At 44.3% G+C, this 252,259-nt stretch overlaps 1 protein-coding gene, 1 long non-coding RNA gene and 2 pseudogenes across 3 annotated transcripts; 3 read left to right on the top strand and 1 right to left on the bottom strand.

The window, feature by feature from the left end:
• Positions 1-36,745: 36,745 nt before the first annotated feature.
• On the bottom strand, positions 36,746-186,577 carry LOC148220310 (Golgi phosphoprotein 3-like). Of its 2 annotated transcripts, none has more exons than XM_088155668.1 (4): positions 186,163-186,519; positions 156,239-156,370; positions 103,417-103,531; positions 36,746-38,726 (listed from the first exon to the last, which is right to left on the bottom strand). In XM_088155668.1, the coding sequence occupies exons 1-4, from the start codon at positions 186,367-186,369 to the stop codon at positions 38,302-38,304; spliced, it is 879 nt and encodes a 292-aa protein (XP_088011794.1). In that variant the 5' UTR covers positions 186,370-186,519; the 3' UTR covers positions 36,746-38,301. The 2 variants fall into 2 exon arrangements, with proteins under 2 accessions (XP_088011794.1, XP_088011795.1); XM_088155669.1 differs by lacking the exon at positions 36,746-38,726 and adding an exon at positions 96,273-97,837 and having other exon boundaries at positions 186,163-186,577.
• LOC148220311 (uncharacterized) lies at positions 53,910-55,490 on the top strand (annotated as a pseudogene).
• Positions 186,578-186,637: 60 nt separating the features above from the next.
• LOC148220309 (uncharacterized) lies at positions 186,638-190,067 on the top strand. Its single transcript, XR_015799100.1, has 3 exons — positions 186,638-186,769; positions 188,197-188,351; positions 188,655-190,067. It is a non-coding gene; the product is annotated as an uncharacterized LOC148220309 (long non-coding RNA).
• Positions 190,068-209,982: 19,915 nt separating this feature from the next.
• On the top strand, positions 209,983-211,015 carry LOC148220308 (uncharacterized; annotated as a pseudogene).
• Positions 211,016-252,259: the final 41,244 nt, after the last annotated feature.

The following is a 252,259-nucleotide window of genomic DNA, read 5'->3' as shown; positions in this document are numbered from 1 at the left end:
AAAATCCATTCAAGGATCAACAAGGGGTCTGTGAGTTGAGGGTCCCATTGAAAAATCAGTCCATAGAAGCGAGGGGCCTTTCCTAAAATGACAAACTGGAAAGGCAGATTTGGCTCAAATCTCTGTGCTTGACGTGAAGACAGGGCTTCCTGAACTTTGATGATGGATTGTCGGGCTTCTGGGGTGAGTGTGTGTGGGGAGTCCAGGTCCTCATTGCCACGGAGGAGGTTGAACAGAGGGGTGAGGTCTTCTGTTGTGAGCCCCAGTAGGGGGCGGATCCAGTTGATGGATCCACACAGGCTGTGTAGGTCTCTTAAGGTCTTTGGGTCATCTCGAATGGAGAGCTGCTGGGGTACAATGGGCCTCGTTCAGATTAAAAGTCCTAGGTATTTCCAGGGGCTGGTGTACTGTACTTTGTCTTCACGGATTTCAAATCTTGCTTTTTCTATGGTTTGAATGGTTGTTTTGACAGCTTTTTCTAAGTAGGTCTTTTCTGATGCACAAATTAGGATGTCGTCCATGTAGTGATGAGTGATTGCTTCTGGGAATTGTTCTCGAACAGGAGAAAGGATGTGTGCCACGTGCCATTGGCATATCGTTGGAGAGTTTTTGAGTCCTTGGGGAAGGAAGAGCCAGTGGTATCTTTTGAGAGGAGCTTCTCTGTTGAAAGAGGGGATGGAGAAGGCGAACCATGGTGTGTCTTGGGGATGCAATGGGATGCTGAAAAAACCAACTTTGATGTCAATGACCACAAGTGTCCAGTCTCGAGGCAGTATCGATGGGGAGGGCAGTCCAGGCTGGAGAGGGCCCATGTCTGCAATGATGTCACTGATTTTGCGAATATCGTGGGGAAGTCTCCACCTGTTTGTTCCAGGCTTTTTCAGGAGGAAAACTGGGGAATTCCATGGACTGTTGGACTCAACAATGTGGCCTTTTGCCAGCTGTTCTTCAACGAGGGCTTGCAATGCACGCAGTTTGAAATTTGAAAGGGGCCACTGTGCCTTCCATTGGGGTTCATCACTCTTCCAGGTGAGACAAGGAGTCAGCGAGACAGTGCGCACTTCAATGGCCCCCATCAAAAATCCCAACTTTGAACTCGGAGAGAAGCCCCCCATTGGGTTAGGGCATCTCTGCCCCATAGGGTGATTGGGGCTCTTACCATGAATGGTCGGATGGTTGCCAGTTTACCTTCAGGCCCTTTGATGACGATGTTGCGTCTGCTTCTCATGGAAACGGCAACTCCCCCAATTCCAGACAGCATGCCTGCTACAGGTTGCCAATGTGGTGGCCATTCCGAGCGGGCAATGATGGTGATGTCAGCGTCAGTGTGTATCATTCCTGGTTTCTGAATTTTTTTTTTCAGAAAAGGCTGCACTCGAGGATGGGTTTGTTTGGCCCCATAATTTGTGTCCACATTATTGTAGGGTTGAGAGGGATCCGTTCCATGTGATTTTTTGAAAGCAGGAAGGCTTGTGCAATAGGTGTTTTCTGTGGAAGAAAAAAGGGAATGTCTGTGCATCACAACTGGACAAAGATTTCTTTTCCAGGTGCTACAGTTTGTATTTCAGGTAAAACAGAAATTTGTGGTGGACCATGGAAACTGTCACCGAGGATTAAAATGTCCCAAGGACCATCTTGTAGTCCATACTTTCCTGTAGGGATACAATAAAATTTTTCATCTGTAATATTTAAAGACAAGTCACCAGTTGGCAGCGGGTTCCCATCAAAATCTCACCAAATATTGGGTCTGCCTGATGTAGTCTGGAATTTTCGCGGATGATGGGGTTTGATGTTCCTGGCTTGTCATCACTGGGGCTGGGTGGAAGGCAGCTTTTGGTTTGTTGTCTGCGCCCGGAGCTGAGACTGGGGTGTGTTGGAAGTTTTTTTGCTGCTGTTGTTGTTTTTGCTGCCTTTGGGGTTTGTGGTAGCTGTTGTGGGGGTTTTGGGTGGGTGGTTTGTTAGGGCAGTCTCTGATAAAATGTCCAAGTTCCCCACAGTAGAAACGAGCATTGTCCTTGGAGACCATCACTGCAAAGGCTCCAGAGACTCCATCAGCAATGCCCTTGGCAACTGCTTTGGCCACTGTGTTTTCAGTGGACATGTGGCATGTGCAGCTTTCCACCATCTGCTCGATGGTGGGATCGGTGTCTATAAGTAAAGCTCTTAAAATAGTTTTGCATTGTTCATTTGCATTGCTTAAAGCAAGTTTTCTTAAAATTTCCTTGTGCTCTTCCGTGCTCTCAATTCGTTTTTCAAGAGCATCCTTGAGCCTGTCTACAAATTTTATAAAAGTCTCGTCTATTCCCTGCTTGAGATTTGAAAAATGCAAGCTAGGAATAGAGTTGTCAGGGGTAAGAAGGAATTAAGTTTTTGCTGCATTAGCAACGTCCTGCAGTGTTTCTTCAGGGATAGAGTTTGCTTGTTCTGAGGGTTTAGAAAATTGGTTTTCACCAGCAAGTTGTTCAACAGTAAAATTCTGTTGATTGGGGTCTTTTGAATACTTATCAGATATTATTTTAATTGTTTTTTCCAAAGCCTTTCCCATTACATAAATTCGGCCAGCAACAGAAGGCAAGTAGCTAAATTTTTGAGATCATGGGGAACCATCACAAAAGCAGCAAAAAAAGCCTCTAAAAATTTCTAAAAATGTGTGCTGATCTGCCGTGTTCTTTTGCAGTTTTTGCCAATTCTGTCACTTGTTTCGTGTCAATTGATTGCCATTCTGATCTGTTTGAGGATCCTCCTCTGCGGCCTCATTTATAAATCACAGGAAAGGCAGAGATTCTTTGGGCTAATTGCCAATTACCATCTTGGGTTGCTTGAAACTTTGCAGTGGCCCATATAGCTGGTTCTTTTGAATCAGAGGCAGTGGAATCACTGCCGCTGTATTCAGAGGAAGGGTGGCATCTTCTTCGGGCACGACGCTTTTTAGAACGGGGGGGGAAGGTTGGAGGAGGGGGGCTTTGGGAGGGAAGGGGTCTGAACGTGTAGAAGGATGTGTGTGGGTGCATTGCATGATTTGGCCACAAGGTGGCGCTGGCGCAGCAGTGATTGCAGTTGTGCAAGCCGCGCATCTTTGCTGCGCTAAGGATGCTGCACAGGCGGTGCAGGATGGGTGGGTGTAGGGCTGCTACGCAGGGGGAGTCGTTAGGAAGGCACAGGATGGGCTTCGGGGGATGGACGTGCAGTGGGACGGCGCTATCGGGGGGAAGAGGGGTTTTGGGGAGAGCGGGGATGTTTGTCGGGTGCACGACTCGATTAGTGGACGGAACTGGGACAGGAGAAGGAGCAGAGGTACCAGCGGGTACCGAGGAAGCATGAAGGGAAGGCGGTAAAACATTTCCGGGGACAGGAACGGGGACTGGAGAGACCTCACTTTCATTCATTCATTCATTCATTCATTCATTCATTCACACTCACTTTTATTTCTTCAATATGTCTTTCTCACTCTTCCCCCCCATTCACAACCAGACGACACAAAAATAAGGTACCTTTTCTATACTTGTTCTCAAATTTTGTTGGATAACCCTGGATGCTCTTGGGCTTTTTATCCCTCAATCCGGCAATGTTGTCCAATCCTGGATGCTCTTGGGTGTTGTATCCCTAAATCCCACAAGTTTGTTCTCTTCCCTGGTGGATTGTTCTAGGAAACCCTTTTTGCTCCCCTTTTTCCAAGGGGTCCAACCCCTCCCCTGGGACCCCGTTCCAGTTACCCCGGGGGGGCTGTCTCACTCCTTTTATCTCGCTTCATCTCCTTGATGGCCATTTTTCTTGCAGAAGAGTGAAAATGCAGCACTTAGAGACTCAGAGACTCACAATTGCTTCGAAGATCTGGGATAACCAGTCCGCGTCTCATTCACCCCCCCGTAATCGCCCCCCCCGCCCCCCGAGGATACTTACAATCCCTTTTTCTGCTCCGAGTTTTCGTGCACAAGAATTGTAGAGCTAAGTTCCACGGTTTAGGGAGCCTTTTCCCTTTCCTTTGCTTTATTTATCTCTTTTTTGTCCATGGGGTATTTACCTGCAAACCACTGACTCACACCTGGAGAAATGGAGCGGGACCCACCGAACTTGGCAGGGGTGCGCCTGTCCCTAAAACAATAACTGTGGTATATGCTAGATCGGATGCCTTCATAGAATAAACTATGGATTTGTGCCTTTCTGCATATCCTGGTCTCTTCACCCCGCTGGTCTGAGAGCTCACCTCGAGCCAAAATTCTATCTGGGCAAGGCTCGGGAACTTGCTCCGTCGCTGAGGGCTGCAGAAGCAGTCTCAGGGATCCCAAAGGGCCCCCAAAACCCCGCCAGCGACAAGTGGCGCCCAGACGGAGGTGGACTCTGCCCGCACTCTACGAATGGCATCAAAAATTGATTGTATCTGTCTTCGAGTGTCACAAATAATTCTGCAATTAAGTCTTTGTTCTAAAAGACTTAACTCCACCGAATTGACTTCAACAAGCCTGAGACCCCTCCCTGCTCAGGACTGAAGTTGCCCAGCACCTGACGAGCAGCCTTAACGACCCGTCAAAGATAAGCTTTGTGAGTATAATCAGCTTTCCTTCCCCTAGGGTCTTGTTTTGAGCTTATTTTTTTTCTTTTGTTTTCTTTTTTCTGCTCGTTTGGCACGGGGTCGCTATGGGAAATATTTTTCTAAAATTATTCTTTCCCATAGCTAAAGAGATCTTTATAATATAATAAAACAAACTTTATCCGCTGACAATTTCTCTTTTTCAAAACGCTCTTGTTCTAAAACTGTCCTGAAAAGACTTATAAAATGGATTTCTACTCACTTTTCCAACTTGAATAACCAAACTATCCTTTTGGATTCGTTCTGGGACACTGTTGGCACAAAAATCTATCAATGCCAAGCAAATGCTGATTTTTCTGTGACCTCTTTTATTCCTCTTGAGAGGAATGTTGAATTTGTCTTTACAAATGAGCTGTGGATCTGCCTGTAGATAAGGCTAGCACTGAGAGATAAAAGAAACAATGGGATGGATTCCACTGATTGATGAATGGAAAGAGATATTTGCCTTTACAAACAAACTGTAGGGTTGCTGATAAATGAAATTGGAGATCGAAAGATGAAAGAAGCAACGGGGGGAAAACTATGAATTCTGTAAGAATTAAAAATTAAAAGGGAGGGTTATACATTAGAGGGGAATTTCAGGTATCAGGCGTTCCGGGAAGTCTGTGCCTCTCAAGTACCAAAGCCAATGGGGAAAGAGAGAGGGAAATGCGGCCGGGAAAATAGGATAAAAAGGAGGCTGCGTCCTCCAAAAATTTGAGAGATCCCAGGGGAATGTCCCATGGCCTCTCCCTTTATTCGAATAAAGCAAAAAGGACTCCTCTGTCTCCTTTTTGGACATAAACCTCTGGTGTTTGTGGATTAATTTTCCTGACAAAAGTATATGTGATATAGATTGTTAATTTTAAAGTTTAGCTTTATTTTCTGGAAGGAAGTGGATTGTACTGTATTGTTGGAAAGGAAGGGTTTTCTGTGCTGTGGGGGGCTAAGTGATGTTCGAGTTACTGGAAGAATTACTTAGAGAGGAGAGGCAGAGGCCAGGGATGAGTGGGAGGAGTCCTGGAAAAGTGGTACGAGGAACCGGTAAAATAGGTTCGAAGAAAGAAGGGGGAGGAGGGATGCTGATGAATATGTCCCTAGTGGCTTGGATTTCCCAGCCCTTGAATGTATTTGAGGAGTCAAAAAACCGAGTGATCCGGAGAATGGGAAGTATGCCACGTGTTGGGCAGGAGACACAGAACCCCTGGGGGTAAAAGGTTTTAAAATATCATAAACCCCAGTGACAGAAAAAGAAAATAAAAAGAAAGAAAAGAGCTAGAACCCTCTGGAAATATTGCCTGCCCCGTTGGCTTAGGTTTCCCCCCCCAGCCCCGGTGCTTCCCCCAGTCCCAGCCCTGGCACCCGAGACTTTTCCCCCGGGGAATCCTCAAGCCCCGATCCCAGCTGCCTCAGCTTTTTCGCCAGTTACTCCAGCCGTGACCCCAGCCTCCCTCGCCCATGCTAGCACAACCCACGCCGGTTCCTCTGCCCAGTCCCCCGTTTCTACCAGGCGTCGCAATCCTGGGCGCCATGAGTCATGTGTGCACGGTCCGTGTACTGATCTGGTTTACACATTCGCGTTTTAGAGATGGGGAGAAGGAAAAGGGTGGAGCCCTGGCACGGTCAAGATACCGAGACCAAGCTGGGAATGCCTGTTTCTGCTGTGAGGAAAAGATACACTGTGAGGGAAGGTGCTCTCACCTGGGAAGGGATCTGAGAGTAGTCTGGGAGATACACCTAGGAGAAGAACGGGGGGATCGTGGGCTCTGTCATCTAAAGCCTTTAGTAACTCTGAAAACAGGACCACAAGAGAAAATATTAGAATTTCTAGTGGATACTGGGGCAGAAAAAACTTGTGTGGTAAATATTCCAGAGGGATGTGAGGTGTGTAGTGACACTGTAAGAATGGCAGGGGCAAGGAGTTTGAAGTTCCTGTCGTTAAAGGTCTAATAGTTAAGAGTGAGACCAGGGTATGAAGGGGAGATATCTTACTAGTTCCTGGAATAGGTAATAACATATTGGAGAAGGATTTTCAGATACCATTAAGAATAGAGGTTATACCAAAAGAAGGGAAAATCTAACAGAACAAACCCTCCTAGAAGGAAAAAATATATGTTGATGGTTCATCCAAATGTTTACAAGGAAAAAGCATACCAGAATATGCCTTAATTGATGGGGAAAATATGCAGACTATCAAAAAAAAAGGAAAAATACTCTCAAATTAATTGGTTCAAGTTTATTAATTATATGCTCTAAAAGAAGCATTTGAATATGTAGCACACAAAAAAAGAAATATATACTAATTCAAAGTGTGCCTTTAGGGTAGTACACACTTTTAGAAAATATAGGAAGAAAAGGGATTACTTAATTCAAAAGGGATTGATACATGAGAGGTTCATTTTAGAAGTTTTAAAGGCCTTAAAATTGCCTGAAGAAATAACTGTAGTACATGTTAAAAGACACCAAAGGGAAAAACCTTAAAAATAAGGAGGAATAATTTAGCAGATCAAAAAGCTAAAAATGCAGAAGAAAATGGGTTTAAAAAGAAGGTTATGTTAATTGTTAACCCCAGACAAGGAGGAATTGCAAATTCCAAAGTTTAGTGAAACAGAAGGAAAAAAAATTGCAATCTAGGAAATGGAAATTTCCTGTTAGGAGGCAGTGGCTTAATAAGCCACTTACTAGAAAATATTAGAAGATATGCATCAAAAACTTATTGAGAGTCTCAAGTTTTGTGTGATCATTTTTAAAGAATTACAGGTGCATTATAATGTTTGGATTGGCAAAACAAATAACTAAGAAATGTATAATTTTCCAAAAGGTAAAGGTGATTTTTATTGGTGGTAATAGAACATTTAACTCATTGGGTAAGAGCTGTTCCCACTGTCAGAGCCACAGCTAACGTGGTATGTAAAACCTTTTTGGAACAAATTATTCCCAGATATGGAATGGTTAATACAGCAAGTAGCTCAAGCCTTGGAAATAAAATAGGAATTACACACCCCATGACATAAAAAAACAAAAAAAAATGTTGGGGCCAAGTAAAGAGAATAAACCAGACTTTAAAAAGAACTCTAACAAAATTAATAATAATAATAATTGAAACCCAGACTTCATGAGTAAAATGTTTATCTTTGGCTCTGTTGAAGGTCCAAACACAACCCAGGTTAAACCTGAGAGTGTCATCCTATAAAATAATGTTTGAATTACTCTTTTTGAACCACCCAAAATAAAAAAGCTACTTATGAAGCAGGGGAAATAAGTGTTAAAAAATATGTCACCATGTCTTGGTTTGAAAGACAGGTATGGTCTAAGGAAAGGCAAGAGCCCCCTTCCTGAGATGCGGAATGCAACCCCCTCCCTTTTAATTATTTTAGGTCCAAATCAGAAGCCTTCAGGCAGGAGATGTGGGGATAAGGGTAACAGTTCTTTACTGATATCTAACAAGGCAGAAAAAACAACAACAGATATAAAAAATTGGCAACAGAACAGAACAGTATAGCTCCGCTCCAGTCCCTTCTGGCCGCAGGCCGTCTCCCTGCGCTCAGGTACCGGTGCTGTGGGGGCAGGGCAGGTCCCGCGCAGTTGAAGAGGGATGGGTGATGGCGGCGGCGGCCCAGGGGTGAGAGGGGATGGGAAAGTGACTCCCCCTCACGGTGTCGGTCGTGGTGCTCGGCAGGGTGTCTGGAGATAGTAGGGTGAGATGGGAGAGCAGCAGAGCGATGTCCAACGGCAGGGAGTGTGGATCTCAGTGCTGGGATGGCAGGGGAAGATGCCAGACCGGAGCCCCGGGCTGTCCTCCCACTCCACGAGCCAAGCGAGAGAGAGTCCCCCACTCCAGACCCCTCATCCCACCTTTCCTTTTCCGGTTCCCCCTCCCCCTCCACCCACCCCCCAGGAGAGAACATTATCTGTCGTTTTAAGGTGTAGCCACAATTACTTAGCATAACAATGGGAGAAATTCCACAGAAAGAAAAGGGAAGCATTCAACCCCCAACACACAAAATTGCAAAAACACTTGAAAATTTGCAGTTGAAAGAGACAATCCCTCAAACCACACCTTTAAAAGTTAAAATCCATAGTATCCATTCGGGGGAATGGGTATTAGTAAAAACATGGAAAAGATAATTTTTAACTCCACAATAGATAAGGTCCTTTTCAGGTACTACTGACAACTAAGGCAGTGATCCAGACCAGAGAACGAAGGTGGATCCATGCCAGTAGAATCAAAAGACCTGTCTGTAAAAGAACCTAAGGAGTGGACTATAATATCTGAATCAGGTGATACCAAATTGAATAATAAGTAAAGAGCTTAGCATAACCAATTATTGGGTCGGTGGAGGGGCTTTGATGTCAGAAGAATGGCCATAGAAAGGCAGTAGTTTAGGCCTGGTTGAACTCCTTAAGTGGAACCAGACAAATACAAGGGGGAAAAACCAACCAGAAGGGTGGATTTTAAGTTCAACAGTGATAAAGGAAGAATGTCTCTGGCGCACTGGGAGAAATTTTCTTAACGATGTAAAAAATACTCCCCGTAAAAAATATAAAGTAAGTAATGAAACTTTTACATAGTACATCCCAGAAGAACCAACTTATTATTGAACTCAAGGAAAAACAAAATAAGGAAATTGTAAATATAATAAAGAAATTGGGCATTTTCAATGTAATAATACAGGCAAAAATCCTTACTATGGGATCCCAGAAATATACAAATTTTGGTAAAATATAAATTAACAGAAAAAGGATTATTGGAAAGCACCATGTGGCTTATTTTGGATATGTAAAAAAAGAGCATAGCCTGAACTCCCCTCCCAGTGGAAAGGGAGTTGTACTCTGAGAATTATACAGCCAAGATTTTTCCTTTTACCAGGACCAAATAGAGATCAATTGAGAATACCAGTTTATGAGGATCTAAGAAGAAATGAAAGGGATTTGATTGGAGGATTTCAAAAATAAAGAGAGGACGAATCTTGTCAGGAAAATTAATCCACAAACACCAGAGGTTTATGTCCAAAAAGGAGACAGAGGAGTCCTTTTTGCTTTATTCGAATAAAGGGAGAGGCCATGGGACATTCCCCTGGGATCTCTCAAATTTTCGGAGGACGCAGCCTCCTTTTTATCCTATTTTCCCGGCCGCATTTCCCTCTCTCTTTCCCCATTGGCTTAGGTACTTGAGAGGCACAGACTTCCCGGAACGCCTGATACCTGAAATTCCCCTCTAATGTATAACCCTCCCTTTTAATTTTTAATTCTTATAGAATTCATAGTTTTCCCCCCGTTGCTTCTTTCATCTTTCGATATCCAATTTCATTTATCAGCAGCCCTACAGTTTGTTTGTAAAGGCAAATATCTCTTTCCATTCATCAATCAGTGGAATCCATCCCATTGTTTCTTTTATCTCTCAGTGCTAGCCTTATCTATAGGCTGATCCACAACTCATTTGTAAAGACAAATTTAACATTCCTCTCAATCCCTCCTCTTTTATTTGTTTAATAATTGTCTTTACAAACTTTAGCTATCATTGACTTAATTTCTTGTTCCTGAGTTCTTTTTGGTTTTGTAATTATTTGGAGTGACATCAATTTCTGTCCTTTTGTAACCATCTCTGGATCAGTAGGCGTGGCTATTACCTGCATCCCTTTGATCACATGTTGAATAAGTTGTACTAAGCAAGGGATCATGCATGGTAAAAATATTAGAGTTGCTACAGCACATAAGAGGAAAAAAAGTAGTTGTTTAACCCATAGTCCACCAGGTAGCCAAGAAAACATGTCCCATTCCCATCCTTTCCATGTTTGGACTGGCACATGAGCTAATTTTCTTATTTCTTTTGCTATTTGCTTCACCACCTTTCCATTGTCATCTATTTGCAAACAGCAGTTTGAGTCGTTAAATTTGCCACACACTCCCCCTTCTTCTGCTAATAAATAGTCTAATACCATCCGGTGTTGAAATATTGCAGTTCTCATCTGAGTAGCCTGGTCAGCAAGAAGGTCAAGAGCTGTAGCTGTCTGGTTACTTACTATTTCAAAGACAGCTTGTAACCTAATTATCCGGTTTAGATTATAAATGGGTTCTCTGGCACCTGATATTAATTCATTAGGATTCCAAGTGGCTGGTCCGTAGTGTTGTATGATTCGTTCAGGTGGCCATTCATCATCACCCCATCTTTGGGTGCTCCCTCCAGCCAGGGATACATCAATTGACCGCTTTTCTCTAATTAGATCATCATATACCTTGATTCCTAAGTGATTTCCCTGAACCTGTGGTAGCAGAAAGAACAGTGGTCTGATATACCCCACATAACATATTCCTGACCAGTTTGGGGGTAACCTGCGATATGCATGTTGGCCACAAATCCAGTAATGCCCCTTTAAAGCCCAGGTCCCATTGGCAAAGGGACCGTCCCAATTTTCATGGTCAATTGGAGAGTCAAAATACAGCTTACTCCCTGGGCCCAGTGGTCCCCCAACAATGGTCGCCCCACCATAAGAATCACAGTAGTTGCATTTCCAAGCTCCCACATGAGGTTTCCACCTGCAGTTACATCCCAGATCTGTTTTGTTAGATTTGGACCAGAACCTATTAAAAAGGGTTCGAGTTCCATTTCGATGTTGCCATTTCCACTGGTAGTCACGGATAACATGTGTGCTACTTGTGGAATTATCTCGGGGACAGCTTAAAAATAAGGGGTCAAAAAACTTATCCTTCCCCACTGCTTTACAGCCTTTTAAATCTTTCTGGTAATTATGATAGGAACACTTTACCCAGCTACCATTTGTGAGCTTAACATGCGTTTGATTCCATCTGCCTTGATATCTGGAACAATCATAAGGAAGGCAGTTGGGTGTCCAACAATCTAAACCTAAAGATAAAGTCCAGTCACAAACGCTTTTTCCCATGTTTATGCTTCCTGTCCTATTTAGACAGTAAGTGCCTCTTTCAGAAGAATGAAGCCGCCATGGACTTCCTTCTTCCTCCCAAAATCCTGTTCCATTACGGACCTCACTCAGGGTGCTAATCCACCATTTAGGTTCAACTGGGCTGGCCACCCATGGCCAGTTTTCAGATCCCCCTGGCCCTCCACAGACCCAACAATTGCTAAGGTTAAAGGTTTTTGCTACTTCTTCTCCTAAGGTCAAAAAATTATTTTCCCATTCTTGGCCCCAACCTAACTGATAATATAAAGGTAACATTATTAAGAGAAACATTCTGATTGTGTAATCTAATTTCCTAACTTAATTTTTACTTTCACTTTGTCTTTCACACCACCTGTGGCGAGCGAAGGCACAGAAACGGCTTAACATAAAGAAAACAATGACAGCAAGGGTTGGCCCCCAGTGACTGGAGATCTGAGAGGAGGGATGCCCACACAGACTATTTTAGCAGGCACTCTGTGGGTGGGCACACGAGGCTTCCCCCGATGTCGACGCACTGGCTACTGCTCCAGTCCACTCCTGCGGAGTGTCAGTCGCGGCTTCCCGTCCTTCTCCTCCAGCTGAGATGTCCAAATCTCTGGGGCTGCAGAGACCTTGACCCGAGTGTGATGGGTCCACCCGTGTTCAGCTGTCTTGACGGCTGTTTCTGTGGTCAGCAACACCTGGAAAGGTCCACGCCACTTCGCCACCAGTGGTGCTTCTTTCCACTCCTTAACTAGGACCCAGTCTCCCGGTTGGATGTTGTGAACAGCAAAGTCCAAAGGCAGGGTCTGTGCCAGCTGAGCTTCCTGTCGAAGAGATTTCACAAGAGACAGTATCCGAGCCACATATTGTTTTAAATACACATCACTTATCTCTATCCCCCCACTAGGCTGAGAATTACAAGGGTAAGGAATTCCAAACATCAATTCAAAGGGAGATAACTGAATATCTCCCCTGGGTCTGGCTCTTATCCTTGCTAAAGCCAGGGGCAGGAGCCGTACCCATGGCATTTTAGTTTCTGTCACCAGCTTTAGGAGATGTTTCTTTATTTCTCCATTCATTCTCTCAACCTGGCCTGAACTTTGTGGATGCCAGGGGGTATGGAGGTTCCACTGTATCCCTAAAGCAGTCATAACTCCTTGAAGAATTTTTCCTGTAAAATGAGTTCCCCTATCTGAATCTATTGCTTCCACCATCCCATATCTTGGAATTATTTGTTCCAAAAATATTTTAACAACTGATCCTGTAGTTGCTGACACAGTTGGAAATGCTTCTGGCCACCCGGTTAATTGACATACTATTACCAGAAGATATTTAAATCTTGCCACTCGAGGCATTTCAGTAAAATCCACCTGGCATCTCTGGAAGGGACGTACTGCCCAACGCCTCCCTCCCCTGGCCAGTTTCTTTGTAACTTTGTTGTTGGTTTTAGCACAAGTCAAACAGCCTTCAGTGGCTCGCTTTGCCAGGCTAAAGAGACCAACAGCAGCGTACATTTTGAGGAAGGCTTCTGCCAGTCCTCGGGAGCCCCAATGACTCCCTTCATGAAGCTGTTTTAACAATTGTAAGGCTAGAGCTTTTGGTATCCACTGCTTACCATCCTTTGTAAACCAATTATTTTCTCTTTTCTCTGCCCCACTCTTTTTAATTATCTCAAGTTCCTCTGGTGGAAAAGAGAGTTTCTCTGGCAGCGGTGCAGTTACTGGGAGCATAGGCAGGATCTTAGAGACTTCTGGCAACAATGCAGCTTTGCGAGCTTCTTCATCAGCCAGTCGGTTTCCTATTGCCTCCTCCGACCATCCTGCCTGATGCCCCTTAATGTGGATTATCGCCACCTTTTTTGGTAAATTCACTGCCTCCAATAGGCGAGAGATTAAGTTCTCGTGAGCTAATGTCTTTCCTCTGCAGCTTAATAAACCTCTTTCTTCCCATAGTTTTCCAAATGCATGTATTACCCCATATGCATATTTAGAATCAGTAAATATATTTACTGTCTTGTCCTGGTATAATTCACAGGCTCTCACAAGCGCGTACAGCTCTGCTGTCTGAGCTGACCAAGTGGCTGGTAACCTCCCCCCTTCCCTTAATTGCTTCCCATTCACGATAGAGTATCCTGTAAATCGTTTCCCTTCTACCACTTTGGAGGACCCATCAATGAACACATTCTCTCCCTCAGGCCAGGGAATATCCCGTAGATCTTCCCTAGCCCGTGTCTGGAGGTCTATAACCTGGATACAATCATGGATTTCTTCCTGGCCCCCCTTTTCTCCAGGGCCATTTAAATAAGAGGCTGGATTAAAAATTTCCCCACCTTTAAATTCTAAATCCTCCTGTTCCATTAAACAAGATTCATACTGTAATAATCGAGCACTCGTCATCCACTTAGAGGCTCTCTCAGTTAACAAAGCTTTAATCTGATGTGGGACTTTAACAATGAGATACCCTCCCCTTGTCAGCTTTCGGGCCTCAGCCACCATCAGAGCTGTGGCTGCACAGTTCTGCAGACAATGGGGCCAGCCTCTGGCCACCGGGTCTAACAACTTAGAAAAATAGGCAACAGGCCTTCGTGTTCCCCCATGCTCTTGTACCAAAATTCCTTTAGCATGACCCTGTTTGACATCCACATATAGTTGAAATTCTTTTTCTGCGTCTGGAAGAGCCAAGACTGGGGCCTTAACCAATTTGTCTTTTAATTTCTTAAAGCTTTTCTCTCCTTCTGGTGTCCATACCACAACATTAGGACTGTTTTGAGTTAAAAAGTTATATAAAGGTCTGGCCACCACAGAAAAATCCTCGATCCATGCTCTACAGTACCCCACCAACCCTAAAAACTGCCGTAACTCCTTTTTAGTCTGGGGTAATGGTACCTGTAAAATCCCTTGTATCCTTTCTGGATCAATACACCGTAACCCTTCGGACAGAATGTGTCCCAAATATTTGACCTTCTTTTCTACTAACTGTGCTTTCTTTTTGGATACTCTAAGTCCCTTTTTTGCAAGAAAATTAAGCAGCTTTACAGTAGCCTCTTCAACCACCTTTTCCTGTTCCCCTGATAAGAGCAAATCATCTACATACTGCAACAACTTGACTCCTAAGGGTGGAGTAAACTCTCTTAATATTTTCTGCAAAGCTTGCCCAAACAGAACTGGTGACTCTGTATATCCTTGAGGGAGTACTGTCCATGTCAATTGTTGTTTTATCATTTTCCCTCCTTCCTCCTGTTCCCACTCAAAAGCAAAATACTGTTTACTATCTTCTGTGATTGGACACCCCCAGAAAGCATCCTTCAAATCCAGTACAGAATAATACTGATGTGAAGAAGGGATTTGATTTAGGATTGTGTATGGATCTGGAACTGTGGGATGCCTTGGTTTGACAATCTCATTTATTATTCTTAAATCCTGCACCATTCTGTAGGTTCCATCTGGTTTCTTAACCGGCAGGATAGGAGTGTTATAGGGAGACATACACGGCTCTAAAAGACCTGCTTTTAGCAGGGACTCAATAACAGGCTGTAACCCCTTCTTTCCCTCCCTTGAAAGAGGGTATTGCTTTTTAGACACCACTTGTCCTGGTTGCTTCAAAGTAATTTGGAGAGGCTCTATGTCCAGTTTCCCATATTTCCCTGGAGCTGCCCATACTTCCGGATTTATTTTAGCATAAGCCTTTTCAGACATTTTACACAAAGATATCACAGTTTCGGACTCCGTGTCACTTCTTACAATGCTAATTTGCATTCCCATTCTAGCCATCAAATCTCTTCCCAGTAAATTACAATCACAATTAGGAACAAACAAGAATTCATGCAGTTCAAATCTGTCCCCCACATCTATTAACAACGGTTGAATAAAATGCACTCGCTCATCCTTCCCGCTTACTCCTTGAATAACCAAGGATCTTTTTGACAATTTCCCCCCCTTAGGTATAAAATTTAAGGTGGACCGAGAGGCCCCCGTGTCTACCAAAAAACACACCTCCTCTCGATCCGGACCCACCTTAAAAGTTATCAAGGGCTCCTGAGTGGTGGGTCCTTGGTATAATAGGAGCCCCTGACAACCCTAACAATCCATTTCCATTATCCTCTGGACTTCCTCCTCCTGAGGGTCCAGCTGTTTTTGCGGACACTCGTTTTTCCAATGCCCTTCTGCCCTGCAGATAGCACACTGGTTCTTCCCCAGCCGCTGTTTGGGTCGGCTGTCCCCTGCCGAGGAGGGAATCCCTCTGCCCCTTCCTTGTGGCCGACCCCGTCCCCTCTGTCCCTGGGGACCCCTTGGACCCTGCGGTTTACTCCTCTGGGGCTGCAAAAACTCTGCCATCATCTTTGCTTTAGCTTTTGCCTTTTCCTCATCCCTTCTTACATATATCTGCTGTGTTTTTCTAACCAATTCCTCTAGAGGCTTATTCTGCCACTCCTCATCTTTCTGTACTCCTTTCCGTATATCAGGCCAGGCTTTAGTAACAAATTGTACTTTAAGCAATGTGTTAAAGGCTGGCCCTTCAGGATCCATCCCCCCGTGCTTCCTCAAGGCATCCCTAATCCTCTCCAACCAATGAGAGGGGCTTTCCTGTTTCTCCTGCTCTAACGACATAGCCTTAGCTATGTTGTTAGTTCTGGGAGCCGCTGACTTGATTGCCCTGATCAAATAAGCACGGTAATCGCGAAGGCGAGCCAGACTGGCCTGGTTATTTGGGTCCCACTGGGGGTCTGCCTGGGGGATGGCATCATCCACCGTAGGTGCATTGGGTCCAGCCCCCCCTGCTGCTTGTGGGTGTTCATCCTCCCACAGCTGCCGAGCTTTCTGCAAAATCATTCGTTTCTCTGATGACCCAAACAAAATTCCCAAAAGAAAATCCCAATCCTTCCATGTATAATCCGCATTTCCCAAATATTCCTCTATCTTTTCCCCCACCCCTATGGGATCATCCAAATATGGGGGTAATTCTTTTTTCAACCCTCTTATATCCTGGGTAGTGAGTGGTACAATTACAAACCCAAATCCTCCCCCTTGACCCCCCAAAGGAACTTGACGGAGTGGCATCTGGTGTACCCCTGTCTCTTGGGGGGCTTCTGATGCCCTAAACTGAGTTCCTCTTCTAGTTCTGGGGGGTGATACAACATGCTGCTCCCCTCCCCCTACACCATTATCCTTTTCAGGTGGGGCTGTAGGAATAACATTTTCCTGATCCCCTTGCTCTGAAAGTTGAGGATACAGACGACCTGCAGCTGGCAACACTGGAGGACAAGACGGGGGAAGGTGCTGAAAAACATCCCAATCCTCACCACTTTCCTCTTCCTCCTCTTTTTCCTCTTCTCCTTTTTTTCTTAACACATAAATTACTCTTGTTTCTTGTCTGACCCATATTAATCCACATTCCCTTTCAATCCATCCTTTCCAATTCTCCTCTAGATACCTCCACAAAATTCTACACAAATGAATTTTATCTGTTCCATAAGGTGGCCATATAAGTCCCCTTGCCAGCTTATACTCTGGCCACACAAAATAACAATATTTTACCATAATTTCCATAGTTACTTCTGGGTGAATATACAATCTGTCCCAAGACCTCAGCATTCTCCCCAAGGGACTCTCCGGGGGTATTATGGGATCGTCATCCCATTTGCCGGGGCCCCTTCGCGGCTTTACCTTTCCAACCCTCTCTGGGTGCCCCGTTTTACCTGTGCTACCCTCCATGGGTGCCCTCCCAGGTTTACCTGTGCTACCCTCCATGGGTGCCCTCCCAGGTTTGCTCCCCGAAGATCCCATTTTACTCACCGGTGAGATTTTCAGTAGTCCTTCCCTGCGGACTCTTCACGGACCCCCCTGGTCCGCCACTCGTCTGTCTCCTGGACAGTCTCGGGAACCCAATCAATCGCCCGGTGCCGGCCGGCACCAAGGGGAGCTGATCACCGAAACTGGGTGAGGCGTGCCTTCAGCTCCGCTCGCCGCCCGCCGCCCCGGATGGTGGAAAGATCCCGGACGAGCCCCCAAATTGTCAGGAAAATTAATCCACAAACACCAGAGGTTTATGTCCAAAAAGGAGACAGAGGAGTCCTTTTTGCTTTATTCGAATAAAGGGAGAGGCCATGGGACATTCCCCTGGGATCTCTCAAATTTTCGGAGGACGCAGCCTCCTTTTTATCCTATTTTCCCGGCCGCATTTCCCTCTCTCTTTCCCCATTGGCTTAGGTACTTGAGAGGCACAGACTTCCCGGAACGCCTGATACCTGAAATTCCCCTCTAATGTATAACCCTCCCTTTTAATTTTTAATTCTTACAGAATTCATAGTTTCCCCCCCGTTGCTTCTTTCATCTTTCGATATCCAATTTCATTTATCAGCAGCCCTACAGTTTGTTTGTAAAGGCAAATATCTCTTTCCATTCATCAATCAGTGGAATCCATCCCATTGTTTCTTTTATCTCTCAGTGCTAGCCTTATCTATAGGCTGATCCACAACTCATTTGTAAAGACAAATTTAACATTCCTCTCAATCTGAACATATATTAGAAACATATGGGCCAGCCACCTGGGCACAAGATGGGAGTTGGGGATATCGAACCCCAATTTCAATGCTAAATCTCATTATAAAACTCCAAGCAGTTGTAAAGATAACAAACAAAACTAATCAAGCAATGGAATTAATAGCAAAACATCACCACCGAACAAGAGCTGCAGTATATCAGAATAGGTTGACTTTAAACTATTTATTAGCTGAAGAAGGAGGTGTTTGTGGAATATTTAATACATAAGATTGTTGTTTAAAAATAGATGACAATAGGAATGCCATCCTAGATATAGTCAATTATATCAGAAAAATAGCTCATTTACTGGTACAAAAATGGGAATCAATGCTAAAAACTAGCTGGTGAGATAACGTATTGGGAATAGAATTGTGATAGGCTTCTTCCTTTTATGTGCTTGTCCTGGGGTACAATGCAAAAATCTGTATTCTATCACCATCTGTTAAAATGTGGGAGGGGTGGTGATCCTTATCTCTGTGGGAGATATCCTCTGCTGATGTGCCATCTGATAAGATCTGGGGATGATCATCGTTATCTTTTCACAACCCATCCTTCCTCCAGAAGATATATTCTGTTAATGGGCCATTAAGTCCTATTGTGTGACTGATAAGATTACATCATCCCATTGGGAGATGCCCCAACCAGGGGCAGGAGCCAAGCCTTTCCTACCTAGATAAATATCTGAGGTTTGGAACACCAAGACAGCCTCTTTCCACTGGATCCCAGAGGGAAGTCGGACCTTTTCCACATCATTGCTGGACCTTCGGAGGAAAACTGCACCTTCTACAGGAGCACTGCTTCAACTGAATCATATCTGTCATCCAGGAGGACTGCAGCCACCATTTAATCGGACTGCTACCAACACCCTGACTGACAGGGTGTCAGGTTGTATTCTGACTCTGTCAGTGGTTTTCTTTTGTATTATTGCATGTATTTTATTTTTTTTCTCTTTTTCCTATTAAATTGTATTACTGACTTGGAGTCTCTCACTGGTTTTGCTTTCAAATCACTATAGTGCTACAGCTAGATTAATATTTCTTCCTTGTCTGATCCCCTGTTTTATTTGGCTGATCACCAGCATAGTACAAGGCATACAAATGGTAACAATAAATCCAAAATTGACTACATCTGGAATTGCGCAAAAGATCATAATGTTAAGAAAGCAAAATGATATAGAAGACCCCTTGAAAGAAGCAAAAATGATTTATTAAAAAATCAGCTAATAATGGAGGCTAGAAAAGGAATATTGCTCAAGCCAAATGATTGTTAAAAATAAAGAGAGAAGATATTGTTATAAGTGCATATTATATATTAATTGGCTTTTTGCAAATATTAAAATGAATGCTGTGAGGTTTTGTGGACCTCTGGATGCCTCTTGGGCACCCTCACTGTCGGGTTATGTTCTTCATTAAAAAGTGAAGCAGCTAATAGTTGCTATAAAGTTATTTATTGTAGAAGCACATCAGTCTCAAAGGCAAAACCAAAGCAAAGCAATGGCATAAGCACATGGCATAAAAGCAAGTGGCAAAAGCAATGGCAAAATGCAGGTGGCAAAATGCACATGACATAAAGCCATGGCATAGAGCACCAGCTCTCCCTGATGCATGTTCTTTTATAGAAACTTTCCAACTAGCTAAGACGCAAACTCGGACCACTACTTCTTAACCTATTAGAATTCTGGTTTCTTATGTCAGGAAAATTAATCCACAAACACCAGAGGTTTATGTCCAAAAAGGAGACAGAGGAGTCCTTTTTGCTTTATTCGAATAAAGGGAGAGGCCATGGGACATTCCCCTGGGATCTCTCAAATTTTTGGAGGACGCAGCCTCCTTTTTATCCTATTTTCCCGGCCGCATTTCCCTCTCTCTTTCCCCATTGGCTTTGGTACTTGAGAGGCACAGACTTCCCGGAACGCCTGATACCTGAAATTCCCCTCTAATGTATAACCCTCCCTTTTAATTTTTAATTCTTACAGAATTCATAGTTTCCCCCCCGTTGCTTCTTTCATCTTTCGATATCCAATTTCATTTATCAGCAGCCCTACAGTTTGTTTGTAAAGGCAAATATCTCTTTCCATTCATCAATCAGTGGAATCCATCCCATTGTTTCTTTTATCTCTCAGTGCTAGCCTTATCTATAGGCTGATCCACAGCTCATTTGTAAAGACAAATTCAACATTCCTCTCACTTAGCACGCCAGGCTAGGTATAGACTATGTACATGGCCTATCTTGTTCTAACTGAAAAATGTAAGCAATATTCTTAACTCTAACTCTATTATGTCTGAAGCTGGGTTCTTGGAGCCTTGAAGGAAACACTCGTATGTTTTTCAACCTTCACTAGAACATGTACTACTTCTCAGGCTTGTAAGACCTTTTACTCACTAAAAGCACTTAAAACTTATTCCATTTACTTACTTACTTGCTCCATCTTCTCACTTACTCATTCCATCTAAAGGCTTTAATTCAATCCCTGCTCTCTGATCTCTCTCTGAAGGACTCAAAGAGACCCCTGGCTTATTTACTCCAACATGTATAATATTAGAAAACGTTGCTATATGAATATAGTTTCTTTTAGTTCTGTATCTGGGCACCAGAGCGGTGGCGCGGCACGGGCGGGAAAGTGCTCGTGGGCGCGGGCGTGTGCGGGTGCCACGACCTTCCAGAGAAGCGTCTTTGGAAAGACGTCCTGGTGGTAACAGGCACGTTCCCGCTCTGGGGAGGAGAGTGATTTCAGCTCTTTTATGAGAGCCCTGCTTCGGCCGACGGTGGAGGGAGGGACGGGAGCCACGTGTGGTGATCCAAGGCGAAGTTTATTCCTTCTCAAAGGGTCCAGGGACGAAATGGCTCCAACAGGCAGAGGGAGCAGGGTTGATAGAGGAGAGCCAGAGATCAGGGTAGAACAATTAACTAATCATCTGAGGGCGCAGGGGCAGTACAAAGGGGGAAGGACCAACAGGTTACAAACATTTTGCATGAAATAGGGAAGCATGCCAGGGGAAACCTTATAATAACCATTATGAGGAGGGAGTGCATAAGGGCATTCCCTTCATGGGACAGAGGCAGGCTCTTTCTCTGCGGGGCTTTCAGCCTCCACAACTGCTATTAACAAAACTTAGATATCGCAGTGTGATAAATATATATTTTTCTTGGACTATAACATGGTGATGTAAAAAGCTTTTGTTCATGTGATAATTGATAAAAGATTCGTGTTAATCACAAAAGCATTGGAGTTTTTATAAACCAGAATACTAAGCTCTGAAGTGAAGCATGGACACTAGGTAAAGGAAATTATATTATAAAATCATTCTGTTTAAAATCACCTTGTTATGTTATATTATCTTATATTATATTATGTTTTCCAAATAAGTTGCATCTACTACCAGCTTGCAAAATCAGACTTCTCGATAGCCCTTCCTGCCTTTGTCTGATCAATGCTGCCTATCTCAAGGACCAGACTTCCAGAACTCCGTAAGTGGTTATTTGCAAAGACCAGATTGTTATCTGTGAAACTGACTATCTCCGGAGATGTTGTGAATTGGGATAAGGATGTTTATTCAACCACCACTGCTTACCTGGCAAAATTTGGACAGCTAAAAAACCAAAAATTATTGATTACAACGAGAAACCATAGTATAAGAAGAGGCTGCAAACCAAGGTTCGATGGAGCGTAGAGTGGGCGGTGACCCCTCACGTTCCCCAGCGCACTGCTTGCTCTGTCTATATCAAATAAAGCAATCTAAATTTTGCTGAATACCGAGACTTTTGTCTCTCATTTATAACATTCGTGTAACTAACTGAGAGAATGGTAAAAAGATAATCAGGAAATTCTTCACATTCTTGGATTATCCTATCTGGATGAAGACAGGGATGATGAATACCAGAACTCCAAGGAAGCAATTTATTGATCTCTCTTATCAGGGAGTGCACCACAAGAAGGAGCCACAAGGAGAAAAATAAAAAAATGCTAATTTACAGGGTGTGTGTGGGGGGGTGATTTTGAATAATGCATAAAGTCTATGAATATGCAACAGGTTGAAGCATTTAGCGAAGTGTTTTCTTAGTTAGTGTGTGCTCTTGATTAAATGTCAAGCACCTGGCCGTTATAACCTTTTGCTTTATTGTTTGTCTCTTATTGTCTTTTATTCAACCTTTTAAAATTTACCAAGAATGTGAACATCGTTTTTCACAAAATTACTCGGTACTTAATACGTGCAGAGGAAAACTTAGCTTGGAACCTGCAAGTTATTTGGGTGCACGTTGGATGTTAGGATTTTTCCTTTTTTTTCTTTTCTTTCTTTCTCTCAGGGAATTTTGTCCCATTTGTTGCTAAGAGACAAAAATGACCAGTACTTAAGAGAGACAAGCAATGTAGCTAAGGGGGAGGACTGCAGCTGGAGACACTCTTATCTGGGGGGCTTTCTCTAGGGAAGGGTAGAGATACCGTGAGATTTTGGCTGGAGGGTGAGGGGCTGGGCTCGACTTCTCCGTTTTTCTATGGCTCTCTCTTGCTCTCGGGATCGAAGGGGACACAGGCTGCTGTTGCTGTGGGAAGAATTCGCCACCACTGCGGAGTCCCATCTCCTGCTGTCTTCTCCTACTGTGAGTGAGGCTCTGCTCATAAGAGCGGCCATTACACTGGGACCTTATTAACACCCTACCTCACTGGAAAGGACCCTCAACATCTACTTGGGCGCCTCAAGGAAAAACCCGAGACCACTCTCCCCTCCAAGGGAGCCTCTCCTGGCAGCCTTCAGGAGCCCGGCTGCCACTGCCCAACGCCACTGTTGTTTTTTCCTGCCACTGCTCTGGGTTTTTCACTACACTGTAACCCAGCAGCCTCTGCCTGCTGGGACACCTTGTGGCTCCTGCTATAGCTGCAGAGTTTCTGCTACATGATGTTTGCTACTCTGGGTTGTTATTGATAGGTAATGCGACGGAATGCGATGGATTTGCTCTCGCAATTAAGGGATGAATACTGTGTATATGTTAAGAGAAGTTTTATTGATGTATAGTTATGTTATTGTGATTTGTTGTTTAGACATCATCTGTTCTCCCCATAGTCCCCTCCCCCCCCCCCCCCCCCCCCGATATTGTTGCCACCAGACAGCCTTGGTTGTGAAAGACTTGTGGAGGGAAGGAGTGTACATGTGCCCCTCGCGTGGGATGGGAAAAGCTTCTTGCTAGGGGGGCACGGCCTGACAACACCTGACTTCCAATCAAGTTGCAAGAAAGTAGTCTCCAACAATGGACAGCGAAGAAGATTTGACGTACAGACTTTGGGAGGGACCAGGGTTGCCTGATGCAATCCCGGGGTATAAAAGGCAGAGCAGCCATTTTGTAGATCAGCGTGTGGCAGACAGTCATATGCTCCTGGCACCGTGTCTTTCCTTATTCAGTCCTTTGTTGTATTTGTTAAGGTTTAATAAAACTTTGAAATTTTAAAAGTGAGGGGTCGTTTCTCACAGGGTGTGTCTGCCTCTGCCATTCCAGCCCCTGCTCTGAGGTTCATGCTACAGCCCATTTCGCCATCTGGAACTCGTGCTACAGTGCCCCCTGCAGCCATGGGGGAATCATCACACCAGCCCTACCTGGCAGGTAGCAATCAGCGCCCCTGCTGGCTGTGATTGTAACTACACTAAAGGGGAAGGTGCTTTACAGCCAAGAAAAGGCTGTTACTGGGTGTCTTGGTGTGAAAGACAGGTGTCTGCTAAGGAAGATGAGAACCTTCCTTGGAATGGAGAATATGGCCCCCTTTCCTCCGAATTATTATAACGTTGAAATTAGGGGCTTTCAGGCAAAGATTTGGGAAAAGAAATAACAGTTCTTTACTGGTATGCCGTGGTGTGTGCTGACAGGCAGGGAGTGTGGGGTTATGGTGTAGCAAAAAACCCAGAGCTGTGGCAAAGAAGCAGCAGGGCTGAGCAAGGGCAGCTCAGCTCCTGAACCGGGAGACGCCCCCTCAGAGGGAGAGTGCTTGAGGCCCCGGGCTTTCCCCTGAGGCTCCCGAGTAGATGGTGAGAGTCCTTTCCAGTGAGGTAGGGTGTTAATGCAACATGAACTTAGCAGGAACATGACAGAATGAAGATGAGAGGACAGAAAAGGGACTATGAAAGATACTTTTAGTCTGAATAATGTTTCAAGTATCTTAGATTTTCAAAGCCATTTTAAAAGTTTTGTGCACTCAACTTACTCCCAAATACACTATTGTTTGTCTGATTTTTCTGCCTAATAAATTTTCTCTCCCCTTAAACAGCAACAGAAAATGAGAAAACAGATCACCGGAGAGAGACAATGAAAGCAAAGAGTTAACATATACTATCAAGTACAGAAAGAATTCTGTAAGTTCAAATATAAAAGGAACACAGCAACTTGCATTTTTCCTCCACTTAAAGCAATCACATTTTGAAAATGTTTAAAAGAAAATGTCCAAAGTTCATGCTAAGCTCCTCAAAGTTTTAAACATAGCATCTTACAGCTTGGAGAACACTGATTATCTTTTTATTTGTAAACCAAAGTATGAAATACACTATACTTTAATTTTTATAAAGAAACAATTCAAAAATTGAAAGAAAAATGTGCCACTAAATGTTAAGGACTATATTTTTTAAATCTTTATTTTTAAAAAGGTTCTATAGGTATGATGAATATAAGTTGTATGTTCAAGTCGACTACTTTAGCATTTAAATTATTTAAAATTAAGTGCAAAATTGGAAGTCCAGTCACAGATGGATGCCTTGGGTTTTAGCTTTAGACACTATAGAGTTCTGCTCAAGATAGAAGAGGCCTACCTATGGCAGACACAACTGAACACTCACAAGTTAACTCAGTCTGACCCAGCCATGAATCCTGTAGATCTGACTGACACTGCTGATTAGGTCCGTTTGATCTACTTAATATAATCTCTCACTTTCTAAGAAGAATATTAACTAAAGCTTTCAGTTTAGCAATAAAACCTAATGTCCTAGGGTGACGTTATGGTGCTTGTATCCCCAATCGTGTCTTCTGTTTATGCTTGGTATTATGTTCTGTGCTTTCAGGACTGACTCTGAAAGTGAAGGTTTGTTTTGTCTAGTTATCAGCCGGCTCACCTCCCCCATGGTCTGTGTTTAGGAGAGTGTCTCGGTTTGAAAGACAGGTATGGTCTAAGGAAAGGCAGGAGCCCCTTTTCTGCGATGCAGAGTGCAATCCCCCTCCCTTTTAATTATTTTAGGTCCAATTCAGACACCTTCAGGCAGGAGATATGGGGATGAGAATAACAGTTCTTTACTGGTATTTAACAAAAGCAGAAAAAAACAACAACAGCTATAAAAATTGGCAACAGAAACAGTCTAGCTCCACTCCAGTCCCTTCTGGCCGCAGGCCGTCTCCCTGTGCTGTTACCGGTGCTGTGGGGGCAGGGCAGGTCCCGCGCAGTTGAAGAGGGCTGGGTGATGGCGGCCGCGGCCCAGGGGAGAGAGAGGATGGGGAAAGTTACTCCCCCCTCACGGTGTCGGTCGTGGTGCTCAGCAGAGTGTCCGGAGGTAGTAGGGTGAGCTGGGAGAGCCGCGGAGCGATGTCCAAAGGCAGGGAGCGTGGATCTCAGCGCTGGGATGACAGGGGAAGATGCCAGAGCAGAGCCCAGGTTCTCTTCCCACTTCACGAGCCAAGCGAGAGCCAGTCCCCCCGCTCCAGACCCCCCTATCCCACCTTTCCTTTTCCGGTTCCCCCCCCCCCTCCCCCTCCAGCCACCCCCCTACGAGAGAACATTATCTGTCGTTTTAAGGTGTAGCCACAATTACTTAGCATAACAATGGGAGAAATTCCACAGAAAGAAAAGCGAAGCATTCAACCCCCAACAGAGAGGCTAGGCTTGCTTGCTTGCTTGGTTGCTTGCTTGCTTGCTTTCGCTCCTACTTTTTGCTTTTGCCCTTGCTTTTGCTTATTAGTTAGTTTAGCTAGGCAGTCCAAATTTTTCCCTGGACTGTTTTTTTTTTTCTTTCCCTTTCCTGAATACCATCTGAACCTGTTCTGGATGGGGACCCGGGAAACACCAAGAAACACCGTGAGTCTGCATTTCGTGATCTGCAGCAGTCATCCCCAGTGCCGGAGACCGATAACTGGGTGACCACTCGCAGGAGTGACTTTCTGAGTTTGACATCCTTTCAGAGCGGTGAAAGAGTTTTTGTCATCTGGTGTTGTTCATTTTTCTTTTGTGCTGGGGAGTGTTTTGCTTGTTAAATAGACAGATTTTTTTCCACTTCTCTCTGAGGAAATTCTTCCCGAAGCCGGTGGTGGGGAGGAGGAGTCGTGGGGGTTTGCTTTCTGGGGGCTCTTTTGGAGGTTTTCCCCCAAATTTTCCCTAAACCAGGACAGATATTTTGGCCCCCAACTCGTGGCTCAAAAAGTGGAAAAAACCCTGTTCCAATAATATTTTGTTTCAAATTACTTTGTGTTGGTATAGAGCAGTTACCGGCTATGTTGTCTGAATTCATAATGTCTCTTGGGGTGGAGGCCTGCATGTGTTTCTGGTCCCTAGGTTTTTTTGAGGTCTTAATACCTCTATGGTCCCTAGGTTTATTGTCTTATCCAGAAACAGCTCCGGTACTGTCCCTAATATGTAGTTTCTGCAGTAGAGGGGCACTGACCAGAATATCCATTGGACTGGGCTTGGTTGTAATAGCTTGCAGGAGGTTTATAAAGGTGCTGGAGTCCGTTCCAGGAATGTATGGTTCATGGTTATGGTTGTGCACCCAGTTGGTTAGAGGAGAAGCAGGGGATGAGGCTTTTCAGCCTTTGTTTTCCTTCTTCTCCTCTGAATTTGTTACATCCCTATTAGAGAATGTTCAGTTTCCCCTGAATGTTAAAGAGACCATCTTTCTGGTGTTTAATCTGGTAAGTTTTCTCTATACAGTCTGCAGTTTCTCTAGAATGAGAGCTGAGATTTCTAGAGGGGCTGATGAGACCCCTGACCCAGGAGTAGAGCCAGGCATGAGAAATCCTGAGTGGTGTGGGAAATGGGAGGATATGGGCCAAATCTTAAAGGAATTTTCTCACCCTATAGCCTGAGACTTTCCATGTGAACAAATTCAGAACCCAGCTGAGCTTGTAAAGTACCTTAAAGAGAAGTGCCATGACAACTCCAAGGAGGAAAAGATCATTGCAGTGAGCTGGGCCCTGGCATATGTTTATCGCACCCTTCTAGATACTGTAGGGCAGCAGACAGAGGAAGGGGGACAGGGACATAAATCAGCCACTATCCCAGTCACTCAGGCTGCAGCCAACACCCCAGGCTCGAGGCCAGCAGCTAAACCAGTTAGTAAGCCTCAACCAATAGCTGTTGCTACTAGCACGAGAAGTGGAAAGTGCACAGACAAGACCGATCGACCAGTGGATGATGATGATGATGATGATACAGGAGAAGGACCCTCAACGCCTCCTGACATAAAACCAGGAGTCAAAGCAACTGGTACAAGATCAGAGGCCAATAATGAGTCCTTTTCCCTAAAGGACCTCCGTGGCCTAAGAAAGGATTACACCCGACAACCTGATGAGTCTATAATTAGTTGGTTGGTCCGTCTCTGGGATGCTGCAGGTGAGGCTACAATTCTGGACGGCACTGAAACCAGGCATTTGGGATCCCTGTCACATGATCCTGTCATCGACCAAGGAATGATGAGGGGGCCTAACACTCACAGCCTCTGGGCACGGGTCCTGGACAGTGTAGCACAAAGATACCTGTGTGCAGACGATCTTTATATGCAGCAGACCCAGTGGAAGACTATAGAACAAGGGATCCAATGCCTGAGAGAAATGGCAGTGGCAGAGATTATCTTCTCAGATGGCATAACAACTAGGAATCCGGAGTCGGTACTGTGTACATCTGTGATGTGGCAAAAACTTGTACGGCTTGGGCCCCATGAATACGCTTCTGCTTTAGCAATAATGAAGGGGGGATGAGAGGGATGAGACCGTGCTCGATATGGTGAAGAAGCTCCGAGCATATGCAGATGCTGTACATGGCCCAACACATGTCAGGATAGCAGCAGTGGAAACACATCTGCAGAAATCAGAAGACAAGATAGAGGAGAATCATAAGAGACTCAGGGAGGAGATTAAAGAGGACCTTCTCCAAATCTCAGCAGTACAAATTAGAGGCCCTGGTATCCAACACAGACGTTCCCCCGATGGGGAGAGAAGGTACACCCCACGAGCTGAGCTGTGGTTCTTCCTGCGTGATTGCGGAGAAAACATGAGGCGATGGGATGGAAAATCTACTGCTGCTCTGGCACAATGGGTGCATGAATTGAAGGAAGGCAAGACTCAAAGAGGAAGTTCCACCAAAAGGAGAGCAGCTCCAGTTGCCCGTAGCCAAACTGCCAAGTATGATGATGATGATGATGCTATGTCTAATCCCCTTGAAGGAACCTCTAAGACATATGCCCAAGGAAAGAAGGACAACCAGGCTTAGAGAGGCCCTGCCTCTAGCCAGGGAGAGGCGAGGGAAAATCGTGTTTTCTGGACTGTGTGGATTTGTTGGCCTGGTACATCGGAACCACAAAAGTATAAAGCTTTGGTTGATACTGGTGCACAATGCACATTAGTCCCATCAAGATATGTGGGGGCAGAATCTGTGTGACAGGTGGATCACAGGACTTTACCTTGGTGGAAGCTGATGTGAGCCTGACTTGAAATGAATGGGAAAAACAGCGTATTGTGACTGTCTTTCATGATCTGCTATTAATATAGAGCTGGGGTCGTGATAGTTCATTTTATCTCAGAGGTACAAACAGGCAAAATGCAGGGGACAAAATCAGTTTATTCAAGAACACCAATTCATTTTTATTAAATGCCAACAACTCAGTTGCGATAGAGGGGAGAGATATAGGAAACAAAGTATAGAGAGAAAAAGAAGGGGATGGGAATATAGCTACCAATGAGATGAGACGGACGTCCTCGTGGTGCAGCCAATAGATGAGTCTTCATCCGTGGGGAGTACTCAAAGGGTCTTCTCCAGTTGGTTGCTCTTTTATAGTCTTTTTCCAAAGCAAGTGGCTTCTGGCCAAAAAGTGGGAAGATTTATGGACCATTTTTTGGTGCTGCGGGAGACAGGTGCGATTAGGCAGTACATGCAGTCTCCAGTTGTTACAACACAATCTCCAGTTGATGCCACGACAGCACAGTCCAGTGAACACAATACACCAGCACACAGTTACTCGGCAATCGGAAAAGGAAAGGTGGGACGGGGGTCTGGAGCGGGCTGGGACTCTCTCGCTTGGCTCGTGGAGTGAGAGGACACCCCGTCTCTGAGCTAGCAACTCCACTGCCATCCCAGTGCTGAGATCCACACTCTCTGTCGTTGGACATCGCTCTGCTGCTCTCCCACCTCATCCTACTGCCTCCGGACACTCTGCCGAGCACCACGACCGACACTGTGAGGGGGGAGTCACTCCCCCATCCCTCTCACCCCTGGGCTGCTGCCACCATCACTCCAGCCCTCTTCGACTGCGCGGGACCTGCCCTGCCCACACCACCGGTAACTGAGCGCAGGGAGAGAGAGCCTGTGGAGAAAAAAGCGACTGGAACTGAGCTATACTGTTCTGTTTTGTTGTCAATTTTTATAGCTGTTGTTATTTCTGCCTTGTTAGATATCAGTAAAGAACTGTTATTCCTATCCCCATATCTCCTGCCTGAAGGCATCTGATTTGAAACTAAAGTAATTAGAAGGGAGGGGGTTGCACTCTGCATCTCAGGAATGGGGTTCTCGCCTTTCCTTAGCAAAATACCTGTCTTTCAAACCGAGACAGATTTTGGCGCCCGGAACCTGGGGCATTGCCTGAGGGCATTGAGAGAGGGATAGAAAAGGGAATAACAGTTCTTGAATTACCAAAGCTTGTGGTAGGTGACACCATGCTGTCCAGCTTGCCCTGGATTGGCCTCCATGTGGTCACTGCTATATCTCTCCCATTTGCAAGCCCTTTTTTCAACATGAGTCTCATAACCAAGGTTACTGTGGCTATTATCCAGTTCATTTTGTGGGTTGATCAGTTGAGGAATTCATGGATTTTTAATTTTCTCTGGAAGATGGCCACATATATTCAGAGCTATCGCACTCTAACTGTGTGTTTCTGGGGCTACTTCAATAATGGTACATACTGTGAGGAAGTGACAGCAGGTGAAATTTTCTCCCAACCCATGACATGGTTTTTGAAGTTCACCCCACCAGTCTTCAAGGGGTTCAAATCCGCTCTAAATGCTAATGACATTATACTGTGGCTAGTGTTGCTGATATCCCTGTTAAACCTGTTCTATCTAACATTCAGAGATAAGGGAAGATTGACTTGGATAACAACGCTGATACCTACCCCAGAGATTAGTGATGTTACCCCAGAGCCTGATCCTGTCCCAGAGACTAGGAATGTTATCCCAGAGCCTGACCCTGTTCCAGAGACTAGGGATATTACCCCAGAGTTTGACCCTGCCCCACAGCTCACCTCGGAAAGGAACCACCCAGAATGGGTGGGGGTGCTAGCGAAGGAGATATGTGAGATGCTGAAGGAGTACCTTTCCCCAGCTGGTGAGAAACCCTCCCCCTGCCTTAAAGAGGGACACTCTGATGGTGCAGCAGTGGGACCCACAGATGTTACACCTGTCCAGGTTCCGGCTGAACTGCAAGGGCACTCAGCAGCAGCAGTTGCCCCTGTAGAAACTAGAAAGTCTAAGATGAAAACAAGGCCCCTAGATAATAAGGGTCAGGAAGGGGGCCCCTCACAACCAGCAGGGGACCCAGAAGTTGAGATCATCACCGAGTCCCTGTCATACGACAGTCTCCGTAACCTGCGAAAAGACATTGTACGACGGGGCCGTGAGCCTTTTACAACCTGGTTACTGCGGGTCTGGGACCTTATGGGTACAGGTGTGCAACTGGATGGTACTGAGGCAAGGAATTTGGGAGCCTTGACCCAGGACTCAGGTGTGGACCAGGTATTTGTAAGGGAGACAGGTCTCCTTTCCCTCTGGGAGCGACTTTTAATGAGTGTGAGAGAGAGATTTGTCCACAGGGAGAGAATGCAGGAGTACCACCAGAGAATGCGTTGGAATACCCTTGAGGAAGGGATCCAAAAGCTGAGAGAAGTGGCAGTACTGGAGGTGCTCTTTGGGAGGGATGGACAGCATGACAATGACCCTGACAAGGTCAGATGCACAGGACAGATGCTGTGGAATCTGGCAAGCCTGGGCCCATCTCAGTATACCACCTTTATTGCAATGATTAATGCTGATACCAACCAATTGACAGTGGGTTCTGTTGCCAACAGGCTCAGGAATTTTGAGAGTATGATGGCTGGCCCAGTGCAGGCTCATGTCTCTTCTGTGGTTAAGGACCTCAGAGAGGAGTTTAAGTAGGACATGAAGGAGATAAGGGAAGAGGTGAGGAAGATCAGTGCAGCACCAGTGCGAGTCATGGACCCCAAAAGTAGAGCCCAACGCCCCCCAGCTAGGGAGACAGGGTACACCCCACGTGCTGACCTGTGGTTTTTTCTACGTGACCACGGGGAAGACATGAGAAGGTGGGATGGGAAACCCACTTCTGTCCTGGCAGCACAGGTGCGCCAACTCAGGGAGGGGAACACCAACAGAGGGAACTCCACTCAAGTGAAGGTAGCCTCAGCCTCCCATGACCAAGGTGCAGGGTATTACAGAAGCGAAGATGATCTGTCAGATCCCCTTGAAGGAACCTCCAGTATGTATGCCCAGGAGAGAAATAATAACCAGGGCTAGAGGGGCCCTGCCTCTAGCCTGGTAGAGGCATGGGAAAATGGGATCTTTTGGACCGTGTGGATCCGATGGCCTGGCACATCAGAGCCACAGGAACATAGAGCATTGGTTGATACTGGTTCACAGTGTACATTAATACCATTGGGACATGTTGGGGAGGAACCTGTTTCAATTGCTGGGGTTATGGGGGGATCTCTGGAATTGACTTTGCTGGAGGCTGAGGTGAGCCTGACTGGGAAAAAGTGGCAGAAACATCCAATTGTGACTGGCCCAGAGGCACCATGTATCCTAGGCATAGACTTCCTCAGGAACGGCTATTACAAAGACCCAAAGGGACTCAGGTGGGCTTTTGGAATAGCTGCTGTGGTGGCAGAGGGCATTAAGCAGTTGAACACCCTGCCTGGGCTATCAGAAAACCCATCTGCAGTGGGACTCCTCAGGGTGAAAGAGCAACAGGTGCCAATTGCTACCTCCACAGTGCACCGCCTGCAGTACCAGACGAATCGAGATGCCGTGATCCCCCTCCACAAGATGATCCGTGAGCTTGAGAGCGAAGGGGTGGTCAGCAAAACCCACTCGCCCTTCAACAGCCCCATCTGGCCTGTGCGTAAATCTGAAGGAGAATGGAGATTGACTGTGGACTATCGTGCATTGAATGAGGTGACTCCACCGCTGAGCGCTGCTGTGCCGGACATGCTGGAACTGCAGTACGAGCTGGAGTCCAAGGCAGCAAAGTGGTACGCCACCATTGACATTGCCAATGCATTTTTCTCCATTCCTCTGGCAGTAGAGTGCAGGCCTCAGTTCGCTTTCACCTGGAGGGGTGTGCAATACACGTGGAACCGACTGCCTCAGGGGTGGAAACACAGCCCCACCATCTGTCATGGATTGATCCAGGCTACACTGGAGAAGGGTGGAGCTCCAGAACATCTGCAGTACATTGATGACATCATTGTGTGGGGGGACATTGAAATGGAGGTATTTCAGAAAGGAGAAAAGATCATTCAGATTCTGCTGGGAGCTGGCTTCGCCATTAACAAGGGCAAAGTCAAAGGGCCTGCCCAAGAGATCCAGATCCTGGGAGTCAAGTGGCAAGATGGACGGAGCCAGATTCCCAGTGAGGTCATCAGTAAGATCACTGCAATGTCTCCACCAACCAGCAAGAAGGAAACACAAGCTTTCCTAGGTGCCATAGGCTTTTGGAGAATGCACATTCCTGAGTACAGCCAGATTGTGAGCCCTCTTTACCTGGTCACCCCCAAGAAGAACGATTTCCACTGGGGCCCTGAGTAGCAGCAAGCCTTTGCCCAGATCAAGCAAGAGATTGCTCATGCAGTAGCCCTTGGCCCAGTCAGGACGGGACCAGATGTGAAGAACGTGCTCTACTCTGCAGCCGGGAACCATGGTCTGTCCTGGAGCCTGTGGCAGAAGGTGCCTGGTGAGACGCGAGGCCAACCACTGGGATTCTGGAGTCGAAGCTACAGAGGGTCCGAGGCCAACTATACTCCAACGGAGAGGGAGATCTTGGCCGCCTATGAAGGTGTTCAAGCTGCCTCAGAGGTGGTTGGCACGGAAACACAACTCCTCCTGGCACCCCGACTGCCAGTGCTGGGGTGGATGTTTAAAGGAAAGGTTCCCTCAACCCACCATGCCACTGATGCCACATGGAGGAAATGGATTGCCCTCATCACACAGTGTGCCCGTATTGGAAACCCGAATCGCCCTGGGATTTTGGAGATAATTACCAACTGGCTGGAAGGGGAAGACTTTGGTCTTGCTGACAAAGAGGAACAGGAACAAGTGACCTGGGCCGAAGAAGCCCCACCATATAACCAACTGCCAGCAGATGAAACATGCTATGCTCTTTTCACTGATGGTTCCTGCCGCATCGTGGGGATGAACCGGAAGTGGAAAGCAGCCGTATGGAGCCCCACACGACAGTTTGCACAAGCTACCAAAGGAGAAGGTGGATCGAGTCAACTTGCTGAACTCAAAGCTGTTCAGCTGGCCCTGGACATTGCTGAAAGAGAGAAGTGGCCAAAGCTCTACCTTTACACTGATTCATGGATGGTAGCCAATGCTCTGTGGGGTTGGCTGGAAAGGTGGAAAAAGGCTAACTGGCAACGTAGGGGAAAACCAATCTGGGCTGTGAGGTTTCGTGGAACCTCCGGGTGCCTCTTGTGCACCCACACTGTCGGGCTACTTTTTCTTTTATGTAAAAAGCGAAGCGGCTAATAGTTGCTGTGAAGTTATTTATTGCAGAAGCACATCAGTCTCAAATGCAGAGTCAAAGCTAACAAAGTCCATGCTAGGTTCTAGCTCAAAGTCCCAAACCGAAGCAGAAGCTCCCCGTGGTCCCAGCAGGGCTGGAGGAGCCTGGCAGCTCCTATCTTCTTCTCGGGTGTTGGTTTCAGCGGTGAAAGCAAAAGCAGAGCAAAAGCTGTGGCATAAAAGCAATGGCTAAAAGCAATGGCAAAGCTGCAGTGGCAAAATGCAATGGCAAAATGCACATGGCATAAAGCCATGGCATAGAGCACCAGCTCTCCCTGATGCATGTTCTTTTATAGAAACTTTCCAACTAGCTAAGACACAAACTCGGACCACTACTTCTTAACCTATTAGAATTCTAGTTTCTTAGCACGCCAGGCTAGGTATAGACTATGTACATGGCCTATCTTGTTCTAACTGAAAAATGTAAGCAATATTCTTAACTCTAACTCTATTATGTCTGAAGCTAGGTTCTTGGAGCCTCTAAGAAAACACTAGCATGTTTTTTAACCTTCACTAGAACATGTACTACTTCTCAGGCATCTAAGACCTTTTGCTTACTAAAAACACTTAAAACTTATTCCATTTACTTACTTATTATCTCTCTCTTAAGTTACAACCTAAATCTTTACCTCTGCCTTATAAGTGAGAGGCCTAATATACTTCAATCCATCTAAAGGTTTCAATTCAATCCCTGCATTCTTATCTCTCTCTGAAGGATTCAGAGAGACTCCTGACTTACTGACTCCAACACTGGGCTGCCAATGAATGGAAAGACATTGCCACCTGGGTAGAGAAGCTGCCTGTGAAAGTCCGTCACGTAGATGCCCATGTCCCCAAGAGTCGGGCTAATGAGGAACACCGACACAATGAGCAGGTAGATCAGGCGGCACAGATAGAGGTGTCGAAGATAGATTTAGACTGGCAGCACAAGGGAGAGTTGTTCTTGGCTCCATGGGCCCATGATGCCTCAGGTCATCAGGGCAGAGACGCCACCTATAAGTGGGCACGAGACCGAGGGGTGGATCTAACCATGGACAGTATTTCTCAGGTTATCCATGACTGTGAGACGTGCGCTGCCATCAAGCAAGCCAAGCGGGTGAAGCCCCTCTGGTATGGGGGGCGATGGTCCAAATATAAGTATGGAGAGGCCTGGCAGATTGATTACATCACACTGCCTCAAACCCGCCAGGGCAAGCGCTATGTACTGACCATGGTGGAAGCCACCACTGGATGGTTGGAGACCTACCCTGTGCCTCACGCCACTGCTCGGAACACCATTTTGGGCCTGGAAAAACAAGTTCTTTGGAGGCATGGTACCCCTGAGAGCATTGAGTCAGACAATGGGACTCATTTTAAGAACAGCCTTATAAACACCTGGGCTAGAGAAGACGGCATTGAGTGGCTGTACCATATCCCCTACCATGCACGAACTGCAGGGAAAGTTGAACAGTGCAATGGCCTGCTTAAAACCACCTTGAAGGCACTGGGTGGGGGAACTTTCAAGAACTGGGAGATTAATCTACCAAAGGCCACATGGTTAGTGAACACCCGAGGTTCCACTAACCGAGCAGGCCCTGCCCAATCTGAGTCCCTGAATACAGTAGATGGAGATAAAGTCCCAGTGGCACATGTCAGAGGTTTGTTAGGGAAGACAGTGTGGATCAATTCTGCCTCGAGTAGAGACAAAACCTTTTGTGGGAGTGTCTTTGCTCAAGGACCAGGTTATACATGGTGGATAATGCAGAGAGATGGAAAAACATGATGTGTACCTCAGGGAGATCTGATTGTGGGGTGAGACTCATGCAAATATTGTTTGCTGGATGTTACTACCGTTGTCTATACATTAGATCACACAGACATGAGACAGAAGGAAATGTGTAAGTGTCGAAGGTTTGAGCAAGTGAGATGGAAGGAAATGTGTTTGAGTAAGTGAAAGATGGAAGTTTTTACTTGATGAAGTTTTTCCATGGTGTTTAATAGTATGTTCACGATTTGGAGATATGGGGTGGAATGTCCTAGGGTGGCGTTATGGTGCTTGTATCCCCAATCGTGTCTTCTGTTTATACTTGGTATTATGTTCTGTGCTTTCAGGACTGACTCTGATAGTGAAGGTTTATTTTGTCTTGTTATCAGCAGGCTCACCTCCCCCATGGTCTGTGTTTAGGAGAGGCTAGGCTTGCTTGGTTGCTTGCTTGCTTGCTTTCGCTCCTACTTTTTGCATTTGCCCTTGCTTTTGCTTATTAGTTAGTTTAGCTAGGCAGTCAAATTTTTTCCCTGGACTGTTTTTTTTCCCTTTCCCTTTCCTGAATACCATCTGAACCTGTTCCAGACGGGGACCTGGGAAACACCAAGAAACACTGTGAGTCTGCCTTTTGTGACCTGCAGCAGTCATTCCCCAGCGCCGCAGACCGATAACTGGGCGACCACTCACTGGAGAGACTTTCTGAGTTTGACATCCTTTCAGAGCGGTGAAAGAGTTTTTGTCATCTGGTGTTGTTCATTTCTTTTGTGCTGGTGAGTGTTTTGCTTGTTAAATAAACAGGTTTTTTTCCAGTTCTCTCTGAGGAAATTCTTCCCGAAGCCGGTGGTGGGGGGAGGAGTCATGGGGGTTTGCTTTCTGGGGCCTCCTTCCGGCGGTTTTCCCCCAAATTTGCCCTAAACCAGGACACCTTTTTAATTAGCAAGGACAACAACAAAATTACATGCTTGCTCTGTTTCAGGCACTTTTAAGATCATAGTTTATTTACTGTAGGTAAAAAGCTAGTATACAGACTAAGGAATCTCTTAAATTTAAACTCTAAAGTTTTATACCATCTCGTATTCTTACTCTGAATATGAACCAAAAAGAGTTTCTAGACAGCTGTAAGCCCCACCATAAATCTTCATCGTTATGAGGAAAAAAAATACATAGATTGATTCTTAATTTGTTCAATGCATATTTGCCCTGTGAAACAAATGGGAGATAACAAGCAGTGGCAGAAAAGGAATACATTTTTTAAAAGACAAAGCCTTATATCTATATTTTTTACAATACTGTGCTAATCAGCATAATTTTATATAAAAAAGTAAAATATAGCACAGCATCCCATTACCTAACTTTTAATAATGTGAACTACAGTCATTACTTGCTAACCATTTAAATGCAATACCTACTAGAAGTGATTTTTTGTTTTGAAAGTGTGAAATAGATTGAGAGGTTTGAGACAAATATTAATTTGTGTACAAACAAACATAAAAACTGCAGTCAAGAACTGTACTAGTCACAAGCCTCTTTCATACAGGAGGGGAAAAGAAGAGGAAAAAAAAGTACAAATGACGATAGATATGATGATAGAAAATGGTCTCTTTCTATACACTAATTCTCAAAAACAATGCATAGACTCAGAATATCTGGATGGCAAACTCTGTACACCCTGGAAACAAACAGCTTTCACATAGAGGCTCTTTATAGGATGCCATTTTTTTCATCAAATAACTTATGGCAAATTAGGGGCAATAGGTGTAAAACTTGCAAAATACTAAGATGGGGCAGTTATTAATTTACAATTTGAACTATATATGCAATATAATGGAATGCATCCCATCCCAAAATGGGTGGATGAAAAAACTGGACCTTTCAACTCTAGCCTTATGACTCAGATATCATTTTAATGTAAACATAAGTATGCAAGAGACTTTCATTAAAAGTAAAATTTATGGGGCATTTTACAGGAACTATTGGAAAAGCTGCTTAATGGCATTTTTGCTGTTAAAGTAATTTTGTTAGATATAATTGAAACAACATCTGTATATACAATGTCCTGACAGATACTTCAACATGAAGCTTTGGTGATTTTAAAAGGCCCTTCTTCAATCTATTATGAGTTCTATAGCAGAAGCATTGATGCATGCTCACATCTGTGTCAGCTGAGACTAGTGATCCAACTGCATGCACATTTCCTTCTTGAGGTATTTTCCATGTTAAACCACTTCAATAACAGTAAGGTGAAAAATAGACTAAACAAAGTATTTCAGATAACTCAAAACTGAATAGGAATTAGAATGTCAATATGGCAGTAAAAACTTTTTCTGTTGTTTTTAAATGGGAAGGTCTCTTGTGCAAGCAGAATCCTGTATACAGACAGAGGAGGGAATTCACCACATAATTTCTATTAAACAAGACTTGATTCATCATGTCAGAAGGTACAAATTACAGAAAACACGAATAGTCAATAAAAGAGAAACAACTGGTTTACATGAAAAAAGAGAGAACACTTCTGTCTGAATGCAGTTATTTTATGAAAGCTGCTACAACAGCCCATAGAACCTCATTCATGTTGGTTTTCATACATTCAACCTCAGGGTCTAAATCCAGAAGCTGCCGCACTCTCTTTGTGGCTAAATCATACTGCTCATCCAGAAGGGGGGCAAAAGCGTTTTCCAGAACATCTGAGGCATGGGCTAAATAAACAAGTGCCAGCAAGCGCTTCTCCATGCGGTGAGGGTTGTTCACCCATTTGTCAAGAACTGCTTCTTGAACCTTCTTAATGAGGCGCTGTTTGATGTTGTTGTTGGTGAGAGGGTGTGTAGTCATGTCAAAAAGAAGGAAGTTTTGTTTTTCTGTGGTCAGTACACCTTTTTCTACTAGATTTTTCGCTAACCGTTCACGGACATTTCGCAATTGGTAATGCAACTTCAATGGGTTCCATGTTTCACCTAAAAAAAAAAAAAAAAAAAAAGCCGAGTCAGGCAAAGTTTAAGCTGTATTGTTACAGTGATTCTCTCCCCCACCCGCTGCAGAATGAGCTGTCAAATTAATATAGCTGACTTTTACACTAAGATATTGTGCTCGTGTCAGTATTTAAAGTTTGGACTAAATGCTACTAAGCCATGTCTTGATTAGGGATATGACAAAAAACCACTCTTGTATTGAAGGGAGAGAAAAAAACCCCAAAACCCCCAAGACAAACCACCAAACAAAACACCACACACAGCTATGAAGAAAGAGTTGCAAACGAAAAATAAGCATCTCCTCCAATCTTTTCCATTTGTCTACTTCCAGGCTTTTATCAATTCAGAAGCTGGAAGAAGTGTCATTGCCATTCTTTCTGCCACAGAGATAAGCAACACACTATATGTCCTACTCACTTCTCTATTTCTTCACGTTTACATTCTTTTCTCCCTTCCTGCCCTCACCAGATGAAACAGTAACATGCACTGAGTGTAGGTGTGTGCATTACACACAGGCACATTGGGCACAGGCTTTGATGTTTCAATAAAAATTTCTCTAATTTTTTCTTTGTAAAGGTAAGAGAAATGGGCACTTCAATGTATGCTTAGAGGAGGGAATTTTAAAAGCACAAAATCAGCATCAACAACTACTGAGAAAGCTAAGGTTGCCAGATGAAAAATTGTACCCGGTGGGTTAATACAATGCTTATTCTTCAAAACCCACTGGCCTATGGAGCTGCCCAATGTTTATTCTGTAGGAAGAAAAACTGGAAAGCAATCAGCCCAGTTGTGCCAACTTTTACCAGTTCACCATGTGGTCAGGTATGATTTTGGGGTCACCGACCACCAGGGAACACTAAAGAGACCCCCAGGACAGAAGAATGCATGCATAAAGAAGAGGGAACATATGTTAATGATTTTAGGGAAATGGTTATCATATCTGTGTTTATTCCCGGAAAAACAATTAATATATATGTAAAATATAGTATATAAGCAGGAACATTTCTGTACTCAGCATGCACAATTTTCAGAGGAGATATGCCCTTGTGCATCCAGCCGAATAAAGAATGCCTGCTTCTAAATGCTACATTGGTGTTAAGGAGGGGGTTTTTTTACTGATTTTTGGCAACAGTTTTAGCAACCCCAGATAGGACCTACTCCTGAATTTCAACTGATCCAAGGGATCGCAGGACCTCCAGCTGGCACTGAGGGATTCTTGGGGAGAACATGCAATCCCTGGACCAAAAGAAATCAGAGCAAGACCCCTGGTAAGATAAAGGCATTCTTTACTTTAAAGGTGTTAATCTGCCCATAAGGTGCAGCAAAAGCTTCACAGGGTTAAGTTTAAAGGTACCTAAGGTGGGAACACGAAAGGTCCCTTCTAGGAGCTGCTAAATAGTAATTGGTTTGGAATACCACACGGTTTAAATGGGGAATGGATCATCTAGTGAAGAGGGGGAATTCTGGAAAAATCCCCCCTGGGATGCATATTAAAACATTGGATGAAAATTGTGGGATGACCTGTCTTGGTTTAAAAGACAGGTGTCTGCCAAGGAAAGCAGGAGCCTCCCTTCGAATGGAAAATATGAACCCCTTCACTCCAAATTATTATAACTTTGAAATGAAGGGGCTTTCAGGCAAAGATATGAGAAAAGAAATAACAGTTCTTTACTAGTATGTATAAGAAGGCAAACAACAACAAAGGCAGCAACAACAAACAGAAACAGAAACCCATTAGCAGCCTTCTCTTGGCTGCCAAGCACCTTCCCCTCTGGTGTAGTTCTGGTCACAGCCAGCAGGGGCGCTGGTGGCAAAAAAACCCGGAGCAGTGGCAGAGAAACTGCAGGGGCTGGGCAGTGGCAGCCTGGCTCCCGAATACGGCAGGGAAAGGCTCCCCGGGATTTCTCAGTGGCACTGGCTGGTCCCTGGGTCCTGGCTATGCGGAGAGGGGCAGCACCCAGCAGGTGTTCCTGGGTGCTGCCGCGGCATGCACTGTCTCTGGGCTTCCCAACAGCAGAGCAGCAGAGAAGTAAGTCAGCAAGCCCAGTCACAGTACCGAAACAAAAGAAACAAAAAGAAATAGGCAAAACCCACAGAAGCAGCAGTATCCCATGTCAGATACCAGCCACGTGGCCAGTCGAACAGCCTGCCCAGAAGAAAGGGTCTGCCCCTCGCCCCGCCCCCATCTCTCTCCCGAAACCCAGCCTGGCTCACAACTCATCGGGATACTCCCAGAACCAGGGAGGATGGGCGGGGGGGGAGATGTTGCGGTTAGTGTTTGTGTTATCCAAGCTTTCAGTTTCGTAATCCCAGTTCTCTGATAATGGTTGCTTCAAAAGCCCTCCCTATGTTGTTCCAAGTTGGTTTTTCCCTAAGTTGTATCCACCCCTGATATAAACCACTCCCCTTTCTCCTCCCCTTCGCTCTCATTGGAACTGGCTCTGTAAACCACTCCCCTTACTCCTCCCCTAAGGTTATCCCATTGACTGGCTGTTTGTACCTGCCCACCGGTTTTGGCCTGTATATAAACCACTGCAGAGCTGCTCTCTTTCGCTTCTGAATCTCTGGATTAAAAGACCTTCTGGAATACCAGGCGGAGAGAATCTATCGACTCTTTTACTTTTCTCCCTGACGCTGGTAAAGCTAATCCCACTGTAGAGCCACAGCTCTGAAGTTCAGCTCCTGGTGAATTTATCCTGGAGTTATTCCACACACCTTGGCATGGCTGCTGGTGTTCTAAAAGAGCTAGCTAAAAACTCCAGTGGTCGCGTCAGGAGAGGGGGCAGTAGCCACCCCAGAAACAAGACAAAACAGAACAAAACCCCCCAAAATTATATGGGATAATAAACCATACGCAAGACAGGACCCCTCACTCAGAAATAATTTGTTGAGTATTGTAATAGTTGGTAGCTGAAGTATACTTTGACATTTTGTATTGTAATAATTGGTGGCTGAAGTACACTTTGGCAATTTGTAAAGAAGGGGGACATTGGAAAAGGTATGGGGAAATCAGACAGGAAACCAAAACCTGGGTCTTCAAACCATCAAGCTCATGACCTTAAAGCAAATATGAAGAATTTCCCTGAAGGGAATTGAGGGAATCATCCTCAGCTGAGCCTCTAGTTACATTATTGCTCGGGAATGAAAATGTAAATTTTTTAATTGATACAGGAACAGTTTATTCAGTACTGAATATGTGCAGAGGAAAATTTAGCTTGGAACCAGTAAGTGGTGTGGGTGTGACACAGAGGAAGGAGAAGAGGCCTTTTATACAACCATTGCTATTTAAATTAAGAAAACGGTGGGGGGACACACCAATTCTTGTATAAGTCTGAATGTTCAATCCCCTCTTTAGGGAGAGGTTTATTGGGAAAATTGCATGCTCAAATAACTTTCCAGGATGAGGAAATACAAATTCAAATAGCCAAATCAAAAGCTGTTGAGGCAAAGATTTTTATGTTATAGAAATTAAATGAGGTGGAAGAAATTCCAGAGGAGGTAGAGAATGCTGTAACCCCACTGGCATGGGCAATTGAAATGCCTGGATGAGCAAATGTGGCCTAACCGGTGAGGATTACTCTCAAACCTGAAGCCAGACCAGTAACGCAAAAACAATATCCTATTAAATGAGAGGCAAGGAAAAACTTGGAGAAGCTTATAGAAAAATTTTTAGAATATGGGTTATGGGAAGAGTGTGAATCAGAATATAATACATCAATATTACAAGTTAGAAAGCAAAAAAGCAAAATGGGGAATATTGATTTGGTACAAAATTTAAGTGCCATTAATAAAATAGTACCTGACATTCATCCAGTAGCAACTAATCTGTACACACTCTTGACAGCACTGAAAGGGAAATACCAATAGTTCACAGTGCCCAATTTTAAGGATGGCTTTTTCTACAACAGCTCTTGACCCAGATAGTTAGAAGTTGTTTGTTTTTGAGTGGGAGAATCCAAACACTGGATAGAAGATGCAACTAACATGGGCTGTGCTACTCCAGGGCTTCAAAAGAGCCCCACTATATTTGGCAATCAGATGGCAAAAGAAATTGGAAAGCTCGAAAATCTAGACAGAACTTTACTACAACGTGTAGATGATATTCTGCTGGCAACCAAAACTGAAAGGAAGCACCTCAATGCTACTGTAAGCCTGTTAAAATTCTTGGGATAATCTGGATACAGGGTATCAAAGCAAATAGCAAAAATAGGCAAAGAAGCAGTAATATATCTTGGTGTTGAGATCTTGAAGGGAAAAAGAAGCTTGGGAAGCAGATGAAAAGAAGCCATTTGCCACACTCCAGAGCAAAAGACTATAAGAGATCTATGAGCCTTCTTAGGTATGGCCAGATGGTGTCAGTTATGGATTGCCAATTATGGAGTACTGGCAAAATCCTTGTATCATCCTCCACCAAAAAATACTTGGTATGGACTCCTGATAGTCAGAGGGCCTTTAAAGCCCTAAAAAAAGCCTTAATGGCAACCCCTGCACTGGCACTCCCAGACTGAACCAAACCATTTGAGTTATTTGTGCATGAAAGGATGCACGTGGCACTAGGGGTACTGGGACAGCATTTGAGGTCATGGAAGCAGCCTGTGAGGTACTTTTTCCAGCAACTGGAAAATGCGAGTAAAGGATGTCCCAGATACTTGAGAGAGGTGGGTAGCTGCAGAGCTTTGAATCCAGGAAGCACAAAAGCTGAAATGAGCCCCACATGGTAATACCTGGTTTGGAAAAAGGAAGACATTGGATATCACCAGCAGGATGCTGAAACACCAAGTTGCCCTATTGGAGCAATACAGTGTTGAACTTAAGGCAACCACTACTTTGAACTCAGCCATGTTTCTTCAGGTTTCAGAAGAAGCCCAGAGACTTTTGTGCCATGACTGCCTGGTAACCATTGAACAAGTGTGTTCTGGCAGACCATATCTCAAGAGTGATCCCATCCATGACCTGGTACTGGGCCTTTACACTGGTGGGAGCAGCATGGTACAAAATGGAAGATGGGCTGCTGGATATGCAGTGGGAATCTCGGCCCAGGTAATAGAATCCCAGGCTTTACCTTTGTTTTTGTTTAGTTTGATTTTTTGGCTAATGTATTAATAAATGTTATAGTTTAGGTTTGTTAATTTTAATATGCAATTTTTTTGTTGTGAGATAGAATTAGGAGTAAAAGCAAGGCAGATTTAAAACTTCAAAGAGTATGAAAGAAAAAAATTTATTAACAACACAAAGAAATTGTCTCGGTTTAATTTAATTTCCCCCAGAAAGGTTTTGGTTTAATTTGAATTTCCCAGGTGGCACACCAAATAATATCATAGTTTTGATTTGCCAATTTAAATATACTCATTTTCTGTTGTGAGACAGAATCAGGAGCAGAAGCAAGGCAGGCCTAAAACTTAAAAGGGTATAAAAAGAAATTTATTAACTACACAAAGAAGGAAAAACAACCAAATTCAGAATAAGATTTTCAGACCACCCCTTCCTTCCCTCTCCCAACCTTCCTAAAAAGAAAATAAACATACAAAAAACTACTTCAGTCAGTTCCCAACTTAAATAGTCCTTTTTTTCTGTTCACTTCGGAGAGAGAAGTTTCCTCTTGTTAGGCTATAGGGATTTCTCCACAAGGAGGAAGAAAACAGTCCTCTCATGGTTTCATTTTCACGATTTGCATCCGCCTGGAAAAACCTTGCAAAGTCATGAAGCTCCTCCCATCTTCACAGCTTTCCCAAAGCTGTGTCTATTGGCCATGTTAAACTCACGAGGTATTACTTTTAATAATGAATTGTTCCAAAGCAAAAGTTATCTTCATCTCTTTTCTCTCTGTTCATGTTTCATCCTCAGTGTGACAATTGATAAAAGATTCGTGTTAATCACAAAAGCATTAGGGTTTGTATAAAACAGAATACTAAGCTCTAAAGTGAAGCATGGACACTAGATAAAGGAAATTATATTATTAAATAATTATGTTTAAAATCACCTTGTTATGTTATATTATGTTGTATTATGTTACATTATATTATGTTATGTTTTTCAAATAAGTTGTATCGGCTACCAGCTTGCAAAATTGGACTTCCCAAAAAGCCCTTCCTGCCTTTGTCTGATCAATACTGCCTATCCCAAAAACCAGACTCCCAGAACTTCTCTGGTGGTTATCTACAAGGACCGGATGGCTATCTGTGACTAATTATCACCCAAAGGCTTTGTGAATTTGTGAACAACAAGAAACCACAGTATAAGAAGAGGCTGCAAACCGAGGTTCGGTGGAGCGTGGAGTGGGCAGTGACCCCTCGCGTTCCCCAGCGTGCTGCTTGTTCTTTCTATATCAAATAAAGCAATCTAAATTTTGCTGAATATCGAGACTTTTGTCTCTCATTTATAACACTCAGAAAACTGAGATCCCCTTCTTTCCTCGGGGCAAAGATTCTTAACACAGGTGCTTTTAGTCACATGATCTATCAAATGGAACACTCCAACCCCCCGTCTTTTTTTCTCCATGGTTTATAGGAATATTCAATGTAACATCAGTTCATCCCTACAACGTACAAAAGGATTTTTTCAGCCATCTTCACAGCATCTCCTCATTCTCCTTCTATCTAAAATAACTTAGCTCTTGCTTCACTGACTTCGGAGTATCTCCCTTTTCCCCTTCTCACTCTGTGAAGGATTGAATAGTCTGGAAGTCTCATCTGAGCACTGAAAGAGTTAAGATCTCACACAGGGAAAAGGAAAAAAAAGTAAGGCTACAATGCTGGAGATGTGCCAAAATCTCAAAAGCCCAGCCGTGCTGGAAAAGGAGAAAGGGGAGGGGGGGGGCGGGGGCGGGAAGTGGCTGGGATCTTATATTAGCCTGAGTCTCCCTGGCCACTGTGGATGGCCACCCGTCCTCTCTGCCGGGCCATGCCAGCTTCCTAGACGGGGGGGGCCGGCCCTGCCCCCCTGCCAGGCCTGCAGTGGAGCCAGGCCGGGGCCTGTTACCTGCACTGCTGCAGGAAAAGAAAGAGAGCCCACTTCCGGCTTACATCCTTCAAGATGTGTGTTCACAGAGCGAACTAACTTTCTCCAATTGGTTGTTGAGGCTGTCAATAACCAAACCAGCCTTCAATTGGTCACTCTCAACTCCCAGAGGGAGTTCTCACAGAGAGAACTTCTCTCTGAGTTTCTCCTCTCTAGGTGAAACCAGCACATTAAGAAAAAAACAAATTCAGAATAAGATCTTCAGACCACTTTTTTCTTCTTTCTCTTAACCTTCTTAACAACAAAACAAACATACAAAACAAATTACTTCAGTTAGTTTTTAACTTAAATAGTTTTATTTAGTTTACTTCCGAGAGACGTTTTTTCTTGTCAGGCTATAGGGACTTTTTCACGAGGAGGGAAAAAACTAGGTTTTTTGTGGATTTACTTTCACGATTCGCATTTGCCTGGGAAAACTGGTAAATAGTGAAACTTTTTATTTTCACTGCTTTCTTAAAGCTGTGATTATGGGCTATGTTAAACTTATGGGGTATTTACTTTTAAGAATGAACTGTTTTAAAACAAAAATTATTTTCTTTCTCTTTGTTCATGCTTCATTTTCAGAAACAGATCCTCCTTTTTCTTTGGGGTGAGGGATTTTTAACATAGGTGCTTTTGGTTAATAATTTATTAAATGGAACACTTCAACTTCTCCAGTTTTTTATGGTTTATAGGAATTTTTAGTGCAATACAGATCATTCTTACAGCTTGCAAAAGGATTTTCTGCTAACTTTTATCACTTTGTTTTTATTTATTCAATTAAATTTAGTTTTGGCTTTACTGATTTTTGTGTTTTTTTTTTTTCTTCTCACTCAGGGGAAGATTGAAGGTCTGCAAGTTTTATCTGAGCATTAATAGAGTTAAAATCTCACACAGGATAATGCAAAGACTGTGGTCAGGCCATGTTGGAGCTGTGCCAGGATTTCAGAACATTCTGGCCACACTGGAAAGGGCTGGCCTAAGCTAGAAATGGCAGCGGCCACGCTGGAAAGGGGGAGGAGGGGGAACGGCTGGGACTTTAATCAGTTTCCCTGGGTCTTAGCTACAGCACTCATTGTTGATGGCCACCCCTCCTCCCTGCCGGGCCATGCCAGCTCCCCGGACAGGGGGGCCCGGCCCTGCCCCCCACCAGGCCCGCAGGCCTGCAGTAGGCCAGGCCCCGGCCCTGTTACCTGCACTGCTGCCAGAAGAGAAGAGACATTTTTCTGGGTTACCTCCTTCAAAATGTGTTTTCACTGAGCCAACTAACTTTCTCCAATTGATTTCTCAGGCTGTCAATAACTCAACCACCCTCCAATTGGTCCCATTAACTCACAGTGGAAGTTCTCATAGAGAAATACCTCTGTGAGTCTGCCCTCCCCCAGGTATAACCAACACAACTTTTTAACATATCCACACAAAAAGCAGAATTAATTACTTTACACTGAGTGCTAGAAATCACAATAGGAAAAATGGTAAACATATGTTTTTGGAATAATATATGCACATGGAGCCATATGGAAGGAAAGGGGATTGTTATCAGCACAGAAGTCTCCTAATGAGTACAAAGAAGAAATTAGTCAACTACTACAGGATGTGTAAAAGCCAAAAAGAAGTGGCCCTGATGCACTTGTAAAGCACATCAGTTTGGAGACTTCCCATTTAATACAGGGAATTGATTAACTAACAAAACAGCTAAAGAGGTTACTGAACAAGGTATCTGTGCACTAATACCTAGCAAAAAGTTGAATGTCCTGGAAGAAAAACCAAATTATAGTACTCAGGACTGGCAGTTAGCCCCATCCTTAGAAGCTACAGAAAATCCCAGCAGATGATTGGTAACCTTATGTGGGCAGGTAATTGTACCTCCACAATTAATGTATAACAGAACTGAAACATCAGGAAACACATTAGGAAATAAAGAATATGCTAACAAGTTTACCAAGGAATATAGTAAGCACAAAAATGACAGAAATGAATAGATCCATTATTGAAAAATATAGGATTTGTTTGCAAAATAATCCCAAGAAAGGAAGAAGGCTACCTCCAGGGCTAGTAAAACAGAGGAATTCACCAGCCAATTATTGGCAAATTGATTTTGCAGAATTGCCTAGGCAGAATGGGGACTGGTACATTTTGGTATTGGTAGATACTTTTTCTGGATGGCCAGAAGCTTTCCTACGTTGCACCAACAAGACAAGGGAAGTCTCAAAAGTTTTGCTGAAATTAATATTTAACACCACTGAGACTAACTCTTTTAAGTCTTACAAGCCACATTGTTATCAACAGATCATTGGGACTAGACTTGCATGTACATCCTTTCCAAACAGGAGATATGGTGTGCGTCAGAACCTGGAATTTTTGACCAATCCAGGAGAAGTGGAAGGGACCATATCAAGTCCTCTTGGTAACCTACTGTGGGTGGTGCATTTTCCCCCTGCCTCCTCCTTTCCAGGCTGCAGTGTGATCTGAGAAGTGCTTGTTAGGCTTTGGCCTTGAAAACAGCACCTGGGCTCAGCTCTTTCTGAGTTTATCAGAAATACTGTCTGCTCCCAGGAATTGCTAACAAGCTCCTGTTTTCCTTATGACCAGCCTTGGAAAATATTCCTCTTGCCTGAATGGCATAACATTCTGTCTTGGGGTGGTTTTCTATTCCCTGACCATCTGCTTTATTCCTCAAAATGATTGCTGTAGCTTTAAGGTGGGTCCAGGGGAGGGGGGAGCCTTGGGGCTCTTAGGCTCTGATGCCACTGAAGCCACATGGAGTAAATGGATTGCCCTCATCACACAGTGTGCCCATATTGGAAACCTGAACTGCCCTGGGATTTTAGAAATTATTAGAAATGGGCCTGAAGGTGAAAATTTTGGTCTGACTGGCAAAGCAGAGCAGGAACAGGTGACCCGTGCTGAGGAAGCACCACCGTACAACCAACTGCCACAAGAAGAAACGCTACACTCTTTTCACTGATGGTTCCTATCTCATCGTAGGGATGAACCAAAAGTGGAAAGCAGCTGTATGGAGCCCCACACGACAGGTTGCAGAAACTACTGAAGGAGAAGGTGGATCGAGTCAATTTGCTGAACTCAAAGCTGTTCAGCTGGCCCTGGACATTGCTGAAAGAGAGAAGTGGCCAAAGCTCTACCTTTACACTGATTCATGGATGGTAGCCAATGCTCTGTGGGGGTGGCTGGAAAGGTGGAAAAAGGCCAATTGGCAGTGTAGGGGAAAACCAATCTGGGCTGCTGAAGAGTGGAAAGACATCACTGCCTAGGTAGATAAGCTACCTGTAAAAGTCCGTCATGTGGATGCCCATGTGCCCATGAGCAGGCCCTGCCCAGTCTAAACCTCTGCATACAGCAGATGGAGACAAGGTTCTGGTGGCACATGTCAGAGGTTTGTTAGGGAAGAATGTTTGAATTAATTCTACCTTGAGTAAAGAAAAACCCATCTGTGGGGTTTTCTTTTCTCAGCAACCTGGTTGAACTTGGTGGGTAATGCAGAGGGACAGGGAAACACGTCATGTACCTCAGGGGCCTTTGATTTTGGGTGAGAACAGCTTGTAATGTTGGAATGCCTATGTGCCACTGCTTGCTGAATGTCACTGCCACTATTTGTATATAGTTATATGGATATATGTATAGATGTGTGTGTTTAGAGTTGAAGTGTTTTAATTTGGACATTAAGCAGATGATATGGAATAAGGGGTGGAATGTCTTGGGGAGTTCTGCTCTATGCCCAGAAATGGTTGCTATAGCTTTAAGGTGGGTCCAAGGGAGGGGGAAGCCTTGGGGCTCTTAGGTAGCCTTTTTTCCAAGCCTCACTCTCAGGCGTCCCTGGTGCCATGTGGACTCCTTCCTCCTTTTTTTTTTTTTTTTTTTGCTTAGTTAGCTTGGGTTTTTTTAGCTTAGGCAAGAAGGTTTTTTCCCTTTCCCTGGAGACTGTGATAGCAATCCTTCATTTTTTTTTTTCTTGAACTGTTCAGTTTGGTTTTGATCCGCGATCAGAGAGAACAATCAACAGGAGATGAATCAGCCAGGGACTGGTGGGACAGCGAGAGGCCTCTCCTGCAAGGCCCGAGACCATGGAACAGCAGAACCAACAAGAGAAAGGACACTAAATCCACCAGCTTCATCTGCTATGAAGAGGGCACCCACAACAGAGATTCACCAGGTTCTCCTCTGTTTTGCCCGAGCTGCTGTGTGAACCCTTTGGGTTTTTTTCCTTCCCTGAGACTGGAGCTGGCCCTATTTTGTTTCTCCCCACCATGTGGCCAGCCATTGTGAGTTTTTTTCTTTACTTGGCATTTTGGGTTTTTTTGTTCTGATGTATGTGTGTGTGTGGGGTAAGTTCTAACAATTCAATATCTAGAATTTATCAATCTTTCTTTCCCGTGCCGTGTGGGCACTCTGTCAATAAACAGTTGTTTTTTTCACTTTCACTGACTAATTTTTTTTTTTTTTCATTGGTGGAAAGGGAATGGTGGAACCCTTTTCTTTAGAGGAAACACTCATTTCCAGAGTGTTTTTCTCCTAAATTTGTCTTTAAACTGAGACACATTCCTGTTCTCACACTTCCAAAGAAAGTGCTGACTCAAACTATGGCCAGAATAAAACATTGTTATGACTAAAGCCCACTCTCTTGCTGTGTTGGTTTGAAAGTAAAACCAGTGCGAGACTCCAAGTCAGTAATACAATTTAATAGGAGAAAAGAGAAAAAAAAATAAAATACATGCAATAATATAAAAGAAAAACCACCGACACAGTCAGAAATACAACCTGACACCCTGTCAGTTAGGGTGTTGGTAGCAGTCTGTATAAATGGTGGCTGCAGTCCTCCTGGATGACAGCTATGATTTAGTTGGAGCAGTGCTCCTGTAAAAGGTGCAGTTTTCCTCCGAAGAGCCAGCGATGATGTGAAAAAAGGTCCAACTTTCCTCTAGGATCCAGTGGAAAGGTCTGCCTTCGCGTCCCAAACCACAGTTTTTTATCTAGGTAGGAAAGGCTTGGCTCATGCCCCTGGCTGGAGCATCTCCCAATGGAATGATGTAATCTTATCAGTCACACAATAGGACTTAATGGCCCATTAACGGAATATATCTTCTGGAGGAAGGATGGGTTGTGAAAAGATAACGATGATTATCCCCCTGATCTTATCAGATGGCACATCAGCAGAGGATATCTCCCACAGAGATAAGGATCACCACCCCTCCCACATTTTAACAGATGGTGATAGAATACACATTTTTGCATTGTACCCCAGGACATAATCCACCCCTTATTCTATTACCATCTACATCATACCCAAACCAATACCCTCTTACAGATATATAATACAAAATGAAACCTTACATACAGTTCTCACTAAAAATTAGGTCTCCTTGCGGTACACAACGGGTTTCCCCATCTTTCTGCATTACCCACCAAGTGCAACCAGGTCCTTGAGCAAAAATAATCCCACGGATTGGTTTGCCTTTGCCTGTGGTGGGATTAATCCAAACAGACTTTCCTAAAATACCTTTCATGTGTACCACTGGGACCTTGTCCCCATCCACTGTGTGCAGGGGTTCAGAGTGGGCAGGACCAGCTCGATTGATGGACCCTCGGGTGTTAACCATCCAGGTGGCTTTGGCCAAGTTCATTTCCCAATTTCTGAAGGTTCTACCACCTAGTGCTTTCAAAGTAGTCTTAAGGAGTCCATTACACCGTTCAACTTTCCCGGCAGCTGGCGCATGGTAAGGAATATGATATATCCATTCAATACCACATTCTTTGGCCCAGGTGTTGATAAGTCTGTTCTTGAAATGGGTTCCGTTGTCTGATTCAATTCTCTCAGGGGTACCATGCCTCCAAAGGACGTGTTTTTCTAGGCCCAAGATGGTGTTCCGGGCAGTGGCATGAGGCACAGGATAGGTCTCTAACCATCCTGTAGTTGCTTCCACCATGGTCAGTACGTAGCGCTTGCCCTGGTGGGTTTGGGGAAGGGTGATGTAGTCAATTTGCCAGGCTTCCCCATACCTGTACTTCGACCATCGTCCACCGTACCACAGAGGCTTCACCCACTTGGCCTGTTTGATTGCGGCACAGGTCTCGCAGTCGTGGATGACCTGTGAGATGCTGTCCATGGTAAGGTCCACCCCTCGGTCAGGGGCCCATCGGTACGTTGCATCTCTCCCCTGATGACCTGAGGCATCATGGGCCCAACGAGCTAGGAATGATTCTCCCTTGTGCTGCCAGTCTAGATCCACCTGTGATACTTTCACTTTGGCAGCTCGATCCACCTGCTCGTTGTTGTGATGTTCTTCATTAGCCCGGCTTTTGGGTACATGTGCATCCACGTGTTGAACCTTTATGGTCAATTTCTCTACTCAGGCAGCAATGTCCTGCCAAATCTCAGCTGCCCAGATGGGTTTCCCTCTGCGCTGCCAGTTGGCCTTTTTCCAGCGATCCAGCCATCCCCACAGAGCATTAGCTACCATCCATGAGTCGGTGTAGAGATAGAGCCTTGGCCACTTCTCTCGTTCAGCAATATCCAAAGCCAACTGGATGGCTTTTAGCTTTACGACCTGACTCGATCCACCTTGTCCCTCGGTAGCTTGTGCAACTTGTCGTGTGGGGCTCCATACTGCAGCTTTCCATTTCCGGTTAGTGCCTAGAATTTGGCAGGAACCATCAGTGAAGAGGGCATATAATCTTTCAGTCTCCGGTAGCTCATTATATGGTGGGGCTTCCTCAGCACGTGCCACTTGCTCCTTCTTCAGAAGACAATCCAAAAGTCTCACCTTCAGGCCAGTTTGTAATTATTTCCAGAATCCCAGGGCGATTTGGATTCCCAATACGGGCGCACTGAGTGATGAGGGCAATCCACTTGCTCCATGTGGTGTCAGTGGCATGATGTGTGGAAGGCACCTTTCCCTTGAACATCCAGCCCAGCACTTGTAGTCGGGGTGCCAGGAGGAGTTGTGTTTCTGTGCCAATCACCTCTGAGGCAGCTTGATCTCCTTCATAGGCAGCTGTAAGGGCAGTCCGAAGTTCCCCTCGATTTTGCCTCCCGACCGTCGGAAGGAGACCTCGAGGACCCCCACCCAGGCTGACTCCGAACAATGGTTTACTGGCCGGGCCAGGTGGATGGTCGTGACTGTGTGCTGGTGTATTGTGTTCACTGGACTGTACTGTCATGGCACCAACCAGAGGTTGTGTTGTACCAGCTGAGGACTGCTTGACCGTACCTGTCTCCTGCAGCACCTCACAATGGTCCATAAATCTTCCCACCTCTTGGCCAGAGGCCACTCGCTTTAGGGAAGGACTATAAAAGAGCGACCCTCTGGAAAAGACCTTTTGAGATCTCTCCACTGATGAAGACCCGTCTACCCCCTGGAGAAGACCCCTGAGATCTCCCCATGGACGAAGACTCGTCTATCGGATGACCCGTGAGGACACCCATCTCATCTGTTGGTAGCTATTTTCCCATCCCTTTCTTTCCTTCCCCTTTCCCTATACTTTGTTTCCTATACCTCTCCCCTTTACCGTACCTGAATTGTTGGCATTTGATGAAATGCATTGCTGTTGTTGAATAAACTGATTTTCTGCTGTTGAATAAACTGATTTTGTCCCCTGCATTTTGCCTGTTTGCACCTTTAAGATCAAAAGAATCATCACGACCCCCGCTCTGCATTAATAGCGGATCGTGACATTAAATTGGCGTCACGGACAGGATTTTCTGGCAGACAGAAGGGATGCAAGGTTGTCTGTAGTCTGTATCAGGGGAAGGAAGTCTTACTCCAGCCGCACCTAGCTGGCCACCTTGAATGGGTGAGCCTGTCTAGAAAGCAAGGGGGGTTTTTCTGATTTCCTGCAGACTGCAGACACCTTGGTGTGGAGCATCCCCAGACTCGCTTGAGGGCTCTGTCGTCAGAATTTCACAAAAGATCTACTGGTGCAAATGGCGGGACACTGTTGTTGTTGTTGTTATTGTTGTTTTTTATGATGTTTGACTACTTGGTGTAGCGAAGAGACAACCTGGTGTTTTGTAACTAAGGAGTGCCTCCCAAGTAGTTTGGTCTCTTCACCCACACAGGGAAGCAAAGGGGGGCACACAGCGGAAGCTGTTTCGTTGTGTGTGGTAACTTAAGCAATAGACCTCCCTGTTGTGGTTTTTACTTATCCCTTCACAAAATGACTGAGAATTCCACTGTAACAGATAAAGTTGCATTTTATGCTCTATTAGCTAAGTATAGCGCCAGACCGTCCCAAGGTGGGGAGGAATGGGCGAACAATAATTGGTTTAATCTGGAGAATGCGATTGATAGAATATGTTCTTTGCAACATGAGTCGAAGTTTAAACTGGGCAAAAATAAAACCATACTCTGCTCAGTTTTGGGAGCTTGTCTTACGGCAGCCATAGAAACTCGCTCTAAGCGAGTGAGTGAAGAAAGCACAATTATAGACTCTTTACAAAATCTTGTTCAAATTCTGCAAAAACAATTAGATAAAGAAAGAAATGAGAACCATTTGTTGCAAGATGAAAATCATTTGCTACAGGCTGCCCTAAGAGAAGAACGTACCAAAAAATTAAAGCAGAATGAAACACACACAGAAACAGAGGAGAAGGAGATTATTCACATTAATCAAATTTATCCCCAAAAGGAGTTAACTATAATGAAAAATCTTGGGGAACACTGCTGCCCGAAATTGAGACCTATGGTTAAAACACAATATACTTATCTTGGTCCTGATGATTTTGAACCAAACATATCTACAAAAGAAATCCCATATTCTGCCACTGAATTAGCAAAATTGAAAAAAGAATATGGGCGACTCCCTCATGAAACGGAGACTGAATATGTATTTCGAGTGTCTCTTACTGGGGGAGATCAGATTAAATTATCAGAAAGTGAAGCTAGTGGGTATTGGGGACATGGGGTTTCTTAACAACCAGAGATAAGAGCTACCCATGGTCCTTGACCCAACGTGCAGCTTTTTGGGCCGGGGGGCTTAACCCCCTGGAAAGGGGAGGCCCTATAGCTTTAGTTGGTACTCCCTACTGACTTTTGGAAAACATTCACAAAGCTGCTTGCTTGCAAATGATACATGAGAGAAAACTGACCACCACCTATGAATCACCTATGCAATTGCCTGTAATGCCTGAAATCATGACCCCTTTAATTCGTGGTCTCCCAGAAACACTCAAATCTACTGCAATTCTTCTGCAAAAAACTATCGCATCCATGACACCTGTAGAAAGATTAGATAGATTTCTTGGAAACTCACATGAGCGATCTGGTTCTGTGGACTCTTTCCCTCTCTATGAATCCCCCTCTAGACGGACTCCAGAGTCTCCTGACAATAGCCGTAAAATTTGGACCTGGAGCGAAGTTGCGGAGGAGTTGCTGAATTACAGCAGGAAATATGGACCTGTAAAAGTCCTAGAGGATAAAGTGGAGAAAACCAAAGGTGTTAGACACATTGTTTCTCCTAGTGATAAGCCAGAAAAGGGGAAATTGAATACTTCTCGTCAGTACTGGTGGTCGTTGGGGTTAAAGAAACAAATTCCTAAAGATGTCATGGATGGCTTACCACTTGACAAGTTGATAAAAATTGTTGTGAATTGGCATTGCCCTAAGAGCCTTACATCAAACTCTCCTACTGTCCAGCCTAGTGCACCTCCTCCTCCACCAGTTGTGGTCAGTGAGTCAAACTTAACTCCTCCACAGATTCTGGGCAGTGAGCCAAATCAATCTCCTTCACAGGTTCTGAGGGCCGAATCAGAGTTTCCTCCTTCTCAGTTTTTGGGAATGGAACTGAAACGGCTTCAGAAGCAGGGAAACTAGAAACCCTGTCTCTCATGGGTGGGCAGAGGGATGGGGGGGGGAAACTGGTTATTCATTAGAACGCTCACCAGAAATCCTAATACTGGGGACCTCCTGATAACAGCAATAGTTGGTCCTAGAAGGTCACCTGTCACCTTTGTGGTCGACACTGGAGCCCAAATTTCTGCACTAACAAGGAAAGCTGCACAGAAATGTGGAGTTGTTCCAACAAGGAGACAATGCTTTGTCCTTAATGCCTTGGGGACCACAGAAGCTATGGATATAGCTCTTATAAAAATCTTACTACCTGGAGAGGAGAATTTGTTACTTATTAAAATTGTAATTGGAGATATTCCAAATTATTTATTAGGAATGGATGTCCTTGCTGGGAGACAGTGGGAAGACGAGGAGGGTTGTCTCTGGTCTTTTGGCACACCACGTTTTAATATTAGTCTGCTCCAAACCGCACCCTCCTTACCTTTCAGTAAAATTACAAATGTGAAACAATACCCACTTCCCACTGGCGCCAAAGAAGGAATCAAGCCAGTTATTCAGGACTTGAGAAATCAGGGAGTGATAATTGACACTCATTCTCCCTTTAACTCTCCAGTGTGGCCAGTCCGTAAACCTAACGGAAAATGGAGGCTGACAGTAGATTTTCGCAGACTAAATGCAAACACAGATCCTCTCACAGCAGCTGTCCCAAATTTAGCTGAACTTATAACTTCAATTCAGGAGAAGGTTCATACAATCATGGCAACTATCGATGTCAAAGACATGTTCTTTATGATACCTATACAGTCAGAGGACATGGACCATTTTGCCTTCACCTGGGAAGGACAGCAATACACCTTCACTAGGCTTCCTCAAGGATATAAACACTCCCCTACTCTGGCCCACCATGCTTTAGCACAGGAATTAGAAAAGATACCCAAACCTGACAATGTAGCTGTCTATCAATACATTGATGATATTCTGGTGGGGGGGGGGGGGAGTAAATAGAAGTAGTGGGGGATACCCAACAGAAAATAATCTCTCATCTGGAAAGCCTTGACTTACAAATTCCCCCAGAAAAAATTCAGAAACCTTCACAGGAGGTGAAGTTTTTAGGGATTTGGTGGAAAGGAGGTATGACATGTATTCCACCAGATACCCTAACTTCCCTGGATCAAATTAAAATGCCTGGATCCAGGAAAGAGCTTCAGCAAGCTCTGGGATTATTAGTGTTTTGGAGAAAACACATCCCTGATTTTATAATTATCGCCAGACCTCTTTATGACTTGCTGAAGAAAAGGGTTGTGTTGGTTTGAAAGTAAAACCAGTGCGAGACTCCAAGTCAGTAATACAATTTAATAGGAGAAAAGAGAAAAAAAAATAAAATACATGCAATAATATAAAAGAAAAACCACCGACACAGTCAGAAATACAACCTGACACCCTGTCAGTCAGGGTGTTGGCAGGAGTCCGTATAAATGGTGGCTGCAGTCCTCCTGGATGACAGATGTGATTCAGTTGAAGCAGTGCTCCTGTAGAAGGTGCAGTTTTCATCCGAAGAGCCAGCGATGATGTAGAAAAAGGTCCAACTTTCCTCTAGGATCCAGTGGAAAGGTCTGCCTTCGCGTCCCAAACCACAGTTTTTTTATCTAGGTAGGAAAGGCGTGTCTCCTTCCCCTGGCTGGAGCATCTCCCAATGGAATGATGTAATCTTATCAGTCACACAATAGGACTTAATGGCCCATTAACGGAATATATCTTCTGGAGGAAGGATGGGTTGTGAAAAGATAATGATGATCATCCCCCTGATCTTATCAGATGGCACATCAGCAGAGGATATCTCCCACAGAGATAAGGATCACCACCCCTCCCACATTTTAACAGATGGTGATAGAATACACATTTTTGCATTGTACCCCAGGACACTTGCAACCTTAGAAACAGCAGTCCAAAAGGAGACCCTTTGAGCTCTCCTGGAACACAGCAGGCTCTGACCAGCAACCTCACTCTGAGTGGGACATCTCTCATAGCCAGTAAACCCTCAGGTTTGCTATACTTGGAGGATCACCAAAACACGATGTATACTGGGCCAATATCCTCACTTTTCGAGGCCAGATCCTTCACCCATTGGGACATGCAAAAGGATCTGAAGTGAGTATTTCACTGACCTCTGAGGGGAATTTTTCACAGGTACCTTCCTTGTGCTGTTTCTGCCTGGGTGCATGCCCCTCTGCATATGCTATAGCAAATCTGAGAAATACTGCTTTATTAGATGTTTAAGTACCTCAGATATCCAAGTAAGTTAGGCCTGTCAGTAAGGTTAAGTGATAAACTTACTTAAATATTGCTAAGTGTTGTTCTGCTGAGTTGCTAAGTACAACATCAAAGTTATAAGTTAGGTTAACTGCTGTTAAGCATTATTCCTCTGTTAGATTGTTATGGTTAAGCTATAAATTAAGTTATAAGTTAAGTTAGGTATAAGTTAAGTGTTTTTCCTATGTTAAATTGTTAGGGTTAAGGTATAAGTTAAGTTAAAGTACTGCTAAGTTTGAGTGTTGTTAAGCTTTTAGGCCATGTTCCTTCTTATCCTTGCCCACACTGTCTTTTGACACACACACAGCCCCCCACACCCACACATCTGCACACAGCCCCCTAGGTAGTTCTCAGTTAATTTCTGGTTTGATTGCCTGGATTTTGTTTGGTTTGCTGTTGCTTGTTTTTCCTTGTTGTGCCTTAGCTGTCCTGTAAGTAATAGAGTGAATCTTGCCAATGAACTTGTCATGTTTTGTTGCTTACTATTAAATCTGACTTTTGGTCATACCCTTGCCAGCGATTTTTTAAGCGATTACAAACTGTCATCCATAACATCTACACTGCACTCAAGGTAGAAGGAATCAAGCACTGGGTTCATCACATATCAGTAAAACGATCACATCATTGTGAATTGGTGGATAATCCTTTATGCATGAAAATATGAAGGAAACAAGATTAACTAACACTGAGAAGTTTTCTATTTTATTTCTCATGGGGGGAATTTGTTTTACTTGTTTTTTGCTTAGAGTTTTGTAACAGCTTGATTACCAATACCAACCTCTACAGAAAATCCAGTTCCATGGAATGTCTTAGTCAGCAATCTGACAAAAATATGGGAACACATGTGGGAAGGAAATAGTACTCATGCCAATTGGACAGGGATAGAAGGAGAATATTCCTTAAAACGGATACATAAGAACGATACTCTTGAGAATTGTAATATCTCAAATCTGGATCTGAAAATAATTTCAGGAACTATTTATCAGCTGAAAGATTGCACTAATACACCTTGGGGATGTTCAATACCAGAAGTATGGAATATACCTCAAACAGGACAATAGGAATATATCTGGCCAGTTCAGTGGTATCTAGAATGGGAAGGGAGTCCAGGCCTCCTAGAGGACCCCTTACAGGTAGGTATAAAATATCCTGATGTAATAAGATCAAGACAAAAGGATCCAAGGACAAAGGAAAAGTGCAATTGCACTCAAATTTACACTTGTACTAGTATGAATCCTAAGGTACAGCAGCTCACGACTGTGGCTCAGACTCAAAGGTTGGGATGTGTTTGTAGAAATTATTCTACCTTTCTTGATGACACCTGGTCTCACCTAACAAATGAGACTTGGAGAGATATAGACTGTCAGCAGGACACGGTAAAATCATTAGGACCCACAGTATGGGTAGGAAGTAATGGAATTTGGACCACACATTTGCCCTTGGGAGAATCAAGAGTGCAATGGACACTGGGAGCATTAACATTATGTCCCTTGTGGAAGGAATCACCCTTGGGAACCCGACTATGGAGGAAAGTTAAACATGATGAACCTTGGAAACATCTCAGCATGGGAACTATAGTGGGATGGATTTTAGAATCCATTTTTACTCCTCAAATATCTACCTGTAGTAACAGATTAACCATACAAATTTTGGCTCTACAAATGGAAACTTTAGTGAATGAAACTCAATTGAGGTTGTAGCAGGATGTTCCCCTACCACAGGAGGGCTTATCTTTTCTGCATATCAGCTGGTGGAATAGCTCAGGGCATCTTCCTCCTCACATAAATTTGCTAATTTGTGAGATAACGCAAGACGGACACCTGTCTGCTAGTGAGTTATTTCTGGTGCCATGGAGGTGGCATTCCCAGTTGACAATAAACATCTTGCCTTGAGAGTGAGATTGAAGGAAGATAAGCTTGAATTTCTGACTGACAGACACTTCACTTAACAAACTATAAAAGGTACATAAAACTTTCACAAAGCAGACATCTTCTGCACATTCCCTGGAAAAGTGTGAGGCTTTTCCCTGAAGTTGAGACATCTATGTCGTGGTTACTTTTCCAGATATTGAGTGAAAGGACTCTATATATACCCCACAATCAATTGATGGTAAGTTACGTTGACTCCTAAGTTACGTTGACTCCTAATCTTTACTGTTTCTTTGCTAGCTGTAATATAGGTACCCTTATGTTGTGCACTGTTTTATGTAATCTACTAGTAGTTCTTTGTTTTTAACCTGTGTAGTAAGTAACTCTGTTTAAGGCCTTTTGTCTGTTAATCTTGTGCCTATTCAATAAATAACTAATTTTTAAATACACCTGATCAGCCATTCTTGAGAACTTGTAAGCCAGAGTGATTTAGGTGCAGGTCACCTGATTAAAGTTGCTGCCAAAAATCTGAACCAAAGGCAGGCCTGGTCCAAAGGCTCTCACTTGATCTATAACAGGGGTTTACTGAAATAAAGGAACAATTGCAAGATTGGCTTTAGACCTATTGCTGTTACATGAACATGGAATATGTGGTTATGTGAATTTAAACAATACTTCCGGTGTGTACATTTTAAATGCGAATGCTAAATTGGATGATCAGATAGAGAGGATAAAATTGGTTGCTGCATCTTGCAGAGAATGAAGGGCAGGATTAGAAAGTAAATGGTTGAATAAAATATTTAAAGACTTGGATTTTCTCTGACTGGTTGGTTGACCTCATTCTTGCAAAGTATAATTGTGATCACAGTAATAATTGTGATTAGGATACCTGCTTTAAGCTGTATAAAAACCATGATTGCTAATGCAACATGAGGAACTTATATGATGTTAGTAAAAAACCAAAGTGAGGCTTATGAAGGCTTGAAGGGAAGATTAGCTTCACAAGCCTCAAAGGGAGGGAATGTTGCCAGATGAAAAATCATTTGCACCTGGTGGGCTAATACCATGCTTATTCTTCAAAACCCACTGGCCTATTGTGACAGGACCTTTCACCTCTGATACAGCAAAAGCTTATCTGTTTAACCCCATGGCTCAGTCAAGCCAGAATAGCTTGCCTTGTGGTGAATTATCTCAGCTGAAAAACATTTTTAGGCATCAATAAACATCCTGCCCTGAATGCAGGGGAAAGGATATGAAAAGATTAGTGACTGACAGACACAGCTCTTTTACAAACTGTAAAAGACTGTTGGATCTCAGAAATATGGAGTTTTTGAGTTTTCTGTGCTTCTTGGCACAGGCACCCTAGAAAACACTGCACTGGACTTGAAACCTTAGAGAAGATTTGTAAATATAAAAAATGAGTTAGAGATCACAAATGTGTAGTAAGTTAGATGTGTGTATTTTCACTGGGTGATGGATTTTAAATTTGAGGGTTTTTATGTATAGTGGTAGTTAGGGGACAAGATGGAGAATTCCAGGTGGTGTCTTTCTTCTTGTTCATCTTCTCTTCCTGCTTCTTCATGGAAATTAGGTAGTTACCTTTAGATTGGTCAGTTGAAAGTCACTCTAAGGGTCATGGGAATCCATTATTGGGTTAAAAGTATAAATAATATAAGTGTTAAACTTTTATTGGTCTGTTTAGCTTTAAAAGGCCTTGAAAGAGGCTCAGCTTGGAGCCATTTTTCCTACTTCTAGCAGGGAGCTAGAAGTGCTGTTATGCTTTCTATAAATTTTGATAAGATATAATAAACCTTGAAGTCCGAACACAAGAATCCGGCTCGACTGCCTTTCTAATAATCCTGCATCCGAACAGAAACACATGAGACTGAGACAAACCACTAACATAGTGGTGCAGAAAAGCCCAGAAAAGCCTTGAACACTATAATTTTCATAAAATCAGAAATCTCTTACTCTCTGAGTGTGTGGGGAGTTCTCCTCAAAGTTGAGATGTCAGCCTCGAGTTACTCTTCTGGAAGTTGAGTGAAAGGAGACTTCTGTACACCACTATCATATGTTGGTAAGTTACATTGACTCCTAATCTATACTATTTTTTCGCTAGCTGTAATATAGGTACCTTTATTATTGTGCACTGTCTTATGAACCTACTAGTAGTGTTTATTTTGTTTTATCCTGTGTAGTAAGTAGACTGGTTCAAGTCTTATGTTTGTTAATCTTGTGTCTATTCAATAAATAATCCATTTTGTAATGGACCCAATCGGCCATTATTAAGAACTTGCAAATGAGAGACATTTGGGGTGCAGGCCGCCTCAAAAAGAGCTACTGCCAGAAATCTGAGTCAAAGGCAGGACTTGTCTAAGCTCTCCCATCTCCATTCATAACACCTATGGAATACCACAGTGCTTATTCTGTAAGAAGAAGAACTGGAAAGGAACTGATGACTAAAGATTTTTAGTTTTTTTACATTTTTTCATATATTTTTTGCTTTGTAGACTGCTAATACATGATTGTAGCTTCTAGCATTTTTCCTACCCTTTTCCCCTACATTTTAGAACAATAAGCTAACCTTCTAACACAGTCCTGAAATACTGTTTAGTCTTATTTTCAAGAAGAGAACCTACAAGGACATTTTGTTTTCCAACCAAAATCGGAGAAGACACAACAAGAAATGGGGCAAAGAAGCCCCTGGACCAATTCCAATGAGGTGGTACCCAGGGGAAAATTAACCAAATGCTGTTCTACTTGGACAATATGTGATAGGTATACTTATCAACTAACCTTATAAAAATTGTAGAAATAATGTATCACACTTGCATATTGCTATAGTGTGCACCTTGAAGGCTTTCAATTAAAGATTTGCTTTTATATTATAATTTTAACACTATTTGGAAAAGATCTGTGTTTTATTCCAGGCAACAGTTTTGTCACCACCAGACAAGACCTCTGGGACCCTATGGAACATCTCTGAATCAAGTTGCATTCTGCTGGAAGCTCTTCTGCCGGCACCATCTAGGAGGTTCCCACAGCAATCTGAGAGGCTCTGTGAGTCCCAAGATCTCACACAGAAGCAGAAGGTAATATAAAAGAAATTCTTTTTTTTGTAATTGTGCTAGCAATTTTGTTTTTTTCAGAAATAGACAGGTTTTGCGGACTGGAATATGACCTTTTTGTGGGATCTTTTTGTTTGTGGTCTTAGGAGGTCATTTGTTTGTTCAGTCTTTGAAGATTTCTCCCAGCATGGGGGGGGGGGGGGGGCAAGGGGTCCCACATGTCCCACTTGAGGCTCCTAGAGGCTTTTTTCCCCTTTGTGTTTTTGCCCAGGAAACCGCAGGTTAACCCCAGCTTGGCTCAGCTTGTGGAAAAGGAGAGAGGGAGTTGGGGCACTGAACCATGCTTGGTTCTGAGACAAGGGTTTTATAGTGCAGCAAGAAATACCCAGCTCTAGTGGTGGCACCCAGCACTACCAGCATTGCAACCTCGGGTATGCTGGTTCTACTCCTGACTCAGTGAAGCAGGATTTTTTCCCTCTCTTTTTTTCCCTTCGCCCTCTCTATGTTGGATCCCAGAAACAAGGGGTTTTCAAGCTTTCTGTATTTTCTGGCACTGACCCCCTGGAGAACACTGCTTTTGACCTGAGGCCCTGGAGAAGGCTTCTACATTTGAGTGATGAACTTAGAATCACGGATATGTAGTTAAATAAAAGTGTGTGCTTTCACATGGTAAAGAGTTTTAAATTTGAGGTTTTTATAGTATAGTAATAGGTATGGGACAAGATGGAAGATTTTGGGTGGTGTCTCTTTTGGTGTTCATCTTCCTTCTTCTGCCTTCTTCTTCATGGGTTTCAGGTAGTAGTTTATGGTTGGTCAGTCAGTGTCACACTGAGGGTCACGGGAAGTTAGTTATTGGGTTAAAAGGATAAATAATATAGGTGTTAATTCTCTATTGGACTGTTTAGCTTTAAGAGACCTTGTAGCAGTTGAATCTTCCTCAATTTTCCTCGCTTCTGGCAGGTAGCTAGAAGTGCTGCTGAACGCTCTGTACTTTTTGATAAGATTTAATAAACAACCAAGCCCAAACACAAGAAAATCCATTTCCTTCATGTATTTTTTAATCCTGGCTCTGAGTGAAGGCAGAAGAGACTGAAAAAACCCACTAATTAAGTGGTGCAAACTCCCACCACTGGAGTGGGAGTCAGAGTTTAACCCGGTTTGGCTCAGTTTTTCATAATCCGCGTGGCACAGTTTTGGTCTCCTTGTTGTGTGTAGGCAGACATTCCTCCCCTCAGTGGTTCAGCTGAACCACAGTGAGCCACATAGCAGCCGCCATCTTGGTTTTGTGAAAAGAGGTGGGGGGAAGAGGGCACTCCAATCCAGTGCTTCCTAGACTTCAGTAGCCTGCTCATGCTGATCTAAGCAAATGTAGCAATGTATTTGAACAGCCTAGGCCACAATGCATACCAGGTGCACCAGTCAAGCCATTTTTAGTTATTCTTATCAAACACTCTGGAATTCGTCAAGGCTACTGAGACATAAATCATGCTGAATTGGGAAAGAAGAGGCTGAAAAACAGAATACCAAGATTGCAAGAACTATGATAAAGAAGGGCAGTGAAGCACTGGACTGTAACCAATCATATCTCCTGAAAGGTGTGTGCAGAACTCGTGGACAAGATGGAGGCACTAATCAAGTAATGCGTGATCACGTGTACAGTAAGTTTTAGAATGTATAAGTAGAGCATAATGTAAATAATAAAGTGGCTTCTGCTTAATCACATTGGTTAGTTGTCCAGAAGTCCTGAGCTTCTGCAAGTGAATGGTGCATGGAGTTAGGAATTTGACTTGACACCTCAAGGCAGTGGGTTTGACACATGCTCTTGGAAGTGTTATTTTTCCTTTCCTTCCCCTGCCTAAAATAGAATATGAGGTGTCAGCTTTCAAAAGATGAAGAAATTCTTGATAATTCTGCCTTAGATTTGGCATTACAACATTGGGGGGCATTGACTGGCTCTAAGACATCTCTTGAAAGCCAAGAATTAATTAGGTTGTCTAGGCAGCTTTGGCCTTTTCATAACTTGGAGGGAGGAAAGGCTTGGCCATGATATGGAACCCTGGAAAACATTATGGTATCTCAGCTTCTGTCTATTCTCCGCCATGAAAAAAGATAGCAGGAAGTTTTGTATGCAGAATTATTTTTACTCCTTATAAACCACCCAGACTTGCAAAAAGGTTATGAATCAAATGAAACTGGTGGAGCAGCAGCCTGTTATGGTTTTGAAAGGAAAGAAAGAGAAAGAGAAACAGTGTAAAGAGCCCCCAGAGAGCAAAATCTGTCTCAGAGACCCAGATATATTAGACTTAGGTTTATTGATAGTTGAGTTTGAGGGGACTGGGGAATCAGGGACCCCCGAGAGTGGCTCCTGGTATGCCACCACTGCTATTGAAGCTGCAACCCATTCCTTTGCAGCCACTGCCACCACTCCCGCAACCTGCTCCTTTGCAGTTGCCGCCGGTTCTTTTGCAGCCTTTGCCAGGTGGAGCTGCCCAGCTGTGCAAACACCGTCATGGCCCAACCCACCTCCTGCCCCTGGGACCCCTCTATGATGCCCACATAGGAGTTGGAAATGTGAGTCCCGCGAGTGCTACCGGGGTGGCCGCCATTGTGAATGGAGGTGAGGTTTGGGATGGAGTCCTGCACCGCCCCTGCTGATAGGGGTGACTCCGGCCCCAGCTCCCCTACCTTTGTTGCAATCCTGGCCACCACCGCCGTTGGTGGTGACCTCCCCAGCCCTACCTGTGCTGCCCAAGGTGGCCCCACTGACTTTGCTACTGCTGCAGAGAGGGGTTGGGGGCAGGGATCGGCCCTCAGGGGTGATAGGAATGTTGAATTTGTCTTTACAAATGAGTTGTGGATCAGCCTGTAGATAAGACTAGCAGTGAGAGATAAAAGAAACAATGGGATGGATTCCACCGATTGATGAATGGAAAAAGATATGTGCCTTTACAAACAAACTGTAGGGCTGCTGATAAATGAAATTGGAGATCGAAAGATGAAAGAAGCAACGGGGGGAAAACTATGAATTCTGTAAGAAGTAAAAATTAAAAGGGAGGGTTATACATTAGAGGGGAATTTCAGGTATCAGGCGTTCCGGGAAGTCTGTGCCTCTCAAGTACCTCAGCCAATGGGGAAAGAGAGAGGGAAATGCGGCCGGGAAAATAGGATAAAAAGGAGGCTGCGTCCTCCAAAAATTTGAGAGATCCCAGGGGAATGTCCCATGGCCTCTCCCTTTATTCGAATAAAGCAAAAAGGACTCCTCTGTCTCCTTTTTGGACATAAACCTCTGGTGTTTGTGGATTAATTTTCCTGACAATTTTGGGGGCTCGTCCGGGATCTTTCCACCGTCCGGGGCGGCGGGCAGCGAGTGGAGCTGAAGGCGCCTCACCCAGTTTGGGTGATCAGCTCCCCTTGGTGCTGGCCGGTACCGGGCGATTGACTGGGTTCCCGAGACTGTCCAGGAGACAGACGAGTGGCGGACCAGGGGGGTCCGTGAAGAGTCCGCAGGGAAGAACCACTGAAAATCTCACCAGTGAGTAAAATGGGATCTTCGGGGAGCAAACCTGGGAGGGGACCCATGGTGGGTAGCACAGGTAAAACGGGGCACCCAGAGAGGGTTGGAAAGGTGAAGCCCCGAAGGGACCCCGGCAAAAGGGATGACGATCCCATAATACCCCTGGAGAGTCCCTTGGGGAGAATGCTGAGGTCTTGGGACAGATTGTATATTCACCCAGAAGTAACTATGGAAATGATGGTAAAATATTATTTTGTGTGGCCAGAGTATAAGCTGACAAGGGGACTTATATGGCCACCTTATGGAACAGATAAAATTCATTTGTGTCGAATTTTGTGGAGGTATTTAGAGGAGAATTGGAAAGGATGGATTGAAAGGGAATGTGGATTAATATGGGTCAGACAAGAAACAAGAGAAATGTATGTGTTAAGAAAAAAAGGAGAAGAGGAAAAAGAGGAGGAAGAGGAAAGTGGTGAGGATTGGGATGTTTTTCAGCACCTTCCCCTGTCTTGTCCTCCAGTGTTGCCAGCTGCAGGTCGTCTGTATCCTCAACTTTCAGAGCAAGGGGATCAGGAGAATGTTATTCCTACAGCCCCACCTGAGAAGGATAATGGTGTAGGGGGAGGGGAGCAGCATGTTGTATCACCCTCTAGAACTAGAAGAGGAACTCAGTTTAGGGCATCAGAAGCCCCCCAAGAGACAGGGGTACACCAGATGCCACTCTGTCAAGTTCCTTTGGGGAGTCAAGGGGGAGGATTTGGATTTGTAATTGTACCACTTACTACCCAGGATATAAGAGGGTTATAAAAAGAATTACCCCCATATTTGGATGATCCCATAGGGGTGGAGGAAAAGATAGAGGAATATTTGAGAAATACGGATTATACATGGAAGGATTGGGATTTTCTTTTGGGAATTTTGTTTGGGTCATCAGAGAAACGAATGATTTTGCAGAAAGCTCGGCAGCTGTGGGAGGATGAACATCCACAAGCAGCGGGGGGGGGGGGGAGGGGCTGGACCCAATGCACCTACGGTGGATGATGCCATCCCCCAGGCAGACCCCCAGTGGGACCCAAATAACCAGGCCAGTCTGGCTCACCGTGATTACCGTGCTTATTTGATCAGGGCAATCAAGTCAGCAGTTCCCAGAACTAACAACATAGCTAAGGCTATGTCATTAAAACAGGAGAAACAGGAAAGCCCTCATTGGTTGGAGAGGATTAGGGATGCCTTGAGGAAGGACGGGGGGATGGATCCTGAAGGGCCAGCCTTCAACACATTGCTTAAAGTACAATTTGTTACTAAAGCCTGGCCTGATATACGGAAAGGAGTACAGAAAGATGAAGAGTGGCAGAATAAGCCTCTAGAGGAATTGGTTAGAAAAACACAGCAGATATATGTAAGAAGGGGTGAGGAAAAGGCAAAAGCTAAAGCAAGGATGATGGCAGAGTTTTTGCAGCCCCGGAGGAATAAACCGCAGGATCCAAGGGGTCCCCAGGGACAGAAGGGATGGGGTCGGTCACAAGGAAGTGGCAGAGGGATTCCCTCCTCGGCAGGGGACAGCCGACCCAAACAGCGGCTGGGGAAGAGCCAGTGTGCTATCTGCAGGTCAGAAGGGCATTGGAAAAACGAGTGTCCGCAGAAACAACTGGACCCACAGGAGAAGGAAGTCCAGAGGATAATGGGAATGGATTGTTAGGGGTGTCAGGGGCTCCTATTATACCAAGGACCCACCACTCAGGAGCCCTTGATAACTTTTAAGGTGGGTCCGGATCGAGAGGAGGTGTGTTTTCTGGTAGACAAGGGGGAGGCCTCTCGGTCCACCTTAAATTTTATACCTAAGGGGGGGAAATTGTCAAAAAGATCCTTGGTTATTCAAGGAGTAAGCGGGAAGGATGAGCGAGTGCATTTTATTCAACCGCTGTTAATAGATGTAGGGGACAGATTTGAACTGCATGAATTCTTGTTTGTTTCTAATTGTGATTGTAATTTACTGGGAAGAGATTTGATGGCTAGAATGGGAATGCAAATTAGCATTGTAAAAAGTGACACGCAGTCCGAAACGGTGATATCTTTGTGTAAAATGTCTGAAAAGGCTTATGCTGAAATAAATCCGGAAGTATGGGCAGCTCCAGGGAAATATGGGAAACTGGACATAGAGCCTCTCCAAATTACTTTGAAGCAACCAGGACAAGTGGTGTCTAAAAAGCAATACCCTCTTTCAAGGGAGAGAAAGAACGGGTTACAGCCTGTTATTGAGTCCCTGCTAAAAGCAGGTCTTTTAGAGCCGTGTATGTCTCCCTATAACACTCCTATCCTGCCGGTTAAGAAACCAGATGGAACCTACAGAATGGTGCAGGATTTAAGAATAATAAATGAGATTGTCAAACCAAGGCATCCCACAGTTCCAGATCCACACACAATCCTGAATCAAATCCCTTCTTCGCATCAGTATTATTCTGTACTGGATTTGAAGGATGCTTTCTGGGGGTGTCCAATCACAGAAGATAGTAAACAGTATTTTGCTTTTGAGTGGGAACAGGAGGAAGGAGGGAAAATGATAAAACAACAATTGACACGGACAGTACTCCCTCAAGGATATACAGAGTCACCAGTTCTGTTTGGGCAAGCTTTGCAGAAAATATTAAGAGAGTTTACTCCACCCTCAGGAGTCAAGTTGTTGCAGTATGTAAATGATTTGCTCTTTTCAGGGGAACAGGAAAAGGTGGTTGAAGAGGCTACTGTAAAGCTGCTTAATTTTCTTGCAAAAAAGGGACTTAGACTATCCAAAAAGAAAGCGCAGTTAGTAGAAAAGAAGGTCAAATATTTGGGACACATTCTGTCTGAAGGGTTACGGTGTATTCATCCAGAAAGGATACAAGGGATTTTACAGGTACCATTACCCCAGACTAAAAAGGAGTTACAGCAGTTTTTAGGGTTGGTGGGGTACTGCAGAGCATGGATCGAGGATTTTTCTGTGGTGGCCAGACCTTTATATAACTTTTTGACCCAAAACAGTCCTAATGTCGTGGTATGGACACCAAAAGGAGAGAAAAGCTTTAAGAAATTAAAAGACAAATTGGTTAAGGCCCCAGTCTTAGCTCTTCCAGATGCAGAAAAAGAATTTCAACTATATGTGAATGTCAAACAGGGTCATGCTAAAGGAATTTTGGTGCAAGAGCATGGGGGAACACGGAGGCCTGTTGCCTGTTTTTCTAAGTTGTTAGACCCGGTGGCCAGAGGCTGGCCCCATTGTCTGCAGAACTGTGCAGCCACAGCTCTGATGGTGGCTGAGGCCCGAAAGCTGACAAGGGGAGGGTATCTCATTGTTAAAGTCCCACATCAGATTAAAGCTTGGTTAACTGAGAGAGCCTCTAAGTGGATGACGAGTGCTCGATTATTACAGTATGAATCTTGTTTAATGGAACAGGAGGATTTAGAATTTAAAGGTGGGGAAATTTTTAATCCAGCCTCTTATTTAAATGGCCCTGGAGAAAAGGGGGGCCAGGAAGAAATCCATGATTGTATCCAGGTTATAGACCTCCAGACACGGGCTAGGGAAGATCTACGAGATATTCCCTGGCCTGAGGGAGAGAATGTGTTCTTTGATGGGTCCTCCAAGGTGGTAGAAGGGAAACGATTTACAGGATACTCTATCGTGAATGGAAAGCAATTAAAGGAAGGGGGGAGGTTATCAGCCACCTGGTCAGCTCAGATAACAGAGCTGTATGTGCTTGTGAGAGCCTGTGAATTATACCAGGACAAGACAGTAAATATCTTTACTGATTCTAAATATGCATATGGGGTGATACATGCATTTGGAAAACTATGGGAAGAAAGAGGTTTATTAAGCTGCAGAGGAAAGACGTTAGTTCAAGAGAACTTAATCTCTCGCCTATTGGAGGCAGTGAATTTACCAAAAAAAAAGGGTGGCAATAATCCACATTAAGGGGCATCAGGCAGGATGGTCGGAGGAGGCAATAGGAAACCGACTGGCTGATGAAGAAGCTCGAAAAGCTGCATTGTTGCCAGAAATCTCTAAGATCCTGCCTTTGCTCCCAGTAACTGCACCGTTGCCAGAGAAACTCTCTTTTCCACCAGAGAAACTTGAGATAATTAAAAAGAGTGGGACAGAGGAAAGAAGAAAATAATTGGTTTACAAGGGATGGTAAGCAGTGGATACCAAAAGCTCTAGCCTTACAATTGTTAAAACAACTTCATGAAGGGAGTCATTGGGGCTCCCGAGGACTGGCAGAAGCCTTCCTCAAAATGAACACTGCTGTTAGTCTCTTTAGCCTGGCAAAGCGAGCTATTGAAGGTTGTTTGACTTGTGCTAAAACCAACAACAAAGTTACAAAGAAACTGGCCAGGGGAGGGAGGCGTTGGGCAGTACGTCCCTTCCAGAGATGCCAGGTGGATTTTACTGAAATGCCTCGAGTGGTAAGATTTAAATATCTTCTGGTAATAGTATGTCAATTAACCAGGTGGCCAGAAGCATTTCCAACTGTTTCAGCAACTACAGGATCAGTTGTTAAAATATTTTTGGAACAAATAATTCCAAGATATGGGATGGTGGAAGCAATAGATTCAGATAGGGGAACTCATTTTACAGGAAAAATTCTTCAAGGAGTTATGACTGCTTTAGGGATACAGTGGAACCTCCATACCCCCTGGCATCCACAGAGTTCGGGCCAGGTTGAGAGGATGAATGGAGAAATAAAGAAACATCTCCTGAAGCTGGTGATAGAAACTAAGATGCCGTGGGTACGGCTCCTGCCCCTGGCTTTAGCAAGGATAAGAGTCAGACCCAGGGGAGATATTAAATTATCTCCCTTTGAATTGATGTTTGGAATTCCTTACCCTTGTAATTCTCAGCCTAGTGGGGGGATAGAGATAAGTGATGTGTACTTGAAACAATATGTGGCTCGGATACTGTCTCTTGTGAAATCTCTTTGACAGGAAGCTCAGCTGGCACAGACCCTGCCTTTGGACTTTACTGTTCACAACATCCAACCGGGACACTGGGTCCTGGTTAAGGAGTGGAAAGAAGCATCACTGGTGGCGAAGTGGCGTGGACCTTTCCAGGTGTTGCTGACCACAGAAACAGCCATCAAGACAGCTGAACACGGGTGGACCCATCACACTCGTGTCAAGGTCTCTGCAGTCCCGGAGGTTTGGACATCTCAGCTGGAGGAGAAGGACGGGAAGCAGCGACTGACACTCGGCAGGAGTGGACTGGAGCAACAGCCGGTGCGTCGACATCGGGGGAAGCCTCGTGTGCCTACCCACAGACTGCCTGCTGAAATAGTTTGTGTGGGCATCCCTCCTCTCAGATCTCCAGTCACTGGGGGCCAACCCTTGCTGTCATTGTTTATGTTAAGCTGTTTCTGTGCCTTCACTCGCCACAGGTGGTATGGAAGACAACGTGAAAGTAAAAATTAAGTTAGGAAATTAGATTACACAATCAGAATGTTTCTCTTAATAATGTTCCCTTTATATTATCAGTTAGGTTAGGGCCAAGAATGGGAAAATAATTTTTTGACCTTAGGAGAAGAAGTAGCAAAAACCTTTAACCTTAGCAACTGTTGGGTCTGTGGAGGGCCAGGGGGATCTGAAAACTGGCCATGGGTGGCCAGCCCAGTTGAACCTAAGTGGTGGTTTAGCACCCTGAGTGAGGCCCATAATGGAACAGGATTTTGGGATGAAGAAGGAAGTCCATGGCAGCTTCATTCTTCTGAAAGAGGCACTTATTGTCTAAATAGGACAGGAAGCATATACATGGGGAAAAAGCGTTTGTGACTGGACTTTATCTTTGGGTTTAGATTGTTCGACCCCCAACTGCCTTCCTTATGTTTGTTCCAGATATCAAGGCAGATGGAATCAAACACATGTTAAGCTCACAAATGGTAGCTGGGTAAAGTGCTCCTACCATAATTACCAGAAAGATTTAGAAGGCTGTAAAGCAGTGGGGAAGGATAAGTTTTTTGACCCCTTATTTTTAAGCTGCCCCCGAGATAATTCCACAAGTAGGACACACGTTATCCATGACTACCAGTGGAAATGGCAACATCGAAATGGAACTCGAACCCTTTTTAATAGGTTCTGGTCCAAATCTAACAAAACAGATCTGGGATGTAACTGCAGGTGGAAACCTCATGTGGGAGCTTGGAAATGCAACTACTGTGATTCTTATGGTGGGGCAACCATTGTTGGAGGACCACTAGGCCCAAGGAGTAAGCTGTATTTTGACTCTCCAATTGACCATGAAAATTGGGAAGGTCCCTTTGCCAACAGGACCTGGGCTTTAAAGGGGCATTACTGGATTTGTGGCCAACATGCATATCGCAGGTTACCCCCAAACTGGTCAGGAATATGTTATGTGGGGTATATCAGACCATTGTTCTTTCTGCTACCACAGGTTCAGGGAAATCACTTAGGAATCAAGGTATATGATGATCTAATTAGAGAAAAGCGGTCAATTGATGTATCCCTGGCTGGAGGGAGCACCCAAAGATGGGGTGAAGATGAATGGCCACCTGACCGAATCATACAACACTACAGACCAGCCACTTGGAATCCTAATGAATTAATATCAGGTGCCAGAGAACTCATTTATAATTTAAACCAGATAATTAGGTTACAAGCTGTCTTTGACATAGTAAGTAACCAGACAGCTACAGCTCTTGACCTTCTTGCTGACCAGTCTACTCAGATGAGAACTGCAATATTTCAACACCGGATGGTATTAGACTATTTATTAGCAGAAGAAGGGGGAGTGTGTGGCAAATTTAATGACTCAAACTGCTGTTTGCAAATAGATGACAATGGAAAGGTGGTGAAACAAATAGCAAAAGAAATAAGAAAATTAGCTCATGTGCCAGTCCAAACATGGAAAGGATGGGAATGGGACATGTTTTCTTGGCTACCTGGTGGACTATGGGTTAAACGACTACTTTTTTTCCTCTTATGTGCTGTAGCAACTCTAATCTTTTTACCATGCATGATCCCTTGCTTAGTACAACTTATTCAACATGTAATCAAAGGGATGCAGGTAATAGGCACGCCTACTGATCCAGAGATGGTTACAAAAGGACAGAAATTGATGTCACTCCAAATAATTACAAAACCAAAAAAGACTCAGGAACAAAAAATTAAGTCAATGATAGCTAAAGTTTGTAAAGACAATTATTAAAAAATAAAAGAGGAGGGATTGAGAGGAATGTTGAATTTGTCTTTACAAATGAGCTGTGGATCTGCTTGTAGATAACACTAGCACTGAGAGATAAAAGAAACAATGGGATGGATTCCACTGATTGATGAATGGAAAGAGATATTTGCCTTTACAAACAAACTGTAGGGCTGCTGATAAATGAAATTGGAGATCGAAAGATGAAAGAAGCAACGGGGGGGGAAACTATGAATTCTGTAAGAATTAAAAATTAAAAGGGAGGGTTATACATTAGAGGGGAATTTCAGGTATCAGGCGTTCCGGGAAGTCTGTGCCTCTCAAGTACCTAAGCCAATGGGGAAAGAGAGAGGGAAATGCGGCCGGGAAAACAGGATAAAAAGGAGGCTGCGTCCTCCAAAAATTTGAGAGATCCCAGGGGAATGTCCCATGGCCTCTCCCTTTATTCGAATAAAGCAAAAAGGACTCCTCTGTCTCCTTTTTGGACATAAACCTCTGGTGTTTGTGGATTAATTTTCCTGACAGGGATGACGTACCTTTTGTGGGTGGTGCGGCTGTGGCTGTCATGGTAGGCAGTGTGGACTGTAGCCCTTGCCAGTAAGGGTGGGGGTGGGGTCCCTGCTCTGCCCACGGTGCAGGGTAGGGGTGGCAGGAGCCTGGCTACTGCAATGGGACTGGTCATCCCAGCTGCTTCTCTCTTCCCTTACCATCTATGCTGCTGAGGTTGAGGGCGCTACTCTGTGCCACAGCAAAGGGAAAATGAGGTGGTGGGCAGGAGCCTGGCTTTCCCATCTGCCTCTCACCTCTCCCCCACCTATGCAGCCCAGGGTGGGGGAATGGGACCCACTTTTGGTCCAACGGTTTGGCCTGCGACCTATGCATACCCCAGTGCTTCTGGGGGGGCACCGGGTGGAAACCTGGCACCTACCTCGTGGGAGGTAGCTCCGATTCTGCAGGTGGGGAAATGTGATAAACATATATTATAGTTTTGTCTTTTGCAAATATTAAAGTGGATGCTATGTGCTGTGCATTATAATATGTTAACTTTTGCAGAAGTAGCTGTAGTTGTGAAATAATAACTAATGCTTTTATTTTTGTAACTAACTGGCAATAATTAAAATAACTCAAACATATTTGCGAAGTAGCTGATGTTGATTTAGAGTACTTGTGGTTAACTTACAATAAGTGAAATAGCTAAACCATCTGTGTGGTCAGATAACATTCGAGGAATGGGTGTGATGAGGACCCCTGCTACTGTCACTTCAACTATCCACAAATGTCACCTGCTGAAACCAGGGAACAGGAGGGCATTATGAGGATGTGACCCACAACCCTCAAAACCACATCCAAGATTACTGCGCATGCTCTAAAAAGGTGGATCAGAGGAGGGACCATGCTAAAAAGTTCCTGGAACATGTAAGCAAGTTCAAATAAATGCTTGAATATGTATAATCTTTATGAATATGTATTTGACCAATGCAATATAAAGGGTATATAAGAAGAGTTGCTATGGTGAGCCAGTGTGCCACTGGCTATGGCTATGTACCCAGCGCTGTTACTTTTGCTTTATTGATTTTGTCCTCTATTGTCCTTTATTAATTTTTTTTAAAATCCAACTGAAGAGTGGGCTCCATTTCTCAAAGGAGATAATATGGGCACCCAAGAAAAAAGAAAGGCAGGCTCACCCTCCCTACTCTCCTCCTCCCTTGAGAAGGGAAACTGCAGAACCAAAACCTATTAAAAGCAAACCTGCCAGCATACACTCCAACACCTACTCTGAAGGGGAGGAAACTGAGGAATAAACATCTGTTGCAGCTGGGAAGAGAAAGGGAAAAAAGGAAAAAGGGCACAAGAGGCTATAGCAGCCTCTAGCCCTGTGGCTGGGTGCACCAGATCTAAAAAGAATGAAGTTGTTATACAAGATCCCTTGAGACAAGCTATGGACAGCCAGGGTCCTGTCTTAATAAGGGTTCCCTTTTCTCTTGTTGAGCTGCAGCAGTGGAAGCCCTCAGTCAAGCAGTATAGACACAATCCCAGAAAAGTAGGTAATTTTGTAGAAAGAGCCAATTAATCACCGAATTCAGATTGGAACGATTTCGAAGCCATAATGGAAACTTTGATAGAACAAAGAAAGAGATGATAATGAGGGCAGTTCAGTCTGCAATAGAGGCACAGATAGCGGCTGGTACTCTTCAAGGGTCAGTTAATGATTTTTTCCCTTCAGAGGATTCAAAGTGGGACTCCAATGTAAGACAGCAAATGGAATGGTTGAAACGATATCAGAATTGGGTGGTCTATGTGATGAGAAATGCAATTCCTAAAACAATAAATTGGTCGAGATTATACAAGATAAAGCAAAATGAAAATGAATCACCCACAGACTTTTTGAAAATGCTAAAAGAGGCTGCACGAAAGTACACAACTCTGGACCTCAAATCAGCTGAAGGGACAGCAAACTTGGTCTATCTGTTTATAGGTCAGTATATAGACAATATAAGAATAAAACTGCAAAACGTACAGCAGAAGGAAGATCTAAGTAAGTTGTTGGATATTGCTTGGAAGGTATATTGAAATAGGGGTTCAAAAATTGGAGATTCAAAGGATGGGGAAAATTGCCACAAGTGCAATAGATGCAAAGGCCAGCAGTGTAAGGGGATCGATCAGGAAAAGACATCTAAGGAAACTAGAAAGGGAACTCCTCTGGATAGGACCCAATGTGCTTTTTGCAAGAAGAAAGGACACTGGAAAAAGGAGTGTCCAGTGTTGGCGAAGAAGAAATTTTCAGACCCAGCTCCCGAACTAGCTGTGAATGGGGAATGAGGGGCACCAAAGGTCTCTTCCCCAGCAGAGCCTTTGGTTATAGCTAAGCTGGGGAAAGATGAAATGGATGTTTTGGTGGATACAAGGGCAACATATTCTGTGTTAAATGCCTGTGCTACTTTTGCACATATGACATTCAGTGAGGAAGGAAGAAGACACCCAAGGAAATAATTTTTTTTTTTTTAAAGAAGCCACTGAGAGCTTCCTCTATGTCTGTCAAAACCCAGCGATTGATTTTTAGAACTGACAACCTGTTAAACCACTGAGAAAGTTGAACACGCCTCTGTGAACATAATTTTTAAATTGAACAATCCCCGGGAACTCCTTTCTTCCGCTTGAATACTATCCTAGGGAGACATTATGGTGCTTGTATCCCTGAAGGTGAAAGTTTTGGTGTCACAGATGAGGAACAAGAAGCAGTGACACGGGCTGAAGAAGCTCCGCCATACAACCAACTGCCAGTAGAGGAAACACGTTACGCTTTATTCACCGACGGTTCCTGTCGCATCATAGGGATGAATTGGAGGTGGAAAGCACCTGTATGGAGCCCCACACGACGGGTCGCAGAGGCCACTGAAGGAGAGGGTGGATCAAGTCAACTTGCGGAACTCAAAGTGGTTCTACTGGCCCTAGATATTGTAGAAAGAGAAGTGGCCAAAGCTTTCTCTATACAGTCTGCAGTTTCTCTAGAATGACAGCTGAGATTTCTAGAGGGGCTGATGATACCCCTGACCCAGGAGTAGAGCCAGGCATGAGAAATCCTGAGTGGTGTGGGAAATGGGAGGATATGGGCCAAATCTTAAAGGAATTTTCTCACCCTATAGCCTGGGACTTTCCATGTGAACAAATTCAGAACCCAGCTGAGGTGGTAAAGTACCTGAAAGAGAAGTGCCATGATAACTCCAAGGAGGAAAAGATCATTGCAGTGAGCTGGGCCCTGGCATATGCTTATCGCACCCTTCTAGATACTGTAGGGCAGCAGACAGAGGAAGGGGGACAGGGAGATAAATCAGCCACTGTTCCAGTCACTCAGGCTGCAGCTAACACCCCAGGCTCGAGGCCAGCAGCTAAACCAGACAGTGAGCCTAAGCCAGCAGCTAAACCAGTCAGTAAGCCTCAATCAATAGCTGTTGCTACTAGCACGAGAAGTGGAAAGTGCACAGACAAGACCGATCGACCAGCGGATGATGATGATAATACAGGAGAAGGACCCTCAACAACTCCTGATGTAAAACCAGGAGTCAAAGCAACTGGTACAAGATCAGAGGCCAATAATGAGTCCTTTTCCCTAAAGGACCTCCGTGGCCTAAGAAAGGATTACACCCGCCAACCTGATGAGTCTATAATTAGTTGGTTGGTCCGTCTTTGGGATGCTGCAGGCGAGGCTACAATTCTGGACGGCACTGAAGCCAGGCATTTGGGATCCCTGTCACATGATCCTGTCATCGACCAAGGAATGATGAGGGGGCCTAACACTCACAGCCTCTGGGCACGGGTCCTGGACAGTGTAGCACAAAGATACCTGTGTGCAGACGATCTTTATATGCAGCAGACCCAGTGGAAGACTATAGAACAAGGGATCCAATGCCTGAGAGAAATGGCAGTGGCAGAGATTATCTACTCAGATGGCATAACAACTAGGAATCCGGACTTGGTACCATGTACATCTGTGATGTGGCAAAAACTTGTATGGCTTGCGCCACATGAATACGCTTCTGATTTAGCAATAATGAAGCAGGATGAGAGGGATGAGACCGTGCTCAATATGGAGAAGAAGCTCTGAGCATATGCAGATGCTGTACATGGCCCGGCACAAGCCAGAATCGCAGCAGTGGAAACACATCTGCAGAAATTAGAAGACAAGATAGAGGAGAATCATAAGAGACTCAGGGAGGAGATTAAAGAGGACCTTCTCCAAATCTCAGCAGTACAAATTAGAGGCCCTGGTATCCAACACAGACGTTCCCCCGATGGGGAGAGAAGGTACACCCCACGAGCTGAGCTGTGGTTCTTCCTGCGTGATTGCGGAGAAGACATGAGGCGATGGGATGGAAAATCTACTGCTGCTCTGGCACAATGGGTGCGTGAATTGAAGGAAGGCAAGACTCAAAGAGGAAGTTCAACCAAAAGGAGAGCAGCTCCAGTTGCCCGTAGCCAAACTGCCAAGTATGATGATGATGATGATGATGATGATATGTCTAATCCCATTGAAGGAACCTCTAAGATATATGCCCAAGGAAAGAAGGACAACCAGGCTTAGAGGGGGCCTGCCTCTAGCCAGGGAGAGGCGAGGGAAAATCGTGTTTTCTGGACTGTGTGGATTTGTTGGCCTGGCACATCAGAACCACAAAAGTATAAAGCTTTGGTTGGTACTGGTGCCCAATGCACATTAGTCCCATCAAGATATGTGGGGGCAGAATCTGTCTCTATTGCTGGCATGACAGGTGGATCACAGGACTTTACCTTGGTGGAAGCTGATGTGAGCCTGACTTGAAATTAATGAAAAAAACAATTGCCACTTCAACAGTGCATCACCGACAATACAGAACAACTCGAGATGCTGGGGTTCCCATCCATAAGATGATTCGAGAGCTGGAGAGCCAAGGGGTGGTCAGCAAAACCCACTCACCCTTCAACAACCCCATTTGGCCTGTGCATAAATCTGAAGGAGAATGGAGATTGACAGTGGACTATCGTGCATTGAATGAAGTGACTCCACCACTGAGTGCTGCTTTGCCGGACATGCTGGAACTACAGTATGAGTTGGAGTGCAAGGCAGCCAAGTGGTATGCCACTATCCATATTGCCAATGCATTTTTCTCCATTCCTCTGGCAGCAGAATGCAGGCCTCAGTTTGCCTTTACATGGAGGGGAGTGCAGTATACCTGGAACCGGCTGCCCCAGGGGTGGAAGCACAGTCCTACCATTGGCAATGGACTTATCCAGACAACACTAGAAAAGGGTGAGGCTCCAGAACATTTACAATATATTGATGATATCATTGTGTGGGGGAAAACAGCAGCAGAAATATTTGAGAAAGGAGAGAAAATCATCTGAATCCTCCTGGAAGCTGGCTTTGCCATCAAGATGAGTAAAGTTAAGGGACCTGCTCGAGACATACAGTTCCTGGGAGTGAAGTGGCAAGATGGACGGTGTCAGATTCCTACTGATGTCATCAACAAAATCACAGCTATGTCCCCACCAACCAACAAGAAGGAGACACAAGCTTTCTTAGGTGCCATAGGTTTTTGGAGAATGTACATTCCTGAGTACAGTCAGATCGTGAGCCCTCTTTACCTGGTTACCCCCAAGAAGAACGATTTCCATTGGGGCCCTGAGCAGTAACAAGCTTTTGCCCAGATAAAGCAGGAAATTGCTCATGCAGTAGCCCTTAGCCCAGTCAGGACGGGACCAGATTTGAAGAACATGCTCTACTCTGCAGCTGGGAGCCATGGTTTGTCCTGGAGCCTTTGGCAGAAGGTGCCTGATGAGACTCGAGGCCGACCATTAGGGTTTTGGAGTCGGAGCTACAGAGGGTCTGAAGCTAACTACACCCCAACAGAGAATAAAATCTTTGTCACCTATGCAGGAGTCCAAGCTGCCTCAGAGGTGACTGGTACAGAAGCACAACATCTCCTGGCACCCTGACTACCGGTGCTGAGGTGGATGTTCAGAGGAAAGGTTCCCTCTACCCACCATGCCACCAGCGCTACATGGAGCAAGTGGATTGCCCTCATCACATAGCATGCCCGGATTGGAAAACTGAATTGCCCTGGGATTTTGCAAGTAATTACAAATTGGCCCAAAGGTCTGAGCAAGTGAGATAGAAGGAAATGTGTAAGTGTCAAAGGTTTGAGCCAGTGAGATGGAAGGAAAAGTGTCTGAGTAAGTGAAAGATTGAAGTTTTTACTTGATGAAGTTTTTACATGCTTTTTAATAGTATGTTCACTGTTGCATTTCTTAGATGCATTGTAAATGGTACATTCCGTGACCCCTGCTATGCCCTGTAGCTTGGTCCCTCTCCCCTCCTGACCATACAGGGCTGGCTGGGATCCAATTTCTCCCCGCCCCCCTTTCCAGACCCTAGAAAAGATCTGTGCCCCCTGACCTCTGTCTCTATTTCTCTTTTTCTCTCCCTCCCTCTTTTCCTCTCTACCCAAGAGAAATAAACCCTGTAACTTCATCAGGGAAAAGAGTCTCTTTTGTTATCTTATTTACGTCCATGAGGCAAGGGCCCCGGGAGCTATCACCCTAACAGCTGAGCTAGACTGGAGGAAGGGTGAAGAACCCCATTTTAGGGCTGAGAAAAAGCCTCAGTTGGTGCCCCAACGTGAATGGTCGCTACACAGCACCCCACGTTTGGCTGTGACTCCAAGTTTCGGGATTCAGGGAACCTTGGAGCTGATCAACTAGCTTAAATTTCTTTAAGCTGCATTTTGTGCAGTTCAAAGACTTTTAAGCACGAACCGGGAGCCTGTCAGAAGCCCAGGCAGGTCGGTTCTGGACGTAGACGCACTACAGTTACAAAGACGCCTCTGCCTGCAAGAAAAAAAGGTGAGTGAAAGCCTCCTTTCGCGGTGGGTGGTTTCCCGTAGCTCTGCGGGGGGGTCACACCGGTGGCATTTTGGCGGCACAGCGCTGCTCTCGGGGAGAGCAGCGGCACGGGTGTGTGCGCAGTGTGCGCTGCTCGGTGTGCCCGCGGCCAAGTGGTGCAGAGCGTGGAGGGGGGGGCTGGATGCGGCCACCCCAGGCGCAGAAAACAGCAGGCAGGCAGCTTTGATCGGTTTCAAAGCGGTGGCACTGAGGTTTTTTTTGCGTGTTTTTGCGGGTTTTTGCAGCGGGGTCGGTCCCTACAGCGGCGCGGGTGCCATGTAGGTTTTACCGACAGAAACGGCGAAATTAACATTGGCTCCGCATCCAGTAAAGCCTGAAAACCGTGATGTACCTGGCATGTCTTAACACCTAACTCCTTTCCTGTGTTTTTAACTGTAGTGGGGTGGATATAGTGGCAAATTGCTAAACATCATGGGCTTACAGCAATCTGCCTTATAAAAGAGTATAAGAAACCAACTCAGGGAAATATTAAGTTCAGGAAATGTTTTAATATCTAAGAAAAAATTAGCCCATTTTGCCAGCTGGCTGTCTGTTGAAAAATCTGACCTTGAATTCCAAAATTCAATAAATTCATAAATTCAATTTCATTTTGGGATGAAATAGGGGATATATTAACTTTAAAAGTGGAAAATAGAGATAAAACAGCCTCTGCATTCCTCCCGATATTCTTACAAATTCGGAAACTTTTAATTCAGACAGAACACAACAGACAGCAGCAGCAAAACGGTTCAGACTCACCTTCCCTTTCCCCAAAACCCTATAACGCGGACCTGGAGGGGACCCACAGGTCTCCCTGGGGGGTGCAGGGTGCCCAGCACAGCTGTGACTGCTCTGAGTCCCTGGGTCCTCCCCAGTATCCCGGTTCTGATAATTTTTCGAAAATTGTCAGCATTCCTTCCTTGTTCCCTTCCCCCCTGGGCCACGGCCACGTGGCTACGCCTGAAGGAGTCGGGGTTGGGGTCCCAGATAGCTCTGGCCATGCGGTAGACAGCGTGGTGGGGGGTCCCATATGGTGGCAGCCACGTGTTTTCTCCTTCATCCCGCAACCCCCTTCACCCTCCCGTCCCTGCCCCTAAGCCTGTCCCCTCCCATAACCCATCCCTGCCCTCGGCTCCACTGCCCCCTCCCCCCTCCAAGACCCGGCCCTGCACAGCACCCGGCGACCCCGCCCACAGGTGTTGCAACCCTGAATCCAACCACCCCTCTCCCACTCCGGTTTCACATGCCTGGTCTCCAAGCTGCTGCGGGGTGGGGGAGGGCAGTGGAGCCCATGATGGGTTCAGTGCCTATGGGGGTGGGGTTGGGGAAGGATCAGCTCACAGCCCCTACGGGACGGATGGTGCCCCCGTGGTGGGGGGGGGTGGGCAGCCTCTGGGGCCGGGTGGGGGGGGGATGCCCAGTCCTGAAAGTCAACACCAGGGAAAAGAGTATATACCATCAGTTGCTCCTGTAGTTTATCTTGGTAAGAGGAATGGTAGAAAAAGTTATCAACCTTTGTCCTATCAAGATAAAAAGGAAATTTGTAAAGTACAGAGAAAATTTGGTAGAAATAGTGAAATCTTTAAAGGCATGATGAGATCCACCTTTAACTCAAACGAACTGATTCCATATGATATCAAAGAGCTTTTCCGATGTCTGTTAACTTCTTCAGAATATGATCTATGGGAAAGCCTGTGGAAAAGATCTTTAAAAGTGCTTTTACTATGTTGGAGGTTGAATTATGCCCTTTTCTTTCAGTGGAATTTTCTCCCATTGTTATGCTAAGTAATTGTGGCTACACCTTAAAACGACAGATAATGTTCTCTCGTAGGGGGGTGGCTGGAGGGGGGGGGGGGGGGGCACCGGAAAAGGAAAGGTGGGATGGGGGGTCTGGAGCGGGGCTCTCTCTCTCTCGCTTGGCTCGTGGAGTGGGAAGACAACCTGGGCTCCGCTCTGGCATCTTCCCCTGCCATCCCAGCACTGAGATCCACACTCCCTGCCTTTGGACATCGCTCTGCTGCTCTCCCAGCTCACCCTACTATCTCCGGACACTCTGCTGAGCACCACGACCGACACCCTGAGGGGCGAGTAACTTTCCCCATCCCCTCTCTCCCCTGGGCCCGGCCGTCATCACTCCAGCCCTCTTCAACTGCGCGGGACCTGCCCTGCCCCCACAGCACCGGTAACAGCACAGGGAGACGGCCTGCGGCCAGAAGGGACTGGAGCGGAGCTAGACTGTTCTGTTCTGTTGCCAATTTTTATACCTGTTGTTGTTTTTCTGCCTTGTTAGATACCAGTAAAGAACTGTTATTCTTATCCCCATATCTCCTGCCTGAAGGCATCTGAATTGGACCTAAAATAATTAAAAGGGAGGGGGGTTGCACTCTGCATCGCAGAAAAAGGGCTCCTGCCTTTCCTTAGACCATACCTGTCTTTCAAACCAAGACATACTAGAGCTTTTAAAAAGCTCAGATGATGCAAAAGATACTGATAATAATGACATAACATATGAACACCTATGTGGGGAAAAGGATTGGCATTGCCCCGAAAGCCAAACCAGAGTACTATCCAAGTCTGTCCTGGATAAAATATGCAATGTTGCAGAAAAGGCTTTTAATCAATTACCAACAGTAGATACTAAAGGCAGTTATGTTAACATTAAACAGTTTGCTTCTGAGAATTTCTTACAGTTTGTAGATCGCCTTCGTGCGCAAGTGGAAAGACAGGTGTCTGACCCAGTGGTACAAGCTGAACTAATTAAAGAGATGGCTCAGAGGAATGCTAATGAAACCTGCCGTAGGGTTATCCTTGGCCTTCCCCTAGAGCCAGCACCTAGCTTAGCACAGATGACAGAAGCCTGCGCCAGGAAAGCAGAACTGCTCAGTGGACACGAAAGAAATCCAGGACTGGCACACCCAAAGACCATGGCAGCTGTAACACCAGAAGCCAAGAAGCAACCAATGTCACCAGAGCAGCTGAAGCACATTATCTGCTTCCAGTGCAAGCAGCCGGGACACTTCACCAGATACTGTCCACACAACCAGAAACAGAAGAAGACTAACAAACAAAAAAACTAGATTTACAGCGCATACCCGCCATTAACACAATAGCGCGCTCTGCTATAAATACAGCGGGCTCCACACTCGCAAAAAACTCTCTCTTAATAAACAAAAAGGGGGAGGATGGGATAGAGGGTGTGGGGCTGCATGGCAATCAAAATATTAAATGTTCAATTAACAAGGTTTGGAAGCCACTAGGCCCTCTTAGGCTTGTGACTACCAAAGGTTTTCATTTCAGGTCACCTGATTGGACAGTCATTACAGTGGACCTACCTAACAGTACACAGGATGTGACGTTAAACCACATGAAACTGGACAGTGAGTACTTTGTTGTCGGGGACACAGCACACACACCCCTAGAGATCGAGGTAGCTCCCATGACCATCAAGGGTAGCATAACTGGCCTCATTCTCCTGGCACGATGTCCTCTACCACCATATTACCTGGTTGAGGGACAAATCCTTGCCCAGGCCATTCCCATTCCAGCGGATGTCCCAGTAGATGGAAAATCACCTGAAGTCTACTGGGCAGAAGTGGTGGGTGAGGACAAACCTTCTCTGGCATGCAACCTAACCCGTGGATCAGATCACCTCCATGTGGAGGGGGTACTGGACACAGGTGCTGATGTGAAGGGATGTGGCTGTCACATTGGGAACTTCAGCCTGTGGCAGGCAGAATCCAGGGTGTAGGAGGAGTCAAATTGGCAAAAATATCAAAAAGCATCGTGCAAATTGAGGGCCGGATGGAAAATTGGCTAGCATCCGTCCATTTCTTACAGACTATAAATGCCCTCTATGGGGGAGAGACACCATGTCCCAGTGGGGGGTGAAATTGATTATTCATAAAACTCCTCGGGATTTTTAGAGGCGGCCACTGTAGAGCGCCCTACCCAAAAGCTGAAATGGCTAGATGATAACCCAAAGTGGGTAGCACAGTGGCCGATGAGTAAGGAGAAGCTCAAGGCGCTTGAGGAGCTTGTGGAGGAGCAATTGGCTAAAGGCCACATAGAGGAGACCACAAGTGTGTGGAATTTCCTGGTTTTTGTGATAAAGAAACCAGGGAAGGACAAGTGGAGGCTGCTCCACGACCTCCGGGGAATAAACAAAGTAATTGAGGACATGGGGTCTCTCCAACCTGGAATGCCTTCTCCAACAGTGCTTCCCAGAGATTGGCAATTAGCTGTTCTAGACATCAAGGACTGTTTCTTCCACATTCCCCTACACCCAGAGGATGCCCCACGGTTCGCCTTCTCGGTGCCTACCATTGATCGAGAAGCCCCAATGAAGCGCTACCACTGGAAAGTTTTGCCCCAGGGATTAAAATGTAGTCCCTCCATTTGCCAGTGGCATGTGGCCTCATTGCTGTCCCAGGTGCGTGCCCAGAGAAAGGAGGCCATCATCCTTCATTACATGGATGATGTGCTAGTGTGTGCCCCCAATAACTCTCTACTCCAAGACACACTTGACCTAGTGGTTAAAGTTTTAACCTCTGCTGGATTTCAATTGCAGGAGGACAAAGTCCAAAAGATGCCACCTTGGAAGTACCTGGGCCTGGAAATTACTGCACAGACCATTGTTCCGCCGAAATTGGAAATTAATTGTAATCCAAAAACCTTAGCAGATCTCCATTCCCTGTGTGGGTCATTGAACTGGGTTAGGCCCTGGCTAGGCCTCACTAATGAGGACCTAGAACCTCTCTTCAATTTATTGAAGCGGGAGAGAGAGCTGCTTTCTCCCAGGGAACTGACCCCAGAGGCAAAGACTGCAATATAAAAGGTACAAAAGACTTTAGGAGAGAGGCAAGCTCACCGTTACCAGCCCGAGCTGCCCTTCAAATTCATTGTCCTAGGAAAACTGCCACACTTACACGGGTTATTATTCCAATGGATCAAGGAGCAGAGAGAGTCACTCTTAATCATAGAGTGGGTCTTCCTCTCCCACCAAAGACCAAAACTATCACTAAGCTACAAGAGTTAATAGCTCAGCTGATTCGGAAAGCAAGGATGAGACTGTATGAACTAGCTGGTTGTGACTTCACATGTATTCACCTCCCTGTTAAACTGTCTGAGGAGGGAAGGAACTCTCCTGAAAGACTGACTAAAGAGATGTTTGAGCACTTGCTCCAGAGCAATGCCAGTCTCCAATTAGCCCTGGACAGCTACAGAGGACAAATATCAGTCCATGCCCCGTCTCACAAGCTGTTTAATGAGGAATTCCACCTCATTCCTCGTGAGAAGAGGCGTCGGAGACCACTCAAAGCTCTCACAGTGTTCATGGATGCATCCGGGGCGTCCCACAAGTCTGTGATGACTTGGAGAAATCCTCAGACTCAGCATTGGGAAGCTGATGTTGAGTTTGTGGAAGGATTGCCCCAGGTAGCTGAACTGGCAGCAGTCGTGAGAGCCTTTGAGAAGTTCTCAGAACCAATCAACTTGGTAACAGACTCAGCCTATGTAGCGGGGGTAGTGTCCAGGGCAGAGCAGGCAGTGCTCAGACACATCGAAAATGAACAGCTTTTCAGGTTGCTTTCCAAACTAATTTATTTGATTTCTCATAGAGAACACCCGTTCTATGTGATGCATGTGAGATCACACACAGATTTGCCAGGTGAAATTGCAGAAGGGAACCGTCAGGCAGACTCCCTTGCAACCCCAGCAGAACAAGCAACCCCAGCAGAACAAGCACGCCTTCCTGACATCTTCCAACAGGCAAAGCTGAGCCACCAGCAGTATCACCAGAATACACCAGGTCTAATGCATCAGTTCCAGCTAACACGGAGTCACGCTCGAGCCATTGTGGCCACCTGTCCCAACTGTCAGCTGCACACCATGCCCTCAATAGGCATGGGGGTTAACCCCTGAGGTCTTGGCAGTTGTGAGGTATGGCAGACAGACATCACACACATTCCTAGTTTTGGTCGCCTCAAATATGTGCATGTTAGCATTGACACGTATTCAGGCGCAGTCTATGCCTCTGCCCATGCAGGAGAAAGGGCAATGCACACCAAACAACACCTGGTGCAAGCCTTTTCAGTGTTGGGGATCCCTAGGGAAATCAAAACTGATAAGGGCCCAGCGTATAAGTCCAAGGAGTTCCTGGAATTCGTCCAGCAGTGGGGAGTGGAACATAAAACTGGCACCTCTCACTCCCCCACAGGCCAAGGTGTAGTTGATTGAGCCAATCAGACCCTCAAGCAGGTTTTGACTAAACAGAGCAGTTCAACTGTGTGGATGTCTCCACAGCAGAAGCTCTGCAAAGCCATGTTTACTATCAATTTCCTGAATTGTTCATTTGAGAACATGAGTCCACCTGTGGTACGTCACTTTAACAGTGGGAAACAGTTCAAGTTATCCCAACATCCTCCAGTTTTGATTAGGGACCCAGAAACCTGGGAAATCAAAGGTCCCTATGAGCTCGTTACCTGGGGGCGTGGCTATGTGTGCGCATCCACTCCCTCAGGCCCTCGGTGGATTCCCCAAAAGTGGGTGAAACCATATGTCCCCAAGCATCCTGCTCCAACTGAGGGGAAGGAGCAGCAGGTGGCTGTGGCTTCAAAAAGAAGACGCCGCCGGAAAAAAGGAAAAGAAATCCTCCTAAAGGATGGCATTCTGGCAGATAGAGACTTTTAACAGGTTTTATAATGTTTGTCTTTCCTTTTAGAGAAAAGCTTCTCTTGTCTAGGTCCTGTGAGGAACCCCATTCAAGTTGTCTTCCTATTAACACTGAACAGTTTAGCAGCTGCATGAATCGTCCTTCAACCACGTCAGAACATCTGGGTGACCCTGGCACACACACTCCAAAATTGTGCTGCTATAGATTTTCTCCTACTGCTGCATGGACATGAGTGCCAGGAATTTGAAGGACTTTGCTGTATGGACCTGACCTCGAGAGCTCCTAACATCCATGCTACCCTAATCTGAAGATTGGTTCAATGGACTGTTCAAAAGCTGGGGACTCACAGGGTGGTGGGCAAAATCATAATTTGAATGAAACTAATATCCCTCTTTCAACTTTGTTAAACAAAAAACGTGGAGATGTTGCATTTCCTAGATGCATTGTAAATGGTACATTCCGTGACCCCTGCTATGCCCTGTAGCTTGGTCCCTCTCCCCTCCTGACCATACAGGGCTGGCCGGGATCCAATTTTTCTCCGCCCCCCTTTCCAGACCCTAGAAAAGATCTGTGCCCCATGACCTCTGTCTCTTTTTTTCTCTCCCTCCCTCTTTTCCTCGCTACCCACGAGAAATAAACCCTGTAACTTCATCAGGGGAAAGAGCCTCTTTTGTTATCTTATTTACGTCCATGAGGCAAGGGCCCCGGAAGCCATCACCCTAACAGCTGAGCTAGACCGGAGGAAGGGTGAAGAACCCCATTTGAGGGCTGAGAAAAAGCCTCAGTTCACGATATGGAGATTAGGGGTGGAATGTCCTAGGGTGACGTTATGGTGCTTGTATCCCCAATCGTGTGTTCTGTTGATACTTGGGATTATGTTCTGTGCTTTCAGGACTGACTCTGAAAGTGAAGGTTTGTTTTGTCTTGTTATCAGCAGGCTCACCTCCCCCATGGTCTGTGTTTAGGAGAGGCTAGGCTTGCTCACTTGCTTGCTTGCTTGCTTGCTTTTGCTCCTACTTTTTGCATTTGCCCTTGCTTTTGCTTATTAGTTAGTTTAGCTAGGCAGTCCAAATTTTTCCCTGGACTGTTTTTTTTTTCTTTCCTGTATACTATCTGAACCTGTTCCAGATGGGGACCTGGGAAACACCAAGAAACACCGGGAGTCTGCATTCTGTGATCTGCAGCAGTCATCCCCAGCGCCAGGGACCAATAACTGGGTGACCACTTGCAGGGTAGACTTTCTGAGTTTGTCATCCTTTCAGAGCGATGAAAGAGTTTTTTGTCATCTGGTGTTGTTTTTTTTGTGCTGGGGAGTGTTTTGCTTATTAAATAAACAGTTTTTTTTCTACTACTCTTTGAGGAAATTCTTCCTGAACCCGATGGTGGGGGGAGGAGTCATGGGGTTTTGCTTTCTGGAGGCTCCTTCTGGAGATTTCCCCCCAAATTTGCCCTAAACCAGGACAAATACAGGTAACAGGCTCAGTCAGGCTGGTCTCCAGCATGGCTCCCAAAATGCTTTCCACTGTAAACAGCTCCCGGTTGTGACCCAGCAGGGATCACATGACCACCTGCAGGCCCAGGGAAGATATTAACTCTTTCACTGCACAGATGAGACTTGAAGACTTTCCATTCTCTCTCGCGTGAAAGAAAAGGACAGAGTTGAAGACACACACAGAAACAGCATGGAGATATTGAAGTCATACAAGAAGGAAGAGTCAGGTCCCAGATGAGGGGATGAGGAGATGTCTTGTAATGCAATTCTCTTGTAAGCTATGGAGAAGATATGATGGATAAATCAGATCTTGTTTTCCCTGTAAGTCATAGAAATGTATATGGGGTGGATGAAACGTTCTAACTGTAGACATGAGCAGAGGCATTTGTGCTGAAGTAAGCAGATATTGAAGTAGGTGTGATCCCATGAGAAGTTTACACAAAGACAAAGAAAGCGATGAAGACCCTTTCTGCCCTCAGGAAAGAAGAGTTAGATGAAGAGATCCTTTGCTTGAACTGCTATATCCATAAAGTATGCACCATAAGTTGACATAGCCCATAAATTCAGCTATGGGAAGGCTGAAAAAATGGGAGGGATTTCATGATTGCAGATTTTCTGGATGGCTGCCATTCAAGGAAATTTTAGCCACGAGAAAACTGTTTCTTGCAGAGAAGCCTTCACAGACTGAAGAGAGAGACTCCTCTCTAAGTAAATTGTTGAAAGACTATTTTAGAGATGGTAAACTGACTGATTTGTTTCTGTACGTTTTCAGTGTGAAAGAAAAGAGAGTGTAGGGAGCAGGAGAAGTGTTGTGAAAGTTTTATTCTGATTCTTATTATTTTTTCTTTTAGTTTCTGTTAATAAAGTTCTTTATACTCTTCAAAGTTTGAGCCTGTTTTACCTTCCTCCTAATCCTATCTCACAGCAAGAAATGAGTAAATAATTCTAGTGAGAGCACTGGCGATTTAGCCAGAGCTAAATCCACTACATAAATTGGCGCATTGTCCTGGAAACTCTCAAATTGGTGAATCAAAACCACTATAATACCTTAGAAGGGAAACTAAGTCAAGACACTGTAAAAGTGATTGGTGCCACAGGAATAAGTGAAACAGAAGGCCTTTTTCCAGACTTTGAAATTCAAACTGGGAAAACGCTGGGAGATTCATCAATTATGTGCCAAAGTCTCCTAAGCATTTGATGGGTAGGGATCTATTAGAGAAGTTAGAAGCGGAAACTAAGCTTTGCAAAGGGAAGGAAATACAAGTTATAATTCCTGAGACTAAATTTGTAAAAGCAGCTGCCCTTTTCATACAGGAGGACTGTAGTGATATCCCCACACAAGTGGAAAAATGCTGACATTCCAATAGTGTGGGTCAGTGATTTTCCTGGGAAGTCCAAATGGGCAGAACCTGTAAGCATTGCTCTTAAACCAGGAGCCACACTGGTAAGATTAAAAAAATGTCCTTTGAAGTTAGAAAATCCATAGAGGGTTAACCCCTGTAATTGAGAAGTTCCTTAAATTTGGGTTATTGATAGAATTTGAATCCAAATACAATACACCCATGCTGCCAGTAAAAAAGGCTGATGGTAAAAGCTACCAATTGGTGCAGGATTTAAGAGCAATTAACAAAATAACAGAGGATATTCACCCAGTAGTGGCCAATCCCTATACCTTTTTGACCACATTGACATACAATTTAGGGTGGTTTACTGAGTTAGATCTCAAAGATGCCTTCTTCTGCATTCCTGTAAATTAGAATAGCCAAGAACTTTTTGCTTTTGAGTGGGAAAATCCTGAATCAGGGAGAAGAAGCCAACTCATCAGGACGGTCCAACCCCAGGGTTACAGGAATAGCCCAACTATATTTGGAAACCAGCTGGCAGAAGAATTGGAGAACTGGAGAAGACAAGAACCAAGAGGGGATGTTTTACAATACGTGGAATACACTAATTGCAGCCTAAGATCGAGATGACTGCATCTAAGTCACTGTAGTTTGTTAAACTTTTTGGGACTAAGTGGGTATAGAGTCTTAAAAGAGAAAGCACAGATTGCCAAGGAAGGAGTGATTTATTTGGGACTTGGAATTTTCTGTGGACATCAACAACTCAGTAGAGATGGGAAAGAAGCCATCTGTTGTCTCCCCAAACCCCACACCATGAGAGAAATGCAGGCTTTCCTGGGAATAGTAGGTCAGTGTCCATTATGAATAACAAATTATGGACTACTGGTAAAGCCTTCTGTATGGAGCACTAAAAGCGGCTGATAAGGGAATTGTGATATGGTGAGATAGTACTAGAACTGCATTTAAACAGTTGAAATATTCTTTAATGTCAGCTCCAGCATTAGGGCTGCCAGACTTAATTAAGGCTTTTGAATTATTCACCTATGAGTGACTGAATGTTCCCTTGGGGGTACCAGCACAGTTCCTTGGAAACCAGTGAAGAACTGTGGCCTACTTTTCAAAACAGCTAGACAATGTTAGCCAAGGGTGGCCTGGGTGTTTGAAAGCCGTGGCGGCTACTGTTATATTGATCCAAGAAGCTCAGAAATTCACCTTTGGGCAACATATTGTGGTGTATGTACCCCATGCAGTACAAACTGCACTTGAATAAAAGAGGGGGGCATTGGTTGTCCCCTAGCAGGATGCTTAAGTACCAAGCTGGGTTGTTGGAGCAAGATGATGCTACCCTAAAAACAACCTCATTATCAACCCTGTTATGTTTCTGTCCTCCACACTGACTGACACCGTGCCTGAGCATGACTGTTTACAGACCATAGAAGAGGCCTATTCCAGCAAACCAGACCTGAAGGATGTGCCTCTGGAAAATCTAGATTGGGAACCATATACAGATGGAAGCAGCTTCATGAGAGATGATAAACGAATGACAAATTATGTAGTGACAACTAGAGATAAGGTAATCAGGTAAAGGGTCTGCCACTAGATGTATCATCACAGAAAGCTGAACTGATTGCACTGACAAGAGCTCTAGAACTGAGCGAAATTGATGCCTTAAGTTTTAAGTTTTTCTGTTCTGCTTGGGTGTGCTTTTCTGTTATGCTTGGGTGGTGAAGACAAAACAGTCCTATTCCAGCTGGGGACTCAAGGACAATTTCTTCAAACTTCATGCCCTAAGCATAAAAAACGTGAAAAGAGGAGGGCTGGCAAGCAAGCAAGGAGGATGAAACTTCATGATTTGAGACTATTAATTGGACAGTTGACTCCTGCATGCAAATGGACTAAAGCCTATAAAGTTGTGAGATCTCGTGACCAAGCTCTCTTGCTTCCATCTTGGAGCCATCCGGGCAGGGGCCACAACTGTGGCACTGGTATTGCCAGGGTGTGGCCTTTGAAGGGCTCTCAATAAATATCCATTTTATTCCCCTTAACTCTGTCTAGCCTTTGTTCCAGCTCCTCTAGAAAGCAAAGGAAAGTAAATGTATGGACTGATTTAAAATATGCATTTATTAATGTTGTGCATGCCAATGGAGCCGTCCGGAAGGAGAGAGGGCTGCTGACTGCTCAGTGTATTGGGAACAAACATGCTGAACAGATCCTTGCACTCCTGCAGAGTATTTGGAACCCTACAGAGGTGGCTATTATGCATTGCAACATCATAGACAGGTAAAGAAATTATAAAAGAAAGGCTTCATAAAATCAGGCCTGCTCTGCTAAATTAAAGCTAGCCTGTTACTTCTTCTAAGTGCAGTTTGCAAGTTCCCATGTGAAAACAATCTTGATATGAAAGGTTTGGTAACACAACAACCTATTCCTGGGTGCAAAACAAGTGCACTTATGTAAACAATAAGGTTTGTCCCATGAGAACTCACAAAAGAAGAATGTAAAACACTTGAACACAAAAACACCTTCTGACCAATAAATGAAGTAGTAAGAAAACTAACAGCCAATTGGAGTCAAACACGAGATCTGTAAAAAATGTATAAAAATGCATTATGTGAATAAAGAAGGGGCTTTTCCTGCATGAAGAAAATGGAGTCTCAGCTGATTTATTACAACATTGTAAGGCTCATCAAAATAAAAACAATTTCTGAATTAGGGAATAATTTAGCCCATGGAACAGCAAAAGGGGCTGCAGATAGTACCACAAAAATAAATCAATCTCTCAGGGTTTACCCCAAAGTATGATCAGAAAGACCACCAGTTAATTGGGTCCATTAAGGCTGAAATGAAAGAAAGTGAACGGGCTGTTACACAAGTGGGACAGGTTGTTCCCACCCCTGCTCCTTTGGAGGTAGCTCAGCAGGAACATGAAAGTACCCATTTGGGAACAGAAAATCTTTTGAAGCATCTGAAAAAGGTAGTAATAGGACAGGGAATGACCAAAATTGTGCAGTCTATAGTGAGCAAATGTAAAATCTGCTGTCAAAATAATCCTGATACGAGCAAAAGAGTAGTGCTAGAGGTGACAAAGGCCAGAGACCTTCTCAGAGCCTATTGACAGGTGAATTTTGCGGAGTTACCACGTAATGAAGGATACAGGTATGTAATGATGTTGGTTGACACCTTTAGTGGATGGCCTGAAGCTTACCCCTGTCGTACTAACACAGCAAAAGAAGTGGTAAAAGTCTTGCTCAATCATATAATTCCAAGGTTTGGGGTTCCTTTGGGGTTGTCATCAGATAGAAGGCCTCACTTTCTCGCAACAGTAGTGGGAGAGGTTAGTAGAATTCTGGGAATTGCTTGCGATCTGCATACACCCTACAGACACCAGGTGAGTGGTAAAGTTGAACATATGAATGGAACCCTCAAAACACAGATTAGCAAAATTTGTCAAGAGACATCATTACATGGGTGCAGGCTTTGCTTATAGCCTTACTGAGATTTCACATACAACCAAGGCAAAGGGGCAACATAAGTCGCAATGAGATATTGTATGGCAGGTCATATCAAACTCTGCATATCCCCGGAGAAATCCATATGAGGGGGAAATTTGACTAACAAAACTATTTAATGACTTTAAGGTCCACTTTGCAGAAGTTCCAGAGATTTGCTGTGTTATCCAGATCCATAGGACTGGACACACTTGCTCATCTGTTCCAGCCTGGAGACTGGGTCTATGTTAAATGGTGGGACAGTGACCCTCTGCAAGCTAAGTGGAGAGGACCATTCCAAGTCCTGCTGACCATCCTCACCGCAGTCAAAGTTGCTGGCAAGGGAACCTGGATTCATTACTCCAGAGTTAAAAAGGCTTCTACTCCTAAAATAACTGGAAAAACAAAGACAGATACAGATGATGATATGGTTTAAACTGTTCTTTTGTGTCTGTTATCCACACTGTTGGTAACCATGACTCAGGTGTAGACCCAAACTTTGCAAAGCAGAATGGCTGTCAATTTCCTATTAGCCTCACAAGAGGGTGTGTGTACAGTAATTAATACTAGTGTTCTTATGTAGATCAGAGAGGAAGGATTAATAAAGATTTGGCTAAAATCTGGAGACAAATTCAAATTCTACATCAGGTAACTCACAGATCTTTCATACATTTACCTCAAGGTTACCAAACTGGGCTTGGACAAAACAACTATTCATATAGGCTATATTTGTAGTTGGTGCCTGCATAATAGCTGGCTGCATGATTCGATGCTGTGATTTCTGGTCATCTTTATGGTCTAACGTAAAATCTAAGCGGTAGAGATTAAACAATGTGGAATTTTTATCAAGTATCTAAAAGGGGGAATGCTGCCTAAAGATGTTTAGCTTTTATGTATTTGTTGGGGGTTGCCGTTTCTTTTACTCATTGCCTGTGGAATTTTTCCCATTGACTTGCTAAAGAAGCACTGATGGCTAAATACTTGAGATAGGGGAGGGGGGAACCTCTCTGGTTTTGGGGAGTTTCTCTTGGAGGGAGGGACAGAAACAGCGTGAGATTTAAAACAGGTAAAAGGAAAGCGCGGGGGGGGGGGGGGCAACTGCTCTTTCACTCACTCTTGGCTTTGGAAGAAGAGGGTCCCTGCTACCTCTGCCATCCCAATGCCGGGAGCTGCCTCTTCTTCTGCTGCCGGACCCTGCACCCCTCCCCTGCTAGGATGCCCTGCCACTTCAGTTTGCTGTTTCCAAGTGTCCTGCTAGAGCACTGGGACCGACACTGCCCCCAGGGTTCATAAGCAAACCTCTGTTTTCCATCCCTTCCCATCTGGAACACAGCCGCCATTACTGCGTGCTCCCCGAGCTCAAGTCACAGCGCCCCCTGCAGCCGCATGGGGATCACTGCACCTGCCCTGTCCACCGGGAGCCTGCCAGCACTCCCTGACGGCTGTGATGGTAACTGCACCAAAGGGGAAAGTCTGCAGCCAAAAGGACTGTTAGTGGGTTCCTGTTCTGTTTGTTATTAATTCCATAGTTGTTGTTTTCTTTGCCTTGTTATACATACTAGTAAAGAACTGTTATTCCTATCCCCATATCTTTGCCTGAAAGCTCCTTAATTTCAAAATTATACTAATTGAGAGGGAGGGGGTTTACTTTTTCCGTTTCAAGGGAAGGCCTTGCTTTCCCTAGCAGACATCTGTCTTTCAAACCAAGACAGATTTTGGTGCCCAAAGTGGGACTTGGGGGCATCGAGAGAAAAGGGTTAAAAAGGAATAACAGTTCTTGAGTAACCTAATTTTTTGTGTCCTGAATTTAGAAACTTCGTTACCTGGCACAATGTGGTCTAGCTTACCCTGGTTCAGGTGGCACATGGTCACAGCTATATCTCTCCCATTTGCAACTCCTTATCTAAACATGGGTCCTATAACCAAGGCTACTGTGGCTGTTATCCGGTGTATTTTGTGGGTTGATAAGGTGAGGAATTTGTGGATTTTTAACTTCCTCTGGAAGGTGGATACATGGATTCAGAGCTATCACACACTAACTGTATGTTTTTGGGGTTACTTCAATAATAGTATCTACTGCGCGGAAGTGACAGCAGGGGAAATTTTCTCCTAACCCTTCACCCAGCTTTTTGGGTCTACCCCACCAATTTTCAAAAAGTTCTAATCTTCTCTAAATGCTAATGATATCATACAGTTGCTGATGTTGCTGATTTGCCTGTTCTATTTAACATTCAGTGATAAGGGGTGTCTTGGTTTAATTTTGACTTTCCTGGCCAGTGCACCAAATTATTGCCTTCGGTTTGAGTTGCCAATTTAAATAAACTTATTTTTTCTGTTGTGAGACAGAACCAGGAGCAAAAGAGCAAGGAAGGCCTAAAACTTGAGAGAGTATAAAAGAACATTTATTAACTACACAAACAAAAAGAGAGAGAAAAAAAATTCAGAATAAGATTTTTCAGATCACTCCTTCCCTCCCTCTCCCAATCTTCATAACAACAAAACAAACATATAACAAATACTTCGGTCAGTCCCCAATTTAGTCTTTCTCAGTTCACTTCTGGAGAGAGAAGCCTCTTCTTGTTGAAGTTGTAGGGATTTTTCCCACAAGAAGGAAGAAGACAGTTCTCTTGTGGTTTTATCTTTCACGATTTGCATCCGCCCAGGAACCTGCAACCGTGACACTCCTCCCAACTCTACAGCCGTCCCAAAGTTGTAGATGTGGGCCATGTCTGTCCCATGGGGTATTACTTTTAAGAATGAAATGTTCGACAGCAAAGATTCTCTCTGTCTCCTTTCTCTCTGCTCAGGCTTCATCTTCAGAAAACCAAAATCCCCTTCTTTTCTCAGGGCAGAAATTCTCAACACAGGTGCTTTTTAGTCAAATCATCTATTAAATGGAACATTTCCATCCCCCCATGTCTCTTTCCATGGTTTATAGGAATATTCAGTACATTAGTTCATTCCTACAATTTCACAAAAAGATTTTCAGCCATTTCAGCATCTTCTCATTCTCCTTCCATCTTAAAAACTTAGCTCTTACATCACTGACTTCAGAAAACTTCTTATTCTCTTTCATATTCAAAGGAAAGGCTGGAGGCTTTGCAAATCTTATCTGAACACTAAAGAGTTAAAGTTTAACACAACTACTAAAGTTGGGCCAGGCTCAGGCCTCGCTGGGGGGTGCAGCTGAGGTGTTAATCAGCCTTTCTGGGGCTGGGCTGCAGCCCCCACACTGCTCATGGCCACCCGGGCAGGCCCTGCCCAGCCGGCAGCAGCAAGAGTCGGCCTTCCCCCCCACGCCGGAGCCGCAGGCCCGTGGAGGAGGAAGCCATGAAGGTCTTATCACACAACTTTTTCTCCCCCCAGCCATTGGGTCCCCTTGTTGTCAAACGGGGCCCAAGCGGCCTCCTGAGCCTCCCCCCCCCCGCATGGGGGAGGGGGAAGCTCGGGTTGATGTTACCTGCTCAGCCGCCAGAAAGACAAAGAGACACAGTTCCAGATTACCTTCCTCAAAATGTGTGTTCACGGAGCGAACTAACTTTCTCTAATTGGCTGTTGCAGGTATCCCAACCCCCACAGAGGAAATTCCCTTAGGAAGAATCTCTTCTGAGTTTCTTCTTCCTAAGTCAACCTATCACAAGGGGATATTGACTTGGATAACCACCGTGATACCTACCACAGAGACTAGGGATGCTGCCCCAGAGCCGGACCCTGCCCCACAGACCAACTCAGAAATGAACCACCCGGATTGGGTGTTGGTTCTAGTGAAGCAGATTTGTGAAATGGACCAGATGCTGAAGGAGTACATCTCCCCAGCTCTTGAGAATCTCTCCCCCTGCCTCGAAGAGGGACAGTCTGATAGTACAGCAGTGGAACGCACACATGTTGCAACCATCCAGGTTCCAGCTGAACTGCAAGGGCAGTCACAACCAGCAGCAGTCGCCCCTATAGAAACAAAGAAGTCTAAGATGAAATCAAAGCACCTAGTCAATAAGGACAAGAAAGGAGGGCCCTCGCAACCAGCAGAGAAGCCAAAGGTTGAGATCATCATCGAGTCCCTGTTGTATGAAAGCCTCCATAATCTGCAAAAAGACATTGTACGAAGGGGGCGTGAGGCTTATACAACCTCGTTACTTCAGGTCTGGGACCTTATGGGTACAAACATGCAACTGGATGGTACTGAGGCAAGGAATTTGGGACCCTTGACCCAGGACTCAGGTATGAATCAGGTATTTGTAAGGAAGCCAGGGCCCCTTTCCCTCTGGGAGCAGCTTTTAATAAATGTAAGAGAAAGGTTTGTCCACAGAAAGAGAATGCATATACCTGTCTTTCAAACCAAGACAAACACCTTGCCTGGACTATCAGAAAACCCATCTGCAGTAGGACTCCTGAAGGTGAAAGAGCAACAAGTACCAATTACCACCTCGACAGTGCATTACCGGCAGCATCGGAAGAATCGAGATGCTGTGATCTCCATCCACAAGATGATCCATGAGCTAGAGAGCCAAGGGGTGGTCAGCAAAACCCACTCACCCTTCAACAGCCCCATTTGGCCTGTGTGCAAGTCTATCAGAAAATGGAGATTGACTGTGGACTATTGTGCCTTGAATGTACTCCACCACTGAGCTCTGCTGTGCCAGACATGCTGGAACTCCAGTACGAGCTGGAGTCCAAGGTAGCAAAGTGGTATGCCACTATTAACATTGCCAATGCATTTTTCTCCATTCCTCTAGCAGCAAAATGCAGGCCTCAGTTTGCTTTCACCTGGAGGGGCATGCAGTACACCTGGAATCGACTGCCCCAGGGGTGGAAACACAGCCCCACCATCTGCCATGGACTGATCCAGACTGCACTGGAAAAGAGTAAAGCGCCAGAACATGTACAATACATTGATGACATCATTGTGTAGGGGAACACGACAATGGAAGTATTTGAGAAAAGAGAGAGACTCATCCAGATTCTGCTGGAAGTCGGCTTCTCCATCAAGAAGCGTAAAGTGAAAGGACCTGCCCGAGAGATCCAGTACCTGGGAGTAAAGTGGCAAGATGGACGGCGCCAGATTCCCACTGAAGTCATCAACAAGATCACTGCAATGTCTCCACCAACCAGCAAGAAGGAAACACAAGCTTTCCTAGGTGCCAGTGGCTTTTGGAGAATGCACATTCCTAAGTACAACCAGATTATGAGCCCTCTCTACCTGGTTACCAGCAAGAAAACCTATTTTCTCTGAAGCCCTGAACAACAGCAAGTCTTTGCCCAGATCAAACAGGAAATCTCTCATGCGGTAGCCCTTGGCCCAGTCAGGACTGAACCAGAAGTGAAGAATGTGCTTTACTCTGTAGCCAGAAACAATACTTTGTCCTGGACCCTTTGGCAGAAGGTGCCTGGAAAGACTCGAGGCCGACCACTGGGATTCTAGAGCCAAAGTTACAGAAGGTCCAAAGACAACTATACTCCCACAGAAAAAGAAACCTTGGTCACCTATAAAGGAGTCCAAACTGTCTCAGAATTGACACTGAAACACAACTCCTCTTGGCACCCCGACAACCACTGCTGGGGTGAATATTCAAAGAAAAAGTTCCCTCTACCCACCACACCACCAATGCCACATGGAGTTAGTGGATTGCTCTCATCATGCAGTGTGCCGGTATTAAAAACCCAAATCACCCTGGGATTGTGGAAATAATTACAAACTAGGCGGAAGTTGAAAACTTTGGTCTCACTGATGAAAAGGAACAAAAATAAGCAACCTGGACTGAAGAAGCCCCACTGTACAACCAACTGCCAGCAGATGAAACATGCTATGCTCTTTTCACTGATGGTTCCTGCGGCATCGTGGGGATGAACCGGAAGTAGAAAGCAGCTGTATGGAGCCCCACACGACAGGTTGCACAAGCTACCAAAGGAGAAGGTGGATCGAGTCAACTTGCTGAACTCAAAGCTGTTCAGCTGGCCCTGGACATGGCTGAAAGAGAGAAGTAGGCAAAGCTCTAACTTTATACCGATTAACGGATGGTAGCCAATGCTCTGTAGGGTTGGCTGGAAAGGTGGAAAAAGGCTAACCAGCAATGTAGGAGAAAACCAATCTGGGCTGCTAATGATTAGAAGGACATTGCCAGTGGGGTAAAGAAGCTACCTGTAAAAGCCCATCATATAGATGCCCATGTCCCCAAGAGTCGGGCTAATGAGGAAGACCAAAACAACAAGCAGGTAGATCAGGTTGCAATGATAAAGATGTCACAGATAGATTTGGATTGGCCACACAAGAGAGAGTTGTTCCTAGCTCGATGGGTCCATGATGCCTCAGGTCATCAGGGCAGAGATGCCACCTATAAGTGGACACGAGACTGAGAGGTGGATTTAACCATAGACAGTATTTCTCAGGTTATCCATGATTGTGAGACGTGCTGCGATCAAGCAAGCCAAGCAGGTGAAGCCCCTCTGGTATGGGGGGCAGTAGTCCAAATAGAAGTATAGGGAGGCCTGGCAGATTGACTACATCACACTGACTCAAACCTGCCAAGGCAAGCACTATGTACTGACCATGGTGGAAACCACCACTGGATGGTTGGAGACCTACCCTGTGCCTCACGCCACTGCTCAGAACACCATCCTGGGCCTTGAAAAACAAGTCCTTTGGAGGCATGGTACCCCTGAGAGAATTGAGTCAGAAAACAGGACTCATTTCATGAACAGCTTTATCAACACCTGGGCTAGGGATCATGGCATTGAGTGGATGTACCATATTCCTTATAATGCACCATTGGCTAGGAATGTTGAACGGTGCAATGGCCTGCTTAAAACCACCTTGAAGGCACTGGGTGGGGGGACTTTCAAGAACTGGGAGATTAATTTAGCCAAGGCCACATGGTTAGTGAACACCTGAGGTTCCACTAACCGAGCAGGTCCTGCCCAATCTAAGCCCTTGGGGACACCAGATGGAAATAAGGATAAAAAATCCCAATGCATACCTCAAGGAAACCTTGTTTTACGGTGAACTACCCATGACACTGTGTCTGTATGCATATCTTCATGTATATATGTATATAATTAAAGTACTGCATGTATGTATATAATTTAAAGGTTTAAATTTGATATAACATGCTGGTATGGGAAAAATTTGGGGTAGATAATGTGGGTGATTGGTTTTTCTTTTAATCATTACCTGTGGAATTTTTCCCAATGACTTGCTAAAGAAGCACTGATGGCTAAGTACTTGAGATAGGGAAAGGGGGAACTTCTCTGGTTTTTGGGAGTTTCTCTGAGGGAGGGACAGAAACACCATGAGATTAAAAACAGATAAAAGGAAAGCAGGGGGGGGTGGAGGGGCAGCTTCTTTCTTGCTTGCTCTTGGCTTCAGAAGAGGATGGTCGCTGCTACCCCTGCCATCCCAATCCCGGGAGCTGCCTTCTTCTTCTACTGCTGGACCCCACAACCCTGCCCTGCTAGGATGCCCTGCTGCTTCAGTTTGCTGTTTCCAAGCATCCTGTTAGAACACCAGGACCGACACTGCCCCCAGGGTTCGTAAGCAAAGCCTCTCTTTTCCATCCCTTCCTGTCTCAGACACAGCCGCCATTACCGCATGCTCCCCGAGTTCATGCCACAGCGCCCCCTGCAGCCGCGTCGGCATCATCGCACCTGCCCTGTCCAACGAAAGCCTGCCAGCACTCCCTGCTGGCTGTGATGGTAACTGCACCAAAGGAGAAAGTGTCCGCAGCCAAAAAGAACCGTTACTGGGCTCCTAGCTTTGGTTGTTATTAATTCCATAGTTGTTGTTGTTTTGTTTACCTTATTGTTCATACTAGTAAAGAACTGCTATTCCTATCCCCATATCTTTGCCTGAAGGCCCCTTAATTTCAAAAGTATACTAATTCATTCTACTAATTCAGAGGGAGGGGGTTTACTTTTTCTGTTTCAAGGGAGGGCCCTGCTTTCCCTAGCAGACACCTGTCTTTCAAACCAAGACAGTATTCTTGCATTTGTAGCTTTGTAGACTGTTAATGCATGATTGTGACTTCTAGTACTTTTCCAGCTTTCTTTCCCGCTGCAAGCGAACCCTTATTGATACATTCCCAAAATTCTGTTTAGTCTTATTTCTTAGTTTAGCAAGGACATTTTGTTTTGCACCATGTATCATAGACATAATAAAGGCAGAGTTAGAGGATCAGGAGGGAGGGATCCAATGGGGCCAAAACCTGGGGGGAAATTACCTAAACAACTGCTCTTCTAATTGGACAATATTTGCTAGATATACTAATTGCCCGATCTTATAAAATTGTACAAATCTAATTCCAGGCTCGGTTTTTTTGCCATATTGTGCACCTGAAGGTTTTCAAGTAAAAGTTTGCTTTTATATTATCATTTTAACGTTGTTTGGGAAGGTTTTATTCTATTTCCAGGCAACACCGCAAGGCACCATTTTAGGCCCAGTTGTCTTTGACATCTTCATAAACAACTTAAATGTAGGACTTGAATCTATATTGAGTAAGTTTGCTGATGACACTAAATTGGCAGGAGCTGTTGACTCCTTCAAAAGCAGAAAGTCCCTGCAGAGAGACCTTGACAAATTAGATGGCTGGGCAATCAGCAACTGTATGAAGTTTAACAAGAGCAAGTGTCAGATTCTGCACCTGGAATGGGGCAACTCTGGGTATATGGACAGACTGGGGAAGGAGAGGCTGGAGAGCAGCTCTGAGGAAAGGGACCTGGGAGTCCTGGTTGATGGCAAGTTGAATGTGAGAACAGTGTGCCCTGGAGCCACAAGGATCAACCATATCCTGGGGTGCATCAGGCAAAGCATTGACAGCTGCTTGAGGGAGGTGATTTTCCCGCTCTACTCTGCACTGGTGCAGCCTCACCTCAAGTCCTGTGTGCAGTTTTGAGCACAAGCACCACATTATAAGAAGGACTAGTGATAAGCCATGAGGAAACAGCTAGAGCAGTGTCAGGGGAGGTTTAGATTGGATATTAGGAAAAGGTTCTTTACCCAGAGGGTAGCTGGGCACTGGAACAGGCTTCCCAAGGAAGTGGTCATGGCCCCAAGCCTGACAGAGTTCAATAAATGCTTGCACAATATCCTCAGGCACGTGGTGTGACTCTTGGGGCTGTCCTGTACATGGTTAGGAGTTGGACTCAATGGTCCTTGTAGGTCACTTCCAACTCAGGATATTCTATGATTGTATGATACTCCAAACTTCCACTATCCCTCATTTCCAATTACAGAGAAAGGCCATTATATCTCCAGGGTACAGTGCTGATTTACTTCAGTCAGCAGAAGACACCTCTTCCACAGAGTAGAGATGTCCTCTGACACTTCTATCTAGATCCTTTCTGTACCAAGTTAAGTCAAAAATAAGTAACTTTGATTGAAGGCTAAAATTAGTAAGAGACTACTCTAGAGGACAGAGTGATGAACTTTTTTGCATGCTATCGCCACAAAAATCTAACAGTATATTCTCTAGTGATGCTAGATAATTAGCTTTATTTGGGAGGGAAAAAGCAAATACATTATGTCCAAGGCTTACCACTAAGCAGTTCAATCCAATTTTGTACTGTTTCAGGAGGTTGGGTCTCTTTTATGTGTTTCAGAGCTTCATCAAGCAGAACATCCCCTGTAGGAGCATCTGACTTGCAAATTACCTTGAATAGAATAAAATACAGTCAGTATTTTTACTTAATTCATATACCATAAACATCCAACAATAAAAACTTGAAAAATCTACTTGTTATCAGAACCAAGGAAAATTTTAAGGAGTGAGGAATGTTCTCAAAGAATATGCAAGCTTAAAAACCACCTAGTTGTTAGAAAAACTTTTTAGGATTTTAATTACAAAGCTCTGTTATGTCTTAAGTTATATATAACCTCTATTAGCCTTAATTGACCAGAACTATAGTATTAATAACATGTTTAATACCTAATTTTTTAAGGAAGATAATCAACTAACATGGTCAGGTCCTTCACTTTCTCTCCAAAACAAAGTATACTACAGTGCTAAATTGCTCTCTGATAACAGTCCATGTTACTGCCCTAAGTCAATATACTCAGAATAGTGCAGATAGACAATTAGGCCATGTGAAATTGAGAACTCAATTAGAAAGTGAAAAGGCAGGAAAAATGCTTTTCTTCTTCCATATGTTGATGGATAAAATAGGTTCAAGACAACATCTATCAGTTTTACAGCTCTGAAGAACATTTTAATCAGCAACACTAAGTTCCATTCACTAACAGTTAAAATACACATATTAGGCAAAATATGTATGTACCAATAAACCCCTTAATATGCAGTCATAAATGAAACAACACTTAAGTTTGTTATTAAATAACTTCTAAAATTATTTTTCCCCCAAGAGGGCACAAGAGAGAAAAAAATCATTTACAGTAGCATAATAAAATTTAAGAATGTAACTGCTTCTTTACCCATATAAGTAGTTGTATAAACCATGTACAAATATCCTTTTTTTTCCTGGTTTGAAAATCAAGAACACCAAACTAAAACATACAGATTTAACTAGCAACCCAAGTCACAGAATCACAGAATGGGTAAGGTTGGAAAGGACCACAGTGGGTTCATCTCATCCAACCTCTTTGCTCAAGCAGGTTCATCCCAGAGCATATTGCACAGGAATGTGTCCAGATGGTTCTTGAATATCTCCAGTGATGGAGACTCCACACCCTCTCTGGTCTCTGTTCCAGTCCTCAGTCACCCTCACAGGAAAGAAGTTCTTCCTCATATTCAGGTGAATCAATTTCTGCCTGTTGCCTCTTGTCCTATTGGTTGCCAACACTGAGAAGAGCCTGGCTGCATCCTCTGACACCCTCCCTTCAGATAATGATAGACATTGATAAGGTCATGTCTCAGTTGTCTCTTCTTGAGGCTGAACAGGCCAAATTCTCTCAGTCCTTCCTCTTAAGAGAGAGGCTTCAGTCCCCTCATCAACTTTCTCACCCTCTGCTGGACCGGCTCCAGGAACTCCATTTCTCTGTTGCACTGAGGAATCCACAACTGGATACAGCACTCCAGATGTGCCTCACCAGGGCTGAGTAGAGGGGCAGGATCACCTCCCTCAACCTGCTGACAATGCTCTTCCTAATGCATGCCAGGATACCATTGGCCTTCTTGGCCACAAGGGCACTGCTGGCTCATGGACAGCGTGTTGTCAACCAGGACCCCCAAGTCCTTCTCTGCAGCTCTGCTTTCCAGCAGGTCACCCCCAGCCTGTACCAGTGCCTGAGGTTATTCTTCTCCAGGTGCAGGACCCTGCACTTGCCTTTGTTGAGTTTCAGATGGTTCTTCTCTCCCCATCTCTCCAACCTGTCAAGGTCATTCTGAAGGGCAGCACAGCACTGGAGTATCGGCCACTCCTCCCAGCTTTGTGTCATCAGCAAACTTGCTGAGGAGGCATCTGCCCCTTTGTCCAAGTCATTGGTGGATAAGTTAAACAATACTGGGTCCAGTATTGAACCTTGGGGGACACCACTAATGACAGTCCTCCAACTAGACCCTGTGCCCCTGATCATGACCTTCTGGGATCTGTCGTTCAGCCAGTTCTCAATCCACCTCACTATCCACTCATCCAGTCCACACTTCCTGAGTTTGCCTATGAGTATGTTGTGAGAGACAGTGTTGAAAGCTTTACTGAAGTCCAGGTAGACAATATCCACTGCTCTTCCATCATCCATACAGGAAATTGTTTCATCATAGAAGGCAATCAGGCTGTTGAAGTATGATTTACCTTTAGTGAATCCATGCTGACTATTCCTGATCACCTTCTTGTCCATGTGGATATGTGGATAGAGATGACCCCTGAATGAGATGCTCCACAGCTTTCTGGAGATTGAGGTGAGACTGACTAGCTGGTAGTTCCCTGGGTCCTCCTTCTTGACCTTTTTGAAGGCCGAGGTGACATTTGTTTTCTTCCAGTCTTCGGGCACCTTTCCTGATCTCCATGGCCTTTCAAAGATGATTGAGAGTGGCCTAGCAATGATGTCTGACAGCTCTCTCAGTACTCATGGGTGCATCCCATCAGGGCCCATGGACTTGTGGATGTCAGATTTACCTAGGTGTTCTCTAACCAAATCCTCCTTGTGTAGCCATGGAAAGGAGTTTTAACCCTTTAAGTGTGGCAGAAATAAGATGCACAGCTACACGGTCATCTTTCATGACAGGAAGAAAAAGACAAATTTATTCAGAAACACACTTGGATTTATAGCATGACTCGCAATTCCAAGAGTAGAGAAAAGGTGATTGGTTCAGAGAGAAGACACCCCATTCCCAGGGCCTGGTCACACACCACAACAGGTGTTCTATCTTTGTTATTAATTCCTTTTTATTTTGACCAAATGATCACCCTGGGAGAAATTCTCCCTAGCCTTGAGCTGGACCAGCTTATCGGCTGGGAACAGAACTGAAAAGCTCCAGCCTGGAATATTTTTCAGGCTGTAATTTTCTTACTTTCTCAATATGTGTCCCACATCCTTGACCAAGGGAAGGTTTTCTTTCCAACATTCTTTAACCCTGGTCTTCTGGGTCAGAGATCCCTGAGGGTTGATCTTGTCAGTGAAGACCAATGTAAAGAAGGCATTCAGTAACTCCGCCTTCTCTGAGTCCTCTGTTACTAGGGTCCCCCTCCATTTAGGAATGGCCCCACATTATCCTTTGTTTTCCTTTTGTTATTGAGAAAGCCCTTCTTGTTGTCCTTGACACCCTTGGCCAGATTTAATTCCAGGTGGTCCTTGGCCTTCCTTGTCTCATTTGTACCTTCTCTGACAACCTTTCTATATTCATTCCAAATAGTCTGACCCTGTTTTCACCTCCTGTGTACTTCCTGCTTATGCTTGAGTTCTTTATTCATCCATGAAGGTCTCTTGCCCCTTTTGCCCAATTCCTTGCTTGTTGGGATGCACTGTTCTTGAGCCTGGAGGAAGTGATTCTTGAATATCAACCAATTCTCTTGGATCCCTCTTCCCTGCAGGGCCTGTTCCCATGGGATTCTTCCAAGATCTCTGAAGAGGCTCAAGTTAGGTCTCCTGAAGTCCTTGGTTGTGATCTTACTGCTCTGCTTCCTCTTCTCCTGATACTGAACTCCACAATCTCATGGTTACTGCAGCCAAGGCTGCCTCCAATCTTCACATCTTCAATAAGACCTTCCCTGTTTGTTAGTATAAGGTCAAGCAGCACATCATTCCTTGTGGGATGCTCCACTACCTATGACAGGAAGGTGTCATCAATGCTTTCCAGGAACCTCCTGGACTGTTTGTGCTTCTCTGTGTTGCTTTTCCAGCAGATGTCAGGGTAGTTAAAGTCCCCCACAAGAACCAGGACTTGTGACTATGAGGCTCCTTCAAGCTGCCTGTAGAAGGCCTCATCCACTTCCTCCTGCTCAGGCAGCCTGTAGCACACACACACAACAGTGTCACCCTTAGTCTGCCCTTTTATCCTAACCCATAAACTCTTGACCCACTCGTTATCCACCCCAAGACAGAGCTCAATACATTCCAAGTGTTGCCTCACATAGAGGGCAACTCCACCACCACACCTTCCTGATCTGTCTCTCCTAAACAGCGTGTAGCCCTTCATGACAACATTCCTGTCGTGAGCTATCCCACCACATCTCTCTAATCGCAATGAGATCTAAGCCCTGTGACTGCACATAGATCTCTAGTTCCTCTTGCTTGTTCCCCATCCTGTGTGCATTGGTGTACAGGCACTTTATAGAGGTATTTGAGTGTGTTAATATCCTAGTGGGGTGCAAAGGGATGCCCCATAGTCCTGTCTTGTGGTTAAGTCTTTGGCTGCTTGTGCTTGAATGGAGTATTCCATCTTAAACCTCCTTTTGCTACTTGGGTGGTCACTAAAGTTCTCCCCTTCCCATACCTTATCTCTGTTGAGCCTGGCCCTGTCCCCATCCCCTTAAAACCTAGTTTAAAGCTTTCTCAATGGGCCCTTCTAACTCCTGAGCTAAGATCATTTTTCCCCTTTGAGACAGGTGGACCCTGTTTGTTGCCAGCAGACTTGGTCCTGCATAAACTGACCCACAATCAAAAACCCCAAAATTCTGCTGGTAACACCAGTCCTGAAGCCAGGTATTCGTCTGCAAGATCTTCCTGTTTCTTCCCCCATCATTCTCTGCAACTGGCAGGACAGAAGAGAACACAATTTGTGCTCCAGATCCCTTGACCAGTTGTGAAAAGGTCCTGAGGTCCCTCTTGATTCTCTACAGCCTTCTTGTTGAGACATCATTGGTACTCACCTGGAAAACCAGTAGCAGGTAATAGTCAGTGGGCCTTACCAGGCTGGGAAGTTTCTTGGTGATATCTTCTATTGGTTTGGCACAGCCTAGTTTTTGGCAGCAGGGGGGTCATAAAGATGGCTCCTGTGGGAAGCTGCTGGAAGTTTCTTACCATGCCTGGCAGAGCCAGTGGATGAGGGCTCTGGAGATGAACATGCTGCTGGCCAAAACTGGGCCAATGAGAGAGGTTGGTAACACCTCTGTGATGACATATTTAAGAAGAAAATCAAAACAAAGTCATGGGGTTTTTGCTCCTAGTCAGAGAAGGTGAGAACATGTGAGGGAAAACAACATGGCAACACCAAGGTCAGTGGAGAAGGAGGGAGAGAAGGTGCTCCAGGGTGCCAGAGCTGAGATCCCTCTGCAGGCCATGGTGATGACCATGGTAAAGCAGGTTGTCCTCCTGCAGCCCATGGGTCCACAGGGGATGCAGAAATCCACTCGCAGTCCATGGGGGAGGTGCTCATGCCGGAGGAGGTGGATGCCTGGAGGAGGCTGTGGGGGACCTGGTGGAGAGAGGGGGTCCCTGCTTCCAGGCTGGAGCAGCCTGTCCTTGGAGGACTGCACCCCATGGAAAGAGACCCACATCGTGGCAGATTTGAGAGGTCTGTCTGCCCATGAGGGGAGTTCATGTTGCAGCAGTTGCGGTATGGCTGCTGCTCATGAGAGTGGACCCACGCCACAGAAGTTCATGGAGAACTGTATCCCGTGGGAGGCACCCCATGGCCTCACGGGGGAAGGACTCTTTTCCCAGAGCAGTGGAAGAAAATCTGACCAAACTCCCACATCCTGTCTCCTTCTGCTGTCGATGGGAAGGAGGGAGGGGCTGGGGGAAAAAAGGTGGTTTAAAGGCTTATTTTGCTTTTCATTATCCTCCTCTGATTCTGATAGTAATGTGAGAAACAACGCTCACTTTTAAAATTTCAAAGGTTTATTTAAACCTTAACAAAAATACAACAAAAGACTGAATAAGGAGAAAAAGCAGTGCTGGGAGCATGAGACTAAACCACCATGTGCTCATCTACAAAATGGATGCTCTGCCTTTTATACCCTTAGCCCCTCCCAAAGTCTTGTCAGTCAACTCCTTCTCTGCTGTCCATTGGTGGAGAGTACTTTTGTGATAGGTTGACTTAGGAAGAAGAAACTCAGAAGAGATTCTTCCTAAGGGAATTTCCTCTGTGGGGGTTGGGATACCTGCAACAGCCAATTAGAGAAAGTTAGTTCGCTCCGTGCACACACATTTTGAGGAAGGTAATCCGGAACTGACCCTCTTGGTCTTCCGGCGGCTGAGCAGGTAACACCAACCCGAGCTTCCCTCTCCCCCATGCAGGGGGGGGGGGGGGGGGGGGAGGCTCGGGAGGCCGCTTGGGCCCCGTTTGCCAACGAGGGGGACCCGATGGCCGGAGGGAGAAAAAGTTGTGTGATGAGACCTTCACAGCTTCCTCCTCCACGGGCCTGCGGCTCTGGCGTGGGGGGAGGCCGACTCTTGCTGCTGCCGGCCGGGCCGGGCCTGCCCGGGTGGCCATGAGCAGTGTGGGGGCTGCAGCCCAGCCCCAGAAAGGCTGATTGACACCTCAGCTGCCCCCCCAGCACGGCCTGAGCCTGGCCCAACTTTAGTAGTTGTGTTAAACTTTAACTCTTTAGTGCTCAGATAAGATTTGCAAAGCCTCCAGCCTTTCCTTTGAATATGAAAGGGAATAAGAAGATTTCTAAAGTCAGTGATGTAAGAGCTAAGTTTTTAAGATGGAAGGAGAATGAGAAGATGCTGAAATGGCTGAAAATCTTTTTGTGAAATTGTAGGAATGAACTAATGTACTGAATATTCCTATAAACCATGGAAAGAGACATGGGGGGATGAAAATGTTCCATTTAATAGATGATTTGACTAAAGAGCACCTGTGTTGAGAATTTCTGTCCTGAGAAAAGAAGGGGATTTTGGTTTTCTGAAGATAAAGCCTGAGCAGAGAAAAAAGGACAGAGAGAATCTTTGCGGTTGAACATTTCATTCTTAAAAGTAATACCCCATGGAGCAGACATGGCCCACATCTACAACTTTGGGACAGCTGTAGAGTTGGGAGGAGCGTCACGGTTGCAGGTTCCCGGGCGGATGCAAATCGTGAAAGATAAAACCACAAGAGAACTGTTTTTTTTTCCTTCTTGTGGGAAAAATCCCTACAACTTCAACAAGAAGAAGCTTCTCTCTCCAAGAGTGAACTGAAAAAGACTAAATTGGGCACTGACCGAAGTATTTGTTATATGTTTGTTTTGTTGTTATGAAGATTGGGAGAGGGAGGGAAGGAGTGATCTAGAAAATCTTATTCTGAAATTTTTTTTTTCCTCTCTTTTTGTTTGTGTAGTTAATAAATTTTCTTTTATACTCTCTCAAGTTTTAGGCCTGCCTTGCTCTTTTGCTCCTGGTTCTGTCTCACAACAAGAAAAATAAGTTTATTCAAATTGGCAACTCAAACTCAAGACAACTTTCTTACATCTTGATTGGAGATCAGGTGTCGTTATGTTGTGCCTCCTAGTAACAAGCTGGGCCTCCCCAAATGCCTCGACTACCAAGGCCATCCTGTGGAAACAATACAAGGGGGGGGGAAAGAGGACTATGGGAGGACATATTACAATAACATAACTATGTGTCTACAAAACTTCTCTTAACATACACATAATATTTATCCCTTAATTGTGAGAGCCAACCTTTGCATTACTCAACTATAACAATAATAAAATTCACTTTGCAATTTAAGTTGAGCCTGCTTTGCCCTTGAAATATTTCTCCCGATCCTTATCTCACTCATGAAGTGTTCATTGTTTTTTTCCCTCCTCTGCCCAGCTGTGGCAGGGGAGGGTGAGCGAGCAGCTCTCATGGGTGCCTGGCATTGGACCACTGTCAAACAAAACACATTCCTTACCTGGGCCCCAGGGAGGCAGCATACTTCCCTATGAGTTGGGTCTGGTTAGCATATCAAGCCCTCCCTTCCTGCCCTGCCTTACATAACTCCCTCTCATGGGAGACAGTTCTCCATGAACTTCTGCGGTGTGGGTCCACTCTCACGAGCATCAGTCCTCCCAAAACTGCTGCAGTATGAGTATCTCTGACAGGCACACAGTCATCCCAAAACTGCTTTGGGGTGGGTCACTCTTCCATGGGGGTGCAGTCCTCCAAGAACAGGCTACTCCAGCCTGGAAGTAGAGGCCCCCTCTCTTCACCAGGTCTCCCACTGGATCACAGCCTCCTCCAGGCATCCACCTGCTCCGGAGTGGGCACCTCCCCTACAGGCTGTGAGTGGATCTCTGCATTCCCTGTGGATCCCCATGGGCTGCAAGGGGACAACCTGCTTCACGATGGTCATCACCATTGTCTGCAGAGGAATCTTGGCTCCAGCACCTGGAGTACCTCCTCCCCCTCATTCTTCACTGACCTTGGTGTTGCCATGCTGTTTTCCCTCACATGTTCTCACCTCCTCCTCTTCTATGGCTAGAAAAAAAAAACTGTCCCCACTTTGTTTTGATTTTCTTCTTAAACATTACCATCATCTCTAATTGGCCCAGTTTTGGCCAGCAGCATGTCCATCTCCAGAGCCATTAAGGATTGGCTGTACCAGACATGGTGGGAGCTTCTAGCTGCTTCGCACAGAAGCCATCTCCATGCCCCCCCCCACCACTACCAAAAAAACAGGCTGTGCAAAACCAACACAGATGTGTACAAAGTCAATTAAATGAAATGAAAAAGAAATGCAAATAGTATGGTCGGTATGAGAAAACAGATGACAAATACAAAAGATGTAATAAATGACTATATAGTTCAGAATGACAGAAAAAAAATCTGGTAATTCTATCAGTAGACTACGACCCAAATGTATCAACAAAAGTCAAGTCTTTCAACAAAGTAAGAATTTCATTTGAAGCTGTATTAACAGGAAATTGCTGGAGAGATCTTTGTGAATACCTAACACGTCATAGCTGGAATACTATGTTCAATTTAGATGGTGTCTATAAAGCACAGAAACTAAGATATAAATAAAAATCAGAAAGAATGAAGCAGTCCTTAATGCCAAGCTAAAAACAACGATGTTTAGATCTAAAAAGAAGCATGTAAGATTGTCATAGTTTCATCCCAGCTGGCAACCAAGCTCCTCGCAGCTACTCACTCACTCCCCCAGCAGCAGGATCAGGGAGAGAATTGGAAGGGTGAAAACCAGAAAACTCACGGGTTGAGATAAAGACACTTTATTAGGTAAAGCAAAAGCCATGCACACAAGCAAAGGAAAACAAGGAATCCATTCACTTGGGCAGGCAGGTGTTCAGCTATCTCCAGGAGAGCAGGGGCCCATCACACATAAGATTACTCAGGAAGACAAATGGCATAATTCCAAACATTTCCACCTTACTCCTTCTCTCTATATATTGAGCACAATGTCATATGGTCAGGAATATCCCTTTGGTCAGTTTGGGTCACCTGTCCCTACTGTCTCTCCTCCCAACCTCCCATGCACCCCCAACTTCCTTGCCAGCATGACAGTACAAAAAGTATAAAAGGCCTTGACTCTGTGTAAGCCTTGCTCAGTAATAGCTAAAACATCTCTATATTATCAACCCTGTGTTCAGCACAAATCCAAAACACAGCCCCATATCAGTCACTGGGAAGAAAATGAACTCTACCCCAACCAAAACCAGTACAAAGATATTTTTACAAAGAGGGCATCAAACAGTAGTTTAGGTTGTCTACTTTGGAAAAAAGTAGATATACAGAAGATGCAGCATGTATTGTCAAAAACTTCACCAGGCAAATTAAACATTCAGGGAGTGTGATAGGTTGACTTGGGAAGAAGAAACTCAGACAGAAGTTCTCTCTAAGGGAACTTCCTCTGTGAGGGTTGGGACACCTTTAACAGCCAATTAGAGAAAGTTAGTTTGCTTCGTGAACACACATTTTGAAGGAGGTAATCCAGAACTGAGCCTCTTTGTCTTTCCAGCGGCTGAGCAGGTAACATCAACCCGAGCTTCCCCCCCCCATGCGGGGGGGAGGCTTGGGAGGCCGCTTGGGCTCCGTTTGCAAACGAGGGGACCCGATGGCCGGGAAGAGGAAAGGCTCCTTGATAAGACTTTCATGGCTTCCTCCTCCACAGACCTGCGGCTCTGGGGTGGGGGATCCGGTTCCTGCTGCTGTTGGAAGGGCCTGGCCTGCCCAGCCCCCACGCGGTCTGGGGGAGGCAGGAGGGCCCTGTCTGGAAGCAGGGGTGGCCATGAGCAGTGTGGGGCTGCAGCCCAGCCCCAGAAAGGCTGATTGATACCTAATCCGTGCCCCCCAGCGCAGCCTGAGCCTGGCCCAACTTTTGTAGTTGTGTTAAACTTCAACTCTTTAGTGCTCAGATAAGATTTGCAAAACCTCCAGCCTTTTCCTTGAATATGAAAGGGAATAAGAAGATTTCTGAAGTCAGTGACGTAAGAGCTAAGTTTTTAAGATGGAAGGAGAATGAGAAGATGCTGAGATAGCTGAAAATCTTTTTGTAGAATTGTAGGGATGAACTGATGTACTGAATATTCCTATAAACCATGAAAAAGACATGGGGGGATGGAGATGTTCCATTTGATAGATGATTTAACCAAAAAGCACCTGTGTTGAGAATCTTGGCCCTGAAGAAAAAAGGGGATTTCAGTTTTCTGAAGATGAAGCCTGAACAGAGAAAAAGGAGATGAAGAGAACCTTTGCTGTGGAACATTTCATTCTTAAAAGTAATACCCCATAAGACAGACATGGCCCACATTTACAGCTTTGGGAAGGCTGTGGAGTTGGGAGGAGTATCACGGTTGCAGGTTCCCGGGCAGATGCAAATCGTGAAAAATGAAACCACGAGAGGACTGTTTTCTTCCTTCTTGTGGAAAAAAATCCCTACAGCTTTCAACAAAAGGAGGCTTCTCTCTCCGGAAGTAAACTGAAAAAGACTAAATTAGGGACTAATAGAAGTATTTGTTATATGTTTGTTTTGTTGTTATGAAGGTTGGGAGAAGGAAGGAAGGAGTGATCTGAAAAAATCCTATTCTGAATTTGGGTTTTTTTTCCCTTCTCTTTGTTTGTGTAGTTAATAAATTTTTTTTTATACTCTCTTAAGTTTTAGGCCTGCCTTGCTTTTTGCTCCTGGTTCCATCTCAGAACAGAAAAATGAGTTTATTTAAACTGGCAAATCAAACCGAAAACATTATTTGGTGCATTGCCCTGAAACAAAATTAAACCAAGACAGGGAGGTTGTTGAATTGCATTCAGTGGAGAATTTTAAGACTAAACATCTGCCAGGGAGTAACCAGAGAAACATGATTTTCTGTTACTGCATCAAGATTAAATGGTTCTTTGAGATACTGGTCTGATCTCCACTTTTTGAAGCTGGAGATCACTCCAGCAATAAATATCAGATATGTAGTTTCAAGAACATAGCAATGTTTTTATCCAGGCAGTTCTTTTTAAAAACTAATCACACAACAATATGTATTTATCTTTCACATTTACAAACTTGCATCAACTTTTATTAACTCTATATAATGATATTACATATCTTCCAGGTTTATATTAAGACTGAAATTTTTGGAGTTTCTCTAATTATACAAGAGCAAACTTAGAGTTTTTAAGCTGCTAGACTGTGGTTATTAATAGCCACCCTTCAATAATTAGCCTAAAACCACCCAACATAGTTATCTTTACTTCTTTTTAAAAATTATTTTCCATCAATATTTAAATGTTTTCATGTGATTCATATGATTTTTCACAGTGACCTTGGTTGCACTGGATCACTCGTTTACCGCAGTTGGTAACGTACTACTCACCATCTCACTTTAACAGGTAAGATGTGGAGTCTTTTTGACCTGCTTTATAAAAACAAGCAAACACACAAACATAAACCTCACTAAAGAGATGTATCCCAAAAGTAAAAGCATTTTTAAAAGTAATATATTTTTTAAGTTTAGAAAACAGCTTTTCTTTCTTATTTGGGGTTAAGATATGTTTTTCTACCACTGTAAAGATTAAGAAGCTCTTTTGAATATAATCCCCCATGACAGTATGAGCGTAAACCTACAAGCATTTAGAGGAAAGACCTGTAAGGAGTATAGACTCTCCCATTCAATTCAGGGCTCTATAAGCTCTTGGGAAGACACAATACACACTGATTTTGTTTCTAAATTTACTGTTCTCTGCAACCAGGCATACAGCACTATTTCTTTTCACATCTCTGCTACATTGCATATTCACTGCAAAGATTCTTCTAATTGCTCTTATGTCCTAGGTACAGGGATAAGGGGCAGAGTTTTAACACTGTTTCTTCCACACCACCCACTTGATTGGAGGGAGAGCAGTTTTTGGCAAGGAACCAGAACTTTTTCTGGCCCCAGTTGTGGAAGATAGTGGTTTTGTCCCCTTTAAAAAACATGGGCAGAAGTGGAGGGGTCCTCTTTCTTTTGTCAGGCTCACTTGGGAGAGAGAGTTGCCCTGCAAGACCCCAGCCACCACCTGACATTGCTGCCACCAGGGAAAACCCTGCTGGATGATGTGGAGTGAGCAGCCAAGCAACATAACTCCTTTTGGACAAAATAGCTTTCCAGGTTTTGCTTTGCCCCTGTTTTCCACTTGTTATGAGATTCATGGGTCAGAGAAAGAGATGACACACTTTTGGAGATCCATGAGACAACAACCTATTTTATTGTTCAGATCCTCCTTAAATAGGAGATTCAAAACTCCTTCATCTAGACAGCTGATTGGTCTGACTTTAACACCACCCAGCTCCCTGGCCAATGATACATCTGCATTTAGGGCTGAATGAGATTGGCTGAGGCTCCCTGTGTAGATTTGAATCCAACTGAAGCAAGGGGTTAGAAGTTAGAAAGTAATTGATTAAGAGTAGTTGTTGGAGTTGTGGAGAAACCCCACATGCGCCCAGCACTGAATAAAATACATACTCACTTTTTACCTGGCTTTAACACCACCCAGCTCCCTGACCAGTGATATGTCTGCAGCCCATGGTGGAACATCATTGGGTGAAATCCCTGTTTGGGTTTGAATATAACCTATCATTGTCCACCCAGGGGCCAGCCCATGAACAGGACTGAGTCTCTTATTTATAGCCGTATTAATTGCCCAGTACAAGCCAGCTTGTACTGTAACAACTCCTTCTTTCTTTCTTTATTAAAAATTGCAAACTGCTCTCTGTTGTCCTACCTGCAAGGGCCCTTTGCAGACAGGGTAACAGAAGACAGCATGGGTTCAATTTGAATGAGGTTTTTCCACTCACTTTGACAAACCCTGCTCCCCTAGTTAGCAATGTGTTCCATGTATCACTGGAGCTGCAGCATTCATGTCCAGGAGCTGCCAGGCGAGAACTATCAATACTGTGATCTTTCAGGATAACATGTCACAGGCTATTTGCTTAGAAGTTGCAAGTTACAACTTAACTCTAAAAACAAGAAACCATTTAACTCTTAGAACTGTTAGAAAAAAACCCAATTACCAGAAAAACAATTTGTAAACAGAAAAAACAGTTTGCAAACAGAAAAACAATTTGTGAACAAATAAAGTCCTTATATGAGCTGCCACTTCAAGAGTTCCAGATTTCCATGAGGTCAGTAAACATGTTGTTTCAATCACTGTTCTACACATGGCTCCACCACGTCCGCTGAGGAGCTATCAAGGGGGATGCTGCCTGTGGTCCCGAGCAGGACGTAGTGCAGGCCGAACACTTCTGGCAGGTATCCAACGTGTTCCCATGTCTGTGGAAACACAAGCATATCCACATCCCCAGGTAATGAGATTTCATGAGCCTCCCCACCTATTGGTGATAAGGTCTAGCACCATTACCTTCGGTTTGGGGGACTGGTCATCACTGGATGATTGTAGTGATAGAAAGTGATTTTAAATGACTGGATTCTGGGACTTTTCTAATATTCTCAAATGATTTCGTGTATAGATAGCTTTAGCTACCCTGCTCTGTGGGGATTCACCACACATTCCTCCCTCTTGTTTTTCAAGTTTACATTTTAAAGTGCCACATGCTCTTTCCACAATGGCTTGTCCTGTTGCTAATTTGGGAATATCAGCGTGGTGTGACACACTCCAGAGCTGTAGGAAATGTCTTGTTTACTGTGACGTGTAAGCAGGACCATTGTCTGTTTTGATGGTACGGGGGATACCTAAAGCAGCAGAGTGTCAATGTGCGATGGATTCCTGACCTTTTTCTCCTGTGTGAACTGTAGCCCATATTGCTGATGTAAAGGTATGTAGTGTTTTTGGTTTGTTAATTTAAAATTTTTTGGTCAATGCACTAATTTATGTTGTGGGTTTTAGTGTTAGCCAAATTGCTAGTGTATTTACTAGAATTATTTATTTATTTTTTGTTGTGACATAGAATTAGGAGGAAGGTAAAACAGGTTCAAACTTTAAAGGGTTCAAAGAAAAACTTTATTATTAAAAACTATAAGAAAAAAGAATAAAACTTAGAATAAACCTTTTAGAACACTTCTTCCTCTACAACTTTTTTCTTTTACACAATGTACAGAAAAAAATCAGTCAATTTACTATTTTTTAAAAAAAAGTTATTCACAAATATACTTGGGAGAGGAGACTTTTCAGTTTATGGAGATTTTTATACAAGAAACAGTTTTCTTGTGGCCTCAATGTCAGTGATTAGCTACCCGGGAGAATGGAAATTTGATTGCTATGTAAAAATTATTTTTCTGACTAACAGGTTTTTCACAACAATTATTGAGAACTATATTAACTTATGGGGCACACTTTAAGGATTATAACAGTTCAAACAAAACTTTTTTTATTTTTGAAAACAGAGAGGTTTTTTTTTCTTTCTTGTTCTCTGGGGGGCAGCAGGGGTTTTCATTTCCTTTCTATTCAAACTTATGGGATCAGAGCCATTTTAACATTTGCTTACTCTAACACCAATACCTTTGTTTATATCTACAGTTAAAACATTCACATCTACTCCATATCTTTATGTCTTATAGGGAAATAAGAGTCTCTTTTTTATAGTTTAAAACAGGGCCGGTCTCTTATTTATAGCCAAATTAATTGCCCAGTACAAGCCAACTTGTACTGTAACATCCATCGTTTTCTGGCTAGGGGAGGGCATGAAACCGTGGAAACTCGTTTGCCACATTGTTTCCTTTGTTCTCTTCAGCCACTGGTCCAGTGCAGGAGCCCCGCATCCTCTTGCCATTTTTCCCAAGGAGCCACATGGTGAAGAGTGTGGGAATAGCCACCATCTTGTCTTTTTCTGGGGAAACTACATGGAGCCAGCAGCTTGGGAACAGCCATCATCTTGGTTTTGTCCTAGTGGACCAGGTGACATGTTTCAGTGGTGAATACCCTTTTTTTGTGGGCAAACCAATCTTTTGTACAACTGGTACGTTCATTACAATTTTTTCAGTAAATTGTGACCCCAATTTATAATCTCTCCTATTTTTTTTCCTCTAATATTGAATGGGGGTGGTTTGACTGGGCTTAATTTTCCTGCTGAGTTTTAAAACCAGCACACCCTATTTTCAAACAAAAGTATTTTGATTCACACTTTCACTGTATTTCCCTTCCCCTTCTTTTCCCAGCACATGCACATAGACAACAGGGGAAGCCCATCCACCTCTCCCCTATGCTCAAGAATCTGCTCTTTCTGGAAGGAAAATGTACTGGCAGATGCTTCTTGGTTAACTCCAGAGTCCTAACAGCACAAGAACTGTTAGCAGAACTGCCACCTTGGAATTCCAGAGGCCAGATTTCACCCTGTTTAGGACACGGGTTGACAGAGTCCCTTGAGAGGTGGTCCTGAAGAGCAAAGGAGTCCAGGAAGGTTGGACATTCTTCAAGAAGAAAATCTCAAAGGCATGGGAAAGGACTGTTGCCATGCACCAAAAAGACGAGCTGGCAGGGAAGAAGAATGGCCTGGCTGAACAGACAGATTTGGCTGGAACTCAGAAAAAAAAATGAGTTTATGCCCTTTGGAAGAAGGGGCAGAGGCAGCTCAGGAGGACTACAAGGATGTCATGAGGTTGTGCAGGGAGAAAATTAGAAGTGCCAAAGCCCAACTAGAACCTCATCTGGCTACTGCTATAAAAGACAATAGAAATGTTTCTATAAATACACTGTCAACAAAAGAAGAGCCAAGGAAAATCTCCTTTATTGGATGAGGGAGAAACATAGCAAGAAAGGATAAGGAAAAGGTTGAGGTACTTAATGTCTTCTTTGCCTCAGTCTTTAATAGTAAGATCAGTTGGTCTGCGGGTACCCAGCCCCCTAAGCTGGAAGACAAGGATGGGGAGCAGAATGAAAACCCCATAATCCAAGGGGAAATGGTCACCGACCTGCTACACCACTTGGACACACAAGAGTCTATGGGGCCAGATGGGATCCACCCAAGGGTACTGGGGGAGCTGACAGTGGTTCACCAAGACACTTTCAATCATTTACCACCAGTCCCAGCCAACCAGGAGGTCCCAGTTGACTGAAAGCTAGCAAATGTGATGCCCATCTAGAAGAAAGGCTGGAAGAAGGATCTGGGGAACTACAGACCTGACAGCCTGAACTCAGTGCCAGCAAAGGTTGGGAACAGATCATCTTGAGTGCCATCATGCAGCACATATGGGACAATAAAGGGATCAGGCCCAGCCAGCATGGGTTTAGGAAAAGCAGGTCCTGCTTGAATAACTTGATGTCCTTCCATAACAAGGTGACTGTTAAAAGGAATGGAGCTTAATGCGGCCTGCATCCCATCTTGTGTACCCCTGCACACATGTTCCCTTGAGGATCCTCTGGTTTGCAAGGTAAGAAAAATAAATTTACTCTTTGTGTTTTAGCCATGAGTTTCTGGTTATTCTGTCTGTGTTGACTCAAACATTTGGCATAGTCAGCAGGATCCAGGAACAACCATGTCATGGCGCGAAAAAAAAGTTGGAGACTAAGGAGGCTGTGATGGTGACTCCCCATATTCCAGAACTCAATGCTGGGACCCCCTGGCTGCTTTCCTAGCTACAATGGCTCTGCTCAAAAGCATGGTCTGAAATAGATGATAGTCTTTGTTTAATTTGATTTCCCGGCCAATGCACCAAAAAATGTTATAGTTTAGGTTTGCTAATTTTCTGCTGTGAGATAGAATTAGGAGTAAAAGCAAGGCAGGCCTAAAACTTGAAAGGGTATGAAAGAAAAACTTTATTAACAACACAAAGAAAGAAAAAAAAACAAATTCAGAATGAGATCTTCAGACCACTCCTTCCTCCCCTCTCCCAACCTTCTTAACAACAAAAGAAACATAGAAAAAAACCACTTCAGTCAGTTCCCAACTTAAATAGTCGTTTTCAGTTCACTTCAGAGAGAGGTTTCCTCTTGTCAGGCCATAGGGACTTCTCCACAAGGAGGGAAAAAACCAGTTCTCTCGTGGCTTCACTTCTCACAATTCGCATCCACCTGGGAAAATCTGCAAATGGTGAAACTCCTCCCATCTTCACAGATTTCCCAAAGCTCTGCTTATGGGTCATGTTAAACTCATGGAGTATTTACTTTTAAGAATGAACTGTTCCAAAACAAAAATTCTCTTCATATCTCTTTCTCTCTGTTCATGCTTCACCTCCAGAAACAGAGATCCCCTTTTCTCCTCGGGGCGAAGGATTCTCAACACAAGTACATTTTAGTCAATAATCTATCAAATTGAACACTCCAACCCCTCCATGTCTTTCTCCATGGTTTATAGGAATTTTCAGTGCAATATCAGTTCATCCCTACAGCTTACAAAAGGATTTTCAGCCAACCTTCATAGCACCTTCTCATTCTCCTTCCATCTAAAGAAACTTAGCTCTGGCTTCACTGACATTGGTGTCTTCTATTCTTTTTCCCTCTCACTCAGGGGAGGATTGAAAAGTCTGCAAGTCTTATCTGAACATTGAACGAGTTAAGATCTCACAGGGGGAATGCAAGGCTGAGGCCAATGCTGGAGCTGTGCCAGGATCTCAAGAGACTCAGGCTGCACTGGGAGGGTGGGGATGGGGGACGGCTAAGATCTCAATCAGCGTCCCTGGAGTTCAGCTGCAGCACGCACTGCCCACAGCCATCCCTCTTCCCTGCTGGGACATGCCAGTTTTCCAGACGGGGGGCCCGGCTGCGTCCCCCTAGGCCACGTGGGCAGCTGGGCGGGCTCAGCCACCCCTCGGCTGTTCTGATGAGGCGGCAGGGCTCTGCCAAGCTGCAGCTCCAGGGGGGGAGAAGAGACGATCAAGATTTTAGAAATGAGCCTCTTCTCTTCCTGCCCATCTGGGCCCCCGGTTGTAAACGGGGCCCAGCAGCCTCCCAAGCCCACCTCGGCCTGGCCCAAGAGAAGGGCCCGGGCCAGGTTAGTTACCTTGAACGAAGCAGGAAATGAAAGAGAGCTTATTTCGGGGTTACCCCCTTCAAAATGTGTTTTCACAGAGCAAACTTTCTCCAATTGGTTTCTCAGGCTGTCAATAACCAAATCAGCCTCCAATTGGTCCCATCAACTCACAGAGGAAGTTCTCATGGAGAAAAACCTCTGTGATTCTGCCCTCTCCCAGGTGTAACCAGCACACCTCCAGACAATTGAGACAGCTGTACCACTCATTTGCAACACCCCTGACAGTACAGTATGGTCCTATACTCTGACTTCTTCCCTTATTTTACATCCTATTTTAATCATATTCTTGACTTGTATTTCAGGTATGTTCGATGATTTCCTGTGCCTTAGCTAGGGGGATAGCATTGAAAGCGTTATTGGTATTACAAACCCAACACTGAATTGCACTTTGATCTGAAAAAGTGCAAGCCACAGCTCTTTAATCTGTGGGCAATTACCCCATGTCAAGTTACCAAGCCTGGATCAATATTGGCTGAAGAAGCTGGAGTAACAGTGTATGTATTACTGGGAGGAGATGACACTCCTGTTTTCCTTCCTTTTCACAGGTTGGCTCATCATGCTTTGTAGGCTTGTACTATGAGCACATACCTTGGATACATTTCTGCAAGATCAATATGTAAATGCTCATGTGTGCTTGGTTTTTACTGTAACTAACTTATTACTCTTTTCAAGAAGCAAATAAAGAGCCCCTGGTGTGTGCCCTTGTGCAAAATTTAAATTGGACATCCAAGGCAATTGTTGCCTTAAATTTGAAAGTAACTGCTGTACACTGAGGGACCTTACAACATCAATTACTGATTAACTACCTCCCTCTTCAATGTCATAAATGCTGTTCTGAGTTTGAAGGTATGTACTGCTTTAACATAATTACTGAATCAGCTAATATGGATGACAACATTCGACATCATCTGGACTTAATACATAGAATAACACAACCTGTCAGGACTGCCTGGCTAGCTGAGTGGTTTAGGAGGGGCAGGACACTTAACTGGGAGCATTATATGTTTATTACTTTTTCTATATGCTTTATGAAGTGCCTATATAAATTCCCTATCCCACATTTCCAGCCTCAGCAGTAGTAAGTTGTACTGGTTTGAAAGCAAAAACAGTGAAAGACTCCAAGTCAGTAATACAATTTAATAGGAGAAAAGAGAAAAAATAAAATACATGTAATAATACAGAAGAAAACCACTGACAGAGTCAGAATACAACCTTCCACCCCGTCAGTCAGGGTGTTGGTAGCAGTCCGATTAAATGGTGGCTGCAGTCCTCCTGGATGACAGATGTGATTCAGTTGAAGCAGTGCTCCTGTAGAAGGTGCAGTTTTCCTCCGAAGGTCCAGCAATGATGTGGAAAAGGTCTGACTGTCCTCTGGGATATAGCGGAAAGATGTTGCCTTGGTTTTCCAAATCTCAGTTTTTATCTAGGTAGGAAAGGCTTGGCTCCTCCCCCTGGCTGGAGCATCTCCCAATGGGATGATTCAATTTTATCAGTCATACAGTAGGACTTAATGGCCCGTTAACAGAATATATCTTCTGAAGGAAGGATGGGTTGTGGAAAAGATAAAGATGATCATCCCTCTGATTTTTATCAGATGGCACATCAGCAGAGGATATCTCCCACAGAGATAAGGATCACCACCCCTCCTCCTTTCAACAGATGGTGATAGAATACACATTTTTGCATTGTAACTCAGGACATAAGTAAAGATCCGGTTCATGACCACCTGAGGAACCTGACTGAACATAAGTCTATGGGACCTGATGTGATGAATCAGTCCTGAGGGAATTAGTTGATGTAGTTGTCAAGCTACATCATATTCTAAAAATCATGGCAGTCAAGTGAAGTCCTAGGTGACAGGAAAAAGGGAAACATTGTGCCCATCTTTTAAAAGGGTATAAAGGAAGACCCTGGAAACTACTAGCCTGTCAGTCTCACCTCTGTGCCTGGGAAGATCATGGCACAGATTCTCCTAGAAACTCTGCTAAGGCACATGGAGGACAAGGAAGTGATTCAGGACAATCAGCACAGGTTCACCAAGGGCAAGTCCTGTCTGACCAACCCAGTGGCCTTTTACAATGGAGTAACTGCATCAGAGGAAAAGATAAGGGCTACAGATGTCCTTTATCTGGGCTTCTGTAAAGCTTTTGACATGGTCCCCCATGTCCTTCTCTCTAAATTGGAGAAAGAAGCATTCAATGGGTGGACTGTTCAGTGGATTGGTTGGATGGTTGCATCCAGAGGATAATGGTCAAAAGGTCAGAGTCCCAATGGACACTGGGGGTAAATGGTGTCCGTCAAGGGGTCTGTATTGGGACCAAGTGCTATTCAATGTCTTCACTAATGACAAAGGGACCAAGTGGACCCTCAGCAAGTTTGCAGATGACACCAAGATGAGGGTGCAGTTGACATTCCTGAAGGATGGGATGCCATCCAGAGGGACGTGGACAAGCTCAAGAAGTAGGCCCATGGGAATCTCATGAGATTTAACAAGACCAAGTGCAACATGCTACACCTGGGTTAGGGATGAAGGGATCGAGGGCAGCCCTGTCAAGAAGGACTTGGGGGTGCTGGTGGATGAGAGGCAGGACATGAGCTGTCAATGTGCGCTGGCAGCCCAGAAAGTCAATCGTATCCTGAGCTGCACCAAAAGCAATGTGGGCAGAAGGGCAAGGGAGGAGATTCAGCCCCTCTACTCCGCTATTGTGAGACCACACCTGGTATATTGCATCTAGCTACAGGGTCCCCAGTGCAGGAAGTACATAGACCTGTTGAAGTGAGGCCAGAGGAGGGCCATGAAGATGATTAAAGGGATGGAGTACCTCTCCTATGAGGAGAGGCTGAGACAATTGGGTCTGGAGAAAAGGCAGCTCTGGGGAGACCTAATACCTGAAGAGGACCTACAAGAGAGTTCGAGAGGGACTTCTTATAAGGGCATGTAGTGGTAGGACAAGGGGGCATGGATTTAACTGAAAGAGGGTAGGTTTATGTGGACACACTGTTAGAGATCTAGGAAAATTACAGCCAGGAAAATCATTCCCAGTTTGGAGCTTCTCTTGGTTCTCTCACAAATCCATTCCCAAGCTGATAATGTGTTCAGCTCCAGTAGGGAGTTTTTCCCAGAACAATAGTTTTGTCAAAATAGAATAGAATTAATAACATAGATTAGCACCTGGTGCCGACTGTGGGACACGTTCTGAAGTACTGTCCCAGAGGTGTTTCTCCAGCTATCCAATGAGCTACTGTCTTATCTTAGTTCATCGGAAAACCCTATAAAAGAGGAATAGCGTTCTCAATAAAATAGCTTCCTTTCCCCAAGGAAGTCTGTGATGCTCATTACTTTCATTAGCTCAGTAGTGACAGGTTTAGATTAGATATTAGAGATAAATTCTTTCCTGTAAGTGTGGTGAGGCACTGGAACAGGTTGCCCAGAGAGGTTGTGGATGACCCATCCTTAGAAGTGTTCAAGGCCAAGTTGGATGGGGTCCTGAGAAACCTGGTCTATTGGAAGGTGTTCCTGCCCATGGCAGGGGTTTGGAACAAGATGATCTTTAAGGTCCCTTCCAACCCAAACCATTCCATGATTCTATGATGATTCTAGGATTAAGTATCTTCAAGAGGGTATCTTTTCTCTCTTTAATAAATGAGCTAATGTAGAGAATGAAGATCCTGTTTATTCAGATGATGGTCCTTAGCCTTACTGCAAAGAATATTTTTTTATTCCAGTTTTTCAGTGATGTAGCATGTACTACATTTGCCTTGTATTCAACTGCTGACATTTCAATTATACAGAACATTCAATTTTCATTTTCCACAATACAGCTTTGCAATTAGGCCATGCTAAAGATGAAGCATCTCTTGCATTGATTTTTAAGTAAACTTTATTATTTTGTTTTAAAATAAAAATCCACTCGTGCATTAATCACTTAGGATTGTCATCTATAAAACACTTAAGTTAATCTGCCAAGGATTTATTGGGATTTCTTTTAAGAACTAATTACTGTGTTTACTTTCTGAGACTGTAAGGCAGCATAAAGTATAATTTTGTAATATCTTGAATAACCATTAGTGTTAGAAATTAATTTACACATAAACCTCATTAATTTATTTGTTTCTAAAAGTGGTACCAGTAGATAGAATTACAAAATTATGAAATGATTACATACTCTGAAGCCAAATGTACAAGGATGTTGCAACATAAAATGCGTCATACTGACTTTCAAATGTTTCACTAACGTTCATCATGTCCTTGTCTGCCAGTTTCTCATTCTCATTTGTCTCTCTATGGCATTCAAGCATGGACTTAATGCATCTTGATCACTTCTGAAGTTGTCTTAGAAACTGCAAAAAATAATCAGCAAATATCCACTCAATTTAATGTTTTAAGTAGAAGTCTTTGTAGCTAGCAATCTTGTAAGTCAGTTGTGTGATCAAGGCCATAATTAGCCGGTTATAAATCTGTACTACTTCCCAAAGAACTAGTTCTACCCTTTTCTTGTTCTCACCTTAACACTTGTGCCAGCAGTCTCACTTGTGCCCTATCTGATGACAGGATCAAGAAAGAGATTCAAATAAAAACTAAACTGATCAAAGAAGTGAATTAATTTTTAGTCAGAATGGCTACCTGAAAGCATTGCACAATGTGCTAGTTTTATATTAATTTATTTTTTTGGTAAGGAAAGAAAAGAACCAATTATAGAAATAATTCCCTATAAAGACCTTGGCAGCTTCTTTTAGACCTAACAAATACCAATCAGCAGCTGATTTTTAATATTAACACATTGTTACACCAATAAAAAAGTTAGATGAACCTTTGTAAACACACATGTAAAGATGAAAAGATGTAAAAAACCCCAAGAATCTCTTTTAGTTCCAACTTCTCAACAAATAATTAGCTGAGCTAGGCCCATGGGCCTAGCAGGGCCGAGCCGAGCTGGGCCCTGCCTCTGCTGTGGCACTGGCCAGACCAGGTTCTCCCCCCAGCACCGCCAGGCTGGCCGCAGCTTGGCTGAAATGCTACCACTACTAAATTTCACCAAAAACCACCAGACAAGGAAAGGGGAGGCCATAAACCAGTAAAAGCCTAGCTACTTCCCCGTCCTCCCAACATGGCCAGACCGGCCCGCAGCTCAAATAAAATACTACCATTACGAAATCTCACCAAATACCACCAAACCCCAAAAACAACTACGGACTGGGCCAGGCCACCTCCTCTGCAACCCATGTGGCCTGGGGGGGAGCCGGGCCAGACCCTGGTGGCTGCCCGGCAGGGGGAGGGGAAACCATCAACCCACAGCTAAAATTAAACGCAACAAAACCCAAAAAATAGTCATACAGCCAAAACAGCCACCATCGTTTCTCACTAAGTCCCTGCTATCCTGGCCCAGCCCCCAAAACAGACCAAAATACTCCACTCCAACTACTCCAATCACTGCCCAAGCAAAATATTAACTCTTTCACTGCAGAAATAAAACCTACAAACATCAATTCTCTTTCTTAAATAAAAAAATTCACAAAAATAAAAACACACAAAAACCCAACATAAAAACATCAAAGTCAAACAAAAAAAAGTTCCAAATAAAATAAAATTTTTAAAATGTCTTAAACTAAAATTCTCTTATAAACTATAATCGTAAAGTACAATATATTAAATATCCTTATAAATCATAAAAGAAGTATGGAGGGTGGAGCATTCACATTATAAACATAAACAAAGGCATCCATACTAAACAAACAAATATTAAAGTAACTATAATCCCATTAAAAAATGTAAACAAACAAAGTAATAAAAACCCTTTACCCCCCCCGAAAAAAACACCTTTATTCCCCAAAATAAAAATAATCTCAAAGTTAAATTTAAAAAACCCTTTTCTTCTAAACTGCTCAATGCTTAAAAATGTACCCCATAAGTTAACATAGCCCTCAAAAAAGATTACAGAAAAAAATATAAATCAATGGGAGGGACTTCTACACAATAATCAAATTTCCATTCTCCCAAACAACTAATTCACTATTACATTAAAGCAACAAAAAAAACTATTTTCTTGTAATGAAGTCTCCATAAACTAACAAAAGAAACTCCTCTCCCTAAATAAACAGAAAAAAAACCTATTTTAAAGATAATAAACTAATTTGTATCTATAAGTTGTCAATGTAAATAAAAAGAGGGTACAGAGAGAGGTGTTTTAAAGGTTTTGTTCTAATTATTTTTTTTCCTTTTATTTTCTATTAATAAAGTTTTTCTTTATACCCTTTTAATGCTTGAGCTTACTTTACCTTCCTCCTAACCCTAGCTCACAACAAAAAGTAAATAATTCTAGTAAGTACACTAACAATTTGGCCAGCACTAAACCCAGCACATAAATTAATGCATTGGCCAAAATATCTCAAATTAACAAATCAAAACCACTACACTAAAATTCGTATTTCCACCCAAATTCAAACTAAAACCACCGCACACAAACACTAGTAACAACCCAAGAGAGACTCCAATAATAAATCTCTTTGCAAAGATAGGACTAGCCTTCTCAGCTGCAGGACAGGCTAATGTGGCTGAAACCTAAACTCCCTCCCTTCAGACCATAGTTTGAAGATACAGGGTTTCAAGTCAAAAATCAAAGCTTTACTTTTAATGAAATTTCACCTTTCCACAAAGTCTCAGAATGGAGCAGGGATGAGGAGGGAGAAGGGCTAGCCTGAGGGACAGAAGCTATATAAAAATGCTATTGCCATTAAAATTCTACCTCACTGAATCAACCTTGGATGCAACTAAACAGCTCATTCCACTCACTAAATACAGTATTTAATTCACAGAGATCTGAGGGCAAGGGGAGCAAAGCCTGCAAAGCGAGATGAGGGAGACGCTTGGTAGAGTTGAGACAAATCTTGCAAACATATAAATGAGACTTATAATGTAGTATTAACGCAAGACTTCATATAAGGTATAAAAGAACACGTCATTCATGGAAGGATTTCTAAACTGAGAGAGATGGGGCAAGGAGAGAAGGAACATCCTATATACCAGTAGTTCTGGATTTTATTTGCATGAAATTCCTTAAGCAGAAATTAGTCTTCATTCTAATTTTATATTAAGCCATTTTCATGGAACCGTCATGCCTGAAAAAATAAATCTCTCAACTGCCTTTCAACAGCAGAAAAAACAAAGCATTTAATGTTGCGTACCTTTTAGTTCTCCTTAAAGAAAATAGAAGAAAACAAAAATTGAAACAAAGACACCAGCCCATCCCCCAAAAATCACGATAAAACCAAAAAAAAAAGGAAAACAGTGATTTTGCTTGTATTCTTTATAGAGGATATGCACAAGTTATTTTTACATTTTCCTAAAAAGACACAGTTAAAATTTCAGTTAGATCTGACAAAGTTTGTGCAATATGAAAATGACTGCTAGAGAACATTCCTGAATGCCTAAGGAACCAAAAGTTTTGGAGGCAAAAAAAAATAATTGTGCAAACTAATCAATGCTGAATATGCTTAAATGAAGCAAAAAAGTTAGGAGCTGTTTGTCTGAACAGAGGTTCAATTCTTCAGAAGAGAAGGAAGCTGGGAGAAGCTTGGGGAATATAGCAAGGGATTATATTGAAAGGGAAATGTGTTATAAAAGAGAATTTATTTCTGACGGATAGACAACATTTGACCATGTTTTCAATAAATGTATTTTACAAGTTTCTTCTAATGCTGATAAAGTAAAAATTCTTCAGTGTGATTGCACATTTTGTACTAAGAAAAAAGATCCAGTGCCAAAAGTAATAAACTAAGGCGCCTCAAATATTCAGCATAATTCAGTAAAGAACCTCAAAAATTTGCTCATTTTAAAGGTCAGTGAGAACAAAAAAAATAATACAATGGTCACATGCTTAAACTAGATACAGTTAGTTTGGTGTTCTCATAGGCCCAAGGAACAAGGATTGTTTCTTTCCCATGCTGTCTTGGTTTGAAAGACAGGTGTCTGTTAAGGAAGGCAGAAAGTTCCCTTGGAACAGAGAATATGACCTCCCTCCCAATTATTATTATAACTTTGAAATTAAGGGGTTTTCAGGCAAAGATATGGGAAAAGAAATAACAGCCCTTTACTAGTTGTTGGGGGTTGAAATGTTCCCTTTCTGTGGAATTTTTCCCATTGTTATGCTAAGTATTTGTGGCTACACCTTAGTAGTAATAGTTTTCTCTCGCAGGGGAGTGGGAAACAGGGGAAGACCAGAAAAGGAAAGGTGGGACAGGGGCCTGGGCTCTCGCTCTCCTTCTCTCGCTTGCTGGAGGACTCAAAGGAAGATGGCCAAGGCTCCTACCTAGCATCTTCCCTGCCATCCCAACACCAAGAGCCACGTTCCCTACTGTCAGACATCGCTCTGCTTCTCTCCCACTTCATCCTACTACCTCCAGGCACTCTGCCAAGCACCTCAACCAACACCTTGAGGTGGGAGTCTCCCCTCCATCCCTCACACACCTGGGCCACCGCCATCACTCCAGCCCTCTTCGACTGTGCAGGATGTGCCCTGCCCACAGCACTGGTAACTGAGCGCAGAGAGAGAGGGCCTGTGGCCAAAAGGGACTGGAACTGAGCTATACTGTTCTGTTTTGTTGACAATTTTTATAGCTGTTGTTGTTTCTGCTATTTTGCCTTGTTAGATATATTAGTAAAGAACTGTTATTCCTATCCCCATATCTTCTGCCTGAAAGCCTCTGATTTGAAACGATAATAATTAGAAGGGAGGGGGTTGCATTCCCCATCGCAGAAAAAGGGGTTCTTGCCTTTCCTTAGCAAATACCTGTCTTTTAAACCAAGACAGATTTTGGCGCCCAACGTGGGGGATTCCCTGAGGGCATTGAGAGAGGGATAGAAAAGGAGATAACAGTTCTTGAGTTACCAAAGTTTGTGGTAGGTGACACCATGGTGTCCAGCTTACCCTGGTTTGGCCTCCATGTGGTCACTGCTATATCTCTCCCATTTGCAAGCCCTTTTTTAAACATGAGTCTCATAAACAAGGTTACTGTGGCTATTATCCAGTTCATTTTGAGGGTTGATCAGTTGAGGAATTCATGGATTTTAAATTTTTTCTGGAAGATGGCCACATATATTCAAAGCTATCGCACTCTAAGTGTGTGTTTCTAGGGCTACTTCAATAATAGTACTTACTACAAAGAAGTGAAAGCAAGTAAAATTTTCTCCCAACCCATCACACAGTTTTTGAAGTCCACCCCACCACTCTTCAAGGAGTTCAAATCCGCTCTAAATGCTAATAACATTATACCGTAGCTGGTGTTACTGATATCCCTGTTAAACCTGTTCTATCTAACATTCAGAGATAAGGAGAGATTGACTTAAATAACAACCCTAATACCTACCCCAGAAAATAGTGATGCTGCCCCAGAGCCTGACCCTGTCCCAGAGACGAGGGATATTACCCCAAAGCCTAATCCTGTCCCAGAGACTAAGAATATTACCTCAAAGCATGACCCTACCCCACACCCCACCTCAAAAATAAACCACCCAGAGTAGGTGGGGGTTCTAGCGAAGAAGATAGGTGAGATAAGCCAGATGCTTAAAGAGTACCTTTCCCCAGCTAGTAAAAAACCCTCCCCCTGCCTTAAAGAGGGAGACTCTGATGGTGCAGCAGTGGAACCCAGAGATGTTACATCTGTCCAGGTACCAGCTGAACTGCAAATGCACTCACAACCAGCAGCAGTTACCCCTGTGGAAACTAGAAAGTCTAAGATGAAAACAAGACACCTAGATAATAAGGGTCAGGAAGGGGGCCCCTCACAACCACCAAGGGAGTCAGAAGTTAAAATCATCACTGAGTCCCTGTCATACGAGGGTCTCCGTAACCTGCGAAAAGGCATTGTATGACGGGGCCATGAGCCTTTTACAACCTGGTTACTGCGGGTCTGGGACCTTATGGGTACAGGTGTGCAACTGGATGGTACTGAGGCAGGGAATTTGGGAGCCTTGACCCAGGACTCAGGTGTGGACCAGGTATTTGTAAGGGAGACAGGTCTCCTTTCCCTCTGGGAGCGACTTTTAATGAGTGTGAGAGAGAGGTTTGTCCACAGGGAGAGAATGCAGGAGCACCACCATAGAATGCGTTGGAATACCCTTGAGGAAGGGATCCAACAGCTGAGAGAAGTGGCAGTACTGGAGGTGCTCTTTGGGAGGGATGGACAGCATGACAATGACCCTGACAAGGTCAGGTGCACAGGACAGATGTTGTGGAATCTGGCAAGCCTGGGCCCATCTCAGTATACCACCTTTATTGCAATGATTAATGCTGATACCAACCAAGTGACAGTGGGTTCTGTTGCCAACAGGCTCAGGAATTTTGAGAGTATGATGGCTTGCCCAGTGCAGGCTCATGTCTCTGCTGTGGTTAAGGACCTCAAAGAGGAGATGAAGGAGACAAGGGAAGAGGTGAGGAAGATCAGTGCAGCACCAGTGCGAGTCATAGACCCCAAAATTAGAGCCCAATGCCCCCCAGCTAGGGAGACAGGGTACACCCCATGTGCTGACCTGTGGTTTTTTCTACGTGACCAAGGGGAAGACATGAGAAGGTGGGATGGGAAACCCACGTCTGTCCTGGCAGCACAGGAGCTCCAACTCAGGGAGGGGAACACCAACAGAGGGAACGCCACTAAAGTGAAGGTAGCCTCAGCCTCCCATGACCAAAGTGCAGGGTATTACAGAAGGGAGGATGATCTGTCAGATCCCCTTGAAGGAACCTCCAGTATGTATGCCCAGGAGAGAAATAATAACCAGGGCTAGAGGGGCCCTGCGTCTAGCCAGGTAGAGGCATGGGAAAACGGGATCTTTTGGACCGTGTGGATCCAATGGCCTGACACATCAGAGCGACAGGAACACAGAGCATTGGTTGACACTGGTTCACAGTGTACATTAATACCATCGGGACATGTCGGGAAGGAACCTGTTTCAATTGCCGTGGTTACAGGGGGATCTCAGGAATTGACTTTGCTGGAGGCTGAGGTGAGCCTGACTGGGAAAGAGTGGCAGAAACATCCAATTGTGACTGGCCCAGAGAAACCATGTATCCTAGGCACAGACTTCCTCAGGAACGGCTATTACAAAGACCCAAAGGGACTCAGGTGGGCTTTTGGAATAGCTGCTGTGGCAGCAGAGGCCATTAAGCAGTTGAACACCCTGCCTGGGCTATCAGAAAACCCATCTGCAGTGGGACTAGTCAAGGTGGAAGAGCAACAGGTGCCAATTGCTACCTCAACAGTGCACCGCCGGCAGTACGGGATGAATTGAGATGCCATCATCCCCATCCACATGATGATCCGTGAGCTGGAGAGCCAAGGGGTGGTCAGCAAAACCCACCCACACTTCAAAAGCCCCATCTGGCCTGTGCGTAAATCTGAAGGAGAATGGACACTGACCGTGGACTATTGGGCATTGAATGAAGTGACTCCACTGCTGAGCGCTGCTGTGCCGGACATGCTGGAACTGCAGTACGAGCTGGAGTCCAAGGCAGCAAAGTGGTACGCCACCATTGACATTGCCAATGCATTTTTCTCCATTCCTCTGGCAGCAGAGTGCAGGCCTCAATTTGCTTTCACCTGGAGGGGTATGCAATACACGTGGAACAGACTGCCCCAGGGGTGGAAACAGTCCCACCATCTGTCATGGACTGATCCAGACTACACTAGAAAAGGGTGGAGCTCCAGAACATCTGCAGTACATTGACGACGTCATTGTGTGGGGTGACACGGTAATGGAGGTATTTCAGAAAGGAGAAAAGATCATCCAGATTCTGCTGGAAGCTGGCTTCGCCATTAAAAGGAGCAAAGTCAAAAGGCCTGCCCAAGAGATCCAGTTCCTGGGAGTAAAGTGGCAAGATGGACAACGCCAGATTCCCAGTGAGGTCATCAATAAGATTACTGCAATGTCTCCACCAACCAGCAAGAAGGAAACACAAGCTTTCCTAGGTGCCATAGGCTTTTGGAGGATGCACATTCCCAAGTACAGTCAGATCGTGAGCCCTCTTTACCTGGTCACCCCTAAGAAGAACGATTTCCACTGGGGCCCTGAGCAGCAGCAAGCCTTCACCCAGATCAAGTAGGAGATTGCTCATGCGGTAGCCCTTGGCCCAGTCAGGATGGGACCAGATGTGAAGAACGTGCTCTACTCTGCAGCCTGGAACCATGGTCTGTCCTGGAGCCTTTGGTAAAAGGTGCCTGGTGAGACACGAGGCCGACCACTGGGATTCTAGAGCCAAAGTTACAGAGGGTCCGAGGCAAAATATACTCCAACTGAGAAGGAGATCTTGGTCGCCTATGAAGGGGTTCAAGCTGCTTCTGAGGTGGTTGGCACGGAAGCACAACATCTCCTGGCACCCCGACTACCAGTGCTGGGGTGGATGTTTAAAGGAAAGGTTCCCTCAACCCACCATGTCACTGACACCACATGGAGCAAGTGGATTGCCCTCATCACACAGCAAGCCCGTATTGGAAACCCGAATCGCCCTGGGATTTTGGAGATAATTTCCAACTGGCCAGAAGGTGAAAACTTTGGTCTTGCTGAGAAAGAGGAACAGGAACAAGTGACCCGGGCCGAAGAAGCCTCACCCTATAGCCAACTGCCAGCAGATGAAACACACTATGCTTTTTTCACTGATGGTTCCTGCCGCATCGTGGGGATGAACCGGACGTAGAAGGCAGCCGTATGGAGCCCCACACGACAGGTTGCACAAGCTACCAAAGGAGAAGGTGGATCGAGTCAACTTGCTGAACTCAAAGCTGTTCAGCTGGCCCTGGACATTGCTGAAAGAGAGAAGTGGCCAAAACTCTACCTTTACACTGATTCATGGATGGTAGCCAATGCTCTGTGGGGTTGGCTGCAAAGGTGGAAAAAGGCTAACTGGCAATGTAGGGGAAAGCCAATTTGGGCTGCCGATGAGTGGAAAGACATTGCCACCCGGGTAGAGAAGCTGCCTGTAAAACTCTGTCAGGTAGATGCCCATATCCCGAAGAGTGGGGCTAATGAGGAACACCGACACAATGAGCAGGTAGATCAGGCGGCACAGATAGAGGTGTCAAAGATAGATTTAGACTGGCAGCACAAGGGAGAGTTGTTCTTGGCTCCATGGGCCCATGATGCCTCAGGTCATCAGGGCAGAGACGCCACCTATAAGTGGGCACGAGACCGAGGGGTGGATCTAACCATGGACAGTATTTCTCAGGTTATCCGTGACTGTGAGACGTGCCCTGCCATCAAGCAAGCCAAGCGGGTGAAGCCCCTCTGGTATGGGGGGCGATGGTCCAAATATAAGTATGGAGAGGCCTGGCAGATTGATTACATCACACTGCCTCAAACCCGCCAGGGCAAGCGCTATGTACTGACCATGGTGGAAGCCACCACTGGATGGTTGGAGACCTACCCTGTGCCTCATGCCACTGCTCGGAACACCATCCTGGGCCTGGAAAAACAAGTTCTTTGGAGGCATGGTACCCCTGAGAGAATTGATTCAGACAAAGGGACTCATTTCATGAACAGCTTTATAAACACCTGGGCTAGAGAACACGGCATTGAGTGGGTGTACCATATCCCCTACCACGCACCAACTGCAGGGAAAGTTGAACCATACAATGGCCTGCTTAAAACCACTTTGAAGGCACCGGGTGGGGGAACTTTCAAGAACTGGGAGATTAATCTTCCAAAGGCCACATGGTTAGTGAACACCTGAGGTTCCACTAACCCAGCAGGCCCTGCCCAATCTGAGCCCTTGGGAATTCCAGATGGAGATAAGGTTCCAGTGGTACACATGAGAGGTATGCTAGGAAAAACTGTTTGGGTGAATCCTGCCTCCAGCAAAGACAATCCCATCCGGGGAGTTGTATTCGCTCAGGGACCTGGTTGCATCTGGTGGGTGATGGAAAAGGATGGAGAAACCCAATGCATACCCCAAGGAAACCTTGTTTTAGGGTGAAATACCTATGGTACTGTGCTTATATATGTTACTGCATGTATGTATATAATGTAACGGTTTTAATTTGATATAGCATATTAGTATGGGAAAAATTCAGGGGTGGGTAATGTTGGGGGTATAATTGTTCCCTTTTCTTTCTGTGGAATTTTTCCCATTGTTATCCTAAATATTTGTGGCTACACCTTAGTAGCAATAGTTTTCTCTCACAGTGGGTGGGAGATAGGGGGGAGACCGGAAAAGGAAAGGTGGGATAGGGGCCTGGGCTCTCTCTCTCACAATCGCTTTGCTCGTGGAGTGAAGGGAGGAAGTCCCGGGCTCAGATCTAACATCTTCCCCACCATCCCAGTGGCGAGAGCCACATTCCCTGCTGTCGAACACCTCTCTGCGGCTCTCCCACTTCATCCTACTACCTCCGGACACTCTGCCGAGCACCACGACCGACACCATGATGGGTGAGTCGCTCCTCCATCCCTCTCACCCCTGGGCTGCTGCCGCCATCACTCCAGTCCTCTTCGACTGCGTGGGATCTGCCCTGCCCCCACCACTGGTAACTGAGCGCAGAGAGAGAGGGCCTGTGGCCAAAAAAGGGACTGGAACTGAGCTATACTGTTCTGTTTTGTTGACAATTTTTATAGCTGTTGTTGTTTCTGCTATTTTGCCTTGTTAGATATATTAGTAAAGAACTGTTATTCCTATCCCCATATCTTCTGCCTGAAAGCCTCTGATTTGAAACTATAATAATTAGAAGGGAGGGGGTTGTACTCTGCATCTCAGGAAAGGGGTTCTCGCCTTTCCTTAGCAAATACCTGTCTTTCAATCCGAGACACCCCTGACAGTCTTTTTGTTCCTTCCCACCTCTACAAAAAACTCAGGAAGGAGACAGCACTAGAAGTAGGACTGCTTTTAGTCCGGGGTGTGGGTATATCCAGCCCAGCAGGAGGCTAGGCAGGGGAGGTCCTCAGGTGGATCTAGTGCTAGGGACCCCGGCAGCGTCGAACAGGAGTGGTCAGAGTCCCGCTGGGGTGAGATGCGGGGGTACGTAGGGGGTTTGGTCACTAGGACAAGCCTCAAGGGCCCAACGGGGCGGTTTGGGCCTTAAGCCTCGAAAGGCTAGTGAAAGTTTAATTTAATTAAAGGAAGTTGTTTTTGGTTAAGGGTTAAGTTAGAGAAATTTCACATAGAATTAAGTTGAAAAACAGGCCAGTTTAAGTTGTTAGGTTGCCCGTCTGTTTGTCTCTGTTTGGGTAGGTGCACTGTTAAAGTTCGTTTTGGGTTTAAAGAGATGGGAGGGTGCTGTAGTAAAAGAACAAGCTCCTCCAAGAAAAAGATAAAGAACATTCCACCTAATAGCCCTCTTGCACAACTGCTTGACAAATGGGATACTCTGGAAGTCACAAAAGGCCTAGATAGAATTAAACTAGTTCATTATTGTACAGAGATTTGGCCTAAACTACAACTGCAAGGAGATTGGCCTTGGTACGGGACCCAAGACCAATGGATATGCTCACAACTAAGCCAATACCTGAGAGTTAAAAGTTGTCCTGACCTTGAACAGCTAGCCTATGCCGCCTGTTGGCAGGAAATTGCCACAGGCTGTGATAGTGCAAAGATACATAAATTACAAAGAAACGAAAAAGATAAGGTGAACAAAGGAGGAAGAGAAACAAGCATGGGATGGGACCCCCTCGAATATCTACCATCTCCCCCTCCTACCTACCCAGCCGTACCCGAAGCCCCTCTTCCAGCCCCCCCAGTTATGTCCCAAGTTCCTTCCCCAACTTACTCTGCAGAAACTTCAGTCTCCCCTTTGACCTCTATTGCAAAACCTTTGATTCCCTTCCCCTCAGAACCCATAATTTCCATTCCTCAGCCACCAGTGATTCAGTCACCTGCTCTTAGTGTTCCTACCCAAAACCTGACTCCTTTACCTATCCAGTCCACCGCCCTAACACCTTCCTGTAATCTGCCCATGCCTCCAGCCCTCTCTGTTGTCCATTCACTTATTTCCTCAACCCCATCCCCAGTGTCCCCCGTAGTAGATTCAATCTCCTCTCCGTTGCCCAATACCCTTCCTCCTCCTCCTCCTCCAGATTGGAAATTAAACTGGCTATCTTCAAATACCACTGCAACCTCCAATATATCCGCTTCCCGAGGTGATGACCTGGCAGAAGGACCTTATTGCCACACCAGGTCTAAAACATCAAGGGTAGAAAGACTCTTTCCCCTCAGAGAGGTCCCTATGGGTGGAATGGCTGGAGGAGTCGGGATTTGTAAATGCTCCTTTGACAGCCTCTGAGGTTCGGGGATTTAAAAAGGATCTAGGGAATTTAGTAGAAGATCCAGTAGGAATATCAAATCAAAAAGACCAGTTTTTAGGGCCTAATATCTATACTTGCGGAGAGTGAAATTCTATTCTTAATATACTATTCTGCCCAGAAGAGGTCAGGATGATTTGGGTAGCCGGTATGAGGATTTGGGAGAGGGAAAATAGATTAGGGCCCCCAGGAGACAACAAAATGCCCCCAGTAGATCCTGGGTGGGACCCAAACCATGACGAGGGGAGGAGAAACATCAAAGACTATCAATCCCTCATAGTCAGAGGAATAAAGGAGTCTGTTCCCCAAGGTAGTAATACAAAACTAGCTTTTGACAGTACCCAAGAAAAAGATGAACCTCCAGCCACTTGGCTTAACTGGCTGAGAAGAAACTTCCAATTATATTCAAACATCAATCCTGATAGTCCAGAGGGCCAGGTACTACTGAAAGTACAATTTGTCACTAAGGCTTGGCCCAACATTCGGAGAAAATTGGAAAAGATGGAAGATTGGCAGGAAAAGAGTATAAATAAGTTACTAAAAGAGGCCCTTAGGATATATCTGAGGAGGGAAGAAGAGAAAACTAAGGCAAAAGCACGGATCATGGTATCAGTAGCTAGGGAAAGTTTAGGAGTGAATAAAGACCAATCAGAATCCTCCATTAAAATAAATGAGAACAGATCAAGGCCCCCCTTCGAGAAACCTAAAGGTGGAGCGGTGCTACCTTCAGGGGTCAATAAAGAGCGTGATGATTTTGAGAAGCCCAGGGCACCACCTATAAATAACCGAAGGTGCTATTACTGTGGGGAAACAGGACACTTGAAAAGAAACTGTGGGAAGCTCTCATTAGATTAGACTATTGCCCGAGAGCAAGAAGCCCTAGAAAAGGTTTTGAGGGGAGATGACTAAGGGTGTCAGGGACTCTACAAATTAGGGGATCCCATGAGCCACCAGAAAAAGCCCTTGGTAAACTTTGAGGTAGGTCCCCAAAATGAAGAATTTGAATTTTTAGTAGACACAGGAGCTGATTGATCTAGTATTAATTAGCTCCCAACAGGAGTAACCATTGGAACAAAAGTCTGTGAAGTATTAGGGGCAGAAGGGAGACCATTTAAAGCATCTGTCATTGAAAAAGTAGAAATAAGAGGCAATTTCAGACAGTGTGTAGCCAATTTCATTTATTTACCAAATGTAGAGAGATGTTTATTAGGGAGGGATCTTCAAGTTCAACGAGGGGTAGGAATTATTCCCAAGGACAGAAGGATGGTAGTTCAGATCATGAAGTTGACTCAGAGAGACACTGGAGAGATCAATCCAAAGGTATGGGCAGAAGAAGGAAAGTATGGATATCTTGACATTCCGCCAATCCAGATAGAAATGCAAAAAGATACCTCCCACATCCGAGTCAGACAATACCCAATATCCCCAGAAGGTAGAGAAGGACTAGTGCCTGTGATTGACCATTTATTAAAAGCAGGAATTTTAGAACCATGTATGTCTCCCCATAACACTCCTATACTGGCAGTAAAGAAAGCAGAAGTTAAATATAGATTAGTCCAAGACCTAAGAGAAGTTAATAAAAGAACTATCACCAGGCACCCAGTAGTGTCCAATCCATATACCCTTTTAAGCCAAATCCCACAAGAGCACACTTGGTTTACAGTCATAGATCTAAAAGATGCCTTTTGGGAGTGTCCTCTGGCAGAGGAATGCCCTAACTGGTTTGCATTTGAATGGGAATATCTTAATAGGAAAAGAAAACAACTACGATGGACTGACTGATGGACTCGTTTACCCCAGGGCTTTACAAAGTCTCCAAACCTTTCTAGACAAGCTTTAGAAGGCCTACTGGAACAATTTGCCCCTGGAGAAAACATACAGGTTTTACAGTACGTAGATGATCTGTTAATATCTGGAGAAGAACAGAGCAAAGTTAAAGTGGCCAGTATCCGGCTTTTAAATTTCTTAGGGGAGAAGGGCTTAAAGGTGTCCAAGGACAAATTACAGTTTGTAGAAACTGAAGTTAAATATCTCGGCCACAATATTGGAAAAGGATGTAAGAAATTAAGCCCTGAGAGAATTACAGGCCTTTTATCCATCCTTGCCCCGAAAACTAAAAAAAAACAGAAGGAAGCTCTTAGGCTTGTTTGGGTACTGTAAGTTGTGGTTAGACCAATACACCAAAAGTGTTACATTTCTCTATGACAAATTAGTCAACCCTGAGCCAATAAAGTGGACAGCAGAAGATGAAGAACAATTAGAAGATTTAAAAAACAAATTATTCTCAGCACCTGTGCTAAGTTTACCCGACCTTAAGAAGGGGTTCGAGCTATTCGTAAACACAGAGAAAGGAATAGCATATGGCGCGTTGACCCAAGAATGGGGAGGAAGCAAAAAGCCCGTTGCATTTTGTCCTAGGGTGACATTATGGTGCTTGTATCCCCAATTGTGTGTTCTATTTATGCTTGGTATTATGTTCTGTGCTTTCAGGACTGACTCTGAAAGTGAAGGTTTGTTTTGTCTTGTTATCAGCAGGCTCACCTCCACCATGGTCTGTGTTTAGGAGAGGCTAGGCTTTGCTTGGTTGCTCGCTTTCGCTTTGATCTCGCTCCTACTTTTTGCTTTTGCCCTTGCTTTTGCTTATTAGTTAGTTTAGCTAGGCAGTCCAATTTTTTCCCTGGACTGTTTTTTTTTCTTTCCCTTTCCTGAATACCATCTGAACCTGTTCCAGACAGGGACCTGGGAAACATCAAGAAACACCAGGAGTCTGCATTTCGTGATCTGCAGCAGTCATCCCCAACGCCGGAGACTGACACCTGGGCGACCATTTGCAGGGTAGACTTTCTGAGTTTGTCATCCTTTCAGAGCGGTGAAAGAGTTTTTGTCATCTGGTGGTTTTCATTGTTTTGTGCTGGGGAGTGTTTTGCTTGTTAAATAAACAGGGTTTTTTCCAGTTCTCTATGAGGAAATTCTTTCCAAACCCACTGGTAGGGGGAGGAGTCGTGCGGGTTTGTTTTCTGGGGGCTCTTTTGGGAGGTTTTCCCCCAAATTTGCCCTAAACCAGGACAGATATTTAGGTGCCCCACTAGTGGCTCGAGAAAGTGGAAAAAAAACTTTTCTAATAATATATTGGTCCAAATTACTTTGTGTTGGTATAGAGCAGTTACTGGCTATGTTGATTGAATTCATGTCTCTTGGGGTGGAGGCCTGCATGTGTTTCTGGTCCCTAGGGTTTTTTGAGGTCTTAATACCTCTTTGCTCCCTAGCTTTATTTTCTTATCCAGGAAAAGCTCCGATATTGTCCCTAATACGTAGTTTCTGCAGTAGAGGGGCACTGACCAGAATATCCATCGGGCTGGGCTTCGTTGTAATGGCTTGCAGAAGGTTTATAAAGGTGCAGGAGTCTGTTCCAGGAATGTATGGTTCATAGTCATGGTTGTGCACCCAGTTGGTTAGAGGAGAAGCAGGGGATGATACTTTTCAGCCTTTGTTTTCCTTCTTCTCCTCTGAATTTGTTACATCCCTATTAGAGAATATTCATTTTCCCCTGAATGTTAAAGAGACCATCTCTCTGGAGATTAATCTGGTAAGCTTTCTCTATACAGTCTTCAGTTTCTCTAGAATGAGAGCTGAAATTTCTAGAGGGGTTGATGAGACCCCTGACCCAGGAGTAGAGCCAGGCGTGAGAATTCCCGAGTGGTGTGGGAAATGGGAGGATATGGGCCAAATCTTAAAGGAATTTTCTCACCCTATAGCCTGGGACTTTCCATGTGAACAAATTCAGAACCCAGCTGAGGTGGTAAAGTACCTGAAAGAGAAGTGCCATGATAACTCCAAGGAGGAAAAGATCATTGCAGTGAGCTGGGCCCTGGCATATGTTTATCGCACCCTTCTAGATACTGTAGGGCAGTAGACAGAGGAAGGGGGACAGGGAGATAAATCAGCCACTGTCCCAGTCACTCAGGCTGCAGCTAACACCCCAGGCTCGAGGCCAGCAGCTAAACCAGACAGTGAGCCTAAGCCAGCAGCTAAACCAGTCAGTAAGCCTCAATCAATAGCTGTTGCTACTAGCACGAGAAGTGGAAAGTGCACAGACAAGACCGATCGACCAGCGGATGACGATGATGATGCATGAGAAGGACCCTCAACACCTCCTGATGTAAAACCAGGAGTCAAAGCAACTGGTACAAGATCAGAGGCCAATATTGAGTCTTTTTCCCTAAAGGACCTACGTGGCCTAAGAAAGGATTACACTCGACGACCTGATGAGTCTATAATTAGTTGGTTGGTCCGTCTCTGGGATGCTGCAGGTGAGGCTACAATTCTGGACGGCACTGAAACCAGGCATTTGGGATCCCTGTCACATGATCCTGTCATCAACCAAGGAATGATGAGGGGCCCTAACACTCACAGCCTCTGGGCACGGGTCCTGGACAGTGTAGCACAAAGATACCTGTGTGCAGACGATCTTTATATGCAGCTGACCCAGTGGAAGACTATAGAACAAGGGATCCAATGCCTGAGAGAAATGGCAGTAGCAGAGATTATCTTCTCAGATGGCATAACAACTAGGAATCCGGACTTGGTACCATGTACGTCTGTGATGTGGCGAAAACTTGTACGGCTTAAGCCACAGTTATATGCTTCTGCTTTAGCAATAATGAAGCGGGATGAGAGGGATGAGACCGTGCTCGATATGGCGAAGAAGCTCCGAGCATATGCAGATGCTGTACATGCTCCAACACATGCCAGAATCGCAGCAGTGGAAACACGTCTGCAGAAATTAGAAGACAAGATAGAAGAGAATCATAAGAGACTCAGGGAGGAGATTAAAGAGGACCTTCTCCAAATCTCGACAGTACAAATTAGAGGCCCTGGTATCCAACGCAGACGTTCCCCCGATGGAGAGAGAAGGTACACCCCAGGAGCTGAGCTGTGGTTCTTCCTGCGTGATTGCAGAGAAAACATGAGGAGATGGGATGGAAAATCTACTGCTGCTCTGGTACAACGGGTGCGTGAATTGAAGGAAGGCAAGACTCAGAGAGAGAGTTCCACCAAAAGGAGAGCAGCTTCAGTTGCCCGTAGCCAAGCTGCCAAGTATGATGATGATATGTCCAATCCCATTGAAGGAACCTCTAACACATATGCCCAGGGAACGAAGGATAAACAGACTTAGAGGGGCCCTGCCTCTAGCCAGGGAGATGCGAGGGAAAATCGTGTTTTCTGGACGGTGTGGATTTGTTGGCCTGGCACATCGGAACCACAAAAGTATAAAGCTTTGGTTGATACTGGTGCACAATGCACATTAGTCCCATCAAGATATGTGGGGGCAGAATCTGTCTCTATCACTGGCATGACAGGTGAATCACAGGACTTTACATTGGTGGAAGCTGATGTGATTCTGACTGGAAATAAATGGAAAAAACAGCCTATTGTGACTGGCCCAGAGGCCTCATGCATTTTGGGCATAGAATACCTCCGAAGGGGGTATTTTAAAACCCAAAAGGACTCAGGTGGGCATTTGGGATAGCAGCTGCGGTGACAGTGGGCATCCAGCAATTGAACACCTTGCCTGGACTGTCTGAGAATCCAACTACAGTAGGACTTCTGAAGGGAGAAGAGCAAAAGGTACCAATTGCCACTTCACCAGTGCATCACCGACAATACAGAATAACTCGAGATGCTGTGGTTCCCATCCATAAAATGATCCGTGAGCTGGAGAGCCAAGGGGTGGTCAGCAAAACCCACTCACCCTTCAACAGCCCCATCTGGCCTGTGCGTACATCTGAAGGAGAATGGAGATTGACAGTTGTGTTGGTTTGAAAGTAAAACCAGTGAGAGACTCCAAGTCAGTAATACAATTTAAAAGGAGAAAAGAGAAAAAATAAAATACATGCAATAATATAAAAGAAACAACCACCAACACAGTCAGAAATACAACCTGACACCCTGTCAGTCAGGGTGTTGGTAGGAGTCCGTATAAATGGTGGCTGCAGTCCTCCTGGATGACAGATGTGATTCAGTTGAAGCAGTGCTCCTGTAGAAGGTGCAGTTTTCCTCCGAAGATCCAGCGATGATGTGGAAATGGTCCGACTTTCCTCTGGGATCCAGTGGAAAGGACTGCCTTCGCGTCCCAAACCACAGTTTTTTATCTAGGTAGGAAAGGCTTGGCTCCTGCCCCTGGCTGGGGCATCTCCCAATGGGATGATGTAATCTTATCAGTCACACAATAGGACTTAATGGCCCATTAACGGAATATATCTTCTGGAGGAAGGATGGGTTGTGAAAAGATAACGATGATCATCCCCCTGACTTTATCAGATGGCACATCAGCAGAGGATATCTCCCACAGAGATAAGGATCACCACCCCTCCTACATTTTAACAGATGGTGATAGAATACACATTTTTGCATTGTACCCCAGGACAACAGTGGACTATCGTGCATTGAATGAAGTGACTCCACCACTGAGTGCTGCTTTGTCAGTCATGCTGGAACTCCAGTACGAGTGGGAGTGCAAGGCAGCCAAGTGGTACGCCACTATCGATATCGCCAATGCATTTTTCTCCATTCCTCTGGCAGCAGAATGCAGGCCTCAGTTTACCCTTACAGGGAGGGGAGTGCAGTATACCTGGAACCGACTGCCCCAGGGGTGGAAGCACAGTCCTACCATCTGCCACGGACTGATCCAGACGACACTAGAAAAGGGTGAGGCTCCAGAACATTTACAATGTATTGATGAGATCGTTTTGTGGGGGAACACAGCAGCAGAAGTGTTTGAGAAAGGAGAGAAAATCATCCGAATCCTCCTGGAAGCTGGCTTCGCCATCAAGAAGAGTAAAGTTAAGGGACCTGCTCAAGAGATCCAGTTCTTGGGAGTGAAGTGGCAAGATGGACGGTGTCAGATTCCTACTGATGTCATCAACAAAATCACAGCTATGTCCCCACCAATCAAAAAGAAGGATACACAAGCTTTCTTAGGCACCATAGGCTTTTGGAGAATGCACATTCCTGAGTACAGTCAGATGGTGAGCCCTCTTTACCTGGTTACGTGCAAGAAGAACAATTTCCATTGGGGCCCTGAGCAGCAACAAGCCTTTGCCCAGATAAAGCAGGAAATTGCTCATGCAGTAGCCCTTAGCCCAGTAAGGATGGGACCAGATGTGAAGAACGTGCTCTACTCTGCAGCCGGGAACCATGGTCTGTCCTGGAGCCTTTGGCAGAAGGTGCCTGATGAGACTCGAGGCTGACCACTGGGATTTTGGAGTAGGAGCTACAGACGGTCTGAACCCAACTACACACCAACAGAGAAGGAAATCTTGGCCACCTATGAAGGAGTCCAAGCCACCTTAGAGATGACTGGTACAGAAACACAACTCCTCCTGGCACTCCGAATACCGGTGCTGGGGTGGATGTTCAGAGGAAAGGTTCCCTCCACCCACTATGCCACCAGTGCTACATGGAGCAAGTGGATTGCCCTCATCACACAGCATGCCCGGATTGGAAAACTGAATTGCCCTGGGATTTTGGAAGTAATTACAAATTGGCCTGAAGGTGAAAGTTTTGGTGTCACAGATGAGGAACAAGAACCAGTGGCAAGGGCTGAAGAAGCTCTGCCTTACAAGCAACTGCCAGCAGAGGAAACACATTACACTCTATTCACCGATGGTTCCTGTCACATTGTAGGGATGAATAGGAGGTGGAAAGCAGCTGTGTGGAGCCCCACACGACAGGTCGCAGAGGTCACTGAAGGAGAGGGTGGATCAAGTCAACTTGCTGAACTCAAAGCGGTTCAACTGGCCCTAGACATTGCAGAAAGACAGAAGTCGCCAAAGCTTTATGTCTACACTAATTCATGGATGGTAGCCAATGCTCTGTGGGGATGGCTGGAGAGATGGAAAGAGGCTAACTGGCAGCGTAGAGGAAAGCCAATTTGGGCTGCTGAAGAGTGGAAAGACATTGCCACCCGGTTAGAGAAACTACCTGTGAAAGTTTGCCATGTAGATGCCCATGTCCCCAGAAGTAGAGCTAATGAAGAGCAGCAAAACAATCAGCAGGTAGATCAGGCTGCAAAGATAGCGGTGTTGAAGATAGACCTTGATTGGGAACACAAGGGAGAGTTGTTCCTAGCATAATGGGCCCATGATGCCTCAGGCCACCAGGGCAGAGATGCCACCTATAAGTGGGCACGAGACCAATGGGTGGATCTAACCATGGACAGTATTTTTCAGGTTATCCATGACTGTGAGATGTGTGCTGCCATCAAACAGGCCAAGCGGGTGAAGCCCCTATGGTATGGTGGGGGTTGGACCAAGTACAAGTATGGGGAGGCCTGGCAGATTGATTACATCACACTGCCCCAGGCACGCCAAGGCAAGCGCTACGTGCTCACCATTGTAGATCCACCACTGGATGGTTGGAAACCTACCCTATGTCTCATGCTACAGCCCGTAACACCATCCTGGGCCTTGAAAAGCAGGTCCTTTGGAGGCATGGTACCCCTGAGAGGATTGAGTCAGATAATGGGACTCATTTCAAGAATAGCCTTATCAACACCTGGGCTAAGGAACATGGCATTGAGTGGGTGTACCATATTCCCTACCATGCACCAGCCGCAGGTAAAATGGAGAGGTACAATGGGCTGTTAAAAACCACCTTGAAAGCATTGGGTGGGTGTTTTTGTTTTGATTTGTTAATTTAAATAAATTTATTTTTCTTTTGTGAGACAGAACCAGGAGCAAAAAAAGCAAGGCAGGCTTAAAACTTAAGAGAGTATAAAAAAAAATTATTAACTACACAAACAAAGAGGGGTGGGAAAAAAAAACAAATGCAGAATAAGATGTTTTTTCAGACTACTCCTTTCTTCTCTCTCTTAACCTTTATAACAACAAAACGAACATACAAGTAATACTTTGGTCAGTTTCTAATTTAGTCTTTTTCAGTTCACTTCTGGAGAGAGAAGCCTCTTCTTGTTGAAGCTGTAGGGATTTTTTCACAAGACAGAAGAAAACAGTTTTCTTGTGGTTTTATTTTTCACAATTTGCATCCACCCAGGAACCTGCAATCATGACACTCCTCCCAACTCCACAGCCTTCCCAAAGCTGTAGATGCGGGCCATGTCTGTCTCATGGGGTATTACTTTTAAGAATGAAATGTTCCACAGCAAAGGTTCTCTTCATTTCTTTTCTCTCTGTTCATGTTTCAGCCTCAGAAAACTGAAATCCCCTTCTTTCCTCGGGGCAAAAGATTCTCAACACAGGTGCTTTTTGGTCAAATCATTCATTAAATGGAACATCTTTATCCCCCCATGTCATTCTCCATGTTTTATAGGAATATTCAGTACATCAGTTCATCTCTACAATTTTTAAAAAGGATTTTCAGCCATCTTAACAACATCTTTTCATTTTCTTTCCATCTAAAAAACTCAGCTCTTGCGCTTGTGACTTCAGTAATTTTTTTTATTTCCTTTCATATTCAGAGGAAGGCTGGAGTTTTTGCAAATCTTATCTGAGCACTAAAGGGTTAAAGTTTAACACAACTGCAAGAGTTGGGCCAGGCTCAGGCTGCGCTGGGGGGCACGGATGAGGTGTCAATCAGCCTTTCTGGGGCTGGGCTGCAGCCCCACACTGCTCATGGCCACCCCTGCTTCCAGACAGGGTCTGGCTGCCTCCCCCAGACCGCCTGGGGGCTGGGCAGACCTGGCCTTTCCGACATCAGCAGGAACCGGATCCCCCCACCCTAGAGGCGCAGGCCCATGGAGGAAGCCGTGAAGGTCTTATCAAAGACCCTTTCCTCCTCCCAGCCATTGGGTCCTCTAGTTGCAAACGGGGCCCAAACAGCCTACCGAGCCTCCCCCCACCCCCACATGGCGGGGGAAGCTCAGGTTGATGTTACCTGCTCAGCCGCCGGAAAGACAAAGAGGCTCAGTTCTGGAATACCTCTTTTAAAATGTGTGTTCACAGAGCGAACTAACTTTTTCCCATTGGTTGTTGAAGTTGTTCCAACCCCCACAAAGGAAGCTTCCTTAGAGAGAACTTTCCTTTGAGTTTCTTCTTTCCAAGTCAAACCATCACAGTGGGGGATCTTTCAAAAACTGGGAGCAGCATTTAGCAAAGGCCACCTGGTTAGTTAACACCCCAGGTTCCACCAACCAAGCAGGTCCTGCCCAGTCTGAGTCCCTGAATATAGTAGACGGAGATAAAGTCTCAGTGGCACGTGTCAGAGGTTTGTTAGGGAAGACAGTGTGGATCAATTCTGCCTCGAGTACAGACAAACCCATTAGTGGGATTGTCTTTGCTCAAGGACCAGGTTGTACATGGTGGATAATGCAGAGAGATGGAACAACACGATGTGTACCTCAGGGAGATCTGATTGTGGGGTGAGACTCATATGCAAATATCATTGTTTGCTGGATGTTACTACCATTGTCTGTACATTAGATCACACAGGCTTGAGACAGAAGGAAATGTCTAAGTGTCAAAGGCCTGAGCAAGTGAGATGGAAGGAAATGTGTCTGAGTAAGTGAAAGATGGAAGTTTTTACTTGATGAAGTTTTTACATGGTGTTTAGTATGTTCACGATATGGAGATAAGGGGTGGAATGTCCTAGGGTGATGTTATGGTGCTTGTATCCCCAATCGTGTGTTCTGTTTATGTTTGGTATTATATCCTGTGCTTTCAGGACTGACTCTGAAAGTGAAGGTTTGTTTTGTCTTGTTATCAGCCGGCTCACCTCCCCCATGGTCTGTGTTTAGGAGAGGCTAGGCTTTGCTCGCTTGCTCGCTTTCGCTTTGCTCTTGCTCCTACTTTTTGCTTTTGCCCTTGCTTTTGCTTATTAGTTCGTTGAGCTAGGCAGTCCAATTTTTTCCCTGGACTGTTTTTTTCTTTCCCTTTCCTGAATACCATCTGAACCTGTTCCAGACAGGGACCTGGGAAACATCAAGAAACACCAGGAGTCTGCATTTCATGATCTGCAGCAGTCATCCCCAACGCCGGAGACTGACACCTGGGCGACCATTTGCAGGGTAGACTTTCTGAGTTTGTCATCCTTTCAGAGCGGTGAAAGAGTTTTTGTCATCTGGTGGTTTTCATTGTTTTGTGCTGGGGAGTGTTTTGCTTGTTAAATAAACAGGGTTTTTTCCAGTTCTCTATGAGGAAATTCTTCCTGAAGCCGTTGGTGCGAGGAGGAGTCGTGGGGGTTTGCTTTCTGGGGGCTCCTTCTGGAGGTTTTCCCCCAAATTTGCCCTAAACCAGGACAGATATTTATCAAAACTGCTAGACCCAGTGGCTAGAGGATGGCAAACTTGCCTACAAGCAATTGCTGCTACAGCTATCCTATTAGAAGAAGCTCAAAAGTTAACCTTGCAAGGAAAGATCAGAATACACACACCACATGACCTTAAAACAGTCTTAAGTCACAGAGCCCAATAGTGGCTAATGGATTCCCGAATATTAAAATATGAAATTATCCTAATGAACAATGACAATTTAGAATTGAATACCTCCAAAATCTAAACTGCGCACAATTCCTATCTGGGGAACCCCTAACTGATTTGGAACATAATTGTATTGAATTAATAAACCTACAAACTAAAATAAGATAAGATCTAGAAGATACACCTTTGCCATATGGAAGGATTTTGTTCACTGATGGGTCCTCAAGAGTAATAGAGGGAAAAAGGGTGTCAGGATATGCAGTTATAGAAGGGACAGACATGAAGGTTGCAGAAAGGGGGAAGCTGCCATCAAACTGGTCAGCTCAGTGTTGTGAAATCTATGCACTGAAGAGACGGTTAGATTTGTTAGAGAAGGATCAAGGAACTATCTACACAGACTCACAATTTGCATTTGGGATTGTTCATACATTTGGTAAGATTTGGGAGGAACGAGGATACTTAAATTCGAAAGGAAAGAACTTGGTACATACGTAGTTGGTAAAATTAATACTCAAATCCCTATATAAACCAGAAGAAATAGCAGTAGTGCACGTTAAAGGATATCAGAGGGGAGACACTTTAGAAATAAAAGGGAATCAATTAGCAGACCAGATGGCTAAAGAAGTAGCTTTAGACCCGAAAGAGCCAATAAAAATCTTGAGACTAGAGGAAACACCAAGTAAAGGGGAAGAAGAAAAGAAACCAACATTTAGTGAGAAGGAGTTAAAGGAAATAAAAGAACTAGGATTACATCAAGGGGAACAAGGGGAATGGTTGACATCTGATGGGCGTAAGTTCCTAAACAGGGCTTTAGCCCGAAAAATATTATCAGAAATGCATGAATTAACCCATTGGGGAATCCAAGGGTTATGTGACCACTTCTTAAGAAAGAACATATGTATCGGGGTGTATAATCTAGCAAAAGCAGTTACAAAAGGGTGTGTCATCTGCCAAAAAGTAGACCAAAAGATTATGAGAAAAATAACACCTGGAGGAAGAGAGTTAACTTTAAGACCATTTCAAAATATACAAGTGGACTTCACTGAAATGCCCCCGATACAAGGATATAAACATCTATTAGTAATGGTAGACCATCTCACCCACTGGGTGGAAGCATTCCCCACCAGGAAGGAAACGGCAGAGGTAGTTGCAAAGATAATTTTAGAAGAAATAGTTCCACGTTATGGACTAGTAAATAATATTGATTCAGATTGAGGTCCACATTTCATCACCCAAGCATTACATGAAGTAATTAAGGCTCTGGGAATGAAATGGAGGTTACATACCCCATGGTATCCCCAGAGTTCAGGGAGGGTAAAGAGAATGAATAAAACTCTCAAAAATGTGTTAACAAAATTAATTTCTGAAACACAAATGAATTGGCTTAAGTGCCTACCTCTTGCCCTTTTGCGGATAAGAACCAGACCCCGGTCAGACATAGGGGTTTCCCCCTATGAAATGATGTTCGGGCTTCCTTTCCTTATCACTCCTTTCAGTACAGGGAACTACTTGGAAGGAGAAATAGCAACCCAAAAATACCTAGAGGCCATTGGGAGGACACTGGGAAATCTTAGAAAAAAGGGATACCTCCCCCAAACTTCTCCCCTTGATGCGGATGTACACCAGATCCGTCCTGGAGATTGGGTGCTAATAAAATCCTGGAATAACATACCATTAACCCCTAGGTTTGAAGGCCCATTCCAAGTGTTACTCACTACACACACCGCAGTGCGGACCCAGGAACGTGGCTGGACACACATCTCTCGAGTTAAAGGACCAGTATCACCCCCTGGTAGTGAACCAGATCCAGTCACACCATCGACAGATGCCCCTGAGTGGACTGCTATCCGAGACCCAAAAAATTTCAAATTAACATTAAAGAGAAAACCAAAAAACAGTTGAAGAGCTCCTGCAAAAGATTAACTGGATTTTTTTTTGTGTGTGTACAAGTTAGTATTATGTTCCAATAAGGGTTCTGTAACAAGACAAAGGGTAACATCTTTCAGAAGTTACTTAAAGTCATGTTTGTACCCATGTTCTACCTGTTCTGATACTGTTGCTGTTGCTTGGATAGTTGGAAGGTCAAAGTAGTAAGAGTTGGCAAAGTTAAAAGTTACTGTTTGTATGCTTCCCCTGATAATTGACTAGAATCTTGGAGGATTCATATACTCTTCTGAGCTTTTAAGGTATAGCTTACATACTACACATGGTTCTTTATTAACTTCAGCTTTCAAACAAGCACTTCCTGCAAACCACAATTCCACCCCAAGAAGGTTTCAACACTAACACAATAAATCTCCTACAGAGCACTCTCCAAGGGTGACTAAATTAGTAGGGAAGTGGGAGTAGAAGGAGCCGGCTGCTAAGAAAGACTCTAATACACATCCAGGAAGTCTCCTTGTTCCCCAAGAGGCAAGACCAGGTGAGGTCAAGAGAGATGGCTCATACTGGACTCTTGGGAAGAATAGTGTTAATCCTATTCATAGGTAACACCCGAGGGAGTGAAGAGGATGCTTGTACCAAATGCTACCACCCTCTCTATGATGGAGAAAACCTTAAGTCTCTCTTGAAGGTTCATACCAACCTAAATCACAAATGCTTCAATAACTCCCAATTAAACACCTGTCAAGAAGATGAGAAAGTCTATTGGCTTGTAAAAAATACTGCTTCTTATAAGCAACGCCTACTTGGGGAATGCCCCGTAGGAGATACCTGGCTTTGCTTCAAGTACAAAGCCAACCGAGACAGATTGGTAGACCCGGTAAAAGAAAAACAATTAACAACACAAGAAAAAGATAATTTAGATATTCCTGTGGAGAAAAATTTATTTATAGATCTAGTGGAAAGAATCAGTGAAGAATTAAAATTGACAGACTGCTGGATTTGCAGAAGTACCCAAATGACTGAAATCTGGCCATGGGAAGGAATAAGTTTAAGCCCATTAGAAATACTGAGATGGACCCAAATTAAATAAGAACTACAAGTTGTAGGAGCAAGGGGAAGAGAACAATGGGATTTCAAGTCCAGGGTAATTGGGGAGGAATGCATCATGAGAACAGGGAAGAGATATAATACTCCCATAGGGAAAATGGCATGTAAAAGATACCTAATAATAAAAGATCTGGGCACAAGGCGGATCCCCAGAGAGCCAAATAGATACTGGTCTGTTGGAAAAAAGGAAAGAGGGTGTATTTACCATGAAAGATACTGATTACACGAATGTGCAGAGAAAGGAGTTAACCCATTTTGGGGAGTAAGGGAACTGTTGAAGTTTTGGGAATCCCCAACCGAAATAAAGGATGCATTTTGGGAAGCTCCACAACCTTTATTTTGGATCTGTGGTAATACAGCATATACCAAACTTCCTGGAGATTGGGCAGGGAGTTGCACTATAGGGATTATTAAACCAGCCTTCTTCCTATTGCCAAAAGTCAGGAACACACTTAGGAGTCCCAGTATATGACGATTTAAAGAAAATAAGCAGAAAAAAAAATAAGTATAATCGAGATGGGGGTAACCAAAAGTGTAAGGGAAAAGTATGGACCCCAGAAGAAATTATTAAAACCTACGGGCCGGCTACTTGGGCCCAAGATGGATCATGGGGATACCGTACCCCAATTTATATGCTATCAGGCTCCAAGCAGTACTCGAGGTAATCTCCAACCGGACAGCCCTTGCACTTGACCATATCAGTGACCAATTAACTCAAACAAGAGCAGTGATATACCAAGTTAGATTAGCTGTAGACTACCTATTAGCAGATGAAGGAGGGATATGTGGGAAATTTAACTCCTCTGAGAGCTGCCTGGAAATTGATGATAAAAGTTCAGTAATTAAAAACATCTCCAAAGAAATTCGAAAATCAGCATATGTGGGTGCCCAAGAGTGGACTCCTCTAATGGATACAAGCTGGTGGAACAACTTTTGGTCCTTCAAAGGAACATGGTGGAAGAAGGCTGCGTTTATAATAATATGCGCAACCACTGGACTACTATTTTTGCCATGCCTACTTCCCTGCCTTATCCGGGTAGTAACCTCCACTATCCAAGCCAGTATACAACTCCCAGAACTAACCAAAAACAAACCAAAATTATGTTAATAGAGAGCCAAGAACAAGGAAGTCAAAAACAAAAGCAAAAAGATGCCAAAGAAATATATGAGCAATATCAAAAACTAAAGAAATTTTCTGTCCAAGAAACTAAAATCATAGATTGATGCAGGCTAAGGCCTGATAAAAGAAATAGATGGGGGAATTTTTACAAACAAGTTCCTGTTTGTTCTGTTAATGTTCTGTTAACTGTGGAAAACACCCTGATTTTATGTTAATTGTTGCTGTTGTTCTGTTCTGATTCCCACTCCCTGGAATTACCCTGCACCTATGCCCTTTCCCTCCTGTCGGGTAATGCCTTCGTTGCTCCCAAAATGGTGCCTGGCAAATAAGAAAACCGCAAGTGCTTATGGGACACAACTCAGTAATAAAATAAAAAAACCCTAAAACAATGAGCCAATATAACATCAAAAACTAAAAATGGTACTCCCAGGTAGGGAAAACAGTGGAGAAGATGAAATCACCAACCAGGACTCTCTTGCCTTGTCACCATGACCCGAACAGCACATGATCGACATGACACCCCTGGACTACGAGCCAGCCAGTGTCTTCTGAGGGAATTCCTGTGAGGATAGAAGGCCCAGCTCTGCTGCACAGCAAAGCTGAATTTCTCTTCCTCTGGATCATCCATCGGGAGCAGCGGTGGTGCACGTGACCCATCGGGCCCCCCACCCAGAGCTGATTTCTCAATAAAGACATTAAAAAATGAGCTGGTCTCCTTGCCCTTATTTATTTCACCTTTGCGGGGGAAAGGGCTCAGAGATCCCAGGATTTTCCCCTAAAGCACCTGAGCAGATGGTGAAAGTCCTTTTTTTTTAGTGAGGTAGGGTGTTAATAAAGTCCCAGTTCAGTGGTTGCTCTCACCAGCAAAAGCTCACCCCACTGCAGAAGAAGAAGGACCTGTCTGGGCTCCTGCAGTGCTAGCGAATTCTCCTCCCCCCAGGCAGCAGCTCCATCCATCCATCCTCCTCTGAAGTCGAGAGCAAGAGAGATGGGAGCTTCACCCAATCCCTTTTCCCCAGCCCAATTCTCGCAGTATCTCTGCCCCTCCACGAGAGACCTCCCAGATAAGAGGGCAGCCAGCTGCACCGTTCCTGGGGAAACTTCTTGTGTCTCTCTTAAGTACTCGGTCATTATTGTCTCTTAGCAACAAAAATGGGAGAAAATTCTCAGAGAAAGAAACAAAAGGAGAACTCCTAAACTCCAACAATTGCACTGCAAGCATTAATTGTAACACTGTGTACACCAGTATTAAACTGGTGACTTGCAGGATACACCTGAGTCTCTCAGCCATTCCTCTCAGCCCCAACCAACATCTCACGAACACTGCAAAATCTAGTTCCTTCAGCAGATTATAACTAGTGTTACTGGCTTCTCAGCAGCAAATGCTGCCACCGCACCCTGGCCAGAGCCACTGCCAACTGATTGTATGCAGCATGAACACATCAAGAGAACAAACAGGAACAGAGAACAAATGCAGTAGATTTTACAAGGTACTTCAGCTCACCGTTAAAACTTTTTAGGTAATAACTGCACTTTACTTAGGTCACTACTCAGAATCGCTATCCCCATTGTCTTGGTTTGAAAGATAGGTGTCTGCCAAGGAAGGTGGGAATCTCCCTTGGAATGGAAAATATGACCCACTTTTTCCAAATTATTATAACTTTGAAATTAAGGGGCTTTCAGGCATAGATATGGGAAAGGGAATAACAATTCTTTGCTAGTAGGTATATGTATAAGAAGGCAAACAAAGAACAAAAATGGCAGCAACAACAAACAAAAACAGAAACCAAACCATAGCCTTCTCTCAGCTGTCAAGCACTTCCCCTTTGGTGTAGTTATGGTCACAGCTGGCAGGGTGCTGTTGGCTCCTGGCCAGGCAGGTGCGATAATTCTCCCACGGCTGCAGGGGGCGCTGTGGCATGAGCTCAGTTGCTTCTTCATGTGGGTAATGGTGGGCGCAGCCAGTGGAAGATAATGCAAAGGGACTTCCTTTACAAGCTCACAGGGGAAGCTGGTCCCAGTGCCCCTCTAGATAGTAAAATGGGCTGTACCAGGAACCTTGGAAGCAGCAAACTGGAACAGCAGAGGCGAGCAGACTCCAGAGTAGTAAACAAAATGTAACAGAAACTCCGCAGCTGTAGCAGGAGCCACAGGGTGTCCCAGCAGGCAGGGGGTGAGTAGTTACAGTGTAGCAAAAAATCCAGAGCAGTGGCAGAGAAACAGCAGGGCTGGGCAGCAGCATCCAGGCTCCCAAACACGGTTGGGAGAGGCTCCCTTGGAGGGGGGAGGGGTCCCGGGTTTTCCCCTGAGTAGATGGTGAAGGTCCTTTCCAGTGAGGTAGTGTTAATAAGGTCTCAGTGCAATGGCCGCTCTTATGAGCAAAGCTTCACTCACGGTAGGAGAAGACAGCAGGCGACGGAACTCCGCAGTGGTGGCGAAATCTTCCCACAGCAACCGCAGCGTGTCTGTGTCCCCGAGAGCGAGAGAGAGCGGAAGAGAAGCCGAGCCCAGCCCCGAGCCCCCCAGCCAAAATCTCATGGTATCTCTGTCCTTCCGAAGAGAAAGCCCCTCAGCTAAGATAGTGCCTCCAGCTGCACTCCTCCCCCTCCCCCTTGGCGACATCTTTTGTTTCTCTTAAGTACCGGTCATTATTATCTCTTAGCAACAAATGGGACAAAATTCCATGACAGAAAGAAAAAAGGAAAAAATCCTAACCTCCAACACCCATATAAAGAAAAAAGTATATTTGTTATAATCACCCTTTATTTATAGCTACTGTATCGCCTGAAGCATGACACAAAAGTAAATGTGACCATTTTCCCCCACTTACCTTTCTTGTCAATAGACTTTTACGCCTCATTCCGCAAGCCTCTAACTGAAGACGCCCTCGTAATGCTAATTCAATTAACATACAGCCACGCAATCCCGAAGAGATGCAATCATTCCAAAATGATGTGTAACCCTGTGAAGAATGAAAGGCAGTAAGATATTTCCATTTCCACCTGAAAGCAAATCAAAAAAGAGGCTTATGGCATTCTCTAAATAGTTCTCTGGCCCTCACACTAGCATCGCTAGTCAGCTACCATTCCTCTACTGAAACATGAAAGAAAACAGACTCATCCCCTATTAGTTTTGACACTTGGTCTCTACTCTTTAAAAAGAAGGGAAAGTTCAGGAAAGATGCAAAACAAACCAGAAAGATATCAAGAACTGGGAGATATAAAGTATAGTTTATATGTAGTCAGAAGACCTCCATGGTCTGCAGGGGTACAGCTCCTTCACCGTGGTCTTTACCACAGGCTGCAAGGGAATCTGCTCCAGCACCTGAAGCACCTCCTCGCCTTCCTTCACTGACCTTGGTGTCTGCAGAGTTGTTTCTCTCGCATATCCTCACTCCTCTCTGACTGCAATTGCTCTCATGAAGTTTTCTCCCCCCTTCTTAAATATGTTATCACAAAAGCGTTACCATTTCTAATTGGCTCGGTCTTGGCCAGCAGCGGGTCTTTCCTGGAGCCAGCTGACATTGGCTCTGCTGGACATGGAGGAAGCTCTCAGCACTTCTCACAGAAGCCATCCCTGTAGCCCCCTTGCTACCAAAACCTGGCCACACAAACCCAATACAATTGTTCTAATATGGACTGCCAAACTTCAAGCTACATTTGTTCTATGAACCACACTACCACATTGTCACAGCACAGCCAGTCTATAGCTGGGCAAATAATTTAGCCATAAATAAGAAACCCAGTTCAGCTAGCCTGGTTTGATAAACAGGTCCCTGGGTGAACAACTATAGGATATAGTCAAACCCAAACAGGGACTTCAGCCAATCACATTCCATCCTAAACTGCAGACTTCTCACTAGTCAGAGAGATAGGAGGTCCAAAATCCCAGCCAATCAGCTGTCTAAGCCTGAGAAATTCAAACCCCCTATAAAAAGGGGCGGCCATAATAAACTCAGTGCTGTTTCTTGAGGACCCTCAGTAAATTCGTGTCACCTCTGTCTCCAACCAACGACCCCATCGTAACATGTGGTAACCACCTAAGTGATCCGACTCAGCCATTTCCTGTGAGCAGAATGGGAGGAGACAGACCAGTGTGCGGGGAACAAATGCCGGAAAAAACAGCAAAAAAAGCTGAAAAATTAGATGCGTGCAAGAAAAGCCGTCCAAATATACAGCGAGCAGAGCTGTTTGCAGTGGAAAACCGCAGAAAAAAATCCAGATTTCCTTTATATATACCCCTTTTTAAATAGAAAAAACAAACCATTGAAGATATGGGTGGATGTGTCTCCGTGGAGGAACATCAAGCAATTATTAGATTAATTTTCTACAATAATGAGATATAGACTATGAAAAAGAGACTTTATTAAACTTAATATCATGGACTAAAAACCGGGGCTTAGAATCAACTAGAGACTGCATTAGATATGAATACCTGGACGCAGACTAGGAAATATATAATAGATGCCGCTTCAAAAGGCAATCAAAGCACTGTTACAGTTCTAAGATCTTGGAGACTCGAATTTGCTAAGGCAGATAAAAACTGACGTGTGTGGAGGGGCTCCGGTGGGCGGTGCAGCAGGGGCTGGTAGCCAGACCCAGGTGGGAGGCAGCGAGCTAGATTGTCGAACCGAGCCATGTGGCGCAGCAGTAGTCAGCATGGCCCCAACACACAGCGCCGGTGGCATGCACAGCCCCAGCGGGCAGCCAGCCCATGGCCGTCGGAGAGGCTCTGCCGAGCTGTGATTCCTAGACAGCCAACAGAGAACAGTCCGTGCTGCAGGGATGCCACACGGGGCTGGAACGTCTTGTGCCCACGCAGCAGGGCTGCTGTGCTGAGCCAGAGCACCCCGCACTACCCCGTGCTGCTGTGCCAGAGCACATAGTAGCTGCTCTGGAGTGCTACCCCGGGCCACCATGTGGGGCAAGTGCCTCAGGGCCCCGCCGCCATGCCATATGGCCTCCGGGACAGCCCCCTCACGTTGGAGCTGACCACGCCCCACTCCTACCCAGAGCTAATTGACTAAGCTGCGAAGCTGCGCCTACAGCCCTGCCTCCGATGGCCACATCTGCCTGCTGCTGCCACACGGGAGCGGGCCCCAATGAGATGTCATCGCAGGTGCCCAGATGTCAAGCTTACGTCACTCCTAGAAATACACCAAAACCAGGAAGTCCCAACACAGCAATGCCGAGCCCCAGTCCCAGTCTCGGCCCTGCTCCTACCACTGCCACAGCTTCAACGCATCTGCGACCAAAGCTCCAACAGCCCCAAAAAACCACACCGCTGATGGATACACAAGACACCCACAGAGGGAACCCAAGTCTCCACCCTGCTACCAAATCCAGAAAGGAAGCACTCACAGTAGTGCTGGCATCAGCTACAGCCCCATAGCTGTTCAAATCAGATGCCATCTCCACTCACGACCCAATTATCTTGTAGATAGAGGTAAAACAAAAGGCAGTTGAAAGTGGAGATATAAAGGGAGCTAAACTAATTTCTGTGTCCATGTCTTCACCATCGCAAGAGGACTGGCAGAAAAAGGGGGTAACGATTGTAGCATTCCCAGTTGTACGAGGTAATGGAAATACACCCAACAAATATATATCATTTAATTAGCAAATAACCTTTCAGAGCTATGCCAACTAGCCACTAAAGACGGGCTAGGGTCACCTGCTGTTGCAAATATGCTTTGATTTATAAGTGCTACTGAATTAACCTCCTATAACATGAAGCAATTTGCAAAATTACTCTGTATTCCAGTGCAATATATGATGTTTAAATCAACCTAGAGGTCTTATACAGAGGACCAGGGACTGCAAAATTCAAGAGCTTCGCAGCAAAATCCATGCTTTGGGGCAGGGATTTCTCAACTTATGGGACTGTGCCCCGTGGAAGATCCACAAACCCAAGCACATCTGAACCCCTCATTCCTAGCTCAAGCAAAGAAATTAAGAATGCAAGCTCTAATGAAAATCACAAACCTGTCTGTATCAGCCCAAAGAAAATCAAGCGTAAAGCAAAATCCCAACAAATTATATATGCAGTTCATAGAACATTTACAGGATGCTATAGAAAAACAAATAGCAAACAGTGAAACAAGGGGTCAATTAATACTGCAAGTAGCAAGAGATAACACCAACGAAGACTGCAGAAAGATGATAGAAGCACTACCCAAAGAAAATCCATCTCTAGAGGATATGGTAAATACATGTGCTAAAGTTAGAACTAGTTCACATAACATGGATATGTTAGCTAATATTACAGCTGGTGTTAAATTAACATCTCACTGCTACAACTGTGGACAACAAGGCCACCTGAAGGTAAATTGTCCCCAAAAGTCCATTGCACAGGGGACATTTCAAAGACAAAGAAGCACAGATGCAAGCTGCAACCGATGTGAGCGGTCTAGACATGCAACCAAGGTATGCAAGTCCAAATTTCATGTTAATAGAATTTCTTATAGACCATGGAAACGAGAAGCCGAACACAAAGGGGAAATGCGTGACGACACAAGTGTTTTCCCATCCTCTAGTACAAGCCTGTGTGAGCAGCTCACAGCAAAGACAAGAAGATCAGCTAGCATAGATGTTTCCAGCTCAATCCCAATAACTATAAGCTCATTAAAGGTACATAAAGTCCATCTCGAGGCCAAGAGGCCCATAGGAAAAGGACTGACTGTACTGCTTCTAAAGAGATCCAGTGCCACTTTGCAAGGTATCTCTGTGTACCCCAGTGTTATAGATGCAGATTTCACAGGACAAATACAAGTCATAGTGTCAACCCCTACACCACCTGTAACTATCCCTGCAAAAACCAGAATTGCACAACTTATTCCTTTAAGTCTTTTGTCCTCAAAGCATATTCTAGGAAACAAGGAGTCCAAAGCTTCAGATCAACAGGACAGCCCCAGGTGTACTGGACTCAGATCGTTGGTGATCAAAGACCTAATATAGTTTGTACTGTTACAAATGCATCAGGCAAATTCCTCGCAGATCAAGGTCAGTGGAATGATTGACACAGGGGTACATGTCACCATCATCTCTGCCAACACTTGGCCTTCATTGTGGCCCACCACACCTGCAAGATCTGCTGTTGCTAGCCTCAGAGGGACCACACAGAGCAGCATCAACCACCCTGGAAATATTTGGGACTCAAAATAATAAATCAGACTATACAGGCACAAACTATTCAATTTTCAACTAAGATTCAAACTCTAAATGATGCACAGAAACTTCTGGGTACCATCAACTAGGTTAAACTCTAAGACTGACCAATTCACAATTAGCACCCTTATTTGACTTCCTAAAAGGTAATCCTAAATTAACTTCCCCCAGAAAACTAACCCCAGAAGAAAAAAACACTCTTGAAACAGTAGAACAAACTATCACAAGCAGACAAATCCACCAGATATGCCCAGAGATGTGCAGCACTGTATTCATTCTCATGGTCAATTTTCACCCTACTAGTATTATCAGGCAGTAGAATTCACACTGGCCTGATCCTTTGCACATACTAGAATGGATGTTTTTACCTCATCAGCCTAAGAAGACGTCACCCACTGTCTTTGAACTAATTGCATAATTAATTATCAATTGTTGTTACAGGTGTTTACAATTGAATGCTAAAGATGCTTCAAAAATTATTATTCCCGTGACACAACAACAATTTGAATAGTGCTTTGCCAACAGCACAGTCTTACAAAGTGCCTTACAAAATTTTTCTGGACAAATCACTTACCATTTACCAAGCCATAGATTTCTAAAATTAAGAAGGGAAATTGCACTATCTCTGAAACCTCTAAATATCTGAACACCCTTAAAAGGTGTTACAGTGTTTACTGACGGTTCTGAGAAAACAGGAAAAGCCATTGTAACATAGAAAGAAGAAAGTGATTAGCAAACATTGGAGAGTTATAAGAATGGATCACCTCAGTTAGTAGAATTGAGGGCTGTAGCTATGGCTTTCCAACATTTTCCCCACATTCCTCTAAATATTATAACTGATTCTGCATATGTAGCTGACATCACTCAAAGATTAGACCTAGCACTATTAAGGGAAATTGACAATGCAGAATTATTTAACTTACTAAAAACTATGCCATAGCATCCAAGCCAGAACTTACCCTTATTATATCTTACACATCAGGAGTCACACAAATTTACCAAGTTTCATCACAGAAGGCAATGTTAGAGCAGATATGCTAACTGGCCCTGCTTGGACAGCACCACAGCCAGATATGCTGACACAAGTAAAGGCATCACATTATTTTTTTCCATCAAGGTGTCTAAGCCTTACAGCAGCAATTCCAGCTGTCAAACACAGAGACTCATAATATAGTTAACAACTGTGCTGACTGCCAAGGCCACACTGCACCACTGCAGATGGGAATAAATCCTCGTAAACTGCATGCTTTGCAAATCTGGCAAACTGATGTCACTCACATTCCTGAATTTGGACATCTAAAATATGTACATTTATCCATTGATACCTTTTCATCAGCAATATGGGCTACAGTACACACAAGAAAAAAAGGTCGAGATGCCATCGCACATTGGCATTCAGCCTTTCCTGCTTTAGGTATCCCCTGTACCATCAAAACAAACAATAGCCCTGCATACATTTCACAGAAAACAAGACATTTTCTACAGCTCTGGGGTGTATCACACAACACTAGTATTCCACGATTAACAACAGGACAAGCCATTGTGGAAGGTGGTCATGGCACTTTAAAACATATACTTGAAAAACAAAAGGGAGGAATGTTTGGTGAATCCCCACAGAGCAGGATAGCTAAAGCTATCTATACACTAAATATTAAAAAAGTCCCAGAACCCAGTAATTTTAAATCACTTCCTATCATTACACTCATCCAGTCACCTAAACCCAAGGTAATGGTGAGAGACCTTATCACCAAAAGGTGGGAAGGCTCATGGAATCTCATCACCTGAGGACATGAAAACACTTGTGTTTCCACAGACACCAGAACGTGTTGGATACCTGCCAGATGTGTTCGGCCTGTACTATGTCCTGCTCGGGACCACAGGCAGCAACCTCCTGATGGCCCCTCAACAGATGTGGAGCCGTGTGTGGAAGAGTAACCAGAATGACTTATACACCTACCGCATGGAAATCTGGGACTGTTAAAACAACAGTTCATTTACAAATTGTTTCTTCTATGAAGTTGTTTTTTCTCACAGTTCTAAAAGTTGAATGTTTTTGTTTATAGAGTTAAGTTGCAATTTCAGTTTTAAAAATTGAATGTTTTCTTGTTCACAGAGTTAAGTTGTAATTTATAACTTTAAGCAGTTAACTTGTGACATGCTAGCCTGAGGGTTAGTGGTTTTGTCTAACAACTCCTGAACATGAATGCTACAGCTCCAGTGATACATAGAACACATTGCCAACTGCGGGAGCTAGGTTTGTCAAATTAGGTAGAAGGCCTCATTCAAATTAAACGCATGCTGTCTGTGTCATCCTACCTGCAAAAGGCCCTTGCAGGTAAGATAACAGAGAACATTTTGCATTTTTTAATAAAAAGCAAAGGTGGAATTGTCACAGCACAGTCGGTCAGTAGCAGGACAAATAATTCAGCCATAAATAAGAAATCCAGTTCACCTAGTCTGGTTTGATAAACAGGTCCCTGAGTGAACAATGATAGGATATATTCAAACCCAAACAGGGACTTCACCCATTCACGTTCCATCCTAAACTGCAGACTTCTCACTAGTCAGAGAAATAGGTGGTCCAAAATCTCAACCAATCAGCTGTCTAAGTCCAAGAAATTCAAACCCCCTATAAAAAGCGGCGACCATAATAAACTCAGGGCTGTTTCTTGAGGACCCTCGGTAAATTTGTGTCATCGCTGTCTCCAACCAACAACTCCATCGCAACACCACACTTTTTCAACTATATTTTTACATACAGTTTTGCCTTAATGGCAAAAAGTCATTCATAACATTGTTTAAGCCATTAACCATAACAGTACAGTTTCTCACAAGAGTAGCAACAGTTGAATATTAAAAAACATGCAAGAACAGTATCTAATACAAAATATTTCTGAGAAATTATTTGATTTTTGAGAAATGACTGTGAAAACACTTGTTTCAATCCAGAAAGACTTTCTGTTATAAATAAATGTAGTTGTTGGCTTTTGCTATTATGTATTGGCTTTTGCAAATTATTATTAATTGCAACAATTTTGATAGAGTAGTTTGCAATCACTTTTAACTGCTTTTGATATAGTATAATTAGTCAACTTTTTGTGGCCAATGCCCTCATCCCTGTGTAGGTCATATCCTAAGAACATCATTTATGGATGATATTTTAGTTTGTGAACAGTGTGATTAATACATAGTTTTGGCTTTCGCAAATATTAGAGTGGATGCTATGTGCTGTGTGTTATAATGTTAACTTTTACAGAAGTAGCTATAGTTGTGAAATAATAACTAATGCTTTTATTTTTGTAACTAACTGACAATAATGAAAATAACTCAGACATTTGTGAAATAGCTGATGTTGATTTAAGGTACTTGTGGTAAACTTACAATAATGGAAATAGCTAAAACCGTCTGCATGGTCAGATAACATTTAGGGAAGGGGCGTGACGAGGACCCCTGCTACTGACCCTTCGACTATCAATGACTATCACCTGCTGAAACCATAGAACAGGGGGCTGTTGTGAGGAAGTCATACATGACCCTCAAAACCACATCCACGATTACTGCACGTACTCTAAAAAGGCGGATCAGGGGTTGAACCAAGGTAAAGAATTCCCAGAACATGTAAACGAGTTCAAATAAATGTTTGAATATTTATAATCTTTATGAATATGTGTTTGACCAATGCAATAGAAAAAGTATATAAGAAGAGTTACTATGGTTATCTGATGTGCCTCTGGCCATCGCCAAGCACACAGAGCTGTTATTTTGTCCCTTATTATCCCTTATTAAACTTTTAAAAATTTTAAATAGTGAGGTTCGCTTCTCACACTTTGCAAAACTCCCATGTTGTTGCATCTCTGTGAAAACATCCACCGTGCTTCTTCAGAGAAAAATTCAGTAAAAAAAGAAGGACTCCCTTTCATAAAATTTATCCTAACCAGTAGGAAAGACTCACTTAAATCAAGGGCAATACAATTTTATTCTTTTTACAAATAAAAGCTGCCAATGTATAGAGATATCAGATGCATACATCTGAAGTCTGCTAAACACAAATCAGTCGGTAATGCATGCCATTAAATATAGATTTCTAGGAACATGATAATATAGATTATATAGATGACCAATACTTTAGAAAGTTCTAAAATAGCTCTGGATCTCTAGAAAGTAATTACTGAAATATGTCACTTGCCTTTTATGAAAGGCCATAAATAGAAGGTTGGAAAGGCATTTAAGAATTTGGATAAGTCAACTCAGAACTGATATGAGAGTAGCTGTTACTCACAAAGAAGTCAGTCATTCTGCAAAATTAAGATTTTGGTTGGCACCAGGCATTTCTTTGCCAAAAAACATGCAAGATGGTGTGCAATATATACAAAAAGAAAGACTCCTACAATCTTCTATCTTCAATTAAATAGCCTGTTTACATAAGTAAAGTAATTTTTGAAATCATACAACACAGAAGCAAACTTACAGCTGTGGCATGATAAATATATACTTCTTTCTATTTCCAGAAAGTGTTACATTATTATGCAAACAATTCAAGCACCAGAATTTTTTCCCCTGGTTTAGCAATTAAAACTGAATTTATTTTTAAAGTATTTTTTAATTAATTGACCTTAACTATACCACTTCAAGTGTTGGAAATGTTACAAAGTTTTTAAAAAGTTTTAATAACTTTAGTCAGAAGTTTTGTTTGCCTTTGCCCAGGGGGAAAGGAATTGAAGTTTCTTTTCAAAGGACTGTTTCACCACTCAAGGCCCGTTGACCTTAACATCTCAACAAGACTGGGAGTAGCACAGAAGATACACAAAAAATAACAAGCATTAATGAACACAAACTCCAAAAATCATCCGTGGCATGGTCAGAGACACCTGGTCTGGGAAAAGAGATAAGAGAACAAAGGAATAGAACTTAATTAACATCAAAGGCAAAGGGATCAATAACCAATAGGAAACCAAATACTAAGAACTGCATAACTTGGGACCAATGAACATTGAACCAGTTAATTTCTCTGGGTTTTGACTGTATAAGTATGTGAAAAACCTAGTAGAAATCATGTGTGAGGGAATGATTTTCTCTGCACAACCCCGGCTATATGTGGATGAAATGATTTCTGTTGCACATCCTGGCCAGAATAAAACAATGTCTTGATTCTCTAGCACTAAAAATGTTGTTGGAGGATTTTTGTTTTTCCTGCAGTTTTAGTGATGTTTTTCAGAATACTTTCTTTGTTTTACCCATAAGAGTTACGAAAAGTCTCTTCCCACTACAAAAATATACTTTTTCTCTCTAATTTTCAGTTAAATCCTAATAGGAGAGCAGTTGCTCTACTCTATACCTGGCACAGGCCAGAAAAGGCTGAGGAAGAATGAAAAATCCATTAAAATCTCCAATTCAAAAGAAAGGAAAAAGAAGCACTTGCAGAGTTCCAACCATGAGGTTTCAAGATATACACATGCTAATAAAATAAAACAGTTATGTTTAACTTAGTTGGTGTCCTGGTTTAGGGCAAATTTGGGAGGAAACCTCTGAATGGCATCCCTATAGGAAACAGATTCAAGCAGTCCCTCCCCCAGCTGGTTCGGGGAAAAAATTTCCTTGGAAAGAAGTGGAAAAAAGCTGTTTATCTAACAGGCAAAGCACTTCCCAGCACAAAAATGAACAATACTAAACAGTAAAACCTCTCGCTGCTCCAAAGAGATGACAGATTCAGAAGAGTCCCTTCCGTGGTTTGCAGCCCGGCTCAATCAGTCGGTTCTCAGTCCCTCTGGCGCTGGGAAATGCCATGGCCAAAGCCAGGCCAGGTGGACCACAGGTGTGAGCTCCCGGTGGTCTTCTGGGTTTTCAGTCCAGAGCAGGTTCAAACAATTCCAAGAAAAAGGGAAAAGAAAACAAAACCACAGTCCAGGTGTTGGGGGTTGAATTGTTCCCTTTTCTTTCTGTGGAATTTTTCCCATTGTTATCCTAAGTATTTGTGGCTACACCTTAGTAGCAATAGTTTTCTCTTGAAGGGGGGTGGGGGATAGGGGGAGACCAGAAAAGGAAAGGTGGGACAGGGGCCTGGGCTCTCGCTCTCCTTCTCTCGCTCACTGGTGGAGTCGAAGGAAGACGGCCAAGGCTCCTACCTAACATCATCCCCGCCATCCCAACGCCAAGAGCCACGTTCCCTACTGTCGGACATCGCTCTGCTGCCTTCCCACTTCATCCTACTACCTCTGGGCACTCTGCCAAGCACCACAACCGACACTGTGAGGAGGGAGTCGTCCCTCTATCCCTCTCACACCTGGGCCGCCGCCATCACTCCAGCCCTCTTCGACTGCACGGGATCTGCCCTGCCCACAGCACTGGTAACTGAGCGCAGAGAGAGAGGGCCTGTGGCCAAAAAAGGGACTGGAACTGAGCTATACTGTTCTGTTTTGTTGACAATTTTTATAGCTGTTGTTGTTTCTGCTATTTTGCCTTGTTAGATATCAGTAAAGAACTGTTATTCCTATCCCCATATCTCCTGCCTGACAGCCTCTGATTTGAAACTAAAATAATTAGAAGGGAGGGGGTTGCACTCTGCATCTCAGAAAAGGGGTTCTCGCCTTTCCACACACAAAGCGTCCGGAGGTAGTAGGATGAAGTGGGAAAGCAGCAGAGCAATGTCCAACGGCAGGGAGCGTGGATCTCGGTGCTGGGATGGCAGGGGAGATGCTGGATCCGAGCACTGACCGTTCTCCTTTCACTCCCTGAGCCAAGCGAGAGCGAGAGCCCCGCCCAGACCCCTCTCCCACCTTTTCCTTTTCTGGTCTCCTCCCATCCACCCACCCCCCTTCGAGAGAACACTATAGCTACTAAGGTGTTGCCACAAATACTTAGCATAACAATGGGAGAAATTCAACAGCAAGAAAAGGGAACAATTCAACCCCCAACAGAAAGAAACAGAAAGCCAAGATAAACAATTAGAGCTCCTGCGGAATCTGAAAGTCCTAGCTCTAAGGCAATATATCTGACAGTCTATCAAGAAGACATGAAACTTCAGGGTTTCTCAGCTAGAAGGCACAAAGTATGTTAGAGAAACCTTTCACTTCAGCAAACAGTAAATTCTGAATTTACAGATAGCCTGTTTTCCCTTAGAAGAATATTTCAGAAGAAAAATTTCAGCCAGCTCTACCTGGATGCTGAAAGATAGAAAACCTGGAGTTCCTGAACTGTGCTGGAGTTTGATTTTACTTTTATTAATTCTGCATGGATGGCATTCAAATACTCTGTCGATGGTAGCAATATAAAAGTTGTGAGACATAAAACTATTGTTTTGTTTATACATAAACAACTAGCTAGCTTTCTTAAACAATGGTTTCTGAATGATTGATCTGAGCAGCTATCTCAATACTGAGAAAAAGACTCATGTTTTGTATATACATAAACTCAGACATCTTTTCTTAGAGATACTTCAAGTGGCAGAGAGAAAAGATGGGGGGAGGGAGAACAGGAAAATAAATTGAAGACAAAATGATACCCCAGTGTTTAATTACTTTCAAGGCATAAGCATCTCTTTTGAACTGTTACTTTCTGTGCACACCTTTCAACTATTCTTTGAGAGAATAATTTCAGTTTTATTGACGTTTCAAATCAATGATGCATATCTCATTTTAACCTTGTAAAAAAACATGTAACTTGAGAAGGTATACCCTTCCTCATGTCTTAATTTTTAGTCATTTGAGGGCTAAACCCAACAATGAAGTCCAAGAAAGCATGAACTGCTGCTGAAGACAAAGTATTTATTCTTTCACCCCATTGCTGCTATCTCTTTTTGACGCCTCAGTAGCATTTGTGTAGTCAAGTAGATGAGAACATGACCTGTCTGAAAGCTAATGTTCAGTCTCTTCACCTCATTCAGTGAGAAGATAAGCAAATTGCAGAGGCAGCATGGAAAAGGGAAGGAACACAGTTGGGACAGATAGCAAAAGGCAAGATCATCCCCTTCTGTGAAACTCCACAGTTCAATGGACAAATCTACTTCAAAAACTGAATAGTTTTCATAACCTGAATAGTTACAGTTAGAACTATTAAGTTAGTCTTTGAGATAAAGAGCTCAAAAAAATTACTAAAAAAACCCTAAATTATTGGGCTACCTATACCAAAGCCATTCATGAGCATAGTCTGCTCAGAAAACACAAAGGACATAATGCTTAAGATATGCATTATATTCATCCCTACCTTGAGCTTCCCATTTTGGACCTTAGCAATGATTACCTTATTCAACATAAATTTGAAGTTTTATTCTTTAAAACTAACAGGACAACACTAATAGCACAGACAGAACATCATAATACAAAATCATAATCTGTCACCCATTTGAAACCTACTGAAATAGACATTATTTTTCTCAAAATGTGAGCTGTGAGTTGTATTTCATAGTGGACTTGATCATAATGGTGACAGAACTCTCACTTTTTTAGTCAAGGAGTTCCAGTTTGAAGTAGGAATTTTTGGATCTATAGAAAGACAGCTGGGGAGAGTAGAGGGGAAAGGAATAACAGCATATGCTATCCAAGTACATTGCAACAGGTTAGAAATTAATAGGAATTTTGATCTGCCACAGTTTTCATGTCAAAGATGGCTGTTTCCTTCCCCTTGTATCCTATCTCCAACATAAGAATCTGCTGCAAGCAACTTTACAACTTTAATCTGCTTTGTAGCTATAATTATTGATGACAAACACCGCTTTTAAGTATTTTGATTTTAATGAAGAATACTAACAGACTGAGGAGCATAGGACTATCATATTCCCAAAAGATGAAAACCATATTAATATACTGGTTTTTTTGTAGTCTCTCTACAATTACTAATATTCTTTTATTTTTTTAAAGCATCTGAGATCACCTGAAGAACTTCTACAAAAAAACTCCTTAAAACTGTTCCCAAATCCAAAGAGATAAAATACAAAATACAAGAAGCATCCTATATAAAGGATAATGAAAGTACCTGGTTTATTATAAATTATGTTTTAGCATAGAATTTCAATCCTTTCTGTTGACCCAAAAGCTTCATTTTATGAATTCCAAATTCATATATCAGTATTACTTTACAACAGAAACACTACGTCCTCTTGGATATTCACATCAGGTCATACAATTAAATGGAGGTTCTAGCAGACATAGGTGGGAGAGGACAAATAAGTGAACATCAGTTTCTGACACCTTTACATAATTCTCTGTCTCCTACCCTTTTAGCTGAAAGCAAAATTGCTGATTAGAAAAAAGAAAAATTGAAAAATTGCCTGCTATTGTTGCAGGTAAATAAATCTCTTCATTGTGATAATGTAACTATAAGCATTTATCTCATATCAGTCAATAACTGTCACTGTAATAAGTTTATGGATTCTTTAAATAAGAAAAACTTTTAAAAGCTAGTATTTTATTTAGAAACATCATTCTATAAGGAACAACTAATGCAATTTCTGAATCTCTGAGGGGGATGGAAGTCATCAAGATTGGTGCTATATATGCTTAATTTGAGACTATTTTATAAAATCTTTGTCCAACAAATCTGATACCTGACTTTTCAAGCCAATCCTAAAAACTTCAACCACGTCCTTTTTCAGAGCAGAAATTTCTTATATTAGAAATAAGGTATACTTTTAAAATGTTTAACTAATTTTATTCTTCCAGCAAGAAGCTTCAATATAAAAATAAGCAAACAGGTCTTGTGTAAAAGAACACAAAAAAACCCCAAAACACAAGAATAAAGAAATAAAACCAAAACCCCACAAACAAAAAAACCCAACCCACAACCTATTCCAAGTTCTCAATGACAAATAGAAAAGTTGCTCAATGCTAGGAGAACTAACTGCATATTTATTCTAATCATTTGAAGCCTTTAGATCCTGTTGTACAGCCAAGCAGCATTTGTTCCTCCTTAACTAGGTCCTTATACAGATTTCTATAAAGCTCTGATTCAGCTATTTAAGTAACCTTAGACAGACTGCTGTTGGAGAAACAGATGTTGGTGTAAGGAAAGAGTTAAACAGAGAGCAGCAGCATATCTCTGGACATCTGTACCTGAGACATAACCAGACCAACGAGTTTCTACTTCTACATCAACATAGAACTGTACACTCTTCACACTCCTTTACCATGGCTTTGGAGAGAACAATGGAAAATGTCAAGAGGACAGATTTATTGTAGAACTGTGATTACATCTGTAAGCTGTAACCAAAAAAAAGCTCTTAGGAGTAAAGATATATATATATACTGATGCTTCCAAATAAAATCTCAGATTCACTCTCTCTCTGCTGGTGGGTCTCATCCCTACACATATCACAAATGGTGCCCAATTTTGTGGGCTTACAACTGCTACGGTGATCCAGTCCTGTGATACACCCCAGCCGAACCATCCAGTTGTGCCTGAAAGATTACCGAGGAGCTCCTCTCATTGCGGCTCTAAAACCAGGTTAGCCAAGAGAGCGACTGGGTAGTCATTTTTCTTCAATTATGAGGCAAAGTGCAACCAAATCTCAAAGACTCCATAAAGGCTAACTGTCGCACATTACCAGGAAGAAAGGATTTAAAATAATACCTCAGAAACTTATATCCTTACTCATTTGGATTCAATAAAACTAGCACCGGTACCTCTCTGATGGTTCATTGGCAAAAACTCGGAGAATGCTTACAAACTCGTCAGGTTACTCATCATGACGTTCACCCCAATGATACTGAGACTTGGAGTGTCATCTATTCTGCCTTGCAACAATTTAAGGAAGTGGATCATGCCCTCTTGGACCCACCACTGTAGTAATTATGTCAAGACGGACATGACTGGCATCATCACCAGTCCTTTATTAAAAACTTATTATGTCTTCTCTCAGTGGACTTCTTTCAGGCAACTCTGACTCCTTTCCTTGTAGGCAGCTCCACACAGCACTGACTCCTCTCCTCTCTGCAAGTTTCCTTCTTCCTTCTGCATGACTGGCTAGCCCCAAGCTGTCCCTTAACCAGCTGCTTAACCCTGTCTGTCCCTCACACAGCATCTTCTTACCTTATCTGTCCCTTGCACGATTGCATGTCCCTTACCTCCTCCCAGCACAGCCAGCAGACTCCATCCTGAACTGCAGCAGACTCTGGGTCTCAAGCTCCAACTCCAAATTACTCTCGACTAGCTGGCCCACTCTTTTATAACACTCATCCTCATTGGGTAGGCAAGGCTGTTTCTACTCCTCAGTAATCAGTATAGCTGTAATTCATTGGGAAAGATTGCCTCCTGCACTATACAAACTATTTTCCTACAACCGCTATCCTCTCTTTCTGAGAATGGTGATTCGGAATGCCAATACCGGTTTAATCCAGGGCTGGTTGATCCTGACAAAGAACTAGATTTATACCCTCCTCTGACCCCAATATGCGTTATGGCAGCCAATGCTCCTAGTGCAGAAGAAATATTCCAGACAGCATGCCGAAAAGCAGCTGCAACCATTTCACCCACTCGTCTTCCTCCCTATGCCACGTCTCGCCTTGCTAATGATTATGAAGAAATGTTACCCACTGAACCCAAGCCAGAAAGGTTTATATATAGCTGCCACAGAAGAGCTTTACAAGAGGGAGATATTGAATATTTACAAGCTATGCCTGTAATATAACAAATATATCAAAGTTCACATCATGAACAGTTGTCCTATGAAATGGTTAAAGAACTAAGGAAATCAGTGAAGGAAAACAGCTTGCATTCCTCCTTTACTGTGAATTTAATAGATGCTGTAGCTGAATCACATCATATTACCAGTAGACTGGAAATCTCTTTTTAAAACTGTTTTAACGGAGGGGGCAATACTCTGTGTAGTGAACTGAATTTGTAGATTTGGCTCAAACCCAGGCATTGAATAATGGTAATCAAAATACGCCACTTAATATTATGGCACCCCAGCTCTCAGGGATCAGCATGTATGCCACTGCCTGTGCCCAGCTGCATTTACAACCCCAGTCCTGGGACCAAAGCAAAACTATTGCATTGCGTGCTCTAAGGAAAGTACCTGATACAAAAAACAGAGCCAGGATTTGCTGCTAGTCGTCAAGGTGCCCAGGAATCATATATCACCTTCATAGACTGACTACAATCAGTGGTCAGACAGCAAATAGAAATGCAAGTGGCAGTTTTAAAATGCTGTTTTAAAATCCCTCACTTATGAAAATGCTAATAACGACTGTAAAAAAAAACTTAGATTTAAAACACAACCAATGTTGAATTTGCTGATTACATCAAAGCATGTGCTAATATCAGCTCAGAATAATATAAAGCAGAACTAATTGCTACCGCAATCACCCAGCAATTGCAGGCAGCTAAAGCAACTGTTAAGTGCTTTGTATTCGGAGTAGAGGGGCATGTTTGGAAACAATGCCCAAATGGACAGAAAACTAGTAAAAAGCCAAATAAACCCTGTCCTCACTGCAAAAAAGGCCTTCATTGGAGTAACTAACGGCACTCTAAGTTTGACAAGGATGGCAACATGTGGAGGGAGCATAAAACATTCATAAAGAAGAAAGTCCCTCTGTATCCCCAGAACAGGCCCCTTGGAAAACCATAGCTTAAAGATAAGAAATGGCTTGTTAAATGACGAATACAAAAAGGGATCCAGCTCTTCCCCCCCCCCCCCCCCCCTTGGTAGACCCTCTTATCGATCTCTAATATTAGTGGTTCGTTTTCTTTTAGTATCCATAAGCTAGTTTGAATGTAGAATTCCCTTGGTAATTGGTGCAAACTGTAAAACCCTCAAAAGATTTTAAAACCCCTGTAAAACCCTAACCGTTGTATATGCTAGATTGGATGCCTTCATAGAATAAACTATGGATTTGTGCCTTTCTACATATTCCTATCTCTTTACCCTGCTGGTTTGAGAGCTCGCCGCGAGCCAAATTCTATCTGGACAAGGCTTGAGAACGTGCTCCATCGCCGAGGACTGCTGAAGCAGTCTCCGGGACCCACGGGGAACCCCAAAAACCCCCAGCAACAGCAACGCACTCCAAAAGCTGGGAAAACTCGAACAGGGGCATGCAGACCAGTGCCCCTCAACCCAACGGGGCCCAATTCAGCCAACCTTAAATGCAAACTCAGGTCTGGCAAGGGGCACCCTAGGCTCCACCAGCCTGGACGTGGCCATCATCTCTACAACAGTCTTAAAAGATGCTTCTGTTCATCTATTACCCACTGCTGGTCTTGGCCCACTACCATTTCAAACTCATGCTTTATTATTGGGTCATTCTTCTACCATTCAAACTGGACTGTTTATTTTACTGGGAATTAATGATGCAGATTATAGAGGGGAAATCAAAATTATGGCTTGGACTCAACTCCCCTTACACTGTGCCTGAAGGGACATGCTTGGCACAACTCATACCGCTGCCAGCAATTGCTTGTCCAGTGCCAATATTGCAGCAGCAATGAAACAATGGGAGCTTTGTAAGCACAGGTGCTCCTCAAATCTTTTGGTCCAAAGTAATTGGAACACAACAGCCATTACTCACCTGCCAAATAGACTCTGTCTTTTACAGGATTGGCTGATAGTGGTGCTGATGTATCCATCATAGTGCAGAAGGAGTGGCCTCCTGATTGGCCCTTGGCACCCTCTACGGCGATTGTTGCTGGAGTCAGTAGACATCAGATACCGTGGCAGTCAGCCAAAAAACTACACATCGTTGGACCAGAAGGCAAGACAGCCATCTTGCAACCATATGTAGTCCCAATGCTGGGTATTTTGTGGGGGTGAGATCTACTGACTCAATTGGGCTTGATCATTTCAACACAGTTTTGATAGGGGCCACTGAAGAAATGCTGCTCCTGAAACAGATTTCTATAAAGCTCTGATTCAGCTATTTAAGTAACCTTAGACAGACTGCTGTTGGAGAAACAGATGTTGGTGTAAGGAAAGAGTTAAACAGAGAGCAGCAGCATATCTCTGGACATCTGTACCTGAGACAAAACCGGACCAACGAGTTTCTACTTCTACATCAACATAGAACTGTACACTCTTCACACTCCTTTACCATGGCTTTGGAGAGAACAATGGAAAATGTCAAGAGGACAGATTTATTGTAGAACTGTGATTACATCTGTAAGCTGTAACAAAAAAAAAAGGCTCTTAGGAGTAAAGATATATATATACTGATGCTTCCAAATAAAATCACAGATTCACTCTCTCTGCTAGTGGGTCTTGTCCCTTCATGTATTACACACTACAAGTATATAAAGCACCTTAAACTCTAGTGAGAGCCAATTAAAAGTCTTTTCACCAGAATAACTAAACATAAGAAGTTGGGGGAAAATGCAAACAACAGAAAATAATGATGGAAGAGAAGAAGGAAAAGCTTCACTGCAACATTCATTGATGATAGATTAGAACATCTGGATTGAGTGGCCAAGTTTTGGGAGAAGGGAGGCTATAGAGGTGGCTTCTCAGAGAAATTGCTGGAAGCTTCCTTCATGTCTGACAGAGCCAATGCCAGCTGGCTCCAAGACAGATCTGCCACTGGCCAAGGCCAAGCCCATCAGAGGTGGTAACAATGCCTCTGTGATAACATATTTAAGAAGGTGAAAAAATTATTGCACAGAATTAGCTGTGTCCAGAGAAGAGCAGAGTGAATATATGAGAAAGGAACAACTCTTCAGACACCAAGGTCAGTGGAGAAGGAAGGGGAGGAGCTGCTACAGGTGCAAGAGCTGAGATTCCCCTGCAGCCTGTGGTGAAGACCATGGTGAAGCAGTTGTGCCCCTGCAGCCCATGGAGGATCATGGGGATGCAGAGATCCACCTGCAGCCCATGGAGGAGACCCATGCTGGAGCAGGTAGGTGCCTAAAGGAGACTATGACCCCATGGAAAGCTTGTGCTGGAGCAGAGTGCTGTCAGGACTTGTGACCCTGTGCAGGACCCATGCTGGTGCAGGCTGTGCCTGAAGGATGGCACTGTGGAAAGGGACCCATGTTGGAGCAGCTCATGAAGATCTATAGTTCGTGGGAATGACTCATGTTGGAGGAGTTCATAGAGGACTGCTTCCCACAGGAGGGACCCCATGCTGGAGCAGGGGAAGTAACTTATCACTCTCTACGACTCCCTGAAAAGAGGTTGTAGCCAGGTGAGGGTCAGTCTCTTCTCCCCAGGCAACCAGCAACAGGACAAGAGGACACAAGCTGTGCCCAGGGAGGTTTAGGTTGGACAATAGGAAGTTCTTCACAGAAAGAGTGACTAGGCATTGGAATGGGCTGCCCAGGGAGGTGGTAGAGTCAATGTCCCTAGAAGGTGTTTAAGAAAAGACTGGATGTGGCACTTAGTGCCATGGTCTAGTTGACAAGGTGGTGTTAGGTCATAGGTTGGACTTGGTGATCTCAAAGTTCTTTTCCAGCCTAGTTGATTCTGTGATTCTGTGACTCCTCTCCCTGAAGAGGAAGCAGCAACAGAAACAACAGGTTATGAACTGACTGTAATTCCCATTCCCTGTCTCCCTGCACTGCTGGGGTGGGAGGAGGTAGAGAATCAGAAATAAAGTTAAGCCCAGGAAGGAGGGGGAAGTTGGGGCAAGGGGTTTATAAGATTTGTTTTACTTTTCATTATCCTGCTCTGATTTTATTGGTAGCAAATTCAATTATTATCCCCAAGTCAAGTCCTGGCTGGTGCAGTATTGTTGACAGTGCACTGTTGTGGTAGCGATCACTACCCATTGCTCTTCAAACCTCAGCAGTCAAATAGCAGAAGGGTCCTCTGAGAGACCAGGCAAGGTATTCAGCTGTCTAATTACCTCTGTCTCCACAACAGCTATCCCAAAAGCCCAAAGGCGGCCTTTTGGGTCCTTGAAATACCCTCTCCTGAGGTAATATATGCCATGGATGCCTGAGGCCTCTGGGCCAGTCACAATAGAGTGTTTTTGCCATTTGTTCCCAGTCAGGGTCACTTTGGCTTCCAGTATAGTCAGTCAGTTGGTATCCCCCTGTCACCCCAGAAACAGATGGATTCTGCCCCTACATATCTCAATGGCATCAGGGTACATTGTGTGACAGTGTCAACTAAAGCCTTATACTCTTATGGGTCTGATTTGCCAGACCATCAGGTCCACAATCTAGTAGATCCAATTGTCCCTTTCCTCCACCTGGATGGAGGCAGGACCCCTCTACTCCTGGTCATTGTACTCATTACTCACTTCTTGTAAATATGACCTGGAGGTCCCTTCAAGAGGATCAGAAGTAACATCAGCCCACCTATTCTGTCTGAGGACCTGCCCACTGGAAACTAAGCAGCATTTATCCTTAAAGAATTTCCTGCAGTGGTTGTTCTTCCTTTCAACTCACATACCCATGCTCCTAGGGCACAGATGGGTTTTCCATTCCACTTCCTCATACCATAGTCATGCAAGTAAAAATCACAGGCTACCTTGTCGTGTGGATCCTCTCTTGAGCAGGGAGGCACTTGCTCCCAATAGCAGAGACATTGGTCTGTACTGGCAGGGCATGTGACATTTCCTCTTTAAATTTCTGGAGGTCTTTGGAGAGTCTTTCCATGGACGAGACACAGGCCCAAAGGGGAAAAGGGAGACTTTCTTTATATTGATGGAGTTGGACAACCAAATTATCCAGTTTGTTCTCCTTCTTTCCATGACATCACTGCCTATGAGTTGGCATATGATGATGGTGTGCTTTGCTCCACAGGAACTTCCACAACATGGGTTGTGTACACTGGACTTCATCTGGATCTATAGGGGACTGCTCGTTACTTGAATCCTTATAGAGTACGTTCAACACAGTTAATTCTCTCAGGTACTGGATACCTTTCTCCATGGTTGTCTTGAGTGCAATGATACTTCCAGGGAAGTATCTTCTGTTAATGGTCCATTGAGTTCCACTGCATGACTGATAAAATTACATCATCCCATTGTGAGATGCTCCACCCAGGGGGAGGAGCAAAGCATTTCCTACCTAGATAAAATCTGAGATTTGGAACATCAGAGCAGCCTTTTTACACTGGATTCCAGAGGAAAACCAGACCTTTCCACATCATCACTGGACCTTCACCCTTCTCCAGGACCACTGCTTCAACTGAACCACATCTGTCACTCCAGGAGGACTGCAGTCACCATTTAATCGGACTGATGGAGTGTCAGGTTGTATTCTGACTCTGTCAGTGTTTTGTATTTGTTTTTTGGGTTTTTTTGGGTTGGTTTTTTTTTTTATACTGTATTTCTATATTAATTTTTCCTAGTAAAGAACGGCTATTCCTATTCCCATATCTGTGCCTGAGAGCTCCTTAATTTCAAAATTATAATAATTTAGAGGGAGACGGTTTACATTTTCCATTTCAAGAGAGGCTCCTGCCTTTCTTAGCAGACACCTGTCTTTTCAAACCAAGACAATGGTGTTCCACTTGCCTTGGTGTACTGATAGATTGTCCTGGAAAAGATACTTTCCCCTCACACTTGACAGGAGTTGCCTCCAGAGGCTGAAGATTTCTATCTTTGTCCCAAACACCTTGTCAATGCCTGCATCCCTGGACAGGGAGCCCAGTTGCTTGGCTTTATTACCCTCTAATTTCCAACTGTGGGCTACACTATCCCAGCATTAGAGCAGCCAGATCACCAGGGGCTCACCCATATGGCAGGTGACATCTTTTCACATATCTTGCAGCTGACCCAGGAATAGGAATTGGGTGATTATCTCCATCCCTGCCTCTTCCTCCTGTTGTGGGGGCCCTACTTCCTCCTCATCACTCACTACATGAACTGATTTTGTCTTGGATTTCTTCTTCTCTATAGGGGTGACTGCTACCGGCACGGGTTGTCCCTCTGGTTCACTTGCAGTTTGAGTGGACACAGTGCCTGTTGATCTGCTTTCCTTCCTCTCCCCCTGAGGGTGCCATCTAAAGACAAGCAGTGTCCAATAAGTAGCCACCAGGGCCCAGCACACTGCAATAAGTTGCCCCTCTCTGGAACTGTCACAGTGTTTTTCTTTGAAATATTCTTCCACTTTATCAGAGTCCTGTATTTTTTCAGGGGTGAACCTCCAAACCATTGGAGCAGAATAATCCTTCGAAAGCTGGCCCATTTCCTCTCACATTTCATGCCACTCATGAATATCCACTCTTGGGGCAGATCTCTGAAAAACCTCCCTAGAAATATTTCTTGACTAAACACAGTGTGGACCACACTGAGGAGACCTGGCAGACTTAGCAACAAGAACATGCTTTCCCTTAACATCCAGAGGGAATTCACAATTCTCAAAAGCTGCTCTAACAGGCCTGAAGAAGGAAAAGGGCAGGAAAATCATCCTCCCCTGTTCCCCCACACACTGGGTACAATTATTAATGAATTCCCGGGGGTAGCACCCAAAGTAAGGGCAGAAGAACAACAGTGAACACACATCACAAATGACCCCTGCTGCCCTTGATGTTATCATGCCATAAACTGATATTCCACAGTACAGCAACAAAGTAATCCTGTTCCCTCTCCCTGCTCTGAAAAAGAGCACCATGAGGACCACATACAGGAATATATACAGGGTTAGGTACCACACTCACATGAACAGATCATGTAACATTGTCACCAGTGGCTCAGTACCTAATACAACAAATGCTTAGATGAAATTGGTTTCCAACCCACTCTGGCTCACTCACTCACTCCCCATTCTCCCCCCCAGAGGAGAACTGGAGACATAAAAAGGCAAAGATCATAGATTGAGATAAGAACAATTTACCAGTAACAGCAATGAGCTAAGAAAACCAACAGTAACAGCAACAATACTAATAGCAGTGTACAAGACAGGTGAACGATTCACATAGGATTGCTCACCGGGGAACCTGGACTGCACACTCCACCCACCCTGGCAAAATCAGAAGGGTACCCACCCCACTCGTTCTCCCCTGTGCATGGCATGAGGTGGTATTAAATAACCTGAAGGTCCTGGCTGTGTCCATCTGCTGCAAAAATTAACTGCGTCCTGACAAGAACCACAGCAGTAACTTACAAGTGCTTAAAAGAATATCAGCAACAGAAAGATATGCAAAAAGCTTGATAGTCTAATTTCCTATTGTGATGAATAAATCCTGTAACATCCACAAATAGTAAAAGACCTATCAGTGTTTAACAGCTCTACAATTACAAAGATCTAGCTTACAAGGCATGCTATTTTATTATCTTAATGATCCATCATAAACAGAAAACAAAAGGATTTTTTAATGCCTGATATGTGTATGTGAAATCATTCTGCAGTAACATTTTATGAATATTTCTGAAAGGAAAGACAATAAATTACTGAAATTGATGTAAGACCTGTTTTCAAACTGGAAAAAAAACCCAGTTAAAAGTGGCTCATGATGAACTGACTACTATATTTTTCTTTCTTTACTAAAAGTTATGAGAAAATAGCTTGAGAATGCTGTCTATGCAGAGGAAACCAAGCCACACATTTACTCCAGACTAGCTTTCCCTTCCCATCCTTTTAGTGGATGAAAAACTGAACATGAGATGGCAGTATGTGCTGGCAGTCCAGAAAGCCAACCTTATCTTGGGCTGCATCAAAAGCAGTGTGGCCAGCAGGTTGAGGGAGGTGATTCTCCCCCTCTACTCTATTCTCATGAGACCCCATCTGGAGTCCTCAGCACAGGAAAGACATGGGCCTGTTGGAGCAGATCTAGAGGAGGGCCATGAAGATGATCAGAGGGCTGGAGCACCTCTCCCATGAAGCCAGGCTGAGAGAGCTGGGGTTGTTCAGCCTGGAGAAAACTCCACTAAGACCTCATTGTGACTTTTCAGTACTTAAAGGGGGCTTATTAAAAAGATGGGGACAAACATTTTAGTAGGGCCTGTTGCAATAGGACAAGGGGTAATGGTTTTAAACTAAAAGAGGGTAGATATAAGAAAGACTATAAGAAAGAAATAAGAAACTAGATATAAGAATTTTTTAATGATGAGGGTGGTGAAACACTGGCATAGGTTGCCCAGAGAGATGATAGATGCCCCATCCCTGGAAACATTCAAGGTCAGACTGGACAGGGCTCTGAGCAACCTAATCTTGTAGATGTTCCTGCTCATTGCAGGGGGGTTGGATGAAATTACTTTTGGATGTCCCTTTCAACTAAAACCATTCTATGATTTCCCCAATAATGCAAAACAGAAATGATTATGTGCTCTAGTAATTATATGCTCTGTGAGTAGCAGAGTCATTCTTGAATATACTATCTGTAACACTTAGCCTGGTCAATTTAGCATCGCAAAGGTGGCCTGTTACTGTGAAGCTTAAGTAACTGAGATAAATGATGCAGTACTTCAACCACTTTATGATCAAAGAACACCTAAAATAACATCACTTTTTCTTTGACATAAAATTATGTTAACTTTTAGTTCCACTTCTAGCAATTAACAGCAATACTTTCTCAGCTATACTTCATGCAAAATGTTTTATAAAAACAGCTTGCTACAGGAGAGGAAAAGGTTACAGCTTTGGTTTTTAAGTGCTTAAAAATACTGAGAAGTATCACTAGAAAGTCTTTAACATTATTTTTGCCTTTGCCCTACACTAAACAGTTTGACATGAAAGAAGGGACTACACTATACTCAGTTATCCATGAATAAATAATATAGGTTACAGATTAGCCATGCTAGATAACCACATTAGCTGCATACAGAACCATGAAATATAAACACCATTTCAACACAAAGTCAACTTGTATCCAAAGTGCTGCTTCCAAATCAACATGTTGTTCTCCAAAGAGCACAAAAGCAGGATTTACTCAGCAGCACAGTAAAGAGGCACTTCACTGCATCTTGTAGCACATATCTCCTACCTTCTGCTAGCCTGTAATTTAGGTATAGACATGAAATTTTAAAAAGGACCAAAAAGACCTATACTATAAAAGAAAAAATTTTCATCACAGACATTCCATACTTTGTTGTTATTAGGCCCTGAACATTTTGCCATGGGGAGTGGTCAAATGACCATCCCTGGAGGTATTTAAAAGACATGTAGATGTGGGACTTATGGACATGCTTTAGTGGTGGACTTGGCAGTGTTAGTTTAATGGTTGGACTCTGATCTTAGAAGGCTTTTCCAAGCTAAATGATTTTAAAATTTGAGATAAATCATGCCTTTGTCAAAGTTTCAACACATTCATACATCATTCTTCAACTGAAATGCAAATTCCCAGGAGATGCCTCTTCATGTTTCACTCATTTGTCTCAGAAATTTTAAAAAAACCAAACTTGGTAGCTTTTGAGTTTACATTCAGGCTGTTGCTGAAACTTTTTAAAGGGAGGGAGGGAGGGAGGGAAGAGAGAAGGAAGAAAAACAAAAGATAAAAACATGCCTTCTGAAAACTCATTTGTTACACAGGCAAAAAAAAAATCACAGACTTCTGAATCCTAATATGAATTTCATAAAGGCAAATCTTAAAATCAGGGGAAATACCACTCATATTTTGAATGTTTTCAAAATTCCTATTTCACCTTTCCAAAAAATCTCTTTAGGATTAAAATATAAAATTCAGTAAGAAATCCAGCTACTCTGATTTTGTAAGAATAAAGAAACTACATTTTAGCATTAATCTAATCAACACAAAACAGCATATCCAAAGCAGGCAAACTAGCTCCCTAATAACATATTTCAATACAATGAAAAGTATCATAAACTAAAGACCTTCACATGACAAAACATTATGCTGTAGCACTAAATCTTCAGCAATTAATGAACTTTCTAAAAGCCAAACATGAGTAGCTAAGGTCCAAGAGAATTTCTGTACTGAAGTGAATTAACATTACTTCACTCTCACAAAGGACATTTTAATTTTCACCAATAAAATGTAAATAAAACTAGAACTATTTACTGTTGCAGCAGATTTCGGTACATGACAATTATTTCAATGTATGTTATGTGAGTTTTCTTTCAGCAAATAAGGAATTAGTTACAGATCAAATAAGTATTTTATCTTACGAAATATAATTATCTGAACTACAGGTGGTGTTGTGTCTCTATAGCTGCTTCAATTTGCTTAGTTGTGGCACATTGTTTAGAGGACAAGATGAGCTGTTTGCATTACTGTATTTTAATAGATTCCCAACTTGGACTGAATGAGAACTCAAAAAAAACCCAAAACAAAAACACACAAAAAAACAAACAACTAACCAACCATAAAACCCCCTACATGTATAAAAAATTTAAATGGAGTGACAGCTACAGAGAACCTAGCAATCTCTCAGTTTTCTATGGGACTGAGTTACAAGATGTCTGGAAGAACTGTAATGAAAAAAGTGACCTATACTCATCTCAGCTGTCATTTGTAAATCAGCTAACAATATTTACCACTTCCTTCTTTTGGGAGACGTGACCTCAGAAGCTTCAGTAGTTCTACAGAATAACTTCCTTTTTGCTATGGCTTTATTTGGTCCTACTGCAATATTATTTTTAACCTAACACAGCAAAGTATTTTGTTTCAGTAAGTATTTTTTATTCCTATAGCAATAGGCTATTGCTCTATTCTAAATAGAGGAACATTATTCCATTTTCCAATCATGTTTCTGAAGGGTTTCCAAATAAATTATAGATGCTTCTATTGTTCTAGTGCTCCTGTTGCTCTAAGGACACCAGATCTGTCATGAACATATTTTAGCACATTCCCCTTAAAACCTATCTTGACCTTGAAATACAGAAATAGTTATATATACACAGAAGATACAAATGGAAGAACCATTGGTGGAAACAAAGAGCAACCAGTCCATATATATAAACTACCCTTTAATTAGGCCAAATGAAAAAAAAAGTTAACTTTGTTCAAGCACTGAGAATGGGATTGAGGTGTGCTGTTTGTTTTGGGGCAGTTGGACATTCCCATGACTGCATGACTGCACCCATACTGCAGCAACAACATAAAACTTTTGTCTGTGGTTGTTACAACCATTACACTATCCAGAAAGCAGGATTCACATAAATATATAACAGTGTCCTAGAAACACTAAAGTAATCAATCCATCACTGTCTAAATTTGCCTGAAATTCTCTCTCCTATGAGTAAAGGTTCTGCAATCTACACTTAAAAATTATTAATGGCAGGTCCTTACATGCAAGGCTTCTTTAATACAATTTATGTAGTGTTAAGCCATATTAACCAGTGTTTAATATTAAAAGTGAAATTACCAAAAAAACTCCCTCAAAACTAAGTTATCAATGCAGTTCTCAGTGACTTTTCTGAGAAAAAAGCTATTTTTAGGGAAATATGTTCTTAGGCTAATTCAGACTATTTTATTTATTTATTTTAAACTCAACACTAATTATTTTATCTTGTTGCAATAAAAAGGAAGGACATTGCCAGCTTTAAATTTACTGGCTTTCCTTTGCCTTTCCCTTACATTTCATGTAGTTTCCCAATTATACTTTACAGACCCCATATTACTTTTCTCTGCTTGCTGTCATGACAAAATCTCACACAATTGTCATGGGAAATAAATTTTATCAGAAGTAAAAATTTTATTAAAAGCATTTCCAGATGCATAAAGTACCTAAGTTGGTCTAACTTATCATTAGTACAACAGAGAACAAAAAGAAAACTTTGAAAATTAATCTATAGTTTCATTTTAAAATTTAAATCATGGAGATTTTAGCTCATGGAGACAAAGCTGTTTACATAGTGTTAGAAAAAAAGAGTACAATCAGTACTCTTTTGTACAAAACCAAAATACAAACCCTAATGAATCATGTCTAACAAAGCATAGAAATGGTGCATGCTGAGGTTTGTGCACATAGATCCCTACCCTAGACACATTATCATCCCTTTTGTCTGACATCTCAACTGCAAAATCTCAAGGGAGTCACGAATATATGTGCCACTGTAGTCGCTTACTTACTTTTTGCATGCAAATAAATAGATTACCTGCAGTGTTTGCCACTGTTGCACTTAGAAATGTTGGATGATTTACAATTTTGATGCACACCAATGCAAAGCTGGATTTTTAGGCCCAGTGTTTGATATACTAGGTATACTTGCACCGTATATTCTTTCTAGGCAGACAGATTGTTCCTTGCCTTGAAATCTTTACAGCCTAATGCCTGCAAAATTCATAAGATTTAGCACACACTCATGGAGGGGGGGAAAAAAAAGGGCTGAATGATGATCCAGTCTATCCCACCTTCCCCAAGGCAAGACCTCCTAGGTAATCCTGACAGATATGTCTTGTCATGCTTAACTTTCTTTCATGCAGCTATTCAGGTATGTAAAAAGAGAAATGTGCATACACACAAGTCTTCAGATTCAACAGATGGAAGAACACAACACTGAATATCTATTGACTTTATTAGGATGCCATGGCAAGGTCCAACTGAAAAAAAAAATGTGATTACAGGAATATGGCCCAAAATACACAATCTAAAGGAGAAATAAAATATGTTATTGTGGCAAGTATATATACAAATATATAAACACGCATTAAAAAACAAATGTTAACTAGGAAAATTACTCTTTAACCAATTCTTTATCAACCATCAAATCTATTTTAGATGCAGTGTAGAGTCAAAGAACACATAACTTAGCAGCTTTCCCCCTGTTATTCTGCACTCACAAAAACAGTTTTAGGAGACTTCCACCCAAATCAATTAACTGCTTCATTAGTTTACTTTTCACAAAAAAACAAAGAAAAAAAAAAGAGAAAAAAAGAACCATAAATAAAGGTATATTATGCTTCACCATACATTGCATCAAACTAAACTGACAGGATATTCCAGGATATTCTGTAGTGTGCATGCTTTTTATATTGATTACCTCTTTCAAATTAAACTAAAAATCCAGCACACTGGTAGAAGTATACCTTCCTCAATGACTGTTATTAACAGTTTCATGTCACCTAATTAAGCTATAAATTCAGAAAAATTGCAGAATTACATAATAATGCCATTTTCTCATTTTGACAAACTTCTCATTATTCAAGGCCCATTTTTATAAAATGTATCTCCCCAAAGTTAAAGACATTTTTAACACAACAGTAATCTGGAAAGTCTTATTAAAAAGGGCCGCTAAGCATACTAAAGCACCTGAGAACCCCACAAGCACCATAAAGTTGTCTGACAAAATACATAGGAGTACATAAGCCTTCCACATTAAAGTTACGGGTAAGTACATGAGTAGAAAAATATTAGAGGTCTAACCAGAGCCTATCAACTATCAACACTATCAACACAACCAGAGCCTGTCAACTATCAACACTATTAGAGGCTCCAGGTCCTCTTCCTCCTCCAAGCACTACTCTGCCTTCCTTGAGATGCTACAAATATTGGAGTACCTCTGCAAACCCTGCATTCAAAGGGCAATCCAAAATCTCCTACAGGTTTCCTTCCGTTCAACATCCAATCACCTTCCCCACCTCTTCTTAAATCCTGAGTTTGTTCCAGCATGCGCCTCTACCCCTAAGCTACATAACAGTCCACCGTCCCCCCCAACGCCTCTGCCCCAAACCTACAGCAACGCTCACTCAGCAGCATCCTTGCTCCCATCCCACCCGCGCCCTAGCGCTACTTAGGTTCCCCTTCCCCATCAACAATCTCCATAAGCCCCCGAATAAGCGGTATCCCGTCAGCCACCCCCTACTCAGCGCTCCCGGCCGCACCTCACGGTCCTTGAGGCCCAGGAGCAGCACCTCTTCCATGAGGGTGAGGCGTGTTTCCTTGGAGTCACCCTTCTCATCGTCGCCTGGCTCGTCCCGGCGACCTTCATCCTCAGGGCCGCCTCCTGCCTCCCGCTCCGCGGCGGCGTTGCGGGAGGCCTCTGTCCGGCGCTGCACCAGCCCGGAGCTACGCTGGGTCAAGGAAGTCATGGCTGGAGGCGGTGGAAGGTGAAAGCCCCGCCACGGGGAGAGGAGCTTGGCGACAGATCAGGAGGGGGAAAGAAGAAGAGACTGCAGCCGCTCCTGCCTCCGTCCTATCCGCAACGGGGCAGCGGCCGGCCGGGGGGAATCATGGGGAGTGGGATTCGGCCGAGGTAGGAGAGGCGGAGGCAGTGGCGGTGGGAGCCGGTGTTCCCCGCCTGCTGCGGCCGAGCTGGCGGAGGTGACTTCTCCAATATGGCGGCGGAGGCTGATGTCAGCGGAGGATGTGGTAATGGCAGGCGGGGGGTTATGACCGGAAAGTGCCGCGGACGGGAGGAGCTCCTCACAGGGCTGGAGCTGTGGACGGAGAGCCTCAGGGATGCGGCCTCCTCAACCTCAGGGAGTGCAGGTGATGCCAGCTGTTACTGACCCGGGGTTGTGGAGGACGGTTAATCCAACACTCAGGGCGGAAGCGAAGGGGGACTGGACAGCCGGTGCCCGCTGAGGCATAACCCGGGGGCTGGGTAGTACACTCTCATAAATAATTTTTTTAAGTGCTTTATTTACAACCTTAAGTCTGCTGGATTTCACTTTTAGCCCCAAGTCTTATTGCTAGTGCAGCCTCCAGGAATAAATGCATCTACACACACACACATACATATATATATATATATATACTCAGCAACTAAACTCAGGTGAGCACACAGAGCTCTCAACAGTCTTTACTTTAAACCGAGTAAATGGAGTCCCTCGTCTCTGCTGTCAATGAGGCATCTTTTTAAACCCTGAAACCCTTTGAGCGTGGCATGCCAAAAACTCAAAACTACTTATCAAAGCTGAATCCTATATATGTTTCTAGGTAGCATACTTTAATAAAGATTAAAAGTGCTTAAGATGCAAGTATTGCCTGTACTTTTTAGTCCACAATTAGGATATTGCATTCGGCCATATTGAGATAGCATATAGATTTTTAAAATACTATATATAATATGTATCTAAGATATAAATAAAATATTTATATAAATATATATTTAGGTGCACCTTGTTTACCAAAAGCTCCAAGTCACTTTGCAAGTCACCCCATTATTTCTCACACCCTCAATTCTTGCATAAACTGCTAATGTGACATGGTGATAATTCAGTATAGCTTCTTCAAGACCATTGATAAAAAAAAATAGCAGACAGACAAAACTGATCCCGACAGGATCTGAATCACTCATACAAATGTTTGTTGATTGTTCCCCTTCCGTTTGGAGGCCTGCCAATTATTCACAGTTCACTTAGTGTGTGGCATTCTGATTTTTTCATCTTTCTAGGTTTTTTTAATTAAAATGTTGTCATAGTTTGACACTGGCCAAACTCCACACACCCAGGAAAGTTGCTTGTTCATCCTCCCATGCCACAGCTGGGTAGAGGAGAGAAAAAAAATTAAACAAAGGGTTCATTATTGAGATAAGGACTGGGAGAAAACACGCCAAGGGCAAAACAGGTTTAGCTTAGAGTTGAAAAGTGAATTTATTATTAACAAAGTGTTATAAATGACAATATAGCATTGACTTTTGCATTTATGTATTAGCCTTTGGAAGTTATTATTAACCACAAAGATTTTGATATAGTACAATTTGTACTTCCTTTTAGCTACTTTTTAGTATAGTATAATCTGCCAGTTTACGTATGTACCATATAGCTTATATAAATAGTAGTGTGATATATATATTATATATTACGCATTAGAAAAATATTAAAATAGAAACTATGTAATGTTAAAATGTTTTTATTTGTGTAACTAACTCAAATAATAGTGTGAAATAGCTATGCTGTTTCTCACATTTGTAGACTATTATCTGAATTGTAAGAGTGACAAAAACCAGGATACCAAGAGAAAAATTACGGACTCTCCGTTCTCAAGTGTAAAAACAACAGAAGGGAGCTTCGAGAAGAAATAAAATATATTGATTTAATCTACAAGATCGCATGCAGACAAATCAAAGGTAAAAACCAAGAAAAAAAACTTCTGGAACGTCTAAATTCACAAAAATGGTTGATTATGTATAAACGCTCATGAGTATGGATTAACCCATGTAATGTAAAAGTATATAAGAAAGAACATTGTTTTAAGCTAACTATGTGTTTTTGGTAGATTGCCAAACACCCCAGCGCTGGATATTGTCCCTTTTTATCCATTATTAAACTTTTAAAAATTCTAAAGAGTCAACTTTGTTTTTCACAAAAATCAGAGGAGGATAATGAGAAGTAAAAAAAGCCCTCAAAAACACCTTTTCTTCCCCCAATAGCTCAGGGAGACAGGACATGGGGGTTTTGGCCAGTTTGTCACCTGAGATCTTCCACTGCTCAGGGAGAGGAGTCCTTTCTTTGCTGCGTCATGGGGTACCTCCCACAGGAGTCAGTACACCAGAACTTCTCCAACACGGCTCAAATCTTGCAAGCAGCAGTCCCTTCAAAACTGCTGCGAGTCCCTCCCATGGGCACACATGTTGAGTTCGAGCGGCGTGGGACCCGAGACAGAAGACCCCACACTCTGTGATCTATGTGACAAAAGCCTTTATTTCGTCCTGACCTCGTTTTATATACCCCTTTCAATGTTCCCGGGCAAGCGTCTGTGATTGGCTCCCAGGTCAGGCTGCCCAGCCCTCTGACCAATAGCTCTCTGCAGCCAGGGCTGGAACTCATTGGGTTAAATCCTTGTCTGTCTCTAACCCTGTCCTATCTCTGTTCTTTGGGGGCTGGCCTTTTAGCCAGGTTACTTATCCAATCAGTGGTCAGATTAACTGCCCAGTACAAGCCAGCTTGTACTGTGCCAATTCCCCGTTTCTTTTTTATTAATTTGAAGAAAAATTTTGAAACACAAATGTGCAGCTTGTTCTCTGTAATCTTGCCTGCAAGGGTCCTTTTGCATGCAAAATTACATTAACAGCATCTATTTAATTAGAATGGGGTTTTACCTAGCTTAATAAATTTGGCTTTTAGGATAGTGATGAGTTCCACATACCAGAAGCTGCAGGGCTTTTGTTCAGGGGCAGTCAGGTGAATTAAACACTTTTGGTTTCACATATAACAATTTAACTGTTTAACATAGAAATATAACTTAACTCTATAACCATAAAACTTTAAAATTTTCTTTTGAAATTATAACTTAATATAACATTCAGTTTTAGAACTGTGTAAAATTCCAACTTGATAAAATAATTTGTAAACATTAAAACATTTTGTAAACAAGCAACTCTGTTATTTTAGTGTCCCATAACTCTGTAAGGTAGGTGCACTTTCTGTCATTTAATTTCTCAACCAATGATACATGAGCTTTTAAGGTCTGATAGATGAACTGGGATTTTCACTCAGGCACTTTGCCTGCTTAACAGGCTGGCTGGGTTTTAACTTGTATCTTTTCGAAAAGTTGCAATATTTACTGCCATAAATCCTTTAAATTTGATTTTTTGTTATTGAATTTTATAAGCTTAGTATTCCAAATTATTGATGTGCTTGATGTATCATTGGAGTTGTGTTGTTTTTATTTAGAAAACTGTTAACATGATTTTCAGCTTGACATGTTACAGGCTCAATGCTTAATAACTATAGTGTTATAATTCAACATTAAACAAGAACCACTTAGTTCTAAATCATTAACTTTAAAAAAAAAAAAACAAGAAACCATTTAACTTAAAACCATTTCAAATAAAAACATATGTACTTCCTTTATTCCTTACTCCCGTTTCTTTGTTTTATTTAAAAAACAATACACTAGATAACTTGAAACTGTTTCAATTAAGAACATATGTATTTTCTATCCTTTCTCCCCCTTTTTGTTTTTAGAATTTAAAACAAGAAGCAAAACATACACCTTTAAATTAGAAATATCTGGATTTTATAATTTTCTCTCCTTGTCAGTCAAACTCTGACGTTTCTTCCACCCACTGCCCACCTCACCTGGGCTAACGGCTAGCTCCGGGAAGCCTGCGTCATTGAGTGGCCCCTCCCCGGCACCACTCTGGGAGCCGCAGAAGAGGTGTAGCAACAGCTACGCCTGGGCGAGTCTTCAGGGAGGGACAAAGAGGCGCAGGAGAGACCTTTTACGGTTCTGGGGGAAGGGATTTATTGAAGGAAGAGGTAACAGGTCAGGCGGTTGGGAGAGGGAACCGCAAAAGGCAGTTTGACGGGGTTCTACACAGGCTTAAGTAGGGGGAGGAGCAAGGGGAGGGCACAAAACTCTGGCCAATAACGGTTAACGGGGGGAGGTACAGAAGGTGGGGAAAGGGGTACATTGAGCCAATAAGGCAAACCGAGGGTGGGGATACATACAATATAACCAATCATCACTACAAAAGGGAATGCTTGACACAGAAACTTCTGGAACAAAGGGAGGGGCTACAAAGGATTGACATCCAGTGGGGCAGGGTTTAGGGTGAGGGACAGGGAAGGTTCCAGATAAAGGGGAGGGGTTTAGGATGACTGACTAGGGCAAAGGCGGGAAAGGGAAAAACCATTATGTACTTAACTTAGGGGAAAGAAACTGGGACGAACCATCAACACAGAAGGAAAATTAACATTAAACAACGCAACACAACAGTGAAGCTGTGCTGACTGTCCCAAATCACCTCCTTGTCCTCCATGTGCCTTAGCAGAGCTTCTAGGAGGATCTGTTCCATGATCTTCCCAGGCACAGAAATGACGCTGATGGGTTGGTAGTTCCCAGGGTCCTCCTGGCCTGGAATACAGTCAGAAGATACAAACAATGCAAATTATTTGTGGTGAGCTACAGGTGGAACCAGTGGTATTTTTTGGTACTGAATATGCCAAAAAGCAACCCTGACTTACCATCTTCAAACACACATCTGTCTCTTTCAAGTAAGGTTTGAGAGATAAGCCGTTAAACTGCACTGAAGGCATATGACTGGCAGTCAATTTCTTTATGCTATAAAAATCCAGCATACTTCCATACAGTTAGATTGTTCTGGTTGAAAAGACAGATGTGCTAGGCAAAGCAGGGCCTTCCCTCAAAAGGGAGCTAATAAACCCCTCCCTCTGAATTAGTACAATTTTGAAATTAAGGGGCTCTCAGGCAAAGATATGGGGATAGGAATAACAGTTCTTTACTAGTATATCTAACAAGACAAGCAAAACAACAACAACTATGAAATTAACAACAAACAGAACAGTAACCCAGTTCCAGTCGTTCTTGGCCACAGGCACCCTTCCCTGTGGTGCAGTTACTGGTGGTGGGCAGGGGCAGATCCTGCGCAGCTGCAAGGGTGCTGGGGATGATGGCAGCGGTGTCCTAGATCGGAAAGGGATGGAGGAGAGACTTCACTCACAGCATCGGTCCCGGTGCTCCAACAGGATGCTTGGAGATAGCAAGCTGAAGCGAGAAGTCATGCAAGCAGGAGTGTGGGGTCCAACACCAGAAGAGGCAACTCTTGCTGTTGAGATGGCAGGGCGAGGTTTTCCAGCAGCCTTCCTCCTCCCAGAGGCAGAGTGTGAGCCACTGCCTCCCCCCCCCCCCCCCCGCTTTTCCTGCCTCTGATCTCACAGTGTTCCCCCTCTTCCTCTCCCCCCACCCCCGCCCTGCGAGAGAAACTGAAAAAAGAAAAGAAACAGGGTGGATAATCCTCCCTCGTCACTAGCCATCGGTGCTAGGGCCTAGACATCAGTGCTTCATAACATGTCAATGGGAAAAAATTCCATAGACAGAGAGGAAAGGAAAAACCAACCCCCAACATTGATTCTTTCACATACTTCTCAAAGTACATGGAGTTTATTCTGTGAATTTGAATGCCTCTTCACAATTACTTCCCAGGGATTGAGAGAAAGAGGAAGATGTATTCCACGAAACAGTGTGTGGTGAGATACATCAAAATCGCTAATTAATGTTTCTTTTACTAGCTTTAGTATATAATCGCTTTAATGTTATTGCTTTAACATAGTGTACTTTGCCATTTTGTTATAGTCGACTAGTGCTTTTAGCTTTTATACTGTGTAGTAAGTAATTCTGGTTAAGATCTTCGGACTGTTCATTTGTCTTAATAAATAACTCATCTTTTATAAATATATCTGATTTGCCATTAATAAAATTTGCAGGACAAAACTGAAAACTTAAACCGTTGACAGTGAGGCTAAGGTAAGATCCAGCTCCCCCTAGAGTCCTCTCTCTGAGAGAGTTTAGAAAGCGAGGGGGTTTTCTCAGCAGCTTGTGACTCAGCAGAAGGGCTTCTTTAATAAACTTTGTCTGAAGCTTCCACTGCACCTGCAACAATCTTGTCATAAAAGAAAATTAAGTTTCACAAGCAGGACTTTCCCCTAACAAACCCATGCTGGCTATGACCAATGACTGCATTGTCTTTCAGTTTGTCAAGCCATTCTCCATGATATTTGAAAAGTCATGGTAGTCAGGTGAAGTCCCAGGTGACTGGAAAAGGGAAACATTGCACCCATCCCGAGTGCTGCCTGACCAACCTGCTGACTTCTATGATAGAGTGGCTATGTAAGTGGACAAGGGAAAGGCTACAGATGTCATTTATATGGATTTCTGTAAAATCTTTGACACAGTCCCCCACAACATCCTTCTCTCTAAATTGGAGAGACATGGATTTCATGGGTAGACTGTTAGATGGATAAGAAAGTGGTTGGACGGTGACATCCAGAGGGTAGTGGTCAATGGCTCAGAGTCCCAATGGACATCTCTGACAAATGGTGTCCTTCAGGGCTCTGTATTGAGACCAGTGTAATTTAATATCTTTGTTTGACATAGACAAAGGTTTTGAATGCACTCTCAGCAAATCTGGAGATGACACCAAGCTGAGTAGTGCAGTTAACACATCTGAAGGATGGGATGCCATCTAGAGGGACCTGGAAGAGCTTGAGAAGTACACCCACAGAAAACTCATGATGTTCAACAAGGCCAAATGCAAAGTTCTGCACCTGGTTTGGGGCAACCCCCGGTATCAATCCAGGCTGAGGGATTAACAGATCAAGGGCAGCCCTGCTGAGAAGGACTTGAGGGAGCTGGTGGGTGAGACGCTGGACGTGAGCCACCCATATGCGCTGGCAGCCCAGAAGGCCAGTTGTATCCTGGGCTACATCAAAAGCAGAGTGGCCAGTGGGTCCAGCACGTCAAGGGAGGTGATTCTGCCCCTCTATTCTGCTCTCCTGAGACCACATCGGGAATACTGCATCCAGGTCTGGGGTCCTCCGCACAAGATGGACATAGACCTGTTGGAACGAGTTCAGAGCAGTGCCATGAGGATGATGAGAGGGACAGGCCTGTCTTATGAGGAAAGGCTGAAGGAGTTGGGGTTGTTGAGCCTGGAGAAGAATCTGGGGGACACAATTTTGCAGCCTTTCAGTAGCTGAAGTGAGTCTACAAGAAAGCTGGAGAGGGACCTTTTACAAGGGCATGTAGTGACAGGATAAGGGGTAATAGCTTTAAAGTGACAGTAGATTTAGATAAGATATTAGGAAGAGATTCTTTACGGTGAGATTGGTGATGATACCATTTGGGTTTTGCCTTTGTTCTATGTTCTCTGCATTCTTCACACATATATTTGTAACTCTGTCACCTATTGTATTAGTGACTAGTTTTCCAGTACTTTTACATGGCCTTTCCCTAAGCAATAAGAAAAAAATCCAGGGCTCCAAGCCCCAGGGGATACAAAGTTCTGTGCTATCTTGGTTCTTCCTGGGAACCAAGGCTGAGAACAACTCTTTGATATACATTCTCATGGACAAAGTACAACTAGTGCTGAAGGGGGAGCTCCAGAAAAAGGGCTTGATCTGGGAGGGAATTGCATTACTACTTGTCCTCCTAATTGGTGCTTTTTATCAATTATGCTAATTTCCTAAAACCTCTAAAAATGTACTGACCCCTGGGCGGGAGTAGGCTTTTGTGGACATCTTTCTATAACTGCCTCTGAAGGCCTTCAAATAAAGATCCCCTTTTATATTACCTCCTTATTAAAATTATCTCAAGTTTCATTTCAAAGTCATGAAAAAGGCAACAGTGAGGCACTGAAACAGGTCTCCTCCACAGGCTGCAGGTGGATCTCTGCACCCCTGTGGTCCTTCATGGGCTGCAGGGGCACAGCTGCCTCACCATGCTCTCCACCACAGGCTACAGGGGAATCGCAGCTCTGGTGTCTGGACTGCCTCCTGCCCCTCCTTCTCCACTGACCTAGGTGTCTGAAGAGTTTTTTCTTTCACACATTCTCACTCCTCTCTTCTCTGGTTGCAATTGCTTTTGTGAAATAACTTTTTTTCTCCTCCTTAAATATGTTATCATAGAGGCATTACTACCATTTCTGATTGGCTTGGCCTTGGCCAGTGGTGTGTCTATCCTGGAGCCAGCTGGCATTGGCTTCTGGCAGCTTCTCACAGAAGCCACACAGCTGTAGCCCCCCCACCAGAACCTTGCCACACAAACCAAATACAACTCTTAAGGTGTGATACAGTTCATTAGATAGCTATTCTCTGTGCAATGCAACAGAGTAATGTAAAAATCTTATATTTCTTTGCTTCAGTAATTTTTACCTCATTAACTTATGTCCATGTGAATTGATATCCTATAGTAGTCTACTAGTTATCCCCATGACTAATGTCACTTTACTCACAAGACAAAACAATTTAATCTTCCCTGATAAATCAAGCGAATGGGGGTAAATGGGAAATAAGTAGGATATGATGACTCTCCATCAACCCCAAACTGCATCTCCTCCCTTTGAGTCAAAATAATTTCCAATTCTGTGACTCTAAATTGCTTAACTAATCACAATTACTTGAAGTCTGTTTAATTTAAGGTTACAGTTAATCCACTCCCTACAGATCAGTCATAGCAAGTGTGTGAAAAACAAATATCCTTCCTCAAGAAGCCCACACTAATCTATGACCACTGACAGAAAACAGCTTCACATCCATTTTATCTATCTAATCTATGGTTATATTTATTGTCAGACCAAAAAGAAACTCCACTCAAAAGCTAACCAGTCATTTTCTTCACAATAGCACTTTATCAGGTGCTTTTCTTCTGTTTGGTTTTTGAAATGTGTTTATATCTACTGCTTTCATCTTCACATGATATTTGTTCTTCTATCATAATGAAAAACTCTGGGCTAATGAAAGCAACCACCCACCCACAAACATGGACCAACTATTAGATGATTAAGTTTTCAAATTTCTAAACTGCAACAGTTGCAAAAGACAAATTGTTATGAAAACAGCTATAAAAAATAAGTTGTAGTGCAGCTAAATTTTTGTTAAAAATAACACTATGTCAACAGAAGTCTTCATTTATTTCCAAGTGTTCAAATTGCTATTGCACATATGACATTTAATGATTTTTTTTATTTGAACATTAATATAATTATAGTTGAAAGGTGCATATTTCCTGTGACAGTCATGCAGACATTAAGACTAGCTCAGGTAAAATTATATTTTATTATTAGAAGCAGAAATAGAACTGTGAGATGGAAAACTTTTTAAGCACACAAGCTAAGTAAAATCAAATTGTGCCAAGTTTTCTCAAGTAATTATAATCACAAATTAAGCAAGAGTGTTAAAAGAGGAAATAATAGTTCTTGATTAACAAATACTAATTTCTTCGAACATGTCTACCATCAGATTCTACAAAATAACTAATCACTATTATGAAAACTTTTTCACTTACTCCCCCAAAATTAATGAATTTATTTTCCAGCTTCCTGAACACAATTATATTGCACACAACTGTCATCCAGTGACCTACTACCACAGTAGTCTAAGTGAGGACAATGCTCCCTTTATTATGATAATCATGCAGTTTAAAGTGGCCATATGAAAGTTTTAATGTAAAAATGGGTTAAATCGGGTTTCAAAATTTCAGACTTAAAGGAAAATAAAAATCATACATACAAATAGTCTTGGGGTGACTTTATGATGTTTGTATCCCAAATCATCTGTTCTGTTGCTGAGTTCTTGTTGGGGGTTGAATGCTTCCCTTTTCTTTCTGTGGAATTTCTCCCATTGTTATGCTAAGTAGTTGTGGCTACACCTTAAAACGACAGATAATGTTCTCTCGTAGGGGGGTGGCTGGAGGGGGAGGGGGGGGAACTGGAAAAGGAAAGATGGGACCAGGGGTCTGGAGCGGGGACTCTCTCTCGCTTGGCTCGTGGAGTGGGAGGACAGCCCAGGCTCCGATCTGTCATCTCCCCTGCCATCCCAGCACTGAGATCCACGCTCCCTGCCGTTGGACATCGCTCTGCTGCTCTCCCATCTCACCCTACTATCTCCGGACGCTCTGCTGAGCACCACGACCGACACCGTGAGGGGGAGTCACTTTCCCATCCCCTCTCACCCCTGGGCCGCCACCATCACCCATCCCTCTTCCACTGCGCGGGACCTGCCCTGCTCCCAGCACCAGTAACTGAGTGCAGGGAGACGGCCTGCGGCCAAAAGGGACTGGAACTGAGTTATACTGTTCTGTTGTCAATTTTTATAGCTGTTGTTGTTTTTCTGCCTTGTTAGATATCAGTAAAGAACTGTTACCCTTATCCCCACATCTCCTGCCTGAAGGCCTCTGATTTGGACCTAAAATAATTAAAAGGGAGGGGGTTGCATTCTGCATCTCAGGAAGGGGGCTCTTGCCTTTCCTTAGACCATACCTGTCTTTCAAACCAAGACAGTTCTGCAGCTTTAAGACTGGTTTCAGAAATGAAGGGAGAGAGAAGAGGTGCAGAGTTTGTTATCAGAGACTGTACTTGCCCCCCACATACTTCACACAGACTGTGTTGTATGCAGTGGACAGCAGGAGAGAGCTCTCCTTTGCTTTTGATTGTTTTTTTTCTGGCTAGCTGAGGCAAAGTTCCCTGGACTGTGGTTTTTCTTTCCTTTTTCTTGGAATTGTTTGAACCTGCTCTGGACTGAAAACCCAGAAGAGCACCGGGAGCTCACACCTATGGCCCACGAGGCCTGGCTTGGGCCATGGCATTTCCCAGCACCAGGGGAATTGAGAACAGATTGAGTGAGCCGGGCTGCAAACCACAGAAGGGAGTCTTCTGAATTTGTCATCCCTTCAGAGAAACGAGAGGTTTTGCTGTTTAGTATTGTTAATTTTTGTGCTGGGAAGTGCTTTGCCTGTTTAATAAAGATTTTTTCCACTTCTCTCCGAGGAAATATTTTTCCCCGACTCAGTTAGGAGAGGGACTGCTTGAATCTGTTTTCTAGAGGGACGCCATTCAGAGGTTTCCTCCCAAATTTCCCCTAAACCAGGACAATATCACAAATAAAAACTACACCTAGAATCTGTTGATAGTGATCTGAAGCAATTTCTTTTATACACTCATCTGAAAATTTTAGTAGATATTTTGTACTTTTTCTATATTGTTCAAATATCCTGACATGCCATTAAGAGTCACTCCAAAAGCAATGTGCCCCAAAAACACAGCTACTACCACAAAACATCACTTCATGCTTTTATTCACTCTCAAGCAGTTTTTAAAAACTCCCATTTACTGAGCTATACAAAAAAATAGCTTAACTTTATTTGAAATATGTCAACAATGGATAAGTTAAAAAGTGGGTGGAGGTTGTCGCAATCGGGGGAGACAGAGACACAACACAACTCACATAGTTCATTGTTGTATCGCAGTGTTTGTTTCATAAGTTGCACTGTTCATGGTTTTATATTGCAGTGTTATATATCACACTGAGAAAATGGTTTGCTCTGTATCCCCCAGAGCTTGTGAAGTTGGTTCACCCCTCCCTTAGCCCCTCCCTGTCGGTGGTGTCCCATTGGTCACAGGTCTGTTCTTCCCCGCCCCTTTCCCTGAGTTTAAAACTGCCCGCCACCTTCCCTCTCTCTCTCTTTCTCCTTTTGCCATGTGGACAGAATAAACTGTGGATCACCTTCCCACGGGAGAAAAGAGCCTTCTTTGGGTTTTTTTGCCTTTGTCCATGAAGTTTTCCCACTCCTCTCTGGTCCAGAGCTAGCCAGGGAGCCACAGAGGAAAAAGGAATTTCACTGTTAGGTGCGACGGCGCAGAATCTGAGACAGAAGATGCTACGCTCTGTAATCCATGTGACAAAAAGCCTTTATTCAGTTCTGACCTCGCTTTATATACCCCTTTCAATGTTCCCGGGTAAACGTCTGTGATTGGTTCACAGATCAGGCTGCCCAGCCCTCTGACCAATAGCTCTCTGCAGCCAGGGCTGGAACTCATTGGATTAAATCCTTGTCTCTCTCTAATCCTGTCCTATCTCTGTTCTTTGGGGGCTTGCCTTTTAAGCCAGGCTGCTTATCCAATCAGTGGTGAGATTAACTGCCCAGTACAAGCCAGCTTGTACTGTGACATTTCACCTCAGTTGGAGCTCCGAACGTGGGGCTTTCCATACGGTTAGAGGCCCACGGGAATGGCTGGATTCCACTCGTGAATCATAAGCCTTTGGATCGTACAGCTACTCTGACAGCACGGACTGCCCTTTTTTTTACACAGCAGTCGCCGAAAGAGACAGACCGGTAGCTTGCCTAAGCCAGAGGCGGCTTGGTCGAGACGTTCGAAGTTCGCGGGGATCCCTGGGCGGCGCTGCGGGTTTGGCGGGGCGTGTATGGCCAAAGTGGCTGCGGGGGACAAAGGCTCCGCGTAACGTGGCCATAGCGGCCCTGGGGAAACAAAGGCGATGTGGAGACGAGACAGTTCCTGCGGCAGCGTGGAGCCGGGAAACGGTGGCGCACAGGGCAGGTGGCATGGAGGGGCCTCATGGGTCCCAAGGGGGAGGTCAGCAAAGTGGCGCTGTTGGCAGTAGCACCAGCACCTCGAGCAGGCGTTTCTCCTCCTACCCCATGGTCACGCGGGGAGGAGAAGGCGGTGAACCCGTCCTTGCCCTGGTTGTATGGCAAAGAAAGGTAAACCATTTGCATCGATTGCTTTTAAAATCAAAATGGGCTGTAAACTTTCTACTCAGCAAAGAAGCATATATTCCCAAGTTCGGGATATCCTAAAAAGTGGGAATGTTACCATCTCTAAGAAACAGTTAAAGCTATTTGTGTGCTGGTTGTCTCTTCATTTTCCTCAAGATACTCTGCAAAATATAGATTCTATCTCTTCATGCGATGAAATTGGAAACTTCTTAACTCTCAAAGTGGAACAGGGAGACAAAACAGTATCAAATTTTTTTCCTTTGTTCATTTTAATCCGAAAAGAATCGATAAAAAGGGAAATAAAGCCACAGCAAAAAATCCAGGTTTTCCCAAACCCTCAGCCCCTGAGCTGGATGAGATGAGCGGGACACCCTGAGAAACGCAGGGAATCCAGCAGGGCTGCAGCTTCCCTGGCCCCTCGCCTCCCAGTCAGCACCCTGACTCTGGCAGTTGTGCGCAGACGACCAGAGTGCCTTCCCTCTACCCCTGTTCCTACACCCTGGCTTCAGAGTAAAGATGAACCCTTCTACCCACATGGCAGCGACGGCATGGCGGGGGTCCAAAATGGCGGAGGCCACGTGGCTGATCCTCCATCCTACCTTTCTTCTTCCCACAATCCCTTTTACACACTCGTCCTCGCCCCCAACCCTTTCCCCTCCCACAACCCCTTCTTCCCTTCGGACACTCCCCCTCCCTCCTCCATGTTCCTTCCCTGCATGACGTCATCCTACAACCCCCCCCCATGTGTTGCAATCCTGGTTCCCACGGTTGGCCCTCCCTCCCTGGTGGCTCCACCCCCTCTCATGTTCCAGTTTCCCATGCCCCGTCTCTGGGCTGCTACAGAAAGGGGGTGAGGGGTGCAGCGCTCTGCCTCATGGTTCCCACGGGGGTTGGGGCGGTGGGGCGCCTCCCGATTGTCACACAGGTGGGGAGGCAGGACCCTTCCCCATTCCCCCTCAGGGGCGGGGGGGGGGGGGGGGGCCATGCCCTGCCTCTCGGTCCCCACCGCAAGGGGGTGGGGGGCCTGCCTCCGGTCTCCCATGCAAATGGAGGTGGTGTGCCGCCCAGCCCAGTGGGGGGTGGGGTGGACCCTTTCCTGATCCCAGTACAGGGGGAGGTGGGCCGCCTCCCAGTTGCCGCGGGGGTGGGGGTATGGAATGCAGTGTTAAAATTGCCCCCTGTGGGGGAGAGACACCATGTCCCAGTGGGGGTCAAATTAGTTATCCCTAAGACTCCCTAGGATTTTTAGAGCCAGCCACTGTGGAGCGCCTTACCCTCAAGTTAACATGGCTGGATGACACCCCAAGATGGGTAGGACAGTGACCATTAAGTAAGGAAAAGCTTAAGGTGCTGGAGGAGCAGCAATTATCCAAAGGCCACATAGAAGAGACAACCAGCCCTTGGAATTTCCCAGTCTTTGTGATTAAGAAGCCAGGAAAGGATAAGTGGGGCCCCTCCATGATCTCTGGGAAATAAACAAAGCAATTGAAGACATGGGGTCACTCCAACCTGGGATACCTTCTCCAACAATGCTTCCTCGAAAGTGGCAATTGGCTGTCCTGGACATCAAAGACTGTGTTTTCCAAATTCCCCTACACCCAGAAGATGCCCCATGGTTTGCCTTCTCAGTTCCTACCATCAATTGAGAAACCCCAATGAAGCCCTATCACTGGAAAGTTTTGCCGCAGGGCATGAAGTGTAGTTCTTCCATCTGCCAGTGGTACGTGGCTTCATTGCTGTCCCTGGTGCACACCCAAAAAAGGGAGGCCATCATCTTCCACTAAATGGATGATGTGGTTGTGTGCACCCCTGATGACTCTATGCTCCAACACACACTTGACCTAGTGGTTAAAATTTTAACCTCTGCTGGATTCCAACTGCAAGAAGACAAGGTCCAAAGGATGCCACCTTGGAAGTACCTGGGCTTGGAAATCACTGCGCGGACCGTTGTTCCACAGAAATTGGAAATTGTTAGTGATCCCAAAACCCTAGCAGACCTTCATTCCTTGTGAGGGTCTTTGAACTGGGTCAGGCCTCAACAATGAGGAACTAGGCCCCCTCCTCAATTTATTGAAGGGACAGAGAGAGCTGGTGTCTCCCAGGGAACTGACCCCAGAGGCAAAAGCTGCGATCCAAAAGGCACAGAAGGCTTTGGCCGAGAGGCAGGGTCATCGTTATCAGCCCGAGCTGCCTTTCAAATTCATTGTCCTGGGAAAGCTGCCATACTTGCATGGTTTAATATTCCAATCGTCAAAGGGCAGAAAGATCCACTCTTAATCATAGAGTGGGTTTTCCTCTCCCAATAACAATCCAAGACCATCACCAAGCCACAAGAGCTGATGGCTCAGCTGATCAGGAAAGCAAGAATGAGACTGTATGAGCTGGCTGGTTGTGACTTTGTGTGCATTCACCTCCCGGTCAAGCTTTCTAAGGAGGGAAAGAAATCTCCTGAGAAGTTGACCAATGACATGTTTGAGCACCTGCTCTAGAGCAATACTAACATCCAGTTATCTCTGGACAGCTACAGTGCACAAATATCAGTCCATGCCCCGTCACACAAGCTCTTTAATGAGGAATTCCATCTCATTCCTCATGAGAAAAGGAGCTGTAGGCCGCTCAAAGCTCTCACAGTGTTCACTGACACATCCGGGGCATCCCACAAGTCTGTGATGACTTGGAGAAATCCCCAGACTCAGCATTGGGAAGCTGATGTTGAGTTTGTGGAGGGGTTGCCCCAGGTTGCCAAACTGGCTGAAGTGGTGAGAGCCTTTGAGAAGTTCTTGGAGGGAATTAATTTGGTAACCGACTCAGCCTACATGGCGGGGGTAGTGTCGAGGGCTGAGCAGTCAGTTCTCAAAGACATTGACAAAGAGCATCTCTTCAGGTTGCTCTCAAAACTTATTTATTTAGTTTCGCATAGAGAGCGTCCGTTCTATGTGATGCATGTGAGGTCACATACCGATTTGCCAGGCGAAATTGCAGAATGGAATCATAAAGCAAACTCCTTTGCTGCCCCAGCTGAAAACGCACGCCTCCCAGATGTTTTCCAACAGGCAAATCTGAGTCACCAGCAATACCATCAGAATGTGCCAAGTCTGATCCGTCAGTTCCAGCTAACACAGAGTCAGGCCCGGGCCATTGTGGCTACCTATCCCAGTTGCCAGCTCCAGGCCATGCCATTTCTGGGTGTTGGGATTAACCCCTGAAGCCTTGAGAGCTGCAAAGTGTGGTAGACAGACGTAACACACATTCCCAGTTTTGGTCGCCTCAAATATGTACATACAAGCATTGACACTTATTCAGGAGCGGTTTATGCCTCTGCCCATGCAGGAGAAAGGGCTGTGCATGCCAAACAACACCTAGTGCAAGCCTTTTCAGTGCTGGGGATCCCTAGGGGAATCAAGACCAATAATGGCCCAGCATATACGTCCAAGGAATTCCTTGAGTTTGTCCAGCAGTGGGGAGTGGAACATAAAACCGGCATCCCCCACACCCCCACAGGCCAAGGTGTGCTTGAGCGTGCCCATCAGATGCTCAACCAAGTCCTGGCTAGACAGAGCAGTTCAACAGTGTGGATATCGCCACAACAAAAGCTCTGCAAAGCCATGTTTACTATCAATTTTTTAAATTGTTCATTTGAAAATATGAGTCCTCAGGTGGTATGTCACTTTAATAGCAGTGATCAGTTTAAGTTGTCCCAGCGTCCACCTCTCCTAATTAGGGACCCAGAAACTTGAGAAACCAAGACCCCTTATGAACTTGTTACCTGGGGGCATGGCTATCCACCCCTTCAGGCCCACGTTGGATACCCCAAAAGTGGGTAAAACCTTTCGTCCCCAAAAACCCAGCTCCAGCAGAAGGGGATGAAAAGCAAGTAGCAGTTGCTTCAAAAAGAAGATGCCGCCAGAAGGAGGAGAGAAAACCTTCCTGAGATCTGGTTCCATTCCGACACACACCCTGACTTTTCATATGCTTTAAAATGTTTGGTTTTGCTTTTTAGAAAAAATCTACCTCCCACCCAACCTCGCGATGAGCCCTATGCAAGTCATCATCCAGTTCGCTCTAAGCAGTCTGACAGCTGCGTGGATCATCCCTCAGCCACGTCAAAACATCTGGGTGACACTGGCACAGACACTCCAACAAGAAAATATGTGTCTGTCCACTGCAGCAGCAAAAGACCCTATGTCTACTTGCCTGGTCGGGATCCCACTGCAGACTGGAGAATATCCAGTGTCCTGGGGTACAATGCAAAAATGTGTATTCTATCACCATCTGTTAAAATGTGGGAGGGGTGGTGATCCTTATCTCTGTGGGAGATATCCTCTGCTGATGTGCCATCTGATAAGATCTGGGGATGATCATCGTTATCTTTTCACAACCCATCCTTCCTCCAGAAGATATATTCTGTTAATGGGCCATTAAGTCCTATTGTGTGACTGATAAGATTACATCATCCCATTGGGAGATGCCCCAACCAGGGGCAGGAGCCAAGCCTTTCCTACCTAGATAAAAACCTGGGGTTTGGGACCCGAGGGCAGACCTTTCTACTGGATCCCAGAGGAAAGTCGGACCTTTTCCACATCATCGCTGGATCTTCGGAGGAAAACTGCACCTTCTACAGGAGCACTGCTTCAACAGAACCACATCCGTCATCCAGGAGGACTGCAGCCACCATTTATACGGACTGCTACCAACACCCTGACTGACAGGGTGTCAGGTTGTATTTCTGACTGTGTTGGTGGTTGTTACTTTTATATTATCGCATGTGTTTTATTTTTTCTCTTTTCTCCTATTAAATTGTATTACTGACTTGGAGTCTCGCACTGGTTTTACTTTCAAACCAACACATTAATTGGCGCCCAACGTGGGGCACGAAGGGTACTGAGGAAAGTCAGTATTACAATTTTGTTTTCACCATGATTCTCAACAGGCTTACATGGGTTTTATATCTTGCTCTCTATATTTTTCCACACATGGGGAACTATCTGCCAGCTGTAATGCTCCTTTGTAGACCAGGATATGGTATAAAAATTGCTTTACTGGCCTATTATGTCTACTGCATGATAACCTCTGAGGCAATGAACATAATCCGGAATATATACTCAACTTTGTTTGCTTGTCCTAGTCTAGGTTGCTACATCCGGGGTTTTAACAATCACACCCAGCCCTTGGGGGGAGGGGTAAAGGATGATTTTTTCCAATCTTTCCAGCCTGATACAGTAGTTTTTGGAAATGTTGAGTTCCCGCTGGATGCTAAGGACAGCATAATATTGTTGTTAGTTCTGCTTTGTCTCCTCTGTACAGCCTTTACAGCCTACAACATGCTTAGAAACAGAACACTACATGGCGTATTGATGCGTATTCTTGAGGAAGAGGAAAAAAGAAACAAATCAACTTTGTCCACGACTGCACAGAATGTCACAAAGAGGAGAAGAACCAAACAAAAAGCAACAGTGTCCGTGTCTACGCAGACTGCCACAGAAGAGGAAAAAGCCAAAAGCAAAGCAACAGTGTCCGTGTCTATGCAGTCTGCCACAGAGGAGAAAAAAGACAGAAGCACCATCAGCATCTCCACACAAACCATCACTGAGCCAGAACAGCCTAGACCAGTAGCAGTTGCCCCCGTTCAGAAGAAGAAATCAAAGAGCAAATCAGTTCGCATAGTGACTGACGAGGACGTGGCAGGACCTTCGCACCCAGCAGAAGTGACAGAGCCAGAAATCATCACTCGCTCTCTATCCCTGGGTGAGCTGCGTGACCTGCGGAGGGAATTCACCCGCCAGACAAATGAGTCCATCTTGACCTGGCTGCTCCGCATCTGGGACGCTGCAGCCAATGACACCATTCTGGATGGATGTGAGGCCAGGCAACTGGGATCTCTGTCCCGGGATGTGGTCATTGACCAGGGGATTGGGAGAACCCAAGAAACTCTCAGCCTCTGGCGGCGACTGCTGACAAGTGTGAAGGACAGATACCTTTGTAAAGAAGATCTTCAGGTGCACCAAGAAAAATGGAGCACAATAGAACAAGGTATCCGATGCCTGAGGGAATTGGCCGTGCTGGAGATCATTTTCTCAGAAGATGAGAGATTTCCAAAGAGCCCAGACTGTGTCCGGTGCACGTCACAGATGTGGTTGAGATTTGCACGACTTGGACCAGAGATGTATTCCCGTTACCTAGCAACGCTGCAGTGGAGGGAAGGTGAGGACATGGTAGGCGTCTTGCCCAATAAACTAAGAATTTATGAGGACACTGTCACAGACCCATTTTGTACCCATGTCTCATCCGTGGAAACACGGCTGGTGGAGCAAGTCCGAAGCCTGATTGAAGAGGGCCATCAGAAACTAAAAAGAGAACTTAAGGAAAACAACTACCAGATCTCTCCTGAACCAACAAGAGTTTCTGCCATTAGGAGCCGGCGTTCCTCAGGCAGGGAGAGAGGACACACTCCACGAGGTAATCTCTGGTTTTTCCTTCAGGAACATGGAAAAGACATGAGGAAGTGGGATGGAAAACCCACCTCCTCCTTAGCAGCCCGGGTACGTGAGCTGAAAAGAGGGACACCTACCCCAAGAAGCTCATCTAGAGTCAATGCTGCTCCAGTCTCTCATGTACAGAACTCCAGACAGTATCAGAATGATGATATGACTGATCCTCTTGAAGGAACCTCAAGAACCTATTTACAGGGAGAGAGCAACGTGTACCAGGATCAGGAATAGAGGAGCCCTGCCTCTAGCCAGGTAGAGGAGAGGGATAATCTGATCTATTGGACTGTGTGGATCCGATGGCCTGGCACATCCGACCCACAAAAACATAAGGCTTTGGTTGACACCGGTGCCCAGTGTACTCTGCTGCCATCAAAGTATGTAGGAGAAGAATCCATCTCTATTTCTGGGGTAACAGGAGGATCCCAGCAGCTGACTGTAGTGGAGGCCGAAGTGAGTTTAACTGGGAACAGGTGGCAGAAACACCCCATCGTGACTGGCCTAGAGGCCCCATGCATCCTTGGCATAGACTATCTTAGAAATGGATACTTCAAAGACCCAAAAGGATATCGCTGGGCTTTCGGGATAGCTGCTGTAGAGACAGACGGCATTAGAAAACTGAGCACCTTGCCTGGTCTTGCAGATGACCCCTCTGCTGTGGGACTACTGAGAGTTGAAGGGCAACAGGTACCAATCGCCAGAACAACAGTACACCGCCGGCAATACCGTACTGACAGAGACTCAGTGATTCCCATCCATGAAATGATCCGTAAACTGGAGAGCCAAGGGGTGGTCAACAAAACCCACTCACCCTTCAACAGCCCCATCTGGCCTGTGCGTAAATCAGAAGGAGAATGGAGATTGACCGTAGACTATCGTGCATTGAATGAGGTGACTCCACCGCTGAGCGCTGCTGTGCCAGACATGCTGGAACTCCAGTACGAGCTGGAGTCCAAGGCAGCAAAGTGGTATGCCACTATCGATATTGCCAATGCATTTTTCTCCATTCCTCTGGCAGCAGAATGCAGGCCTCAGTTTGCTTTCACCTGGAAGGGCGTGCAGTACACCTGGAATCGTCTCCCCCAGGGGTGGAAGCACAGTCCCACCATCTGTCATGGGCTGATCCAAGCTGCACTGGAGAAGGGTGAGGCCCCCGAACATCTACAGTATATTGATGACATCATTGTATGGGGCAGCACAGCAGGGGAAGTCTTCGAGAAAGGAGAGATTATCCAGATTCTGCTGAAAGCTGGTTTTGCCATTAAGCGAAGTAAAGTTAAGGGACAAGCTCAGGAAATTCAGTTTCTAGGAGTCAAGTGGCAAGATGGACGTCGTCAGATCCCAACAGAGGTAATTAATAAGATCACCGCTATGTCTCCACCTACCAACAAGAAGGAAACACAAGCCTTCCTAGGTGCCATAGGCTTTTGGAGAATGTACATTCCTGAGTACAGCCAGATTGTGAGCCCTCTTTACCTGGTCACCCGCAAGAAGAACGATTTCCACTGGGGCCCTGAGCAGCAGCAAGCCTTCGCCCAGATCAAGCAAGAGATTGCTCATGCGGTAGCCCTTGGCCCAGTCAGGACGGGACCAGATGTGAAGAACGTGCTCTACTCTGCAGCCGGGAACCATGGTTTGTCTTGGAGCCTATGGCAGAAGGTGCCTGGTGAGACTCGGGGTCGACCACTGGGATTCTGGAGCAGAAGCTACAAAGGATCTGAAGCCAACTACACTCCCACAGAGAAGGAGATCTTGGCCGCCTATGAAGGAGTTCAAGCTGCCTCAGAGGTGATTGGCACAGAAACACAACTCCTCCTGGCACCCCGACTACCAGTGCTGGGCTGGATGTTCAAGGGAAAGGTCCCTTCCACACATCACGCCACTAACACCACATGGAGGAAGTGGATTGCTCTCATCACTCAGCGCACCCGTATTGGGAATCCAAATCGCCCTGGGATTCTGGAAATAATTACAAACTGGCCTGAAGGTGAGACTTTTGGATTGTCTTCTGAAGAAGAAGAGGAGCAAGTGGCACGTGCTGAGGAAGCCCCACCATATAATGAGCTACCGGAGGCTGAAAAACGATATGCCCTCTTCACTGATGGTTCCTACTGAATTGTAGGCACTAACCGGAAATGGAAAGCTGCAGTATGGAGCCCCACACGACAAGTTGCACAAGCTACCGAGGGACAAGGTGGATCGAGTCAGGTCGCAGAGCTAAAAGCCGTCCAGTTGGCTTTGGATATTGCTGAACGAGAGAAAGTGGCCAAGGCTCTATCTCTACACTGACTCATGGATGGTAGCTAATGCTCTGTGGGGATGGCTGGATCGCTGGAGAAAGGCCAACTGGCAACGCAGAGGGAAACCCATATGGGCAGCTGAGATTTGGCAGGACATTGCTGCCTGAGTAGAGAAATTGACCATAAAGGTTCGACACGTGAATGCACATGTACCCAAAAGCCAGGCTAATGAAGAACATCACAACAACGAGCAGGTGGATCGAGCTGCCAAAGTGAAAGTATCACAGGTGGATCTAGACTGGCAGCACAAGGGAAAATCATTCCTAGCTCGTTGGGCCCATGATGCCTCTGGTCATCATGGGAGAGATGCAACGTACCGATGGGCCCGTGACCGAGGGGTGGACCTTACCATGGACAGCATCTCACAAGTCATCCACGACTGCGAGACCTGTGCCGCAATCAAACAGGCCAGGCGGGTGAAGCCTCTGTGGTACGGTGGACGATGGTCAAAGTACAGGTATGGGGAAGCCTGGCAAATTGACTACATCACCCTTCCCCAAACCCGCCAGGGCAAACGCTACGTACTGACCATGGTGGAAGCAACTACAGAATGGTTAGAGACCTACCCTGTGCCTCATGCCACTGCCCGGAACACCATCTTGGGCCTAGAAAAACAAGTCCTTTGGAGGCATGGTACCCCTGAGAGAACTGAGTCAGACAACAGAACCCATTTCAAGAACGGCGTTATCAACACCTGGGCCAAAGAACATGGTATTGAATGGATATATCATATTCCTTACCATGCGCCAGCTGCCGGGAAAGTTAAACGGTATATTGGACTCCTTAAGACTACTTTGAAAGCACTTGGTGGTGGAACCTTCAGAAATTGGGAAATGAACTTGGCCAAAGCCACCTGGATGGTTAACACCTGAGGGTCCATCAATCGAGCCGGTCCTGCCCACTCTGAACCCCTGCACACAGTGGATGGGGACAAGGTCCCAGTGGTACACATGAAAGGTATTTTAGGAAAGACTGTTTGGATTAATCCCACCACAGGCAAAGGCAAACCAATCCGTGGGATTGTTTTTGCTCAAGGACCTGGTTGCACTTGGTGGGTAATGCAGAAAGATGGGGAAACCCGTTGTGTACCACAAGGAGACCTAATTTTTAGTGAGAACTGTATGTAAGGTTTCATTTTGTATTATATATCTGTAAGAGGGTATTGGTTTGGGTGTGATGTAGATGGTAATAGAATAAGGGGTGGATTATGTCCTGGGGTACAATGCAAAAATGTGTATTCTATCACCATCTGTTAAAATGTGGGAGGGGTGGTGATCCTTATCTCTGTGGGAGATATCCTCTGCTGATGTGCCATCTGATAAGATGGGGGGATGATCATCGTTATCTATTCACAACCCATCCTTCCTCCAGAAGATATATTCCGTTAATGGGCCATTAAGTCCTATTGTGTGACTGATAAGATTACATCATCCCATTGGGAGATGCCCCAACCAGGGGCAGGAGCCAAGCCTTTCCTACCTAGATAAAAAACTGTGGTTTGGGACCCGAGGGCAGACCTTTCTACTGGATCCCAGAGGAAAGTTGGACCTTTTCCACATCATCGCTGGATCTTCGGAGGAAAACTGCACCTTCTACAGGAGCACTGCTTCAACAGAACCACATCCGTCATCCAGGAGGACTGCAGCCACCATTTATACGGACTGCTACCAACACCCTGACTGACAGGGTGTCAGGTTGTATTTCTGACTGTGTTGGTGGTTGTTTCTTTTATATTATTGCATGTATTTTATTTTTTCTCTTTTCTCCTATTAAATTGTATTACTGACTTGGAGTCTCACACTGGTTTTACTTTCAAACCAACACATCCAGTCAGCTTTGCACACCTGTGCCTAACCCAGGTCCAAAGTCACACAGCATCCAACAACACCAAAATTGTAGGCGGCGAGCTGTAATGATTACAAACACCATAGAGGAGTGATTGCCAAATTTGCCCAAGGCAGCTCAGGAACCCCAAGAATTAGAGCTATTGGGTTCCTCCCTGGCACCATACTGTGTTCACTTTACCTTCATCCCATTATCTAGCACCAAAACATTTCACATCATACTGCAATATCAAGAGGAATTCATCGCCAAAAGGTGGTGTAATATTCTGAGTCATGTTGCAGCAGACAGCCCATACAATTCAAGTCCCAAAAGCCTTTCTAAGGGTCTGTTCTTAATTTGCAGAGATCAGGCATGGGCAGGAATCCCTTCTCGGCTTTTAGGAGGGCCATGTACCATTGGGCAGTTGTCCCTGTTAGCACCCAACAAAACCTTGATTGGCGAATGGACACGCAAAAACAATTCGGCCAACAAAATTCAAAAGAGAAGTGCTGACCAATTGGACCTAAATTGTGATTCAGTAAATTTTTCATTGGACCAAGTCAAAAAGAATTGCTGCTTCCCTGTTCCTTCCATGGGTTGCAGCAGCCAAAGCTCTAGGTGAATTGGGCCACCTAGAGTGCTGGGTGGTCAAACAGGCAAACTTAACATCCACCACCATCAGCTCCCTCCTAGAACATGAGGAAATTACCAGGCAAGCCACACTCCAAAATCGTGCAGCCATAGACTTCCTGCTGCTGCTGCATGGACACGAATGCCAGGAATTTGAAGGACTTTGCTGCATGAACCTGATCTCAAAGGCTCCCAACATCCACGCAGCCCTCTGAGACATTAAAAGCTTGATCGGACAAGTGAAGCAAGAATCTGAGGATCAGTTCAGTGAACTGTTCAAAGGTTGGGGACTCATGGGGTGGTGGACTTCGATAGTTGAAACGATTTTGTTGTTTTTTGTTGTTCTTTTCCTTATAGTGTTGGCATTCGGAATTCTATGTTGCTTAATTTTCAAAGCAATCAATGGCTTAATTTCTGAAACCTCAGAAGTCAACCACATGGATTTAACAAACCATAAACAGTCTAACTTGCCTGCAAATCATAAGTGGTGGGAAGATCCATATTCTGAATCAGAATAAGTCCTATGCCTTTCTTCTAATTTTATTTAACAAAAAAGGGGGAGATGTTGCATTGCACTGTCTGTTTCGTAAGTTGCACTGTTCGTGATTTTATATTGCAGTGTTATATATTACACTGAGAAAATGGTTTGCTCTGTATCCCCCCGGAGCTTGTGAAGTTGGTTCACCCCTCCCTTAGCCCCTCCCTGTCGGTGGTGTCCCATTGGTCGCAGGTCTATTCTTCCCCGCCCCTTTCCCTGAGTTTAAAACTGCCCACCACCTTCCCTCTCTCTCTCTTTCTCCTTTTGCCATGTGGACAGAATAAACTGTGGATCACCTTCCCACGGGAGAAAAGAGCCTTCTTTGGGGTTTTTTGCCTTGAAGTTTTCCCACTCCTCTCTGGTCCAGAGCTAGCTGGGCAACCAGAGAGGAAAAAAGGATTCCCTCAGTTCATGCAGCAGAGAGTGAGTTTAATGGCTTACACTGCTCTTATATACCCTATTCAAGACTCTGCGTTCGAACCTGATTGGCTATGAATGGTTTCCACCCAGCTCATTGACCAATAGCTGCCTGCTTATGTTAATTGTCAGGGATTGGCTGTCTGTAGCCAAACCCCTCCTCCTTTTATAACGCATACAGTCTAGTTGTATGCTGTCATAATTCCCCCTTTTCTGTTTTATAAAATATAAAAGCCGTTTATTACCTCTCCATGGGGCCCCTTGTAGGAAGAACAACAAACACGGTACAAGGAGAATGATTTCTAGCTATTGGTGTGTCCCATCAATTTTTTACTATCATCTCCAGGTGCTATCAAAGGCACAATGTTGCTGGGTGGCATGCTGCAGGCTAATTACTTAAAGCTTACAATTTACAACTTGAACGTTACAAACAAACCAACTTAAAAAACTATCAGAGGTAACATTTAGAACTATCAGAGGTAGCATATCCTTTGCTTGTAATGTCCTTAAAGTGTCCAACTCTTGAGGTCAGGGGAAGTCACAGGTGAGTTGTCATTCCAAAGGTCTCGGATTTCCATCCAGCTGGTGCAGAGGGTTGTTATCCATCGAATACTGGCATCTGAGGAAATATATGCATATCTGCGCCCCCAAGTGACAAGGTCCCATACCAATACCTTAGGTTTAAGTAACTGGATGTCATTAGAGGACTGTAATGACAACAAATGATTTAAGATGACAGGGTTTTGAGAGTTTTGCAATATTGTTAAAGTGCACAGGGCTTTGGCCATCCTACTCTGTGGGGTCTCACCACACACACACTCTGTTTTTCAAAGGCACATTTTACCTCTGTCTGTATGTCTGGTTGTGGTGAGTTGGTGATAGAAGCTTACAATTTTGAAAATAGGTTGTGCTGCTGAGATTAATACAGAGTAAAATTTCATTATCAGTTTTGTTATCAGTTGTATTGATAAAAATTTACTGGATTATGGTATCTTGGTCAAATCTTTAAGAAGCCTAAAGTTTATACTTAGGATGAATTCTGGCTGTCAGGCTGAGGCACAATAATTTTTTAAGGATTCCTGTGAATTTGAACAAATTATTTCAAACATCAGTGAATAATGGGTCAGAGAGAGTTATTTAAAAGGTTTCAATGTTCGTGCAGGCCTTGACCTGGTGAGCACTAGTCAATCACAATGTATATTTGTCATTTCACTGTATAGTACTGCTGCCCGAAACCCCAAGTAAAACACAAACTAACAGAGTGTCAGTTTATGCGGTGCTTTATTCGGGGCCCAGGGACCTGCGGACTCGCGTCCAAAGTCAGGATCCCACCGGTTCCCTTTTTAGAGGGTTTTCTATACCCTTTTTACAAATGGTTTATATGCAGAAGTACACATTCTTCTAAATAATATAGATACATTCACCTTGTAGATAGTATTTTACGTCATAAATCTTACATGGTTGCTTATCCTAGGACTATAGTGTTCTCCCCCTTAATCTCTCTCTTACGCCACTGCCCACCACCAGTACTTTATTTATGATTATACTTTAACCTTATCACTAACAGTTCTGCATGCTCTCAGCACAGCACATTCCTAAGTTAGTTTCCCAGGGCCTACTCTGGGAACTGCAGTCTCCAAGCCTTAGCATTACTACTACTATTATGGTTTATACACTTTAATATTCAGGATTTCTAGTCCATACGGTAACAACTCCCCCCTTTTGAGCATTCTTCAGAATCTTCTGCAAGGATGCTCAATTCTTCTAAGTGATAGTCTCTAGATATGATGGTGGAGGGTTGTTTCAGGAAGTTGGTTGAATCACTTCTTTTTGAGTCAGGGCCTTCATGATTTGCCGTGTGTGTGTTCCTTCTTTAGCAATTATTCCTAAAAGACATCTATACATAATCACGATTACTACAATGATTATTACAATCATTATTCCATTTTGAATAATTGAGGATAACCAACCAGAGACCTGGATTCCCAAAGAACTGAATAAAGCTCCAACCCAATTATGTTCTGCATCCTTTTGTACTTCATGTATTTTTGATTCAATTCGTTCCAATTGACCTATATCCTTTTCTACTTCCTTCGTGACATTTGGGATATGTACACAACAGTGATCATCCCTTCCTTGTAAATATCCACAAACTCCGTGTTCCTTTAATAAGAGCAGATCTAATGCCATTCTGTTCTGGATTGTCATCCTGGTTGTAGCTTGTAATTGTAGATTAAGATCTCTAAATCCCTTTTTTGTTACTGCTGCCAATCTCTCCGTCTGCTCTAGTAATTTATATAACATTTCCCGGTTTCTATATGTAGATACAGGTGCAAATAAAGATTCAAGCATCCAACCGAATTTTACGCTTTCCCCTGGCTCGTGCCATTCATTCTCTAGATTTACTGCTTCGACTGTCTCAGGGCTTAATCCTCTTTTCGTCCTTTTCTCTTGGTCTTCCTTGGTTAATTTGGACTGTTTCCAAAATGGACATAAGGTTGGTATCCCTAACGTTATTTGAGTAATCGGACCACCTATCGGTAAATGTGTAGTCCATTGGCCATGTCCCATTACCCAGACTGAATTTCCGGGGCTTCGTACTGTGGTTGATTGACAATCTTTCCGAGCTCCTTTTAATTCTCCCGTTATTGTATGGTTGTATCTCTGACATTCACATCCCCATTTTAACAACACCCGGATGGGTACTAATCCAATTTGGGATTCTGGGGTATCACAGGTTATGACTTTACTACAGTTCCAACCTGATATTTGGGCTAGTCTGTTGTGGTGCACTGTTTCAGCTCCGAGGACCCCTGGATGTTCCTGTTTTCTTGACCATTCGATACACCAGTGTATTGATCCGATATAACTATAGGGTTCCAGTAGGCTAGGACCCCAAATTGCTTTCCATTGTTCCCATTCTTCTTTCCCTTCTTGACACACTATTTCATAATAATAATCTACTACAGGTTTTCTCCTTTTCTGATTTACTTCAAATGTGCACCACCCAACATTTTTGTATCGACCTATTTCAGTGAATACAGAATTTGGTAATTTTAAACATTCCGATCTTTGCCCCGGGGTTGACCATCGTCTTCCATAGGTATAAACCTCTTCTACTATTCTAGTGCGATTTCGTAGCTCTTTGTGGCATTTCCTCGTTCCATTTACTATTTTTGGGGGCATTTGTCCTAATGGGATGATTCCCCACGGTATAGGGTCACCTGCTGTCTTTGGCAAGGGCAAACACGCTGTTATCGCTGTTACATTTTGCATCTTCCCAAAATCCCTAACTAATCCCACTACCAAATTCTCTTGCCCCAATTCCTGTTGCACATTTTCCATTTCTTTTGCTTGTTGGACCGTTCTAGTTTCTCTCATCCTGCAAAGATTCCCTAATTTGAGAGTGCAATTGATTCTCAATGAAGGACCATCCCACATGTCAACTCTCATACTTGTGGGTATTACTTGTATTGGATAAGAATACCCTTTTGTCTTAAAACCCTCCGCCAAAATTTTTACATCTAAGTTCCCATAATCGAAGCTTTCCCTGATCCATACCATGCATGAAAATTGACCAACCTGAGCTTTTTGCAAGTGTGAGATCATTAGGGTAGTATTACTTTTCTGTTGTTTCATATCCCAAATTGTCACAATCCCTTCTGAAAATACCTTATTTGTAGTGATCAATTTCCATTTCGCCTTTACTTCATCGAATCCAGCTCCCTGGTCATCAGAAAACAAACAGGTTAGATTTACATTTGCCCCTTGTGGTACAATCACTGTTGGTTTAGGAACAGTAACTTTAACAAAGGCATCTCTGATACGAGCAATGCTTAACATTAACATTGCAATCAAGGCCTTGCCCTGAACACCAGTTTTGTGTCGGTTAAAGGTTGGACTTCCCATCGTGACGGGACTTTCTTGATTCGGGTGTAGTGTATCCAATTGTCGATCCCTTGGACCTTTACGGCTGTGTATGTAGTCATAATCACTTGTCGGGGACCGTCCCATGTTTCTTTTAGCGGTTCCACATTCCAGTTCTTTATGTAGACTTGGTCTCCAGGCTGTATATCGTGGACGGGATTCTCCAGAGGCAAAGGTCGATTCCACTGCAACGCCCCCCGTAGTGCTGTAAGAGTCTTATTAAGAGACAAAATGTAATTTAACAGTACCTGATCTCCCACCACATTCGGGTCCCCTTTGTAAGTTGCAGCATGATAGGGTTTGCCGTATAAAATTTCATACGGACTTACTCCTACTTTGTCTCTAGGTTTGATCCTGACCCTTAACAGAGCTAAAGGTAATGCTTGAGGCCATTGTATCTTTGCTTCTTGGCAGATTTTCTTAATTTGGCCTTTTAGTGTTTGATTCATCTTTTCTACTTGTCCACTAGACTGAGGTCTCCAAGGTGTATGGAGATTCCATGTTATCCCAAGTACCTTAGCCACTTCTTGCACTATTCCTGCCACAAAATGAGGTCCCCTATCTGAGGACATCCCTAGTGGGATTCCAAACCTAGGGATGATCTCTCGGAGTAAAGTTTTAATCACTTCTTTTGCTTGGTTTGTTCTACATGGGAATGCCTCTGGCCAGCCTGAGAAGGTACATACATAGACTAAAACATACTTATACCCCTGTGCTTTTGGTAATTCTGAAAAATCTATCTGCCAATAATCTCCTGGCTGTGGGCCTATTTGCAATTTTCCCATTTGCACTTGCCTACATGTCACTGGGTTGTTCTTAATACAAACTGGACACATTGCATTGATCCTTTTGGCCAATGTTAACATCTGATTGGAGATTATTTCTTGTTTTAGAAATTGCACTAAAGCTTCTGCTCCCCAATGGCATTTGTTATGTTCAATTTCTAATATCATTTTCATTATATTTGTTGGCAATATCACTTGTCCTATGGCAGTTACATACCATCCGGCCGCATTCTTCTTAGCTTGTACTAGCCGTGCTAATTTTTCGTCTTCTGGTAGGTATACTGGTACTTTGTCCATAAAAGCTTCTGCAGGGTTGGTACGTGCTGGTAGCAACGCCATTTGGGTCCATACCTCGCGAGCAGCCTGTCTGGCTGCTCTGTCAGCCAGACGATTTCCCTGGAATGCTCTTTCTTCTCCCTGCTGGTGTCCTTTTACATGCATTACTGCCACCGCCTGGGGCTTATGTACTGCTTCCAGTAGTTGCACAATTTGTTCTCGGTGTTTAATTGACGAACCCTGTGAATTTAATAGTCCTCTCTCCTTCCATAATGCCCCATGTACATGTATTACCCCAAATGCATATTTAGAATCAGTCCAAATATTTACTCTTTTCCCTTGACTCAATTCCAAGGCTCGAATGAGGGCTTGGATTTCAGCTTTTTGTGCTGATGTTCCGGGAGCCAAGGCTCTGGCTTCTATAACCTGTCTTAGAGTTACCACTGCATACCCGGCGTACCTGGTTCCATTTTCCACGAAACTAGATCCATCGGTATACAGCTCCCATTCAGGTTCGTCTAAGGGCTCATCCTTTAGATCCTTGCGGGTAGCGTATACCTGTTCGATGGTCTCTACACAGTCGTGTACCAGGTTGCCTTCTTCTTGGGTGGCTCTAAGAAATTCGGCTGGATTGAGATGGTTAGTTACCTTCATTTCAACATCATCATGTTCTCTAAGGATTGCCTGGTATTGCAGCATACGGCTAGAGGAGAGCCAATGCCCCCCTTTTTGTTCCAAAACTGCTATTACCATATGTGGGACAAACACTTCCATTTTCTGCCCCATAGTTAGTTTTCTAGCTTCTTGTATCAGAAGCACTGTTGCAGCAACAGCTCTAAGGCAGCCAGGCCATCCAGCGCTTACTGGATCCAGTTGTTTGGAGAAGTATCCCACCTGGCGCTTCCATGTTCTCAATTTTTGTGTCAACACCCCAATCCCCAGTCTTTGCCTCTCATTTACATATAGTTGAAAGGGTTTTGTGAGATCTGGCAACCCTAATGCAGGTGCCTCTTTTAGAGCTTGCTTCAAGTTCTGAAATGCCTTTTCTTGTATTTTATTCCATTTAAATTCAGGATTTTTGACTGCCTCATACAGAGGTTTTGCTTTTAGTCCAAATTCTGGAATCCACAACCGACACCACCCTGCCATTCCTAAAAAGGACCTTAACTCTTGTGGATTTCGAGGTGTCGGTATAGCACATATTGCCTGGATCCGGTTCACCCCTAATTTCCGAACTCCTTGTGATATCTCGCATCCCAAATAAATGACTTGTGTTCTTACCAGCTGGGCCTTTTCTTTTGACACTCGGTATCCAGCTTGTCCGAGCATGTTGAGGAGTTCAATGCTGAGTCTTCGACAGATGTCTTCTTCTGTTGAGGCTAGAAAAATATCATCTACATACTGTAGAAGAATAAATGAGAAAGGTGACTCCTTTACCTGGGTTAGTTTCCATTCTTCCAGTTCCCGGGCTAGTTGATTTCCGAAGATGGTTGGAGAATTCTTGAATCCTTGTGGTAAACGTGTCCAGGTGAGCTGTCTTTTTCGTCCTGTAGCAGGGTTTTCCCATTCGAAAGCAAAAATTTTCCTACTTTCAAGTGCCAAAGGGATACAGAAGAATGCATCTTTCAAGTCAAATACTGTGAACCATTTAAATTTCTCCGAGACAGCTGTTAGCAATGTATATGGATTTGCTACTACTGGATGAATATCCTTTGTTATACTATTGATTGCCCTCAGATCTTGAACTAACCTGTACTTACCATTGGACTTCTTTACCGGAAATATGGGGGTATTGAATTCTGATTCACATTCCTGTAATATCCCTAAACTAACAAACTGATCTATTAAGGGTGCTACTCCTTTCCGAGCCTCTAGTTTCAGAGGATACTGCCTTATCCGTACGGGTTGTGCTCCTTCCTTCAATTCCACAACTACCGGTTGTGCTGCTTTTGATTTTCCAGGAATCCCTGTTTCCCATACCCATGGTACCACAGCCTGTTCTATTTCTGTGGGGATTTCTGTTGCCTCTACTTCTTTCACCGTAAATAATTTGGCTATATTATCTTCTGGAATTTCTAATTTTACTCTTCCTTTTTCAAAAATTATTTTTGCCTCTAACATTGATAACAAATCCCTCCCCATTAATGATTCTGGGCTATTTGGCATGTATAAAAATTGATGATCAAATTCTTTCCCCCCAAACTTTATATCCAACGGACGTAAAAATGCCCTTTCTTCCACCTGTCCTGTAACCCCTACCACCCGAATGGTAGAATCACTTAGAGGTCCTAATTTGGTGTTAATTGCAGAATACGTAGCCCCCGTATCTACTCTAAATTCCAATGGTTCCCCGTCTACTTCTAAAACTACCTTCAGATCCCGATCTAGTCAGCTTTGATTCTGGTAGCTTCCCATCATAAAGGCTTGGGCGACACCTTGTGGCCCTCCCTGAACTGCACTTGAATTATTTATCAACCCCTCCCTGCTATTCAGCCCGAATCCCATACCTTGATTAAGTGGACATTCGTTTTTCCAGTGTCCTCTGTTCTTGCACAAGGCACACTGATCCAATCCCAATCTCATTTTTCCTTGTCCCATTTGTAATTGGTTTGGGAATCCCCTTCTACCCATCGAAATTCCTCCCCTAGCCATTCCTCGTCCCCATCCGTGCCCCCGGCCACCTCCCCACATACCATTCCCCGTTATCTGCTGTAGTACTACCAACATACTAGCTTGTTGCTTCTTAGCAGTCTCTTTTTCCCTATTATTATACACCTTCCACGCAACTTCTAAAAGTTTATCCAAATTCCGTGTATCTTCCCCTTCTAATTTCTGCAATTTTTTCCGAATATCCTCTTGGGATTGTCCCATAAAAATTAAAGCTAGCTGCAATTTCCCTGATTCCCCTTCAATTTCTAAACTGGTATATTTTCGAGCAGTTTCCTTAAGCCTTTCTAAGAAAGCTGACGGGGACTCATTTTTCTCCTGCCTTACTGAATACAACTTGGACCAGTTTAACGTCTTAGGTATCCCGCTCCGTATTCCTTCTATCAACAATTCTTGATAAGCCTTAAGTCTATGGTAACCCCCTGTTGAATTAACATTCCACTCTGGATCCTCCCGCGACACTAAATCATTTAATGTACCGTCCGCTATTTGCAACCTAATCATTTCTCGTGCCTTTTCCCTCATAGCTCTAAACACCATCTCTTTCTCAGTAGAGTCCATTATTGTATCCAGTAAGACCTGTAAATCATTCCAGTCTGGAATCTGTGTTTTAATCACCATTTTCACTACCCTTGCTGCCCGTTCAGGATCCTCCCGATAAGCCCCCGCAGACTGCTTCCAAATTAACAAATCCTTAGGAGAAAAAGAAACTTTCACTATTACTCGCTCCCCGTGGGGTCCAACCGCTTCCCGCAACAGAGCCATCAATTGTGCACCCCTTTTTCCCTTCTTCTCCTGCCCACTACGGGTCCTTTCACATAGAGGAGTACGCGGCTTATCAACGACTTTTCCTTTCTCTAAATCCCCTCCCTTTTCTTCCCCATTCACCTCTTCGTCTGACTCTCTCAATTCACTCTCCTCCAGGGGAGGGGCACTAGGTGCTACCAACAGAGAAACATCCTCCTCAGGGTCTGAAAATTTAACAGAATACTCCTTCCCTTTTTGCCACCCTTTGCAGCCTGCACAACCATCTGTTGCTGTTTTTAAGACCATAATGCCACACTCCTTCTGCCATTCTGGCTTATTTTTCAAACAATAAAACAAATCAAGATACGGAATTTCTTCCCATTTCTCATTATTTTGTAAGAAGTGCATAAGAGGAGTTATAATATCAGGATTTAGAGTACCATTTCGGGCCATTGCATACCCTCAGGTTCGTAGTGGGGCCACACATGATTACAAAAATCAATCAATTTCTTTTTACTCAGTTCTTGACCAAAATTCCCCACCTTCCAATGTTGCAACAAACAGCCCAAGGGTGAATCATTCGGAATTTCCATCCCCGAACTAGCCAGAGCTTTAAAGGTTTTAAAAGGCATCATAACACTCACACTCACACACTTTACTATTATTTCTACACTCACACACCCTTTACCACAATTCTTGCCTTTCTCGTCGCCGCGAGTGGCAAGTGCTGGATCTGCGCAATCACTGTTGCGTCTGACGACCAGCGCCTAGGCTTCCTTTTCCACAACCTTTAAGACGTCCTTTGCCCCCGGTGCGGGATCACCGTCCCGTCTTAATCGGTGGGCTTTCCCTTTCAATAAAGAATAAAACACCTTGCGGGCTTACCTCACAGTCGTCCATCAGGCGCGGGGTCGGGCATGGGTTGATGTCTCCCCAGAAATCACCTGGTGCCGGCGTGGAGTAGATCAGCTCGCGAACCACCCCTGCCGCCCCCGGAGTCCTGCCGCGGTCGCCAGAAAACTGCTGCCCGAAACCCCAAGTAAAACACAAACTAACAGAGTGTCAGTTTATGCGGTGCTTTATTCGGGGCCCAGGGACCTGCGGACTCGCGTCCAAAGTCAGGATCCCACCGGTTCCCTTTTTAGAGGGTTTTCTATACCCTTTTTACAAATGGTTTATATGCAGAAGTACACATTCTTCTAAATAATATAGATACATTCACCTTGTAGATAGTATTTTACGTCATAAACCTTACATGGTTGCTTATCCTAGGACTATAGTGTTCTCCCCCTTAATCTCTCTCTTACGCCACTGCCCACCACCAGTACTTTATTTATGATTATACTTTAACCTTATCACTAACAGTTCTGCATGCTCTCAGCACAGCACATTCCTATGTTAGTTTCCCAGGGCCTACTCTGGGAACTGCAGTCTCCAAGCCTTAGCATTACTACTACTATTATGGTTTATACACTTTATATTCTAATATTCAGGATTTCTAGTCCATACAGTAACAGTACTAAGTAGATGTGTTTACATCAAGGCAAATAAACTCTGTTTGCTGTGGTAGCTGAACAGGTTATCAGTACTCACCCTCTGTTTTCGGTCTTAACAACTGTAACATGAAAATAATTTAACCTGTTAAATTCAGAAGGATGTTTAGTGTAATACGCACTTATTATGAACAGCAAGACAATGCAGCCAATCAAAACAATAAGCACTACTAAACAAAATTACAACTGCTTAAATGCTTACCATCTCCCAGGGTCTGCTATAGCTGGGTAGTCCCTTTTCTTAGCAAGGACTTGGAAAGACTTTTCCCAGGAAAGTCTTTCAAATTTTCCTTGAAAAAAGGAGGGGGTCCATCTCTTGTAAGATCAAATTAGCAAGTCAAAATAACTTTAATTCATTTTTAGGACAGAACCACCTGGGTTTGACAGTATAATTCCTAGTCAGCCAGGGCTAGGCTTGGCCAGAGCCTTAAGTCTTGAATGAGAGGGGTTCCCTAAAATACCTATAAGCAAACATTTATTAATAATTACTGGAAAAGTTCCCTAACGTAAACAACTTAAGAGTAACGAAAGAAATATATATAAGCAACATCAAATAATATCTTATGGCTGGATTCCTGTGTTTTCCAGGCAATTCAAATTTGTGAGTTGTTGCTAAAATTTTGCAAATGCTTTATCAGTATACTCAACATCATTGCTCACTGACAGCGGTGCAAACAATGAACCTTTTCCTTTTGTTAAGAGCTTTGAAATTGAGTCAGTTAGAGAAAATAAAAAGGGAAGGTGCTAATTTACAGTATACATGGGCTAAACAACAATTCCAATTAATTTAAACATTTTGGGGGGTTGATTATGCATCTTCAATTAATATGTTTTCCTCAGGAAAAGTATAAGGACATGACTGTTGGAGTATGAAAAACAGAGGCCTCTCTGAGTCCCTGAGAGAGAGAAGAGAAGAGAGGAATTGAATTAAAGTTTTAAAAAAATTAAAATGTATTAAGCCACACAGACATGAAATAAAGGTGTAAGGTTTAGTTTTAAGTAAATAGAAATATTATTAAGTTGCATAGCTATGAAGTAGAAGTGCAAGTTTTAGTTTTAAGTAAGTAAAAATATATTTTAAGTACTTTAAGGGAGTAAAAAGCCCTAAAGCCTTGTGGTAACTGAGACTGATAGCACTGTACATTTAATTAGCATATGCAGTTTGATAACCAAGATGCATTGGCAAGAGCAAACAGAGCTTTGAAGATTATAAGATTGGATCAAGACTGGCTGACAGGAAAGAAGATTTAACTAAGTAGAAATGTAAAGTTTGTATGTGTGATATTTAACCCAATCAATGCAGTAAAAAATTACTAGGCTTCCTGAAAATGGTATATAAGCATATGTTGCTCACAGTAAAATTTGGATTCTGATCACAAATCAGTTGTCCCCATCTCTCTCAATCGTCGATAAAGCCGAGTTTAAAGTTCAGTAACTTAGCTCTAGACATAATGAAAACATAGTAAGAATATTGCTTACATTCTTCAGATAAAACAAATAGAATTATTTGAGTGAATAGATAGGCTATATGCGCAAGTTATGTATAAAGATTAACATCACTTTCATACAATAAAACTAGAATTCTAATAGGTTTACGAGAAATGCTTCAGGTTCATCTTTTTAGCTCATTAGGTAATTTGTAAATAAAAATCCATGTATTGGAGTGAGAGCTCTCTCTCTCCCTCTCTCCTCACCACCATCATCATGGCTCAGAAGAAAATAGGAACTGCTGCTGTAACTTCTGCCTTTTCTCAGGACTTTGTACCAGAGAACTGTTGCTCCTGCCTCTATTCAGGACTTTGTACCAGGCTGCAGCTTCTGCTATAATTCAGGACTCTATGCCAGGAAACTTTTAGCATTTAGGACTCTTTGTCTTTGAGACTGATGTGCTCCTGAAATAAACAACTTTACAGCAACCAACAACTGCTCTTGCCTCTTTGAAGACCTAAACCCATAACAATCTAAGCACATGACCTCAAGGCTGCAGGACAAACCATTTTTGTAAATTAGAACTTTCTGTTATTGCCTTCTCATGCATAGATTTTAACCTTTCTGTAATCTCAAATGACCTCAGTTCTGCGATTATTGCATCTGCATACTTAGCTGTAAAAACCCAGCATTAAAAGCCATGGTCATATTTTGGTTCACAAATAAGAAAACATGCAATTTAGTATTTTACTGATAGCAGTGACAAACCTGCTATATTTCAAAACCTGCTATATTTTGAAACCTGCTATTGACTTCAACAGGAGTTGGCATGAGTGCTTAGCCATGAATAAATATGAAAGGTAGTTGTTCGTGACTTTCAGCATGAAAATGATTTTGTAGACATTGTAAACAGAAGTGACAGGTGGCAGATACCTAGTTAGAGAACTCTGCTACTGAAATTTGTTAATGAAACTGTTCTTAGCCCTCAGGCACTTCTTAAAGATCTGTGGAGTTCATGGAAACTTTTAGGTTATTAAATACAGTACATATTTTAAGGACAGCATGTTTAACAGAAGAGTTCACCCATTTTCAGTATTTTTCAGGGTGACAAATACGGAATGTTATAGATGCCATGGTAAACTTAAAGTACAATAATAGGCAAATGTAACATAAAGTTAGTTTTAACAAAAGCAAGAAATGACAATACTTAGATCTGCTAAATTTCCTTCACTGAAGGTATATAAATCTAGGCTTGGGACATTACAATTATATTAACATTAACTCCCTAAGTGGTTTAAGAGATAACAAGCCCTGAGTCAGAAGTTGTTTTAGGATGAGAGGGTTAGGTCTTTTATGCCAATGGTAACCTTTTCCACATCAGGGAAGTAGCAAAGTGGAAGCTGTTCTTCCAGAAAAGGGTACTGAGAAAAACGAGGTTCACTTTCCTGGTAAAATTTTAAAAGTTTAATAAAAGACAATAAGAGACAAACAATAAAGCAAAAGATTATACAGCCGGTCTCTTGGCATTCAGCCAAGAGCACACCTGCTGTTTTGGGGACACCCCTTAAATTCTTCAGTCCATTGCATATTCATAGACCTGTCATGCATACTCAAACTTTTCTATAAACTATTTTCCATATTCCAGGAACTATTTTACATGGCCACTCCTTGAGTCCACCTTTTTAGAGCATGCGTGTTTCTTAGCTGTGGTTTTAATTTATTCTTCTTATCAGTCTTAATTTGGGCTGTGGTCTTCAATTTCTACAGACTGTCGGTGCTGGTAGCTGGTATACCAGTAGCAGGTGTCTTCACTGGGTATTATCCAACCAAGCAGTCAGTTCACTTACTACAAAGACACTTTATCAGCTTATGTTACTCCTAAAGAAAACTATATCTTAAAAACCATTTCAACACCACACATATAGTATCCACCCTAATATTTGTGAAAAGCCAATACCATAATATGTATTTATAACAGGTACCTTGAAAAAACATCAGGTAATTTCTGCTTGAAAGGATAGTTTACAAATTAGCATTATTACAGGAGCATCTATCACAAAAAGCAATCAAAGCAATGTAAGGGGTCACAAGGCGATATGGTAAAAAAGGTAATTTTGATAGGGAGGGTCTGGGATAGTGGTAACACAGGCACAACAATAATACTGACTCCCCAAATCTTGCGGCAATCACCATTCGAATAGTAAAAACAGAAAAGCTCCACGGATTAGCTGTAGAAACAACATGCTCAGCCCGCAGCTGCTTGCGCACAAAGAGGTGCAAATGTTGTAGCACTCCTGAGGAAGGGGTTACTCGTCCAGCCAGGCCTTTTCTCCAGCACAATATCAGCTCATAAGGAGCCCTGGCTGTAGTGGGAGCGACGGGGGCAACGCGGGTCGGGGGCCACACTGGGGCAGCTTGCAGGGCTCCGCCAGCGCACAAGATGGCGGCCGCCCCTCACTGGGCAAACGCTGCCATGTGTGGGGACCAGGGACGTGGCGCTGCCCCTGCCAGTGCCAGCAGACTCCCTGGGTCGCTTCCTCACTGCCCACACATAGAGAGTTGTGGACGTCTCGCCAGACCCGCTGAGAAGGTGGCCCGCCGCTTGCCGCCGTCTCCAGACTGTGCCATGGGCGCACGCGGCCATGTGCTCGCACCCGTGTACTCGGTTCCGTGAGCTCGCTGCCGCCGCTACAGAACCGGGGCCCCGTGGCTCCACATGCTTCCCTCCCCGCCGCCTCTACCGCTGCCGCTCCACTCTTGCAGAGGGCAGGCAGAGAGAGAACACGCTGTAGGAAGGGATATCTCGTCTCTAGCCGCTCGCCTCGACATGGCTTGTGATAATTGAAAAAAGATTCATGTTAATCACAAAAATATTGGGGTTTGTATAAACCAGAATACTAAGGTCTGAAGTGAAGCATGGACACTAGATAAAGGAAAATATATGATTAAATCATTCTGTTTTAAATCACCTTGTTATGAATATTGAGAGGAATGTTGAATGTCTTTACAAATGAGTTGTGGATCAGCCTGTAGATAAGGCTAGGACTGAGAGATAAAAGAAACAATGGGATGGATTCCACTGATTGATGAATGGAAAGAGATATTTGCCTTTACAAACAAACTGTAGGGCTGCTGATAAATGAAATTGGATATCGAAAGATGAAAGAAGCAACGGGGGGGAAAACTATGAATTCTATAAGAATTAAAAATTAAAAGGGAGGGTTATACATTAGAGGGGAATTTCAGGTATCAGGCGTTCCGGGAAGTCTGTGCCTCTCAAGTACCTCAGCCAATGGGGAAAGAGAGAGGGAAATGCGGCCGAGAAAATAGGATAAAAAGGAGGCTGCGTCCGCCAAAAATTTGAGAGATCCCAGGGGAATGTCCCATGGCCTCTCCCTTTATTCGAATAAAGCAAAAAGGACTCCTCTGTCTCCTTTTTGGACATAAACCTCTGGTGTTTGTGGATTAATTTTCCTGACAATATTATGTTTTCCAAATAAGTTGTATCTACTACCAGCTTGCAAAATCAGACTTCCTGATAGTCTTTCCTGCCTTTGTCTGGTCAATACTGCCTATCTCAAGGACCAGATTCTAGATTTCGCTGGTGGTTATCGACAAAGACCAGATGGTTATCTGTGAGACTTTGTGAGTTTGGATAGTGTTATAAATGAGAGACAAAAGTCTCGATATTCAGCAAAATTTAGATTGCTTTATTTGATATAGACAGAGCAAGCTGCAGAACGTGAGGGGTCACTGTCCACACCACGCCCCACTGAACGCTGGCCCACAGCCTCTTCTTATACTATGGTTTCCCTCCGTAATCAATAATTTTTGCTTTTTTAGCTGTCCAAATTTTGCCAGGTAAGCAGTGGTGGTCAAATAAACATCCTTATCCCAACTCACAAAATCTCCGGGCGATAGTCAGTCTCACAGATAACCATCTGGTCAATGTAGATAACCACCAGCGAAGTTCTGGAAGTTTGGTCCTTGAGATAGGCAGCAGTGATCAAACAAAGGCAGGAAGGTTATCGGAAACTGATTTTGCAAGCTGGTAGTAGATGCAACTTATTTGGAAAACATAACAACATAACATAACACAACTGTGTTGGTTTGAAAGTAAAACCAGTGCGAGACTCCAAGTCAGTAATACAATTTAATAGGAGAAAAGAGAAAAAATAAGACACATGCAATAATATAAAAGAAACAACCACCAACACAGTCAGAAATACAACCTGACACCCTGTCAGTCAGGGTGTTGGTAGCAGTCCGTATAAATGGTGGCTGCAGTCCTCCTGGATGACAGATGTGGTTCTGTTGAAGCAGTGCTCCTGTAGAAGGTGCAGTTTTCCTCCGAAGATCCAGCGATGATATGGAAAAGGTCCGACTTTCCTCTGGGATCCAGTAGAAAGGTCTGCCCTCGGGTCCCAAACCACAGTTTTTTATCTAGGTAGGAAAGGCTTGGCTCCTGCCCCTGGTTGGGGCATCTCCCAATGGGATGATGTAATCTTATCAGTCACACAATAGGGCTTAATGGCCCATTAACAGAATATATCTTCTGGAGGAAGGATGGGTTATGAACAGATAACGATGATCATCCCCCTGATTTTATCAGATGGCACATCAGCAGAGGATATCTCCCACAGAGATAAGGATCACCACCCCTCCTACATTTTAACAGATGGTGAGAGAATACACATTTTTGCATTGTACCCCAGGACAACAACACAACATAACGTAACATAACATAACACCATAACATAACTTTCCTGGGGTGACTTTGTCATGTTGAATTGTATCCCCATTTGTCTGTTGAGCCCAAAAATAAATTTTGTACCTTTAAGCTTGGATTTGAGATTGAAGGAGAGGGGAGGAGAAGCAGTGGAATGTCTGAAGCAATTGTTTTCAAAACACAGAGATAGGAGTTCCATCGTCTTGTCCTCCTGGACTGTGTCACCGTGCTGGACAGCGGAGAGAGCTCTCCTTTGCTTTTAGTTAGGTTTTGACTAACTGAAGCAGAGAAGTTCCCCGGAAAGTTTTTTTCCTGGAATTATTTGAACCTGCTCTGGACTGGGGACAAGGGGCCCACCAGGAGCTTGCACCTGTGTCCCACCGGGGCCTGGCCTGGGCAGCGGCATTTTCCAGAGCTGGAGGGACTGAGACCAGGTTGAGCTGAGCTACCAGCCACAGGAGAGGGACTTTCTGAATTTCTCATCTCTTCAGAGCAGTGAGTGGTTTTGTTGTTCGGTATTGGGGTGGTTTTTTTGTGCTGGGCAGTGGTGTACCTGTTGAATAAACTGGTTTTTTCCACTTCTCTCTGAGGAAATTTCTTCCCAAATCAGCTGGGGAAGGGGCTGCTCAGGTTTGCTTCCTGGGGGGGGGCTTTGGAAGTTTTCTCCTAAATCTGCCCTAAACCATGACAGTTAGTCAGAAACTAACAAAAAGAAAAGGAGAGCTCTCTCTGCTATCCACCACGGTGACACAGTCCAGGAGGACAAGACGATGGAACTCCTATCTCTGTGTTTTGAAAACAACCGCCTTAGATATGTCACCGCTTCTCCTCCCCCCTCCTTCACTCTCAAATTTAGCCTTAAAGGTACAAAACTTATTTTGGGGCTAAACAGACTAATAACATAATATAACATAAGATAATATAACAATGTGATTTTAAACAGAACGATTTTATCATATAATTTCCTTTATCTAGTGTCCATGCTTTACTTCAGAGCTTAGTATTCTGGTTTATACAAACCCCAATGCTTTTGGATTTGGTATTGTAGCAACTTGCATTCTTTGAACCACCAATTGGATTAGTCGAATGAAGCATGGAACAAGACAAGGGATGAACAGTAGTCCTAATAATGCAGATGTTAACATAAAACTTAATTTCCTCCACCAAGCTCCCCCCAACAGGTTATTTCACCAATTATCATTAAGCATAGAGTTCCAGGCTTGTACAGGTACATGGGCTATTCATTTTATTTCTTCTGCAATTTTAGTAATTACTTCACCATTATCATCAATTTCTAAGCAGCATTCAGAATTATTAAACTTCTCACACACTCCCTCTTCTTTAGTTAGTAGATAGTTTAGGGTTAGTTGATTTTGATATACTGCTGCTCTAGTTTGAGTAAGTTGTTTAGCTATCAATTCCATTGCTCGGGCTGTCCGGTTGGAAGTAAATTCTGCTACGACTTGTAGCATGATAATTCTATTTAGCATATAAATTAGAGTGCGATAGCCTCAGTTCCCATCCTGAGCCCAGGTAGCTGGTCCATAGTACTCGATAATTCGTTATGGAGGCCATTCATCATCCTTCCAGATGTGTGTTCCCCCTATGGCTGGGCTCTTTTTATTTATATACAAAGTTTCATACAAGGGAACTCTTAACACTCTATTACCCTTTTCCTTTGGTAATGTAAAAAACGCAGGTGGGATAATCCCTAGAGTGCATGTCCCTCTCCATCTTTTTGGTAGGGTATTATAAGCTCTTTTCCCGCAGATCCAAAATATTCCGTCTGGGGCTTTCCAGCTTAGTTTAACTGATTCAGGTTGTTGCCAATAGGTCCTTACACTTTTTATTTCTTCATATGGGTTGGCTTTATTTTTATTATACCAGCATAGTCCTGTAAAATTGTTCTTTATACAATTACCTTTACTTAACTTTCCCCAGTATCCTTCTGGAGCTTTGGGCCACCAAGACTGGTTGCTTGCATTTGTAATCAGGATAGTCTTACAGGGGGTGTGTCCCACATATTGGGTAAAGTTAGTTCCCTGATGTGTTATACATACCTCTCCTATAACTTCATGACTTAGAACCCACCCTTCAGGTCTATTGACTCCCCTCGATATTTCCATTTGATTCCACTGTAACAGCTGCTCTGGGCCTAATCCCTTCCCTCTCCATGGCCATTGTTCAGTCATCTACATTCCTCCAAAGATGTAACAGTGAGTTTAGTTCAGTAGTAATTTCTTTTATTAATTCTACAAATAAATTCTTTCCGAAGGTGGGTAAGTCCCATTGGCTTAGTTGTTGTTTTATTTTCTTATTATCCTGGTTTAGGGCAAATTTAGGAGAAAACTTCCAAAGCCCCCCCCCCAGGAAGCAAACCTGAGCAGCCCCTTCCCCAGCTGATTTGGGAAGAAATTTCCTCAGAGAGAAGTGGAAAAAACCAGTTTATTCAACAGGTACACCACTGCCCAGCACAAAAAAACCACCCCAATACCGAACAACAAAACCACTCACTGCTCTGAAGAGATGAGAAATTCAGAAAGTCCCTCTCCTGTGGCTGGTAGCTCAGCTCAACCTGGTCTCAGTCCCTCCAGCTCTGGAAAATGCCGCTGCCCAGGCCAGGTCCTGGTGGGACAAAGGTGCAAGCTCCTGGTGCTTCCCCCGGGTCCCCAGTCCAGAGCAGGTTCAAATAATTCCAGGAAAAAAACTTTCCGGGGAACTTCTCTGCTTCAGTTAGTCAAAACCTAACTAAAAGCAAAGGAGAGCTCTCTCCGCTGTCCAGCACGGTGACACAGTCCAGGAGGACAAGACGATGGAACTCCTATCTCTGTGTTTTGAAAACAATTGCCTCAGACATTCCATCACTTCTCCTCCCCTCTCCTTCTCTCTCAAATCCAAGCTTAAAGGTGCAAAACTTATTTTTGGGCTAAACAGACAAATGGGGATACAATTCAACATGGCAAAGTCACCCCAGGACATTCCACCCCTTATCCCCATATTGTCGACTCATTACCAAAATGAATATATTTTTTTTTTAACTCTGCACACACATACCTTATGTATACACATATATATGATATACAACTATGTACAGATAATAACAGTAACACTCAGAAAACAGTGATATTTTGCATATGGTTCTCACTCCACAATCAGATCTCAATGAGGTACACACCATGTTGTTCCATCTCTCTGCATTATCCACCATGTGCAACCTGGTCCCTGAGCAAAGACAACCCCACTAATGGGTTTGTCTGTACTCGAAGCAGAATTGATCCAAACTGTCTTCCCTAAGAAACCTCTGACATGTACCACCGGGACTTTGTCTCCATCTACTATATGCAGGGGCTCAGATTGGGCAGGCCTGCTCGGTTGATGGAGCCTCGGGTGTTAACTAACCAGGTGGCCTTTGCTAAATGCTGCTCCCAACTTTTGAAAGACCCCCACCCAATGCTTTCAAGGTGGTTTTTAACAGTCCATTGTACCTCTCCACTTTATCTGCAGCTGGTGCATGGTAGGGGATATGGTACACCCACTCAGTGCCGTGTTCCCTTGCCCAGGTGTTGATAAAGCTGTTCTTGAAATGAGTCCCATTGTCAGACTCAATGCTCTCAGGGGTACCATGCCTCCAAAGGACTTGTTTTTCCAAGCACAGGATGGTGTTCCGGGCAGTGACATGAGGCACAGGGTAGGTCTCCAACCATCCAGTGGTGGCTTCTACAATTGTGAGCACGTAGCACTTGCCTTGACGTGTCTGGGGCAGTGTAATGTAATCAATCTGCCAGGCCTCTCCATAGTTATATTTGGACCACCGCCCACCATACCAGAGAGGCTTGACCCGCTTGGCCTGCTTGATGGCAGCACACGTCTCACAGTCATGGATAACTTGAGAAATACTGTCCATGGTTAGATCCACCCCTCGGTCTCGTGCCCACTTATAGGTGGCATCTCTACCCTGTTGGCCTGAGACATCATGGGCCCATCGGGCTAGAAGCAACTCTCCTTTGTATTGCCAATCTAAATCTATTTTTGACACCTCTATCTGTGCAGCCTGATCTACCTGCTTGTTGTTCCTCATTAGCTCTACTCTTGGGGACATGGGCATCTACATGGCAGACTTTCACATGTAGTCTCCCTACCCTGGTAGCGATGTCTTTCCACTCTTCAGCAGCCCAGATTGATTTTCCTCTACACTGCCAATTAGCCTCTTTCCACCTCTCCAGCCATCCCCACAGAGCATTGGCTACCAGCCATGAATCCATGTAGAGGTAGAGTTTTGGCCACTCTCTCTTTCGGCAATGTCCAGGGTCAGTTGAACGGCTTTGAGTTCTGCAAGTTGGCTTGATCCACCTTCTCCTTCAGTGGCCTCTGCAACCTGTCGTGTGGGGCTCCATACGGCTGCTTTCCACTTCTGTCTCATTCCCACAATGCGACAGGAGCCGTCAGTGAAAAGAGCATAGCATGTTTCATCTGCTGGCAGTTGGTTATATGGTGGGGCTTCTTCAGCACCTGTCACTTGCTCTTGTTCTTCATCTGTGAGAGCAAAGTTTTCACCTTCAGGCCAGTTTGTAATTATCTCCAAAATCCCAGGGCGATTCAGTTTAACAATAAGGGAGCGCTGCATGAGAAGAACAATCCACTTGCTCCATGTGGCATTGTTGGCATGGTGGCTGGAGAGAACCTTTATTGGAACATCCAGCTCAGCACTGGTAGTCAGGGTGCCAGGAGGAGTTGTGCTTCCTTACCAATCACCTCCAAAGCGGCTTGGACTAATTCATAGGCTGCTAAAATATCTTTCTTTGTTGGGGTATAGTTCGCTTCAGACCCTCTGTAGCTCCAACTCCAAAATCCCAGTGGTCGGCCTCGAGCCTCACCAGGCACCTTCTTCCAAAGGCTCCAGGATAGACCATGGTTCCCAGCTGCAGAGTAGAGCACGTTCTTCACATCTGGTCCCGTCCTGACTGGGCTAAGGGCTACTGCATGAGCAATCTCTTCCTTGATCTGGGCAAAGGCTTGTTGCTGCTCAGGGCTCCAGTGGAAATCGTTCTTCTTGCGGGTAACCAGGTAGAGACGGCTCACAATCTGGCTGTACTCAGGAATGTGCCTTCTCCAAAAGCCTATGGCACCTAAGAGAGCTTGTGTTTCCTTCTTGCTGGTCGGTGGAGACATTGCTGTAATCTTGTTGATTACATCAGTAGGAATCTGACACGTTCCATCTTGCCACTTTATTCCCAGGAACTGGATCTCACGAGCTGGTCCCTTGACTTTGCTTTTCTTGATGGCAAAACCCGCTCCCAGCAGAATCTGGATGATTTTCTCTCCTTTCTCAAATACTTCTGCTGCTGTGTTCCCCCACACAATGATATCATCGATGTACTGCAGATGTTCTGGAGCCTCACCCTTTTGTAGTGCAGCCTGGATCAGTCCACGGCAGATGGTGGGGCTGTGTTTCCACCCCTGGGGCAGGCGATTCCAGGCGTACTGCACACCCCTCCAGGTGAAAGCAAACTGAGGCCTGCATTCTGCTGCCAGAGGAATGGAGAAAATGCATTGGCAATGTCAATGGTGGCGTACCACTTTGCTGCCTTGGACTCCAGCTCGTACTGCAGTTCCAGCATGTCCGGCACAGCAGTGCTCAGCGGTGGAGTCACCTCATTCAATGCCCAATAGTCCACGGTCAGTGTCCATTCTCCTTCAGATTTACGCACAGGCCAGATGGGGCTGTTGAAGGGTGAGTGGGTTTTGTTGACCACCCCCTGGCTCTCCAGCTCATGAATCATCTTATTAATGGGAATCACAGCATCTCGAGTTGTTCTGTACTCTCGGTGGTGCACTGTAGAAGTGGCAATTGGTACTTGTTGCTCTTCCCCCTTCACAAGTCCTATTGTAGATCGGTTCTCTAACAGTCCAGGCAAAGTGTTCAATTTCTTGATGCCCTCTGTCTCTACAGCAGCTATTCCAAAAGCCCACCTGGGTCCCTTTGGGTCTTTGAAATACCCACTTCTGAGGAAGTCTACGCCCAAAATATGTGGGGTCTCTGGGCCAGTCTCAATAGGCTGTTTTTTCCATCCATTTCCAGTTAGGCTCACCTCAGCTTCCACCAAAGTAAAATCCTGATATCCCCCCTGTCACACCAGCAATAGAAACAGATTCTGCCCCCACATACCTCGATGGAATTAATGTGCACTGCGAACCAATGTCAACCAAGGCCTCATATTTTAGTGGTTCTGATGTTCCAGGCCAACAAATCCACACAGTCTAAAAAACATGGTTTTCCCCAACCTCCACCTGGCTAGAGGCAGGGCCCCTCTAAGCCTGGTTATTCTTTCCCTGTGCATATGTCTTGGAGGTTCCTTCAAGAGGATTGGACATGCCATTGTCATCATCATACCTGGCAGTTTGGCTACAGGCAACTGGAGCTGCTTCCCTTTTGGTGGAACTCTCTCTTTGAGTCTTGCCTTCCTTCAATTCACACACCTGTTGTACCAGAGCAGCAGCAGATTTTCCATCCCGTCTCCTCATGCTTTCCCCTCAATCACAGCTCAGCTCGTGGGGTGTACCTTCTCTCCTTATCTGAGGAACGTCTGCATTTGGTACCAAAACCTCTGATCTGTACTGGTGAGATTTGGAGAAGGTCCTCTTTAATCTCCTCCCTGAGTTTCTCATGATTCTCCTGTATCTTGTCTTCTAATTTCTGCAGACGTGTTTCCACAGCTGCTATCCTGGCATGTGTTGGGCCATGCATGGCATCTGCATATGCTCGGAGCTTCTTCGCCATATCGAGCACGATCTCCTCCCTTTCCTCTCACTTCATTATTGCTAGAGCAGAAGCATATTCTTGTGGCCCAAGCCGTAAAAATTTTCACCACATCACAGATGTACATGGTACCAAATCGGGATTTTTAGCTGTTAGGTCATCTGAGAAGACAATCTCTGCCACTGCCATTTCTCTCAAGCGTTGAATACCTTGTTCTATGGTCTTCCACTGGATTTGCTGCATATAGAGATCATCTGCACATAGATATCTGTGCCACACTTCCAAGAACCTGTTCCCAGAGACTCTGAGGATTAGCCCCCCTCATCATTCCTTGGTCAATAACGAGATCATGTTACAGGGATCCCAAATGCCTTGCTTCGGTACCATCCAGAATTGTAGCCTTGCCTGCAGCATCCCAAAGACGGACTAGCCAACTAATTATAGATTCATCCGATCGTCGGGTGTAATCCTTTCTTAGGTCACGAAGGTCTTTCAGGGATAAGGACTCAATAGCCCTTTCAGGGGAAAGGACTTCAGATCTTGTGTCAGTTGCTGTGATTTCTGATTTTTTATAAGGAGCTCGCCTTGAGGGTCCTTCCCCTGGATCATCACGGTCCACTGGCCAATCAGTTTTGCTGGTGTGCTTCCTTCCCACAGCAATTGCCAGTGGCTTAGGCTCACTGTCCGGTTTTGTGGCTGGCTTAGGCTCACTGTCTGGTTTAACTACAACCCGAGTAGCTGGGGTGTTGGCTGCAGCCTGAGTGACTGGGACAGTGGCTGATTTATCTCCCTGTCCCCCTTCCTCTGTCTACTGCCCTACAGTATCTAGCAGTGTGCGATAAGCATATGCCAGGGCCCAGCTCACTGCAATGATCTTTTTCTCCTTAGAGTCATCATGGCACTTCTCTTTCAGGTATTTCCCCACCTCAGCTGGGTTCTGAATTTGATCACACGGAAAGTCCCAGACTACAGGGTCAGAAAATTCCTTCATGATTTGACCCATATCCTCCCATTCTCCACACCACTCAGGATTTTCCATGCCCGAGTCTACTCCTGGATCAGGGGTCTCATCAGCCCCTCTAGAAATCTCAGCCCTCATTCTAGACAAGCTGAAGACTCTATAGAGGAAGCTTACCAGATTAAATACTAGGAAGGTGGTCTCTTTAACATTCAGGGGGAACTGAACATTTTCCAAAAGTGATGTAACAGATTCAAAGGAGAAGGAAAGGAAAGGCTGAAAAGCCTCATCCCTTGCTCCTCTAACAAACTGGGTTCATAACCATAACCATGAACCATATATACCTTGAACAGACTCCAATACCTTTATAGACTTCCTATAAAGCATTATCACCAAACCCAGCACAATAGCTATTCTAATCTGTCCCCCCCTACTGAAGAAACTTCGTGTTAGGGACACTGCTGGAGTTAGTTCTGGGTAAGAAAATAAACCTAGGGACCATAAAGGTATTACAACCTCAAAAAAGCCTAGGGACTGCCCACCACAAAAAAAAAAAAAAAACCAATACTGAACAACAAAACCTCTCGCCACTCTGAAGAAATGACAAATACAGCAAGTCTCTCTCCTGTGGGTGGTAACTCGTCTCAGTCTGTTCTCAGTCCCTCTGGCGCTGGAAAATGCTGCCCAGGCCAGGCCCCGGTGGGCCTGCAGGTGCAAGCTCCTGGTGCTTCCCCTGCGTCCCCAGTCCAGAGCAGGTTCAAATAATTCCAGGAGAAAAAAAAACCCAAAAACTTTCTGGGGAACTTCTCTGTGGAGGGAGCAGAAAACAATAAAGAAGAAAGTTTCTCTGTCCCCAGAACAGGCCCCTTGGAAAACCATAGCTTAAAGATAAGAAACGGCTTGTTAAATGACGAATACAAAAAGGAATCCAGCTCCCCCTTTGGTAGACCCCTCTGTTATCTTTCTCCAATCTTAGTGGTTCATTTTCTTTTACTATCTATAGGCTAGTTTTGAATGTAAAATCCCTCAGGGATTGGTTAGAATGTAGAATTCCCTTAGTAATTGGTGCAAAGTTTAAAACCCTCAAAAGATATAAAAAACCCTGTGTGTTGGTTTGAAAGTAAAACCAGGGCGAGACTCCAAGTCAGTAATACAATTTAATAAGAGGAAAGAGAAAAAAATAAAATACATGCAATAATAGAAAAGAAAAACCACCGACAAAGTCAGAAATACAACCTGACACCCTGTCAGTCAGGGTGTTGGTAGCAGTCCGTATAAATGGTGGCTGCAGTCCTCCTGGATGACAGATGTGATTCAGTTGAAGCAGTGGTCCTGTAGAAGGTGCAGTTTTCCTCCGAAGATCCAGCGATGATGTGGAAAAGGTCCGACTTTCCTCTGGGATCCAGTAGAAAGGTCTGCCTTCGCGTCCCAAACCCCAGTTTTTTATCTAGGTAGGAAAGGCTTGGCTCCTGCCCCTGGTTGGGGCATCTCCCAATGGGATGATGTAATCTTATCAGTCACACAATAGGACTTAATGGCCCATTAACGGAATATATCTTCTGGAGGAAGGATGGGTTGTGAAAAGATAACGATGATCATCCCCCTGATTTTATCAGATGGCACATCAGCAGGGGATATCTCCCACAGAGATAAGGATCACCACCCCTCCTACATTTTAACAGATGGTGATAGAATACACATTTTTGCATTGTACCCCAGGACACCCTGAAAAACCCCAATCGTTGAATATGCAAGACTGGATGCCTTCATAGAATAAACTATGGATTTGTGGCTTTCTACATATTCCAATCTCTTCACCCTGCTGGTTTGAGGGCACGTCTCGAGCCAAATTCTATCTGGGCAAGGCTTGGGAGCGTGCCCTGTCACTGAGGACTGCTGAGACAGTCTCGGGGTCCCACGCGGAACCCCAAACCCCACCAGCGACACTTCTCTGCATCAGTTAGTCAGAAACTAACAAAAAGAAAAGGAGAGCTCTCTCTGCTATCCACCACGGTGACACAGTCAAGGAAGACCAGACGATGGAACTCCTATCTCTGTGTTTTGAAAACAATCACCTCAGACATTCCACCGCTTGTCCTCCCCCCTCCTTCACTCTCAAATTTAACCTTAAAGATGCAAAACTTATTTCTGGGCTAAACAGACTAATGGGGATACAATTCAACATGACAAAGTCACCCCAGGATACTTATACAAGTTAAAACTTCCCCCACGGTTTGTCCTTATTCCTTTGAACACTTTAGTTATATTTTTTAACAATTCCTCCTTGTAGTGATCTTGCACTCTTTGCTGATCTGAATATCCCCATGTACCTTCTTTTGTGAAGCAGAGGTGTGTCTCTCCTACTGGGCAACTTTGGTATGCCGACGGAGCCCATCCTCCTTTTCCCAAATTTGTGGCTGCCCAGTAACTTCTTCCCATAATAGTGCAGGTTTCTAAGTTGTGCTTATTACAGCAGGCCGAATTTATATGCGTGTGGAAGGCAAGGGTGGATACCGTGCGTCTGCTGTACCTAATTGTCTGGTAACACTTGGAACAAGCATCAGCATTTTTTTTTTTATTATAATGAGCAGTAGGATGACTCCCATGACCATATTCATCCTTCTGCCTCCCTCAAGGCCTACGGGGTTGCTGCCAGTAGCCGAGGTTTGTTTAATCTTCTCAGCAGCAGGGAATATGTCCTGGGGTCTCCCACTTTGCCTTTCTCTTTTGGTAGTGTTTCTTAATTTTGTGCCAACTTTTCACTTTAACATTCCAGTATGAGGTACAGCAGTAACAGCACGGTATACACAACCCTTTCCGACACTCTTTTGCCAATACCTCGGCTTTGTCTTTCTTTTTTTTTTCCCCCTCTTATTCCATTGTTAGATAACTCTCACCAGTTATGATTATTAATCTCAATTTTTCCACGTGCTGATCAAGTATTAAGCACATTAACAGTTTCTTCATATTTGTTTCTTCTGCATTTGACACATAATGCGAATGGGATATACCCACCATAGGAATGACACCACCACAACTTAGTACAATATGGACACCTTGGAAAAAATTGCTCCGGTTCTGACATCAAGTACTCTGGATTCGCACTTTGAGGTTTTCAGGCTCTGATGTTACTGCCCAACCTGCAGTAGGAGGGGTTGCAGGACCCTTGACTCTCCTCAGAAGTGTCCATCCCTTTTCAGCTGTCCCCACAGCTGTTTCAGTTGTTAACAGAACTAAATACGGTTCATTTTGGATTTAGACTTTCTCCTTTCTATACTTTAATTAACACATGTTGTCCTGGCTTAATCTTATGTATGGCAAATTCTAGAGGGACAGTTTGAGCTAAAATTCCCTTCTCCCTTAATTCCTGCAAATTTTTGTTGATTGTTATTAAAAGGTCTGTAAGCAGTTTTTTGTTCTCCTGACGGATTTTATCACATACTTTTTATTTTTAAATAATTTTTTTACAAGATTCACAAACCTGGATGCTCTGCTTTGCAATATCAAAAATGCCGATGCATTCAAAAAATTCTAAAAATTAGTTTGCGAGCACTCTGGTTCCCTATATAGGAATTGTGTAGGACTTTAAACAGCTGTTGCTTTTAGCTCTAAGTCTGGGGAAGTGATTAGAATAGCTTCATATTTTAATACTCGGGCATCGGTTAAACATTTCTCGGCTTTTTGATTCAGAATTCCCCTTATGGGGGTGTATACCACTAGGGTGGCCTCAAAGGTGACTGTCCTGGGGTACAATGCAAAAATGTGTATTCTATCACCATCTGTTAAAATGTGGGAGGGGTGGTGATCCTTATCTCTGTGGGAGATATCCTCTGCTGATGTGCCATCTGATAAGATGGGGGGATGATCATTGTTATCTATTCACAACCCATCCTTCCTCCAGAAGATATATTCCGTTAATGGGCCATTAAGTCCTATTGTGTGACTGATAAGATTACATCACCCCATTGGGAGATGCCCCAACCAGGGGCAGGAGCCAAGCCTTTCCTACCTAGATAAAAAACTGTGGTTTGGGACCCGAGGGCAGACCTTTCTACTGGATCCCAGAGGAAAGTCGGACCTTTTCCACATCATCGCTGGATCTTCGGAGGAAAACTGCACCTTCTACAGGAGCACTGCTTCAACAGAACCACATCCGTCATACAGGAGGACTGCAGCCACCATTTATACGGACTGCTACCAACACCCTGACTGACAGGGTGTCAGGTTGTATTTCTGACTGTGTTGGTGGTTGTTTCTTTTATATTATTGCATGTATTTTATTTTTTCTCTTTTCTCCTATTAAATTGTATTACTGACTTGGAGTCTCGCCCTGGTTTTACTTTCAAACCAACACATTAATTGGCGCCCAACGTGGGGCACGAAGGGTACTGAGGAAAGTCAGTATTACAATTTTGTTTTCACCATGATTCTCAACATGCTTACATGGGTTTTATATCTTGCTCTATATATTTTTCCACACATGGGGAACTATCTGCCAGCTGTAATGCTCCTGTGTAGACCAGGATATGGTATAAAAATTGCTTTACTGGCCTATTATGTCTACTGCATGATAACCTCTGAGGCAATGAACATAATCCGGAATATATACTCAACTTTGTTTGCTTGTCCTAGTCTAGGTTGCTACATCCGGGGTTTTAACAATCACACCCAGCCCTTGGGGGGAGGGGTAAAGGATGATTTTTTCCAATCTTTCCAGCCTGATACAGTAGTTTTTGGAAATGTTGAGTTCCCGCTGGATGCTAAGGACAGCATAATATTGTTGTTAGTTCTGCTTTGTCTCCTCTGCACAGCCTTTACAGCCTACAACATGCTTAGAAACAGAACACTACATGGCGTATTGATGCGTATTCTTGAGGAAGAGGAAAAAAGAAACAAATCAACTTCGTCCACGACTGCACAGAATGTCACAAAGAGGAGAAGAACCAAACAAAAAGCAACAGTGCCCGTGTCTATGCAGACTGCCACAGAAGAGGAAAAAGCCAAAAGCAAAGCAACAGTGTCTGTGTCTACGCAGACTGCCACAGAAGAGGAAAAAGCCAAAAGCAAAGCAACAGTGTCCGTGTCTATGCAGACTGCCACAGAGGAGAAAAAAGACAGAAGCACCATCAGCATCTCCACACAAACCATCACTGAGCCAGAACAGCCTAGACCAGTAGCAGTTGCCCCCGTTCAGAAGAAGAAATCAAAGAGCAAATCAGTTCGCATAGTGACTGACGAGGATGTGGCAGGACCTTCGCACCCAGCAGAAGTGACAGAGCCAGAAATCATCACTCGCTCTCTATCCCTGGGTGAGCTGCGTGACCTGCGGAGGGAATTCACCCGCCAGACAAATGAGTCCATCTTGACCTGGCTGCTCCGCATCTGGGACGCTGCAGCCAATGACACCATTCTGGATGGATGTGAGGCCAGGCAACTGGGATCTCTGTCCCGGGATGTGGTCATTGACCAGGGGATTGGGAGAACCCAAGAAACTCTCAGCCTCTGGCGGCGACTGCTGACAAGTGTGAAGGACAGATACCTTTGTAAAGAAGATCTTCAGGTGCACCAAGGAAAATGGAGCACAATAGAACAAGGTATCCGATGCCTGAGGGAATTGGCCGTGCTGGAGATCATTTTCTCAGAAGATGAGAGATTTCCAAAGAGCCCAGACTGTGTCCGGTGCACGTCACAGATGTGGTTGAGATTTGCACGACTTGGACCAGAGATGTATTCCCGTTACCTGGCAACGCTGCAGTGGAGGGAAGGTGAGGACATGGTAGGCGTCTTGGCCAATAAACTAAGAATTTATGAGGACACTGTCACAGACCCATTTCGTACCCATGTCTCATCCGTGGAAACACGGCTGGTGGAGCAAGTCCGAAGCCTGATTGAAGAGGACCATCAGAAACTAAAAAAAGAACTTAAGGAAAACAACTACCAGATCTCTCCTGAACCAACAAGAGTTTCAGCCATTAGGAGCCAGCGTTCCTCAGGCAGGGAGAGAGGACACACTCCACGAGGTAACCTCTGGTTTTTCCTTCAGGAGCATGGAGAAGACATGAGGAAGTGGGATGGAAAACCCACCTCCTCCTTAGCAGCCCGGGTACGTGAGCTGAAAAGAGGGACACCTACCCCAAGAAGTTCATCTAGAGTCAATGCTGCTCCAGTCTCTCGTGTACAGAACTCCAGACAGTATCAGAATGATGATATGACTGATCCTCTTGAAGGAACCTCAAGAACCTATTTACAGGGAGAGAGCAACGTGTACCAGGATCAGGAATAGAGGAGCCCTGCCTCTAGCCAGGTAGAGGAGAGGGATAATCGGATCTATTGGACTGTGTGGATCCGATGGCCTGGCACATCCGACCCACAAAAACATAAGGCTTTGGTTGACACCGGTGCCCAGTGTACTCTGATGCCATCAAAGTATGTAGGAGTAGAATCCATCTCTATTTCTGGGGTAACAGGAGGATCCCAGCAGCTGTCTGTAGTGGAGGCCGAAGTGAGTTTAACTGGGAACAGGTGGCAGAAACACCCCATCGTGACTGGCCCAGAGGCCCCATGCATCCTTGGCATAGACTATCTTAGAAATGGATACTTCAAAGACCCAAAAGGATATCGCTGGGCTTTCGGGATAGCTGCTGTAGAGACAGACGGCATTAGAAAACTGAGCACCTTGCCTGGTCTTGCAGATGACCCCTCTGCTGTGGGACTACTGAGAGTTGAAGGGCAACAGGTACCAATCGCCAGAACAACAGTACACCGCCGGCAATACCGTACTGACAGAGACTCAGTGATTCCCATCCATGAAATGATCCGTAAACTGGAGAGCCAAGGGGTGGTCAGCAAAACCCACTCACCCTTCAACAGCCCCATCTGGCCTGTGCGTAAATCTGAAGGAGAATGGAGATTGACCGTAGACTATCGTGCATTGAATGAGGTGACTCCACCACTGAGCGCTGCTGCGCCAGACATGCTGGAACTCCAGTACGAGCTGGAGTCCAAGGCAGCAAAGTGGTACGCCACTATCGATATCGCCAATGCATTTTTCTCCATTCCTCTGGCAGCAGAATGCAGGCCTCAGTTTGCTTTCACCTGGAGGGGCGTGCAGTACACCTGGAATCGTCTCCCCCAGGGGTGGAAGCACAGTCCCACCATCTGTCATGGGCTGATCCAGGCTGCACTGGAGAAGGGTGAGGCCCCCGAACATCTACAGTATATCGATGACATCATTGTATGGGGCAGCACAGCAGGGGAAGTCTTCGAGAAAGGAGAGAAGATTATCCAGATTCTGCTGAAAGCTGGTTTTGCCATTAAGCGAAGTAAAGTTAAGGGACAAGCTCAGGAAATTCAGTTTCTAGGAGTCAAGTGGCAAGATGGACGTCGTCAGATCCCAACAGAGGTAATTAATAAGATCACTGCTATGTCTCCACCTACCAACAAGAAGGAAACACAAGCCTTCCTAGGTGCCATAGGCTTTTGGAGAATGCACATTCCTGAGTACAGCCAGATTGTGAGCCCTCTCTACCTGGTTACCCGCAAGAAGAACGATTTCCACTGGGGCCCTTAGCAGCAGCAAGCCTTCGCCCAGATCAAGCAAGAGATTGCTCATGCAGTAGCCCTTGGCCCAGTCAGGACGGGACCAGATGTGAAGAACGTGCTCTACTCTGCAGCCGGGAACCATGGTTTGTCTTGGAGCCTGTGGCAGAAGGTGCCTGGTGAGACTCGGGGTCGACCACTGGGATTCTGGAGCAGAAGCTACAAAGGATCTGAAGCCAACTACACTCCCACAGAGAAGGAGATCTTGGCCGCCTATGAAGGAGTTCAAGCTGCCTCAGAGGTGATTGGCACAGAAACACAACTCCTCCTGGCACCCCGACTACCAGTGCTGGGCTGGATGTTCAAGGGAAAGGTGCCTTCCACACATCATGCCACTGACACCACATGGAGCAAGTGGATTGCTCTCATCACTCAGCGCGCCCGTATTGGGAATCCAAATCGCCCTGGGATTCTGGAAATAATTACAAACTGGCCTGAAGGTGAGACTTTTGGATTGTCTTCTGAAGAAGAAGAGGAGCAAGTGGCACGTGCTGAGGAAGCCCCACCATATAATGAGCTACCGGAGGCTGAAAGACGATATGCCCTCTTCACTGATGGTTCCTGCCGAATTGTAGGCACTAACCGGAAATGGAAAGCTGCAGTATGGAGCCCCACACGACAAGTTGCACAAGCTACCGAGGGACAAGGTGGATCGAGTCAGGTCGCAGAGCTAAAAGCCATCCAGTTGGCTTTGGATATTGCTGAACGAGAGAAGTGGCCAAGGCTCTATCTCTACACTGACTCATGGATGGTAGCTAATGCTCTGTGGGGTTGGCTGGATCGCTGGAAAAAGGCCAACTGGCAACGCAGAGGGAAACCCATATGGGCAACTGAGATTTCGCAGGACATTGCTGCCCGAATAGAGAAACTGACCATAAAGGTTCGACACGTGGATGCACATGTACCCAAAAGCCGGGCTAATGAAGAACATCACAACAACGAGCAGGTGGACCTAGCTGCCAAAGTGAAAGTATCACAGGTGGATCTAGACTGGCAGCACAAGGGAGAATCATTCCTAGCTCGTTGGGCCCATGATGCCTCAGGTCATCAGGGGAGAGATGCAACGTACCGATGGGCCCCTGACCGAGGGGTGGACCTTACCATGGACAGTATCTCACAAGTCATCCACGACTGCGAGACCTGTGCCGCAATCAAACAGGCCAAGCGGGTGAAGCCTCTGTGGTATGGTGGACGATGGTCAAAGTACAGGTATGGGGAAGCCTGGCAAATTGACTACATCACCCTTCCCCAAACCCGCCAGGGCAAACGCTACGTACTGACCATGGTGGAAGCAACTACAGAATGGTTAGAGACCTACCCTGTGCCTCATGCCACTGCCCGGAACACCATCTTGGGCCTAGAAAAACAAGTCCTTTGGAGGCATGGTACCCCTGAGAGAATTGAATCAGACAACGGAACCCATTTCAAGAACGGCCTTATCAACACGTGGGCCAAAGAACATGGCATTGAATGGATATATCATATTCCTTACCATGCGCCAGCTGCCGGGAAAGTTGAACGGTGTAATGGACTCCTTAAGACTACTTTGAAAGCACTTGGTGGTGGAACCTTCAGAAATTGGGAAATGAACTTGGCCAAAGCCACCTGGATGGTTAACACCCGAGGGTCCATCAATCGAGCCGGTCCTGCCCACTCTGAACCCCTGCACACAGTGGATGGGGACAAGGTCCCAGTGGTACACATGAAAGGTATTTTAGGAAAGACTGTTTGGATTAATCCCACCACAGGCAAAGGCAAACCAATCCGTGGGATTGTTTTTGCTCAAGGACCTGGTTGCACCTGGTGGGTAATGCAGAAAGATGGGGAAACCCGTTGTGTACCGCAAAGAGACCTAATTTTTAGTGAGAACTGTATGTAAGGTTTCATTTTGTATTATATATCTGTAAGAGGGTATTGGTTTGGGTGTGATGTAGATGGTAATAGAATAAGGGGTGGATTATGTCCTGGGGTACAATGCAAAAATGTGTATTCTATCACCATCTGTTAAAATGTGGGAGGGGTGGTGATCCTTATCTCTGTGGGAGATATCCTCTGCTGATGTGCCATCTGATAAGATGGGGGGATGATCATCGTTATCTATTCACAACCCATCCTTCCTCCAGAAGATATATTCCGTTAATGGGCCATTAAGTCCTATTGTGTGACTGATAAGATTACATCATCCCATTGGGAGATGCCCCAACCAGGGGCAGGAGCCAAGCCTTTCCTACCTAGATAAAAAACTGGGGTTTGGGACCTGAGGGCAGACCTTTCTACTGGATCCCAGAGGAAAGTTGGACCTTTTTCCACATCATTGCTGGATCTTCGGAGGAAAACTGCACCTTCTACAGGAGCACTGCTTCAACAGAACCACATCTGTCATCCAGGAGGACTGCAGCCACCATTTATACAGACTGTGACCAACACCCTGACTGACAGGGTGTCAGGTTGTATTTCTGACTGTGTTGGTGGTTGTTTCTGTTATATTATTGCATGTATTTTATTTTTTTCTCTTTTCTCCTATTAAATTGTATTACTGACTTGGAGTCTCGCACTGGTTTTACTTTCAAACCAACACAGTGACTTTTCAGGCTTCTTCAGTTAAAAGTGCTGTGGCCACTAGGGCTTGTAGACATGTGGGCCAACCCTGACTGACAGGGTCTAGCAGTTTAGAATAAAATCCCACTGGCTTTCGACTGCCTGCCCATTCCTGGATGAGTACCCCATATGCTGTTTGATCAGAGGTACTTAAAAATAACTGAAATGTTCTCCCCAAATCTGGGAGACTGAGTACAGGGGCTTGAATAAAAGCATGTTTGACCTTTTCAAAACTTTTATCATCCTCTTCTGTCCATTTTAAGCAATTAGTGGTAAGTTTTTCATATAGAAATTTCACTTTCTCACTAAATCCCTCTATCCATTGACGACAATCCCAAAATTTCCTCACTTTTTTTTTTTTCCTTTGGAGGTCCCAGGCTTAGTATTCCAAAGACTTTTTTAGGATTCAATTTCTTTTTTTTTGTTTTTCCCTTTACTTAGCCAATGTCCTAAATAATTTAGTTCTGGTTCCATGAACTGTAATTGAGCTTTTTTGATACCTTCAAACTCTGTCGTTCCAAAAAGTTTAAAAGTTTTATAGTCCTATTTCGAGTAGATTTCTCGTCTTTTCCTGCTATTAATAGATCATCTACATATTGTAACAATTTCATCCCTTCTGGTGACTCAAAAGATTGCATTAATTCTTCTAGGGCTTGTTCAAATAGATTGGGGGATTCTGTAAAGCCCTGAGGCAATACTGTCCAACGAAATTGTTGTTTTCTGCCCTTATCAGGGTCTTCCCATTTAAAGGCAAAGTAATTTTTACTACTTTTCCCTAATGGGCATGCCCAGAAGGCATCTTTTAGATCTATTACACTATACCAAGTGTAGTCAGGGGACAGCTGGCTTAAGAGGATGTAAGGATTTGCTACCACAGGAAATTTGGTAACAATTCGTTGATTTATAGCCTTCAAATCCTGTACTAAACTGTAATTCCCATCTGTCTTTTGACAGGCAAAATAGGAGTATTATGTGGGGGCTTACGGCCCCCTGTCTCCCTTCTAATGATATTGGATATTGTCGAATTCGGATAGGGAAATCAGGATTAGTGATTTTCACTTTGATGGGTTTTATTTTTAATTTCCTTATTTCCCCAGGTGTGAGGTTCAGGGGAACCTCCGGGTGCCTCTTGTGCACCCACACTGTCTGGCTACTTCTTCTTTTAATGTTTATAAAGCGAAGCGGCTAATAGTTGCTATAAAGTTATTTATTGCAGAAGCACATCAGTCTCAAAAGCAAATACAAAGCAAGGCAAAGCAATGGCTAAAGCAATGGCAAAGCCGCAGTGGCAAAATGCAATGACAAAATGCACATGGCATAAAGTCATGGCATAGAGCCCCAGCTCTCCCTGATGCATGTTCTTTTATAGAAACTTTCCAACTAGCTAAGACACAAACTCGGACATTCAACAATATATGTAGTAAAACTAGAAACTTATAATCAGGGATAATTTAGATACAAAAATCAACAATATTTTAAATTATAGACATTAATTTATAAAATTAGATAATCATAAATCCTTAAAACACTCTGTCATCATCCCAGAGTCTGCAAACAGCTGACAAGCCTTGATTCAATGAGGAATTAGATTATCATTTCCGGATAATGAACACCGAATTCACCCCAAAATCAGCTTCAGCTGTCATATTGACAGGGACAAATTGCCAAGTCAAAACGACTGGAGTATTATTTTGATGCAGAAAACACCTGGGTTTACACAGTTTGTCTTCCAGGTAGAATTAAGGCCTGGCCACTGCCGAAATTCTAATTGGAAGAGAACTCCCTAACTTTTTTTTAAAGCAAGGCTTTTAAGAACAAAGGTTACAATGAAACATTTCAGGATGAGAGAGAAACCAAATCCCTTCAGCAGCTCAGCTTGTTATCTCCCAAAGTTTTCCCTCAGGATAGAGATGCTTTGAACAGGACAGGCTGCTCGAATACTTCTCTAATAACACCTGAAGAAAACCATAAGACTTTCAATTCAAAAAAGACTTTCAATGAGGCTCAGATAATTTTCTTGCAACTCTGAAAAAAGCTTAAAACTATGAGATAACACAGGGTCAGGTCATAGGAGACCTGCTGAAACAAGAGAGAGAATTAATAAAAATGAAAACAAAGGAAAACATAAAATGCATCTTTTTGACAACAATGCAAAAGACAAACACCTTTAACTTAAAATACAAAAACTGTGAGAATGGAGCTGAATCTGATGCCATGCTCATGTCTCCTGGCTCCGTTTGCCCCCAGCAATGTGGTTGGAAGCAGTTCTTGCCGTCCCCCCACCCCCCTCTCCCCCTTCTCTCTGCAGCACTGGATTCGTGCATGGATGCCGCGGTGGGCGGCGCGGGGAGCGATGGAGCCGCTGGGAGTGAGGCGGAGGGGCGGGGGCCGGGCGCGACCGACCCGCTGCGATGGGGGGGGCTGCCGCTGTCCCTCGGCAATGGGCACGGAGGAGGGCGCGGAGGAGGGCGCGGGCCGGGCGGGCGGGAAGAGGCGCGGAGAGGGAGAGCGGAGCAGCGGCGCTCCCCCCTCCCCCGGCGCGGCCCGGGCTGGTGACATCGCGCTGCTGCGCCCGTGTCTGCTCCGGATCGTCTGGATTCACGCGGCCGCCCTGTAATTGCTTAAGAATTGTTAAAAGTTTTTCCAGTCGCCATCTCGAGGTGCAATTCGCGGTCTGGGGTGAGAAAACCAACCTGACTGCGCGTGACTGGGAGAAAGGCTCAGTAACTAAATCAAAATCTTTTTCTTTAATTGCCCAGTCTACTGAAAAATACTGTGGTGTTTTTGACAGATACTCTTTTGACTTTAAAAGAAAGGAACTTCTCTCCCCATTTGAATCTGCCAGCTTTGATGTTGATATCTCAGATTTTTCCAAAACAGGACAATCATCTCCTCTCATATTTTCAACAGCCTGTTGCTCAGTTTCTTCCCTCTCGACCTCAATTGCATCGTCCTGACCTCCCTCCCCCAGTTCCCCCTCCTCTTTCCCAACGCGGTCTCATGCAGGGGATGGGGGGTAGGAATTTCTCGAGCAGACACAGAAGCTGCGGCGAGGCTTCGGCGCGGAGCGGGGACCGGTGGGACTGTCTCTGCAGAGCAGGGGGCTGGTGACGGGGAAACGGGGGCCCCTGCCCTCGCAAAACACAGCCCGAGCAGCATCAATGACGGTGCTGCCGGCCGGTCCCCGGAGCCGTTTTCCCTGCCTACGGGGGACGGCAGTGGTGGGGTCCCCGTGGTTCGCGCTTGAAAAAAAACGCGACATCTGTAATTTGCAATAAATTGCAACATCAATCGAGAAGCCAGCGAAGAAGTCTCTGTCTTTTCAGAATTAGTAAATGGCTCAGTTAAAGATTCTGCGACCAACTTCCAGGAGGGTAATAACAAAGGGGCTTCTTCATCTTCACGAATAGTATCGTCTAAAAGCTTAAGTCCTATCTGATCCCATAGAAAAGAGCTTAAAGCAGAACTGGGATCTATATTTGGAAAATTCTTCTGAACATATTTTAAAAGGCCTCTTAACTCATCATCTGAAACATTAAAGTCATTTTTCCTCAATAAAGATTTTAAGTAATCACATATATATTTCTGCTCTTCATATATATTTTTTCCCATCTCTACAGATTTCATCAAAGCTTAACTCAATATAAAATATATTCCTGCTCTTCTGGCATATTATTTCCCAAGCTCTAACTCTAACTCGCACTACTCTTCACCCCAAAGCTCACCTCAATATAAGACAGGCGATGAGAAGATCCAGACCCAGCCACCTTCGTCCACCTCTTATGGGTGCTTGCTCCTCTCAGCAACCGGTGGGGTGTCCAGCCTTCTTCTTGCCACACTCAAATGAGGGTTTCAGGGAGGCCCGACAGTAGCTAAAAAGCCTTGCAAAGCAAAGCGAAAGCACGGCACCAAACACGGTGTACCAAATGTAAGGTTTCTTTTTCCTCACACGGGGCACCAAATGTGCAGTTTCAAGGGACCTCCGGGTGCCTCCTGTACACCCACACTGTTGGGCTACTTCTTCTTTTATGTAAAAAGCAAAGCGGCTAATAGTTGCTGTAAAGTTATTTATTGCAGAAGCACATCAGTCTCAAATGCAGAGTCAAAGCTATCAAAGTCCATTCCAGGTTCTAGCACAAAGTCCCAAACAGAAGTAGAGGCTCCCCGTGGTCCCAGCAGGAGCCGGGCAGCTCCTGTCTTCTTCTCGGGTGTTGGTTTCAGCGCAGCCAAGCAAAAGCAGAGCAAAAGCTGTGGCATAAAAGCAATGGCTAAAAGCAATGGTTCTTTCCAAGCCTCTTCTTTTATAGAAACTTACGAGCAAACTAAGAGGTAGAATCGGACCAGACTCGGACCACTACTTCTTAACCTGTTAGAATTCTAGTTTCTTAACACGCCAAGCTAAGTATAAATTACATTCATGGCCTATCTTGTTCTAACTGAAAAATGTAAACAATATTCTTAACTCTAACTCTATTATGTCTAAAGTTAAGTTCTTGGAGCCACTAAGGAATCACTAGCATGTTTTTTAACCTTCACTAGAACATGTACTACTTCTCAAGCATCTAAGACTGTCTTGGTTTGAAAGACAGGTATGGTCTAAGGAAAGGCAGGAGCCCCTTTTCTGCGATGCAGAGTGCAACCCCCCTCCCTTTTAATTATTTTAGGTCCAATTCAGACGCCTTCAGGCAGGCGATATGGGGATAAGAATAACAGTTCTTTACTGGTATCTAACAAGGCAGAAAACAACAACAGATATAAAAATTGACAACAGAACAGTCTAGCTCCGCTCCAGTCCCTTCTGGCCGCAGGCCGTCTCCCTGTGCTGTTACCGGTGCTGTGGGGGCAGGGCAGGTCCCGCGCAGTTGAAGAGGGCTGGAGTGATGGCGGCCGCGACCCAGGGGTGAGAGGGATGGGAAAGTTACTCCCCCCTCACTGTGTCGGTCGTGGTGCTCAGCAGAGTGTCCGGAGATAGTAGGGTGAGCTGGGAGAGCAGCAGAGCGATGTCCAAAGGCAGGGAGCGTGGATCTCAGTGCTGGGATGGCAGGGGAAGATGCCAGAGCGGAGCCCAGGTTGTCTTCCCACTCCACGAGCCAAGCGAGAGAGAGAAGCCCCGCTCCAGACCCCCCGTCCCACCTTTCCTTTTCCGGTTCCCCCCCCCCCCCTCCAGCCACCCCCTTAGGAGAGAACATTATCTGTCGTTTCAAGGTGTAGCCACAATTACTTAGCATAACAATGGGAGAAAATTCCACTGAAAGAAAAGGGAATAGTTCAACCTCCAACATTATCCACCCCTGAATTTCTCCCATACTAATATGCTATATCAAATTAAACTGTTACGTTATATATACATACATGCAGTTAGAGACATAGGCACAGTACTATAGGTATTTCACCCTAAAACAAAGTCTCCTTGGGGTATGCATCGGGTCTCTCCATTCTTTTGCATCACCCACCAGGTGCAACCTGGTCCTTGAGCGAATACAACTCCATGGATGGGATTGTCTTTGCTGGAGGCAGGATTTACCCAAAAAGTTTTTCCTAGCATACCTCTCATGTGTACCACTGGAACCTTATCTCCATCTGATATTCCCAAGGGCTCTGATTGGGCAGGGCCTGCTCGATTAGTGGAACCTCGGGTGTTCTCTAACCATGTGGCCTTTGGTAGATTAATCTCCCAGTTCCTGAAAATTCCCCCACCCAGTGTCTTCAAGGTGGTTTTAAGCAGGCCATTGCACCGTTCAACTTTCCCTGCAGCTGGTGCATGGTAGGGGATATGGTACACCCACTCAACGCCATGTTGTCTAGCCCAAGTGTTTATAAGGCTGTTCTTGAAATGAGTCCCATTGTCTGACTCAATTCTCTCAGGGGTACCATGCCTCCAAAGAACTTGTTTTTCCAGGCCCAAGATGGTGTTCTGAGCAGTGGCATGAGGCTCAGGGTAGGTCTCCAACCATCCAGTGGTGGCTTCCACCATGATCAGTACATAGCACTTGCCCTGGCAAGTTTGAGGCAGTGTGATGTAGTCAATCTGCCAGGCCTCTCCATACTTATATTTGGACCATCGCCCCCCATACAAGAGGGGCTTCACCCGCTTGGCTTACTTGATGGCAGCGCACGTCTCACAGTCATGGATAACTTGAGAAATACTGTTCATGGTTAGATCCACCCCTCGGTCTCGTGCCCACTTATATGTGGCATCTCTGCCCTGATGACCTGAGGCATCATGGGCCCATCGAGCCAGGAACAACTCTCCCTTGTGCTGCCAGTCTAAATCTATCTGCGACACCTCTATCTGTGTCGCCTGATCTACCTGCTGATTGTGTTGGTGTTCCTCATTAGCCCGACTCTTGGGGACATGGGCATCTACGTGACGGACTTTCACAGGCAGCTTCTCTATCCGGGTGGCAATGTCTTTCCATTCATTGGCAGCCCAGATTGGTTTTCCCCTACGTTGCCAGTTAGCCTTTTTCCACCTTTCCAGCCATCCCCACAGAGCATTGGCTACCATCCATGAATCAGTGTAAAGGTAGAGTTTTGGCCACTTCTCTCTTTCAGCAATGTCCAGGGCCAGCTGAATAGCTTTGAGTTCAGCAAGTTGACTCGACCCACCTTCTCCTTCGGTAGCTTGTGCAACCTGTCGTGTGGGGCTCCATACGGCAGCTTTCCACTTCCGGTTCATCCCCACGATGCGGCAGGAACCATCAGTGAAAAGAGCATAGCATGTTTCATCTGCTGGCAGTTGGTTATACGGTGGGGCTTCTTCGGCCTGGGTCACGTGTTCCT

This window comes from Sturnus vulgaris, chromosome W, assembly GCF_052056855.1.
Source record: "Sturnus vulgaris isolate bStuVul1 chromosome W, bStuVul1.hap1, whole genome shotgun sequence".
Taxonomy (NCBI): Eukaryota; Metazoa; Chordata; class Aves; order Passeriformes; family Sturnidae; genus Sturnus; species Sturnus vulgaris.
The sequence above is the reverse complement of the archived record's forward strand: the minus strand, read 5'-3'. Positions and strand labels throughout refer to the sequence as shown.

Coding starts and splice junctions, on each gene's coding strand:
- LOC148220310 (XM_088155668.1), bottom strand. CDS start 186,369: ATGACTTCCTTGACCCAGCGTAGCTCCGGGCTGGTGCAGCGCCGGACA. Junction 156,371..186,162: donor TGGGCCTCAAGGACCGTGAG/GTGCGGCCGGGA, acceptor CATTCTTCACAG/GGTTACACATCATTTTGGAA. Junction 38,727..103,416: donor TTGGATTGAACTGCTTAGTG/GTAAGCCTTGGA, acceptor TTTTTTTTTTAG/GTGAAACATGGAACCCATTG.